Raw genomic sequence first — 270,669 nt, 5'->3', positions numbered from 1 at the left:
CAGATGCTGCCTTTTGGGAGTCACCTCCAGGGGTAGATGCAGCCTTGCAGCACCTAGCAAGGCAGGTGCCCCTGCCATTGTAGAATTCTACAACCTTCAGAGCAGACACAGATCTAAAGAAGATCTATTTACCTGCTGGAGCAGCTTGTCGCCCAGCCATAGCCCTAACTTTAATCTCCAGGGCGCTGAAGGGCCGGGTCACAAATGTGGAGACGGCCCTAAAGTCTGACGTAGAGACGGCCAGAATCATTTCAGCAATGGAGGAACCTTATCTCTCAGCCGCCTTTTTGGCAGAAGCCTCTATAGACCTAGTAAAACTGCTTGCAAGAATTATGATATTTTCAGTAACGGCAAAAAGGGCCCTATTGTTATGCCATTGGGTGGCAGACAGTACATCAAAACAGGCACTTGGTAACATTCCATACAAGGGCAAGATGCTTTTCGGGGACACCCTGGAGGAAGCTATTAAACGAGCTACTGGAGGGAAGTCGGGTCTGCTACCACAGAGAGCCAAAAGGAGACAGCAAACTGCTCAGTCAGGCCAGAGTTCAGAAGGTCGCAGGAGGCCAGGTCATATAGACCAGGCCGAGAATATACAAGACCCCAATAGAGAGGCTCACAAAGCTCCTTCCTTCGGAACAAGAAGGCCAAGGCCACTCAGACCGATAAGAAACCGGAGAAGTCCTTTTGACGGGTTGACTGCCCATCACCCCCAGGTGGGTGCCAGGTTGGCATCCTTTCGGAAGGGATGGGTGGAGAAGGTCAAGGACCAATGGGTCCAGAAAACAGTCAAACGAGGGTACAAGATGTTTAGAGAAAAACCAACGGACATCTTTGTCCAGACAGAATGGCCACAAGATCAGAAGAAACGAATGTGCTTGCAAGAATATGTGACCGAATTACTTCAGAAAGAGGCAAGCTCGCTGGTTCCTGTAAAGCCTCCGGAGGTCTCAGACTGGTCTTAGACTTAAGATCCCTAAACCACTACATCGATCGCAAGACATTTAAGATGGAATCAATATTTACAATTATATCAATTCTGCAACCAGGGGACTGGCTAATATCAGTCGATTTAGCAGATGCCTACCTTCATGTCCCAATCAACAGGCATCACCAAAGATACATGAGTTTCATGGTAGGGGAAGATCATTTCCAGTTCAAAAATCAGCACAGCACCTCGAGTCTTTTCCAAGATCTTGCTAGCTACCATCACTGTTATACGTTTGAGGGGCATAAAAATTTTCCACTACTTAGACAACATCTTGGTAGTGGCCCGTGCAAGCGAAGAGTTAACAGCACAAGGCGAAGTGGTGCTGAAAATTCTATCCGAATTTGCTGGATTATCAACAAGCAGAAAAGCCAGTTGATTCCCTCCCAAGAGATGGAGTACCTAGTGCTTGTTTTCAACACAAGCAAAGGGCAGGTCTCGCTACCACATTGCAAGATAGCTGAGCTAGTAGCCTGCGTGAACAACGTGATGGAGTCCTCGTCACTGTCGGCGAGGGACTATATGACGCTTCTTGGAATGTTTACCGCAGCAACACCAGCTGTTCCCTAGGCAAGATTCCATACAAGGGCATTCCAAACGTCATTTCTGAACCAGTGGGATGGAGTATCACTCCACCAAAAAATATTCATACCAAGACGGATCTGCCAGGGCTTGGCGTGGTGGATAGTGCCAGGAACTTTGTCGCGGGGCATGCCTCTCGGCCCCGGAGATTGGATCCAAATAACCTCAGATGCCAGTCTCCGGGGCTGGGGTGCTCACTGCCTTGGCAGACGGGTTCAAGGCAAATGGAGCAGGATGGAGACCAGACACTCCAACCTTTTGGAGTTACAAGCAAGGTACTTAGCCCCACTGGCATTCGAGAACCTGATTCAGGGAACTCGGGTCAAGCTTATGTTGGACAACCGGACGGCGGTCGCTTATATAACCAATCAGGGAGGAACCGAGAGCTTGCCACTGCTGCAGTTGGCAACCAAGATATTCACCTGGGCCGAGGCACATGTGGAAGCCTTGACGGCAGCCTACATTTCGGGCAGTCAAAATTACATAGCAGACCATCTGAGTCTGAATTTTCCCAACACAAACGAGTGGGCACTCAATAAGGACTATCTGAAAACAATCTTTTACAGGTGGGGTACACCCTCGGTAGATCTGATGGCGACCCCAGAGAATGCACAGGTACCCCCAGGTTGTGTCAAGATTCCACTGCAACGAAGCGCTAGCCCAAGATGCCTTCTCAATCCCATGGGAATTTCTCCTAGTCTAGGTTTCCCCACGGTATCACTGATAATGAAAACCCTATTAAAAATTACGAGGGAGAACGTCCATGCAATTGCAATCCTACCCTTCTGGCCATGAAGGCCATGGTTCCCACTGCTCCTGCAGATGGTGGCAGTACCCCCAATAAGGCTGCTGCTGAAGAGGGGCCTTCTACAGCAGGACCAATGGTGTTACCCCAACCCAGGCAGATAGCAACTGACAGCATGGTTGTTAAATCAGCCAGACTGCAGTCTCAGTGCATCTCAGAGGAGGTAATCTCAACACTATTGAAATCAAGAAGGGCCAAAACTAATGCCACATACACCAGGATTTGGAGAAAATTTACAGAATTCGCTTTGCAACAAAATTTCTCCCCATTGTCCACAAACATTGTGCAGGTTCTGGAGTTTTTCTAGTCAGCTTTAAGTATTGGCTTAGCATACAACACCATAAAGGTGCAGGTGTCAGCCTTGTCTTGCTTCACAGGCCACAAATGGGCAGACAAGCCGCTAATAAAGACATTTCTTAAAGCGGCCATAAGAATAGGACCACCAGGGAAGTCCCTGTTCCCAGCTTGGGACTGGGGCACAGTGCTAAAAGCTTTGCTCCAACATCCTTTCACGCCTGCGGAGACATGCGCACTATGGTTCACGACAGTCAAGCTGATTTTCCTCACAGCCGTAACGTCAGCAAGGAGAGTTTCAGAGCTGGCAGCTCTATCTTGCAAAGATCCCTTTTGCATCATTCTCCCAGACAAAGTGATCGTAAAGGCCCTCACCAGCCTTAACCCCTAAGGTGGTTTCCAAGTTCCATGTAAATTGGGAGGCGGTCCTACCCAGCTTCACGCAACCACCGAGACAAGAGGAGGAACTAGATCTCAGACCATTGGACATGGTCAACTTATTTTCAACCTACTTAAACCGCTCTCTACAGTTGCGCAAAATGGATACCTTGTTCGTCCCGCCATCAGGACCTAGAAGAGGAGAAGCGGCATCAGCTAGAACCATAACTACCTGGATCACCAAGGTGATAAGCCTCACATATGAGAAACAGGGGCTGACACCTCCACAAGTTATTAGAGCTCATTCTACAAGAGGGGTGGCAGCCTCATGGGCAGCTTCTGCTAAAATATCGGTTGAAGACATATGCAGGACCGCTAGTTGGAGCTCCTGCGAAACCTTTGCAAGTCATTACAGTTTAGATGTCACAGCGGCTAGTGCATCAAATCTTGTAAACGCAGTCGTGTCAGCACACTTCCAAGCAAAATAAAATATTCACTAAAGCAGTATTACCAGTTGTTTTTCAACTCTTTTTGTTATCCCACCTTATATCAGCTAAATCAAATCCCATTGTGTGCTGACGTGAGGCTGGCCAGGAAAACGGAAAATCGTTACCAATACTTACTGTAATTTTCCTTTCCTGGCCTGCCCTCAGGTCAGCACAATCTTTTTCCCCTCCCTACAAGCCTGTTGTCCGCTAGCAATGGAACAAGGGCAGGGGAGGAGGGGCTCCCTTTTTATCAGCTAAGAGAAGGTGGTACTGAGCGACTGGAGGAAGGGGTTAACCCATTGTGTGCTGACGTGAGGGCAGGCCAGGAAAGGAAAATTACAGTAAGTATTGGTAACGATTTTCCGTTTTCCAGCTTGCATCCACCAGCTATCAGGTGGTCCTTTTTACCTACCTTTATAAGTTTTGGATAAGGCATGGTTTGGGTGGTGTAGATCTGGCAAGGATATAGGCATTATGAGGATTTAAAGTAAACCTACTCATTTCTAGAGCAGGTACATATAGTTGTACCTTCATAATTCTCTATATCATCAGTTTTAAATGCACTCCTTATATGCAGCCTAAAGAGTCCAATCAGCATTGTTAAGATACATGAACATGAAGATACATGAACATTGGGAGTTTAACTCCTGTGCATGAAATCCTGGAGTTTTCATGCCGGCGAACGGTGCATTATCTCCAGCCTGTAAAAGTCTATCAAAGGCTGAAAGCTGCAGTGGCTGGATGGTGTACCAAGTGCTAATGTTACTAATGGTAGTAAGTACTAATGTTACTAATGGTTCTAATGTCTGGGCACTTACTGCCTAAACATTAGTATTACCATTAGCACTCAATATATGCCCTTAGTGTGGTAGATAATAACTGCAGTAGAGGATGTGCAAAGCTGCTGTAAATGATAGCCAAGGTCTCTTGTCCTGTGACCAAGTTGTCTCCTGAGGAGGATAACTGATAGAATAACATAGACAACATAAACAGCAATTTCTTTAAAGTATTTAGCGGTTTACCTGAAGTTCAGCTTTAAGGCTTCATGCACATGGGTGTATTAAAATACTTCTTTCTGCCAATAGCTAGCAGAAAAATCCAGTGTAAAAACATGCACATCTATGAGCATTCACAAACCCATGGTTTTTAGAAGCGTATGTGCATAAATTATATCAGTTAACGCCTCTGAAATCGCAGATTTGGGGAATTTTTTTAATGTCCCGAATGCTTCTTTGAAATACATACCTAATTGCCATAATATGCAGGGACACATTGGCTGAAATAGAGCTGCGTTCAGAGTCACGAAAAAAAAAAGAAAAATTCCTGTAAAATCAAGGTTTTTTTTCTGGCCATGTGCATCTGTCCCCCTTATGTGTATTTTTTCTATATTGTATTAGATCTCATTTAAAAACAATAATTCATGCCAGGAGTAAATGTCTTTCTGTAACTAAAGGTGTATGAAAAAACATGTAGCATATACAGTGGCTTGAAAAAGTATTCATACCTGAAGTAACTGATAAATACCACCTATTATTATTATTATCAGTTATGTATTACTTTGTCTAGTCCCTATAGATTAGTTAGTCTATCACTCTGAGCACATGCTATCGTTAATATCACAATACTACAGCAATTAGCTATGAACCCAAACACACGGTCTAAAATCAAACAAATTTAATTTATTTCCCAAGGGAATAAGAAAGCTTAGGTATCAATAGAAATTACAAGAGTACATAGCATACAATCAGAATACAATACAAGCAGCATACTTAGCAGATCCTCGTGACTGAACCTCAACACGGCTGAGCTTGGTTGTACAAACAGATGTGTAGAACATTAGATATATATATAACATTAATTCATGTTCAATTCCAACAATACCCCTTAAGATATTCCACATTTTGTCCCCCATCTTTGCCATCTTCTGGCTCAACTGCAAGTTCAAGCTTCTAAGGATGCAAAGTGTTTTTATTTTTAGTTTCATTCTCACCATTCAGTTGAGGTAATTCCGATGCCCAGTAAAAAGCATTGGTGTGATGTGGCGCTTATCATTATGAGCAGCGTCCGAACACATCTTGCTGGCGCACTACCAAAGAGCCATTTTTAGTGCATTAGGCAGCTCATTCAAATTAATGGGCTGCCTCAGGACCCATTCACACCTAGTGTTAGGACTGTGATCGGCAACCCTGCCCACTGCAACCAAAGACATAGACAAGGCACACTGAAAATGCACCATTTTTTACTGCAGTATGTTGCAGTGCACTATGTCTGCACTATGTAATGCTCTGCTATCAATGTAGAGCATTGTACTGGGCACATCAGCATTCTTTACTTCTGACTTTACACCAGTAGCTGCAGGAGGATGCATCTGCTGGTGTGAATGAGCCCGTTCACACTAGAATGCCAGGCAGGAAACCCGTCTTCCATGCCACGTTGAAATTGCACTGCCCTTGCGATCTGTGGTGGTTATCAGTGCAAAGTTGAAGACACCCAAATGCAGGTTGAACTCAAAAAGGCAGTGTTGTAGTGTGTTTCTAAATGTAGTGCATGCACTACTTTTGGTATGGTGTATTGTACTTTCAGCCCATTCAAAATGAATAGACTGAAATCACACTGCAGAAAACTGCATGTGAATTGCTCAGGTTTGCATGGAGAAAGTCTGTGTGATTCACATGCAGTTCCTATTGTGAATGGGTCCTAAAAATGAAATTTAGGTATTGATATTTTGAAATACGCTGGTCCAGCTTGTACCAATGTAAGCTGGTTTTGTATGTTCCATACCTGTATTACAGTAATCACCACCAGCTTCCAGGTTCCATTCCAAGCAGCTGCCGGCTGCATTGTAAACTCAGAAGACCACTCAGCACGGGCACAATTCAGAGAACACTTTGGATTTTCTCAATGAAGGCAAAGCATTCTCTGATTGGCCAAAGTGGAAAGGTGAGGCAGTGACATCATGATCTATACCTCATCCAATTAGAGAACACTTTGTATGCACTGTGAAAATGCAAAGTATTCTCCGAATGGTGCCCATAGCTCCCAACTGTCCCAGATTTGGAGGGACTGTCCCTGATTTGGAGAAATGTCCCTCTGTCCATCTTTGCCCCTCATTTGTCCCTCATTTTGGTCTGATTCATATAGTTGTATCTAAAATGCACTTTTTATCTTTCAAAATTGTTTCCCAGTGCTAAACCTTTCATCCAATTTCTAAATTGCTGTATTTGTAAATTTAAATGCCAATATAAAGGAATAGGAGTGGTAAAAAAAAGTCCTTGTGGATTTAACAAACCTTTTTTTGGTTAATTCTCCTTTAAGGGGGTGTGTCGGGGGCGTGTCCTATGCCTACATATGTTTGCGCGTAGGTGTCGCTCATTCCCATCTCAAAATGTTGGGAGGAATGCGTGCTGAGCAAGTTATCTCCAGTGTTTACCATGCAGCAGGGCAGCTACAAGGCGTGGGACCCAGAAGCCAGTGGAGATCATTGTAGTAGTGATGCTCACTACAGGGATTTCCAGCTTAAAGTGTTTGTAAACATCAGACATGAAATATAAACAAAGCCTATCCCTCTATAGTGTGTGCTTGTCTCAATCCAGAGCACTAAATGTAATTTCTGTTTGCTGTCTCGTTTCTCTGCTATAAACATGAGTCACTTCTGATGACTTTTCCTGACACCAAGAAAAAAAATGGTGACAGGGGAGGGGCCTCCAGCAGATTGACAGCCTCAGCTCTGTTCCTGTGTGCTGTGTAGAGGGGGATGTGTCCCTTACCTCCCAATCAGCTCTCAGAGCTTTCCTCACTGGTCTTATTACAGCTGTCTGCAACCTGGATTTCAGAGCTAAGAGATCCTGTCTAAATTTTGCACTTTGAACGAAGATCAACTCGTAGATAAACATGTACAACTTATGTGGGAGGATTTTTTTTTCATCTGTTTATCAACTTAAGATAATCACATCACTGAGTATATGTGAAGGTTCACAACCACTTCAACCCCTTAAGCCCCGGACTATTTTGCTGGCTTAAGACCAGAGCAGTTTTTGTGATTCTGCACTGCGACATTTTAACCGACAATTGTGAGGTCGTGCGATGTGGCTCCCAAACAAAATTTACATCCTTTTTTTCCCACAAATAGAGCTTTCTTTTGGTGGTATTTGATCACCTCTGCGGTTTTTATTTTTGCGCTATAAAAAAAACAAGAGCAACAATTTTGAAAAAAACACATTATTTTTTATTTTTTTACTATAATAAATGTCTTCAAAAAATATATAAAAAAAAAAATTTTCCTCAGTTTAGGCCGATACGTATTCTTCTACATATTTTTGGTAAAAAAAAACACAATAAGCGATTATTGATTGGTTGGTGAAAAAGTTATAGCGTTTACAAAATAGGGGATAGTTTTATGGCATTTTTATGAATATTTTTTTTTTACTAGTAATGGCGGCGATCAGTGATTTTTATTGTGACTGTGACATTATAGCGGACACATCAGACATTTTTGACACATTTTTGGGACCATTGTCATTTATACAGCAAGCAATGCTATACAAATGCAGTGATTCCTGTGTAAATGACACTGGCAGTGAAAGGGTTAACCAGGAGGTGGCAGTGTAGGGGTTAAGTGTGTCCCAGGGGCGTGTTTCTAACTGTGGGGGGGGGCATGGCTGTGATTTACAGAACACTGATCTCTGCTCCAATCATGGAGCAGAGATCAGTGTCACTTGTTGCTAGGCAGAACGGGGAGATGCTGTTTACATCGCCATCTCCCCGTTCTCCCTCCCCGTGTGAACGATCGCAGGTATCCCCGCGGCAATTGAGTTTGCGGGACCCACGGTCGGACTAAGGGGGGTCCCGACCGGCATGCGCACGCAATGGTATGGGGGCAATTTTAAATGGATGAACCTGTACGCCCATTTGCCTGCCCGTGCCATTCTGCCAATGTACATCGTCGTGCGTTGGTCGGGAAGCGGTTAAAGGGGGATCCCACAGGTATGACACATACATATTGTACTTACATTGGTCCAAGTATGTGTAAAAATGGCCATACCTAAACTTCAGCTTTAATGTAAAACTTGTTATTGTATATCTTATATATTATATATCTATATATATATATATTTTTTTTTTTTTATCCCTTGAAAACAGGTATCCAATGTCTTTTCATCCTGATATAAATTTTTTAACACAAGCCAACATTTTGGTTACACAACATTTAATAATTCATAATTCGTTGCTGTTACTCTCTTGTAACCTCTTTGCAGCGACTCCCTCCTACATACATGCAGTCCAACAATTGCTACATGCCATTTTTTTAGCGAGGGTTTCCTGATGGTGACAACAGTGGATCATGCTAGTGAGATATGTGTTGAAATGCCCCTTAGGCCGCGTACACACGCGGGGACTGTTCGCCCAACTTTGTTCGTCAAACAGTTTGAGCGGACAGTCCGCTCAAAATTAGCATGGACGGACTTGGCCACACACGACGAACAAACAGTCCGCTGAAACTTGCGCGATGACGTGAACGGCACGTACGACGGGACTAGAAATACGACGTCCAATACACTGCAATGCAACCTTCGCCGTGTAAATCCTTTCTGAGCATGCGCGGAACTTAGTTTGACGAACAAGCCTACACACGGGGGGACTGTCCGCTCAAACCAAGTTTCAGCGGACAGTTTTACGGAATTTCCGAAAAACTTTGTTCGTCAGACTGTCCGCTGAAACTGTCCGCTGAAACTGTCCGCTGAAGCCCACACACGAGCGGACTGTCCGCCGAAACACTGTTCAGCGGACAAAGTTGGGCAAACAGTCCGCCCGTGTGTACGCGGCCTTAGGCTCTACTGAAAGCCTGTATGAATGGATGACAACACAGGCACACAATGCTTCAGACTGCATTATATGGAAGCAGGAAGAGTTGTTAGGCTCCTTTCCAATTAGCAGCAGTGTGTACCTCGGCTACTGCCTCCCCTTATAAGCGACCTACAGTGGATCGCACGTCAGAGGATGGTGAGAGGAGGTTTTCAGGACTTCAGGAGGCAAGTCTGTCACCTCCCAATGCCTGTTTTTTTTTTTCCTTTTGGCTTTACTGTTTTTGTAAAAAAAAATTGAGGAATGTGAATTTGCATTGTGGGACCCACCCACCAAGCATTTGGCTCATGGATGCAGTGTTGCCGCCTGCCAAACTTGGCAGGTCAAGTTAAAAATGCCCTACTGCAATGCACCGAAGCAAGGTGTAAAATTTCTAAAAATAAGTATCAACCAACTGCTTTTACTACCCCCTAGGCTGCATGAAAGGAGCATTACATGGAGACATGGGGCAATGGATAAAATAAGTTAACCTGGGTAAAAAAAAACTGCTATAGAGTCCTCGCTATAACAACTGTATATTTTTGTTCGGGTGAAACTGAAACGGGTATCTTATTTTTTCATTCCTTGGAGCATTTCATTGCTACTGATCTCCTGCAGGCTATTTGCAGCCACTTCCGGGCTACATTTAGGACAGTGCGGCTTTCCTTGTGGTGACAATAGGACCATGCTTGCAATAAGGTGTGATGCAATATTTAGTTGTAGTCTCCATTGGAAACCCGTGTGACAGAAAGATTCACTAATACCTGAGCTAGGAACACCACTGCCCACTCCCAGGTGTGTAAGATCATTTCTCCCACTGGGTGCCATGATTCCTCCTGCTGGCCTCTGTGTTACTCCAGGACACATTGACATCTGACGCAGTGACATTTATCATTGGGACAACACGTTAAGCGGTATTTTATCAAAGAAGACACAAAGATCAATAATATAATCAATACTGAAAAATCAATCAGTAATACAGTGAAATATAATCTGATTTTAATTTACATATAGTTACATAATTACATAGTTTGTCAGGTTGTAAAAAAGACACAAGCCCATCTAGTTCAACCTATAAAAAATAAAGATAAACCATACAATCCCATATACAGAATTCTATACTCACAGTTGATCCAGAGGAAGGCGAAAAACCACAGAAAAGCATGATCCAATTTGCTACAGCAGGGGAAAAAAATCCTTCCTGATTCCCGAGAGGCAATCAGATTTTCCCTGGATCAACTTAATCCTATAAATGTCAGTACCCAGTTATATTATGTACGTTTAGGAAAAAATCCAGGCCTTTTATAAAGAAATCTACTGAGCTGGCCAGAACCACCTCTGAAAGGAAGTCTATTCCACATTTTCACAGCTCTTACTGTAAAGATAACTTTCCGTATTTGGAGGTAAAATATTAATACAAGAAAGGACTTTGCTCACTTTGGAAACTGCAGCTTGACATTGCATGCCATTATTAAGCTTATGTTCTACCAAAATCCCCAGATCCTTCTCCACCATTGATTCCCTCAGTTGTAACCCCCCCCCCCCCCCACCCCCGTATGTATGATGCATGCACATTCTTAGCTCCCAAGTGCACAAATTTACATTTATCAACCTCATTTAACCACTTGCCGACCGGCGCACGCCGATGTACGTCGGCAGAATGGCACGGACAGGCAAATCGGCGTACCTGTACGTCCCTTTAAATTTGCCAACGTGCCATCACCTGCGCGCCGATCGGGACCTCACGGGGAGGAAGAATGGGGAGATGCTAATGTAAACAAGCATCTCCCCATTCTGCCTAGTGACAGTGTCACTGATCTCTGCTCCCTGTCATCGGGAGCAGAGATCAGTGATGTGTCACACACAGCCACGTCCCCTCAGGGTTAGAAACATGCCCCGGGACACACTTAATCCCTACACTGCCACCTAGTGGTTAACCCTTTCACTGCCAGTGTCAATTACACAGGAATCAGTGCATTTGTATAGCACTGATTGCTGTATAAATGACAATGGTCCCAAAAATGTCCGATGTGTCCACCATAAAGTTGCAGTCACGATAAAAATCGCTGATCGTCACCATTACTAGTAAAAAAAAAAAAATTATTAATAAAAATGCCATAAAACTATCCCTTTTTTGTAAACGCTATAACTTTTAAGCAAACCAATCAATAGACGCTTATTGCGATTTTTTTTTTTTTTTTAACAAAAATATGTAGAAGAATACGTATCGGCCTAAACTGAAGAAATTTTTTTTTACCGTATATACTCGAGTATAAGCCGAGATTTTCAGCCTCTTTTTTGAGGCTGAAAGTGCCCCCCTCGGCTTATACTCGAGTCACCGCTGTCTGACTGCCCGAACAGCGTGTCGAGCAGACAGACAGCGGCCATTCTACCTTTCAAAAGCCGCGCCTCCGGCTCCGCCTTCGCCTGTGATAGGCGGAACACTGAATTTCCCAGCAGCCTGTGTTCCGCCTATCACGGACATCGTATCATCCTCGTACTACGGACGAGGATGATACGATGTACGTGATAGGCGGAACACAGGCTGCTGGGAAATTCAGTGTTCCGCCTATCACAGGCGAAGGCGGCGGCGCAGCTTTTGAATTTTACAATGGCCGCCGAGGCGCCGACGAAGAGGGCACGGGACGGAGGCAAGGCAAGGCACGGCACGGGACGGGACGGGACGGGACGGGACGGAGGCAAGGCACGGCGGCGAGGCACGGAGGCAAGGAGGCAAGGCACGGGACGGAGGCTCGGGACAAAGGCTCGGGACACAGGTAGGCTGGACACACACACACACACACACACACACACACACACACACACACACACACACGCACACACACACAGGGATGGATGGATGGATGGAGACACACACACACAGGGATGGATGGATGGATGGACACACAGGGATGGACGGACACACAGGGATGGACGGACACACAGGGATGGACGGACACACACACAGGGATGGACAGGCATGTCTTACCCTCGGCTTATACACGAGTCAATAAGTTTGCCAGTTTTTTTGGGGGTAAATTGGGGGCCTCGGCTTATATTCGGGTCGGCCTATACTCGAGTATATACGGTATATATATTTTTGGGCGAAATTTATTATAGCAAAATGTAAAAAAATTTGTTTTTCAAAATTTTCACTCTTTTTTTTGTTTATAGCGCAAAAAATAAAAACTGCAGGGCTGGTCAAATACCACCAAAAGAAAGCTTTATTTGTGGGAAAAAAAGGATGTCACTATTTGGGAGCCACGTCGCACGACTGCGCAATTGTCAGTTAAAGCGACGCAGTGGCGAATCGCAAAAAGTGGTCTGGTCTTTGGCCAGAAAAATGGTCCGGGGCTTAAGTGGTTAAAAAACATAAGTTGCCACGCTAAATGATCAGAAGTGAAACAATGAAAAATCCATATGAAAACAGTTCATGTAGTGCTCCAAAGGATTTTAATGGTGATAATAAACAAAAAGTCTCTTGCTGGGTGTCCAATGAGTGAATGAGGTAATATATGAAACCAAGTGCACCTCCACTGAGAATCATACAAAATACTTGCTTACCAGAATGTCAGACTCTAAAATATAAAAGTTTAGATAGGCGTGGTTATTATACCGACGATCAGAACAATTCACTCTGCTTTAGCTTGAAGAGGATAGTGTCATGGCTGACAATGCAAATTGCTCCAATTCACAACCCATGAGGAAGAAGGAAATTGCCCACATAGTGTAAAACTGTATGGTGTTCTATTAAAACAAATTGATGCTAAGAACCTGCAGAAACCCAAATAAAATCCAACATGAGAAAATCAATCGTTTCTGAGAACTGGTCCATTTGTAAACAAATTCAGCTTGCGTGGTAACATCAGACATGGTCTTCGCCCTACATGTTTTGTCAGAAATTATGTAATCAGGGGCCTGGAGTCCATGTCCATCTCCAAGCATGGAGCAAATGAAGAAGACAGATAGTCAGGGAGTTTAGAATGATATAGGGACAAGGAAGGGGATTGGGGGGATGACCATCTCACTCCATCTTGATCAGGCACCACCAATGTCTCAGCATGTCTGAAGGTTAGAAATTGGCCGAACAGCCTTCAAAGTGTCTGGGACATAAACAGGAAAAATCAAAAGTCCCCATTTTGTAGGCTTATATGCAACTTATTGGCTATAAAAAGGTGTGGGGGCCCAGTTATTGCCCTGGGGGACATGTACCGATGCAAAAAAAAAAAAAAAACGTTAAAAAAATAGGATTTTTGTACTCACCGTAAAATCCTTTTCTCTGTAATTCACTGACCGATACAGCTCCTCTCTGTAACTACATGGGACGTCCCCAAGCAGTGCCAAATGAGCGGTGGGAAAAAACAGCATTAAAACTTCATCCACCATGGCAAGAACTAGTGAAACTAAAACCACAAAAAAACAGCAGTGTGTGGAAACTCCACCACAAAACCGGGCATCCTCAACAGGAGTGATCCCCCAGACCGCAACCTTGCGGAAGTAATGTAACAGTGCAACAACGAAACAGTACTATGTTTTTATCGAAAAACCAGGGAAAAAACTCAGTAGCAACTACACGGCCGCCTGCAAAACTTTGCGGCCAAAACCGGCATCAGCCGATGCACTGACATCTACCTTGTAAAACTTGGTAAACGTATGGACAGACGACCAGGTGGCCGCCTTACACACCTGAGCGACAGACGCTTGGTGTCGGAAGGCCCAAGACGTTCCGATTGCTCTTGTAGAGTGGGCCGTGACTGGAAAGGGAGGCACCTGCCCCTTCAAGACATAGGCTTGGACTACAATCTGTCTGATCCACCTGGAAATGGTGGCCGACAAGACCGCCATACCCTTCTTAGGACCAGCTACCGAAACAAACAGTGAGTCTGACTTCCGAAAGGAAGCTGTGACAAACAAGTACACCTTCAGAGCCCCAACCACATCGAGAGCGTGAAGGGCAACCTCTTTGGGGTGCTTCGGCTTAGAGCACAATGATGCTAATACAATGTCCTCATTGATATGACATGCTGAGACCACTTTCGGTAGAAAGGACGGTTGCGGACGCAACACCACCTTATCCCTGTGGATGACCAGATAAGGAGACTTGCAGGACCAGGCTGCCAGTTCCAAAACCCTCCTGTCCGATGTGATGGCCACTAGAAAGACCACCTTCTGTGAAAGGGTCAACAGAGGAATCTCCCTGATATTCTCAAATGGCGGCTTCTGAAGCGCCGACAACACCAGGTTCAAATCCCACAGAGGCAACGGAGGACGCACCAGAGGGACTACATGGCGCACCACCTGAACAAAAGTACTCACTAGTGAGTGAGACGCTAGGGGTCGCTGAAAAAAGACAGCCAAAGCTGAAATTTGCCCCTTGATGGTGCAACGCCAACCTCTGATCTACACCTTGGTGAAGAAACAGCAGGATCCTGAATATAGAGAAGGAGCACGGATGCCACCCTTTCCCTTCACACATGGAGATATAGGCCTTCCAAGTATGATGGAATATCTTCCTGGAAGAAGATTTCCGCGCTCTCAGCATAGTCGGAATCACCGAGTCCGACAGACCCCGGTTCCTCAATATCTGGCTTTCAACAGCCAGGCCGTTAAAGCTAGCGATGGTAAAGCAGGGTGAAAGATTGGACCTTGATATAGGAGGTCCTCTCGCAACGGCAGCCGCCATGGAGCATCTGCCACCAGGCGCACCAGGTCTACGTACCAGGCCCGCTGAGGCCAATCTGGGCCAATCAGGATTACTGGAATCCCCTCGGCTTCCACTCTGCGAAGCAGACGTGGCAACAGTTTCAGCGGAGGAAAGGTGTAGATCAGCTGGTACTGATCCCACAGAGCCACCAGCGTGTCTGACGCATCTGCCCATGGATCTCTTGTCCTGGACACGAATCTCAGGACCTTCCAATTGAGCCAGGAGGCCAATGGATCTACATCTGGTGTGGCCCATTTCAGGCACAGCAGCCTGAATACCTCCGGATGCAATGCCCATTCTCCTGGGTCCAGCATCTGTCGACTCAGATAGTCCGCCTGTCAATTTTCCACCCCCGGGATGTAAATGGCTGACAGGGCAGGAACGTGTCTCTCTGCCCACCGAAGTATGTAAGCGACCTCCCGAGCATGTATGCCACAGCCATGGCGTTGTCTGACTGTATCCTGGTCGGACGCCCTTGAAGACACGTCGACCACGTGTGGAGGCACAGCCTGATCGCTCCCAATTCAAGCAGATTGATCGGCAACTTGGATTCTTCCGTCGACCAGAGGCCCTAAGCCGACTGAATCCCCATCACTCCACCCCAGCCAGCCAGACTGGCGTCCATAGTGACCACCGTCCATTTTAGAGGAAGGAACGATTTTCCGGCCGGAATCACCGGGGACCTCAACCACCAGATCAGGGAGTCCCTGACTGGCTTGTTTACCTGGATCTGCTGATCCAGGGACAATGGAGATTTGTCCCATTTTGTCAAGATCTCCTTCTGCAGGCCTCTGGTGTCGAACTGGACATAAGGTACTGCCTCGAAAGAAGCTACCATGAGCCCCAGCACACGCATGCAAAAGCGGAGTGATGACCACTTGCGGTTCATTAGCAGTTTGATCGCAGATCTGAGAGTCTGCAATTTGTCTGAGGGGAGAAAGACCCTCACTTCCTTGGAATCCAATAGTAAACCCAGGTACTCCAGACGCTGAGTCAGCACAACCACCGACTTCTTTAGGTTCAACAGCCACCCAAATTCTTGCAGAGTCTGCATGGTGATCGCCACATCCTCCTCTAATTTTGAGGCGGAAGAAGCTCTCAGGAGGAGATCGTCTAGGTAACCCACGATCGTGATCCCGCGTTGTCGCAGCAACGCCAATACTGGAGCCAGTACTTTGGTAAAGACTCGGGGGGCTGATGCCAGGCCAAAGGGAAGAGCCACAAACTGGTAATGTGCTTCCCTGACTGCCAAACGCAGACTTTTTTGATGACGAAGGCATATGGGTATGTGCAGGTATGCATCCTGGATGTCCAAAGATGCCAGGGAGTCCCCTTGATGGAGTGCAGCGACTACTGAGCGAACTGATTCCATTCTGAACCTCTGCACTTTTACAAAGTGATTGAGGGCTATTAAGTCCAAGATTGGATGTACCCCTTCCTTCTTGGGAACCACAAACAGATTAGAGTAGAACCCCTGGAAGCGCTCAGAGTCCAGAACTAGTACAATCACCCCCTGATTCAGCAAGTCCCTTACTGCCCCTAGCAGGTCCTCCCGGCGAACCGGGGACGTGGGTATGCTGGAGGGGAAGAATCTGTTTGGTGGCCAAGAGAGAAACTCTATCTTGTAACCTGCGGAAATCAGATCGCAGACCCATTGGTCTAATAGCCGGGAGGTCCAACAGGCTGCAAACGCCCGAAGACAACCACCCACCCGAGATACGGGTGGGCGCAAACCTTCATGCGGTAGCACTTTTGTTCGCAGGCTTGTTAGGCTTGCGGTTCAGGGGACGCTTCTGACCGTCCGTGGACGTCCTGTCGGGCTGGGGCCGTTTTGTCGAAGCACCGGGTGGATGAAAAAGCCGCTTGTGAGCGGAAAAGGAGGGCCCTTGCCTGCGGCATGGCTCCTTAGCCTTCCTAGCCTGTGGGAGTAGTGTACTCTTACCACCTGTGGCGTTTTTAATAATGTCATCCAATGAGGCTCCAAAGAGCCGTTCGCCAAGGAAGGGAAGATCCGTCAGGGCTTTCTTGGATGCCTGGTCAGCAGACCATAATTTCAGCCAAATAAGGCGCCTCAGCACCACGGCTGGCACTGAGGTCCTGGATTGCAGAAGGAGAGTATCCAGGGCCGCGTTACAAACGTACTTAAGGCCATGCACTAGTCTGTCTGCTATCTCCATGCAGACAGGGGAGACATGCTGCTCTCGCAATTCGCAGTGAAAAAATTTTGCCCACTCAGTCAGTGTCTGCGACACCAGTGCGGATGCCAGTACAGGTCGCACGGCTGACCCCACAACCGTAAACAAGGAACGAGCCACTGCTTTGGCCTTCCTGTCCATGGGATCCTTGAATGCAGGAGTCCCCTCAACCGGAATCGTGGTTAGTTTACTTAACCTAAATACTGGGGGGTCCACTACCGGAGGAGCCGACCACTTTTTGAGAAGGCTTTCCTCAAAGGGGTAACGCTCCACCAAGTTTTTGGGGACCGAAAAGGTCCATTGCAGGCGACCCCATTCCGTGTAGATGAATTTGTAAAAATAAGTCAAATACGGGAACACCTTAGGTGAACGTGCTGGCTTGTGGGACCCAAAAGGGACCAGTACATCAGCAGAGGAATCCGCTGGCTCCTGATTCTTCAGGGTATCACGTACAGCTGTGATAAGTGCTCCAACAATCGCCTTGTTGTGCCCGGACCCAGACGGGGAATCATCCTCACTGTCCAAACGGTTCTGGTCAGCCATGTCTGATAGGTCAGAGCAGGGGTCTCCAGCCGCAGCAGAGCCTGAGTCTGCATCAGAGCTCTCCCCAGAGGACGGGGGGGGGGGGGGCAGGGGACTCTTACGTGCACCTTTCCTGCCACTTGCCGCCTCTATCTTAGTAACATAGGAGTCAAGGAACGCCGTCAGGGTGTCCGCACTAACCGCAGGTGACCCGGATGCTATAGCCAGGGCCGTCTTTAGCGCAGGGCAAACGGGGCACCTGCCCTGGGCCCAATCTTTGTTGGGGGCCCACGCTACCCGTGAATTGGGGCCCCCAATGACAGCTTTGCAGAGTGCACAGAAGGCTGTATTCCCACGCTAGCCAGCAGAGAGAGGAGGGGCCGGGAGCTCCACTGACTCTCTGACCCCGCCCCATGCAGCCTGTGTGCCAAGAACAGAGTGGCTGTAGTGAGAGCCAGTGATTGGAGTGGAAGCGTCCGTGGAGCTCCCGGCCCCGCCCCCTCTATACTGGCTTTTAATGAAGACGGACTCTCATAGATGGCAGGTTGTCTCCCTTCTACCAGAAGACGGTCCTAGAAATACGGTAGCGTCCAATCAGAAATAGTGCTGAAGCAGACAGTATTCGCAAACTGCCTGTGACTTGGCTGGGAGGTGGGGTAGGTACACCCACCGGGCTGTCATTCGCCCAGTGAGGTTCTGTGTACATGGAGCACATGGTGTGAGCAGGGCTGCACTGACAATTCCACATATATATATTCACATCATTTTTATTTGTAAGTTATGTTGTCAGCTCCAATGAGATTTTAAAACAATCACATGGCTGAATCAAAGATCTTAAAGGGTAAGTTCACCTTCCCAAAAAAAAAACAAATGGACATATTTTTTTTAGGTAAAAAAAAATGTGCTTGCTTTTTTTTTTTTTTTCTGTGCAGAGCATTTCACCTGCGATCTGCAGATTGAAGGTGCAAATGTCAGGCTCCTGTCTTCCTCTTGCGATCGGCCTGTATACGCGCTTGTGCTTTCTGTTACAAAACTAGAGGAAAACTGAATGAATTGTGTGCCGAGGAGCGTGATCGCAGCGGAAAACAGTACTTGTAGTTTTTTCATTAATATTATTGATTTATATAGTGCCAACAGGTTGTGCAGCACTTTACAATCTAAAGAGAGAGAAACAGGGGAGTGTGGGACTAGAAGGGTAGTTTCTGAGGCTAACCCTACAAATAATTGCTGCCCAGTTGGGTATGGTGGATTATCTCGGTACTGATACACAACAACATAAAACTTATATAGAATAACTTATTTATTACATATAAAATGACATACAAAATATACATTTTTTTTTTTTTTTTAAGGGAGAAAGGATTGGATAATCATGTCATTTTATAAGTAATAAATAACTCTGTCTCCTGCAGTATGTCCGTAGTCTCTGGTTGTCTCCTGCGGTATGTCCGTAGTCTCTGGTTGTCTCCTGCGGTATGTCCGCAGTCTCTGGTTGTCTCCTGCGGTATGTCCGTAGTCTCTGGTTGTCTCCTGCGGTATGTCCGTAGTCTCTGGTTGTCTCCTGCGGTATGTCCGTAGTCTCTGGTTGTCTCCTGCGGTATGTCCGTAGTCTCTGGTTGTCTCCTGAGGTATGTCCGCAGTCTCTGGTTGTCTCCTGCAGTATGTCCGTAATCTCTGGTTGTCTCCTGCGGTATGTCCACAGTCTCTGGTTGTCTCCTGCGGTATGTCTGCAGTCTCTGGATGTCTCCTGCGGTATGTCCACAGTCTCTGGTTGTCTCCTGCAGTATGTGTATTAATGTGCCGTTTTTTTATTTGGGATTGCTCCACTGCTCAGTGAGTGGCAATGATGTGCATTAATCTGTAGCAATCAATCAGCGAACAGTAGTGATCTGCTTTAATCTCTAGCAATCAATCAGTAAGTGGTAATGATGTGCTGTAACCCCTAGCAACCAATCTGTGCGTGGTAATAATGTGCTGTCACCTCTAGCAACCAAAAATTATGTGTTGTAACCTCTAGCAACCAGCCAGCGAGCGAGCAGTAAGGATAGGCTGTAACCTCTGGCAAACAATTGCAATCACTGCGAGATCTGCTGAAGTAAACTGATTTTGAGTCTACCTGCTTTTTTTTGTATGTCTCAGAATGGAGGGGGGGCCCCAAGAAAATGTTTGCCCAGGGCCCAATCAAAATTAAAGGCCCTGGGCAAACATTATAGCCTGGATTTCGGGGGAAAAAACACCAGTTTCTGAAGCCATGCTGACCCAATCCTGTCTGCCACCTGCAAGGGGACTTAGGACAGTGAAGGTCCCACCCTCCTGCTGCCGCCGCGTGGGGGGGATGGGGAGGTACTTAGCGCTGGAATCACCACCCTGGGGCATTCTGTGAATGCCAACAATAGTGCCTGTAGTCCCTAGGAGGTACCCAGATGCAGAGAGGAGAAAAAACTGTGTCAGCAGCAGCAGCTCTAACAGTGGTTCAACGATCTGCAGAACAGCTTCAGCATTCAGCACAGAGCCATCCAGTGTCCCACATACACAGTGGATACAGGAAGTAACAAGAGAAAGCACATGTCATGCTGCCACAAGAGGCCAGCGGTGAAGAAAGTATTCAGGCTTTCCCAAAATGGCCACCAATGTAATCAATAGAAATCCTAAGGAAAATGGCTGCTGAAGCTCCCCAGGGTAATCTATAGTTTTCCCAAATCCAAGAAGACCACCGGAATGGCGCCATGCGGTGAAGAGAGCAAAAATAAAAACGAGCTGCCTGCTGACAGATAGACAACCTCCACAAAAACTGCTTTTTTGGGACCCCCAGACCTGGACCAGGACTGAACAGCAACCGCACAGCGCCCCCACAGATGAGAAACAGCGACCCCACACACACACACACACATACACCGCCCGCAGCGCATCCCCCTCAGAGGGGGAAGGGAGGGGTGATAGGGACTTGGGAGAGAAGATAAGGAGGTGAGGTGGCCCCTGAATCAACCCCTCAGGGAATTCCCAGCTGCTCCCCCCACCGAAGCAGGGAGAGCCGTACTTACCAGTCCTGAAGAGCTGGGAGACATTCCATCACAGACCTACACATGCGCAGTTACAGGGTAGCTGTTGGCCTCGGTATACTGTGATCCAGACATCAGTAGCCCAGTCATATGTATACCCCTGAGCGTTGAAGCTCACCGACCACCTCTGGAGCATGAGGTATGTCGTGGCCTGCCGAGCCGTAGCTGCGGCCTGCTCACGCTCGATGGCCGGACTGGGGAGACTACAAGGATATCATTAACCAGCCTGACACCCAGCCGGCAGTTGATAAAAGATCTCAGGATCTCTCATCTTGTGCAAAAAGCAGCAAATCTGCAGCAAAAGTATGGACCGAGAGGCTCGCGGGGTTTCCTAGGTCATTCTCCTTGCTAGGCAAAATAAAAACTGAAGCTGCAAGCAGCAGCAGGAGGGTTGACAGCAGTTCTGTGTATTGTGTAACAATTTTGCCTAGTTTCTCCTAATGGCAGGCTATACAACCCATGTAGTTACAGAGAAGAGCTGTGTTGGTCAGTGAATATAAGAGAAAGATCGTTTTTAAAGGAGCAGTGATTTTAATGATGCTTAAAGTGAAACAATAAAAATGTAAATATAGTGCCTGGGGAGTCCCCTTAGCCTTCCCGTGTATAGAACCTGCTGCAGCAAAACTGACAATTTTATAAAGAAAAAAAAATGACATTTAAATAGATTTTCCCTTGAAACTTTCTTTTTTTTAGTAAACGGCTTGGGGCCACAATTTAGTGCACTCAGATTAAGATTAGAGATTTTTTGGATAAATTCTGGTGTCTCTTTGGTAGACTTTGGATGGAAATAACAAAGTTTTGCACCACAGTGAGCAAGCCTTATGTGAAGAAGCCAAATTATAGTACACTCAGACCAATATTAACTTTTTTTTTTTTTTAAAGTCTGGTGTCTCTTTCGCAGACTTCGGATACAAGTAACAGGTGCAGAAAAATTGGGCTCTAGGTGTTTGTATATTATGGTGAGTTGAATGATTTAATTTTATATTTTATATTACAATGTAATAATAGTAATAATGCGCTTCAATCATCCTGACACCATAACAACCATGGTGCCGGGATGATTGAAGCGCTAACACCAGGTGTTTGGAGTATCTTTATCTGCTGATTGGTAAACTTTCTAGAATACACATATTTCTATTGTTGTGTAGGATCTGGGCCTGCTGTTCCTCCATCCCTCTCTCCCTCTCTCTCCATCCCTTGTTCATCTCAGATGCTAACCACACCACCTTAGAGCCACAGCCACTATTTCACTGAAACCACGCCCATTTTCACCAAGTAGGAGGGGTCAAATAGGAAGAATGGGGTCTGGTGCCCCCCTATCCTAAAGCTTCACCAGCTGCCACTGCTCTACACTCACAATAAGTGAACACACAAACTCGCTAGTAACAAACTGTGCCCTGATCTAACTCCACTGCAACATACTACAAAAGATTTCTATGGGAATTTATTTTCTTTTGTTTGAGACTGGGTACTCTTTTTCCCTGGAAATCCACTTTAAATTACGTCACTCATTTAGATAAAGATGGTGTATGTTGGGTTCACCACTGTTGAATGGAAAGCAAGGTGGTCCAAAAGGTAGTTTGGGGAATATCATGGATCCATGAGCCTGTCTCTTGGTGTTATAGGGTAAAAAATTGAGTTCCAGAAATACTAAACGGGAAGGCATACCCACTTGATATGTGTGATGGTACCCATGACCTTGTCGCTTCACCTACAAATGTTAGCCTTAAAGCGGAACTCAACCCTCCTATCCTTTTCAGCCAAGGAAGCTGCCATCTTAGCCTCTGTTTGATCTGGCACTGCTATGATGTTGCACATGTGATCAGTTATGGCTCCAGCCATTTGATGGTTTTACAGTTTGGTTGAAAACACAAGCAAATGCGACAGTTAGCATTCCTGGCATGCCGGTAATAGAACTATTTTTTAAAACCATTAAATCGACTTAGTTCCGCTTTAGCTACTAGAACCCAGGATAAAGATTATATTTCCCTCATTGTTCTTAATAAGCACCAAAACAAACTACCTTCTATAGGGGCCACAAGGGCTGCACAGTAAGTGCCAAAGCTTGGGCACCTGGCTTTTAGATGGAAGTATTATTGTTGTTGAATTATTATCACTCAGTTTAACCCCTTAAAAGAGAAGTAATGTTTGTTTGTTTTTTGCTAATCATACTTACCTCGGTGGATGGAGCATCAGACCGATGCTGCAGATGTCCCCTGGCATCTTTGCACTGAGAACCGAGCCACCAAACAATGCCAATCACTCAGTTCTCACTCCACCCTGAGCAGAGCAATGCTGACTGTCACTCAGCATCGCTTCCGGTCTGCTTCTCCACGCTCATTGGAGCGATGAGCTGTGGAGGGGCAGGGCCAGGCCTTCTCAGCGGCCATCTATCAAGGCCGCTGACAGATCCAGACTTGGAAGTTGGGATGACGCACTGCCTCGACTGATGGCAGTGATGTCAGCGGAGAGTGGACTTCAGATTGCTCTCCACTGAAAACGGGTCACAAGAGTGACCCATAGGAGAAGCCCAGCCTAAAATGCTCAGGCTGGACTTCTCCTTTAAGGCTGACACCTCCTGGCCCTTTAAGAGGTTTTTGATGCCAGGAGGCAGGGTTATTGATCATGTGACTGGCTGTCACAGTGGCCACATGATCGGAAAGCTTACAATCGCAGGTAGAGATTGGGAGCTTTCCGTTAGCTGCTGGTAACCATTCCGGGAGCGCGCAGAGGGCTCGCTCTCAGCACAGCTCCGTTTACATTCTGGTACGCATATATGTGGCGTTAAGTCTCACCCACTGAGAGGCCGCATATATATGTACCAATGGTGTGAAGAGATTAAAGGTACTGTGTACATAGGCTTTTCCATCAGAACTTCTTTTCTCCCCATACAAGTCAATGGGAATGCTAAAGTAGATTGATGCAGCTTACATCGCTGGCATGGTGCCTGTTTGCTGAGATGACTGACTCATTGACATGAGCAAGAGTGACATCATCCCACACCGGCCAATGAAGATAGCCAAATAATGACACCCAGCAGAAGATGCCGGCGATGGTGAGGGATGGGAATCACTGAAGGAAAGGTAAGTTTAGCTCCACTTTAAGCATGCATTGAAGTCCTACATTCTGGTGAGTGTCCATTTGGATTTTCAGGTGATGGTGGTGATCCTGTGTAGTGGATACACATACTGTATGTCACATGCTTAGTTTGGCCTCTTATATGTTTTGAGGCCAGCCCAGTTGCATGGACTGCGGGGGGGGATGCACCCAATCGAACGAGGCCTTACTCTTATGATGGTCCTCTGAAGAGTGATCCAAGGTAGATCACTCTTCAGATGGCATTTTGCAAGGGTTGAGGAGGCGTTATGTTGTCACCTCACAGCCTGTTTTAAGCTCACACTGCCATGGTTGTTGCATGTGCCCATTCACTTGAATGGGTCGCATTCGACAGGAGTGACTGCCTGACAAATGAGATGGAGGGGGGGGGGAGTGTTATGTCCCCTCCCCAACACCTGTTTTGAGCCTGCACTGCATTGCGTGTGGTTGTGGTTGCTCCTCCGTTCACTTGAAATAGTCACGTTCAGCGGGCAGCACTGCCTGCCAAATGTAAGAGGGGGGGGCGGTAATTGTTGCTGCACCACAACCAGTGTTGCCAACTGTCAGTATTTTTACTGGCAGCCAATAAAAAATGGGCACTTTTCTCCTGCCCGTAAATGCCAGTGACAGGAAAAGATTGCCAGTAAAAAATGTGGCTTTGGCGTTTGCCATGTGCAGCTCTGGTCCAGAGCCAACTGAGACCATCCGAGTGCCTGCTACAGTGTGTTCAGGTGGCGCCGGTGGGGGGGTGAGTCTGGCGGAAGCAGTGCCTGAGAATGTCGTGCAATGTCATAGTGGAAGGGAGCCAAGGCGGAGCCTCATGTGCGTGCCTGCAGGATGGGAGCAATGCAAGCCAGGAGAGGGACTGTCAGCGCTGTTTGGACTGAAGAGGTCACCTGGTGTGGAGAGAGACTCACCATGACTCAGGAGGGGACGTGTTGTATCGGTGATATGTGCTGTTGCACCCTACTGTCAGTGTCACTGTGAGAGTCATTTCATGTGTGTATTCCTGTCCATTCTAATTTCATGTCCTCCCTCCCATTTGGTTGGAAAAAGCTCTGATGGTTTTCCTGATGGAATTCCGATGGGATTTTACTCAAGCTGTCTTGCATACACACGGTCACACAGTCTCTGAACATTCGACTGTCAAGAACGCCGTGACATACAACACTACGACGAGCCAAGAAACTAAGTTCAATGCTTCCGAGCATGTTTCCAATTGTTTCTGAGCATGCGTATGAATTTTGCGCGTCGGAATTTATACAGACAATCAGAATTTCTGATCAGAACTTTTTCCGACCAAAAAATTGAGAACATGCTCAATCTTTTGCTACACTGAAATTTATACTGAAATTTGCACTTAAAACTGCAATTTTGTACCTTTTTGAAATTTTTGGAAATGTCAGTAAAAGCTTAGCTATGCCAGTAAATTGTGGGTGTTGTGTAGATTTCAATCTGATAGGTCGGCAACACTAATTTCAATGCACACGGACGGTGAGAAGCTGAAATCTGCAGGGAAAAAATTCTGGGTCTCTGGGAGCAGGTGCCGTGTACAGGCCGCCATATAACGGAATAGCTGTGCGCGGCTGTACTCTTGTGGACGGTGACACTACGTATTTCTGAACAACAGACTTCCACAGTCAGGAAATACATTGTATGCCCGCCATGTTCATCCATTGACATGCATGGTGGGCTGTGTCTTGTACACCCGAAAATTTTACACCCAGCATATTTTCATCTTCTGCTATCCATGTACATGAGGCCGAACATGCGCCGTGGCATGCTGTGATGCAATAAAACATGGAAAGTTTGTTCTTTCACCATTTAGGCGCATCGTCACTCCATTCAAACGGTAATGGGAGCGTTCTGCTGTGAATGGGCCCCAAATGATGTTATATCGATTCAATGCCAACACAAGCTGAATGCACCTGACAGGAATCTGCAGGCTGTGACCAGCACACACGAGCTCTACAGTCAGTCAGGAATATCACACAGGCTTTGATTAACCCCTTGCCGACCAGCCGCCATTGTTATACGGCGGCAGGTCGGCACGTTCCCGCGACCGGTAGCTATACGTTGGCTCCTTTAACCACTTCCCGACCGGCGCATGCCGATGTACATCGGCAGAATGGCATGGACAGGCAAATGGGCGTACAGGTACGTCCCTTTAAATTTGCAGCCATGCCATCGTGTGCGTGCCAGTCGGAACCTCCGTGAGTCAGGTCGCGAGTCCCGCGGACTCGATCGCCGTGGGGATACCCGTGATTGACTCACGGAGAGGAAGAATGGGGAGATTCTACAGTAAACAAGCATCTCCCCGTTCTGCCTAGCAACAGTGTCACTGATCTTTGGTCCCTGTGATTGGAGCAGAGATCAGTGATGTGTAAAACACAGCCACACCCCCCACAGTTAGCAACCCGCCCCTAGGACACACTTAACCCCTACACTGCCACCTGGTGGTGAACCCCTTCACTGCCAGTGTCATTTACACAGGAATCACTGCATTTCTATAACACTGATTGCTGTATAAATGACAATGGTCCCAAAAATATGTCAAAAATGCCCGATGTGTCCGCCATAATGTCGCAGTCACAATATAAAATCGCTGATTGCTGCCATTACTAGTAAAAAAAAAAAATGAATACAAGTGCTATAAAACTATCCCCTATTTTGTAAACACTATAACTTTTGCACAAACCAATCAATAAACGCTTTTGCAATTTTTTACCAAAAATATGTTGAAGAATACATAGCGCCTAAACTGAGGGAAAAAAATGTTTTTTATATATTTTTGAGGGATATTTATTATAGCAAAAAAGAATGCGTTTTTTTCAAAATTGTCGCTTTTTTTGTGTTTATAGCGCAAAAAATAAAAGTGCAAGGGTGATCAAATACCACCAAAAGAAAGCTCTATGTGTGGGGAAAAGGACGTGAATTTTGTTGGGGTACAGCGTCACACAACCGCGCAATTGTGTTAAAGCGATGCAGTGACGTGTCACAAAAAATGCTCTGCTCATTGAGCAGCCAAATCTTCTGGGGCTGAAGTGGTTAATGGAATTCTCAGAAAGATCATCACAGACAGCTCAGTGTGAAGTCCCGCCATCACTATTCACTGTATTTACTATGACTAGGACCTCTGTCAGTCCTCCCATCCCCCTCCTTCCCCGCCGCAGTCCTCATACTGCAATCCTCTCTAGCACAAAGCCAGCCTGCTATATATACAGCACTGCGCTACTGGCGCCTACCACTTCACCTCTGCCGGGGGGGACCCAGCTCACCTGCGCCCTCGTGTGGACGCTCGCTGCAGGTTCCTCCCACCGTCGGCTGGCAACACCACGTTCACGCCTCCCCCTTTGTTGCCAAGCGACGGCTTCGTGCAGCGCTGGCGTCCTTTCCCGGCGTGCACCGGGCACATGATGGCGGCCGTGTGCTGTGTGATGAAGATAATAATGGAGGAGAGGTGAAGAGGAGATGTGAGAGGGATGGAGGAGTCATCTGTCTTCCTTCTGTGCCTGACGGCCAGCAGCGGGGTGCCCCTGTATTGTCGCAGCAAGAGCAGCAGACAGGTAGGTAATCCCACAGAGTGCTGGATGGACTACAAATCCCAGCATGCTCTGGGGTTTCAAATGACAGCATGATCTTGGAACCTCTGCAGGACAGCCAGAGAGTAGCTTATTAAACGAGCATGCCCTGGGAGCCTCCAGGGGGGGACCACAAATCCCAGCATGCCTCGGGAGCCTCAGCAGGGGGAGGCACATATCCCAGCATGTCCTGGGAGCCTCCACAGGGGGCACCACAAATCCCAGCATGTCCTGGGAGCCTTCGTAGGGGACCACAAATCCCAGCATGACCTGGGAGCCTTCGCAGGGGACCACAAATCCCAGCATGACCTGGGAGCCTTCGCAGGGGACCACAAATCCCAGCATGACCTGGGAGCCTTCGCAGGGGACCACAAATCCCAGCATGACCTGGGAGCCTTCGCAGGGGACCACAAATCCCAGCAGGACCTGGGAGCCTTCGCAGGGGACCACAAATCCCAGCAGGACCTGGGAGCCTTCGCAGGGGACCACAAATCCCAGCATGACCTGGGAGCCTTCGCAGGGGACCACAAATCCCAGCATGTCCCTGGATTTTTGATGAATGGCTGCCATGCTGTACTTTTATTCAGTAGAGTCTGCTATCCAGTCATGACTACTAGAGCTGCACGATTCTGGCCAAAATGAGAATCACAATTTTTTTTTGCTTAGAATAAAAAGATCACGATTATCTTAAAATGTGTATATATATATTTTTTCCGATAATCGTGATCTTTTTATTCTAAGCAAAAAAAAATTGCGATTCTCATTATATATATATATATATATATATATATATATATATATATATATATATGTGTATATGTTTGGGGGTTCTAAGTAATTTTCTAACAACAAAAAAAAAAGGTTTAGTGTTTAAGTGGTTTAAACTTTTTTCACTTACACACAAAGTCTATTCCATTGACAAATTGTTACAATGTAAAACTGCCCCACTAGCAGCCGAATACCGCTGCTAAAAATAGCGGTGTTTTACCGTGGACACCGCTCCCGCCCCAGTGTGAAAGGGGCCTAAAAGCAGGGTAGGACTGTAACTAACAATTATTATTTTCATAATTGATTAATTGGCCGATTTATTTTTTTGATCGGATTAAATCATAAAAAAAAAATGAATATGCTATTCCTCACAGGAACACCAATGATGGGGCACTATTCCTCTCGGCAACACCAATGATGGGGCACTATTCCTCCCGGCAACACCAATGATGGGGCACTATTCCTCCCGGCAACACCAATGATGGGGCACTATTCCTCCCGGCAACACCAATGATGGGGCACTATTCCTCCCGGCAACACCAATGATGGGGCACTATTCCTCCCGGCAACACCAATGATGGGGCACTATTCCTGAGAATATCGGGGGGGGGGGGGGCTGACGTCCAGTGAGGACGAGAGATGTGGACATGCCTGGTCACATGAGCGCCGCTGTATTCTCATGAGAATACAGCAGCGCTGCCAGCTTGTATACAAGAAAAAGAACTGTTGCTCCAGGTGTATAAAGATAAGGCTGATTGGAGTATCTTGCAGAGTGCTAACCCCGGCCCGCCTCCCTGGAAAATTGGAGACAAGAAAAAATTAGCTGCAAATCCAGAACTTCTGGTTGCCTTTTATCTGCTTCACAAAGATAATACCAAAGACATCAAACTGTGGTCACGTAGACGCGTTTCACACGTACTTCTTGTGCTTAATCATTACAAGCCGCCGGCTCGTACGCGGGACTAGCAGGCAGGAAGGTGTAAGTAATCGATAATGAAAATTGACAACGATTTTCATTCTTGATTATCATCTATTTTATCGATTAATCGTTTCAGCCCTAAAGCAGGGCTTGACAAATTTTCTTTGAATTTAGAAGCTAGCTAAAAAAGTTAAGCGCGAGGGTTTTTTTTTTTTTTTTAACTGTTTGCCTACTGGTTACTTTGACTCCTACCTGTCCAGGCCAATTTTCAGCTTTCGGTGCTGTCACACTTTGAAAATTGTGCGGTCGTGTAGCACTGTACCCTTATGAAATTTGTTCTCAGTTTTTCTTCTCACAAATAGAGCTTTCTTTTAGGGGTATTTAATTACCACTGGGTTTGTAATTTTTTGCTAAATTCATGAAAAGACTGGAAAATTTGAAAGAAAGCCCTTTTCTTTATTTATGTTACAACATTTTTGCAAATATGTAATTTTTCTGCACTGACAGCCCTGATAGCTTGCTGCATTGGCTCCAGACTGCCCAGGGGGTATCAGGCTGCCGGGCTGCTCAGACCCGACTCGGAGCTACAGTTGGAGCCCGTCCGTGGGGAGCTGAAGCACCTGGGGGGGGGTCCCCTGTGAGGGGGTGTCCTGCTCGGGGTTATTGCTGAGCCCGTTCAGTGCCGGTGTCCTGTCGGATAGTGTCCCCCGTCGGATAGTGTCCGCTGTGTACTGCGCATGCTCAGTACACAGGACAACCACATTCCGAAAATAGCCGAAGATGAACGGTGCCTACACCGTGAGTCCAGGTTCTAGCCCCACCATCCAAGTGGACATAGAGTTAGAATAAAAAGAGCCAAGTGCAGCCCTATGTCCACTTGGATGGTGGGGTCTTCTGCTCTGTGCTGCACCTGCACATGGACTGCTACAATGGCTGCATGGGGCATCACCATTTCTACGGGCAACAAGTTTCGATGGGATGGCCAGCATACTGTATTTTACATTTGGTTCACCTTTTTTATTTTTTTCATGAAATGGTGAATTTACTGAAGTCTATCTAATTCTGCTAGTCCATCTAACCCTCCCCTCACCCAGTGTAGACATGGAGATGTGTTACTAGCCAGAGCGCCCGGTGAAAACAGAGGGGAAAAAGCCTAAAAAAAAAATAAGTGAAATGAATGCAGCCATCACATCTAATCGATAATCTGCAATATATAAAACGTTTGTTTTTGAGTTTAATACCACTCAAATTGTAATTGCACAAGTTGTGATTGGCTTAGGTGAAGTGATGGGCAGTCGGTGTTATGGTCTCTACCTCAGCCAATCACAGAAAACGTTGTATTCATTGATAAAAATATGCCGCAGGAAAGACTTTCTTTCTGGGTGCAGCAGGGAAGTGTGTAGGAAAAGACGGCTCAGCTTACTGTGTGCAGCATAAGCTACCATAATGTATAACATCCTCCACAGAGGCCGGACCGTTCTGTAACCAAACTGGCCCAAAAAAAAAAATCTTCAAAGTGACAGGAAACTTAACGTTCTGATTTAAAGCCCATTTCCAGGCAAAATTAAAGTGGAGCTATGTTCAGCAGTTGTTCAGTAGGGATGAGCTCAGGCTCATCCTTACTCTTCAGCCCAATTGGTTACGGGTCAATCCACACCAGTTTTAATTGGCTGGCCCGAGGTGACACCACTCCCGCACATGCATGGGAGTTCAGTCAGCTTGGTATTGCCAAAATTTTACACCGAGCTGCACATGCATGGACAGTCAGGTAAGAAAACCTTAATGCAGAAGAGACAGCGTATTTCTTTTCTATATTAAAAATCCTGGCTGTCCACAACTTTTTTAAATTTATTTTTTTATTATTAAAGTCTCCACTTTAAAAGGCATTTAAAGTGATATTAAACTCAAAACCAAAAATGTATTCTATTGCAGCTTACCAATCATTAGACGTGGTGGCTGCATTCGTTTTCTTTCCTTTGCCTTCCCCCCTGTTTTTATCTGGGGAGTTGGCCAGTAACACACCACCTGTATTAGGCTGCTTTCACACTGGGGCGGTATTCAGGCGTTACAGCGCTAAAAATAGCGCCTGTGTAACGCCTGAAAAAAACCGGCCCCTTTAACTCCAGTGTGAAAGCCGGAGGGCTTTCACACTGGAGCGATGCGCTGGCAGGACGGTGAAAAAAGTCCTGCTAGCCGCATCTTTGCAGCGGTGAAGGAGCGGTGTATTCACCGCTCCTATACCGCTCCTACCCATTGAAATCAATGGGACACCGCGGCAATACCGCCGGCAAAGCGCCGCTGCAGCGGCGCTTTGCGGGCGGGTTTAACCCCTTTTCGGCCGCTAGCGGGGGTTAAAACCACCCCGCTAGCGCCCGCACACCGCCGCTAAAACGACGGTAAAGCGCCGCTAAAAATAGCGGCGCTTTACCGCCGACGCTGCTCCCGACCCAGTGTGAAAGCAGCCTTAGAGTACCCCCACTCTGGAGGAATAAGAACAGGAGGCACAGCGACAGCAGCATTGTCAGTCTGGGAAGAGGGTAGTGTTAGATGTACTAGCAAATTTAGACACAGTAACAAATTGAAGCCAAACTCCAGCTCACACTTTATAATCAGTTACATCATTTTTTTCCATTTGGGATAAAGGTTTTATATGAATAGATAAAAGCTGATCATTTCAATCACTCCTGCCAATGTTAAGCTGTTTGTCTCATCCATGTAAACTGATACGTTCTGCTAGAGAGCTTGTGCTGTGCAAAACTGTAGCAGATGGAAACCTGGAGAATAGCTTTAAATGGACTCCCACTTTTCATGCTATCTTTGTTTTCCAGCTGACTTTCTCAGTGATTGGATCACTCAATGGCGTGCACATGTTTGCAAATAACCAAGATGTGTTGCTAACTTCTACACGTACAGAGAACAGCAGAGTGCTCTGGAGAACCTTCCATGACAGGTGAGTGGCAGGCAACAGTGACATTGCTTGTAATGTCCGATTAAGAAAAAAACATTCAAGAGGCACTGGGACTTTGGGAATTCATACAAAGTAGCGAGAGGCAAAAACATTTGGCTTGCTCACTGGCTCAGGTTAGGCTCACAACAGACAGAACTACCCTCCTGCAACGCTGCATCCTGGCCTAGGCCGACAAGGCCCAGGCCTAGGGTAGCACTTTGCAGGGGGCAGCACAAAATGAGTCCCCGCCGGCTTGTGCTACACTGTTAGTGTAGTGCCAGTTTTATGGGCTGAGGGGCAAATTAGTCCAGAGCCCACATAAAGCAGCCGCACTGCTTCTGGTATGCAGGCGGCTGGCATTCCGCAACTGTGGGGGAGGGGGGCTTCTAATTTTGACTGTCCTATCATCCTGGACCACAAACCTTCCTCACTGTGCTATGTTTTCTGCTTCACCATGGGCATGGTTATATCTTCTTAGTCCTCTCCATAAAATTATCAGAAATGTGTGCTCAAAGTACATCTATAGGCAAAATTTTTTTCTTTTTTTTTCATTGTGAATACAGTAAGAAAGGGTTATAACCCTTATGGTTTTATTTTTTATTTTACCATCCCTGTCCCATTGCAGAGATAGCCCTTCAATTCCTGCCCCATAGCCAAACAGGAAGTGAGGGGAAATCTATGCAAATTAAGGTACTCCCCCCCCCCCCCCAGGCCCTGAGAACTAGTGTCCCCACTTGAAAATTTGAGGGCGGGTCTTAAACAGCAAGGGGTGTGGCCTTAACAGATAAGGGTGGGCCATATTTAAATTAGGGGGTACACAAGTTTATTCAGGCCTAGGGCAGCACAAAACCTAAATGCACTACTGCCTTCCTGTGGTTACCTAACGGTTACCAGAAAAAAACCATCCAGACCAAAGGAAAAAATAGTCCACATTCATCAATCATTTGTACTAAAAAAAAAGAAGCCAATATGCTTTGGGGTCTAAGGAACTTCCCCTTTATCAGGACTCAAAATGGAGCTTTCCTGTGTAAATCTGTGCAGGGAAGCTGATTGCTGGATCAGGAGAGTTATTGGTAAGATCATGATTGTTTATGCAGATACTGCTGGTCTGAACCCTCCTGATCCAGAAATTGGCTTCCCTACACATATTCACATAGGAAGGTTCTACCATTCAAGGTTCTTATTAGAACTGTGGCCCATGTGAAGGGGGGAGTTTCTTAGACCCTCAAAATACATTGGCTGTTTTTTAGTACTGACTAATAAATGAATTTGGACTTTATTACTTGTAATGTGTCTATTGGTTATTCTTCTCTTGTGATAATACATCTTAAAGTGGAACGCCAGTGGTAAAGTACATACAGGCTCTAAAAGGAGCAGTCAGCAGGCGTTCCTGATGTTTGCACAGCTACCTCCAGGTGCATGACTTGAAAGAATGTATTGGGGAAAATAGCCTAAAGTGGAACTAAAGTCTTCATTTCAAAAACTTTGAGCAGGCGGGCTCTTTATTGCAGAACAGACATTCACTGTGGTTGACTTACTAAACCAGGAAAGTGCAAAATCTGGTGCAGCTGTGCACATGGTAGCCAATCTTATTCTAACTTCAGCTTGTTTCATGAAACCTTGCCAAAAAAGTTGATTGGTTCCCTTGGGGTTGATTTAGTAAAACTGGAGCGTTCAAAATCGGGTGCAGCTCTGCAAATCAGCTTCCAGTTTTTTTTTTTTTGTTTTTTGTTTGTCAAGGCTGTTTTGAACAAGCTGAACTTAGAAGCTGGCTACCATGCACAGCTGCACCAGATTTTGCACTTTTCTGTTTTAGTAAATAAGGCTGGGTTCACATTGCTGCGGCAGCGAGAACCGGATGTGATTCGCACTGCACTGCAGTGCAAATCACATCCGATCTCTGTGTGATGCGAGTTCAGCCATACAGATAGTATGGCTGAATTCGCATCGCACCTGCCGCAAACTCGCACGGGACCCTTTTTTTGGTCCGCAGCAGAATCGGATCGCATGGGTGTTCACACAATGCGATCCGATTCCTGTCCGAGTTTGCAGATCGCACTGCGATATGCGAACTGATCTGGGGGTGTCATTAAGGTTTCACTGACACTCCCAGCAGTCCGCATAGGGCAGTGTGAACTGCCGGCGGGAGGCATGCGATGCGGAAACCCGCCGCGGATTCGCGGCGTTCCCGCATCGCTTCAGTGTGAACCCAGCCTTAACCCCAATGTCTTTTCTGCAATTAAAAAAAACCTGCCTTCCTGCTCACAGTTTATGTACACTGAGCTATGCAAGTCAGTTTACATTCTGGGACAGATCCTGTGTATCAAGATGACTAAACTCGTATGCCCTGTACACACCGTCGGAATTTGTGATGGAAAATGTGCGATCTGATCGTGTTTTCGGAAAATCCGATCGTGTGTGGGCTCCACTGGACTTTTTCCGTTGCAATTTCCGACACACAAAGTTTGAGAGCAGGATCTAAAATTTTCCGACAACAAAATCCGATCGTTTAAATTTTGATCGTGTGTAGACAATTCCGATGGACAAAGTGGCACGCATGCTCAGAATAAATTAAGAGACTACATCTATTGGCCTGTTTATAGTCCCGTCGTATGTGGTGTACGTCACCGCATTCTTGACAATCGGAAATTCCGACAACTTTGTCCGACCGTGTTTGTGCAAGACAAGTTTGGCAAAAAATCTGATGGATTTTGCTGTCAGAATGTCCGACCGTGTGTAGAGGGCATTACACTTGTGCAGGAGTGAAGTCATCCCACGCCGGCCAATAAAGACACCATCTTCTTAGGCCTGGCACCAGAAAAAGCTGTGTAGAAGATGCTGGTGGGGGATGTTGGAACGTTGGAGGAAAAGTTATGTATTGCTGACTGTAGTTCCGCTTTTAAAGATCAATTCCAGGTATGGATATTTTTAACATGACATTGGTTGGTTCAGCTTGGACAAATGTAACTGCATATATCATATCTGTCTGATTCCTGTAGAAGCTCTAAATCACTGTAATAAACACGGCTATTCCAGTGATCTCAACTAGCTTCCAAGTCTTGTGCCGAGTAGCTGCCCTGCTACATTGTGAACACACAAAAATACTTTTTCATAGGGGCATCATTCAGAGAACATGTCCTAATTTTTTCAATGGATGCAAATCATTCTTTGATTGGACAAGGTGCTCTGGTGACATCAGAATCTTCACCACTCCAATCAAAGAACACTTTGCATTCCTTGAGAAAATGAGAAATGTTCTTTTGAATGGTGCCACACGAGTGACCCCTTTTGTTCAAGAAGCAGTAGGGCAGCCACTCAGCATGGGACCTGAAAGCTAGTGGAGATCATTGTAGTAGTAGCAGTGTCAGCAGGGGTGGACTGACAACTCATGGGGCCCTGGGCAATAGGAGATTATGGGGCCCCCAGGCAATCTGACGTTATGGGGCCACACAGTATACACAAACACACAGTATACACAGACAGGTTTCTATTAGCTGAGAAGGTACTGGAGAGGTGGGGCAGCTATAATCTCAGGATTTTTAGACCAAAAGGATGTCGGTAAGGGACATTTCAGAGACAGATGTAAAAAAAACAACAGATTTTTACATACTTTCCCTGGTTTTGAGGCTGGCAACCCTGATGGGGGGGCCCCCTAGTGGCACGGGGCCCTTGGGCAGTGGCCGAGTGGCCCAATGGTCAGTCCGCCCCTGAGTGTCAGTGATTTCCAGCTTCCAGGGGGACTGCCCCGATATGGTAAATCTAACAATATCCATAATTCAAATTCATCTTTAAAATAATACTAAAGCCTTTATTTTTTGCAATTTTTACTGCTGAGATTAAGCCTTGCTAGTCCCCTTTGCGCTGACCCCACTTTCCTGTTTCAGGGTGGTTTCTTGCAGGCTCCCATGATTAGACTACAGGGCAAATTGCAGGCGGTGCTTATGCTGTCTTACACAGGAAGCTTGAGAGGATGTGTTGTCACTCTTCTGCTTCTACTCCAAGGGAGTGAGAATTGACAGCCGCTTCCAAGGCACTGTTGCAGAGACACTGTCAATTGCTGGGTTTGGAGGAGGAGCAGCAGCATATCTTGTATATGCAGGCTGGTCTGCCTGTGCATGAGGGCCCCCATATCGAGCAAATTTTATGAGTGCCAAGACACATGTGTACTGGCACAAAGAATGATGGGACATGCAGTCCCAAGATTTACAGCAAGTGAGGATATGACTGCGCGCTTCACCACACTGAAGTTCTGGAAAGAGGCTGTAAACACACAAAAAAGTGCTTCTGAACTTTGTAGAAAGACATTGCTTATTCCCCTATGTTAAAGTGTTGCTAAACCCACAACAGTAAAATCAGTCTGTATATGCAGTAAGGCATGCTTGTTATACTCACTGTGGAACCTAAGGGGTTAATCCTGTGCATTTTATAAAAAGGCTGTTTGATCCTGTCTTCTCTGATCCTCTCCTTCTTCCACAGTCCCTAATCCATTCTGATTAGTACAGAGTATTGAAGGCACCCTGCACATGCTCTGTTTGGTGTGTTTTCCTAGAGTGTGTGTTTTTTATTTTTGTGGTGGGCGCTTGCGATCAGCATAGGGCCAATCAGCACTATCCAGATGGAGGGTTAGGGATCCTGCAGCCTCATATGACAGTCAGAGTAGAATAAAAACTCCTCTTACAAGCCAGACACTGATGGATGTCATAATTCTTTTATATACTGCTTATGACAAAGGGGAGTTAGCAGTTTATATTTACAAAAATAATTGCATTTCAATGTTTTGTGTACTGTTGGAGACCAGATATAGTGAATGCAGGTTCTGGGTTTGGTAACACTTTCATGCACGCTATACCAAAGTGGCGCTGTTAAAAGGCAGGGCTTTAGTAGTACTTTAATACACATGAGTAATTATTGCTTTCCACTGTGGTTTTTAAAAATGGAACTCCAGGCATATTAATAACTATATAAACGAAATGCTGTGCTGTGTGGCTGTGCAAAAAAAGCATCCTTTAGCAAATGAAACCATTAGTCTGTGCCATTTGTTTTACATTAACGTAATGTTGCTGGGAGTGTCTTAGCAACATCCTAGGAACAAAGCAGGATGGGGAGATGCCATTTATAGGAGTTTTTCGATCAGGCTTGGGGGGGGGGGGGGGGTACATAAATGGTCTACACCAATAGCAGGAGCAGGCTACATTTCAGAAGTGGTGAACTAGGTGAACAGTGTTAGTACAGCAGTGGACAGTGTGAATAGGGCAGAGGAGGGTGTCAGTAGGGCAGAGTGACACTGTCAGTAGAGCAGTTTACTATGGTTCAATTATGAATGAACACAGTGATTGATACAGATAACCCACCGTCTTCATTCAGAAAAGGAATGGGACCTGTAAACTACATACAGTACAGTAAATGACATCTTCAAACATCCCCCAGAGCAGCCATTGGGAGAGGAGAGGAGGGAAGCTGGCAGTGCTGCAGAGGGAAACAAGAGGAGCACATGGGGTGCCAGGCAGCCGAAAAAAGGAAAAACGAGGACAGGAGGCGTGAGAGGGCAGCATTTACTGGTACCTATCCTCCTGCAGTCGCTGACTGTCCTAAAAGAGGTATGGACTGCAGAGAGAGATATAATTTTTCCCCTGTACAAATCATTAGTAATACCTCATCTGGAATATGCAGTTCAGTTTTGGGCACCAGTTCAAAAAACGGATATCAGGGAACTGGAGAAAGTGCAGAGAAGGGAAACCAAACTGATAAGAGGCATGGAGGAACTGAATCTATTCCCTCTTGAGAAGAGGAGATTAAGGGGGAATATGATCAACATGTACAGATACATTTGTGGTCCATTTTAGGCCCCTTTCACAGTGCGGGCGTCTGCGGTAAAGCGCTGCTATTTTTAGTGGCAATTTACCGTCGTTTTAGCGGCAGTATGCGGGTTAAAACCGCCCGCAAAGTGGCCGCTGCAGCGGCGCTTTTCCGGCGGTATAGCCGCGCTGCCCCATTGACTTCACCGCTCCAAAGATGCGACTAGCATGACTTTTTTCACCTTCCTGCCAGCGCACCGCTCCAGTGTGAAAGCAAAGATGAAAACCATTAGAAATACAGAGGTGCTGCTCCAAATCAGCTTTTGGAACACAGAGGCAAGCCTATTGTCGTCCCCCCTGTCTGCTTTTATACTCCATCAGCTCTGCAAACCCCGTGGACCGGATTGAGACATGGATATATCCCTATTTAATTTACATGCCTAAATCACTCTGACCTTTGTGAGTAGCCATGTTTTTTATTTTTATGTTTTTTATTTTAATAAATACTTTATCTTTTATACTGCACTTAGTCTGGCGCACCTTCTCCCTGTTCTTTGTGTTTTCAAATTCTTTAGAGAGCTCTGCTTCTCCTCTCAAGACCGTTGCTGCCGACGGTGCTTCCCCTATATTATTACAAATGCTATTGTTATTGACATTTTAAAATACTCATACTCAAATAGAGACTATACAGTGACTGATTCTTTGCGCCATCTGATCCCAAATATCTCTCCAAGGGCTTATAAGTGTTAGGGCAATTAGTGGTAGACCCCCTAACCCCCCCCCCCCAAATAAAGGTTTAACCCTTTCACCCCCTGTCACCAGTGTTACTAATCGATCATTTTTCTGATCGCCGTATAAGTGTCACGGGTGATGCTAGTTAGCCTGTTAGTTATTTAGGTTCACCGTCAGCTTTTTATAGCGTCAGGTATCCCCATATACTACATAATAAAGGTTTTATTTAACCCCCCGATTGCTCCTTTGTTAACCCTTCCACCAGTGATCACCATATAAGTGTTACGGGTGACGCTGTGTTTTTTTTTTTTTTTTTCCTTTTTTATACCCAATTTTTTTTCCTTTTTTATACCCAATAAAAGTTTAACCCCCTGATCACCCGGTGGGTGATATCAGTTAGGTTTTAGGGTCTGTGTCCCCAGGCAGCGTCAGATTAGTGCAAGTACCGCTAACACCCACGCACGCAGCATACGCCTCCCTTAGCGGTATAGTGTCTGAACGGATCAATATCTGATCAGATCTATACTAGCACCCCCAGTAGTTTAGGCTTCCCAAAAAACGCAGTGTTAGTGGGATCAGCCCAGATACCTGCTAGCACCTGCGTTTTGCCCCTTCGCCCAGCCCACTCAAGTGCAGTATCGATTCATCACTGTCACTTTGAAAACACTAAACGTGTAACTGCAGCGCTCAGAGTCAGGCCTGATCCCTGCGATCGCTAACAATTTTTTTTGGTAGCATTTGATACAGTTGCTGACAGCCTAGGAGCTTTTTTTACCTGTGAGTCTTCACTACTGTACCAGCAAATTTAGAGCCCAAAATGGCAAATCGAAGGTACACTAGTGAAGAGGCCTACACATTTCTGAGCATGACAGATGGTGAAGAGGAAGTCGCTCATCTGTCATATTCAGGCTCAGAATATGATCCTGTAGACGACAGCGGCTCCATGACAGATAGCTCTGATGACGCAGTTGTGGTCCCTGCCATGGTCAGGCGTACCAGACCCCAATCTTCTTCTGCTGTTGTTGAGGTGCAAGAACCGCAGGGCTCTCGTATGGAGCAGAAAAGTACTAGCGCCGCTCATCCTTCTGGTGAACTGGCAAGCACCAGCGGCCTAGTACACCCTGGTCATAAATCCAGCACTGCAGTATCACGTAGTGACGTGGCGAGTCCCATAAGTGCAGTTCCAGCTGGCAAGCTGGCAAGCACAAGTAGCGTCCCGCAGCCACCAAGAAGACAAAGACAGGCCCGTCGTGCCCATAGTGCCCTTCCTGCAGAATTTGCCAATCCTAATTGGGAACCCAGCACTTCTGCAGCACATGTACGTCACTTGATTTTTATTCACTGTTTTTCATGGAAGATGTCTGTAGATTTATTGTGGACCAAATTAATTTGTATGCTGGTCAATTCATTGCCGCTAATCCCCAGTCCTCCCTTGCCAGAGATTGGAAAACCAATTACGGTTTCCGAATTTAAGACCCTTCTGGGCCTATTCCTCGACATGGGCATAGTTAAAATGAGTACATTGCGGTCATATTGGTCCACTGGCCCAATTTACCATATGCCCGTGTTCTCTGCCTCCATGCATTTCAACAACAATGAACTCTGTCGTCCTCGTGGAGACCCTGGATACGATCGGCTCTACAAAATTTGGCCCCTCGTAAACCACTTCAACCAACGTTTTGCCACCTTGTTTACTCCCCATAAAGTTGTCTGCGTTGATAAGTCCCTGATTAAGTTTTCTGGCCGCTTTTCTTTAAAACAGTATCTTCCCAGCTAGCGTGCCAGATACGGGGTCAAGATGTATAAGTTCTGTGACAGGGCCACAGGCTATGCTGTACATATAGTTTTATGATTTACGATGGAAGAGATAGTCGCATAGAGCCACCGAACTGCCCAGATTACATAAGAATGGGGTACCATTTGTATGTGGACAATTTATTACATGAGCGTACCACTTTTTAGTCACAGTGCGATCTAATAGTGGGGGCTTTCCCCAGCGGCTTATAGATTCCCGTCTTAGGTTGGGGGAGAGAGCCTGCTTCAAGTGTATTAACTCGCTCGCTGTGAAGTGGAGGGATAATAACAATGTTTTAGTTCTGTCCATCCTTCATGCAGACACGAGGGGCCAAGTTTCTACGGCAACTGGTGTTGTGGAGAAATTCCTGTGTCCACGAATATAACCAAAATATGGGAGGGGTGGACCTCAACGACCAGTTGTTGGTTTCTTACCTAGTTGCCCATAAGGCCATACACTGGTACAAAAAAGTGTCTGTATACTTATTTTAGTTGGCTTTGCTGAACGCTCATGTGCTGTACAGAGCTTCAGGACAGACTGGATCCTTCCTTAACCACTTGGGTACCGCGCTATTGCCGAATGACGGCATTAGCGCGGACCTAGATTTCCGGGACGACGTCTATTGACGTCGTCCCGGTTACGAGCGGCCTGCGCGCCCCCTGAGGGGCGCGCGCGGCGCGCTCTGTGATCGGCGAGTCCGTGAGACTCGCCTGATCACCGATCCGTGTAAGGGGTCGGGATCGACCCCTTATCACGTGATCAGCTGTCAGCCAATGACAGCTGATCATGTGATAGAACGGAGCCGGTAATCGGCTATTAGAGAAAAAAAAAAAGCAGATCACCGGCGGCCGTGATCGGGACATCAGTCCCGATCACGGCCAGCAATGCAAGGCACCACATGCCACCTGCCAGTGCCCACCTGCCTCCCGCAGTGCCATCCTGAAGTATAACTAAAAGTAAAAGTAAGTGCCCCCCGTCTGTGCCCATAGTGCCCACAGTGCCACCCACAGTGCCACCCACAGTGCCACCCAATCTGCCTCAAAGGTGCTGCACCCCAGTGCCGCCCATCAGTGCCCAGCAGTGCCCAGCAGTGCCGCCCATCAGTGCCCAGCAGTGCCGCCCATCAGTGCCCATCAGAGCCACCTATCAGAGCCACCTATCAGAGCCACCTATCAGTGCCCATCAGTCCCATCTATCTGTGGTACCTATCAGTGCCCATCCGTGCCACCCATCCGTGCCACTTATCCGTGCCACCCATCCGTGCCATCTTATCTGTGCCCATCTTTGCCCATCAGTGCCGCCTTATCTGTGCCCATCGGTGCCGCCTTATCTGTGCCTATTAGTGCCGCCTTAACTATGCCTATCAGTGCCCACCAGTGCAGCCCATCAGTGCCCACCAATGCAGCCCATCAGTGCCCACCAATGCAGCCCATCAGTGCCCACCAATGCAGCCTATCAGTGCCGCCTTATCAGCGCACTTCAATGAAGGAGAAAAATGACCCGTTTGCAAAATTTTATAACAAACTATTAAAACATGATTGATTTTTTTGCATCTTTTTTTGTTTGTTTAGCAAAAAATAAAACTCTGAGCTGTAACTAAATACCACCAAAAGAAAGCTCTATTTGTGGGAAAAAAATGATAAAAATTTCATTTGGGTACAGTGTTGTATGCCCGCGCAATTGTCATTCAAAGTGCATCAGCGCTGAAAGCTGAAAATTGGTCTGGGACTGAGGGGGGTTTAAGTGCCCAGTAAGCAAGTGGTTAAATTCCAGGAAGAGATCGTCAGAGCCCTTCTGTTTCCAGACGGTGCTCCACCTCATCTTCCCAACAATCCAAATGCAGTAAGCCGGCTGCATGAGAGGCATTTTCTGTATGTCCTCCCGCGTATCCCTACCCAACGAACCCCCCAAAGAAGATGTGTCTGTAGCAAGCGCGTATATAGGCGTAACACCCCTCTATTATTGTCCCTCCTGTCCTGACAATCATGGTCTTTGCATTGGTGAATGTTTTGAACGCTACCATACGCTAGTGGAGTATTAGCGTAGGACACACTTTCACAGGGTCTCCCAAGATGCCATCGCATTTTGAGAGACCTGAACCGTTGGTTACAAATAAAAGTGTAAAAAAAGAAATAAAAAACAAAAAACAAAAAAAACATAAAAATATATAAATAAATAAATAAAATCAGTCTGGTGTCATATGTAAACAGCAATTGCACCATGCATGTGAGGTACCCCCGCGAAGATCAGATCAATGGCAGTAATTCTAGCAGTAGACCTCCTTTAAATCTAAAGTGGTAACCTGTAAAGGCTTTTAAAAATGTGTGTAGTTTTTCGCCGCTACACGTTTGTGCGCAGTTTTAAATCATGTCATGTTTGGTATCCATATACTCGGCCTAAGATCATCTTTCATCAAACATTTGGGCAATATAGTGTGTTTTTAGTGCATTAAAATAAAAAATGTGTTTTTTTTTTTTTTTCCAAAAAAAATGCATGTGAAAAATCGCTGCGCAAATACTGGGTGTGAAGGGGAAAAATGAAACGCCCACCATTTTAATCGGTAGGGCATTTACTTTAAAAAAAATATGTTTGGGGGTTCAAAGATAATCTTCTTGCAAAAAAAATATATTTTTTTTCATGTAAACAAAAAGTGTCAGAAAGGGCTTTGTCTTCAAGTGGTTAGAAGAGTGGATGATGTGTGACAAAAGCTTCTAAATGTTCTGCATAAAATGCCAAAACAGTTCAAAACCCCCCCCCCAAATGACCCCATTTTGGAAAGTAGACACCCCAAGCTATTTGCTGAGAGGCATGTCGAGTCCATGGAATATTTTAAATTTTGACACAAGTTGCGGGAAAAAGACAAATTCTCTTTTTCTCTTTTTTTTTTCACACAAAGTTGCCACTAAACGATATATTGCTCAAACATGCCATGGGTATATGTGAAATTACATCCCAAAATATATTGTGCTGCTTCTCCTGAGTACGGGGATACCACATGTGAGACTTTTTCGGGGTCCCGAACCACCTTCAGGCTTTCTAACGGTGTACATCACTGTCAATCACAGTTTCGGAGGCCATGGAATGCCCAGATGGCACAATCCTCCACCCCCCCCCCCCCCCACACCCCATGACCCCATTTTGGAAAGTAGACCCCCCCAATCTATTTTCTGAGAGCTATGGTGAGTATTTTTCAGACCTCAGCTTTTGTCACAAAGTTTTGAAAAAAGGAAAACAAAATGTCTTCTTTTTTAAAAACAAATGAGAGCTGCAAAATGCTTACCATGCTTCTCAGCAAATAGCTTGGAGCGTCTACTTTCCAAAATGTGGGGTGTGGCATCTTGGCATTTTATGGCCTTCAAAACTGATAGGTAGTGAGGAGTGAAATCAAAACTTTACACCCTTAGAAATCCTGAAGACAGTGCTTGGTCTGGGGTCCCGTATAACCATGGCATGTGTGAGTAATATATCATTTCATGACAAGTTTTTGTAAAAAAAAAAAAAAAAAAAAAATTCTTGTCATTATTTAATCACTTGGGACAAAAAAATTTAATATTCAATGGGCTCAACATGCCTCTCAGCAATTTCCTTGGGGTGTCTACTTTCCAAAATGGGGTCATTTGGGGGGGTTTGTACTGCCCTGCCATTGTAGCACAAACAATGAGATGGGCAGTCATAAACTAAAAGCTGTGAAAATTCCAGAAAATGTACTCTAGTTTGTAGACGCTATAACTTTTGCGCAAACCAATAAATATACGCTTATTGAAGTTTTTTATTACCAAAGACATGTGGTTGAATACACTTTGGCCTAAATGTATGACTAAAATTGCGTTTATTACATTTTTCTTATAACAAAAAGTAGAAAATGGCTTATTTTATTTTTATTTTTTTCCACTTATATCACAAAAAATAAAAGTTGCAGAGGCAATCAAATACCATCAAAAGAAAGCTCTATTTGTGTGAACAAAATTTTGTTTGGGTACAGCATTGCATGACTGCGCAATTACCAGTTAAGCAGAGCAGTGCCAAATTTTAAAAAGTCCTCTGGTCTTTAGGCAGCCAAACGGTCCGGGGCTTAAGTGGTTAAGAAAGGCCTGTATTCTTTCCTATACGTACATAATATAACTGGGTACTGACCTTTTATAGGTAAAGTTGATCCAGGGAAAATCAGATTTTTGCCTCTCAGAATCAGGAAGGAATTGTTTCCCCTGCTATAGCAAATTGGAGCATGCTTTTCTGGGGGTTTTTCACCTTCCTCTGGATCAACTGTGGGTGAAGGATTGTGTATATGGTATTGTTTTTTTTTTTTTTTTTTTTTTCAACCTGACTATGAATGCTAGCGGGAGAGGAGGTTGGACTTGATGGACTTGTGTCTTTTTTTCAACCTCACCTACTATGAGAGGCAACTTTCAGTAGCTACAGGGGGATTACAGTAAATGCTGCCCCTCCTGTCCAAGTCCTGGGGGTCTGCAAGGAAAGATCGCGGTCTACTCATCATCTACCCACCATTGATGGGTTGCTAAACCCTGATCTATAGCAAGCGTATTATTTAACTTTGATCAAAGCTGCAGTTTGTTTTTATCTACAAGTGCCCCTTACCTGTGTAGGCATTTTTTATTTATTTTTTTTGCGAATGTGGACTAACCCAATAAAAATAAACTCCAAACTGTTATGTGACTATTGACTTGTACCATTTTATTGGTCAAATGTTGCAGCCCTCTTCATTATTCTCTGTATTCTCACTGAAAAAAAACCCACTGGTGCTCTGTGGCACTGAGAACCACATAAAAATAAGGATGATTCATTACCTACGTGAGGACAATTTGTACTATATAAACTTTCCTGGATGAATACACTTCACAAAGTGTATTTTGGATGAGTGCCTATTTTGAGCTATTTTTGTAGTGTTTACATTAATATAATTATTCGTACAATGTTCATGGGGTTTTTTTTTTTTTTAAATACTTGCTCTTCCACATTGTTCATGCAAAAACAGTAGAGATTTGTATATCGGCTGCTGAGGTCAAATCGAAAAGCATTATATTGGCTCTAACAGCTTAAAGTGATTTTAAACCTTTACACCTTCTTTTTTTTTTTTTTTTTTCTTTAATTACAAACATGATACCTACCTGCTCTGTGTAATGGTTTTGCACTTAGCAGCCCCAATCCTCCTTTTCTAGGGTCCCCCGCCTGTGCTCTTGGCTCCCCCCCCCCCCAGCAAGCTGCTGCCTAGGGGGGATATTTCCCTCCTGAGCTCCACTGCCTGTGTTCATAGACACAGACAGCAGAGATTTGCCCCGCCCCCAACTCCCTTGTCCTAGAATTTGATTGACAGCAGCAGGAGACACTGGCTTGCAATGTTCATGTGCTTGGGATTATAAGAGCCGTTACCCACCATCTGCCGACTGACAGCTGTGGGGAGGCTCTCCAGTCTCACAGTGAGCGGCCCCCCGTGTCCCTGGCACACGGTGCAACCCAGATCCCAGTAACGAGCCGATGAGGAGGTCCTTTAATCATGTGATCAGCTGTGTCCAATCATAAAAAAAATAAAATATATATATATATATACAGTGCCTTGCGAAAGTATTCGGCCCCCTTGAACCTTTCAACCTTTCGCCACATTTCAGGTTTTAAACATAAAGATATAAAATTTTTATTTTTTGTGAGGAATCACCAACAAGTGGGACACAATTGTGAAGTGGAACGAAATCTGTTGGATTTTTGAAACTTTTTTAACTAATAAAAAAATGAAAAGTGGGGCGTGTAAAATTATTCGGCCCCTTTACTTTCAGTGCAGCAAACTCACTCCAGAAGTTCAGCGAGGATCTCTGAATGATCCAATGTTGTCCTAAATGACTGATGGTGATAAATAGAATCCACCTGTGTGTAATCAAGTCTCTGTATAAATGCACCTGCTCTGTGATAGTCTCAGGGTTCTGTTGAAAGCGCAGAGAGCATCATGAAGACCAAGGAACACACCAGGCAGGTCCATAATACTGTTGTGGAGAAGTTTAAAGCTGGATTTGGAGACAAAAAGATTTCCCAAGCTTTAAACATCCCAAGGAGCACTGTGCAAGCGATCATTTTGAAATGGAAGGAGTATCAGACCACTGCAAATCTACCAAGACCTGTCCGTCCCTCTAAACTTTCAGCTCAGACAAGGAGAAGACTGATCACAGATGCAGCCAAGAGGCCCATGATCACTCTGGATGAACTGCAGAGAACTACAGCTGAGGTGGGAGAGTCTGTCCATAGGACAACAATCAGTCGTACACTGCACAAATCTGGCCTTTATGGAAGAGTGGCAAGAAGAAAGCCATTTCTCAAAGATATCCATAAAAAGTCTCGTCTAAAGTTTGCCACAAGCCACCTGGGAGACACACCAAACATGTGGAAGAAGGTGCTCTGGTCAGATGAAACCTAAATCGAACTTTTTGCCCACAATGCAAAACGATATGTTTGGCGTAAAAGCAACACAGCTCATCACCCTCAACACACCATCCCCACTGTCAAACATGGTGGTGGCAGCATCATGGTTTGGGCCGGCTTTTCTTCAGCAGGGACAGGGAAGATGGTTAAAATTGAGGGGAAGATGGATGCAGCCAAATACAGGACCATTCTGGATGAAAACCTGTTGGAGTCTGCAAAAGACCTGAAACTGGGACGGAATTTATCTTCCAACAAGACCATGATCCCAAACATACAGCAAAATCTACAAAGGAATGGTTCACAAATAAACGTATCCAGGTGTTAGAATGGGCCAAGTCAAAGTCCAGACCTGAATCCAATCGAGAATCTGTGGAAAGAGCTGAAAAACTGCTGTTCACAAAACGCTCTCCATCCAGCCGCACTGAGCTCGAGCTGTTTTGCAAGGAAGAATGGGCAAGAAATTTCAGTCTCTCGATGTGCAAAACTGATAGAGACATACCCCAAGCGACTTGCAGCTGTAATCGTAGCAAAGGTGGCTCTACAAAGTATTAACGCAAGGGGGGCGAATAATTTTATATCTTTATGTTTGAAGCCTGAAATGTGGCAAAAGGTTGAAAAGTTCAAGGGGGCCGAATACTTTCGCAAGGCACTGTGTGTATATATATATATATATATATATATATATATATATATATATATATATATTATGATTGGACACAGCTGATCACATGATTAAAGAACCTCCTCATCGGCTCGTTACTGGGATCTGGGTTGCACCGTGTGCCAGGGACACGGGGGGCCGCCGATCACTGTGAGACTGGAGAGCCTCCCCACCACTGTCAGTCGGCACTGTATGTGTAATAAATATATATATAATTTATATTTATTATTATTATTTACGTTAAGCTATATATTAAAAAATGGAGATTATATACATTCCCCTTTTAAGCCTCTAAAAAACCTATAGGAGACCCTGCTATGCCCCCTTCAATGTTGCGCCACCTTTACCTGTTCGCAAGATTGTGGAAATTCAAGCTGTCACAAACAGTGAGCAGGCTCTTTATTGCAGAAGAGACATGCATTGTCTCCTTTGCAGTTAGATCCACCTATCTACCCCCCTCACCGTCTTCTCCAGCATGTAAACTGTGCCATGCATGCGCAGCTCCGCTTACACCGCCGGCCCGGATTATTGACTCCTGTGCATGCGCTGGAGTGTCATCCCGTGCCAGCCAATAAAAACAGTTAAAGACCAGTACATAGAGGAGGAGATACGCTTACTTCCACTTTAAGGCCCCATTCATACTTGCACTTGACTGTTTACGATCGATGTGGGAGGCTCCAGTGGGTTTCTTGCAATTAGCTGCAGGTGGGAAGCCCCATTGAAAGCAATGGGAGCCTGAGCGATCCGCACTATTCACAGGCCTCGCTTGTAATCACTCGGGCAATTGATGCATGGGTGATTACATGCAAATGGCATGAAATTTCTTTGACGCTATCAGGCTCCCTGTGACTTGCAACAAAAATGACAGGTGCCGCTCAAGGCTCCACCAGGTCCTCTTGCATGACAAACCGATAGGACTGCCAACAAGGGCAGAGCTCACCCCACCTTAAAACATCTAGTAGGGAAAGGAAGTGCTAAAAGCCGTACATCTCAGCAAAACACTATAAGGAAGGTGTATGACAACCTTAGCTTGGGCTTCAACCAGGCCGTGCCCTCCAACAGGTTTCACTCTGCCCCAGAGTTTAATCATGGGAAACTATCAGGCTTCTATTGCTTTCAATGGGGCTTCCTGTCTATAGCTTCCCTCAAGGAACACCGCTCAGTCTCCTGCAGCTATGGCCCCATGCAGAAGTGTGAATGAGGCTCAAATTTTGTTTAAAAGCTGAAGACTAGGTTATAGAGACTCTGTCAGGCCAAGAAGTTCAGGAGTGCGCTTTGTATAGAGTGCAGTCCCAGGGGTGCCCTATGCATAGATGCAGAGTTCAGGGGTATGCTATGTACAGAGTGCAGGGTTTAGGAGTGTTACAGAGTTCAGGAGTACGCTAGGTACAGAGTACAGGTTTCAGGAATGCATTACATACAGAGTGAAGAGTTTAAGATTACGCTATGTACAGAGCATAGTTTAGGAGTGCGCTATGTACAGATTGCAGTTCCAGGGGTGCGCTATGCAGAGTTATGTACTGAGTTCAGGAGTACACTAAGTACAGAGTGCAGATTTCAGGGATGTGCTGTGTACAGAATGCAGGGTTTTATGGGTGCACTATACACTGTGTGCAACACCAACTCCCCCCCCCCCCCCCAAGCTTCCTTGCATCTCTTCTCTCTCTCTGTCTCCTGTCTGTCCCCTCTGTGACTGCGTGCAGGGATCTGTGTGATCCAAGAGCCGCTTAGAGCAAAGCTGTCCCTTGTAAACACAGAAGTTTGAAGTGACAACACCGGGGTGGAGGGTGAGATCCAGAGGTGGCGGAATGGAGTTCCATCATGTTCTGGCTGCAAAATTGGGTGTGAAGGCCAGATGACAAGGCCTCGCAGGCAGGATTAGACCTGCAGGCCATGTGCTTGACATATGTAGTGTAGGGTTTCAGGGGCATATGACACTCCCAAAAGGTGGCTGTTCTAAAGCAGGATTGGTAACCTGTTATATTTCTTTGGCAGAACCTACTTGCTGGCATGCATCATGCAGGATTTCGTTTTCTGCAGGTTTTGTATCCATCCCCCCTCCTTTTAGTTTTATATCTGCCTTTTCCTGTAGTTTTCTGCTGGCCTTGTATCCGCCCCTCCTGTCGTTTTCTGCTGGTCTTGTATCCGCCCCCCTCCTGTCGTTTTCTGCTGGTCTTGTATCCGCCCCCCTCCTGTCGTTTTCTGCGTTTGGTGCACACAAAGTGGATTTATAGCTTTATTGGTCACTGGGGAAATGAATTTATATAAAAAGTCTTGTTTATATTTTTCTTCTTCTTCGTCTTCTTTTTTTTTTTACGTTTCTATACCCTTTTTGTATGTAAATGATTTTCAATGCTGTAATAAGTAGGACAAATCAGGGAATTAAAGTTTTATTTTTTCATAACTTCAGTTCTTAACTAAAACTTGTTCATATCATTGATGTATAATAGATGCTCCAATAGTTTTGTCTGTGCTTTACAAAATAAAGAGAGACAGTATAGTTATAATGCAGTTCAAGACGAGGGTTAGGAGAGCCCTGGTCATGAAAGCTTACCATCAGAAGTAAAACCTTTCTTTATTTTTAATAGTCCAGCTTCAGTACTATTAAAGCCCCATACACACTATCAGTTTTTCTGCTGAGTTTTTCCTTCAGATTTACAAAACCATGTAGTACAAGGGCCTGCCTGATTGCATACACATTGAAAACTCCTAAGGTTTAACCTCATATTATATGGTTTTGGTAAATCTGAAGGTAACTCAGCAGAAAAACTGATAGTGTGTATGGGGCTTAAGGCTCCATTTACACGAGGCGCATCACTCACGGGGGTGCACAGGTGTTTGTGCATCCCTGTGAAGGTAGTGCCATTCATGTCTATTGGGATGCATCGGCTGCACAGACATAGCTGCTGCTCTCAATTTGACATTGGTGCAGTGTGCATTTGAGCTGTAGGTTTACCACCTTCCGATTGCCCTCCTAAACAAAGCAATGCTGCCACTGCTTTATTTTTACCTACAGGTAAGACTATAATAAGGCTTGCATATAGTTAAAATGAATATCTCCTAAACATGCAAGGTTTAGGAGATATTCAGAGCACATACGCCACTGACGTCAGCGACTGCATGAAGGGTGAAGGCCCAACATATCGTGCAGGATCTTCAGAGCTTCTTGCCGGAACCCGGCAAAACCCTTCTAACCTTGCAGGACTTAATGCATTGTTGTATGCTTTGTACCGGATGAATACATCAGAAATTTGTGATGTCTCTTTGTACCCTATATGCTCCTGTGATTGACAGGAGATATTCAGTATATTCTGTGTGAATGTCAAATGAAATCTGTTTTTCCATGAAGAAACTTCTTGATTCAAAAGACTGAGAGTCTATAGGGTTGATTTACTAAAGCTGGAGGTGCAATATTTTGTCCAGCTCTGCATAGAAACCAATCTGCTTCCAGCTTTTGTTTAAAATTTAAAATGAAAGAGCCTGTTCCTTTAAAGCATTTTATACAGCACAGTGCTTGTGCTGTGTCATATGGCCTCCTATAACACCTGAAATACCTGGCTGGTTCTGCCCCCCCCCCCCCCCCCCCCCCCCCCCCGTATAAGCTGACCGTGGTACACCATGGTCAGTTTACGTGCCTCCGTCATCCGCAGCTCTCCTCTGTGCTCTCCCCTGTCCTCTCCCCCCTTTCCTCCCTGCCTGTCGGCCTGTCGGCTCTGTGTCTGTGCTCACCCCCTCCCCTCCTGCTGCTTATATTAGGGTTACATTTAAAGTATACTCTTGATTTATTCATATAATGTTCGCTGTGTCTGTGTCTTCTAAAAATATATGCAGCTATATACCTGTTTCACAGCGCTGGTCGGCGCTCACATGACCCGCTCTCATTCCTCTCTCACATGATAGCTGCAGGGGTGAGACCGCCTCTCTCCTTCTCTCCTCCGCCCCTCCTGATGACGTCAGTGGGAGATTCTCGGCCCCGCCCACTACAGCTGTCATGCGAGAATTTTTTCCCAACTGCTGTATGTCAGTGTTTTGAGCTGGATTTTTCCAGATTCACCCAATCCTTGCAGTGTCCATGAAAGAGCCGCTGCTGTCTTTCACACTGGAGCGTTGTGCTGGCAGGATGCTAAAAAAGTCCTGCTAGCAGCATCTTTGGAGCGGTGAAGGAAGCGTTGTGTTTATACCCGCTCCTGCCTGTTGAAATCAATAGCCTTACTGCCGGCGTAGCGCTGGTGCAGCTCGGTAGGATGGATTCCCCTGTCGGCGCCGCCTGTGCTTATGGGAAAATCATGCACATTTCTTTACTGTAACCACAAATTTGCTTAGTCTATGGCCTGCCTTAGTCAGTTCCCCACCCAGTGTCAGTTAGTGCCCGATTGCCAGCCGCACTATCACAGTCCCATTATAAGTCGTTGATCACTGTCATTACTAGTGTTAAAAAAATAATGAATAAAAATTCCAGTACATGTAAGATGCTATAACTTTTACACAAACCGGTCAATATACACCTATTGGTGTGTGTGTGTGTATGTGTATATATGTATATATGTGTGTATATGTGTATATGTATATATGTATATATATATATATATATATATATATTATATATATATATATATATATATATATGTATGTATGTATGTATGTATGTATGTATGTATGTGTGTGTGTGTATATATATATATATATATATATATATATATATATATATATATATATATAAAAAAAAATTTGTGTGTGTATATGTATGTATGTATATAATTATATACACACACACACATTTTTGGTCTTTTTTTTCATTATATATTATAAAATTACAGTGGTGATCAAATGCCACCAAAAGAAAGCTCTAAGAAAATTTTATATAAATTTTGTTTGTGTACAGCATTCCATGACTGCACAAGTACCAGCTAAAGTAATGCAGTGCTGGAATAGCAAACAAATGGCCTGGTCATGAAGGGGAGAAGTATGCATTCTTCCTCCAAACAGAAGTGGGGGGGGGGGGGGGGGAGCTTCAGAATCTCACAGGAGACATTACAGGCAGAAAAGGCAGAGGCATAAAAACACAGTAATGCCGTGTACACACGATTGTAATTCTCGTCGGCAAAAAGCTCTGATGGTTTTCCCGACAGAATTCCGATGGGATTTCACTCAAGCTGTCTGGAATACACACAGTCACACCAAATTCCGACCGTCAAGAACGCGGTGACATACAACACGTACGAGGGGACTTGAAAAAAGGAAGTTCAATAGCCAGTAGCCAATAGCTTTCATCTTGTAGTTGAATCTGAGCATACGTGAGTTTTTACGTGTCGGAATTGCATACACACGATTGGCATTTCTGATGGAAAGTTTTTCCGTTGGGAAAATTGAGAACATGCTATAAATTTTTTGCTAGTGGAAATTCGGACAGCTAAATTCCGATGGTGATTACACACTGTCGCATTTTCTGATGAAAAGCTCTCTTCTGTCTTTTGCTGGCCGAAATTCCACTTGTGTGTACACATAAGAAATTATTTAACAAAAAATAGATTACAGAACTATTAGGTAGTGTATGTGTACGGATTATTTTTGGAAAATAAGATTGTTAATAAAACACTTGCCTGTCAAGGGATCCAGCTTTATCCTCTCCCAGGCCGGTTCATTTACCATTCTTTGAGTCTCTGGCTCCGGGTAACTGTGGAAAGCCGACCTGTGACTCCTTGTGGCTTCACAGCCAGCTTGCTACCGTGCATGCACGAGCCATGCTGCGCTTTGAGAATGGTCACGTTGCCTTCTGGGACCTGTCCTAGAAGGTTGTGGGCAGGGGGAAAAGAACTTCCGGTGGAATTGCCTAGGCAAATTCAACTGAAAGTAGAGGAAGAGGGGTGGAGGAGGGCATAAAGAAGAACCTCTCCTTTAGGGTGAAGCTCCACTTTGAGAATGGATGGCAGGTTCACTACACTGCAAATACTTCTCTATGCATAGGTGGGTGAAGACCAGCCAAACAAGGGCCAATTATCACTAGTTAGTGATCACTTCTGATCTGAACAGTGCTAACAATAATCTTTGCATTGGCTTGCTGCTATTGATTACAAGGATTAAAATGATTCTCATATTTCAGCATGGCACATAAAAGCAATGTCACCTGAATTCTGTACAGTACTATGATTCTTTGTTGAACCTTATTTATCAGATTAAATCCCTTTTTTTTTTTTTTTTTAATTTTGTGTTTTTGCAGCATCAATCTGATAGTGATGTCATGTGAAAGCAATGCCAGTGATCACTCATTGAACAAACTTTTGGAGAATGTATTTAATGCTATGGTAAGTGAACCAATACTCTCTGGATACAGCCTATTCAGATCCGAGGTTCTTCTATTCAGCTGCTAGCAGGGCGCTTTTACCCCACACTAGCGTCTGAGAAAGGGTTAAAAACCAGCCGCCAAGCGCTGCTGCAGCAGCGCTATGCCGGCAGTATAGCTGCGCTGCCCCATTGACCTCAATGGGCAGGAGCAGTGTATACATCGCTCCAAAGTTGCTGATAGCAGGACTTTTTTTAAATTTTTTTTTTTTACATATCTTTTTTTTAGCATCCTGCCAGCGCACCGCTCCAGTATGAAAGCCCTCAGGGCTTTCACATTGGAGAGACATCAGTGGCTCTTTCAGTGGAGCCCCCCCACCTGGGAAGAAACTGCTACTTCTAGCCACATAAGCCAGATATATTTGAACACTATAATTTCATCACTGTGACAATGGCCATAAAGCATGTTCGCCAATTAAAGCATACATTCCTTCAAATAAATTCTTTAACCGCTAGTTGTTGTTTTTTTTTTTCATTTTTTTTTTTTTTTTGAACATGTTAAAAAAAAAAAAAAAAAAAATTCCGCCTCCGGACTAGTTAAAACCTACAAACAGTACATATTTTCTGAAAGCAGAGACCCTGGAAAAAGGAAAGGATTAATTTAGAGTTAACTGTGAATATTGGCCCTAGAATTTTTGCTTTAACTCCAGCATGTATTATGATGTATAAGGTATAGCACAATTGATGTTTTCACACATATAAGTGTCCCCGATGCATGCATTTTTCTAAGTTGGGGCGGGGGGGGTTGTGCTTGGATGTAACTTGGATGTTGCTTCAATGTTCACTCAGGTTAGGGGAAATCAGTGAATGGGTGGTTTACCTTGCCTCTACCCAGCAGTACCTGCCATGGGGATCCTGGGCCCACGGTGCAAGGGTTGGGTTGCACTACCAGGGGTCCATGTACAGCCGCTGGATCGCCTCCAACTGACAGCTTGTCAGATTTACATGTACTCCCAGCTACTGTAGCAGCCAGGAGATTGTGTAAAATCACCTGCTGCTGGTATATAACATATGTAGGTGGCAGTGAAATTCTTAACTTTGTCTTAGACCTGTGGATAAAGTAAAGCTATTGTACTGAAAAATACATATTATCTGGGAATCTAAAATATGTACATTGTTGTTCATTGAGAGACACAAGATTCAGAGACAGTTGGGTTATACTGCCTCCTACAGGGGAATTTGGACACAAGTAAACAAAAAAAAAATAGTGCCTGGTCTGGTATAATTTCTCACTTTGACTCAGTTTTTTTGTTCCAGGTGTGAAATGGGATATTCGTGTTCCACAGCCAGAAAACAAGGCTGTATACTATATGTGCAATAGCTAAAGCTATGTACAGTTTATACAGCGCACCCAGAAGATGCCCTTGTTAGTGTAGAAAATTAGTTTGTTTGGGCTAGCTTGATAAACATGGAGATCAGCTTTAAATTGATTTGGACTCTTTTTTTTTTTTTTTTTTTTATCAGAAAAAGTTTTTATTAGAAAAACATAATGGTACAAGACATCCATACAATGGGCTCACATAATGAGAACACACACAATATGAAATCAGAGTAACAAACATAATCTTCCCAGAAACAGCAGATCAAGGAGGTGCAGTAAATGAGAATAAGGGAGACCGGTTAATAGACAGGATGTCAGCAAATCTGTCCTCAGAATAAGAAGCAAGAGGGAAGAAGGAGAAAGCTATCGTGCAATTACAGTATTCAAATTTTTCATTTTCTTATTCAAAAGAAAGATTTGGACTCTTTGATCATTTTGTTCTGGCACTCCTTCCATTGGTGCATGGGTTTTTTTTTTTTTTTTTTTTACTAACCTGCTGGGTACCCACTGGAGGGTAGTTCTGGCTGTTGTGAGCATAACCTGAGCAGGTGAGCTCTCCCTGAATATTTTTTTCCTCTTGCTACTTTGTATGAACTCACATCAAAGCACCAACATCTCTTCAATACTTTTTGGAATTTAAAGTGATTGTAAAGTCAGAAAGTTTCTTATCTTAATGCATTCTATGCATTAAGATAAAAAGCTGTCTGTGTGCAGAAGCCCCCCCCCCCCCCCCCCCCCAAACACTTGCCTTAGCCCCCTCTCTGTCCAGCAATGTCCACGAGTCCCTTGGCCGCCCGCGACTCTCCCTCCAGATTGGCTGCGACACAGCAGTGACGCCATCGGCTCTAGCTGCTGCCAATCAGGAGAGAGAGGAGGTGGGGCCAGGAGCAGTGAAGAGGGACCCGAGAAGAGGTGGATCTGGGCTGCTTTGTACAAATCCACTGCACAGGAGGGCACGTAAGTATGGCATGTGTGTTTGTTTTTTTTTTTTTGTTTTTTTAACATAGACTTTAAAATCACATTAAGACAAATGCACCTGTCAGATTTACCTGCACTGAATGTTTTGTGACTGTGAGATTCACTGCTGTTATAAATATGCTCCATTCTGTTGTGATCTATAGTTTGGATAAAATTAATCATCAGCTTGTAATCTCTCACACAAAAAGTTACTTATCTCGTACGTCATGGGATACACAGCCTAAGTTAATAACATCATGCGTATATAGACACCTTCAGGTGATGGACACTGGTGTTCCCAATCCAGGAAGTTCACTCCCTATATAACCCCTCCCCCTATCAGGAGTACCTCAGTTTTTTCGCTAAGGTGTTGATCACGAGTGAAGATGTGCTCTGAGGAGCTCCAGGAGGGATGCATGTTGGATTTAAATAGACTCCATAGACCAGATCCATCCAAAGTGCCACTGAGGCCAAAGTGGATGGTACCTGGGCCTTGTATCCAAAGCACGAGGTTTTGCCTGTAAGGCTTCTTTCCAGGGCTGGACCCCAGGACCCAGGAATTTGGTCATGCTACATTACCTAAAAGCTTTCCTGGTGGGGTGCCTTTTACAGGTCAAGGGAGTGGAACCCTGATAAAAAGGGACCGGTCCTTGAAGGTTTGCTAAACACAGCCCGCCGTGATGGGTGAAGGTTGGATTGACTGTTAATTCAGCAAATCCTGCGGCGAGGATAAGGTAAGGGAAGAAAGTTAGGAACTAAAAAGCCCATCTATGCTTTCTTCTTTAAGGGAAAAAAAATGTTGTTATGCCTTAAATCCCCACTAGAGGGAGTGTATGCACATACATCTGTTGTCTTCACTTCAGCTCAGTGTCAGTCTGTGTGTCCGCAATAGCTTGTGCAAGGGGATTCCTCTTAAGGTATGAGATCTGCTGAATGCTTTTTTCCTGTATACATGACTGAAGATATCTTTTCCATCACCCTGCAAGGCCTGGAAGGAAGATTAGCGGCTTTAATTGCATCCTCCGTTGCAATGGATAGGAAGCGTGCTAGATCCCCCCCCCCTCCCCCACTATAGACCCTTTGCAAGGGGAACAGTGGGCATAGGATGCGGTGTTACCCTCTGGCGATCAGGAGGAAAGAAAAACCTATGATTCCTCTGTGGAGGAAACAGTAGATAAACAGTTTTCAGCCTCACAATCTGAGAAATTGCTGATACAATCTTACGGAGATGCTTCGTTTTACTTTCATGCTACCCCTAACGGAGTCTGCTGAAAGCTCAGTTTTTTTCCTTGGGTTCCTTAAAACCTTCACAGCCTTTGCATGCGTTTCCTGTTCATGAATTACTAGAACAGCTTATTTATGCTGAATGGGATCACGCAGGTAAATATTTTCTCCCTCCCAAAGAGATTTTCAATTCTCTATCCCATGGAGGAGAAATTCACCAAAAAATGGAAGGTACCAGCAGTTGACACTGACATTTTCAGAGTTAATAATAGTCTAACTTGTCCAGTAGACAATGCACACATGCTTAAAATGGAAGTAAACCCTTCCAAACAACTTTGACCTACAGGTAAGCCTAGATTAAGGCTTACCTGTAGGTCCAAGTAATATCTCCTAAACCTATATGGTTTAGGAGATATTTGCCCGAAAATGGGCACCGCTGTCTACGGCGCATGCGCCGTAGACAGCGGCGCGCAGGCGCACTAAATGCGGCAAGTCCAAGAATGGATTTGCCAAATTTGTCTACTCCCGTGCGCATGCGCGGGAGTGACGTCATCGCGGCTCCGGCGAATGGCAGCGTCGGAGCTCCGAGACGCGACTCCCGTGCGCATGCGCGGGAGTGACGTCATCGCGGCTTCTCCGCTGTCATTCGTCGGAGCTGCGAGAGACGCCACAACCAAGATGGATGCGGCGGACTACAGGTGACAGCGGCGACTTCGCTGGCTCCTGTGTCAGGTAAGTGACACATAATGAGCTACTATGCGATGCATAGTAGTCCATTATGCTTTACCTTTGCAGGGAAAAAAAGAGGAAGTAAACCCATCAGGGTTTACTTCCTCTTTAAGGATCCAACAGATAAAAGGTTGGAATTCCTGTTAAAATACTCTTTTTCCTTGGCAGGTACCCTTACTCAGCCTGCAGTTGCTGCAATAGGCATCTGTCAATCCCTGTAGGACAGGCCTTTAAAGAGGTTCCTGAAAAACAAACCGGGGAATTGCCCGAACTACCAAAAGCATTATGCTTTGCTATAGATGCCATTAAAGATTCTATCCACCAGGTGTCCTGCCTTACGCTTATGCTAGTACATATGCATAAAATCCTGTGGTTAAAAAATTGGTCAGCCGAAGCACCATGTAAAAAGCTCCTGACTGGTTTCCCTTTTCGTGGGGATCGGCTATTTGGGGATAATATGGACAAATACATCCAAACAATTTCTAGTGGGAAAAGTACTCTTTTACCAGTCAAAAGAAAGTATGAACGCCCTTCATTTAAACGGGCTTTCACCTGTGCCAGGAGCTTCCACCTCTACGCAGTGGCGACGGCCTCCCCGTCAGATTCTAGAGGAAAACCTCAGGGTCAGGCCCAGGCTCCGGCTCAAAAGAAGTCCTGGGGTCAGAATCCTAAAGCCTCATCATGAAGCGACACCCCCCTCCCCCGCCAGAGTGGGGGTGAAGACTTCTGCAGTTTTCAGACGTCTGGCAGGAGGAAATTCAGGACAGATGGGTCAACTCCACGGTAACTCTGGGGTACAAGCTGGAATTTCGGGACTTTCCACCATCTTGTTTCCTGAAGTCAAACGTTCCCAGAGAAAAGGCAATCTCTGTTTCAGGCACTAGACTGATTAATGGCTCGGGTGATCATGCAAATCCCCACAGAAGAGCAAGGTGTGGGGTTTTATTCAAACCTCTTCACAGTACCAAAACTGAATTAGATGTCAGACCCATTCTAGATCTAAAGACTCTAAATCAGTTCCTGAAGATCCACTCCTTTCGCATGGAGATGATCAGGTCAGTAGTTTCTGTCCTACTAGCAGAAGAACTTCTGGCATTTGTCGACATCAGGGATGCATATCTGCATGTTCCTATATTTCCCGCTCACCAAAGGTTTCTGTGGTTTGAAGTAGAACAGCAACATGTCCAGTTTGTAACCTTGCCCTTCGAGCTAGCTACAGCACCCCAGGTGTTTACAAAAGTACTGGCCCCACCTCTAGCCAAGTTAAGGGCACAGGGCATAACAGTCTTGGCGTACTTCGATCTATTGCTAATAGACCAGTCGGTGGCTCGTTTAGAGCAAAACGTGCGCATTACAACCAGTTACCTGGAAAGTTTGGGTTGGATTTTCAACCTAAAGAAATCTTCCTTAAAACCAATAAAAAGGCTGGAGTACTTGGGTTTGATCATAGACACAGCCTAGAAAAAGGTGTTCTTGCCTCAGGCAGAGATCCACTCCATAAGAGAGCTGGTGCGGATGGTCAGGTCAAAAGGCGATCCCTCCATTCGCAGCACACACAATACTTAAGTCGCCAGCAGTTATTCCAGGGGGAATGGTCCCTTCACCCTGACATATTTTGGGCTATTTGCCAAAGATGGGGGACTCCGGACGTAGATCTTCTAGCGTTCAGATTGAACATGAAGTTAGTCAACTTTGTGTCCCTCCTGGGATCCACTCTCATGCGGAACAGATACTTTGGTGACCCTGTGGGATCAGTTTTCACTGATCTATGCATTTCCCTCTATTCAATTGCTGCCTGGACTTCTTTGCAGGATCATACTGGAAAGGAAGCCGGTAATTCTGATAGCACCCGCATGGCCCAGAAGGTCATGGTATGCAGAAATCGTAAAGATGACAGTGGAGGGTCCATGGTCCCTCCCGCTACAGCCAGACCTACTCTCACAGGGGCCGATATTCCATCCTACCTTACAGTCTCTAAATGTAATGGCTTGGTGTTTGAAACCCACATTATGAAGAAATGTGGGCTTTTCGGGTCAGTTATCTCTACCCTGAATAATGCAAGGAAGCCAGCTTCCAGAACTATATATTATAGACTCTGGAGGGCTTCTGTTTCCTGGTGTGAATCCAAGGGTTGGCACCCTTAGAAATATATCATAGGCAGAATTCTTGCCTTTCTGCAATTTAAGCCCCATACACACGATCAGAAATTCTGCCAGCAAAAGTCAGATGTGAGCTTTTGGTCAGAAATTCTGACCGTGTATGCTCCATTGGACTTTTGCTGGCAGAAGTCCAGCCAGCAAAATGTTGAGAACAGGTTCTCTAATTTTCGGTCGGAAATGGGGAATAATCGGTAGAGATGAAATTGGCCTTGAATAGTATTAAAGGCCTAGTCTCCACTTTATCTGTCTTGTTTCAAAAACTGCTTGCTACACATTCTTTAGTGTGGGGTTTTATGCTAGGAATGTTGTGGCTTAATCCGCTAGTCAAACCTCCTTTGAACCCTTGGGATTTGAACTTAGTTTTGTCAGTGTTACAAAAACAGCCATTTGAACCAATCCAGCATATTCCCTTATTCCTTCTGACAAGGAAGCTGGTGTTCTTGGTTGCTATATCCTCAGCAAGGAGGGTTTCAGAATTGGCTGCTTTTTCTTGTAAAGAGCCATACTTGATTATTCATGAGGACAGTGGTGTTATGCCCTCGTCGAGACTTTTTGCCAAAAGTAGTTTCAGGTTTTTCACCTGAACCAAGATATGGTCCTGTCATCGTTTTTCCAAAACCATGTTCCAGGGAAGAGAAGTAACTACATTGTCTTGATGTTATGAGAGCAGTGAAAATCTATTTAAAGACAACTGCTCAGATTAGAAAGACTGATGTCTTATTTATTCTGCCAGAGGGTCCTAAGAAAGGACAGGCAGCGTTGAAATCCACTGTCGCTAAGTGGATTCAGTGAGTTATAATTCAAACGTATAATTTTAAGAGGTAAGTTTACCCCTTTTCGAGTCAAAGCGCACTCAACCAGGGCGGTTAGTGCTTCTTGGGCAGTGCATCACCTGGCCTCCATAGCTCAGATCTGTAGGGCCGCAACTTGATTTTCAAGACATACATTCATCAAGTTTTATCAAGTGGCTGTAAGGGGGTATGAGGATATCGCCTTTGGACGCAGTGTGCTGAAAGCAGCAGTATAGGTCCTTAAGTCTGGGGGTACCCTGCGGGTTGTGTCTCCCTCCCCTCAAATAGCATTGCTATAGGACGTCCCATTAAGTTAACTTTTAGGCTCTGTGTCCCATGATGTACAATAAAGAAAATCAGATTTTTAGAACGGCTTACCTGTAAGATCCTTTTCTTGGAGTACATCATGGGACACAGAGGTCTCTCCCCTCTTTTGGGGTTTAAGTATATTGCATTGCTACAAAAACTGAGGCACTCCTGATAGGATGGCGGGTTATATAGGGAGTGAACTTTCTGGATTGGGTATACCAGTGTCCATCACCTGAAGGTGCCTATATACCCATTAAGTTATTAAGTTAGGCACTATGTCCCACGATTTACTCCAAGAAAAGGATTTTACAGGTAAGCTGTTATAAAAATCCTATTTTTTTAAAGCCAACTCGTGACGTGTGTGTGTGTGTGTGTGTGTGTGTGTGTGTGCGTGTGTGTGTTTTTTTTATTTATTTATTTATTTTTTAGTATTTCTACAATACTGAGATTGTTTGTTTGATCTGTGTTGGGTAGGTTCCACAATTCTAGACTTTGACTTAGAAGCTCAGTTTTACATATAGCATGCATGCCATGTACTTTTGTCCCAATCCTGTACATCCCTGTACATCACATCGGTCCCTACCCTCAAGGAGCCCACAATCCAAGGTCCCCATATACTAGTGCCAATTTTGGACAGAAGGCAATTAACCTACCTGCGTGTCTTTGGAGTGTGGGAGGAAACCGGAGTACCCAGAGGAAACCCACGCAGGCACAGGGAGAACATGCAAACTCCAGGCAGGTAGTGTCGAGGTTGGGATTCGAACCAGCGACCCTTTTTACTGCTAGGTGAGAGTGCTGCCCACAAACCACTGTGCTGCCCATTTGAGGTGTGTGCTGTGAATCAAATATGTTTAGGTAGCAAGTTTGCTTGAAATGTTATGCACTTGTTTTGTACAAGCAAATTTTGTTTAGCACATTTATCATACAGATGTGTAACATATGTATAAATTTTTTAGGTTCTTGTAATTGGACTGGATGACCTCATAAATATAAAAAATGTGGAACGGCTAAAGAAAGATTTTCGGGTAAGTGAGCTACTGCTTGGGGAATACAGCTGTGGATTTGAGCTTGATTTACTAAAGGTGTGGAGGCTGATCACTTAATGAATGAATAACTTGTATAGCTCCACATATGCAAACTAAATCGCCTCAAGGCACACTTGCCACCAGTGTCCATCTGGGTGTTCAGAAGAGATGGGTCTTGAGCTTCTTCCTGAAGGCCAGATGGTTTTCTTTTGAGCGGATGTCCACGGGTAGAGCGTTCCATAGCAGTGGTCCTTGGACTGCGAACCTCTGTTCGCCTTTTTTTACAAATATAATTTTTTATTCAACTCCAAACAGGGGGAAGACGGACCCCGCATTACATATAAGAAAAAATTGAACAAAATGCATCATAATCCTATCACATTACAGATATATCAGCAACTGAGATTGTATTTTTAATGCACATTATAAGATAAAGTGTGACGATCCAGGGTCACAAAGCCTCGGATCTACTAAAGATGGGCCAACTCAACAAGAGGGAGTGGAGGCTGTCATTCCTGATTTTTCACTTTTCCTTAGAACGGGGAGTGGAGGGAGGAAAAGAAGGGGAGGGGGAGATGGGGAGGGATGAGGAGGGGGTGGGAGAGACACGATGGTAGCTGAAGCCCAAAGGTTTGAATAGATAAAGCATGAGGCACTATGGTGACAAAAGGCGGCGTCCCTCAGAAGAGAATATAAAGATATTCCATTGGTCCCAAGTTATTTTAAAAATGTCTTGTTTATTTGGTGCCGTGGGGATCAGGTCCTCCATCTTTTTAAGCTCCTCTAATTTCCTAATCCAGTGTGCAATGGACAGGGCAATGCTTTGTTTCCAATAGAGAGGAATGCAAGATTTTTCTGCATTTAATAAGTACCGTATATACTCGAGTATAGGCCGACCCGAATATAAGCCGAGGCCCCCAATTTACCCCCAAAAAAACTGGCAAACTTATTGACTCGTGTATAAGCCGAGGGTGAGACATGCCTGTCCATCCCTGTGTGTGTGTCCGTCCCTGTGTGTCCGTCCATCCCTGTGTGTCCGTCCATCCCTGTGTGTGTGTGTGTGTCCATCCATCCATCCATCCCTGTGTGTGTGTGTGTCCATCCATCCATCCATCCCTGTGTGTGTGTGTGTCCATCCATCCATCCATCCCTGTGTGTGTGTGTGTCTCCATCCATCCATCCATCCCTGTGTGTGTGTGTCTCCATCCATCCATCCATCCCTGTGTGTGTGTGTCTCCATCCATCCATCCCTGTGTGTGTGTGTGTGTGTGTGTGTGTGTGTGTGTGTGTGTGTCCAGCCTACCTGTGTCCCGAGCCTGTGTCCCGAGCCTCCGTCCCGTGCCTTGCCTCCTTGCCTCCGTCCCGTGCCGTGCCTTGCCTCCTTGCCTCCGTCCCGTGCCGTGCCTTGCCTCCTTGCCTCCGTCCCGTGCCGTGCCTTGCCTCCTTGCCTCCGTCCCGTGCCGTGCCTTGCCTCCTTGCCTCCGTCCCGTGTCGTGCCTTGCCTCCGTCCCGTCCCGTGCCGTGCCTTGCCTTGCCTCCGTCCCGTGCCTTGCCAGGATCGCCGCTGTTCGTCGGCGCCTCGGCGGCCATTCTAAAATTCGAAAGCCGCGCCTCCGCCTCCGCCTGTGATAGGCGGAACACTGAATTTCCCAGCAGCCTGTGTTCCGCCTATCACGGACATCGTCTCATCCTCGTACTACGGACGAGGATGAGACGATGTCCGTGATAGGCGGAACACAGGCTGCTGGGAAATTCAGTGTTCCGCCTATCACAGGCGGAGGCGGAGGCGGAGGCGCGGCTTTCGAATTGTAGTATGTCCGCCGTCTGTCTGCTCGATACGCTGATCGAGCAGTCAGACGGCGATGACTCGAGTATAAGCCGAGGGGGGCACTTTCAGCCTCAAAAAAGAGGCTGAAAATCTCGGCTTATACTCGAGTATATACGGTACCTTAAGAGTGATATTTTTGTTGCTGGTGGAATATAGGTACCCAGGCACTTAAGGGCCATGTCAGTCCAATTGAACCGAAAGTTGGACTGTAAATCTAGCAGTGTTTGTGTGGGGACTGCAACCCCCATGGCCTCTGATTTGGAATAGTTTATTTTCAAGTGTGAGAGCATTTTGTAAGTTTTAAACTCTTGGAGCAGATTTGGTAAGGAGATTCTGGGGTTTGTCAAAGAGAACAGTATATCATTCGTGTAGGCAGATATCTTGTAATTGATGTTACCCATTTGGATACCAGATATGTCTGGGTTTTGCCTAATTGTAGAGAGAAAGGGTTCTAAGGACAGAGTCAACAGGAGGGGGGGAAGGGGACAACCCTGCCTGTTTCCATTTCCAATGGCGAAGGGAGAGGGAAGCACTCCGTTCGCCTTAACTTGAGCTGAAGGGTGAGAATAAATTTTGCCTATCCATCTCATCATCCGTTCACCCAAGCCTATATGACGGAGGGCCGAGAACATGAAGTGCCAGTTTACTCAGTCAAATGCCTTTTTGGCATCTGTGCTCACAAAAATACAGGGGGTCCCAGAGGACTTTGGTTTGTGCACCAGATTCAGTACCTTAATGGTATTGTCTCTTGCTTCCCTTGTGGGGATGAAACCAACTTGGTCCATGTGTATAAGGGATTGGAGGTGTTGTGCTAGTCTTGTGGCCAGGATTTTGATGAATAACTTTAAATTTAGGAGGGAGATGGACCTGTGACTCCCACGCAGACCCTGGTCCTTGCCTTCTTTGTGGATCAGCGAGATGTGGGCTCTAAGGGTGTCCCTGGGGAAGTCCCCATTTGAGCCCAGAGCATTGAAGAGTGTCACCAAGTGTGGCCCGAGTATAGGAAGGAAGGTCTTGTAATATTGGGCCATGTATCCATCAGGGCCTGGGGCTTTATGGCCATCTGGACCTCTTCTAAGATAATCAGGTCATCTAGGCATTCTTGGGTCTCTGGTGAAACGGTCGGGAGGCCTGAGTTTGTGATATAAGTGTCGATGTCCTCTTGGTTGGAGCCAGGATTAGGTAGATTGTAGAGGTCGGAGTAAAAAATCTCCAAATCTCTTGGCTATCTGGGTTGGTGTGGAGGCCTTTTGACCGTTAGGGTCTACTAATTGCTGTATATGAGTTAAACTTCAGTTCCCTTACTGACCTGGCTAAGTTTTTCCCGCATTTGTCCCCCGACTTGTAAGACATCTTACGGCAGAATTGTAGTGCCACTTTATCTTTGTTGTGAAGCAAATCTGTTATCTGCGCGCGTAAGGTCCCTAGTTCGAGCTCTAAGGGCTGTGAGTGGGCATGTTTGTGTTTCGCGTCTATCGAAGCCAGGTCACTAAGAAGTTTAGAAAGTTGTTCATTCCATGCTCTTTTGATACGTGCCCCATGCTTAATAAGGACCCTGCAAGTACAGACTTGTGTGTCTCCCATACAATCCCCGGGTCGCAACCCTGCATAGCGTTTTCTTGCAAATAGAAGTCTAACTCCTTGGTCACATCTGCCAGTACTTCGGGTATCTGAAGGAGATTCTCATTTAGGCGCCAGAACAGAGACCTTGGTGAAGGGTTTTTAGAAAGGGTGTAGGTGAGGGCTATAGGTTCATGGTCCAACCATGTAATATGACCAATGGGGGAAGAGTTCACCAAGTGTAGTTGATCATGCGGTATCAAAAAAGTCAATCCTTGCATATAATTTGTGTGGGGGGGAGTAAAAAGTATAGTCCCTTTCTCCGGAGTGTTGGAGACGCCAACTATCCACTAACTGGGTCTTTAGGAAAGATTTCGTTATTCGCCGTTTGATCGCTATAGGGATCGAGGAACTGTCTGAGGAGGGCGACAACGGAATATTGAAGTCTCCTCCTAATATTAATTGACCCTCTCTATATTCCGTCAGTTTGTCTAGTGCAGTCCGGAGGAATCTGTCATTAGGTGGTCATTAGGTGCATAAATCGTTGCGAATGTAAATGGGATCTCTCCAATACGGCCCTTCAGGAAAAGGTAGCGACCCTCGGTCCGACTGAGAGTCCTGATAAAGCCATGGGAGTTTGCTAGAGATCAGGATGGATACTCCTTTGGTCTTAGAGGAAGGGTTAGTAGAGTGATAGACCTGAGAGAAGAATCTGGATTTTAGGAAAGGGGGTTTGTCTTTTTTTTAAACGCGTTTCTTGTATAAAGGCCATGCCAGTGCGCTCCTTTTTTTTTTTTTTTTTTTTTTTCAGTTGTAAAAGGATTCGTCTTTTTTCAGGGGAGTTCAGACCCTTTGCATTTAGAGAGGTCACCTTAATCGAGTCTACCATCGTGTCTCGGGAAGGAGGGGAAGAGGGAGCGGTTAAGAGGTTAAGGGCAGCAGGACCAAAGTAGGTGTAGGGAACTGCCCAAGGAGGGCAAAGAGAAGAAGGGGAGAGAGGGGATGTAGGGAGGGGGGGGGGAAAGGAAAGGAAAGGAAAGGACTGAGCCTTGCGACCCAAGGAAAAGTAGGATGTGAGGTTGTCAGCACTGAAGGTGTGACAAAAGGGGACTATAATAGCAAAAATATGCTAAAGCACTCACCGGCTATATACTGGAATTATAGCGCGGTCCTAGGTGGGTCGGTGGACAGGTCGGAGAGTGAACTCCCCCACACCCGGCAGACAAATAACATTTTCCATGTTGGTAAGCAATTTAATAAGAACATTTTAACCAGACAAAAACTTTCTTTGGAAAGGATAAAACCCAAGGTGGTCCTGTCCAATAGGTCCCCCCACGCAGCCATAAAGTTGGGTCTGGGCGAGTAAAACAACACTGCATCCCACCCACCAGAATAAAATACACATTTTCGACCCCCCCGAGAAGATGTTCAAAGGCATTACCCCGCCTCTGAAGAGACGTGACCTGTGATAAGGTATGCGATCAAACTGCAAACGAGGGGGGCCAGACGCAAAGGCCACCATTGCTGTTTCTTGGTGCACAGTGGTCCACCGGTTCTGGAAGGGGCTCAACTAAAATGACAGAAATTTAAATTCCGCATGATGGAGCTCTAGAGCCCCCATTCTGAAGTCTGATCACCACCAGCGCCACCTCCAGCCACCCATTGATATCATAAGCCAAATAGCACCATGGTGGAAACATTTAAGAGGGAGCTAACAATAAATTAAATTTCTCCTGATATACAATGTGTAACATTTTTCCTCCCTCCCATGCCCCAAACAACCCCCACCACCCCCCCCCCCAGAAAAAAAAAGGGGAGGAGCGACCAAACCACCATCAGCGAAAACACTAATCATCAGTGGCAGACTTTCAGCTGTCACAAGGCAGGCACTGCCATGTCTATCCCCCTACTCCTGAGCCCAAGTTAGGGAGGCAGTTTCTCTGATCTTATTGGGTAGGTTGATCTAGGGCCCAGTGTTCTGTGGAATCTGTCCAACTCAAAGGACATCTCTGGGTCTGCCACGACCATGCAGAAGATTCCTTGAACCACCTTTCCCAAATTTTCTCCTTCAGGGGACTCTGGAATGCCTCAGAGCCGCAAGGTGTTGTGACGGCTCCGGTCCTCCATGTCCTGGAGGTGGAGCTGTAGGCGATGGTGGTATGCCGGTGCTGGTCTCTCGCATTTTCCAATGCTGCCACCCATCCCTCCAGCGAGGAGACCGAGGCCTCCCCTGTAGTCACCCACTCTACTAAGTTGGACACCTCTTCTCTCACCTCCTTGGATGTCTCTGCGGTGAGTCTCCTCGAGGAGGAGGATCAGCACCTCTGTCTGTTCTGGTCGGGAGGGCCTGGAGAAGGACCCTAATATCCTGGTCCATGTGGACAGGTGCTGGTGGGTTTGAGGAGCACATCACTCTGGGGACTGAACAGAGAATCCCCACTGCAGTCAGGCTGTGTTGGTAAGCTGGATGGGGTAGGGATATCCTCCTGACTCAGTGCTTTCCAATCTGTACCACGCTCGGGACCCCGCGGAGCCACGGCCCTGGCTCCTGTTGATGGTCCTTGTATTTGCTTAAAAAAGCGGTGGATTTCGCCCAAGTTTTTTTGTAGCAGGGGTCCCCCGTGTTGTAGCTCTGGTTCTGTGCTTTTTAGATGGTAGCATACCGGATTACATAATGAAATATGCCGGAAAAAGGGGTCAGAGGCCGGGAGCTCTGCAGTAGTATCTCTTCACTCGGTCATGTCCCAGGCCACGCCCCTTTTATTCGCCTTTTCATTTATAACGGGTCTTGGGGATGTAGAGAAGGTTCTGGTTAGTTGACTGGAGGAGGCGACCTCGGGTGTAGTACTTTATTTTGTCGCAGAGGTATGTGGGGCTTTTCCTTGTGTATATTGTGAGTGAGGCAGAGTGTCTTAAATGTAACCCAGTCCTTCATGGCTAGCCAATGGAGGGTCCACAGGGATAGGGTGATTGCTTCCCAGGGATTTTTTTGAGTTGCCAGTCTAGTATTAAACATACCTTTTATTAATAACCGTCCAATTCGGGTATTGCCAGCTGTTGCATTTCCAGGCAGAGTGCATTTGGTATCACTCCGCCTGTGACAGGAGGTGATGCTATACAGGAAGCATCGTCTTTTGTGGCTATGCAGCAACTTGCTTCCTCTACCACCGGCTTCATTCACAACACTGATTCTCTGGGATGCCGGGTTGGGAGGTCGCGGGCCACATCGGAGGGCTCCGCGGACCACTGGTTGGGCACCCCTGTTAGCCCTTGTACACACGGTCGGACATTTCGACAACAAAATCCGTTGGATCGGATTTTGTCAGAAACCGGTGTTGCATACACACAGTCGGACAAAGTTGTCGAAAAATCCGATCGTTCTGAACGTGATGGCGTTTTTTTCGTTAAGACTGGGCTACATTCAGGCTAGTAGTCAATAGCTTTGGTTTAGGAATTTGACCTGAGCATGCGTGGCACTTTGTCCGATCGGAATTCTCTACAAACGATCGGACAAAGTCCGATCGGATCATGTTGTCGGAAAATTTTATAGCCCAGCTCTAAAACTTTGTCAGTCGGATATTCAGACGGAAACAGTCCGATGGAGCCCACACATGGTCGGATTATCAGACAACATGGTCAGATCGGACATTTTCTGTCGGAATGTCCGACCATGTGTACAAGGGCTTGTCTTTAGATGTGAAAACATTTCCCCTGTTTCCAGCTTCAATGCTTTCAGTCACAAACTCAGAACAATCGGTGATGATGAGGTATTGCAGCCATTTGAGCAGAATGGCAGCCAGGCAGCTAGTGGTCACCAGAGATTATAGCCTCCATATCTTTCAGTTTCTGGTTTTCCTTAACCATTAGAGATCCGCGCTATAGCCGAATGATGGCTACAGCGCGGACCTGCTTTGCCGGGACGACGTCTATTGACATCGTCCCGTGCACGAGCGGCCTGCGCGCCCTGTGATCGGCGAGTCTATGAGACTCGCCTGATCATGGATCCGAGCAAGGGGTCGATCCCGACCCCTTACCACGTGATCAGCTTTCAGCCAATGACAGCTGATCATGTGACAAAACAGAGCCGACAATCGGCTATTAGTCCCCGATCACGGCCAACTTATCAGTGCCCACCTGCCCCCTGCCAGTTATTAAAAAAAATGCCATACATCAATGCCCACAGTGCCACCTATCAGTGCCCACAATCTGCCTCAACAACAGTGCTGCACCTCAGTGCCACATATCCATGCCCATCAGTGTCATCTACCAGTGCTGATCAGTGCCACCTATCAGTGCCCATCAGTTCCATCTATCAGTGGTAGCTATCAGTGCCCCTTAGTGCCACCCATCCGTGCCAATCTTTGCCCATCAGTGCCGCCTTATCTGTGCCCATCAGTACTGCCTTATCTGTGCCTATCGGTGCCACCTTATCTGTGCCTATTAGTTTCGCCTTAACTGTGCCTATTGGTGCCCACCAGTGCCACCTATCGGTGCCCACCAGTGCCGCCTCATCAGCGCATTTAAATGAAGGAGAAAAATGAACTGTTTGCAAAATTTTATAACAAACTATTAAACATGATTTTTATTTTATTTTTTTGCATCTTTTTTTGTTTGTTTAGCAAAAAATAAAACTCCCAGATGTAATTAAATACCACCAAAAGAAAGCTCTATTTGTGGGAAAAAAATTATAAAAATTTCATTTGGGTACAGTGTTGTATGCCCGCGCAATTGTCATTCAAAGTGCATCAGCGCTGAAAGCTGAAAATTGGTCTGGGCAGGAGGGGGGTTTAAGTGCCCAGTAAGCAAGTGGTTAAAATGTATGTCAGCCCTAGCATTGAACTTCTTTTATTTGCTCCCTGATCATTAGAAAGGCCCTATTGAAACTATTTTATATCTATTCAACAAGTGTCAAAACTACCTTTTTGATGCTACCTGAAGTCTTGTGAGCTGATAACTTTGTCCTTTCTGCCTGTGCTGCACTGTTACTATTTTAAACTATCTCTGTGGACTACAAAACCTCTCCATCCTAGGTTTTGGAGAAGGTAAGGGGCATATGATCTGTAGAATTTGTGACCGTTGCATTCTCAGGTCCCATCCTGTGCTGAGATTTTTCAGCTTGCAGACAAAAATCCAAGCAGCCAGAGATTGAGCATTCGTCACTGGACACACACACACTCCATTGTAGTTTTGTAAGCTGAACATAAGATCAGAGCTGCAAATACAGCCATTATTTATGGACACTGGAGAGGGTTTTAGCAAAATCAACACACACAATAAAACGTCTGAGGGTTGTGCTGAAGGCCCTAGAGTATTTTATTGTGCCTCAGTAGATGTAATCTTGCTGCCATTTCCATTTTGCAAAGTTTCACAATCCAACTACCAAAATATAATTGTACAGATCACAATTTCTTAAATACAAAATATGCTATAAATTGGATGTGTCTTTCACAAAGGCAAACACTTGTTGAAGGTGACTTCGTTTTAGTAGAAATTCTAGGAATTGTACATATAGTCTGACAAATGACTCCAGCCCTGTGAGCACCTCTGTGATTTTCTAGTAACGGTGGGACCGGGACACAATATGCAGATTTTGATTTTGACTAGATATGCACTTATTGTGAGCTATAACATTTTTAATATACTGCTCACTAGATGGCTCTTCCTTTCTCCTATCACGTTTCAGGATGGCACAACTGAGAGATGTGGGCTCCTCCCTACAGGAAACACAATCACTTGCCAGCTTTGTCCGCAGTTTGTCCTGCCTGCTTTGTTAGCAGTTAAAGCCTTCCATGATGTCGCTGGCATGTCAATAGCCCAGGGCCCTGAGACAGAGGAGCTTACCCCTAGAAGAGGGCACATCCTCCCAGGAAAGCCTCTCTGGAGGGGGACTGAGTGCCCTTCTCCTACCCTCACAGTTACTCCCTTTGCCCAGATAGATGAGGAAGAGGAGGATAAGGGGGATATAGATAGCCAGTGCGGCACAGTGGTGTAGTGGTTAGCACTCTCACGGAGCAGTAAAAAAGGGTCGCTGGTTCGAATCCCAACCACAACACTACCTGCCTGGAGTTTGCATGTTCTCCCTGTGCCTGCTTGGGTTTCCTCTGGGTACTCCGTTTCCTCCCACACTCCAAAGACATGCTGGTTGGTTAATTGGCTTCTGTCCAAAATTGGCCCTAGTATATGAATGGGGAACTTGGATTGTGGGCTCCTTGAGGGTAGGGACCGATGTGAGTGTGCAATGTACAGGGATAGGGGTAGACACTCACTCAGGTTGAACTGGATGGACTGGTGTCTTTATTCAACCTTACTAACTATGAAATTATGAAACTATAAGTCCCCACCTTTCCCCTTGATCCTCAGTATTGTTTCTCCCAAACACAGCAACATGTTTGTTTTTTTGCAAGACCGAATGACCGGGGAGGGTCTAATGGTCCCCTGTTGAGACGGGTTTTAGGGAAGCCGGGGAGGGCTAAACTAACCTGCAGGCTTGTCCTCTCTCACAGGTCGCCCCCCCAAGTTAGCACCACCGCAGGGAGTGAGTGCCATCGCTGAGGCTGTTTGAACCTCCACCACCAGCCGCTCTCCTCATGGCTGAGTTTCGGGAAGTCCAGTCTTCCAAGCCTCGCTCTGAAGCATGACCGCATCACAGGAGGTGGGCGGAGTCAGGTCACAGCACAACCTGGAAGTATTAAGAAGGCCGGGAGAAGTGTGGAGAGTGGCATGGAGAGCAGAGCAAGGTGTTGAGAAGTGGTCGGCCGGCTGTACCTGCCCCTCCAGCGGTACCAGCAGCCTAGGACCCTGCTAACCTCCTCATGGAACAAGCGGAAGGGAAAGCGACTACTGCAGGCAGATCTAGGACAGGGCCTGGGGAGTACAAACCCCCCCCCCCCCCCCCCCTGGAAAGGGAGGTGGGGAAGGGGATAGCAAATCCCAGATTCTTGGTGACGGGAATCTGGGAAGAATCAGGACAGGCTGAACTTTTCCTTACCCTTCCTCCCTCCCTAGTACAAGCCTGCAGTTTGGGGGAAGGCATATAATGTTACATATTATATCTCTTAACTTACATAGTCCCCCAGCGGAGCCCAGGAGGCCCCAGACAATCACATTCCTGCAGCTACAGGGCATAGCTCCTCAAAAGTGTGGGTACTGTAAGGAAAAACTCCCCAAGTCCCACTCAAAGCCCTTCTGCTATAAATACATGAATAAATTAGCAGGAAAAGAGGCTTCGGCATTGATGAGAAAATTTCTCTCATCTATGCAAACGGAAATGCTGGCAACAGTTAAAGCCTTCCGTGATGCCACCGGCAGTCAATAGCCCAGGGCCCTGAGACAGAGAAGTTTACCCCTAGCGAGGGCACATGCTCCCAGGAAAGCCTCTCTGGAGGGGGACAGAGTGCCCTTCTCCTACCCTCACAGTCACTCCCTCTTGCCCAGATAGACGAGGAAGAGGAGGATAAGGGGGATATAGATAGCCAGGCTAGATCTGAACACATCTCAGATGGAGAGCTGGATCCAGACATACTCAGACTAAGGAAGAGTCCAGGTTAAAGCGATTGTAAACCCGCTGATGTGGGTTTTTATTTATTTTTATTTTTTTACTCACCTGCAAAGGAAAAGGCATAATGAGCTAGTAAGCACCGCATACTGGCTCATTATGAAATACTTACCTTAGAACGAGGCCCCGACATCTGGCCCAATCCACGCCGAGGGAGCTGACATGTTCCCTCTGCGTTTCTTCTGGGTATCACGGCTTCGGCGCTGTGAGTGGCCCGGAGCCCCGACATCTTCACTCCCGCGCATGCGCGTGGGAGATTCCTTCCCGGCAGGGTCTGGCGTCTGCCGGACTTTTAGCCGAGAATCCCCTATGCGCATGCGCCGCTGCAGTCAGCGGTGCATTGCGAGGGGAACATCTCCTAAACCGTACAGGTTTAGGATAGATATATATATATATATATATATATATATATATATTATATTATATTATATTATATTATATTATATTTTTTTTTTACAGGTAAGCCTTATTATAGGCTTTCCTGTAGGTAAAAGTCCCAAAAATGACTATACAACCACTTTAAGGAGATACCTGTTTACAGTAGAGGATCTGGACGGACTCCTAAGGGCAATATATGCTACTGAGTAGATTCCAGAAGCCCCTCGAGTGACCTCCGTACAAGACGAGGTATACAGAGGGCTGAGCAAGGCTCAATCCAGGGTGTTTCCACTCCATCAATCCCTGAAGGATCTTGTCCTACAGGAATGGAGGGAGCCTGAAAGGAGGATTATCCGACAAAAAACCTGGAAAAGAAGGTTTCCCTTTAATCAGACTGATGGAGACATTTTTTTTTTATCTCCCAAGATTGGATGCCACACTGTCTCAAGTCACCAAGCTATCTGACCTCTCCTTTGAGGACACAGGCAGTATCAAGGATCTGATGGACCGCAGAATCCCTTCTCAGAAAAGCTTGGGACGCTAATACATCGGCCATGGGTCCAGCATTAGCAGCAGCCTGCGGCGCTAGGAATGCAGATTTCTGGGTAGAGAAATTGTCGAAACACCTAGCTCAGGAACCCGAAACGGTGATGTCCTTGACTCCCTATCAGTGATAGGAAAAGCTGTAACTTACCTTGCAGATGCTGCAGTTGAGTATGCAAGAGCCTCGGCTAAAACACCCACATTAATCAACTCAGCTAGGAGAGCTGTTTGGATTAAGGTTTGGGAAGGAGATGTCACGTCAAAGGGTAGACTGTGTGGCCTTCCTTTTCAGGGTTCTTTGCTGTTTGGTCAGGGCCTGGACTATGTTCTATACAGGTCTTTGGAAAAGGGTAAAAAATTCCCAACAAAGGCCAAGAAAGAAAAAAAAATTATTTCGAAGAATTTTTCGAGGCCCCCCGGGACAACCACAGCATAAAGCCAAAAAGGAGCCCAATAAGAGGTGGGGCTATGGTAGGGGAAAACAAAGGAACAGTGTGTTTTCTTCCCCCAAGGTTGGCACCAAAGAAGCCAAGAGACGCCAAGATCAGGGTAGGAGGACGGCTGGCTCACTTTGTCCCTCAGTGGGTAAAAATCTCAGACAGCAGTTGCATCTGCCAGGCCCTGCGAGAAGGTTATCGCTTGGAGTTCTCCGCAAAACCCCTCTATGTGCTTACCCTAACTCATCCCTCCAGGGATGTCCTGAAAAGAGCTGCCCTCCTGGAGGGTATCCAGGAATTGGTGGAACAGCGAGGGGTGGTGCCAGTACCAAAGGAACAATACCAGGGATTCTACTCCCACATATTTGTCGTGCGCAAGCCGTCAGGAAAATATCGGCTGATGGTAAACGTAACCCCTTGCCGCCGAGCCTACGCAGATGTGCGTACTCGGCTTCCAGGGGTTATACCGGGATGATGCCCGCACCTGCAGGCATCATCCCAGTACTGATTTTTAGAGTGGCGATTGGCTTTCCAGCCATAACAACCGATGCGGCTAAAAGCCGCTCGGCTGTTATGCCGGAGGATCGGGAGGGAGCGTCCCCCCCCCTCCCGCCGCTCTTACCGGTGCTCCTGTTCAGTCGGGAGCATCGATGCACAATCTGTTGCTTCTGTCGGCTAGGGAGGGACTGGAATAAAGCCGTAATCGGCTTCATTTCAGTCTCCTAATTGTAAACACGGAAGCAACGTCACGACGTCTCTTCCAGTTTACTTGGCTGCCAATGGCGCCGGATTTAAAAAATATATACAGTATTCAGAATCGCCGAAAATGGTGATCTGAATACTTTGAAGTGTAAAGGAGGGAACGGGGGTCTTTTAGACCCCCGATCCCTCCATAAAGAGTACCTGTCGCTACCTATTACTGTAACAAGGGATGTTTACATTCCTTGTGACAGCAATAAAAGTGATCAAATTTTTTTTTCTTTAAAAAAAAAAAAAAAAAACATGATTTATTTTTAAAATAAATAAGAAAACGCATACGGAAGTCGTGCCCACATAAGTAAACGGTGTTCAAATCACACATGTGAGGTATCGCCACGATCGTTGGAGCGAGAGCAATAATTCTAGCACTAGACCTCATCTGTAATTCTAACCTGGTAACCGGTAAAAAAATTTAAAGGGTCGCCTATTGAGATTTTTAGGTACCGTAGTTTGTCATCATTCCACGAGTGCGTGCAATTATAAAGTGTGACATGTTTGGTATCTATTTACTCAACGTAAAATTATCTTTCACATTATGCAAAAAAAATGGGCTAATTTTACTGTTTCATGAATTTTAGAAAAAACTAAAGTGTCCCTTTCCCCAAAAAGTTGCATTTAAAACATCGCTGCGCAAATACCGTGTGACATAAAATATTGCAACAATCGCCGTTTTATTCTCTAGAGTCTCTGCTAAAAATATATATATATATAATGTTTGGGGGTTCCAAGTAATTTTATAGCAAAAAATATGGATTTTAACTTGTAAACACCAAATGTCAAAAATAGGCTTAGTCATGAAAGGGTTAAAAAACCTGAACAGGTTTCTGGAATACAAAAATGTTTACTATAGAGAGTATCTATGCTGTACGAAAGAACCTCATGAAGGAGGCCTTCATGACGACTCTGAACCTCAGGGATGCCTACTTGCATGTCCCAATTCATGTGGATCATCAGGCATTCCTGAGGTTCGTGGTAGCAGTCAGAGGAGAGATTTTTCACTGGCAGTTTGTGGCCCTTCCATTTGGGTTAACAGCCAGCCCAAGGATTTTTACAAAAATCCTAGCCAAAGCAATAGCCTTCTTACATCTCCAGGGTATTTCCCTAATTCCATACCTGGACGATTTACTTATTTCCGGGCCTTCAGCCACTCAGGTCAGGTCAGACACCAACAAAGCTATGTCAGTTCTAAGAAATCCGGGCTGGATAATCAACATGGAAAAATCCTCTCTCAAACCAGAACAGGTCAAGACCTTTCTTGGTTACAGGGTGGACACCAGGCTGCGGAAGCTTTTCTTGCCAGAGGACAAGGTGGCAAAATTGGCTTCCTTAGTGGGGGATTTGATAAAAACCCCATCACGCTCCAGAAGGGAGGTATTAAGAACCCTAGGTCTGATGTCGGCAAGTATACCAGCCATAGTCTGTGCACAGCTCCACTCAAGAGCCCTTCACTTCTTCCTTCTGTCTTCATGGGACAAGAAGGAAGAATCCTTGGATCAGGAGATATTACTAACTCCTCAGGTCCTGTCTTCTCCGGAGTGGTGGACAGTCCTCAAAAACCTAAAGGGGGGCAGGACATGGGCTCAGTGGAATCTGGTAAAAGTTACCACCGATGCCAGTCCCTGGGGGTGGGGAGCCCACCTGGGGAAAGAGAAAGCCCAAGGCCGATGGAACAGCTCGCTAAGTCGGATGTCATCCAACTACAGGGAGCTCAATGCAGTGGGGAAGCATTAAAAGCCTTTCAAAAGAGCATCAGGGGAAAGGAGGTGCAGGTGAGCTCCGACAACACCACTGTTGTAGCCTACTTGAATCACCAGGGAGGCACCAGATCCAGTCTCCTGTTGGAGCTGTCCAAACAGATCCTGGAATGGAAGGAAGGGTTCTCTCCATTTCAGCTATCCACATAAAAGCGACAAGCAATTTGGAGGCAGACTTCCTAAGCCATCAGCCTATAAGAAGAAGCGGAATGGGAACTGAACCCCGAGATGTTTTAGGCCCTGGTACAGCACTTTGGGAATCCAGAAATGGACCTGTTCGCCAATCGACAAAACAGGAAGGTAAAAATAAATTTCTCGCTTGGTTTGCAAACCTAAGTTTGGTGGCAGTGGCTGAGCTTCCGTACAGGCCAGACCTTCTCAGGCAAGGCCCAGTACTACACCCAAGGCTGGAATTTTTCCAGCTAATGGCCTGGTTAGTGGGGACCAGATCCTAAAGAGCAAGGGCTGCTTAGAGAGAATAATAAATACCCTCCTCCTAAGTAGAAAACCGTTGTTCCAGTTATCTTGGAGTTTCTCCAAGACAGAGTAGAGTTAGGCCTATCGTTCAGCACCCTTCGGGTTCAGATAGCGGCCCTCTCGGTCTACCGCGATATAAGGTTGGCAAAAGAAAACCTCATCAAACGTTTTCTGTTGGCCAGGGAAAGGATTTCACCTCTCGCCAAAAGTAGTTTCCCTCCATGGGACCTAACGAGGGTATTAGAGGCGTTATCTAAACACCCTTTTGAACCTATTGAAGAGGTTCCCTTTAAGTTTCTAACCTTAAAATTATAATTTTTGTTAGCAATTACTACGGCCAGGAGAGTCAGGGATCTGCAAGGGCTGTCCATGAAGAAACCCTTTTATTGGTACAGCCAGATAGGGTCACCCTTAAGGCAGACCCATTATACCTACCAAAGGTAGCATCTTTATTTCATAGGACGCAAGACATAATATTGCTGTCCTTCTGTGCTAAACCAAGAAATGAGAAAGAAAATAAATGTTATTGTCTAGATGTAAGAAGATGTCTCCTTACCTATCTAGAGAGAACAAAGAGTTTTAGGAAGTCCATTCACCTGCTAGTTCTATACGTTGGGTCTAGGAAGGGGCTTCAGGCTTCAAAAGCCACAGTTTTTAGATGGATCAGAGAAGATATCTCTGTAGGATGAGAGTTCTGGAGTTCCAGCACCAGCAAAGGTTAAAGCTCATTTAACCAGGTCACCAGCAACATCCTGGGCTGAGAAAGCAGGGGCCTCCTGGGAACAAATCTGCAGTGTGGCCACCTGGTCCAGTCAAGATACGTTCCTTAAGCACGACCGTGTGGAAGTGTTGTCACAGCAAGACTTGGCTTTCAGTCGGAAGGTCCTACAAGCTGTGGTCCCACCCTAAAGGTAGGCCTGTGTTTACTTGATTATGCTCTCAGGTGTGCCGTCCTGGAAGGTGATAGGAGAAAACCTACGTTAGACTTACCGGTAATGGTATTTCTACGAACCTTCCAGGACGGCAGGCCTACTTCCCGCACTATGTGGGGGGGAAAAGATAAGCTAAATGCTAGGTGGTAAGTACCTATCTAGAGCAATGCTCCTTGTGAACCAGTTCAGGGTTACTTTATTACATACTGAGGATCAAGGGAAAGGGTGGAGACTTATAACAAAGCTGTCAAGTGATTGTGTTTCTTGTAGGGAGGATCCCTCATCTCTCAGGTGTGCCGTCCTGGAAGGTGCATAGAAATACCGTTACCAGTAAGTCTAACGTAGGTTTTTCTATATAAACACACGGGAGTGATGGGGGAAGTTGCATGCAACTCGGACAGGAATAACACCGAATTCCTGTTCAAATCTCATGCGATTTGCAGTGTGATATGTGCCCATTTATATTGTATTGAAAAAAATCGCACCGCAAAGTATCGGTACTTGGTATCGGCGAGAACTTGACCGAAAATATTAGTACTCATACTTGCCAATAAAAAAAAATGGCATCAGTGTAACCCTAATATTTAATATGACATTTTTAATGTCAATTTTTTATTTGTTTTCTCAATTCAGGCTTGTTACAAGTTGATTGACAGCTTCTTAACTGAATCTGAGAAGATGGGAGACCTAACACAATGTGTAGACTGTGTCATCGCTCATGATGCGGCTATTCTCCAGGTTGGTGTGCAATTCATCAGAACCATAAAATGATCAGCTTTCATCATAGCAATTTTAGGTATACACCTTTTTAAAATTATTATTTTTATCCAACATTTACTTGTCATAAGAGCAGGAAGTAAGGGGAAATCTTCCAATGGTGACAGCTGCCCGGCAACTCGGGATCAGCTGCAAATCCCCCCTTTTACCGCACAGCCAGGTGTCTACATTTTTCACCAACTGATTTATTTTTTTCCACCAACAATTTTTATTTGTCGATTAGTGGACCAGACCAATTATTTTTTCTACACACACACACACACCTACTTACCAACCTACACAAGTTGAACGGGATGTACTGTTGTCTTTATTCAACCTTGCCAACTATGTAACAATGAAGAGCTTTGCACCTTGAAACAAGCTTAGTGACTGATGACATATCTTCATGTTATGAATTGTGATCAGTTGGTAGTCGTTGCAACCCCTCTTTTAACCTTATGGTGGATTTCAGTATGGTGTGTGAAAGTGATATATTCCTTATCGACTTTTTACCCCTAAAGCCGCGTACACACAGGCGGACTGTCTGGCCTACTTAGTCCGCCGAAACACATTTCAGCGGACAGTCCGCTCGTGTGTGGGCTTCAGCGGACTTTTTCAGCGTGCAGTCTGGCGGACTAAGTATTTCGGAATTTCCGTAATATAGTACGTCGGACTCGCATTTTTAGCGGACAATCCGCCCGTGTGTGTGCCAGTCCGCCGTACTTTTGAAATGAGCGGACTTTTCCCGCCCAGAGAAAAGTCCGCTCATTTCGAGCGGGTATCCAGGTAGGCGGGGCCCGCGACTGAGACGTCGCTGGCCCCGCCGCCTGGTATGGACTTAAAGGGGAACCCCAACGCCGAAAAAAATCGGCGTGGGGGTCCCCCCCAAGTCCACAACAGACCCTTGTCCGAGCACGCTACCCGGCCGGCCAGGAAAGGGGGGCGAGCGAGCGCCCCCCCCCCCCTCCTGAGCCGTACCAGGCCGCGTGCCCTCAACATGGGGGGTTGCCTTGTCCCCATGTTGATGAGGACAAGGGCCTCTTCCCGACAACCCTGGCCGTTGGTTGTCGGGGTCTGCGGGCGGAGGGCTTTAATAAGGGGGCCCCCGGATATCGGCCCCCCACCCTATGTGAATGAGTATGGGGTACAATGTACCCCTACCCATTCACCTGTGAAAAAAAGTACAAAAAAAAACACAACACAGGGTTAAAATATTTTATTGCACAGCTCCGGGGGTCTTCCGTCTTCGGGGGTCTTCTCGCCGGACTCCTCCGCTATCTTCTTGTAGCTCTTTTGCTAGCGGAGGAGTCCGGCTTTCTTCCTCGCCGCCGGCCTCTTCTCCCGACTTCGGGGGTCTTGTCCCCCTCTTCGGTTCTTCTGCCGGGCCACCGCGCCTTCGGCGGCGACAGAAGACCGGGCCACTGCCTGTAAAAGAGCTATAAGGAGTTGGGGTTCCCCTTTAAGTTCATACCAGGCGGCGGGGTCAGCAACGTCTCCTTCATGGGCCCCCGCCTACCTGGAGACGCGCTCGAAATGAGCGGACTTTCCTCCGCGTGTGTGGGCGAGTCCGTTCATTTCAAAAGTAGGGCGGATAGTATGGCGGACTTAGTCCGCCATATTAGTCCGCTCAAAAAGTGCTGTGTGGGCAAGTCCGTTCATTCGAAAGTATGACGGACTGTCCGTCGGATTGTCTGACGGACTAAGTTGGCCAGACAGTCCGCCACGTGTGTACGCGTAATTTTAACTTGTAAACACCAAATGTCAAAATAGGCTTAGTCATGAAAGGGTTAAAGTCAAAGTTTTTTGCATGTTCCAGCACTTCTCTCCCTCTGACTCCACTGGAGCTCATCCACTTACACAGAAACCTTGAATAGAAGTCTTCTATTACAGAAACAAACAAGCCAGTATCCCAAACAAGCCAGTACCTATTAAAAAAAAAAAAAAAAACTTGATGACTCTGCATGCAGTGTTCTATATGAAACTCATCCTCGGGTAAATTGTGTGACTTTTCATACTTGCTGTATTTCATGGATAATCGTTACAGTTGACAGATTTTACATAATGTCTGGGGATGTCTGCAGGTAAACCTCCCCTTTTTACAATGGCATGATTTTAGATTTTGCTTACAGCAACTAAATAGTTAAATTGACTATGGTATTGCAAGCATTTTATAACAGTCTATAAATGTCTAAAATAGAGTAAAGAATAAGGCCGGCCATATGCGTTTTAAATCTCTGCTGGTTTAGCAGGAACTGGCCGAGAGTTGAAACATTAACGGTCAGACTGAATGTACCAAGTTGATCGCTCTCTCAACATATGTACAACTAGCCTGCTGGATTCTCTTGCGGATATCGCAAGCTGCTACTATAGCCGCTAGCACTAATCACTGTCGTCTTCCTGCGGGGATGGCTTCCCCTGCTGGGAGAGGACCCTGGCCTGGCAGGAGGGATTCCCGCATCAACACCCGTGGTTGCAGGAAAGAAATTTGCTCAGTGTTTGCCCTGGCTTAACTGTTACTAATGTCCATGTAATCTATAGACAGTTTATCTTATAACTTCTGTCTCGTTTCTCTAAATTTGAATCACAGGAGTGCCTTGATGGTTTCACACAGGCAGCGGAAAGTGAGTTTGGCTGCCTTCTGACTGGAGGGAAGGTGGTGGTGGCCACAGAGAAGTGGTGGAGGTTGGCATCCCAAGATGCGATGTTGCTTTGCTGGCTGGTTTCCTCTTTGTCTCCACATTCATCACGAGATTACCCGGTGTATCTACCCCAAGGGAGCCCTACGGTGAGCTGACACAAGGACTACTAATGCAGGTTTCCAGTGAAAGCTTTGATTGTAAATGCAAATTTTTGTTGACACCCAGCACATGTAATGGTTCATAGTTATAGTGTAGTGATGTCTGGTTTGTAATGGAGCTCACTAAAACTGACAGTAAATGTCCCTTTTTCATCAGAAATTTATTTTGTTCCATAATCTTCATCCTCATGTTGCATGGAGCCTGCTGTATAGAAATCCCCTCTCCTGAGTGCCTTTTCTAATCAGTCAAGCCTCCCCAACCCAACCCTACAGTCTAGTTCAGGAATCTAAGTTTATTTGAAACATTCTTTGCACTGGGAATTTAATCTCTGATTAAACAGTTTCACAGATGTCTGACATACTAGGGGAGGCTGGGTATGCAATATTTTATACAAGACTGGGACCTTTAAATATTTTTATAGTGAATCCTAATGGAAGAGCATGTCTCCTGGGTTTGAGACTCTACAACAACTGGGACCCTGGAAATGGGAACAGTGTGCTGCTTACCTGCCCCTAATATGGGCAGCACAGTGGTGTAGTGGTTAGCACTCTCACCTAGCAGTAAGAAGGGTCACTGGTTCGAATCCCAACCACGAAACTACCTGCCTAGAGTTTGTATGTTCTCCCTGTGCCTGCGTGGGTTTCCTCCGGGTACTCCGGTTTCCTCCCACACTCCAAAGACATGCCGGTAGGTTAATTGGCTTCTGTCCAAAATTGGCCCTAATATATGAATGGGGACCTTGGATTGCGGGCTCCTTGAGGGTAGGGACTGATGCGATTGTGCAATGTACAGGGATAGGGACAATTGTAGACACTCAGGTTGAACTGGATGGACTTGTGTCTTTATTCAACCTTACTAACTATGAAGTTGCTGCTTGCCTGCTGCCAGGTAACATGCATGTGAGCTAAATGTATCCCTTTTTCTCCTGACTCTCCAGAAACCAGTAGTATGATCTCTGAGCTTTATTTGCTGGTTATTAGTGGGCATTTCTCTCTTCCTGTTAGATACTATAAGACCCCTTTCACACTGGGGCGCTTTGCAGGTGCTACAGCGCTAAAAATTGCACCTGCAAAGCACCCTGAAAGAGCCGTTCCTGTCGCTCCATTGTGAAAGCCTGAGGGCTTTCACGCTGGAGCGGTGTACTGGCAGGACACTAAAAAAAGTCCTGCTAGCAGCATCTTTGGAGCGGTGTGTATACCACCCCTGCCCATTGAAATCAATGGGAAGCGCAGCAATACCGCCGGCAAAGCGCTGCTATAGCAGAGCTTTATGGGTGGTTTTAACCATTTTTTTGCTGCTAGCAGGGGGTAAAAGTGCCCTGCTAGCAGCCGAATATCGCCACAAAATTGACGGTAAATCGCCGCTTAAAATAGCCAGGCTTTACCGCCGATGCACCCACCATCGTAGTGTGAAAGTGGCCCAAGGAATGCAAAATAAATAATGGGAAGAGTGTCAATATTGTCATTGAAAATGGTTGTAAACCCTTACAGGCCACTTTGACCTACAGGTAAGCCTAGATTAAGGCTGACCTGTAGGTCCAAGAAATATCTCCTGTATACCTTTTATGTATACAAACATCACAACATCCAGAACATGGAGCAGTGTAATCTACAAGCAGGTATTTAACCCCTGTTGGTGAACACTGCATAGGTGCTTGGTACTTTTTGCATAACCCACATTGAAATAGTTTCCTAGAGATCAGGTCTCACCATCTTAGGGCTCGGAGTCTGTCTTTCCACTCTGGTGATATCAGAATGATTGTTGGGTAGAAGTGCTCTGTGGAATCTCTCCCCCCTACCTGTACTTTAACCACTTATAGACCGCCGCATGGAGATATACGTCGGCAGAATGGCATGTACGGACCCCCTCCCGCTGGCTGCAGCGGTCCGTTTCGCTTCAGGAGCGATCCGGGATGAGGGGATGGCCGTTGGTTTCTGGCCATCCCCTCTCAATCGCTCCTGGCGAATGAGAAGCTTCCCCTGCCTGTGTAGTGTAAACACAGGCAGGGAGGAAGTGATGTCACTCTCCTCGGGGCGGTCTTTTTGACCAGACTGCGAGGAGAGGACATAGTAAGTGCACCAATCACTACACTGACATGTAGGTACACATAGGCACACAAATCACCCCCCCCTTCCAGTCACAGTGTCCCTGATTGCAGTGATCATTTATTTACTGATCACTGCATTTAGTGTCAGTTGTGACAGTAAAAAGTGTCAGGGCAGTTAGTGTTCGGTCCAGGGTAGCCCCCTACCCCCCCCCCATAAAGGTTTTAACCCTCTGATTGCCCCAGAGTTAACCCTTTCACCAGCGATCACCCCATAAGTGTCACTGGTGACGCTGGACAGCCAGCTAGTTAGTTATTTAGGTTCCCCGTCAGGTTTTTATATAGCGTCTGGGACCCCCATATACTACCTAATAAAGGTTTTAACCCCCTCATTGCCCCCAGGTAACCCTTTCACCCCCTTTTGCCAGTGTGACTAAGCGATCGTTTTTCTGATCGCTGCATTAGTGTCACTGATGGCACTAGCATAGTTGCCAACATTGTAAAAAAAAAATTCAGGACACTTTTTGGCAGTGGGGCGGAGTCGTGGTATAATTAGGGGGCGTGGCATGCATGTATAGGTGTGGCATAGGAAAAGGTAAAAATGTGGCGTGCGCGGCGGCGGCGGAAAATGGGCGTGGTTTACGTAAAATAGTGGCCGTGGCTTACATGGGGCGTGGCTCAAAGGGGTGTGGTTAGAGTCTGAGATGAATGCGGGATGGAGAGGGAAAGGAGAGGGATGGAGAGAGGGAAGGGGGGGGAGAGGGAAAGGAGGGACAGCAGCCCCCCGATCCTACACCACAATAGCAATGTGTTTTCCAGAGTTTGACAATCAGCAGATAAAGATACGCCAAGTACCTGGTGTTGGTGCTTCAATCATCCCGGCGCCATGATTGTTATGGTGTCAGGATGATTGAAGCGTATTATTTCTATTTTTACATTGTAATATAAAATGAAATCATTCAACTCACCATAATGCAGAATCAGTGGGAGCCATGAGTGCGTCACTAGCCACGTTGTCTGCCACCAGATGCCATCAGGTGTCCCAAGTGGAGTCTGTCCTTACATCAGTTGCCCCATCAGAGGCACGTTCCTCACATCTGTGTCCATCAGCGGAGCCCCTCCTTACATCTGGTGCCCCTCTGACATCCACAGACCGGCCCCCCACATCCTGCACAGACCGGCCCCCCACATCCTGCACAGACCGGCCCCCCACATCCTGCACAGACCGGCCCCCAACGTCCACAGACCGGCCCCCAACGTCCACAGACCGGCCCCCAACGTCCACAGACCGGCCCCCAACGTCCACAGACCGGCCCCCAACGTCCACAGACCGGCCCCCCACGTCCACAGACCGGCCCCCGACATACCACTAGCCCCCACATTCTTCTGGTCTTCTTAAAAATTGCGGCCGGCGGAGACATTGTCTCCACCGGCCGCCGACCTCTAGCGGCCGGCGGCCAAAAAACGGGAAATTCAATTTCCCTGGGCAAACCGAATATCGCGGGACATTTCCCGGGACAAAATTTATTTGGGACAAATGTCCTAATCGCAGGAATGTCCCACGAAATTCGGGACAGTTGGCAACTATGCACTAGGTAGGTAGTTATTTTTTTAGGTTCACCGCCAGGTTTTTATAGCATTAGGTACCCCCATATACTACCCAATAAAGGTTTTAACCCCCTGATTGCCCCTAGAGTTAACCCTTTCACCAGCGATCACCGTATAAGTGTCACTGGTGACGCTGGTTAGTTAGTTTGCTTTTTATAGCATCAGGGCACCCACCATTTATTACCCAATAAAGGTTTAACCCCCTGATCACCCGGCGGGTGATATCAATTAGGTTTTAGGGTCAGGGTCTGCGTCACCCCAGGCAGCGCTAGGTTAGTGCCAGTACCGCTAACACCCACGCACCAAGCATACATCTCCTGTAGTGGTATAGTATCTGAACAGATCAATATCTGAACAGATCTATACTAGCGTCCCCAGCAGTTTAGGGTTCCAAAAAAACGCATTGTTAGCGGGATCAGCTCAGATACCTGCTAGCACCTGCGTTTTGCCCCTCAGCCCAGCCCACCCAAGTGCATTATCAATCGATCACTGACAAAACACTAAACGCCTAACTGCAGCGTTCGCAGAGTCAGGCCTGATCCCTGCGATCGTTAACAGCTTTTTTTGGTAGCGTTTTATATTTAAATCCTGAAGGCGGTGCTTGGTTTTCGGGGTGCCGTACGCGGCTAGGCTCTCAAAAAGTCCCACATATGTGGTATCCCCATACTCAGGAGAAGCAGCATAATATATTTTGGGGTGCAATTCCACATATAACTATGGCATGTGTGAGCAATATATCATTTAGTGACAACTTTTTGTAAACTTTTTTTATTTTATTTTTTTTGTGTCATTGTTCAATCACTTGGGACAAAAAAAAAAATTCAATGGGCTCAACATTCCCCTCAGCAATTTCCTTGGGGTGTCTACTTTCCAAAATGGGGTCATTTGGGGGGGGGGGGGTTGTACTGCCCTGCTATTTTAGCACCTCAAGAAATGAGATAGGCAGTCATAAATTAAAAGCTGTGTAAATTCCAGAAAATGTACTCTAGTTTGTAGACGCTATAACTTTTGCGCAAACCAATAAATATACGCTTATTGACATTTTTTTTAATAGCATGTGGCTGAATACATTTTGGCCTAAATGTATGACTAAAATTTAGCTTATTCGATTTTTCTTATAACAAAAAGTAGAAAATATCTATTTTTTTTTTTTTTCAAAATTTTCAGTCTTTTTCCTTTTTATATCGTAAAAAATAAAAATCGCAGAGGCAATCAAATACCATCAAAAGAAAGCTCTATTTGTGGGAAGAAAAGGACGCAAATTTCGTTTGGGTACAACATTGCATGACCGCGCAATTACCAGTTAAAGCAGTGCAGTGCGAAATTGTAAAAAGACCTCTGGTCCTTAGGCTGACAATTGGTCCGGGGCTTAAGTGGTTAAGTAGGGAGTCGGTGGTGTTACAGACACTGATGGGTCATCCAGACCCAATCTAAAAACCCAATTTAAAAAAAGATAATTGTCATCATGTGAATTATACTCTACAGATAAATAAAGCAGAAGTTCGCCCCAGCTGTTTAACATTATGTGGATCCCATGGTCTTGACCACTTACAGCTATGCCACCCGTGTTTAGTAGCCCAGGAGAATTCTAATCCATACTCCCCCCCCCCCATGTATCCTCCAATAAAAGACAAAATATAACAACTGCATGCTAACAGTTGTACTGTCATACCACTAGATGGTAGCCTTGTACTTACAAGCCAGACGTTTCTACATCCTATTTCTACAATGATAGCCTGTGCGTGCGTGTGTGTATGTATATATATATATGTATATATGTGTATATGTATAATATATATATATATATACAAAAGTGTACCCCTCGCATTTTAGTAAATATATTATTATATCTTTTCATGTGACAACACTGAAGAAATGACACTTTTGTTACAATGTAAAGTAGTGCATATGCCGCTTGTATGACAGTGGCAATTTGCTGTCCCTTCAAAATAACTCAACACACAGCCATTAATGTCTAAACCACTGGCAACAAAAGTGAGTACACCCTTAAGTGAAAATGTCCAAATTAGCCATTTTCCCTTCCCGGTATCATGTGACTCGTTAGTGTTACAAGGTTTCAGGTGTGAATGGGGAGCAGGTATGTTAAATTTGGTGATATCACTCTCAGAATTGTTGCTCTACCTAAAGATGGCCTAGGCCAGTGATGGCGAACCTTAGCACCCCAGATGTTTTGGAACTACATTTCCCATGATGCTCCACTACACTGCAGAGTGCCTGAGCATCATGGGACATGTAGTTCCAAAACATCTGGGGTGCCAAGGTTCGCCTTCACTGGCCTAGGCTATAAGAAGATTGCCAAGGCCCTGAAACTGAGCTGCAGCACGGTGGCCAAGACCATACAGAGGTTTAACAGGACAGGTTCCACTCAAAACAGGCCTCGTCATGGTTGACCAAAGAGGTTGAGTGCACATACTCAGCGTAATATCCAGAAGTTGTCTTTGGGAAATAGAAGTATGAAGCGTTGCAGCAAAGGTTGAAGGGGTTGAGGGTCAGCCAGTCAGTGCTCAGACCATACGCCACACACTGCATCAATTTGGTCTGCATGGCTGTCGTTCCAGAAGTAAAGCTCTTCTAAAGATGATGCACAAGAAAGCCCACAAACGCTTTGCTAAAGACGTGGATTACTAGAACCATGTCCTGTGGTCTGATGAGACCAAGATAAACTTATTTGGTTTAGATGGTGTCAAGCTTATGTAGCAGCAACCGGATGAGTAGTACAAAGACAAATGTGTCTTGCCTACAGTCAAGCATGGTGATGGGAGTGTCATGGTCTGGGGCTGCATGAGTGCTGCTGGCACTGGGGAGCTACAGTTCATTGAAGGAACCATGCATGCTAACATGTACTGTGACATACTAAAGCAGAGTATGATCCTCTCCCTTCAGAGACTGGGCCGCAGGGCAGTATTTAAACATAATGACCCCCAACACACCTCCAAAATGACCACTGCCTTGCTAAAGCAGCTGAGGGTAAAGGTGATAGGCTAGCCATACATGTCTCCAGACCTAAACTTTATTAAGCATCTGTGGGGCATCTCAAATGGATGGTGGAGGAGCGCAAGGTCTCTAACATCCACCAGCTCCGTGATGTCATCCATGGAGGAGTGGAAGAGGACTCCAGTGGCAACCTGTGAACCTCTGGTGAACTCCATGCCCAAGAGGGTTAAGGCAGTGTTGGAAAATAATGGTGGCCACACACAATATTGACACTTTGGGCCCAATTTGGACATTTTCACTTAGGGGTGTACTCACTTTTGTTGCAAGTGATTTAGAAATTAATGGCTGTGTGTTATTTTGAGGGGACAACAAATTTGCACTGTTATACAAGCTGTACACTCGCTAGTTTACATTGTAGGAAAGTGTCATTTCTTCAGTGTTCATGAAAAGCTATGCTAAAATGTGAGGGGTGTACTCACTTGTAAAATATTGTATATATATATTCCTTTATCGAACATTCCAGAGTTTTGGAATTGGCCACAGTTTGCAGGAAATCACTAGATTCCCCCATCAACACAATGTTGATGGAGGAATCCCTCCCGTGGAACCATTGTGTTGTCCTGGTGGGGGAGCCATCCTCACGGGGAGAACACAGCGATTACGTGAGTGCACATGTGCTGTGAGTATCTGTATTGTTGGGTCTTAGACCCCTTTCACACCAAACCACCCTTTGCGTCGGCGGTAAAACGCCGCTATTTTTATTGGCGTTTTACCGCCGGATTTGCGGCGCATTTCGGCCGCTAGCGGGGCGCTTTTAACCCCCCGTTAGCGGCCGCGAAAGGGTTGAAACCGTCGGCAATACGCCGCAATAGTGGCGTTTTGCCAGCGGCATTACAGCGCTGCCCCATTGATTTCAATGGGGAGCAGCGGTGGAGGAGCGGTAAACACACCGCTCCTTCACCGCTCCAAAGAAGCTGCTGGCAGGACTTTTTTCTAACGTCCTGCCAGCGCACCGCTGTAGTGTAAAAGCCCTCGGGGCTTTCACACTACAAACAATGGTGCAGCTTCTTTAGGGCGGATTGCAGGCGCTATTTCTAACGCTATAGCGCCTGCAAAACGCCCTGGTGTGAAAGGGGTGTTAGTGTCAGGAAGCTAGTTGTTAGTTAATTTAGACAGGGTATAATCCCCAATCCCCATTAAATTAGTGGGTACGATGCCTGGTGTGTGTGGAGATGCGACTCTGTGTACATCTTGTGGCATGCATGCATTCCTTGATCATCCCTCCGATTGAGGGCGAATACTGCTGTGCAAAATGTAAGCACTTTGTTTCCCTGGAAGCCCTGGTTCTGAATCTAGAGAAGCAAGGAGAATAACTCCTTCAGTGAGGGTGGGAGTAAAGCCAAGGGAAAGGAAAGATTCTGGTTGTAGGGGACTCAATTCTTAACAGAACAGAGAGCGCAATCTCTGTATGTTGTCTACCTGGTGCTCTGGTTCGGCACCAATGACAAAGTTAGAGGAAGATGGAGTGTTCTAAACGGTTTTAGGGACTTAGGAGCTAAACTGAGGAAAATGACCTCCAAGGTAGTATTCTCAGAAATACTACTGGTGCCAGGCCAGGGAGCTGGTGTAGAAAGGAGGGGTTTGGGTTCCTAGAGAACTGGGCTGACTTCTCTGTTGGTTACCAGCTCTTTAGCAGGGACTGCACCTAAATGGGGAAGGTGCAGATCGGCTAGGAGTGAAGATGGCAGACAAGTTAGAGGGGCTTTTAAACTAGGCGATGGGAGGGGAGGGTCCAGAGGTAGTGATAGTCAGCACGGAACAAATTCCAGAGGGTAGTATTGGGGGCATTAGTGGTAGGTTGACTAAAGCACCTAAACCCGAGGCAAGTACAGTAACAAGTCCTGTTTGCAGCCTCAGAACACCCAATAAGGAGATAGTATGCGTCCAGTCTAAACTACGGGGCATGTTCACCAATGCCAGGAATCTGGCAGACTAAGATAGGAGAACTAGAGCTACTACTGTTGTATGAGTAGTTTGTAGGAGTTTCAGAGACTTTGTTCAACACCTCTCATGATTTGCTAGCAACCATTCAAAGGTATTCCCTATATCACAGGGATAGAGAGGGTAAAAAAAGGGGGAAAGGTATGCCTGTATATCAAAAATAATGTACAAGTGAATGTGAGAGACGACATCACTAATTGAGCAAGGGTGGAGGTGGAATCCTTATGGGTAGAGCCACAAAGGGAGAAAACTAAGGGGAAATGAATACTGGGCATTAACCAGAGGGAGGAGGGGAGGTGGACCTCCTATCGCAATTTGGATTAACTGCAAGGATGGGAAGTGTATTATAATGGGAGATTTTAATTATCCAGACTTAGACTGGGTGTAAGGAACAGTTGGGTGTAAGGAAAGCTCGCCATTTTCTAAATGTCTTGCAGGACAGTTTCATGGGTCAGGTGATAAATGCACAAACAAGAAACAAAGCATTATTAGATCTACTGATTGCCAACAATATAGATCTGATCACGGATGTGGACATATGGGGTAATTTAGGAAAGAGCAATCACAGGTCAATTCATTTTAGTATAAATCACACAAATAGGAAACATAAGGGGAATAAATTGAGACATCGAATTTCAAAAGAGCCAACTTCCCTGAACTGCGATCCATGCTAGAAGATGCTAAGTGGGATAAAATCTTAGGAACAAAGAACACGGAGGAAAAATAGGTATTCTTTTAGGGCATATTAAATAAGGGTATAAGCCAGTGCATCCCAATGGAATTTGTTTTTAAAAAGTCTAATAAAAGTCCTGGGTGGCTTAACTGCAATGTAAAAATACATATAAAACCAAAGGAGAAGGCCTTCAAAAAATACAAGGCTGAGGGATCATCCCCAGCATTCCAGCTTTGCAAAGACTGCAAGAAGAAATGTAAAGATGCAATCAGGGTGGCTAAGATAGAACTAAATAGTAACAAAAGGAGGTCAGATCATATTGGTACTATAGAGACTGATAAAGGGAATCTGGTTACAAAGGATGGAGAGATGGCAAAGGTATTGAATGTGTTCTTCTCTTCAGTCTTCGTGAGGGAAACGGGGGCTTTAGTAACCAAAACTTCAAAGTTTAGCCTCATTACACGTCACAGGAAGTACCTTCATGGCTAACAGAGGATAGAATAAGAAATAGACTTGAAAAGCTTAACATTAATAAGTCACTGGGACCAGATGGCTTGCAACCGAGGGTCCTTACAGAACTCGGTCAAGTAATTGCCAGACCTTTGTTCCTAATTTTTATGAACAGTCTGACTGGAATGGTACCAGCAGATTGGAGAAAAGCCAATGTAGTGCCAATATTTAAAAAAGGGCCAAGATACATCCCTGGGAATTGCAGACCAGTTAGTCTAAAGTCAATACTATGCAAGCTCTTGGAGGAGATGAGGGTCTATATACAAGATTGTAGTAATGAAAACCGTATCATGAGCAGTATTTCGGATGGATTCATGAAGAATCGTTTTTGCCAAACTAACTGAGGAGGTGAGCTTCCATCTAGATAAAGGAAGGCCTGTAGACGTGGTGTATCTGGATTTTGCAAAGGCATTTGATACAGTTCCCCATAAACGTTTACTGTACAAACTAAGGTCTGTTGGCATGGACTATAGGATGAGTACATGGATTGAAAACTGTCTACAGGGGTGAGTTCAGAGGGTATTCATAAATGGGGAGTACTTGGAATAGTCAGGTGTGGAAAGCGGGGCCCCCCAGGGTTCTGTCCTAGGACGAATCCTGTTTCATTTATTCATTTAAAATAATGTCTTTGGGTGGCAAAAATATGAATGCAATCTACTCACTAGGGGGAGAACCTCTGGGGGAATCTAGAATTGAAAAGAACCTGGGGGAGATCCTAGTATATGACAGGCTCTGCAATGGCATGCAATGCCAAGCTGCTGCAAGCAAAGCAAACAGAATATTGGCATGTATTAAAAAAGGGGATTAACTCTGAGATAAACTGATAATTCTCCAAATCTACAAGACTCCGACTGCACCTGGAGTATGCCGTCCAGTTCTGGGCACCAGTCCTCAGGAAGGATGTACTGGAACTGGAGAGAGTCCAGAGAAGGACAACAAAACTAATAAAGGGATTGGAGGACTTTAGTTATGAGGAAAAGTTACAAGCACTGTTCTCTCTGGAGAAGAGACGCTTGAGAGGGGATATGATTTCAATGTACGAATATCGTACTGGTAACCCCACAATAGGGATAAAACTTTTCCACGAAAGGGAATTTGAAAAGACATGTGACCGTTCACTAAAATTAGAAGAGAAGCGGTTTAACCTTAAACTGCGTAGAGGGTGGTTTACTGTAATAGCGTGGATGTGGAATTCTCTTCTACAGGCAGTAGTTTCAACATACATCTAGGGATATTCAATTAATACTGACATAAAAGCACACACACAGGTTAGACTTGATGGAGTTGTCTCTTTTCAACCTCACCTACTATGTATGTAATTATGTACTATAAATACTAGCCACTAGCAATATTTGGATGTGAAATCCGACAGACTGGTTGTACTCAAGTTACATAGTTGGTAAGGTTGAATAAAGACACCAGTCCATCCAGTTCAACCTGAGTGAGGTGCCTACAATTGTCCCTGTCCCTGTACATTGCACATCACACACTCACATCGGTCCCTACCCTCAAGGAGTCCAAGGTCCCCATTCATATACTGGGCCAATTTTGGACAGAAGCCAATTAACATACCTGCATGTCTTTGGAGTATGGGAGGAAACCCACGCAGGCACATGGAGAACATGCAAACTCCAGGCAGGTAGTGTCGTGGTTGGGATTCAAACCAGCGACTCTTTTTACTGCTAGGCGAGAGTGCGAACCACTACACCACTGTGCCGCCCCAAAAGTTGATTGGCTTAAACAACTTGGGCTCATTCAGCCTGCCTGTATACTGTACATGGTTTGAAGCTGGTCTGTGCTGAACCGTCTATGGCCCGCTCAAGGTGGTTACCTTTTTTCCATCTCAACCGGGGCATTGTGGGTTATTTAATAAAGGAAAATCCACTTTGCACTGCAAGTGCACTTGAAAGTGCACTTGGAAGTAAAGTCGCTGTAGATCCGAGGGGGGACATGCAAGGAAAATAAACAGCATTTTACAATGTCCCCTTTGGGGTTTCACAACTTTACTGTGAGGTGTTATAGGACACACCTACTTTTTGATGTGGCCCTTAAAGGAAATATCCTCTTCTTGGAGATATCGTGATGGGTAACTAGCCCATGAAAGAACACCCACTGTCACGTACCTTACAGCGGAGTCAGACTTCTGAGGGTGGCCTCTCGCACAGTTCCGGTCACCACGCCCCTGAAGGTGGGAACAGGGAGCGTGAGGACACGAAAGGGTGCAGGTGCCTGCAGATGGAAGTAGAAGGCCTGGGAGATGCTGGGTCCTCACGGTAGAAGAGGTGTAGACTGGTTACGTAGGTAGGCACCGGAAGATCAGCAGGTGTGCAGGGAGCACTACGTGTCTGGAACAGGCAGGATCGGCAACTGGCAGGCAATGCGGTACAATAACAAGAGACAGGTGCGTAATCAGGAACAAGCAAGGGGTCTGGTAACGTGCAAGCAAACGAGGTACAGAATCAGGAGACAAGCCAAAGTCGAAAGTTCAAGCCGGGGTCAGGGGTAGTCCAGAAGATAGCAACACGGGGAATCCAAGAGTGGGTATCAGGAACGGGTCACGGGAACAAGGATCACGGGAACAAGGATCACGGGAACAAGGATCACGGGAGCAAGGTCACAGGAGCAAGGTCACAGGAGCAAGGTCACAGGAGCAAGGTCACAGGAGCAAGCTCACAGGAGCAAGGTCTCAGGAGCAAGGTCACAGGAGCAATGATCAGGTCTTGCAGGAACAGCTGAAGACGATCCAGCACTGGTGTCAGGCCAGGACCCTGTTTATATAGAGGGAAGTGAGCCAGGATTGGTGGAAGTGGGCGTCCGTGCGTGAAGACGTACATCCGTTCAGTTTGCGCGGGTGTTTTCGCGTGTTCGGATTGGCGTACATCCACGTGTTCGGTTTAGCATACGTCCGTTCGTCCTGGAATTCGTACGCCTCTGACGGAGACACCGCGCATGGCGCCTGGAACGAACGGGAACTGCTGCTATACGGGGACGGGCATACGTACGGTGAGTTCCCTGACAGTGCCCCCCCCTTAAGGGCAGCCTCCGGGTGCCCCTTTGAACCGACCTTTGAGAGCGATGAAAAGCCTGTATAAGCCTCTGGGCATGAAGATTCGCTTCGGGTTCCCAGGAATTTTCTTCGGGGCCAAAGCCTTTCCACTTAATCAAGTATTGGTTTTGTCCTTGGCGCTTCCTGTAATCCAGAATGGCTTCGATCTCAAACTCCTCCTCCCCATCTATCAATATAGCTTCTGGAGAGCATAACTCCCGGTCTGGAAAGGAATTGGGTACATCAGGTTTAAGTAGAGAAGTGTGAAATACAGGATGGATTTTAAATGAGCCGGGAAGTTCAAGTTCATAGGCTACCGAATTAATTTTTTCCTTAACTGGAAAAGGCCCCAAATATCTGGGTCCCAATTTTTTAGAGGGACACGCTAGTTTCAGGTTTGCGGTTGACAGCCATACACGATCACCGATTTTTAAATCCAATTCTCCCCTTCTCTTCTTGTCAAAAAATTTTTTATCGTCCTCCTGAGCCTTAGAAAGGGTTTCTTTGAGTACCTGATTGTTGATAACAAAGAAATTCAGCCTATCCTGGACAGCTGGTACAGGAGAATCCGGTAAGGATGTTGGCAAGAAGGAGGGATGGAAACCATAGTTAGAATAAAATGGTGACTGGTTTGTGGCAGAATGAGTAGAGTTATTAAATGCAAATTCTGCTAAGGGTAGTAACGAAGCCCAATCCTCCTGAGAGAAAGAAGTGAAACAACGTAAATATTGTTCCAAGGTTTGATTAGTGCGTTCGGTCTGCCCGTTTGTTTGGGGATGGTAAGCTGAAGAGAAATTTAACTTGATACCTAGAGTTTCACACAATGATTTCCAAAATTTTGACGTGAATTGGACTCCACGATCAGAGACAATATCACCGGGAATTCCATGGAGTCTGACAATAATGAATACTCTAGCTGTCTCGGTTGCAGATGGAGTTCCCTTCATGGGAATAAAGTGTGCCATTTTGGAAAAGCGATCCACCACCACGAAAATAGAGGAAAATCCTTCAGAGGGGGGAAGCTCAACAATAAAGTCCATTGCGATCTTATCCCATGGTTTTTCAGGGATAGGTAATGGCCTCAATAATCCCCAGGCTTTATTTTTGCTGTTTTTATTCCGGAGGCAGGTTGAACAAGAGCTAACATAGTTCCTGCAGTCTTTCGCGAGGTTTGGCCACCAGAAATGCCTTTGGACTAAATTTGTCGTTTTGTGACCCCCGAAGTGACCCGCCAGGGGATAGTCATGACAAACCTGTAGAACGGAGGTGCGAAGGTTTTGAGGGATGAATAATTTGCTTCCTCGCCAGAAAAGACCGTCTTTTTCTTGGAGGTTCATATCTGGAGGGACTGATGCACCTCGAGACGACTGCCGAACCTGTGATAGAAAACTGGTTTGTGTTAATAGGAAGTTTCCAGCTTGTAAAATAGTGTCTGGAGGGGATGAGGCTTCAGTTTCAGAGAACATGCGGGATAATGCGTCGGGTTTACTGTTCTTGGATCCTGGTCTGTAGGTTATGTGAAAATTAAAACGGGAGAAGAAAAGAGCCCATCTTGCCTGCCGGGGCCTGAGACGTTTAGCTGTTCTGAGATATTCCAAATCTTTATGATCTGTAAAAATCAATACTGGATGTGTTGCCCCCTCAAGAAGGTACCGCCATTCTTCTAAAGCCAGTTTGATTGCTAGAAGTTCCCGATCTCCCACATCGTAGTTCCTTTCTGATGTATTTAGTTTTTTGGAAAAGAACGCTACAGGATGCATTAATGATTTAGGCCCTTGGCGTTGGGATAGAATGGCGCCTACAGCGCTCTCTGAGGCGTCCACTTCCAGAGTGTAAGGTAGAGCAGGATCAGGGTGTTTGAGTATTGGGGCCGATGTGAATAATCCTTTTAGTTTATCGAACGCAGCTTGGGCCTCGGTGGACCATCGAAAACGGTTTTGTTTGCTGGTGAGTTGCGTGATGGGGGCTATAGCACTGGAAAAGTTTTTGATAAACTTCCTGTAAAAATTAGAGAATCCAATGAAGCGCTGTACCCCTTTTTTATCAGTGGGAGGTGGCCAGGATAAAATGGCTGAAACCTTTTGAGGATCCATCTCTATTCCCTCTGTTGATATTACCAGACCCAGGAAGGGAATGGTCTGCCGTTCGAATTCGCACTTCTCGGCCTTGGCGTAGAGCCCATGTTGCCTTAATCTCAGGAGAACTTGTTTCACATGGTCACGATGGGTCTCTAGAGAGTCTGAAAATACCAAAATATCATCCAAATAAACAATTACAAATAAATCCAAAAAGTCCCTGAAAATGTCATTAACAAAATGTTGAAAAGTGGCTGGGGCGTTGCAGAGTCCAAATGGCATGACCAGATACTCAAAGTGGCCAAAACGTGTCCGAAAAGCCGTTTTCCATTCGTCCCCCTTACGGATTCTGATTAGGTTATAGGCCCCTCGTAAATCCAGCTTTGTAAATATTTTGGCTGATCGAAGTCTCTGGAATAATTCTGGAATTAATGGAAGGGGGTAGCGATTTTTAATCGTCACTTTATTTAAATCCCTGTAATCCACACATGGGCGGAGCGAATGGTCCTTTTTTTCAACGAAAAATATTCCAGCACCGGCTGGAGAAGATGAATGTCGGATAAATCCTTTCTTGAGGTTCTCATCGATGTATTCTTTGAGGACCAGGAGTTCAGGTTCCGATAGAGGGAATATCCTCCCGAATGGAATTTCGGCTCCAGGCAATAACTCGATTGGGCAATCGTAGATCCGATGAGGAGGTAGCGTGTCCGCCTTTCTTTTGTCAAATACGTCCAGGAATTTGTGGTATGTGGTTGGGACCAACCCCTGGAGCTCAGATGTAGGACCCGAACAGGCAATGACCGGAACCAGGTGGTTTGAGGTCCTGACACAATTTTGGAGGCAATAAGTGGACCGAAACACTACCTCACCGGTTATCCAGTTTATTTGGGGATTATGGGCTTGTTACCATGGCATTCCCAAAATGATTGGGAAGAGTGGTGAAGAAATGACATCCAAGCAGATTAATTCTTGGTGACCAGATAGAATGTTGGCGAGCAGTGGTTGAGTCTCATGGGTAATGGGACCTGATCTGATGTTGGATCCATCTGCTAACCGTATAGAAAGTTGGCATTGCTTGAGTGCCAATGGAATGTTGTGTTGCAGAACGAGAGTATGGTCAATGAAGCAACTACAGGCACCCGAATCAATTATAGCTTGGACCTGGAGTGTTCCTCCTGGAAGCTGTAAGGAAAAGGGGACAGCTATATGAATTGATTTTGTCAGAGGTAATGCATTGGATACAAGAGGTGAGTCTTTGAACTTACGAATTTTATTTGGACATGTATTCGCATAGTGACCAGCTTCCCCACAGTAGAGGCAAAGGTTGTTCTGGCGCCGGCGTAGCTTCTCCTCAGAAGACAATGGTGAGCGAAGTAATCCTAGTTGCATTGGCTCTGGAGCTTCGGAGATGGGAGCAGGTGTGGAGGTAGGAGGATAATTAGGAACCTTGGGTAACATCCAAGTGGGGCGAAACTGACCAACTCTTTCGGCTCTCCGTTCCCTAAGACGGCGGTCAATTTGGATTGACACCTGTATGAGGTCTTCCAAAGAACTGGGGACTTCGATGCGGGCTAATTCGTCCTTTAATGGTTCGGACAGTCCAATGCGGAATTGGTAACGTAGGGCGGCGTCGTTCCATTGAGTGTCAGAACTCCACCGCCTAAAGTCCGTCACGTAATCCTCTACAGGTCTGCGACCCTGTCGCAGAGCATGGAGACTGGCCTCAGCAGTGGTGGCACGCTGAGGATCGTCGTATAATTTAGCCATCTCATTCAGAAAAGAGTCCGTAGTGTCAAGTAGAGAGCTGGCCTGTTCCAAGAGGCGATGGGCCCAGGTCTGAGGTTCCCCCAGAAGCAAGGAGACGATGAACCCAACTTTTGTACTTTCCAAGGAGAAGGTGCGAGGCTGTAGCAGGAAGTATAATTGACATGCATTACGAAAAGCACGGAATTTGCTGCGATCTCCGGAAAACCGCTCTGGGATAGGAACTCGAGGCTCCGGGGATGGCACCACTATTGCAGACATGGATGCTGGAGTTGCCGGACCGGCGGACCGAGATGCTGTAGCCCCTTGGGAGGCGGTAGTGTTTGGAGTTAATGACTCCACCCTCTGCTCGAGTTGATGGTAACCGTCTTGCAGGCCTTGAACTGCTTGGGTAAGGGCAGAGATCTGTTGGCACAAAGTTTCCAGAGGTGAGGCCCCCCTGTCTGACTCCATGTGTGGCTGGATCGTACTGTCACGTACCTTACAGCGGAGTCAGACTGCTGAGGGTGGCCTCTCGCACGGTTCCGGTCACCACGCCCCTGAAGGTGGGAACAGGGAGCGTGAGGACACGAAAGGGTGCAGGTGCCTGCAGATGGAAGTAGAAGGCCTGGGAGATGCTGGGTCCTCACGGTAGAAGAGGTGTAGACTGGTTACGTAGGTAGGCACCGGAAGATCAGCAGGTGTGCAGGGAGCACTACGTGTCTGGAACAGGCAGGATCGGCAACTGGCAGGCAATGCGGTACAATAGCAAGAGACAGGTGCGTAATCAGGAACAAGCAAGGGGTCTGGTAACGTGCAAGCAAACGAGGTACAGAATCAGGAGACAAGCCAAAGTCGAAAGTTCAAGCCGGGGTCAGGGGTAGTCCAGAAGATAGCAACACGGGGAATCCAAGAGTGGGTATCAGGAACGGGTCACGGGAACAAGGATCACAGGAGCAAGATCTCAGGAGCAAGGTCTCAGGAGCAAGGTCACAGGAGCAATGATCAGGTCTTGCAGGAACAGCTGAAGACGATCCAGCACTGGTGTCAGGCCAGGACCCTGTTTATATAGAGGGAAGTGAGCCAGGATTGGTGGAAGTGGCCGTCCGTGCGTGAAGACGTACATCCGTTCAGTTTGCGCGGGTGTTTTCGCGTGTTCGGATTGGCGTACATCCACGTGTTCGGTTTAGCATACGTCCGTTCGTCCTGGAATTCGTACGCCTCTGACGGAGACACCGCGCATGGCGCCTGGAACGAACGGGAACTGCTGCTATACGGGGACGGGCATACGTACGGTGAGTTCCCTGACACCCACCTTATTCATTCACAGAGGAGATGACTGACGGATTTTGTTATAGTTGGTAGCTCTGTTCCCATGCATGGCCTGTGATATTGACATGAATGTTAATTCCACGGTGGCTATTGTTTAGCACCAATGTTGATGACACGCTATGATATTTTCATGTTTTGTGTGCCAATTTGCATATAAAGGGTGGCTGTCTGAGTATTATAGCTTTCAGTATCATTCATACTTATAGCGTATGTAAGTCTTTTTTTGAGCCCATTTTTTGTAATCCAAGTGTGGCGGGTATGCTGGTTTAGAAGTGAGTGTTTTGATTGCGCTCCCTGTTTATCCTTGCGTTCCACTTTGGGTTTTAGTTTTTCCCACATTCAAAATGGTGTTTTTAGTATCAGCCACCTGAGATTCAGAACAAGGCTTGGTTGTATTTGTTTACTATATTAAATGGTGCATTAGTACGCCACCCATGCCCCAGGACGCCGTCAGATTAGTGGTGAAATGCGTCGGGAGGAGCAATGTGCTGATTTCAACGCTCTGTTTACTTTCCGTTTGCATGGACGTTTGTCTTGTTGTCAGCCGGATTTCTTATTCTAACCTTTTATTGAATTGGTATACACTTTGCAAGCAATAATGTTTATTTTCAAATAAACAACCATCTGGGTCTGGGTCTATGGCGATTCATTTTTATGTTATTTTTTTTCCCTGCCCTTTCTTTTTGAGCTGCCATCGCCTCATCACTACTTGTACCGTGTATGGGTCCATAAGCTGCACCTCCAACTACTTTCCTGACCAATATTGGCACAAACCCTTCAGGCTTCTGCAAGAAAGCTGTACATGAAGAGGATCTTTCAGCATGACAACGACCCAAAGCATACAACCAAATCAACAAAGGAATAGCTTCACCAGAAGAAGAATAACATAACATTTTGGCATGGCCTAGGCAGAGCCCAGACTTGAATCAAATTGAAAATCTGTGGGGTGATCGGAAGAGGGCTATGCACGGGAGATACTCTCAATCTGACAGATTTGGAGTGCTTTTGCAAAGAAAAGTGAGCAGGTCAAGATGTGCCATTCCTGATAGACTCATACCCCAAAAGACTTAGTGCTGTAATAAAATCAAAAGGTGCTTCAACAAAGTATTAGTTTAAGGGTGTGCACACTTATGCAACTATATTATTATTTTTATTTTATTTCCCTCCACTTAAAGGATTTTGGTTTGTTTGTTCAGATTATAGGTCACCTTAAAGGTGGAAACATTTCTGCAATGATTTATCTTTGTTTCTTTTTACATCACAGAAATCTGACAGAGGTTTGTAAACTTTTTATATCCACTGTAGATAGACAGGCAAAGTGAATCGTGCACTTTGTCCCATGGTGAACAGGAAGCAGAAAATGCAAACCCGCTGAGGAAAATAAAAAATCACAAAGCTCCACTTATTCTAAAAAGTAGAACCTACGTGCCTCATCTGGATCCTTGTAGAACATCAAGGGACCCCTGAAACCTGGTGTGAGCTGTTATGCAAATATTGACCAGCTTTGGTGCTTCTTAGCTCTGATTTGGGCACTTTCTGACTTTTGCAACTTGCTGTTGGTTAGCGCTTTAGCCGCTTATAGTAACTGATCACTAGTATGACAAATGAGGGGGTGATGGATTTGCCAGTGCCAGCAACTATGGAAGCTGGGTGGTGTTAGAATTACATAGAAACCCAGATTCATGGGTTTTGGCGTGGTATGCAGGAGCCTTGGGGGTGTCTGCTTTTCAGTGCAAGCAGTGCTTTACAAATTTTATTTTTCTCACAGATTGACTTTTCAGTTTTCAAAAATATAAGATGAGAGCCGGCTCATATCAGTAGATACCTACAGAATCTGAAACAAGTGATAACAAGTGATCAGACCTGTTAGGAAAACATTTTAAAGGAGATAACCTGCATTAAGCCATTCAAATAAATTAAGTTCTAAGAAAAAACTCAACACAGCGCATTTTTCGGCATTTTTTTAAATCCAAAAGGCAAAATACCCCTGCATGTATTCAAAGTGCAAATTCTGAATGTGTTGCATTTGATTATTCATATCATGTAATATATGAAGGTATAACACATATTGTGATTGGTATGTTTTGGTGCATACTGCATGTGCTTCTGTCAAAACCACAAACATTTTGCTTATCGTTCCACTTGTATTTTTCAGGTTCCACACAGACTTCTCACCTTCCAGTTGGTTCCTGGTGTGGATGTTTGTGTGCTTTGTGGCCCCAGCCCATCTCTGCAAAAAGTTGAGTCAGAGGTCAGTAAGCAAATTATTTTATCAATTAAATTCATATAATTGTTATTAGTCTAAATTGTTAAAATTGATCGTAAACCCTTACACATATAGATAGTGAAGTGAATAGTGTTTGATGATGCACAGAGATGAAACAAACCCTCCAACATGAGTTGTATCTGTTTATCTGCAGCCATCTTCCCTGTACATCCATTCAAATTGCAGACTTTACAGAGGATCCCTCGGCTCTGAAAAGCAAGGGGCGGGGAGCTGAAGTTACACTCTGCAGAGCTCAGTGAGAGCTGATTCGAGGGAAGGGGCACACCCCCACACAGAAACCGAGCTGAGACTGCCAATCACAGACTGTGTGCTGGAGCTCCTTCTCCTATTACCCTTTTACCTTTTTGGTATTGGGAGAACCAGAGAGGCAGCAGACAGAATGACACTTGGTGCTCTGGATAGAGACCATATACACTGTATAGGGATATGCTTTGTTTATATTTTATGTCTCTGGTTTACAACCACTTTAAACTGGGCTTGCTTCAACTTTTGTCAGTGAAAACCCTGTCTTTGCAGTAATGCTTATGTCCCATTGCAGGTTAAGGTTAGCCCCCTTTGTAACAGTCCAAATAAAACATGTATTCCAGGTTCTTTGATAATGTGACATTTGTGTAATTTGGTGCCTTGGAAAAGTCAGAGGCATCTCAGCATTAAATTGAACAATCGGATGGTATGGCTGCTCCAGGGACCTGACAAGGATGATGACATCCCTGCAATGTCCTTGTAAGAAGCAGTGGGACATCTGGGATTTTATAGATCAAAGTCCATGCAATCAAAAATAAGATGAGAAAGACATAACTGAATAATTTTTTTATAATTCTAGCAGTATAAATTATAAAATCGTCATTGACAATGATACAGTAAAGCTGCCTGCATCTTCTCAATAGCACTAAAAAGCCAAAGAAAGCTGTAAAATGTCTTGGTCAAAAATTCCTGTTACCTCTGTATATGATTTTGAGATTAATTGTAATCTCGTGTTTTTTGGTTTTGTATAGTTAGTAGAAAGATTTTGGAAGCCTGTTCTGGATCCGGTCAAATCCTGTTTAAGAGTGCAGCTGAGATCGTTCCCAGCCTCTGTTCCATTACACCATGGGATTCTGGGGTAAGAATATTTGAAGGTTTGTGTCATTTTTTTTGATACACGGATAATTTAGAGTTACATCTTCAATGGTGATCACTAATGCAGGGGTGTTGGCTGGCATCGTTTGGTGATTGGGTAGGGCACTTAACGGGACTGCTGATGAGACTGGCTGTAGACTCTGAATCTTTCTGCAGAAAGAGAGGAGAAGATGCGTGGAAACAAAGCATCAGTTGTGGCAGTGGCTATGCCCAGTAAAAAATGACACGGGGAAAGTTTTTAACATATGTCTTTACTTTTCATTTTTATATGATTTGGCTTTACCAAATGGAGCTATATCCCATAAAGATTAAGGCTTCTTTAGTCAAAGCAGTTGCATAGCCAATATATTAGTGCATATTTGCTACATAGAACCAGCATGCCCACTGATAGTTAGGAGTGACCATGCACCTCCCACTGTTGCCAGGAGCTGACAATACCATTACACCACCTGCTGATATCAGGGACTGACTATACACCACCTAGTGATACTAGAACTGACCATGCATCTCCTGCCAATACTAAGGCCTGCCAGTACACCACTTGCCAATACCAGGGCCGCCAATAGAGGGATACGGGCAGCCCTCCTGTACTGGGCCTGGATCCCATCAGGTCAGCAGGGGGGCTCAGTTGTAACATAGGCTGCCTGTGGCGTATCATCAATTGTAATTGCATCCCTGGGCAATTCTCCAGGATTAGGAAATTCTGGAGCAGAGAACTAAATGTACAATCTCACTACTATATTGTGCGGCCTCATTTTTTTTTTTCCTTTGGTTGGCCCAGATTGCCTCCAAATTTCCACTTCCCTGGTGGTGGGGGGAGGTTGGGTTTGGATTGGGTTGGGGGGCTGGATTGATCTGAAGTTACAACACTGAGGGTTATTGTATTGCTTTTTTTCTGTATGGTAGCTTGATTTTGTGAATTACTAGTAATGTCTGTACAATAAGAGCTGTGGAACAAGTAATCTTAAAATTAAAAAGTAGGTGACTAATCAATGTAGACTAAAGGGTTAGTTTACCTTTACCAAAAAACTACCTATGCAGGTAAGGGGCACCTAAACAAACTGTTCAGCTTAAGTTAAATAAAGACCTTGCTATAGGTGTAGGCTATTTACGTACCTCCCTGAAGCCTGGCCGAAAAACTGATACTTCCAGCCATTACTGCGTGTCCCCAGCATCATAGGAGCAAGCCCTGCATATGTGTGGTCCACTGTCTCCTCCACTGCAGCATCGCTGAGGTCAGAGCTACTGCCACAGGGGAGAAGAGAGTATGTGACAGGGTTTGAGTTGGCTGAGAGTGTCTTAGCAACAAGGCAGGATGGGATGATGCCACTTCTGAGAGTTTTTCAGCCAGTCTTCAGTAGGTACATAAATGGCCTACAAAGCAAGGGAATTATATAACTTTGGTCAAGGCTACACAGTTTGTTTTTTATTTTCAGGCACCCCTTACTTGCCTAGGCAGCTTTTTGGTAGGTGATCTAACCCTTAAAGCTGAAGTACATAGAACAGATGCTGCTGGTTCAGTACAGGCTTAATTGGAAAAAGTAATTAAGTTAATGCCCTCTGGGTACTCTGGGCACAAACATCCCCCTTGAAGTGGGACCACACTCTGCAAAGGTTAAATGCCTATTGACAAAAAAGTAACAAAAGTTTTCAGCTTACTTACCACCCAGTCTATAACAAACTGAATTGACCCTGTCTAAGGTTGGGTTCACACTATTTGCAGAGCGACTCGAAGCAGGGGGTCGGTGCGTCCCTGTTCACCATTTCAGGGGTGAATCGTGTCTGAATTTTTGCCTGACTTCGGACTTGAAACGGAGCCAAAGACGCACACAGGATCCTTCTGCAGCCGCCCCAGAGATGTGTGAACCAGTTCCTTTGAGAGCTGGTCACACTCTCCTGTCATACGACTTTGGGTGTGGAAAAACCCGTATCCAAGTCGCATAAGTGTGAACCCAGCCTAACAGTTTTTATGTTAGAACCAAGGGGTCTAGTTTGCACACATTTGCAGAGTCTTAAGTAATAACTTAATGGGTATATAGGCACCTTCAGGTGATGGACGCTGGTATAACCAATTCAGGAAGTTCACTCCCTATATAACCTCTCCTCCTTCCATGAGCACATCAGTTTTTTCGCCAGTGTCCAAGGTGTTGGTCATGTCATGGAGCTCCTGGAGGCAACTATGCTGGATTTAAATAGCCTCCATACACCAGGTCCAAGGGAGTGGAACCCTGATAAAAAAGGAACCGCTCCTTGAAGGGTTGCTAAACGCAGCCCACCGTGATGGGTGAAGGTTGGATTGACTGTTAATTCAGATAATCCTGCAGTGGGGATAAATTAAGGGAAGAAACTTGGCAACTATACAGTCCGCCTATGTATTCTTCTTTACGGGAAAAAATTTTGTTGTGCCATAAATCTCGACTAGAGGTAGTCTATGCACATACCTTAATCTGTTGTCTTCACTTTAAGCTCCATGTCAGTCTGTGTGTGGCCATAGAAGCGCGGGGGGATTCCTTTCAGGTAAGAGATCTGACAAATTCTTTTTTCTCCCCCTTGAAGGGACCGGAGGGTCAGGGTACATCAGCCGTGGTCCCCCCCGTGCGGAGTGTGGAGGTCCCGAGGTTTTGCTCAGACTGTTATTATTGTTTTTTCTTTTGCCTGCTGGTGGCAGGGCTCTGCCTCTCCCCCCCCCCCCCCCCCCTCATGTTGTGGACCCGAAAGCCGCCCACATTCCAGCGCAGGAATTTTTTTATCAAAAGGCGCAACATCTTGTATAACGTCCACGAGGACGCACGGCAAACAAACAGGCTTAAACAGTCAGCTGGAGCAGTCTCTCCTCCAGTGATAGCGAGGAGAAGCAAGCAAGCTGCATACAGGAACACAGGAGCGGTGGAGCACGTAAAGGTTGCAACTGGCATTCCTGATTTTTATTTTATTTTTTTCCCAGCACTAAGCTGAACTTGATAGCGGCATCATTCTGTCATGACTATTTTCAGTAAGTAGTGCAATTTAATAGTACCTCTGCTTTTGGGCTTCGGACTATGCATACCAAAAAAGACACCACAAAAAACGAAAGGTTTCACGTTAGGAATTCCAGTCGCACACTGTCATCCTTGCCTGAAATACCAATTATGGCCAGCCAGGGTGAGCCATTGGAACAAGTTGATGGTGCAGCTGCTTCTCCCATCTCGGCCCCTGTATACGTGACTGAAGATGTCTTTTCCTCCACCCTGCAAGGCCTGGAAGAAAGATTAGTGGCTTTAATCGCATCCTCCGTTCAAATGGATAGGAAGCGTGCTTGATCCCTCTCCCCCACTTTAGACGCTTTTCAAGGGAACAGTGGGCACAGGATGAGGTGTTACCCTCAGGCGATCAGGAGGAAAGACAAATTGATGATTCCTCTGTGGAGAAAACAACAGTAAGTGAACCATTTTCAGCCTCGCAATCTGAGAAATTGCTGATACAATCTTTTATGGAGATGGTTTGTTCTACTTTCATGCTACCCTTAATGGAGTCTGCTGAAAGCTCAGTTTCTTCCTTGGGTTCCTTAAAACCTTCACAGCCTTTACATGCGTTTCCTGTCCATGCGTTACTAGAACAGCTTATTTATGCTGAATGGGATCACCCGGACAAGTATTTTCTTCCTCCAAAGAGATTTTCAGTTCTTGATCCCATGAAAGAGGAATTCACCAAAAAATGGAAGGTACCAGCAGTTGAAGCTGCAATTTCCAGTGTGAATAAAAGTCTAACTTGTCCAGTAGATAATGCACAAATGCTTAAGAATCCAACAGATAAAAGGTTGGAATTCCTGTTAAAATCCGCTTTATCCTTGGCAGGTGCCCTTACTCAGCCAGCCTGCAGTCACTGAAATATGCATCTGCCAGTCCCTAAAGGACCAATTTAGACAGGCCCTTAAAGAGGTTCCTGCACAACAAGCCCAGGAATTGCCCATATTACCAAAAGCATTATGCTTTTCCATAGATGCCATTAAAGAGTCTATTTACCAGGCGTCCCGCCTTACGCTTATGCTCGTACATATACATAGAACCCTGTGGTTAAAAAATTGGTCAGCTGAAGCGCCATGTAAAAGGCTCCTGACCGGGTTCCCTTTTCATGGGGATCTGCTATTTGGGGATGATTTGGACAAATACATCCAAACAATTTCTAGTAGGAAAAGTACTCTTTTGCCAGTCAAAAGAAAGTATAAACAACCTTCATTTAAACTGGCTCTTTTTTTGTATGCCAGGGGGTTCTGCCTCTAGACAGTGGCAATGGCCTCCGCCATCAGACTCTAGAGGAAAACCTCAGGGTCAGGCCCAGGCTCAAAAGAATTCCTTGGGCTGGAAACCTGCAAAGCAGAATCCTAAAGCCTCATCATGAAGAGGTGAACCATATTCTAACTTGGGCAGAAAGGACTGTTCTGTGCCTATCGGCAGTCTTCATTCCAGGAGTAGAGAATTGGCAGGCGGACTACTTGAGTCACCAGCAGTTATTCCAGGGGGAATGGTCTCTTCACCCCGAAATTTTTTGGGCTATTTGCCAAAGATGGGGGACTCCAGACGTAGATCTTCTAGCGTCCAGATTCAACATGAAGTTAGTCAACTTTGTGTCCAGAACAAGGGATCCACTAGAATGTGGAACAGATGCATTGGTGACCCCGTGGGATCAGTTCTCACTGATCTGTGCATTTCCTCCTATTCAATTGTTGCCTCAACTTCTTTGCAGGATCAAGCTGGAAAGAAAGACGTTAATTCTGGTAGCACCAGCATGGCCCAGAAGGTCATAGTATGCAGAAATCGTAAAGATGGCAATGTAGGATCCATGGTCCCCTCCCACTACAGCCAGACCTACTCTTAGGCCGCGTACACACGGGCGGACTGTTCGCCCAACTTTGTCCGCTGAACAGTGTTTGGGCGGACAGTCCGCTCGTGTGTGGGCTTTCAGCGGACAGTTTCAGCGGACAGTTTGACGAACAAGGTTTTTCGGAAATTCCGTAAAACTGTCCGCTGAAACCTTGTTTCAGCGAACAGTCCGCTCGTGTGTAGGCTTGTTCGTCAAACAAAGTTGCGCGCATGCTCAGAAAGCATTTTCACGCCGAAAGTTATAATGCAGTGTATAGGACGTCGTATTTTTCGTCCCGTCGTACGTGCCGTTCACGTCATCGCGCACGGTTTCAGCAAACTGTTCGTTCGTCGTGTGTGGCCATGTCCGTCCATGCTAATTTTGAGCGGACTGTTTGCCGAAACTGTTGGACGGACAAAGTTGGGCGAACAGTCCGCCCGTGTGTACGCGGCCTCACAGGGGCCGATATTCCATCCTACCTCACGATCTCTAAATTTAACGGCTTGGCTATTGAAACCCACATTCTGAAGAAACGTGGGCTTTCTGGGTCAGTTATCTCTACCCTGATTAATGCAAGGAAACAAGCTTCCAGAACTATATTTTAGAGTCTGGAGGGCTTATGTTTCCTGGTATGAATCCAAGGGTTGGCACCTTCAGAGATATATCATAGGCAGAATTCTTGCCTTTCTACAATTAGGGGTAGAGATGAAATTGGCCTTGAGTACTATTAAAGGCCAAGCCTCAGCCTTATCGGTCTTATTTCAAAGACCGCATGCTACACATTCTTTAGTGCAGGGTTTTATGCAAAGGGTGATGCGGCTTAATCCACCAGTCAAATCTCCTTTGAACCCTTGGGACTTAAACTTCGTTTTGTCAGTGTTACAAAAACAGGCATTTGAACTGATACAACACATTCCCTTAGTCCTTCTGACAAGGAAGTTTGTATTTTTAGTTGCTCGGAATTGCCTGCTCTTTCTTGTAAAAATACATACTTGATTATTCATGACAGGAGTGGTGTTATGCCCTCGTCCAGACTTTTTGCCAAAAGTATTTTCAGGTTTTCACCTGAACCAAGATATTGTCCTGCCATTGTTTTTTCCAAACCCATGTTCCAGGGAAGAGAAGTAACTACATTGTCTTGATGTGGTGAGAGCAGTGAAAATCGATTTAAAGACAATTGCTCAGATTAGAAAGACTGATGTCTTATTTATTCTGCGCGAGGTCCTAAGAAAGGACAGGCAGCGTCAAAATCCTCTGTTGCTAAGTGGATTCGGCAAGTTATAATTCAAACTTATAATTTTAAGGGGTAAGATTCCCCCTTTTCAAGTCAAAGCGCATTCTACCAGGACGGTTAGTGCTTCTTAGGCAGTGCGTCATCATGCCTCCATGGCTCAGATCTGTAAGGCCGCAACTTGGTCTTCAGTACATACATTCACCAAATTTTATCGGGTGGATGTAAGGAGGTATGAGGATATCGCATTCGATGTGCACTGATGTGCACTGATAGGCTGCACTGATGAGGTAGCACTTATAGTGCCTTGAAAAAGTATTCATACCCCTTGACGTTTTCGTCATGTTAGAACCAAACCCGTAAATGTATTTTATTGGGCTTTTATGTTATGGAGACCAACACAAAGTGGAACATAATTGTGAAGTGGAAGGGAAATGGAAAAAGGTTTTTTACAAATAAATATCTGAAAAGTGTGGCATGCATTCAGCCCTCCTGAGTCAATACTTTGTAGAACCACCTTTTGCTGTAATTACAGCTGCAAGTCTTTTGGGGTATTTCTCTACCAGCTTTGCACATTTAGCGTCCGTTCACACAGGGGCAACACGACTTTCAACACGACTTTTGGAGGCAACTTGGACACGACCTGAACGCGACTTGGGGCGACTTACAACACGACTTTAAGTCGCCCCAGGCCAGGTGACTTTTGCCGCTGCCAATCAGAGAATGAGCTCTCAAGAGGGAACTCCACACCAAATTGATTTAAAAAAAATTGGCGTGGGCTCCCCCTCCGAGAGCATACCAGACCCTTAGGTCTGGTATGGATTTTAAGGGGAAGCCCCTACGCCGACAAAACGGCGTGGGCCCCCCCCCCCCCAAGATCCATACCAGACCCTTATCCGAGCAAGGATCCATACCAGACCCCATCCTCTGGGGCTGTGACATCGTAATGGGCGGGGACATCATCCGGTGATGTCCCTATATGTCGCCGAACGGCGTGTGTCCGGTCATTGTGACCGGAGACAGCGACGAGGCAACATCTCCAGAAGAAAAAAGAAGAGAAGAACAGAAGGCCAGAAGACCGGGCCACCGCTTGTAAAAGAGCTAGAAGAAGGCGCGGTGGCCCGGCAAGAAGAACTGAAGAGGGGGACAAGACCCCCGAAGAGGGGGACAAGACCCCCTAAATCTGAAGAAGGAAATTCCGACGGAAAAAGTCCGCTAGAGCCCACACACATGATCGGATTTTCTGACAATATAATCCGATCTGACCGTTTCCGACCATGTACCTTTGTTCGACCGTGTGTACAGGGCATTAGACATGAAGGAGTTAATGACAGTGCAATCATAGGCATTGTGCACACCCCTGATGTACACAAGTAGTAATCTGAATTCTGCTTTTAAACAAGAATCCAGAATATCGCATCTGCCTCTTGACTTTTTACAGCACAGCAGTATTGAGGTGTTTATGTTGCATCATTGAAAGCTGTACAGTAATAACCAAAATGTTAGAAATTGTCACTTTTTATGCAGATTCAGTTTATATACAGTACAACCTTCATTGGTTATTGATCAACTCATCATGAGATTGAACACGTCTACATAAGAGAACTAGGTGTACAGAAATAAACTAAAGCAGGTGGTATCCTGGAAGAAATGAATATACTGTATCTTCTGCAGAAACATTTTTTGTTTATCTGTTTCCTGCAGACTACACGTCAGTTCAGAGTTCAATGAATCTAAAAGATGCACGTGGCATTATTCTGGAGAAAAGCATTCCCCAATAAATAGGAACATTTTCCTTGATGGAAATAGACAAAGTAATATAGTAAATAGCATAGATACAAATCGCACACATAGATTGAACTTGATGGACTTTTTTTTTTTTTCAACCTCACCTACTATGGAACTATGTTTCAGAATCAATATCTGATATTGCTAATATATGCAGCTGAGAGAGATAATGGAAGTTACAAGGTACAGCAGTACATTCCTGCTGAACCCGTGTGGTGCTTTTTGGTTGGTAGTGGTGCATTTGTATAGCACTGATTGCGGTATAAAATGACAATGGTCCCAAAAATGTGTAACAAAATGTCCAATGTGTCCGCCATAATGATCGCTGCCATTACTAGTAAAAAACAATTTAAAAAAAATTAATAAAAATGCCATAAAACTATCCCCTTTTTTGTAAAACGCTATAACTTTTGCGCAAACCAATCAATAAACGCTTATTGCATTTTCTTTTTTCTTTTTTTTTTCTTTTTTTTTACCAAAAATATGTTGAATACGTATCAGATTAAACGGAGGAAAAAAAAGTTTTTTTTATATATATTTTTGGGGGATATTTATTATGTAAAAAAAATGTTTTTTTTTATTTATTTTTTTCAAAATTGACGCTCTTTTTTTTTGCTTATAACGCAAAAAATAAAAACCGCAGGGGTGATCAAATGCCACCAAAAGACAGCTCTATTTGTGGGAAAAAAAAGCATGTAAATTTTGTTTTAACCGATCAGTTATTGGCTAGAGTGCTTAATTGGAGAAATCAGCCTCCTTGTATAATTTTAGAGCAGCGCCGCACCTACTGTGTAATCTATCATTTATCCTATACTCCACTTAGGTGGTTGTATTAGTAGGGGCAGCAGTTCCATTTAATTTATCCATTTGCGCGGGACCACCCGCAACTTCCTTTTATGAAGCTAAATAAACCTTGCTCTTTCTATATGCAAATGCAAGAGCCTTTTTTTTCTTCCCAAACCATATATACTACAGTCCTCTTGTAAGCTAAACACCTCGGTTACGCTAAGTTACATTTAGTCTTAATTCTGGCATGGCACACTGTACTGGTCTTAAAGGACCAGTTCACCTTTGCAAAGTCCATCCTGTGAACACATTTTTTTTTTTTCCCCTTTTTTTTTTTTTTTTTTATTTTTTTATTTTTTTTGTGCAACTGTTGGCATGTAAACAGTGGCAGCCGGAAAAGCCCCATAGTCCCTTGCATTGCGTTTAACAAATACGCTGCTTAGTCTGTCTAAAGCATGCAGATGCTTGTTTTAAAAAATGGATTAAAACACCTATGCAGCGACTCCATTGATTGGTTGTTAATTTCACAGGTCCCTGCTCACAACCTGTGTTTAGTGAGCACACCCTTTCCCTTTTTTTTCACTGGATCAACTCTCATTGGTTCTATAATATTTATTAATCTGCATTTTAAACCGGATGACACATTATTTTGCATAGGTGAACACGTCCTTCAACGTTTTGGACTAGCTTCATTATTACCTGTACTTACAAGTATGAATTTAAAGGTCTGCAACAGAATATGCCTGGATATAGCATGTGTATATAAACAGGGCACTTCCATTGAAAAGACTATAAAACCATGTTGTCATTTTGTCAGTGGTTTGCGCAAGTACTGTATAATTAAAACACTCCACAGCTGTTACTTGGTAAACCAGTTTAAAGCAGGAATTGCTAGTTGACATGTGTGCCAGCCAATAAATGTCAATTGCATCGTCCTTCAAAAAATTCAGCAAATATTAACAATGAGCTCATTTTAATGGGTTGAGTCATTGCTTTTGCCATTACTACCTTAACCATTTCACTTTTTGCGATTTGGCACTTTGTAGATTTAACTGACAATTGCGCAGTCATGTGACGTGGCTCCCAAACAAAACTGATGTCCTTTTTTCCCCCCACAAATAAAGCTTTCTTTTGGTGGTATTTGATCACCTCTGCGGTTTTTATTTTTTAACAAAAATAATAGCGAAAATTATGAAAAAAACTAATTTTTTACTTTTTGCTATAATATCCCCCAAATATATAAAACCTTTTTTTTCGCACAGTTTAGGCCGATACGTATTCTTCTACATATTTTTGGTAAAAAAATTGCAATAAGCGTTTATTGATTGGTTTGCGCAAAAGTTATTACGTCTACAAAATAGGGAATCGTTTTATGGCATTTTTTATATAATATATATTTTTTTTACTAGCAATGGCAGCGATCAGCGATTTTTATCATGACTGCAACTTTATGACAAACACATCGGACAATTTTGACACATTTTTGGGACCATTCACATTTATACAGCGATCAGTGTGATTAAAAATGCATTGATTAGTGTAAATGTGACTGGCAGGGAAGGAGTTAACACTAGGTGGCGCTGTAGGGGGTTAAGTGTGTTCTAGGGAGTGATTCTAACTGTGGGAGGGAGGGGCTACGTGTGACACATCACTAATCACTGCTCCGGATTACGGGGAGCTGTGATCAGTGACACTGTCACTAGGCAGAACAGGGAAATGCTTGTTTACAATAGCATTTCCTCATTCTTCCTCTCTGTGAGACAATCGCGGGTATCCCCGTGGACATCGAGTCCGCGGGACCCGCGATCCTACATACTGAGTTCGCAGCTGGTGCGGTGGTACCCTTAAGGCTCATTCATACATAAAGCTGGGGGTGTAAAACACTGTGCTTGCATTTTTTTTTACAGCCCATGATCTCTATCGCCTTTAGCTGCTGAGGCAGCAGCCAATGATGTACACATGCTGCAGAAGGAATTAAACCCCTTACTGCTTTTGGTGATTTTCCTCCAGCCTGCCAGTCGTGACCCATTTCCAGTAAAGGGGGCCACTCTGCAAGCACCCCGCAACTGCATGCTTTTGCAGGGTTAAAGCAGGTGGTGAGAAAGCAACACAGCACTGCCTGCTTTAACCCTTTGTTTTCTGTACTGCACAAAGTTGTAGGGCATATGCAGAGCAGCCCCTTTCACTTGAATGGGTCATGCTTGGCAATTGGTTCACCCAATAACCATGGCAGGGCGTAAAACTCCTGGTGCTGCTGCAATGTTTACACCCCTGGCCACTGAAACTTTACCATTCTGAGCCCCCCCGTAAGGCTGCTTTCACTCTGATGTGCTGTGGTTTACCTGCACTGTGGGTGCAGCGCAGTGCATCTGCGACTTTCCTGGGTTAGCTGCGCTTTGCCATAGACTTCTATTATATTTTGCATGTGTGTTGTACTTTCTAAAAGTGCACATAAACTCCTGCTTTCAGATGCACTGCACCCGAAGTTTGGGTAAACCGCATCGCTTTAGTGGGAAAGCAGCCCTATACTATTATGCCCAGTGTATTGCATCACACTGACCTGAAGATCTCTTTCCTATTTCTGGCACCACTCTGGAGACCACTAGCCGGGATAAGAGGTGGAGTGCAGTTGGTATCACTCTGCACTCTGCATGGGACAGGAGCCGGCAATACAGGGGAGGCATAATAATATTATGGGGTCCTTGCTCCCTAATACAGCTCAAACTTTACAAGCAGTTCCTCTGCATTACACTCTGATGCTCTGGAATGGCGGGTCAGCAAGCCCAGACCACGATCTACCTAGATAGCGATTTACAGGTTTCTGACACCCACAATGCAGGGATCCCCTATCCAGTATACATAATAAGAGAAGGTTTTCTCCAAAGAAAGGAAAAGTACCCTCTAATGCCCTATACACACTATCGGGTTTTCTGTTGAGTTTTTCCTTCAGATTTACCAAAACCATGTAGTGGAAGGGCCTACCTGATTGCATACAAATTGAAACTCCTAAGGTTTGACCTCGTAATTATATGGTTTTGGTAAATCCGAAGGAAAAACTCAGCAGAAAACTGATAGTGTGTATGGGGCTTAAGACCATTATCTCTTCAACATTGTGTCTCCATTGGAAGTTGTCCTTTCAGTACCTCTGTTCTGGTAACCATTCAGTTTTGGATTTTCATATGCTTTCATTTCCAATGACATTGCTCACCAAAACAAATAGAAAAGGTGAATCTCCGTAGCGGGCACAAAGACAGAAATAACAATCTATTAAAAGGAAATATTTTATGTGTATACTCTGGTTTTGTGAAAGTCATAAAATTGCAGCAACAATTGTCTTATGTGGGAACTGCTACCTTCATCTTAAAACTAAACAAAGAAAAATGTATTAAAAACCACTAACCTAAATTAGTGTCATTAAATACATTACAATTTTTTTTTATGAAAGGTATGTCATAAAATATCATTGTTTTAAGATACTGGGTACTATGTGCCTGAACATGCGTGTTGTCTGTCTTTACTTCTGTGTCTTACCTGCTCAATTGAGCTAGTAACCTATGCAAAATCTAAATAAATAAACACCTTTAAAAAAAAAAAATACAAAAGCTAAAACAGTCATTTGGCATACTTCTATATCAAATATATACAATACTTAAATGTGGCCAATCCAGCTTTGTACACAAGAAGAAAATATTACCATATACAAAAGTACAAAACAATTACAAAGACAGTCCACATGATATAGACAGCATCATATAGATCTGGGGTGTTCATCTTGCGGGCAACATGTGACCCACGGAATGTCTGGAGGGATGCCGTGCAAATATAGCAGCTGCGACGCCTGGCAAGGACAGGCCAGTCCCATTCATTACTGGAGGGATGGCGGGGATGCTATGTTTGCAATAGCAACCACTGACAACAAGCCACACGCACATCTGGAGGGATGCCAGTGCTGCCCTGTTTGCAATAGCACCCGTAGCATTGAATGCAGGGACCCCTGGCTAGCTCTAGGCAAATAAATGCCTCAATGGTTTCATCTAGGGGGTTGCTGGGTTGGGCTCCGCCCCCCCCCCCCCCCCCCCCTCCATTTTAGTTGCGCTCTCCTGCCCATAATCCCACACTCATCCTTATACAGCACATAGTTGAAATCCCGATTGTGATATGTCCGACTTTTTGCTCATTCGCTATCCTTAAACTGGGCGCAAACACTGTTTTTTTTTTTTTTTCATTAAACACATCTGGCTGAACAAAACAAACTGCGACCTCCCCCACCGTGCTATTGTGTTCTGCCAACACACACTGATTAGAGTTCTTAGCTATTGGCTGCCAGCACTGATCGGAATGCGGGTTTTTCCTGCATGCCTGTTTGACAGAAGCCCGTTGTGAGACCAGCATGTCAGACAGGCAATGGTATACACATACCGAATGTGGTTTACATAGTAGGTGAGGTTGAAAAAAGACACAAGTCCACCAAGTCCAACCTATGTGCGGTTCCTGCTGAACCAGCTGATATTTGGATCGTGTGTACCCAGATTTATTGTTGGTGTATTTTTACCACTGTGGCTTAGAAAGATCATCAGGTTGGGCACCCCTGATATAGATGGATTTTCCTTCAAAAATATTTTATTTTCTTTGCCATTGGTTGAAATGCATAACAGCATGTACTCCCATTATTTTACCAATTCAACTGGACTGTAAGAATTAATCAGTCGTAGTGTAATACATTTGCAAACCTTAATAAAGCTCTCTTTGCGTATATGGCTTGATATTGCCAATTTTGCAATTGTGAGGGCGGCACAGTAGTGTAGTGGCTAGCACTTTCACCTAGCAGTAAGAAGGGTCGCTGGTTTGAATCCCAACCATGACACTACCTGCCTGGAGTTTGCATGTTCTCCCTGTGCCTGTGTGGGTTTCCTCTGTGTACCCTAGTATATGAATGGGGACCTTGGATTGTGGGCTCCTTGAGGATAGGGACCTATGTGAGTGTGCAATGTACAGGGATAGGGACAATTGTAGACACCTCACTAAGGTTGAACTGGATGGACTGGTGTCTTTATTCAACCTTGCTAACGACTACTACGTAACTATAGGTTAACATACAATTAAAATGAATGAAATGCAGACAGCGCTTGCTTTTTGTTCATTCATATTCACACACTTCAATTAAGATTGTTTAAGATAGGCACCACATAGTGCTAGCAGCATACACATTGCATTGGGGTGCAATGAGTACAATTAAACACAAGATGTCCTCACTGAGGTAACGTTAGTATACATGAATTTTTTTCTTCCGTGGTTCACCTCTGGCCCAGAGAGTGGAAAGCACGCCAGGTAACTGGCAGTGATCATTACTCTCAATCCTATAGAGGCCGTTTTTTTTTTTTTAGTGACACTTTGTCCTTTTTTAATTTTATTTTTGTTATACAATTAATTTCTAAAAGTTTTTTTTTTTATCATGTAAAATGCCTTATATTGAACAAAATCACCCAAGATATTTACACCAGGAGGAGTTTTCTCTATTCATTGCATACTTGCATAACCTGGTTTTGGAACTTGGCCAAATCAGCCATCATTAGCGGTAATCTCCACCAGTGAGAGTCACCAGAGGACATCGCAGCGGGATAGGTCCCCCAACAAAGACCTACAAGCTCAGCAGACTTTCCTTACTATACGGTAGGGGAGTCTATCACATCTGGTGAGTGCAGAGTGTTTACAGTCTTTCGCGTGGTGAATGCACAGACATCAATTTGTAAACTGAGCAAAACAGCACTTTGTTTTGCACAGTTATCACTTTATGCACTATATTTGTCACTTTAAACTATTGCTAATTTATTTTTTATTTTTTTTTCCCATAAAAAAAAATATTTTTCAAAAATAAGTGGTGTTACTCAGAATGCGTGATGTGCATAACATATAGCTTAATTTCAGATAACAGAAGTTACTATGATCTAGAAACACTCTTGCCCTCAGTTTGATATCCTTAGGTTGAAGTATCAACTATAAGAAACATTCCCCGTGTTCCGAGATCCTTTGGTGGTAATGGAATTGTAGTTGCCGGGGGGTAGGCCTTTATAAGGACGATTAGCTGTCTCAAACAGGTCACCCTATTCGGGCATGTCACTCTGCCATCTGATGAATCGGATAAGGGGTGGGGGGCTGGGAAGGGGAAGGGTGGGGGAGGGTGGTGGACAGTTACGGGGTAATAAGAGAAGATGGAGGGGAAATGATGGACGGGTGGGTCATCTATCCCCACTCCACCGCGCCAAAGATGAGTTGTTGGCAATGTGAGGGGCAGGTTTGCTCTATGGTGGCGGAATCTTTTATCTATAAACAAGTTGGCTATCTGGAGCTAGATGCGGTCCGAGACCAAGTGTCAGGTCAGGTGGGGGTAAGGCTAGGTTGCTCTCAGCAGTTTAGCTGATCTGGGGGGTCCGTGTTCATGCAGTTTTCAAACCCCTCTGTTGAGCGAAAGTGGATCCACTTTTCCCAGATCTGGGCGTACTTGTGTGGGGAGTCACGTGCAATGTGAATGAGTTCCTCCATGTCTGCTATTTTCCCCACCCTGTGGAACCATTAATGTGTGGATGGTACACTGGCAGAGCCCCAATGGGTTGGGCTGCATAGTTTTGCAGCATTAAGCATGTGTAGGCCTAGGGACTTATTGTACGCGTGAATCAGGCTAGGGGAATGGTGGAGGAGGAGCCTGGCAGGGGTGAACTCTATTGGGCACTCAGTGACCATGGTGGTGATTCTGTGAACCTCGGTCCAAAAGGGCTGGATTTTTGGGCATGTCCACCAGATGTGTAAGAGTGTCCCTGTGTAAATTGAGCACCTCCAGCATTTATTAGAGACATCTGGGTGGAATTTAAGTAGGTCAGGTGTCCTATACCATCTGGATAGGATTTTGAAGTTGTTCTCTTGGATATTTACATTCAGGGAGCCTTTGAGTAATCGTCAGGATTCTTTCCCAGTTTTCCTCCGAGAATTTCAATTGTAGATCCCTTTCCCATGCTTGACAGGCTTTCCCTTCTTTCAAGGAGGCTAGCATGTAGAGCATTGAGTGTATCGTCGAGATCAGGTGTCGCTGTGTTGTAGGTTGGGAGCATAGGGTCTCAAAAGGTGTCATTTGTCTAGAAAGGGCTTCTTCCAAGTTCGTTCTGAGGAAATGGCATATTTGAAAGTACGTCCAGCTGGGTATATGGGTCCTATCCAGGTTGGTAGGGAGTGCTGTGTGGTCTATGGGGATCCCATTGTTGTAAAATTGGTGTGCTCACATGTCCTTATGGGGCCAGGTGGTTTTTAGGAAGTTTTTGGCCATATCAGGAGCGAAGGCTGGGTTGAGGCGGATGGGAGTGAGTGGTCCCGGATTGGAGGGGAGTCTGAACTTTTTGCATGCCGCTTCGAAGTAGCCAAGCGTGGCTCCCACAAGAGGGTGTTCTTTCAGCGCTATAGGAATGTTCGAAGGGAGAATCCAAGGTAAGGTCTTGATTGGAAGGATTGAGAACAAATCCTCCAAGTTGACCCACTCCACTCCATTCTCGTGAGATGACCAGCCCATTATTCTAACCAAGTGACAGGCTATAGAATAATTCCGGAGGTCCGGGAGGTCAATCCCCCCTTTTGTTTTTGGGTTTTGTGAGTTGGGCGAAACTTATTCTGGGATGTTTATGATTCCACAGAAACTGTGAGGATATACGTTTAATGGTCTGAAAAAAGGATGTTGGGAGCAGGATAGGGATTGTTTGTAGTAGATAGAGGAGTCGTGGAAGAACATTCATCTTAAGGATGACTGCACGACCAAACCAGGAAAAATGGGGTTTATTCCATTTGTGCAAGTCATCCGCTATAGTGCAGGATAGAGGGAGGTAGTTTTTCGCGTAGAGATCTTGGAGGTGGGTGGGGAGTTAGATCCCCAGGTAGGTTATGGCGTCTCGTTTCCAAGAAAAGGGGAAGTTTCTTTGGCATTGCGTGACTATGTCTTTAGGAAGGGATATGTTCAGGGCGTTGGATTTGGAAAAGTTTATTTTTAAATTTGAGAGGCGTCCGAAAGATTCAAAGTCTTTGAGTAAATTAGGGATTGAAGTTAACGGGTCGCTTAGGAACAAAAGGATGTCGTCTGCAAATGCCGCTAATTTATGTTCATGTCCGGCTATGCGTATACCTCGTATGTTTTCATTTGTTTGGAGGCGTCTCAATAGGGGCTCTAGCGTCAAAATAAAGAGGATTGGGGAAAGCGGGCATCCCTGTCTCGTTCCGTTCTGGATGGGGAAGGCATTCGACAGATGGCCATTGACTTTTATCCTGGCTGTTGGTGTGGTATATAGGGACATGATCAGGTTATACGTTCTATCTGGTAGTCCTAAGTGGCGCAAAGTCTCCCCCAGTCACCCCCAAGTAGTCCCATGCCAGCCTGTCTAATGCCTTCTCCACATCCAGAGACAAAAAGGAGCCCCTCTGCTTTTGGGTGGAAAGCCAATGGTGCAGATTGATCGCTTTTATGGTATTGTCCCTGGCTTCCCTGCCAGGGACAAAGCCCACTTGGTAGGTCCCAATAATTGTGGGAAGGAGAGGGAGTAAGCGATTAGCTAAGATCTTGGCGAACAGCTTTAAATCCACATTGAGTAGTGATATAGGTCTGTAACTAGTTACCGAAGAGGAATCCTGATTTGTGCTTCTAAAAGCCTATGAAACGGTATGGGCGTTTGAGTTTAGTGAGTTAAAAGCTCTAAGGAAGGTTGCGGATAGTGTCAATGAATGTTTTATAGTAAGGGGCTGACAGGCCATCCGGGCCAGGGCTTTTGCCTGGTTTAAGTTGTTTAATCGCCTGAGTTTACGGCGTGTCCTGCGGTTCATTATTTCTAACAGTAGTCGTCTAGTGTCTGTTAGCTCTTGAAGGGTGTCTTGTGCAAGTGATTGTTTGTGTGCACGTTCCAGTTGCTTTATTTTTTGGATTAACTCTGTCGTTCTAGCTTGGTGTGCTTTTTTTCTTAGCTGCAGCGAGTTCTAGGAACTTCCTGCGGATGGTGCATTTGTGAGCTCCCAGACGGTTTGGGGGACAGTGTTCTCTCGGAAGTAGTTATTCAAACTGGTATTGATCTGATTAATGTTAGTCTCCAATGTGAGTAATGAGGCGTCTAGACGCCATGTTTTCGTGGATCACTTCTTTTCTGGGAGCGTGAGAGTTGTGATCAGATGGTGATCAGCTATGAGTAGGGGTTCAATAGTAGTGGACTTCAACATGGGGAGGTCTGTTTGGGAGAGGAAAAGATAGTCAAGTCTGGAGTATCTATTATGTGGGTTTGAGAAAAATGTGTAATCTTTAACGCTGGGGTGTAATGTACGCCATGTGTCGTGTAGGGAGAGGTTTTGTAAATGAGAATTGATTTGCCGCAGAGCCCTTTAAGGAAGGGAGGAGGTGCCTGATGAGGAATCAAAGAGAGGTTGGAGGGTTACATTAAAGTCCCCTCCAAGGACGGTCATCCCTGACTGGAAACCTGCTAGGATGTCGGCTACTGAACAGAAGAAACTTGTCTGCGCTGTGTTAGGGCTGTAGATGTTTGCTAAAGTGACTGGGTGGTTATAAATTATTCCCTTTAGGAATATGTAACGACCCTCGGGGTCGATCAGCAAATCTAGCAGTTGCCAGGGAGCATTTTTGGACAGCAGAATCGAGACCCCCTTCCTTTTTGCTAGCGTATTGGTGGCATGATAGACCGTGGGGTATTTAAGATTTGTAAATTTCGGGATATTCTTTGAGCAAAAGTGAGTTTCCTGTAGGAAAATTATGTCTGCTTTGAGTTTAGACATCAAGTTTAGAATTTGGCTGCGCTTTTCGGGTATGTCTAGTCCCTTTACATTTTGAGAAACTATTTTGAGGGTGCAAGATTCTGAATTAGACTGTGACTTGGCATTTGGGGGGGGGGGGGGGGGTCATGCTTCCTGGGTCCTACACAGGTGTCTCCTGCTGTAAGGGTTATGTCAGTTGTGGCGGGTTTTAAGGAGACAAGGGTGAGCTAGTGGGGGGGGGGGGAGATTGGGGTTCCCAGGGGGGGCCCAAGCTTGTAGATGGTGTGGGCTGCGGAGGAGTCAAGAGAGATCAGGGTCAGGTGGGGGAAGATAGAGAAGTGGAGGGAAGGTGAGGAAGAGGGAGGTAGGAAGTGGTCGAAGTAGGTAGGGAAGTTGAAAGAACCGGAGGGTTGTGTAGCACAGCTACCTTACCCTAGTTGGGGTTGTGTGGTCCGGATTGGGTCAACAGTCGATGTATTCTCCCATCGCCTCCGGAGGCATGGAGGGAAGTCCAAAGCGATTCCATGAGTCGGTCTGTCCCACAGGAATCCTCAGTAGTCGTTGCACAGAAACAAGCAGGAGCCTACTATGAAAAGTAATGCAAGGGGGAAGTATTAGGCAAATTCAATTAAGGATCTCAGGACACATTGGGTGTAACTATAGTTCGTATTAAGAGTAGGACATGTAACAGAAACTTGGTTGTGAGACGAAAAGCATATACAGTTCACCAATTTCAAACAAATTAACTGTGAGACAGTAGTCCATGTATGTAGGACATGGGACATGGAGAAAGGGGGGAGGCCCTTCGTCTGTAACCTGTAAGCGTAATTAAAACCAACAAACTTAACTACTAACAAAACTTGGCTATCAGTCTGCAATAACAGTCATGCATGTAGGAACTAAATACCCTAGCATGGATGTCGTTTGTATGTGCAACCCGCTTCCCCTGTAGTTTCAGGTTCCCCGTCCACCGTTCCCGTCTCTGCCCTCAGTCAGATGGCCTTAGTGCGCTTTATCTAGTAAAGGGTTGTTGAACGCTATGCTCGTGGCCAGGTATATGGGAATTGGGCAACGTGGGTAGTGGCTATTGGATATGGCATGTCAAAGCGCTCCCGTGAGAGCAGGATCCATCTGCGTCCCTCTTGCTTTGTTCTACGTGTGGGGTGTGTTCGTCGTCTCCTAACGTTTGTGAGGAGATATTTCTTGGACCTACAGGTAAGCCTAGATTAAGGCTTAGGTCAAAGTGTGTTGTAAGGGTTTACAACCACTTTAAGCTCCGGACCAATTGTCAGCCTAAGGACCAGAGGTCTTTTTGCAATTTGGCACTGCACTGCTTTAACTGGTAATTGCGCGGTCATGCAATGTTGTACCCAAACAAAATTTGCGTCCTTCCCACAAATAGAGCTTTCTTTTGATGGTATTTGATTGCCTCTGTGATTTTTATTTTTTATGATATAAATGGAAAAAGACTGAAAATTTTGAAAAAAAAAAAGATATTTTCTACCTTTTGTTATAAGAAAAATCGAATAAACTCAATTTTAGTCATACATTTAGGCCAAAATGTATTCAGCCACATGTCTTTAGTAAAAAAAAAGTCAATAAGCGTATATTTATTGGTTTGCACAAAAGTTATAGCGTCTACAAACTAGAGTACATTTTCTGGAATTTACACAGCTTTTAATTTATGACTGCCTATCTCATTTCTTGAGGTATTAAAATGGCAGGGCAGTACAAAACTCCCCCAAATGACCCCATTTTGGAAAGTAGACACCCCAAGGAAATTGCTGAGAGGCATGTTGAGCTCATTGAATATTTTTTGAAATAATGACAAAAAAAAAGTTTACAAAAAGTTGTCACTAAATGATATATTGCTCAAACATGCCATAGTTATATGTGGAATTGCACATCAAAATATATTCTGCTGCTTCTCTTGAGTATGGGGATACCACATGTGTGGGATTTTTTGGGAGCCTAGCTGCGTACGGCACCCCGAAAACCAATCACTGCCTTCAGGATTTCTAAGGGTGCAAATTTTTGATTTCACTCCTCACTACCTATCCGTTTCGAAGGCCATAAAATGGCAAAATAACACAAAACCCCCCAAATGACCCCATTTTGGATAGTAGACACCCCAAGCTATTTACTGAGAGGCATGTTGAGTCCATGGAATATTCGGGGGGTTATTTGTGTGCCTATGTGTACCTACATGCCAGTGTAGTGTTGGTGCACTTACTATGTCTTCCTTTCTCACCGTCCGGTCAAAAAGACCGCCTCGAGGAGAGTGACATCACTTCCTCCTGCCTGTGTTTACACTTCACAGGCAGGGGAAGCTTCTCATTCGCCAGGAGGGACCGCGAGGGGATGGCCAGAAACCAACGTCCGTCCCCTCATCCCGGATCGCTCCTGAAGCGAAACGGACCGCCGCAGCCAGTGGGACCCCCCCACCCGCTGGAAGGCAGGCACGTACAGGTACGTGCTTGTGCCTGTCCGTGCCATTGTGCCGACGTATAATTACATGCCGCGGTCCTAAAGTGGATAAAGGTGAAGAAAAAAAAAAGGGGAGGGGGAGCAAGACAGGATCCGTGATTCCATGATGGCCCATGGGAAATGACTGTCCCAAAATAAAAGCTAATTAGGGTCACATAGCTTGGTGGGAAGATGAACTGTGTGAACGGGATCCTCCTGGAAAGCCTTGTATAGATCCGAGAACAGGGCAGACAGGTGTGGGTTGGTGTGTGGGGATCGTTGGTTATAGCTAGGGATATCACTGGGTATCTGATGTTCAGATGACAGTCTAGGTGCAATCTGGTCTGGCCCGTCTGTGGGCTGGGGATGCCGTGGGGCTTGTGCTGGATCCGTCCCTCGGATCCCTCTGTGGAAGCAGTCTTGGTGAGGAGGACCTGCGCCTTCTGATGTGGAAGTCATCTCTCTCTGGGATGGTATCCATCGAGGTGGCTCTCTGAAGCTGAGTGGTTTGGAATGCTTTGTACCAATCTGGAAGCTCAACTGGAGGTATTTGCAGTATGTTGCAGAATCCTCTGAGATCTTCTGGGACTCTCAAGTTGGCGGTGCAACCCGCTAATGAAGCTGAGAGACAGAAGGGAAACTTCCATCTATATTGGATTCCTTTGCGGCGAAGGACATCAAGCAAGGGGCGCAGGTCTCTCCTATTTTAGAGGGTAATGGGAGATAGGTCTTGAAATATTTTTATCTCAGCGCCCTGGAGGAGCGGTCTCTGGCCCTTCTAAGGATGTCCTCTTTAAGTTTAAAATTTACTAAACAGCAGATTACATCATTTGGGGAGTCTGTGTCTCTGCCCTTGGGTTTCAGGAGGTCTGCCTAGCAAATCATTAAAGATCTGTATGGTGACTTGAGTTAAAGTGGGGTACCCCCTAAAAAAAAAAAAAAAAAATTTAAAGCCAGCAGCTACAAATGCTGCAGCTGCTGACTTTTAATAATCGGACGCTTAGCTGTCCTTGGGTCCAGCGATGCGGGGCAATGAAGGCCCCCCTCGTTCCCCGCTCTGCTCGCGGTGCCATCCTGCGTACTGTGTGCACCTGGCTGTGGCATCACAGCCGGGCACCTACTGCGCATGCGTGAGCGGCGCAGGGCGCCATGATACACCGTACAATCACCTGGGACACGTGACAGGTCCTAGGTGAATGTGCGGCTCGAGGGGAAGTGATGTCACCAGCCCAGACAAGGAAGAAGGCAGACTACGAGGGACCCCCTAGCAACAGGTATTTAGAGGTGAGTAAAAATGTATTTTTTTTTGCCAATTATTTATTTATTTTTAAAGAATTTTAAGCAACTTTTTATTTTTTGGTGGCAACACCACTTTAAGTGGGATTGTTCTATGTTTCATGGAATTCCTCTTACCCTTATGTTGTGCCGGCGGGCCCCTGTTATCGAGGTCCTCCATGTGTCTGTTAATCTCTCTCAGCTGGATGTTGTAGGTGAGGGAAGTCTGTTGCAGTTGGTGTATGGCGGTGTCATGGCGGACGGTTGTTTCTTCAACTTCCGACAACCGCATGTGCATAGAATGGATGTCCCTCTTTAGCTCGGATATCACCGCGGTGAGGGAGGTCTTTATGTCTGCCGCCACCGACCGAAGATCTGCCATGGTGAGGGCATGTGAGTTCGGCGGGATCCCCGCTCCCAGTAAGGCTCCCTCCGGCAGCGGGCTCCGGCTGGGTGAGCGTGTCTCTGCACAGGCCTGGGGTGAGGCCTCGGCATCGTGTGCGTGGGATCGGAAAATGTCCGGTATATTGCGCCCGTTCTGTGCCTCGGTACCTCTCGGGGAGCGGGAGCGGGGACTGTGAACCCTGTCCTCTAGATTTCCCCATGGTTAGCAAATGGATGGCTCTGAAATCGCCGCTGAGAGGATTCCTGGGCTTTCAAGCGGCCATCTCGTCTCGGCTCCAAGCCACGCCCCCGATAATTTTTTATATTTTTCAGTACACGATACAATATCGGTTTATGTTCTTGTCACTATGCATTAAGATTGATTGGTATAGTAATATTTTAACAGTATATACCATTATAGTAGTGGTATCTTTTGTATTAGTTTAAGGTGGAGCCAAGCGCTGTCTGTATTTCATTCACATTGGCTCACTTGAGGAGATAGCATTGATAGCAGCAGCTCACCTACATTATTAACAATTTATTGTACCTAGGCGTGAGTGTTTAACACTTTCTGATACAATTAAAATGCACACATACTGTAGGAGCAGCATCCATGCCAGACCACATACATTTATAAATCTTGGCACATATCCATGCGATCCAGATCCAGTATTTATGGTCGTTCTTAAACAAAGACTGTTATCATGCTATACCCATCACAAAAATGCTGTAAAATAAGTATGATGGTGAGACTATTCAATGCCCTCGGTCCAGACGTAACCTTGCCTAGAGACACACTGAAAGCCCATATCTCTATTATACCTAAAAAGGGTAAAGATCCCTCATTATGTAGCAGCTACTGACCTATCTCACTCCTAAACATAGATCTCAAGCTTTTTACGATGATCCTGGCCACCAGACTGGCCCATCATTTACAGGAGATAATTTACCTAGACCAGGTGGGTTTCATTCCTGCGAGAGAAGCCAGAGACAACTCTAGTTCTTAACCTAATTCATATTGCCTCTGACTCGAACACCCTGTGTCTTCCTTAGCACAGATTCTGAAAAGGCATTGGATCAGGTTAACTGGATATTCCTGTTCTCGTTATTGAAGCAGTTGGTCTTGGTACCAATATGCTACAATGGATTACTTAAATTTACTCCACACCGACGGCCCAAGTAAAGGCTAACTGTATCCTTTCTGAGCCATTCTCCATCAAAAACGGCACAAGACAGGGGTGCCCGCTTTTCCTTCTGCTCTTTGCCCTCTCATTACAACCCTGTCTGTGCACGATGCACTCGAACCCTAACATCACTGGCATGACCATAGATGAGTCCCAACATAAGATATCGGCATATGCTAACAATCTCCTTTTCTCCCTAACTAACCCTGTGGTAATTTTACCCAATCATCTTTAAAGAATTCAAAAACCTATGGGGAACTTTTTCAATATAAAAATCAACTTTGATAATTCAGTGGCGATGGGTGTCCAAGTGGCCCACACCCTGTTATCATCTTTAAAATCCCAGTTTAAATTTAAATGGTCAGATTGTGCTCTCAAATACCAAGGTACCTATATCCCCAGTGACCTCACCCGCACCTTTAAGCTTAACTTCCCACCCCTACTGACCAGGACGCGTGTATTGTTGGAGAGTTGGCACAAAGGAATACACTGCTGGTTCGGCAGGTGTAACCTCCTCAAAATGAGCATACTCCCCAAGTTTCTCTATCTGTTCCAAGCTCTACCGATAAAAATGCCATCACAATACTTCAAACAAGCACACTCACTCTTTGTGAAGTTCATATGGGCACATGCGAAACCCCACCTGCCCAGACATTACCTTACGCTGCCTAAACACTTTGGAGGCCTTGCTCTTGCAGATTTGAAGAACTAATATCTATCCATACGCCTTGGAAGAGTCATTGACTGGAACTGGCATTATAAATATAAACTTTTGGACATGGGTGTAACAGGCCCAGACCCCCATACAGTTGAAAAGGGCTGTGTGGTGTTATAAATATATGTATATCTACTCATCCCCGGATTGGCACCACTCTCGGCGTGTGCACCAAGAGTATCTTTACAACTTCCCTTTCCACCAGAGAATCCCCACTGTTCCCTGTATTGGCTAACTCGGCATTCCTTCTTGGGCTTGGAACATCTGAATTCAATGTACTCGCTCAAGCGAGTCTCGACCGCGCATCCTCTTTTCTGGATGGAGACCATTGGCCTTCTATTCAGTCCCTAACGGCAGAGACCAGCTGCTTTCAACTTTGGAGTGCTGTATGCATACACCACTTTTCACATACCATTGCAAGCCCTGCCTGATTCAGTCGCACACTGACTACATTTGAGGACTACTGTCTAGATGACGGACCACTGATGCTTTGCTCAACTCCCCAACCAAACAGCTACACTTGTCTTTCCTACAGAAATGGGAAGCTGACCTGATACACACCTTCATGCTGACCCAAACAATTATAAACTCCTAACCAGATGTGACTATACGCTACAGCTATTGCATAAATACTATCCTAACACAACTGACAGGTGTTGGAAATGGCAGGCGGATAGAGGAACGCTCATACATATTTTTTGGGAATACCCATTACTAACACACTTCTGGACGACCTTATGAACTATTACCCAAAAATCTACAGACTATCAGATCCCTGATGACCAGGCCTTATTCCTACTCAATGTTACCAGGACCCCAGCAAAGCAATATAACAAATCTATAGGACGGCATTTGCCTAATGCAGCCAAATTCTGTATTCCTCTATTCTGGAAGACTCATTCACCTCCATCCATTGGGACATGGCTGCGCAAGGTAGAAGATATCAAAAAACTAGAAGACTTGGTTCTTGCGGCACAAAATAAAGAGGAGAGGCATTTAAAGCCACGGAGGCTATGGAACGTGTACATTTTGTCTGATGAGAGGATATCTTTACATGGGCCATAGACAAACTGTTGATACAAGCCCTGGATGAGTGCACTTGGAGCTCAAGTCCATAGCTGTTGGAGGTCTTCTTCCCCCCTCTCCCTCCCATCTTTCTGTCCCTCCTATTCCTCACTTATTTTACATAGTTACATAGTTAGTCAGGTTGAAAAAAGACACAAGTCCATCCAGTTCAACCTTAAAAACAAATAAATAAAATAAAAAATAATCGTACAATCCAAATACCCAATTTTATGCCCACAATTGATCCAGAGGAAGGCGAAAAAACCCCAGCAGAGCATGCTCCAATTTGCTACAGCAGGGGAAAAAAATTCCTTCCTGATCCCCCCAAGAGGCGATCGGATTTTTCCTGGATCAACTTTACCTATGTTAGTACCCAGTTATATTATGTACATTCAGGAAAGTATCCAGGCCTTTCTTAAAGCAATTTTCTTCTTTCACTTACTACTATTCTCTTAGTGCTACTTTTTTTCGCCCTTTTTGCTCTTAGGAGAATTTAATAACTCAGAGAACAAATGATTCAGACATGGTCATAGGGGAATGTCGTGTGATTTATTGTTCAGCAAACCTGGATACTGGTAGTATCTAGTTGACTAGTACCAGTAACTAGTAACTGTTGACAGATTTGTGTTTATCTGTTCCTTGTATATTTGTCACCTGGCTTGACTGATACCATTTTCGACTGCAATACATATTATGACCTCCTTATCTTTTTATGTCATTGACGTATTTGAATTTTATATTTTAAGAAAAAAAAAAGTAAGCATGAGTGTAAAAAATCACTTTAAAATATCTCGGGAAGCAGATGGTTTATGCTGATCTCGTTTTCCACCTTTTTTGTGCAGTAAGAAATCGCTTTGCAACATGTTCCTGAGGCACCTTCCATATCTAGACAATGCAACCCCTTGGTTTGACATATAAAATACAGAAAAAAATATTGCTAAAAAGGCAGCAGGATAGTACTTTGATTGTAAATTGAAATTACCCACGTAGATGTGATTGTGAAACTTTAGACATCTACTAAATGCTTCCTGATGACTTTCGTGTATCCTTTCTGAGCGGCATACCATGGGTGGAAGGAAAGTCAGTGTTGATAGGGGGATTGCCTTCTGCAGTGCTATTGTGTTCTACCGGCAGGAGCCTTCATGGCGGGCAGAACAATGATTACTGCTAGCAGCTATAACTGCCGGCAGTAATCTCATGTAAAAAAAAATCTGACAGGCTGGTTGTACCCAAGTGCAACCAGCCTGCCCATACATTGATTGAATCTTGGCCAGCCCAACTGGCTGAAAATCAATTCATCTATGGCTGGCTTAACGCTGCTGTTTTGTTAAAAATATTTCTACTATACACTATTTTACTATAAACTTTGATTCTGCCCTTCATACCAGTCCCAGTTTCTTATGTTGCCCCTTGGGAGAATTGAATTGCCCATCCCTGAAATAATTTAAACCACTTGCATTGTCCCAGCTAATATGTCAGTTCTTGGTAGAGTTTAGAAATATTGATGTAAGAGCCACTTCAAACCGAGTCACGGGGGGCATCGGCGTTAAAGCGGAGCTATTTTTACCAATGATTTACTGTTGTTTTAGCAGGTTAAAACCACCCCCACTAGCAGGCGAAAAGGGGTTAAATCCGCCGGAGCTGCATTTTGCCAGCAGTATCGCAGCGGTGCCCCATTGATTTCAACACCACTTGTCAAATACAAACATTGCTGGCAACAGTTCTATCTTCCCGCTTTTCCATTTTTACTCTTACAATGGGCTCTCTTATTCATAAGCGATTGGGGAAACCCCCTATTGGGGCCCTCTAACAAACCGCTAGGGGATTGTTTATTCTAACATACCCCATTGATTGCCTTCTGGTTCTCAAGGAATCAGTACAGAAGGGACACTTCCCGCTTTGGAATATATTTGGGAGACTTGTACTGGGCAGCATCATCTTATCAGAGTCTCCACAGAAAGTGTGGCCATACGCCTTTTGATGCTATCTAATGTTCCTTCCGTATATTTCTGAAGGAGCATTTTCAATAAGAACTGCTTTGTAATTCTTTGTTTGCTCTCTACCCCTGATGAAGGTTCTGCAGTAGCAGAGACTGGAAACGCGTCGGGTTTGAGACATCAATGAGAGTTGTTATTTACATGTGTTTTCTATGTACAGTTGTCTGATGTTTTATTAGAGATACTATGTGTCTGGAGGTCTCTTTTTAAAAAAAAGATTTGTCATATGAATAAAAAATACAAGTTTTATCTCCAATTTTGGTGGTATTGGTGGTCCATTTAAAGTCCCACTAAGGGGGAACTTTTTGTGTGTGGGCATTGATTTCAATGGGGAGCAGCGGTGGATGAGCAGTGAGTTCACTGCTCCAAAGAAGCTGCTGGCAGGACTTTTTGTGCTGCCCTGCCAGAGCACCGCTCCAGTGTGAAAGCAGCCGCTTTTTTAGGCGCTATTTTTATCACTAGCGCCTGAAAAACACTGGCAGTGTGAAAGGGGTATAACTGATTTTTTTTTTTTTTTTTTTTTTTTTTTTACTTTTTGCACGAATGTCTAATGTGTGTCTTTTATGTTTGTTTTATTGTAGCATCTTGCTGGTCAATCAGGATTTGAATAAAAGTTTATATACTGTGCAAGTTCATCCTACTGAGGACATGCAAAGATCAGGTAAACAAATATTAGTTCTTTTTTAAGATGACGTGCCTGTTTAGTAACTCCTTTGTAACATGATGAATACCCGCTGTGCACAGACGGTAGCCCAACCTACAGAAGTAAATAAAGCCTGTTGATGCAGTGCTTTGTACTGGTCGTAGGAATTCCGTTAATTGTGCTTTTGAAAATGCCGTATTGTTTTGAATATTTGCTTTAACATTTCTGGACACTTGATTTAATTAGGTGGATTAAAGCGGTATTGAACCTAAAACATTTGTTTTATATTGTAGCTTACCGATTCTTAGATCTAATGGTTGCCTTTTTGTTTGTTTTTTGTTTTTGTTTTTTTAGGCTTTCTTACATTTTCATCAAACAGTAAGTCTGTTGTTTTTCAACACAACAGGCTGTCCTACAGATTTATCAGTTACAGGGATGAGACAAACCATTTACTACTCACAGGAGTACCTACAATTCTCAGTTTTTATGTAAAACCTTTATCTCAAAAGAGAAAAAAATTCAGTAACTGCAGTGTGAGCTGGAGTTTGACTTCTTCAGTTTTAGTGTATCTAAATCTGCTAGTCCATCTAATACTCCCTTCCCCCCAAACTGACAAAGCTGCTGTCCAAAAGCAGAGTGGGGGCACGCTAATACAGGAGATGTGTTTATGGTCAGATCATCAGGTGAAAACTGAAAAAAGTCTAAAAATTAAAACGAATGCAGCCACCACATCTAAAGATTGGTAAGCTGCAATATATTACATTTTTGGTTTTGGGCTTAATACCACTTTAAGAAGTGTCCTTGTCTTTTTTCCAACCAAAGTCCAAAGCTAATGTGAAGCATCAAGTCTTTTTGTGTTCTGGCTTGCAGTACTGTATATTCTGAGACTTGCAGGGTCACATTTCTTTTTCTTTTTTCTATATATTCTGACATGGGGTAGTTGTATAAAGTGAATCCTCAGCAGACAGGAACTATATTTAAGGACTTGGTAGCCCACTCTTATTAAAACGTCAGAAAGCAAAACAAACAGTTCAAGATAAAGTTTCCCACTGTGTTGCCCAGCTCTCCTGGATACTTGGCTCTCTTAGCCTTTAGTCACAGCGCTCTGCTGCACAGCCCACCTCTGGCCTGTTGTCAGGGCTGGCTTAACCTTTCCTCCTCTGGGCTGGCTGCTCAGCTGTCGGCTAATGGCCAGCTCTCTTCTCTTTCCACAGTTACCAGCTGTTTCCGATGATGCTCGTCTGACCTGCCTATTTAAAGCCTTCCTGCTCACTTTTTCATTTGCCTTCGCGTTGGTCACATCACAGGGAACCATCTCCTGCTGTTTGTTTCAATAGTGGCTTGCTGACATCCCACCTGGCTTCTTATCCTGCTTGCGGTTGCTCTCCTTGGATCCCTGACTTCCGGCCTGGCTGATTACCCGATCTAGTTAATGAACTTTGGACTGGCTGACTACCCGATCTGGCTACAGGACTCTGGCTATGCTTGACTACTCTTTTTTTTTTTCTATTTACCTTTTTATTTTTATTAATAAACAAGTGTGATTTGATTGTACTTCTGTCTCAGTCTGTTTCATGGTTTCTGACAGTACGCGAAGGCCATGAATTCAGAAGATACAGTCAATCCACCTGTTGGTAATATTGTTTCCAGATTGTATGAGCAAGATCACCGCATGGATCAGTTTGCCTTGGTGTTACAAATGCTCCTAAATCGCATGGCTCACCTGGAATCCCCCACGGAGGTTGCTCCGGTACAACCTGAGTCGCAGGCCGTCCCTGCTGCTGTGCCAATCTCTGTGCAGGCACCCGCCTCAAGTATTACCTCTATAAGAGGTATGTCTGGTTCTTCTACGCTTCCCCAGCGATTTGGGGGCGATCCAGTTCAATGCAGAGGGTTTCTCAATCAGGTTGAGATATACTTTGAAATGCTGCCCCAGGCATTTCCCACGGACAGAAGCAAAGTAGGTTTCGTGATATCTTTGCTTTTGGAGAGAGCCTTGGCCTGGGCTAACCCTCTATGGGAGATGCAAAAACCTGTTGTTTTGAGTTACCCTCAGTTTGTGGCCTCCTTTAAAAGGGTTTTTGACATTCCCCGCACACTCCTTCTGCTGCCAAGTGCCTCATGTCCATTAAACAGAGTATGAGAACTGTTGCCGACTACGCCATTGAATTCCGTACTCTGGCAGCAGAGGTTGCTTGGAACAATGAGGCCCTAGTGGCTGCTTTTTCTCATGGTCTCTCGGATTCCATCAAGGATGAGATATCAGCCCGAGATATACCCACTGAGCTGGAGAGCTTGATCTTGTTTGCCATCCTCATTGACTCCAGACTCAGCGAAAGACTTTCTTTTAAGGAGCGCTTGCGGAGCCTCCTGTACATTGCCTCTGAGCTTTGTAGTCCCACCCATGCCTGCCTCACCTCCCATGCCTCCTGGTACCGAGTTGGTCAGTGAAGATGAACCCATGCCCCTGGGCTTCACGTGTCTCTCTGCGGATGAGAGAGCCTTTAGCAGGAGGGAGAGATTGTGCCTTTATTGTGGCCAGGCAGGTCACTTTTTGAAGTCTTGTTTTACCCGTCCAGGGAACGCCCGAACCTTGAGGTCCTGTCATGGACAGGTTTCTACCCCAGTTATCCAGAAGGATAAGCCCCTGGTTTTGGTCACCCTTTCTTAGGCTGAGTCATCCAGCGAGATACAGGCTCTAATCGACTCTGGGCCTGCAGGCCTGTTCATTGATGCTGCATTTGTTTCGCAGCACTCGATTCCACTGCAGCTGCGTGACACTCCACTTGCCATTGAGGCTCTTGACGGGAGACCTTTACAGCCTGCCCATGTGACTCATGAGACGGTTCCATTGTTCATGGCCGTAGGGGCTCTTCACCATGAAATAATCCAATTCCAAGTTATTTCCTCATATATACAAGTATTACGGTGCTCATAAAAACACCCACCCGCCCATCGCTATTTTTCTAGAACTTGAAAAACACTTTATATACACAGTATTTTAAAAATCATATTAAAAGGCAAATAATAATGCTGCAAGTAATGATGCTGTAGGTATAATCAGCACAAGAAAGGAATGGAGTGGGACGGGAGGAAAGGGAGTGAGAGGGACAGAGAAAAAGAGAGGACCCCTTCCTTAACAAAGTCTGTGATCTGACAAGGAAGGGGTTAATCTCTCTCTGGGGGGTAAAACTACAGTCCAAAAACGGAAGCCATCCAGTGGAAACTGAAACCGGTTCCCAATTGACACTGTAAAGACAAGAGAAAGAGGCGCCTCTGGGTGTAGACTGTAAAATTCCTATTTAATTCACATGTGGTTAAAAACACTCACATTATATAATAAGTTATCAGGCAATGTATAGATTCCATTACGGAGGGAGAAGAACCTCAATATGTGGTCATCTGTGTCCCTTGTGCTGGGGAGTCCTATCGGCGTGTGTCCGCTCCTGGGGGCTATGTTGATATGCAGACGCAGCCGATGTAAACAGCGCGCGTTCGTCCGAGGCGTGGAATGCACGAGGAACTCCGGGCGACGGGAGATGACGTCACAGGGGATGCAACGCGTTTCCTGAGCTGGCAATACCGTGGATGACAGGACGGCTGTGCTCCTTTGTCAAGCTGGCCATTCGGAATCAGAGCAAGTATATAAGTACCAGACAAGAGAGAAAGGGGGCGGGGATACCGGAACAAATATACATGCAAAGGAACTGACAGATCACAAGCTAATACAGGGAGACCATTGTAATGTGAGAACAAGAAAATAAATAAATCTGAAGAAAGGAGAGTAAATGAAAGAAGTGGTGATTGGCAGAAAAAAAGTAAAAAGTAATGATAATGAAAGATAAATGTATAAAAATATATAAAAAAAAAAAAATATATATATATATATATATATATATATATATATATATATATATATATATATATATATATATATATATATATATATATATATATATATATATATATATATATATATATATATATATATATATATATATATATATATATATATATATATATATATATATATATATATATATATATATATATAAATAATATATATATATTAAATTGAAAATGGAATGGACTGAAGTGAAAAATAATAAAATGAAGAAAAAGAAGATGAAAAACAGAAATAGAAATTTGAAAAAATAATAAAAAATAATAAGAAAAACTAAATAATGACAAATAGTGAAAAATAATGAAAATGAATATAAAAATTTAATTAAAAAAATAAAAATAAAAAAAGGAAATAAATAATAGATAGTAAATAGTGACTAATAAAAAATTATTATTTTGAAAATGAAAAAAATTCATGAAAAAAAGAGAAAAATGAAAATGAAAACTGGATGAAGATGGATGAGAGTTAATAAATAAATATTAACAAAATAAAAGCAAGAATTACAAAAATTACTGAAGGCGGAATATATACTGTGCCTATAAGGCTAAATGTAATAAAAGGTATAGAAAATATATTTTTTTATATAATGTATATATATATATAAATATATATATATCCCCAAAAGAACGTATTCTGATCATGGGAGTCAAAAAAATAATAAAAAATAATAAAAATGAAATTGATGTGAATATAAAAAAGAAAAATCAAAGAATAGTCGAAATCTCGATACTTTCGTTAATTCCACCAGGCGCTAGGTTGTCTAGGCAATAGATCCAATATGTTTCCCTGGCACAAAGTTTTTTGAAACGTTTGGCTGGGGGAAAAGAGCTGGGAATTTGTTCTATGACCCATACCCTGAGGCCAGAGGTGGACCCATGGTGTGCAGTGACAAAATGTCTGGGGACACTATGTGGGTCAGTTTTGCCTTCGATCGACCGCCTGTGTTCCCCAAACCTTTGTTTAGCCGGCCGAATAGTTCGGCCAACATAAATGAGACCACAGGGGCAGGTGAGGCCATATACCACATAATCTGAGGAGCAATTGTAGAAGTCTCTCAGACTATAGGTAGTACCCTTTGTGCTAAAAGACTTCTGGCCATGTTCCACAAAAATGCAAATTTTACACAGTTTCTTATGGCAACGGTACATCCCCACAAGGGGGATGAGGGTGGGTACCGTAATGGACATAGGAGCAGTTTTCAATTTGCTGGGGGCAATTTTACTCTTTAGATTGGGAGCCCTGCGATATGTTGTTTTAGGCCGAGAGGGAAGAATAGATTTCAAGTGGGGGTCTTGTTGTAGTATATCCCAGTGTTTTTCCATAATTTTTTCCATTTTTTTGTGTTTGCAGTGGAAGGTGGTAACGAAGTTGCTGGAATGCTCTCTGAGTTGGATCAATTCTTTCAGGTTTACCATGTAGATATAGTTGGTATGCATCCTCCACAAGACTCTCAGGGTATTGTTTTTCTTTGAATTTTGTTTTCAAGGACCAGCTGGATTGAAAGTAATCATTGTCTTGTGTGCAGTTCTGTCTCAAGCGACAGAACTGTCCCTTAGGTATATTTTTAATCCATTTTGGAAAATGACAGCTTTTAAGGTGCAAATATGAATTCCCATTTGGTTTTTGGCGTATATTAAGGGGGCCGTCATGACCAAGTTCCAGATCCAGAAAGGCTAGGGATACCTGGTTACTCTCATGGGTGAAAGAGGCCATATGTATTTTTATTGCACTACTCAATGAAGGAATTGATGCTATCTGGAGTACCGTCCCAGATGATTATCAAATCATCTATATATCTTCCGAAGAAGATAATATTTGGGGCAAAAGGATTGTTATGATGAATGTAGTGGTGTTCCCAGTAACCCATTGCTAGGTTGGCATAGGAGGGAGCAAAATTTGCTCCCATTGCCGTGCCCTGTTGTTGTAGATAGAAATCTCCATTAAAAGTAAAATAGTTGTGAGTCAGACAGAATTTGGTGGCCTCAATAATGAAGGAAGCCTGATGGGCATTCATTAGAGGATCAGTGGTCAGAAAATGTTCGAGAGCCCTGATACCAAAGGAGTGTGGGATCGACGTGTATAATGAACTGACATCTAGAGACACCCACATGTATGTGGGTTCCCAGGTATATGAAGACAAAAGTTCCAGGAGGTGTGTTCCATCTCTGATGTATGCCGGAAGAGATTGGACAAAAGGCTGTAAAAATTGGTCGATGTAGAGGCTGAAACCAGAAGTGACACTGTCCATGGACGCCACAATGGGTCTGCCAGGGGGATGTTGCTGATCTTTGTGTATTTTAGGAAGATGATAAAAATACGGTATGAAATAGAAATCTTCATGTAAAAAGGAACTTTCAATTTTAGTAATGATACCATTTGAAAGGGCAATTTTGATCAGTTGGTCAGCTTCTTGTGCAAAATTATTGGTAGGATCAGTTTTTAATTTGATGTAGGTGGATTGGTCAGAAAGTAATTTTATTGCTTCTGCAATGTAGTCGTCCTTATCCTGGAGAACAATAGCTCCGCCCTTGTCTGTAGATCTTATAACAGTGTCGCTGGCCTGAGTGAAATGAGTTGTTGGAGGAAGAACTGCAGAGTTTTATCATGTCAGAAAAGACGACTCGATAAAAACTTTCTAGATATGGGCCTTTTGAATGAGTGGGAAAAAATATTGATTTTGGCTTAAGACTGGTGTGTACAATAGGGGGCGAGGTAGTTAGAAGTTGTGAAAGTGATATTAGTAGATCATCGTCCATATTGGATAGATCCAAATTGGAGCATTCCAGGTTTTCGGAGCTGGTATCAGACTCATTAGGTAAAATGATGGGCAAGGGAGAAGTGGTTTGTGTATCCAGGGTCTTTGATTGGGCTTTTTCGTTTTTAATATGAAAATGCCTCTTCAATGTTAGTTTTCTAATATAGCTATTAAGGTCTTTAAACAAAAGAAAAGGGTTGGGTCGGTTGGTGGGAGCGAAAAAAAGGCTGCGACTCAAAGAAATATCTGCAGAGGATAGGGTTTGTTTGGAGAGATTAAAAATCTTTATCGTTATATTATTTTCTGAAAGTTTAGCTGTTCTGTTACGTCCTCCTCTGCACCCTCATCTGTGAGTTTTCTTTTTCGTGATGTGGTTGTCAAGAGGAGGACTGGGCCCTAAAAAAGTAACTGTATTATTGATGGTGTGTGGTGTAGGTTGACAGGGAACCTCAATTCCATCTAGATTTGGGGAAAGTTATTTCCTCACCCAGATTTCCGCTGGTTATTGGTTATCCTTGGTTACAGAGGCACACCCCCTCTTTTTATTGGCTCCATGCAGAGGTTCTCTCCTGGTCACCACAATGCAGTGAGACATGCTTCCTGATGGTATCCAAGGTCCTGTGCACAGCTTCACTCCCCTCCTTGCTGGAGGAGTACCGTGATTTTTGGCGATGTCTTTGATAAAGGTCAAGCTAGTAGTTTGCCTCCACACCAGCCTTATGATTGCGCAATTGACCTTCAACCTGGTGCCATACCTCCTCGTGGCCGGGTTTACCCTTCGTCAGTCTTGGAGGATAAGGCCATGGAGGAGTATGTTGCTGATGCACTTTCTCGTGGTTTCATCCGCAAGTCCTCGTCTCCTGCTGGTGCTGGTTTCTTCTTTGTGAAAAAGAAGAGCGGTGAACTGAGACCTTGTATAGATTATAGGGGTCTCACTCGTGTCACAATTAAGAATGCCTACCCGATTCCATTGATTACGGAGTTATTTGACCACCTCAAGGGAGCAACGGTTTTCACAAAGCTTGACCTGAGAGGGGCATACAATCTCGTGCGCATTAAGGAGGGCGACGAGTGGAAAACTGCGTTTAATACCAGAACAGGCCATTTTGAATACCTGGTAATGTCTTTTGGCCTTTGTAATGCCCCGGCAGTTTTCCAGGAATTTATTAACAATGTCCTCCGAGATTTGTTGCAATTGTGTGTGGTGGTTTATCTTGATGATATCCTCATATTTTCCAAGTCCCTGGAGAACCACCACACAGATGTCTATCGTGTACTTCAGAAACTAAAAGAGAACAATCTCTATTGTAAACTGGAGAAGTGCAAGTTCCATCGTGAACAGGTTACATTCCTGGGCTATGTCATTTCCACTGCTGGTTTTTCGTTGGACCCAGAGAAACTGTCGGCAGTCCTACAGTGGCCTCGACCCGTGGGTTTACGTCCTCTGCAGCATTTCCTGGGCTTTGCCAACTACTATCGGAAGTTTATCTGTAACTTCTCGTCTCTGGTCAAGCCTCTGACTGATATGACCAGAAAGGACGGTAACCTACAGAGTTGGTCTCCGGAGTCCATTAAGGCCTTTGAGACTCTCAAGGCTGCCTTTGTTTCTGCTCCTGTGTTGGCACATCCTGATCCTACATTGCCTTTTATCCTAGAAGTTGATGCTTCTGAGACAGGAGTTGGCGCCCTTCTGTCTCAACGTCCTAACTCGGAGAACACTATGCATCAGTGTGGCTACTTTTCCAAGAAATTGTCACCTACTGAGTGCAATTATGAGATTGGTGACAGAGAGCTGTTAGCGATCATTTTAGCCCTAAAGAATGGAGACATCTCCTTGAAGATACCACTGTGCCCGTTCTTATTCTTACTGACCATAAGAATCTTACATTCTTGTCTGAGGCTAAGCGACTCTCTCCCAGAAGGGTGCGATGGGCTCTTTTCTTGTCGAGCTTTAATTACATTGTCTCATTCTTACCCGGTACTAAGAATGTAAGGGCTGATGCCTTGTCACGACAATTTTCCTCCACTTCCAAGTCAGAGTCAGTTCCGGTTCCTATGATTCCTCCTGATCGTATCTTGGCTACGGTTCGCACCAGTCTTACTTCTCCTTTGGGTGAAAAAATTCTTGCTGCTCAGGTCCATGCTCCTCCTGATAAACCTTGTGACCGCTGCTTTGTCCCAGAGAGTCTCCGTACTGCAGTGCTCCAGACTTATCATTCTCCCAAGGCAGCTGGTCATCCTGGGAAGAATAAACTCATTTGGGCCATCTCCCAACAATTCTGGTGGCCTAGTCTACCGGCTGATGTCACTGCCTTCGTAGCTGCCTGTCCCGTGTGTGCTCAGAGTACGACTCCACAACACCTTCCAGTGGGCCTCCTACAACCCATACCCAATGGAGAGAGGCCCTGGACTCGCCTGTCTATGGATTTAATTGTGGAATTGCCCAACTCCCAAGGCAACACTGTTATCCTTATGGTGGTTGACCGGTTCTTAAAGATGTGTCATTGTATTCCACTTAAGAAGTTGCCCACCTCTAAGGAACTGGCTTCCATTTTTGCTCGGGAGATCTTTCGCTTACATGGGCTACCCAAGGTTATTGTCTCGGATAGGGGCAGTCAGTTTGTCTTCTGGTTCTGGCGAGCCTTTTGTGCACAGTTGGGAATCCAGCTTGCATTCTCTTCTGCGTATCACCCGCAGTCTAATGGGGCCGCAGAATGAGCCAATCAGTCCTTGGAGCAATTCCTACGTTGCTATACTTCTGACCATCATAACAACTGGTCTGACCTATTACCTTGGGTAGAGTTTTCTCACAACAGTGCCTTGCCTCCCGATTGTCTCCATTTTATGGCAAATTATGGTTTCCAACCTTCCATGTTGCCTGACTCGTTTTTTCCGCAGAGTATTCCTGTGTTAGAAGAGCATCTCCGTGGTCTTCGTTCCACTTGGGTACAAGTCCAGGAGGCTTTGCGTCATGCTAATGATAGGTACAGACTCCATGCTGACTGCAGACGTCTGCCTGCGCCTTCCTACCAGGTTGGGGACCGGGTCTGGCTGTCATCTCGCAACCTCCTGCTTCGTGTTCCCTCTCTGAAGTTTGCACCTCGGTTTATTGGGCCGTTCCGTATCCTTCGCAGGATTAACCCAGTAGCTTACGCGTTGGACCTTCCTCCTAGTATGCGCATCTCTAATGTGTTTCATGTCTCCTTATTGAAACCGTTGGTCTGTAACCGATTTACCACTTCGGTGCCACGTCCTCACCCTATTCTGTTTGAGAACCATGAGGAGTATGAGGTACAATCCATTGTTGACTCCCGTAGGTTCCGTGGGCGCATACAGTACCTGGTGCATTGGAAGGGATACGGTTTGGAGGAACGCTCCTGGGTTTCATCCTCTGACTTGCATGCCCCTGTCCTCTTCCGCAAGTTCCATAGACGTTTTCCCCTCAAGCCTGGTGGCCCTCCGAGGGAGAGGGGTCATGGGGGGGGGGGGGGGGTACTGTCAGGGCTGGCTTAGCCCTTCCTCCTCTGGGCTGGCCGCTCAGCTGTCGGCTAATTGCCAGCTCTCTTCTCTTTCCACAGTTACCAGCTGTTTCCGATGATGCTCGTCTGACCTGCCTATTTAAAGCCTTCCTGCTCACTTTTTCATTTGTCTTCACGTTGGTCACATCACAGAGAACCATCTCCTGCTGTTTGTTTCAAGACTGGCTTGCTGACATCCCACCTGGCTTCTTATCCTGCTTGCGGTTGCTCTCCTTGGATCCCTAACTTTCGGCCTGGCTGATTACCCGATCTGGTTAATGAACTTTGGACTGGCTGACTATCCGATCTGGCTACAGGACTCTGGCTATGCTTGACTACGCTTTTTTCTATTTACCTTTTTATTCTTATTAATAAACAAGTGTGATTTGATTGTACTTCTGTCTGTCTGTTTCATGGTTTCTGACACCTATGAATTGGGATTCTCCTGACCCCCCAATAGGAGCCAACCTGACTCCTGGACTTCTGGAATGAGATCTCTTGGCTTCTGGCCAGGGCTCACTGACCCCTGGGTGAGACCCTCCATTTCCCAAACTGGGAGCTATCTCCAAACTGGAAGTCTGCGCTATCCTCAGACTGGAGTAAGAATGGGCTTGGGCGTATTCGGATTGAACCCGACAGAAGGCCGGCACTGCACACCGCCAATCATAGGCAGTGTGTGTGCAGCTGCCGGTCGGGAAATGCCTCACTGCCTATGATTGGCTGTGTGCAGTGATGGCTTCCTGGCGGACTCGATCCAAACGCGCCCGAGCCCATCACTAGGTGGGAGTATATAACGACCTGGCACACCTGTGTACCTGTGCAAAACCGGGACACAGGATTGAATGTTCCGATCCAGAACTACAGAATCTGGAGAAAGCCAAATACACAGCTTTACTCTGCCTAGGCCTCTTACTGTCACAACGTAAAAATGCTTTCAAAAATATACATTAAAGTAGTTGTACAGGAAAATTACTTTCCTGCTCTGTACAGTGGTTTTGCACAGAGCATCCCCGCTCCTCCTCTTCTCGGGTCCCCCACTGGCACTCTTGCCGAGTGCCCCCATAGCAAGCTGCTTGCATGCTTGCTCCTGAGTTGGCTGTCTGCGTTCAGAAGACACAGCGCAGCTCAGCCCTGCCCCCTGCTCCCGCCTTGCTGGCTGTGTACTGAGAGTGGGAGCCACATATAAATGTCAAAACAATATTAGCGCACAGGAGCTCTAGGAGCAGTGGGTAGGGGCTGTAATAAAAAAAAAAAAGAAAAGAAAAAAAAAAAAGAAAAATCCCAACTGTGCGACTCTGAAAGTCTGTCTCTTTGGGATGGCTGTCAAGAGGCCTGCAGAATATCTGGCAAGTACTGGCTATGTGTTGTAAATGTGATAACAATCTCCCATATTCTTCATCTGTCTGGGCTATGGGGTAGAGTGGCAAGACGGAAGCCTTTTCTTATGTAAAAAAACATCCAAGCTCGGCTAAATTTAGCAAAAACGCAGCTGAGGTCTGCAAACAGTATGTGGGAAAACGTGTTATGGCCAAAAAGTCCAACTTTGTTTTCATCAGACCACAATTCCAAAAGATTTATTTGTCGCAAAAACCCTGCACATCACCAAAAGAATACCGTACCCACAGTGAAGCATGGTGATGGCAGCATCATGCTTTGGGGCTGTTTTACTTCAGCCGGAACAGGGGCCCTAGTCAAGGTAGAGGGAATTATGAATACCAGTCAATATTGGCACAAAACCTTCAAGCTTCTGCTAGAGAGCTGAACATTAAGTGGAACATTTTTCAGCATGACCATGACCCAAAGCACACATCCAAATAAACAAAGGAATGGCTTCACCAGAAGAAGATTAGAGTTTTGGAATGGCTAAGCCAGAGCCCCGACCTGAATCCGATTGAAAATATGTGGGGTGATCTGAAAAGGGCTGCGCACAAGCGATACCCTCGCAATCTGACAGATTTGGAATGTTTTTGCAAAGAAGAGTAGGCATATTTTGCCAAGTCAAGATGTGCCATGCTGATAGACTCATACCCAAAAAGACTGAGTGCTGTAATAAAATCAAATTGTGCTTCAACAAAGTATTAGTTTTAGGGTGTGCACACTTATGCAACCTATTTTTGTTTTTTAATTTTTACTCCCCTCCACCTAAAAGATTTGAGTTTGTTGTTCAACTGAGTTGTACAGTTTATAGGTCACGTTTAAAGGCAGAAAAGTTCTGAAATTATTTATCTTTGTCTCGTTTTTTTACATCACAGAAACCTGACGTTTTTAACAGGGTTGTGTAGATTTTTTATATCCACTGTATATCTGCTGTCTTCAGCTTTATATATTTAGAAAGTGCACAGCTTGTTAGGGATTTTCTCTTCCTATTCAGCGCTGGAAGTGAATTCCGGGCATGCCGCCAAGACAGCTGATTGGAGAAAAGGCAAACACCCCCTGTCCACATAGGCAGAGACTCTCAGAGCTGTGCTGTGACTAGACCAGCTGTCTGCTTATCTTTTTATAGCAACTGCCCTTGATGCAAAATTCAGCCTGTTTTTTTCTTGGTTGACAGAGAACTTGTCAGAAGTTATCATACTCATAACAGAGCAACGGAAAAGCAGAAACACATAGGACTTAGTGCTTTGGAGAGAGATAAGAAAACACTACAAATATATTTGCTTAGGTCGCATTTCATGAATGAGGTTTACATCCACTTTAACCACTTGCTGCCCACCCTATAGCAGAATGACGGCAGCAAAGTGGTTTCAAAATCCTGACTGGGCATCATATGACATTCTCAGGATTTTGAGCCAAAGTGCGCCCCCAGGGCTGCGCATCGCGGAGATCGTTGTTGCGGAGTGTCAGTCTGCCCTAGACCACCAGGGATACCAATTAGTGCCCACAATGGGCATCACTAATTGGCATGCATTATTGTTTGGCACTGATTGGCATCCATCAATATAATACAATGCCGCCTATCATTGCCCATCCATGCCGCCTATAAGTGCCCACCCATGCTCATCCGTGCCGCCCATCCATGCCGCCTATCCATGCCAATCTGTGCCAGCTATCAGTGCCAATTTGTGCAACCTATCAGTGCCCATCCATGTCGCCTATCAGTGCCCATCAATTCCACCTCATCAGCGCCACTTCATTGGTGCCACCTCATCGGTGCCCATCAGTGCAGCCCCATCAGTGAAGGAGAAAACTTGCTTATTTACAAACAAACTAAAAAAATTTTTTTTTTTCACAATTTTCTGCATTTTTTTTTTTTATTTAGCAAAAAATAAAAACCACAGAGGTGATCAAATACCACCAGAAAGCTCTATTTTTGGGAAAAAAATGATAAAAATATCATTTGGGTACAGTGTAGCATGACCGCGCAATTGTCATTCAAAGTGCGACAGCGCTGAAAGCTCAAAATTGGTCTGGGCAGGAAGTTGTTTAAGTGCCCGGTATTGAAGTGGTTAAAAAAAAAAAAAAAAAAAAAAAAAATGAAAGCGGGAGCAATTACTGGATCTTTTTTTCAGTCCAGCCCAATAAAATCAAAGCTTCTAGCATTGGACTTACAGCTCTTTTTTTCATATTTTGGTAGAAGTATCAATGTGATGGCTATAACTATCCCTTTCTATGAAGGTAGCGACTATTGCCGCAGCAACTTATTTCTTCGCAGCAATGCACAGACTGATTGTGGTTGGGATGCTGTACATATGTAACCTTAAGCCGCGTACACACGGGGCGGACTGTCTGGCCAACTTAGTCCGTCAGACAATCTGACGGACAGTCCGTCATACTCTCGAATGAACGGACTTGACCACACACACCACTTTTTGAGTGGACTAATACGGCGTACTAAGTCCGCCATACTATCCGCCCTACTTTTGAAATTAACGGACTCGCCCACACACGCGGAGGAAAGTCCGCTCATTTCGAGCGCGTCTCCAGGTAGGCGGGGCCCGCGAAGGAGACGTCGCTGACCCCGCCGCCTGGAATGGACTTAAAGGGGAACCCCAACGCCGAAAAAAATCGGCGTGGGGGTCCCCCCCAAAGTCCACAACAGACCCTTGTCCGAGCACGCTACCCGGCCGGCCAGGAAAGGGGGGCGAGCGAGCGCCCCCCCCTCCTGAGTCGTACCAGGCCGCGTGCCCTCAACATGGGGGGGTGCCTTGGGGAAGGGGGGGCCGCGCGGCCCCCCCACCCCAAAGCACCTTGTCCCCATGTTGATGAGGACAAGGGCCTCTTCCCGACAACCCTGGCCGTTGGTTGTCGGGGTCTGCGGGCGGGGGGCTTATCGGAATCCGGGAGCCCCCTTTAATAAGGGGGCCCCCGGATACCGGCCCTCCACCCTATGTGAATGAGTATGGGGTACAATGTACCCCTACCCATTCACCTGTAAAATAAAAGTACAAAAAAAAACACAACACACGAGATAAAATACTTTATTGCACAGCTCCGGGGGTCTTCCGTCTTCGGGGGTCTTCTCGCCGGACTCCTCCGCTATCTTCTTGTAGCTCTTTTGCTAGCGGAGGAGTTCGGCTTTCTTCCTCGCCGCCGGCCTCTTCTCCCGACTTCGGGGGTCTTGTCCCCCCTCTTCGGTTCTTCTGCCGGGCCACCGCGCCTTCTTATAGCTCTTTTACAGGCGGTGGCCCGGTCTTCTGTCGCCGCCGCCTTCCGTTCTTCTTCTTCTTCTTCTCCAGGAGATGTTACCAAGCTGAAAATTGGTCTGGGCAGGAGGGGGGTTTAAGTGCCCAGTAAGCAAGTGGTTAAAGCTTCCATGGACTAATAGGGGATAAAGGGTTTAGACTTGGTTGATGGTTCTGAAGTGCTATGGACAGGTCCTAATTCTGATTACTGTAATAAGTAGGGCCTATTACCTTCTAGAATCTACTGAACCTAGCAATGGAGTTGAAGAATTGACGTTTGAATCTTACTGCGTGTATTGGATTATGTAAGCTTTTTGAGATGATTCCTGCCTAGATATTTTGATTTTGTTTTAGGCTTAAAGTGGTTCTAAGGCCAAAGGGTTTTTCCTGTCATACATTCTATGCATTCAGTATGCAGCTCCCCCTGCCACCCTTCCCCCCTTCAATAATCCAAGTCCGATCGCGATCTCCCGCTGCTGTCAATCACAGCTCACAGCCAGTGAGAAATGAGCAGGGGCGGACTGAGCCTTGTTATGTCTGTCTTATGGACACACTGCACAGGGCTCAGGAGTGAGCATGCACAAGTTCCCACATAGCAAGCAGCTTGCTATGGGGATACTTGGAGAAGAGGGGCCAGGAGTGCCAGCAGGGGACTTGAAGAGGAGGATCGGGGCTGCTCTGTGCAAAAACATTACACAGAGTGGGAAGTATAACATGTTGTTTTTAAAACTAAAAATAATAGCTACATTTTTGATACTTGGCACCTGAGAAAATGTAAAGTAATGCATTTGGGAGCTAAAAATATTAATTCAAGTTACTCACTAGGATCTGGGGCATTTGAGGATGGAAAAGGATCTGGGGTCCAAGTAAATCAGACACCAGTAACAGCATGCAATGCCAAGCTGCAGCAAGCAAGGTCAGCAGACTATTAGTACGCATTAAAAAGGGTATTTACTCAATAGATAAAACTAGAGTTCTACCACTTTACAAAACTCTGGTCCAGCCACATCTTGAATATGCTGTCCAGTTCTGGTCACCAGTCCCTGGGAAGGATTTACTTGAACTGGAGAGAGCGCTGAGCAAGGCAACAAAGCTAATAATGGGGATGGGGTACTTCTGTTATGATTGACTACAAACATTAAATGCCTCCTCTACAGGTTGAATCCATTTAAAGTTGTTGTAAAGGTTCATTTTTTTTTTTTTTTTATATTTTAATATAAAAAAAATGTTATACTTAACCTACTTTGTGCAGTGTTTTTGCTCAGAGAGGCCCCAAACCTCCTCTTTTTGGAGTCCCCTGCCAGCTCTTTTGGCTCCTCTTCCTCCCTTCCTAATACCCCCATAGCAAGCTGTTTTCTATGAGGGCAGTCTTGTGGGCTTGATCCCAAGCTGGGCTGTGTGGGTTTATTGACACACACAGTGCTGCTCAGCCCTGCGCTCTGCTCATAGTATTCGATTAGCAGCAGTCCATGGCTCCCGCTACTGCTTGGGTTCCTGTGAATAGAAAGAGAGCAGAGCTGCTACTCTCAACCTTTTAGGGGGGTTGAGGGAAGCTGGACATGGAAGTTTTTTTTTTTACCCTAATCTAGAGAAAGCATGAAGATAAAAAACAAAACATAAACTGAAGCCTTTACAGACACTTTAAGAGGGAATATGATAGTGTTATAAAAAAACTTTAAATGGTGACTCTAGCATTGTGAAAACGCTTTTATAATCATAGAAAACATGCTGCCGCACAATGAAGTTAGATGAGAACCAGTTCAGTCTTAAACTGTGTAAAGGGCTCTGTTAAAGCAGTAAGGATGTAGCATAGCCTTCCATAGTGAGTGGGGTCAGTGGGGAGCTTAGACAAATGTAAAAAAAATTTGGATGGGTTTCTTAGCAAGCACAATGTACAGGGATATTGAGAATGTTAGTGACATAAACACACACACACTCAAGTTGAACTAGATGGACTGGTGTCTTTATTCAACCTTATTGTGTAACATTAATCTGCATATCAATATCCTTGCTTCAAATTTTTTTTGACTTATGTGTTGAATTTGTCTTATAGATATGAAATGTATACTGGAACAGCGGCGGGCAGCTCTCCGTTCATTTTATACTCTTGCCATGTCACGTTATTTCCGTCCAGACCACCATGATGGGAAAAGTGAGTGCTGCTTATCAAACCATTTATTAGGGGGATCGCGCGGTCCGCCCCGAGTGCCACACGTTGGGGTGGACAAGCCGGCCACCTCGCCTCTCCTGGCCCTTGCACAGCACTGCCAGCAAAGTCTAAAGTTAGGAAAAAATCACTGACAGCCCCTTCTCCTACACCGCTCCTCCTCCTGTGTCACTCTCATTGTAAGCTGAAGCTTCTAAATACCTCAATAGCTTTGTGCTTGTTGGCCGCTCTCCTCCTTGTCTGAGTGTTGCTTTAGATTGGAGGAGAAGAGACCATCCATGAAACATTAGAGGTAAGCAGTCGTGTGACCAGGTCCATGCAAGAACGAAGCTATTGAGGTATATTTAGAGACTTTGATTATGATTATACAGGATTTATATAGTGCCAACAGTTTACGCAGCACTTTACAATATAAAAAGGAGACAATACAGTTATAATACAATAAAATACAAGAGGATTAAGAGGGCCCTGCTCAGAAGAGCTTACAATCTAATAGGGTGGGGCAGGTGGTACAAAAGGTTGTAACTGTGGGGAATGAGCTGATGGAAGTGGTAGAAGATTAGTTGGAGACGTGATAGGTTTTCCTGAAGAGATGAGTTTTCAGGGATTGCCTGAAGGTAGCAAGAGTAGGGGATAGCCGGAGCGGTGGAGGTAGCGAGTTCCAGAGGATGGAAGAGGCTCTGGAGAAGTCCTGGAGACGAGCGTGGGAGGAGGAGATGAGAGAACTTGAGAGTAGGAGGTTTGAGAAGAGCTGAGAGGACGATTTGGGTGATATTTGGAGACCAGATTGGTGATGTAGCTTGGGGCAGAGTTGGGAATGGCTTTGTATGTTGTGGTTAGTATTTTGAATTTAATTCGCTGGGTGTTTGGGAGCCAGTGTAGGGATTGGAGGAGAGGGTTGGCAGACATTGAGCAGTTGGTAAGGTGGATAAGTCTGGCAGCAGCATTTATGATAGACTGAAGAGGGGCTAGCCTATGGAGAGGCAGGCCAATGAGAAGAGACTTGCAATAGTCAAGACGAGAGATAACAAGGGAGTGAATGAGGAGCTTGGTGGTTTCATTTGTTAAAAAGTTTTGACAACGAGTGGACTTGGGGCTGAAATGACAAGTCAGAATCTAGGATTGCACCTAGTACCCTGGCGTGAGGGGAGGGACTGATAGTTGCATTGTTGATTTTGATGGAAAAGTCATTGAGGGGGGCATGTGCAGGGGGGAATATTAATAGCTCAGTTTTAGATAGATTTAGTTTAAAGAAGTGGTGCGACATCCATGCTGATCTGTCGGTTAGTAAGTTAGCAATGTCAAAGGAGACTGAAGGAGTGAGGTGAGGAGTAGACAAATAGATTTGGGTGTCATCTGCATATAAGTGGTATTGGAAGTCGTGGGTGGTTATCAAGTGACCAAGGGAGGAGGTGTAGATAGAGAAGAAAAGGGGTCCAAGAACAGAGCCTTGGGGGACAATGGAAGGGGACAATGGGCATTGGAGAGGAGGAGACTGAGTTGTAGGTGGCACTGAAGGAGGGCTGTGATAGGCAGAGAACCAGGATAGAGCAGAATTTCGGAGGCCAAGGGAATGTAGTTTTATTGAGAAGGAGCAGGTGGTCAACAGTATCAAAGGCCTCAGGTCAAGTAGTAGGAGTATGGAGTACTGGCTGTTGGTTTTAGCAGTTAGTAAATCGTTAGTGAGTTTTAGTAAGGCAGTTTTCGTGGAGTGCTGCGAGAGAAAGCCAGACTGTAAGGGGTCAAGAAGGTTATTTTCACTGAGTTAGGAGCTAAGACGGTTGTACACTAAGTGTTCTAGAAGTTTAGAGGTGAATGGGAGCAATGAGATGTCTTAAGTTGTAGGCTGGTCAGGTCCAGTTGAGGGCTTTTTAAGTATGGGAGTGATCTGCGCCTGTGTTTTAGAGGGGAAGGTGCCACTAGAGATGGAGAAATTGAAGATGTGAGTGAGGGAGCATAGGATAGAAGAAGGAGGGTGACCGTAGTAGTTGTGAGGGAACAGGATCCAAGGGACAATTGGTTAGGTGGGCACCTGAGAAAAGTTTTGTAACCTCTTCAGTAGTAGCCAATTCAAATGAGTCGAGTGTTGAATATGCTGTTAGGCAAGGTATGTTGGGGTAGAGGGGGTGGGGGACGAAGCAGAGAGTTAAAGGTTGAGAAGAACCGACGGGACTGGTTGACAAAGTATTAATAAGAGAGACAATGTTGGCTTGTTTGCCAGCATGAAGGCAGGAATTGTATTTTAGAAGGGCAGATTAATATGTGAAGTCTTGCAGGCATTTGGTTTTACGCCACAGTCATTCAAGAGCATGCCAATATCTCTTGAGTTGTCAGTTTGCCAGGGTTGTAACGGTCGGGGCCTGATTCTGCGTGTGGTTAGAGGAGCAAGTGCATCTAGTGATGATGAGCGTCAACTGTTGTAGACAGGGGTGGACAGGTCAGGACAGGACAGGGGAGAGATTATGTCATATAGGTGGTCAGTAGCAGAATAGAGAAGAGAAGGGTTATAGTGGCGAAGGTTCCTACAAGTAATTGTTTGCTGCTTGGCGGGCTGATTTACAATGAGAGTGGCACAGAAGACTGGGGGTCTCCTTGGAGTGCATGGGAGGCTGTGTATTGTACTGTGGGGGGGGGGGGGTGTATTGTGCAGAGGGTAGGGGGCTATGTAGTGTGCACATTACTAAAATTATTTTATTTGATTAAAATGTACTGGAGATTTTAGTCTGCTAAAATGGGACTAAAACTAAAATGGCATTTTAGCCAAAGACTATAAAACTAAAACACTTGCAGAAGACTAAAATGGGACTAAAACTAAAATGCCTTTTTAGTTCTAAGACTAAATCAAAATTTGCTGCCAAAATTAACACTGCACTGTAGTAGGCACCACTTCTACAGCGATCTCTACTAGTTTCTGGAAAGGATGTTCTAAAACAAAGAAATTGTAACTCAATGTAACATGGAGGATGACTGCTATAGAAGAATCAGTAGGTGGCAGCAAAACACTTATGCTGGCCATACACTATATGAAAAATCGGCCAAACCCATTTTCGAAAAACAAACAGTAGGCCGTGAGAGCAAACAATAGTGCCATCATGTAATAACCGATAAATCAGTGGACATAAATTAATCAATTTTTTGTTTGTTGTTTTTTTTTTGCATATACCTAGTGCAAGCAGTTTGGACGGGAAACGCATTAACATTTCAATTTATTGTTCGTTTGGCAGAAAATGTCTAAACTTGTCCTTAATTTTTTTCAGCTCAAAAACATCCCAATGATTATTGATTTTGTGCCCATTAACTGTCCGAAAAACGGATGAACTGTCTAAATGACCGAATTTTGGCAGATTTTTCTTATAGTGTATGGCCAGCATTAAAGATACATGGTTGGGATACATAAGGCTCACAATGTGTGTGTTTATATATGTATGTATGTATGTTTATATGTGTGTGTGTATATGTATGTATGTATGTGTGTGTATGTATATATATATATATATATATATATATATATATATATATATATATATATATATATATATATATATAATCACAGTATCTCACAAAAGTGAGTACACCCCTCAAATTTTTGTATATATTTTATTATATCTTTTCATGTGACAACACTGAACAAATGACAATTTGCTACAATGTAAAGTGTACAGCTTGTATAACAGTGCAAATTTACTGTCCCCTCAAAATAACTCCCTGACCCCTTCAGCCTCTGCAGCAAGGCTGGCGGCACTCATACGTCTCTTTCCAAAAGATGACCTCTGGATATGACGCTGAGTATGTGCACACAACTTCTTTGGTCGACCATGACACGGCCTGTTCTGAGTGGAACCTGTCCGTTAAACCGCTGTATGGTCTTGACCACCGTGCTGCATCTCAGTTTCAGGGTCTTGGCAATCTTCTTATAGCCTAGGACATCTTTATGTAGAGCAACAATACTCTTTTTTTTCAGATCCTCAGAGTTCTTTGCCTTGAGGTGCCATATTGAACTTTCAGTGACCAGTATGAGAGAGTGAGAGCGAGAACACCTTGTAACACTAATGAGTCACATGACATCGGGGAGGGAAAATGGCTACCTGGGCCCAATTTGGACATTTTCACTTAGGGGTTTACTCACTTTTGTTGCCAGCGGTTTAGACATTAATGGCTGTGTGTTGAGTTATTTTGAGGGGGACACCAAATTTACACTGTTAAACAAGCTGTACAATCACTACTTTACATTGTAGCGAAGTATAATTTTTTAAGTGTTGTGCCATGAAAAGATATAATATGTGAGGGGTGTACACACTTTTGTAAGATACTGTGTGTGTGTGTGTGTGTGTGTGTGTATGTATATGTATGTATGTATGTATGTGTGTGTGTATATATTACACACAATGCTCAGCATAAATGAGTACACCCCAACAGATTTGACCTTTACTTTCAGAATCAACTTTTATATGGGACGCCATACCACAAAATACTCCCTTTAATGCGGCCCATTGATTGCAATCAATATTTAGTTAATTTCCAATATGTACATACTAAGATTTGTAGGTAAATTTGATCTAAGGAATATCCAATTGCCTCTCAGGACTCGGGGTGGGTATGGTCAGGGAGTTTTGTTGTCTGCTTTTCTTTAGATTTACCAAAACCATGTAGTGCAAGGGCCTGCCTGATTACATACAAATTTAAACTCTTAAGGTTTGAGCTCATATTATATGGTTTTGGTACATCTGAAGGAAAAAAATCTACAGAAAATTGTATAGCGTGTACCCAGCTTTAAGCTTCAAATGTTGTGCGACATCTCTGGAACCTGAAAAGGTAATTATTGGTAAGTAAGAAAAATAAAGTCATTTTTGCTTAAGGTTGGTGTGTTTTTTTGATTTTTTTTTTAACTACTTTTTCACTTATCTGTATGCTATGCATAAGAGGATTGTGGTGAGAGGGGCTACATTCTGGCCCCTGTTGGTGGGCAGGTAGGTTGGACAAAATGCCCCCTTGCCACCACCTTGCTACTGGGCACTGGGGTTACTGAAAACCCCAATTTTGTGTTAAGCTAGAGCAAGGGTAGGCAATCTCGGCGCTCCAGCTGTGGTGAAACTACAAGTCCCATGAGACACTGCAGGACCCAGACAATCACAGGTATGGCTCCTAGAGGCAGAGGCATAATGGGATTTATAGTTTCAAAACAGCTGGAGTGCCGATGTTACCTACCCCTGAGCTAGAGTTTTTGAGGGAGGGGAAGGGTTTGAAAGGACCTCTTTCCAAGATGAAGGGCAATGTGCGCTGGTATTGGTAGCTCCAAGCTCCCTTGTGATGGGGATTCAAATCTGCATGCCTGGGGAAAAGTTGTAATATTATGTTGAGCAAATTTCAAAACAAATTATTATATATGGATTGCCCACACACCACAGTACAGTACACAATACCAGCAATACAGTACACCACAACACACAGTATGTGTTGTGGTGCTTCTGAGTTTCATTGTACTTTACTGTACATTGCATTGGTAGTGTCATTCACAATGAAAGTGATGCACATACAGCGCGTGTATGGTCATACATTACATTAAAACATACATTAAATGCATGTTAACGTGCATAGTTTAGCACACAAGTGTGAATGAGCCCTAAATGATAAAATAAATATTACAGAAAACACTATCCCACAGAACAACTGTTCAGCCAGTCCTAGTTGATGATTTATTACATGGGCGAAAACTAGGGTTGTCCCGATACTACTATTTCAAGTACTTTTTCCGATACTTTTTTCAATTGTGGCACTAATATTTAGCACAGTCAGTAGCTTTTTATTTTATTTTTTTATAATTTTTTTATTTTTAATGATTTTTTACTATACACACTTACACACATACATATATGTGTGTGTATATATAATAACGTTTTTTTGGGGAGGAGAAAGTGGAGTCAGTGTTTATTTTTTTTATTATTATTTCTACAATTTTACTTTTTTTATTATTCAATCTTAGGGTGGGGGGGGGGCTTTGAGATGTCAGGGGTCTAAACAGATAACAGATATATTACATATTTACTGGCTCCTTCCTCCACTCTCCATCCTGAAAGATCTGGGATGGGGGCGATGGAGGAGGACAGGGGGGCCCGAGAGCCCACAGTGGGGGAGCGGACCAGAGGAGGATGGGGGGGCACAGAAGAAGGCACAGAGGACGGGGGGCCGGAGGAGTGCACGGAGGAACACGAAGGGGAGCCGGAGAAGGATACAGGAAACACTCGGGAACAATCACCACGGTGGCAGGGGAAGTTATAATCGCCTATCTCCCTGTGTGCTTCTCCTCTCCCCTCCGCAGCCTTCAGCAGCTTTATTGAAAGCCACACAGGGTGATCGATGATTATAACTTCCCCAGCCACAGCACTGATTGTTCCTGGTATCGGATAAGGCATCGGGAGCATTTGCACGAGTACAAGAACTACTGCAAATACTCAGTATCGGGACCGGGACAACCCTTGTGAAAATCAATGTGAAAAATGGAAAAAGCAAAGAGGAAGAAACTGCGCTACGGAATAAGAATGATATTGGTCGGAAGCAGCAATTCAAATGTACACCAAAAATACACTGAACAAAAAGAGAAAAAAAGAGAACTGCGCTAACCTCAAATGCCCAAAGTGAATGGGGTATGTGTATGTGCCAAACCCACGATATGAGTCTTAGTGTCTTATTGTCTCTAAGACCACCTCAAAAATATAATGCATACTATTATATGTACAAATAAATGAAATTAAATACAAAAATGGGACACAAATACGTGTCAATAATGTGAATTACCCAAACGCAATACAAATTGTGTAAATCTCTGTGCATATACCCCTAAAATGAAAAAATTATTTTGTTTCCAATTTTTGACATGAAATAAATTGTCAAAAAATATATATTCTGAGACACTCTATATAATGTCCATATAGTTGTAAACCAAAATATTATAAAATGTCCATATGGTAAATAACACCGGTGAAGAAAAACTTCATGTAAGAGCTGGATTAGAAGTGCACAAATTAGAAATCTTCTCCAGAAATATAATGTGCTTTTCCCATCCCCGAATGAATGAATTGGCTCCTTACCAGATCCAAGCGACCCCCCGTTACAGAGGGTCACCACAGGCAAAAACAATCAAAGGATGTCCGGGTAACGGTTCCCCCTCAGGCGATCCCGAATCCCTCACGCAATAGGGCTGTGGCTGTTGCTCCAAATGTCACTCCCAATTCAACGTGGTATCACATAGGGAAAAACATAGGCTCCAGATAGTGTAAAACCAATGATTTTAATTTGCAAAAAACGAACGTATACACTTACATAAAAGACTTTAAAAACAGGTTCAAAACAGAGGCGTGCACCGGCCGGACACACGCCAACGCAGAGACCAACCCGTCCTTCCTGGTCTGAAAAGAACGAACACGACTGGGGTGACGTCGACACGTTTGCACCGCCCAAAATGTGAAAAATGAATTCCCGTTATTTTAGTGTCCAACAAAAATTTGTCAAAAACAGTGTATTCTTTTGTTTGTATGTTTTTTGTATTTAAAATACATAAAAAAAAATTGAAAGAGATATTGTCCCAGCAAATGATATAGGTATTGATATGGTATCAGAACTAACCATGAATGCGCTCTTAAAGTAAAGTGTAGAATCTCAAGTGGTTAAAACACAGTTACATATTATACACTATACACACTGTATTAATAAGGAATTTCCTTGGTATAGTCCGACATGTCTATCAACTGTATTTATGCACCTGGGTGTAACTTCACAATGACAGAAATTCCCATTTGTTGCAGGATGTAAATTCTTATATAGTGTAGTAATTGGACACCACTGTAGCTTGGGTTAACCGGTAACTATGTTGGCCCACGCGTAGCTGCAATTAAAAGTACAGGAATCTAGGCTAGAATGTCCTGACAAAAGTCTGTCTTCTAGGCAATCATTCAATTCACTATAATAAATGATTTAATGCACCATTAATTTTGCAGTCTCTGAAAGTGTAGATTGGAGTAGTAGCTGAAGAAATACAAGAAGAAAACATACGGCACCAACATAGTACATTGTCAAGGATACAATTTAATAGATGAAAAATTATATGTATTATGTGCCCCAAAAAAGTGACCAGCATGACAGTGGCCATGGTGGGGAAGATTTTGGTGAAGCTGTCGGGTACCATGGTCAGTGGTCTAAGGCGATAAAGTCCTTCAATCCTCCAGTATCAGTCCCGGGCAGATGGAACATTCCCGCATCCTGAATAGCATAATCCATGTCAAAGAAATGCAAGCCATCCACTTTGTTATATTGGTTGTTAGGCCACATGTTTCAGGGCACTCCCTTCTTAAGCCTTGCATATTACATTAAAGAAAGCTATTTTTTAAAGATTACTGCTTGGCGTCGGTATTTGTGTGTGTGTGTAACAAATACATCATATATATATATATATATATATATAGATATATATATATATATACGCATAAGTATTTATATTAAAAAAACACTCTCTAATAGAAGATCTAAGGTATATTGCATTGTAAATTCATATACACACACTCCATAAAATAGAAAATGTGTTACAAAGAAGTTATAAAGTATAAAAGGTTTTATAAAATAAAGGAAATTGTAACACAGAGAATGACTGCTATACAAGAATCAGTAGGGGGCAGCAACACACTTGCAGAGATTCATACTTAGGACTCATAAGGCTTACAAAGCTTATACTCCAGAATAAAGACCTTTATTTGGAGAGGAACTGCAGGCATCAGCATGTTATACACAATTGCATTGGTTCAGCATGGACCAATGTAACTATGTTGTATATACCATACCTGACCAATGCGCATGGGAACTGGAAATCGCTGAAGTAGACACTGCTGCTCCAGTGATCTCCACTTTCTTCTTGCGCCAAGCATCTGCTCTTCCGCTTTGTGAATAAAGAAGGTTGGCATGGGCACTATTCTTTGCATTTATTGAATGAATGCAGATAGTTCTCTGATTGGAAGAGGTGAGGCGGTGACATCAAGCTCTCCACCTCATCCCACAGAGTACACTTTGTATTCTTTCAGAAAATACAAAGCATTTTGTGACTGCCACCCGTGCTGAGCGGCCAACATCATGTGTTCACAGTGCATTAAACTGGCCATTCCAAAGGAGGCATTGCTGAGATTCCAAATTGCACTGCAATGCTGGCAAAATACAGAATTAATGTTTGTGTGCCATTTACTTTTAATAGCACCTTAAGGACAGTGCTGTTTTGCTGTGCGCCAAATAAGAGCAGGAGCTTATTTTGGGTCCACAAGCTTCGTGCAATGCGGTTCGCTATGATTGCCTGATAAATCGCACAGCGAAACGGTGCTGCGTTTTAGGTACCATTAAAAAAGCACACACAAACACATGTCCTGTATTTTGTCAGCATTGCAGTGCAATTTGGGAATTGCAGGCAGTTTGGTGGTGATTCCACCCGCAATCCCAAATCGCAAGATGTGAACGGGGCCCTACATTGGTACAAGCTGGATCAGGTATAACATGCCAGTGCCTGGAATTACTTTTTATTAAGCCATGTGACTGGAATTTTCAAATCTTGCTGGACTCTGAAAAATAAGTGTCAATTTTTGGATATAAGAATTGACTTTGTGAATTTAGCCTACAAAAATAATGAAATAAGAATATGTTGGGGCTCATTTGTAAAGAAGCAGTATGGTCTTACCAAAGTTATACCTCCTGTTAAAAAAAAAGAAAGTTTAAGAAGCACAGCATTTATGCTTTGCTGATATGCTTAGTGCTCTCAAGTTTTTTGTGATGGGTTTACTTCCTCTTTGATTCCCTGCAAAGGTAAAGCATAATGGACTACTATGCATCGCATAGTAGTCCATTATGTGTCACTTATCTGACACAGGAGCCAGCGAAGTCACCGCTGTCCCATGTAGGTCCGGAGCATCCTTCTTCTCTGTGGGTCTCGCTGCTCCGGTGCTGTCATTCGTCGGAGCCGCGATGATGTCACTCCCCTGCACGGGAGCCGCCACTCGCGGCATATCGCCTTTAACTGTGGCGCGCTCAGTGCGCCTGCGTGCCTCTGTCTACGGCGCATGCGCCGTAAACAGTGGTGCCTGTCTTTCGGCAAATATCTCCTAAACCGTGTAGGTTTAGGAGATATTTCTTGGACCTACAGGTAAGCTTTAATCTAGGCTTACCTGTAGGTCAAAGTGGTTTATAAGGGTTTACAACCACTTTAACCACTTAAGGACCGCCGTATTGCCATTGTACGTCATCGCAATGGCACAGGCAGGCACAAGCACGTACATGTACGTGCCTGCCTTCCAGCGGGTGGGGGGTCCGATCGGACCCCCTCCCACTGGATACCGCGGTCCGGTTCGCTTCAGGAGCGATCCGAGATGAGGGGATGGCCGTTGGTTTCTGGCCACCCCCTCTGGATCGCTCCTGGCCAATGAGAAGCTTCCTCCCACTGTGTATTGTATACACAGGAAGGAGGAAGTGATGTCATTCTCCTCGGGGCGGTCTTTTTGACCGGACTACGAGGAGAAGACTAAAAGTAAGTGCACCAAAACACTACTCTAACACATAGGTACACATAGGTACACAAACCCCCCCCCCCCGATTCTCCCCCTCCCCCCCCCCCCCCCCCCAGTCACAGTGTCACTGATTGCATTGATCATTTATTTACTGATCACTGCATTCAGTGTCAGTTGTAACAGTAAAAAGTGTCAGGGCAGTTAGTGTTAGGTCCAGGGTAGCCCCCTACCCCCCCCCCCCAATAAAGGTTTAACCCCCTGATTGCCCCTAGGGTTAACCCTTTCACCCCCTTTTGCCAGTGTCACTAAGCGATCATTTTTCTGATCGCTGCATTAGTGTCGCTAGGTAGCTAGTTATTTTTTTTAGGTTCACCGCCTGGTTTTTATAGCGCTAGGTACCCCGATATACTACCCAATAATGGTTTTAACCCCCTGATTGCCCCTAGTTAACCCTTTCACCCCCTTTTGCCAGTGTCACTAAGCGATCATTTTTCTGATCGCTGCATTAGTGTCGCTAGGTAGCTAGTTTTTTTTTTTAGGTTCACCGCCAGGTTTTTATAGCGCTAGGTACCCCGATATACTACCCAATAATGGTTTTAACCCCCTGATTGCCCCTAGTTAACCCTTTCACCCCCTTTTGCCAGTGTCACTAAGCGATCGTTTTTCTGATCGCTGCATTAGTGTCACTAGTGTCGCTAGGTAGCTAGTTATTTTTTTAGGTTCACCGGCAGATTTTTAACCCCCTGATTGCCCCTAGTTAACCCTTTCACCAGAGATCACAGTATAAGTGTCACTGGTGACGCTGGTTTGCCAGTTAGTTATTTAGGTTCCCCGTCAGGTTTTTATATAGCGCCAGGGACCCCCATATACTACCTAATAAAAATTTGAACCCCCTGATTGCCCCTAGTTAACCCTTTCACCACTGATCACCGTATAAGTGTTACGGGTGACTCTGGTTAGTTTGCTTTTTATAGCATCAGGGCACCCACCATTTATTACCCAATAAAGGTTTAACCCCCTGATCACCCGGCGGGTGATATCAATTAGGTTTTAGGGTCAGGGTCTGCGTCACCCCAGGCAGCGCTAGGTTAGTGCCAGTACCGCTAACACCCACACGCAAAGCATAAACCTCCCGTAGTGGTATAGAATCTGAACAGATCAATATCTGATCTGATCAGATCTTTACTAGCGTCCCCAGCAGTTTAGGGTTCCAAAAAAACGCATTGTTAGCGGGATCAGCCCAGATACCTGCTAGCACCTGCGTTTTGCCCCTCTGCCCAGCCCACCTAAGTGCAGTATCGATCGATCACTGTCACTTACAAAACACTAAACACATAACTGCAGCGATCGCAGAGTCAGGCCTGATCCCTGCGATCGCTAACAGTTTTTTTGGTAGCATTTTATATTTAAATCCGGAAGGCAGTGCTTGGTTTTCGGGGTCCCGTACGTGGCTAGGCTCCCAAAAAGTCCCCCACATGTGGTATCCCCGTACTCGGGAGAAGCAGCAGAATTTATATTGGGGTGTAATTTGACTTATGCCTATAGCATGTGTGAGCAATATATCATTTAGTGACAACTTTGTGCAAAAAAAAAAAAAATTGTAAAATTCCTGCAACTTGTGGCAAAATATAAAATATTTCATGGACTCAACATGCCTCTCAGTAAATAGCTTGGGGTGTCTACTTTCCAAAATGGGGTCATTTGGGGAGGGGTTTGTGTTATTTTGGCATTTTATGGCCTTCGAAACTGTGATAGGTAGTGAGGAGTGAAATCAAAAATTTGCACCCTTAGAAACCCTGAAGGCAGTGATTGGTTTTCGGGGTGCCGTACGCAGCTAGACTCCCAAAAAGTCCCACATATGTGGTATCCTCGTACTCAGGAGAAGCAGCAGAATATATTTTGGGGTACAATTCCACATATAACTATGGCATGTGTGAGCAATATATCATTTAGTGACAACTTTTTGTAAACTTTTTTTTTTTTTGTGTCATTATTCAATCACTTGGGACAAAAAAATATATTCAATGGGCTCAACATGCCTCTCCACAACTTCCTTGGGGTGTCTACTTTCCAAAATGGGGTCATTTGGGGGGGGGTTTGTACTGCCCTGCCATTTTAGCAATAAATGAATGAGATAGGCAGTCGTAAATTAAAAGCTGTGTAAATTCCAGAAAATGTACTCTAGTTTGTAGACGCTATAACTTTTGCGCAAACCAATAAATATACGCTTATTGACATTTTTTTTACTAAAGACATGTGGCTGAATAAATTTTGCCCTAAATGTTTGACTAAAATTGATTTTATTCGATTTTTCTTATAACAAAAAGTAGAAAATCTCATTTTTTTCTCAAAATTTTCGGTCTTTTTCCATTTATATCGCAAAAAATAAAAATCGCAGAGGCAATCAAATACCATCAAAAGAAAGCTCTATTTGTGGGAAGAAAAGGACGCAAATTTCGTTTGGGTACAACATTGCATGACCGCGCAATTACCAGTTAAAGCAGTGCAGTGCGAAATTGTAAAAAGACCTCTGGTCCTTAGGCTGTTTATTGGTCCGGGGCTGAAGTGGTTAAGATTCTGAAGCTAACAAAGCTTTAATGGAGCAGTTACACTGTCAGTTTCTTTCCCATTGGGATAAAGGTTTTACATAAATACTGATCATGTTAAGCACCCCTGTCAGTAGTAAATGGTTTGTCTCAACCCTCTAACTGCAACATATATATATATATATATATATATATCGGTAGCACTGTACACACGTGAAGATTTCCGAATACCTGGAAGATCTTCTAACATTTCATTTTGACAGGACTAGGCTTTAAATAAAACCCTTTTTTTTTTTTTTAAAGTACCAGTACTGCCAGCATACCTCTGCTACTACAGAAAGAAAGCCAACGCAACACTGCCCAGAGTCATCTCCATCCTCTCCATTTCTGATTACCATTTAAGGCCTCATGCACGCTGGACATTTTTACAGCTGCTGTTTTTGGCTTCAGGCGTTTTTTTCTGCAGCCAGCAAACTCCCCAGCATGTTATCCTATGTTTCCAGTCACACATAGGCTTTTATCAGTGTTTTTTGGCAGAGATTCTTTCTGGTTGAAAAAATGTAAAAAAAATCACTAGTGGGTTTGAAGAGGAGTTTGTTCTAACTCAGAAAAATGCTGATAAAAGCTAAAAAAAAAAAAATAAAGGCTGAAAAAACACGGCTATTCTGCTTTTTATGAGCGCTTTTAAACCATAAGCTTTTGTGGGAGTATAGTTTTACTAAAAAAAAAAATCCAAAACGCTAATGCAAAAACACTGTGAATGCTAAAAAAAACTTGAGTTTTTAATGCAGCATTTTACAGCTAAAGCTACTGGTGTTTTTATAAAGTCAAGTGTGCATGAGGCCTAATGGTGACTGAACTGCGTGGTTCAGAAGACCTGGGCATTAAGCTGCGGATTGTGAAAATATGGCTCGTCTATTCTTATGCAGGATTATACATTAAAGTGGTTGTATACCCAAACTGTACATTTTTACCTACAAGTAAGCTTACCTGTAGGTAAAATTTAATATCTCCTAAACTTGTACAGTTTAGGAGATTATTCCTTTTTGCATGCAACCACTGATGTCAGTTATGCATGTGCTCTGGATGCCCAGCTGAAGGTCCAGCAGACGCTGCCGGACCTTGCCGGGAAGAAAACCCGCGGGAGTGACATCATCGTGGCTCCAGCCACTCACAGCACCTGAGACACAAGCCTGGAAGACATGCAGAGGGCAAAATGTTAGCTCTCCTGGCGTGGACCGGGGTCCAATTACGGGGGGTTTCATACCGAGGTAAGTATTTGATAATGAGCTAGTATGCGCTGCACAATAGCTCATTAGGTCTTTGTCTTGCAGGGTTTTTTTTATGTGCGGGTATACAACTGCTTTAAGTAGCAACCTGAAGGATGATAGAGTGCTGATGATTGGTTGTATAGGTTGAAGCAATTACATATTGTTTGAAGATGTGAAGTGATGACTGTATTACATAGTTAGTAAGGTTGAATAAAGACACCAGTCCATCCAGTGTGAGTATCTACAATTGTCCCTATCCCTGTACATTGCACACTCACATTGGTCCCTACCCTCAAGGAGCCCACTATCCAAGGTCCATATTCATATACTAGGGCCAATTTTTTGGACAGAACCCATTAACTTACCAGCATGTCTTTGGAGTGTGGAAGGAAACCGGAGTATCCGGAGGAAACCCACGCAGGCACAGGGAGAACATGCAAACTCCAGGCAGGTAGTGTCATGGTTGGGATTCAAACTAGTGACCCTTTTTACTGCTAGGCAAGAGTGCTAACCACTATGCCATTGTGCCGCTCTGTATTGAGGGAGAGTTATCCCTATGGTTGCCTACATGTTCCTTTAAAAGCCTTTTCTTCAGTCGTATATTTAGATTGCTTTGATATCTTTTATTTTAAATAGTAAAGGTGTGGGGAATGTTACATACTGTATATAGTTGTTAGTAGGTAATTACTGATATAGTGTAATCCTGTTTTGGGTATAGACATTCTTTAATTCTGCCTCTCTTGATTCACAGCTCAGTATGAGGAGTCCTTTCCAATGGGATTTAGCCATCATGCTCACCAATGCTACACCGTCTCCAGCAGCCACAAGTGCTACGCTATGAAGACAGATCTGCACCTTCTCTTCCTTCTCTTTAAAATGGATGTGCCTACGTTTAGCATGCGGGCAATTGCTAATAAAACCATGCAAGTGTTTACCAAAGACTTCACTTTTTGACAAACTGACCTTTCATTATGTAGAGATATTCCAGGAATTACTCCTATTTCCTCGTAGTGATCCGTGTACAGCATACAGACTGTGTAAAGACACCTGTTATTTAACTTTACATATTTACAGATTATATTTATTTAACATTGTATGATGAAATCTTAAATCTTCCCAGTGGCAGTAAAAGATGTAATTAAATGTACGGAATTGAAATTTAATTAAATACAGTGGGGGTTATTTACTAAAGGCAAATCCACTTTGTACTGCAAGTGCACTTGGAAGTAAAGTCACTGTACACTGCGGCACAGTGGTGTAGTGGTTAGCATTCTCACCTAGCAGTAAAAAGGGTCGCTGGTTCAAATCCCAACCACGACACTACCTGCCTGGAGTTTGCATGTTCTCCCTGTGCCTGTGTGGGTTTCCTCCAGGTACTCCGGTTTCCTCCCACAATCCAAAGACATGCAGGTAGGTTAATTGGCTTCTGTCCAAAATTGGCCCTAGTATATGTATGGGGACCTTGGATTGTGGGCTCCTTGAGGGTAGGGACCGATTTGAGTGTTCAATGTACAGGGATAGGGGCAATTGTAGACACTCACTCAGGTTGAACTGGATGGACTGGTGTCTTTATTCAACCTTACTCACTATGAAACTATGAAACATCCAAGGCGGACGTGCACGGAAAAAAAAAAGCAGCATTTTAGAATGCACATGATTGGATGCTAAAATCAGCAGAGCTTCCACTCATTTCAGATCTACCCCTTAGATTTAGAGCGACTACATTTCCAAGTGCACTTGCAAGTGCAAAGTGGATTTACCTTTCGCAAATAACCCCCAGTGTCTGTATTCATGCATATTTGTGTGTAGGATGAATGTATAAAAAAGCATATTTCTGGGTAAATTGTATTTTATATACCTTGCAGGAGTTGATTAAAGTGTAACTTTTACCTTTTTTGCAAGTTTTTCTGTAGAATAATTTTGTCCGCTCTGCTTATGCAGAGCAGACATAGTCACAGCCTGCTCTGCTCTGTGGGTGGTCAGATGTAAACAAAACTGCCTGTCCATTTACATCCAACTGTCATCCAATCTGATCCTCCAAATGGATAAGGAAGGTATCCCCAATCTGTCTGTTTTTAGCGGATAGGTTCAGATCAGTTGCCAGCGTTTGTCAATGGACACCTGCCACTCCATGGAGAGCAATGGATGGTCTGATCGGGTCCATCTAAAAAACTGACAGGCAGACCCGATCGGTTTGCCCGTGTGAAAGAGGCCTCAGTCAGATTTCAAAATAAATGGGGTACAAAAATCAACAAAATATGCTAGGTTGCTCCAAATATGGTGTTCTTAAAACACATAAGAGCATGTCTCCATTAGACAAAAAGAATAGAAGGAGAAAGAAAATTGTTAGAAAAACATTGCAAGCCATCTGATCCAGAGGACTCGACATAATAAAGTCTCGTGTTTTTTTTTTTGTTTTTTTAAATAACAAACATTTTATACTTGCCTGCTAAGTGAAGTGATTTTGCACAGAGCAGCCCAAATTCTCCTTTTCTTGGGTTCCTCGTCAGTGCTCCTTTCCCCTCCCTCCTGCCCCCATAGAAAGCTGCTTGCTATGGGGGCACCCAAGTCGAGCCGCTGCTCTGTGTGTCCATTCAGACACAGAGCTGCGGCTTGGCCCTGCCCCTTTCTCTGCTCATTGGCTGACTGACTTTGACAGCATCAGGAGCCAATGGGGAGGGAGAGTTCCGGACAGCTAATACTCTTGTGCAACATCACTGGATTGTGTGAAAAATAAGTGAATCGCTTAAAATTAATCTCAAAATGAACTGCAAAGGATATGCATAAAACGGCGTACATACACATATATATATATATATATATATATATATATATATATATATATATATATATATATATATATATATATGAAAAGGTGCACACATGTGATCTTGAGGACAAACTTTAGACAATACAAGCAGTGTATGGATACACATAAGTATACACTGAAATATACAAGTGTAATAAACCAAACTTACAAAAGAAATTATCGTGTACCTGGTAGTTGCGCCTGATTGGACGAGGAAGGCCTCCCTTACACCTCTGACTCGGGCCTCTGGTAATGTGAACAGAAGGCACCGGAGTGCAGAGTCGCATGAGTACCAAGGAATCTTGCAGACAGCAGGGCGGATGTCCTGGTCTGCTGGAGAAGATACCGGAAGGTCTTGGCAGGTAGGCAGCTGGTGCAGGTGACAGCAACAGATAGCAAGATCAGGCAGGCTGGGTCATACACGGCAAGACAGTCAGCTGCAGGGTACAGGCAGGAACGTAGGCTAGCGCCAGCGTCAATCACGGGTGCGCACAAGCGTGTGCAATTGTTGGCGCACACTGGGATGCGCGACAGCTCTTTGCGTGCAAGTTTGCGCATTCGCACTTCTATGCACCAATGTTCGTTTCCTATGAGCAAAGGGAATAAGTGTTCTGTGCTTTGGAGTACTTCTAGAGCGGCGAACTTGTCTGCTGGCATGTGCACCTGACATTGCCCCCCTCCAATTGGCAGCGTCCGGATGCCCAACTGGGCTAGTTTTTCAGGATGATTCTGACAAAAAGCTTGGATAAGTCTCTCGGCATGAATATTGCCCTCGGGTTCCCAAGAGTTCTCCTCATGTCTGCACCCCCTCCATTTTCCCAAGTACTGGATTTGATTCAGTTTCTTCCTGCAGTCCATGATTGCCTCTACTTCATAGTCTTCTTCACCATTTACCATTACAGGCTCAGGGGGACCACTATTCTGCTCAGGAAATGGGTCCGGGCACGCAGGTTTCAGAAGAGAAATAAGAAAAACGGAGTGGATCTTAGCCCACGTACACACGGTCTGAGTTTTTGCCAACCAAATCCGTCGGATTTATTCCGACGGATTGTGTCCGAAACTGTTGCATACACACGGTCGGGCCAAGTTGTCTGATTTAGCGGTTGCCAAGAACGCGGTGACGTAAGCGGTATACGGTGGGACTAGAAAAAGGAAGTTCAGCACCACGTCCGGCACCCTTTGGGCTCCTTCTGCTGATCTCGTGTTTTAGTAGAAGTTTGGTGAAAGACGATTCGCGCTTTTCAGATTAGTAATTCAGATCGCTACTGCTCTTCAGTTTGTACTTGTCTTTGCGTATCTGATAATCAGTGCGTGCAGTCATTAAGTATTTGCTTCTCATTGTGGACTCTATCTTGGTATAGTACGCTTTGAAAGGCATTTTTTTATTGTCTGCTTGCTTCTGCTATTCAGGTCGTCCTTTCAGGCCTTGCTGTTTAGCGTTGCTTTCTGGTGTCCGTTCTGACCAGCCGACCGTTTTCAAAACATGTTTTGTCTACGTACTCATCGTACAGTTTGTGCTGTGTAGGGGTTCTTACTTTGACTTTGACACAAGCCAAGGGGCTTGCGTCAAAGTCAAAGTAAGAACCCCTGCACAGCACAAACTGTACGATGAGTAGGTAGATGAAACATGTTTGGACGACCAAGAATTGGTTGCGCCAGCGTCACCAGTTCTCCCACATGCCTTTGCTCCGTGAGATCCGCGAGAATAATCCTGATCATTTCTGGATTATTCTCAGGATGACGGACACCGTTTTTCACTGTCTGCTGGCTTTGCTGTCACCTTATATCACCAGGCAGGATACCTGCATGCAGCAAGCCATCACTCCGGAGCAGAGGCTCATCACCATGTTGCGCTACTTGGCGACAGGGAGAAGCCTTCAGGACCTCAAGTTCTCTACAGGCATCTCCCCCCAGGCTCTGGGGATCATTATTCCAGAGACCTGTTCTGCCATCATTCAGCTCCTGCTGAAGGACTATATTATGCTAATTTTTAACCTTAAACATCAGATTCTATGTATTTCATGATTGCTAATGTCTTGCATTTCTTTCCTCATTCCCTAATTACCATCATTGCAATATGCTCTAATTCATGTGCTCTGCCCCTTTGTCCTCATGCGGATTTGCCTCACTAACTTCCCCACCATGCTCTTCTTGGCCCCTAAAACTATAGTCTAGTCACTTGACAATGTCTTTTGTCAGCTCCATAGTATTGCTTTCCCCTGAACACCCCCTAAAATCTCTACGAATGTGATGTGTGTGCTTCAATTCATGCAAAGTGACCTTTTTATTGTTTTTTTGAGTTGTGCCAAACTCATTAGTAACCCCCCTCTCCCCAACTGATACCTCAGCTGATAGCAATGTTCTATCTGATGACTTGACCCAACCCAATACACACTCTAAATACCTTTTTCATGATAACATTTATGGAACAATTCACCAAAGCATGTAGTGTAAGGGCCTCAATACTTTCAAATGCTATTTTGATTTTTTTAACACATTAATTTTCTTGCTATGTAATAGCAGAATGTCAACATGTGCTTCCATTTTGTTATTATGACACTTCTTACCTGTCCGGTGGGCTGCCAATAGTGTAACTAAGGAGGGACTTCACAAAGTATCACACATTATTTAGGCATTCAGCTCTCAATCAAGTGGAGAGGGTTACCTCTCCTAAACATCCCCCCTCATTTTTTATCAAGGGCCCATCAGATGGGGGGGTTAGGACTCTCATAAGGGGACCTTATACTTTAGGCTTTAAATACTCATTTAAAAAAAATGTTATACTAATTTTGTCCAAAAATGTGGGTGTCTAATCTGCATGCAATGTTGATTTGTAAAATTACTAGTTTTTTTTCTTGTGTCACTACACAGTGTCCTTCAACGCAACAGGAATGGCAGACTGTGGCCTCCCACTTTGCCATTTTTCGCCAAGTTGTGCCTTTTTCAGCAACAGTGCAAACCCAAGTTCAGAGCGAGATGAGGGGACAGTCTCTTCTTCAGCTAATCTTATTATGTTGTGGGTCTGCTACACACACACCTTTTTGTTAACTAATGTGTAGTGCATTACTGATCTAAATCATGCTCATTTTCAGCACCCTGGCAGGAAAATTGCATGATTGTCCAAATTTACACATCACTGTGGGTGCTTTTTACTAAAGGCACATCCACTATGCACTACAAGTGCACTGTAAAAGTACACCTGAAACTGCACTTGGAGTGCAAAGTGGAGTTGCCTTTAGTAAATTGCACTCCTTCTCAGCACAAACTCAAATTTCACTACAAATACATTTTAATCCCAATGAAAAAGGAAGCCACACATTGTTGAGAATTTAACTTTTTAATACAAGCACATTCATATGTGCGTTTAGTAAAGGTTTTTACAACAAACCAAGATATTTTGGGTATCCAAAACCCAGTTTAATCATATTTATTTTTTACTTGTTTTTTTGTGTAAACAGGCATCAAACCGTAAAATACAGAACACAGGAACTTACAAAGTTCAACTTGGAAAAGTGAAGACAATATCAGACATGAGTATGTACAAACTGGGCTGATATTGCCTTCATCACATGGGGTGTGACCCCTGAAAAATCCAAATTTGGAAGATGCACACAGTGTGTCAACATGTGCTAACTCCCATCATGGGGGATCAATGTACATGCTTTGGGGCTGCAACCCCTTCATCTCAGACACTTTCCACAAAACATGTACATTGATCCCCCATGATGGGAGATAGCGCATGTTTACACACTCTGTGCATCTTCCAAATTTGGAATTTGCAAAATACAACATTTTTTGTTTAAAAAGCAAAAATAAAACCCTATCTAGTTTTTTTCGTTTTCACACTCTCCCCAAAACATTAATGATGATCTTCATTTTATTTTTAACATCATTGCACCCCATTATCTTCCCGATCAAGATCTGGGCACTTTCACTGGTAAAACGGGAATCTTCCTCCACATCACCTAGAAAAAAAAAAAACACCATGTAATCCAAATATGGTGATATACATTGATGAGCTTACCGGAAGCTGTGTTCTCCGACACTCAGCTGTTGTGGTGACAATTTGGCCAACCTCCACAATCTCTCCTTCCTCCTCCTCCTGCTCCTGCTCCTCTGTTTCTTCTTTTGGAAGTTGCCCTTCTTTGGGAGGGGTGTGGTCCCTGGTGTCCTCATACTTGCCGAGTCTTCTCTCCCCTATGAGAATGTAAACAAAGATTATTAGCACACAGAGGGCATAAATAGGAATATGAAACATTGCTTGGAAGTGTTGTACAATTGTTTTTTTGGGCCGAGTTACAAGGTGAGAACATTATTGGGGCCACTTTGTTAAGCTGGAATACTTCCCTGCAGAACGATGTTTCATACGAACGAACGAAACCATGACCTTCAAAGTGGCCATTTTAAAATGCACAACATGAAATCAAAGCACATGGAGCATGTATGCAAGCAAGAATAATGATATGAACACACGACAACTACTTACTTTTTTTAAGAACACGCTTGATCCTTAGGTACTGCTCGTGCTCCCTCAGTTTCAGGTCTAACCAGCGTTTTCTCAGTTGATCCTTGGATCGGCGTACCCCAACATTCTTCAGAAGACTCTTCACAACTTTATTCATGATCTTGGCCTTTCTGATATTTGGGTTTGGGTAAGGTCCATACTTCCCATCATAGTCGGTCCTGTTCAATATGTCGACCATCTCCAACATCTCTCCAAAAGACATATTTGAGGCCTTAAATCTTGTCTTCCTGGATCGGGACGTTTCAGGCTCCAGGCTTTCCTCACCCTCCTCCTCGTTAGTGGAACTATTATTGCGCACCTGCGTTCTCTCCGCCATTTGCTCTCCCCACTGCGTGGGAAGCGAAGGGGCGGGGAATAGTCTGGAAAGAAGATCAGGGGCGGGCGGAGTTTCATGTATGCGCACTGTATATAAAACGCCACACATGTGTATCGTCCGTACGATCTGGGAGGAGAGTGTGAGTCACGGACGCAGCGAACGTCAAAACGAAGGTAACATTTTTAACTTTGTGCTTCACTAGACTAGACTGCTTGTATCTAGGCCGCTGTTGGGACAAGATTAGGAGGGATTTTAATTGCATTATTAGTATTTGAGGGTTTGTCTTGTGTTGTGTCTTGCAGACAAAATGGACCCATTCAACAGTCCCAACTTTATGGGGCTATTCCTCGAGCTCTACATGGAGATGCCCTGCCTGTGGCAGTTCCACAACAAATTTTATTATGACAGATCAAAGAGGAACACAGCACTGGAGAAACTGCTTGCTTTGGCGCAGATCAGGGTCCCCACGGCAGACATGACATATCTGAATCGCAAAATTGTGGCCATGAAGCTTACATATTTCAGGGAGAGAAAGAAGCACCTGGAGTCCTTGAGAGCAGGAGATCCAGATGCTGTTTATTACCCCAGGATGGTGCACTTTGACAGGCTGCATTTTCTGGTAGACCAGGGGGTACCCAGGCCACCACTCTCCAGGCTTCCTCCAAGGCATCCTTCACCCCCAGCTGAGGCTTCTGATGTCCAACCTGGGCCTTCCAGGCAGCACCATGTGGTGGGGCCCAGCTTGAGACAGGTATTGCATTGTTGAACATATTTCTTGTGTTACATTTAATGATGTTAACTAGATGTTCTTATTGATCAGTAAGTTGAGATTTCTCAAAGTGGTTTACATCTCAATAGACAGTAGTGACCAAAAATGATTGGGACGGGAAAGAAAAATGCTGGTGTCAGAATGATAGTCTGTTCTATTTGGTAACAGTCAAATAGCAAAAGCCAGGAGCACAAAATGTTGTGATTGATGATCAAAAAACTAAAACTATGTCCCCTTTTCATAAACAGGAAGACCTCAGTCGGGGGGGAGGCTGTGGCAAGTGGCAGCCAGGAGGTCCAACAACGCCCTCCTTCTCCTCCTGCCCCAGCTATAGAAGCCCAGCCACAGCCTGGAAGGATGCCTGGTGGGAAGTCACAAAGGAAGACCAGAGAGTGATGGCCTGGGATGAGTCTGGTGTGCCAGAAGATGTAGCCTCTTCAAGATCACCATCCTGGGGACAGAAATGTCATCTGAATTTCCTGCTCTCTAGGACTTCAGGAGCAGACTTCTCTCCCTGAGATATCTACTCCTCAGGCCACCAATTTTTGTATATGTCATTTAGTCATGTCTGCCCTGGGGGCCAAAGGCTGCACCAAAGTTAAGAAGTTTCTCCAGTGCTGCGTTCCTATTTTTATTTTCGAGCAAACAAAATACATTTTATTTTTGTTTGATGAAATACTTGTGTAATGTGTTTTCCTTCAAAAAGTAGAGTTTATTTGTGAGAAGGCAGGTACATTTCCGAAATACAAAGTGAACTAAATAACAAGGGGTAACAACACTAAATAACCTCCTGTAGATTAAAAAAGAAAAAGAAAATCAAAAAAATACAATAATGTTGTTGTTGTAAGTTTACATCCAAAAATAAAAAGTAAAAAAAAGGAGAAATGAGCAGTGTCTTTAAAGGAGATTTTTAGGGAATCCCCCCCCCAAAACATCAAAAAAATAAAAAATAAATAAAAACATTGTGTAGATGTGACTTAAACTAAAATTGTATTGCTGAAATGGTTAAAAAAGAGTAATGAAATCCGTTCGGGAGAAGTGTGTGTGACTATGAGCATCAAAAGAAGTTGGTTCTTGCAGCATTGTAAAGAACAAGAGAATGCGCTTGATGAATGATTTTTTAACATTGCAGTGTGACGAATGTGCTATATCGCTTACGAGCAGTAGTTTTACCTGAACGAGCGCTTCCGTGTCGGAATTTGAATGTGAGCATGCGTGGCACTTGGTCTGATGAAAATGCTCTACACATGATCGGATTAGGTCCGTCCGGCCCAGTTGGTCGGGAAATATTTCCAACATGTTGGAAAATTGGGTCGGACGGAGATGCGGACGGAATCAGTCCGATGCATACCACACACAGTCGGATTATCTGATGACACGGTCCGATAAGGCTCATTCCGACAGATTCTCCGACCGTGTGTACAAGGGGTTAAAGGACTCTGGTAGTGCCAATTCATAAGCCACATTGTTAATCCTCTTCTTCACTGCAAAATGGACCCACAAATTTAGGGCCCAATTTTTTTAGACAGGCAAGCTTTAGACTGGTTGTAGCTAATCAAACCTGATCACCAGGTTCCAGGATCAGATCTCCCCGTTTCTTCTTGTCAAAAGACATCTTATAGTCTTCCTTGGCTTTGGCCATGGTTTTTTGTAACAATTGGTTGTTAGAACTGAAGAAGTTCATTGTATTTTGAACTGCTGAAATGGGACATTCAGGGGCTGTGGTGGTCAGGAATGAGGGGTGAAACCCATAGTTGGCAAAAAAGAGGGACTGCTTAGTGGCAGATCGTTTTGAGTTGTATGCAAACTCTGCTAATGGTAATAGTGCCACCCAATCATCCTGCGAAAAGGAAGAAAAAGCATAAATACTGTTTCAGTGTTTGGTTGGTCCTTTCAGTTTGACCATTGGTCTGTGGTTGGTACGCTGAAGAAAAAGACAACTCCATTTTCAGGACTTCACACAAGGCTCTCCAAAATCTAGATGTGAATTGGACTCTGTGGTGAATTGATGGTGCACCCTTCATAGGTAAGAAATGTGCAATTTTCGGTAAAGATTGAAACAAAATCCCCTGGTGGCAGACTTTTAAGACACATAAAATTATTATGAAAGTTATCTAATATTAAAAAATATTTATTAAAATATAAAAGTACAAAACATATAATACAGAGCATATAACCATATGTAAAAATTCAAGTTACAATGTTGTCCTCCAAAAAGGAAAATAATGGGTAATAAACTAATATTTCTTGCATGTATTATCTTGGGTGCAAGAAATATTAGTTGAGTACCCATTATTTTCCTTTTTGGATGACAACACTGTAACTTGCATTTTTACATATGGTTATATGCTCTTTATTATATGTTTTAGACGTTTATATTTCAATAAATATTTTTTTATATTGGATAACTTTCATAATAATTTTCTGTGCCTTAAAAGTCTGCCACCAGGGGATTTTGTTTCAATTTTTGTAACATTGGGTGTGGCACATTACAAGCCCAACAACAAATGACTTACCTTTGCAACATTTTCGATAAACGTCTACGACCACAAAGATGGTATAGTGACCTTTGGAAGGAGGAAGTTCCATAATAAAGTCCATTGAAATCATCAAGGTCTATCTGGAATTGGCAAGGGTCTCAACAGACCCCAGGACTTTGTCCTGCTAGTCTTATTCTTAACACAGGTAGGACAAGACTCTATGTACTTTTTACAATCTTCTCTTAAACTGGGCCACCAAAAGGTACATTGTAAGAGTTTGGACGTCTTGTGGATTCCAAAATGTTCTGCAAGGGCATGGTCATGGCAGAGATCCAGGGCGGCAACTTGCACCTTTTCAGGTACAAAGATTCTATCATTGTGCCATAACAGTCCATCCCTTGCTTGTAACACCACTCCAGAAGAAAATACCAATAGAGGCTTGTTTAATCTGGAACAGGAAATATTCCTGTAGCAAGAGAAAATTCCCAAGGGAAAGAATCGTGTCTGGAGGGGCAGGTTCTTCTGACACACCAGACATACGGGATGGAGCATCCGGTTTTGTGTTCTTTGACCCTGGCCTGTAAGTGATGTGGAAGACAAATCTAGTGAAGAATAGTGCCCACTTGGCCAGGTTTCAGACGTCTTGTGGCTTGTAAGTATTCCAGGTTTCGGTGGTAAGTGAATATCAAGATTGGGTGAGCAGCTCCTTCCAGCAAGTATCTCCACTCTTCGAGGGCAGCTTTAATCGCCAAGAGTTCTCGGTCTCCTACATCATAATTTTTCTCAGCCGGGGATAACTTACAAGAAAAAAAAAACACAGGGTGTAATAAGGCTTTGGCTCCTTAACGTGAGATAGAAATGCTCCCACTGCTGTCTCTGTAGCATCTACCTCTTATGCCACGTACATACGACCGGACTTTTTGACAGAAAAAAGACAATTCAATTGTGTGTGGGCTCCATTGGACCTTTGCTTGCCAAAAATCCGGCGGACTTTAGAAATAGAACATGTCGGACCGAGAAATCCGTTCGTGTGTATGCTAGTCCGACGGACAAAAAATGACGATAGGGCAGCTATTGGCTACTGGCTATGAACTTCCTTATTCTAGTCCGGTCGTACGTCATCGCATTTGAATCCGTCGGACTTTCGTGTGATTGTGTGTGGCCAAGTCCATTCATTCGGAAAGTTCGTCGGAAACTCCACCGAAAGTCCGTCGGAAAGACTGTCGGACCTAGTCCTTCGAAGTCTGGTCATGTGTACGCGGCATAAGACAAATGGTAGAGCAGGATCTGGATGCCAGAGTATAGGTGCAGATGTAAAAAGTCCTTTCAGGGTTTCAAATGCAGACTGCTTCTGAAGACCACTGGAAACGCTTGCATTGTCTTGTCAACTGAGTAATGGGGGAAATTATTGCAGAAAATCCCTTAATAAACTTGCTATAGAAATTTGCGAATCCTGTAAAGCGTTGTACCCCCTTCTCGTCCATGGGAGCTGGCCAATCCAGGATGGCAGAGACTTTCTGGGGATCCATCTTGATGCCGTTTGTGGACAGGATAAGGCCCAGGAACTGAATACTTTGCGTCTCGAACTTGCATTTTTCAAGTTTCGCGTATAGGCCATGCTGTCTGAGTCAGGACAGGACTTTTCTGACATGTTCTCGATGAGTCTCTAAGGAAGAAGAAAATATTAAAATGTCATCCAGATACACAATAACAAATAGACCTAGATAGTCCCTGAAGACATCATTAATAAAGTGCTGAAATTTTGCTGGGGCGTTGCAAAGTCCGAAAGGCATTACTAAGCACTCAAAATGTCTAAATCGGGTAGGAAAAGCCGCACCAAATTATATGCCCCATGTGAGTCCAATTTCGTGAAGATGATGGCAGAACGGAGTCTCTGACACAGCTCTGGGACCAAAGGCAGGGGGTAACGATTTTAATTTTAATTTTATTGAGGTCCCAGTAGTCCATACACAGGCGAAGTGAATGATCCTTTTTCTCAACAAAGAAAATTCCAGTTCTGGCTGGGGACGTGGAGGGACGGATAAACCCCTTTCTCAGGCTGTCATCAATGTACTCCTTCAAAGTAGCGAGGTTAGTTTCTGTCAGAGGGAAGATTCGCCCAAATGGTATTTCGGCCCCAGGTAGGAGCTCGATTGGGCAATCATATGGCCTATGAGGGGGAAGAGCCTCTGCTCCTTTCTTACTAAACACATTAGTAAAGTCTCTGTAATGCCGCGTACACACGATCAAACAATTGGGTGGAAAAGTCCGGCAAACTGAAGTCCACCGGACAATTCCCCCCGCGTGTCGCCTCCGGCATACTTTTTTGACCCGAAAGTACGGCGGACTTAGAAAGTAGTTTTGCACTCCAATCTTCCTGCCAGACTCGCATTTTCGGCGGACAATCCGGCCGTACTTTTGAAATGAACGGACTTTTCCCGCCCGGAGAAAAGTCCGCTCATTCGAGCGGGTCTCCAGGTAGACGGGCCCGCGAAGGGGAACCCCAACGCTGGAAAAAAACGGCGTGGGGCTCCCCCCAGGTCCACATCAGACCCTTGTCCAAGCACGCTACCCGGCCGGCCAGGAAAGGGGGGGCGAGCGAGCGCCCCCCCCCCCTCCTGAGCCGTACCAGGCCGCGTGCCCTCAACATGGGGGGTGCCTTGAGGAAGGGGGGCCGTGCGGCCCCCCCCACCCCAAAGCACCTTGTCCCCATGTTGATGAGGACAAGGGCCTCTTCCCGACAACCCTGGCCGTTGGTTGTCGTGGTCTGCGGGCGGGGGGCTTATCGGAATCCGGGAGCCCCCTTTAATAAGGGGGCCCCCAGATACCGGCCCCCCACCCTATGTGAATGAGTATGGGGTACAATGTACCCCTACCCATTCAACTGTAAAATAAAGTACAAAAAAAAACACAACACACAAGATAAAATAGTTTATTGCACAGCTCCGGGGGTCTTCCATCTTCGGGGGTCTTCTCGCTGGACTCCTCCGCTATCTTCTTCTAGCTCTTTTGCTAGCGGAGGAACCCGGCTTTCTTCCTCGCCGCGGCCCCCTTCTTCCGACTTCGGGGGGGTCTTGTCCCCCTCTTCGGTTTTTCTGCCGGGCCACCGCGCCTTCTTATAGCTCTTTTACAGGCGGTCTTCTGTCACCGCCGCCACCTTCAGTTCTTCTTCTTCTCCTGGAGATGTTGACTCGACGCTCTCTCCGGCCGCAATGCCAGGGACGCGCTGAGCGGCGACTTATATAGGGACAAGGAGCGGGGTCATCGGTTGATGTCACATGGGTTGATGTCACATGGTGACGCCGCCCCCTAACGATGTCACAGTCCCGGAGGATGCTGGGACTGTCGCCATGTGACATCAACCCATGTGACATCAACCCCGGAAGGCGGCGGCGACAGAAGACCGGGCCACCGCCTGTAAAAGAGCTATAAGAAGGTGTGGTGGCCTGGCAGAAGAACCGAAGAGGGGGACAAGACCCCCCGAAGTCGGAAGAAGGGGGCCGCGGCGAGGAAGAAAGCCAGGTTCCTCCGCTAGCAAAAGAGCTAGAAGAAGATAGCGGAGGAGTCCGGCGAGAAGACCCCCGAAGACGGAAGTCCCCCGGAGCTGTGCAATAAACTATTTTATCTTGTGTGTTGTGTTTTTTTTGTACTTTATTTTACAGGTGAATGGGTAGGGGTACATTGTACCCCATACTCATTCACATAGGGTGGGGGGCCAGGGTTGTCGGGAAGAGGCCCTTGTCCTCATCAACATGGGGACAAGGTGCTTTGGGGTGGGGGGGTCGCGCGGCCCCCCCCTTCCCCAAGGCACCCCCCATGTTGAGGGCACGCGGCCTGGTACGGCTCAGGAGGGGGCGCTCGCTCATCCCCCCTTTCCTGGCCGGCCGGGTAGCGTGCTCGGACAAGGATCTGATGTGGACCTGGGGGGACCCCCACGCCGATTTTTTTCGGCGTTGGGGTTCCCCTTTAAGTCCATACCAGGTGGCTGGGCCAGCGAAGTCTCCTTCGCGGGCCCCGCCTACCTGGAGACGCACTCGAAATGAGCGGACTTTCCTCCGCGTGTATGGGCGAGTCCGTTCATTTCAAAAGTAGGGCGGATAGTACGGCGGACTTGGTACGCCGTATTAGTCTGCTGAAAAAGTGCCGTGTATGGGCAAGTAGCTCGTTCGGAAAGTCCGACGGACAATCTGGCGGGAAGTCCGCCAGACTAAGTCCGTCGGATAGTCCGCTACGTGTGTACGCGGAATTAGATGCAGGAGTAGAAGCACACAATTCAGCATCAGAGTCTATACATAGCAGAGGAGACTGATGAGTAGATGACTTGGAAAAGCAATGGCATCCAGACGTAACAGTTCTCTGTGATTACCGGATATGGTGGCCGGTAGAGGAACAGTCTTTTGAATGACAGGACCAGATTTAATGCATGACCCATCTGCCAGGTGAACCGAAAGTCCATGAGATCTTGGCTGTAGTGGGATCTTATGTTGTAGTGTAAAAGTCAAGTCAATAAAATAGCAGGTGCTTGGATGACACCATCCGCAGCTGTAGTAAGATCTGACTAGCCAGATGAGAAGACTTATGAGGCAGAGAGGACTGGTTGATAGAAGAGAAAGTCAGGCATATGCGGATCTTGGCTGGACAGGACTTGACCTAATGGCCACTCTTCCCACAGTATAGACACAGGTAGTTCTGCTGGTGATACTGGCATTCCTCTGGAGAAAGAGAGGGACGAGGCGTACCAAGCTGTGCTGGATTTGGCGAGTTAGGAGCCTGTAGGAATATCCGCCTGGCCGATATTTCAGCCCTGCGTTCTCTTAAACGCCTGTCAATCTGGTTCGCCAGAGTTATCAATGCTTCCAAGGAACCAGGTACTCCCATACGCGTTAACTGCATAACTTTTAGAGGTTCAGATAAACCTAACTGGAATTGGTAACAGAGAGCGGCATCATTCCAGCATCTAAAGTCTGTCACGTAGTCCTCAGCAGCTCTGGGACCTTGCTGGAGCGCATGTAGGGCTGCCTCGGCTGTGGCAGTTTGCAGAGAATCCTCATACACCTGAGCCATAGTCTTAAAGAACAAAGTCAGACTTGAAAGACAGGGGTTATTCTGCTCCAGCAGACGGTGGGCCCAGGACTGAGGCTCACCTTTTAGAAGGGAAATTACATACTCCACCTTAGTAGCTTCAAGAGAAAAGGTCTGCGGCTGTAATGAAAAGCACAGTTTGCAAGCATTATGAAAAGTCCTGAACTTGCTGCGATTGCCTGAGAACCTTTCTCGAGTCGATACCCAGGGTTCAGATGGCAGCATTACTACAGTTGGTGCAGGAGGAAGTTCCACAGATGCAGATGAGACGGAGAATGATGTGGGAGAAGGGAGTCCATGGATCTGCTCCTCTTGCTGACTGTATCCCTCCTGCAGATTCTTGACCATTTGAGTAAGTGCTGTAAGGTGATGGCACAGCTGATCCACCGGGGAGGTCGCTCGTCCAGGCTAAGACATGGCTGCTTCGTACTATCACGTACCTGGTAGTAGAGCCTGATTGAATGAGGAAGGCCTCTCTTGCACCTCTGAAAATGTGAACAGAAGGAGCTGGAGTGCAGTCACACGAGTGTTAAGGAATCTTGCAGGCAGCAGGACGAATGTCCTGGATGGCTGGAGAAGATACCGGAAGGTCTTGGCGGGTAGACAGTTGGTGCAGGTGACAGCAACAGATAGCAGGTCAGGCAGCCTGGGTCATACACGGCAATACAGTCAGATGTGGGGTGCAGGCAGGAACGTAGTCAGGAGACAAGCCTGGAACCAGGTGAGTGCAAACAGAAGCCAAGGGAGAAGGCAGAAGAAGGGTCACAGGAGAAGCCGAGGTCAATGCAGGTGGCGTTCAAGGGAAGGTCAAAACAAACCGGGTTAACACAGAGCTCAGGACACAGGTTTCACAGGTAACAAAGCACACAGGAGCTGAATATGAAGCAGCACTGGAGGCAGGCACTGGCTGGGTTTAAATAGACTATTTGGCGCCAGTGTCAATCACTGGTGCGCGCAAAAGGTGCGCACGGGATTGCGTGACGGCTCCTGTTTGCGTGCCAGTTTGCGCATGCGCACTTCTATGCGCCAATGCTCGTTTCCTACGAGCAAAGGAAATAAGTGTTCTTCTGCGCTTTTGGAGTACTTCTAGAGTGAATGATGTCCAACGAAAGAAAACATGAGTCCTTAATATTTTGGAAAAGTGAACCAAACAATAAAATTGTAAATGTCCAAAACATGATTTAAAATAGCTGCCACTTGAACAGGGTGACAGTGTAACATGAAACAACGTGCCCAAACTTGCTGATAAGTAATCCACCACCAGAGACTCAAAAGGCTTAACAGAACGATTAAACCCAAATAACTGTGCACCTAATGGGTCAATCAAACTTGTAGGGCTACATACCTAAAGGGAACTGTCACAACAGACATGACCTCCAGCCAGAAGACCAACTCCAACCGTGGACCTCAATAGGGTAGATTTTAGACAGAAAATCACATGGAGGGTTTCTCAAATGGGATATATTTATGAAGAGGAAGGAAAAGTAGGCACATAGTGTAATTCTGTTTAAATCGGATGTTGTTTATTAGTATTTATTAGTTAGTATTAAAAAATGGAGGAATTACACTCCCATTTTAGTTGATAAAAAAAAGCGCTTGGAATAAAACTTCAACGTCCCGACTGGATTGGGATGGGGCTCAGGTAAATATTAGGGGAGCTGCGGGCGGCTGCTGCACACCGGAGGCTTCTCTAACTTGATGCACAGAATGCATTAAGATAAAAAACCTTCTGACTATAGAACCACTTTCTATAGGTTCTAAAGGGCACTCTTTATGTCTAGAGGAGAAGAGATTTCATCTCCAAATACGGAAAGGTTTCTTCACAGTAAGAGCTGTGAAAATGTGGAATAGACTCCCGCCAGAGGTGGTTATGGCCAGCTCAGTGGATTGCTTTAAGAAAGGCCTGGATTATTTCCTAAGTGTACATAATATAACTGGGTACTAAAATTTATAAGGTAAAGTTGATCCGGGGAAAATCCGATTGCCTCTCGGGGGATCAGGAAGGAATTTTTTCCCCTGCTTTAGCAAATTGGATCATGCTCTGCTGGGGTTTTTTGCCTTCCTCTGGATCAACTGTGGGTATAGAATTGGGTATATGGGCTGGTATGATATTTATTATATATATTTTTTTTTTGGTTGAACTGGATGGACTTGTGTCTTTTTTCAACCTAACTAACTATGTAACTATGTAACTTTAAGCATCACCTATCAAATAGTTAATCCAGGGCTTCCATGTTTTCTCAAATAGTGCAGTTTTTTCATTTATGATTGCAGAGGGACTTTTGTTAACCATTATTCATGACAATTTAGACTTAACCAACTCAAATGGAATGGTGGGTGTCTTCCAAGATCTGACTATGGAGATTTTTGCTGCTACGGATATAAAAGCGATCAGTCTCATCGTATGTCTCAGGGCCTCTGCCACTGGATTACACAACAGTGCTTGCTGAGGGGATTTTCAAAGGTTTACTGGGGTGAGAGTCAAAAAAAAAGTGTAAAGACGTATCCAGAACATCTCTCTTTTGAGCACTGCCACCAGACATGAAAAACGTTTCCCCCCTGCCCATAGCCTCGAAAACAAAATGGAGAGGCACCCAGGACATATGAAGCCACTCTGACTGGCCCCATTTGCCACTGAAACACATTGTAGCTTACATTTATAATGGAAGTATTGATGCGCAATCTAAAGGTGTACTGTGCTGGTTTATGCCAATCGAAAAATAATTGATTGCTGCGCCCTGGGGTGGCAATCAAACACCCAGAGTATACATGTGCCACATCCTAAAAAAAAAGTAGAAAGATTTGGGACTTTGAGTGAGGCACAGGGGATATGGGTCTCCATCCCTGATTCACTGTATAAAGAACAGAAAAATCGGGACTTTGAATGAGGTCATGGACAGCGTGTGAGTTTCTAAGTTGAATATTTATTGAAACTATCAAAATGCATAAAACATACCATTTGCACAACCACATAGAGGAAGAACATTATAGGAAATGCTGTTCCATAAATGCATACGTCACATAAATATGTGCACCCGCACATGACATCAAAGGTACATAATTTAAATGTCAACCCGATGCCACATAGTGGTCACAAACAATAAAATAAATACATACAATAATTTCATATATATACACAACATAGCAGCATGATGACAAAAGGTATTATATGTAGAACAAAACATTGATGGACCATGATTGTAAGAAATTATTCCAAATTTAATGGTGCGATATAACCATACGTCTGCATCATCAATCCAACGCATTTCGTGTAAACCACTCATCAGGGGCAGATGCTGGAGATATCTATAAAGTATAATAGGATAGTATTAATCTACATATATCCAAATATGAACAAGGGGAGGGGCAGGTAAACCCACCCTCTATACTTACATAAGACCAGTACAGGGAAACATGAGACCTATGGAGCCAGGGCCGCAGTAGTATTCCGTGCCGGGAGCTGAGTATACATGTGCCACATCCTAATAACTTGAGAAAATGGAATGATATAGAAAAATGGACTTTACCAGCATGTATAGAAAAATATAACAAGTTTTAATAGTTCACATGAATCACAGACGTATACAGTACACATTTAATAAACCACATAATTTACACATAGAAAATTACCCATTGATTAGCCCAAAGAAAAAAGCTGCTTGTATACATCCTGTGGGGCTATACTTATTGTGCGTCAGGAAAATCCCACACTGAGATATGGCATTGACTGTTTGGGTGTTCAAAGATCCTTGAAGAATTAAGAATGCTCTACATGTTTCGAGACTGTAGTTGCCACTTCTTCAGGAGCTTCTGTGTTAAAAGAAATACATTTAAATTAGGATACGGTATAAGAATTAGAATGTACGGTTGTTGTGATGTATATATACATGCATGACCATATATATAATTTACATGAACACACCACAATTGGTGTTAGGAAAGATTTAAACGCTCACCCCTACCAATAGGATACAGCTACTGACCAACCAACTCTCCAGTGGAAGAGAGAGGGAGACCACGGGACCCAGTGCAGAGCACAGCAGAAGACCAGCACCTGGATTGGGATATGGGGGTGCAACAGATAACTATAATTCTAAAGTATAAACATCGCTAGACTGGCTTTTATGTTATTTTGCATATATGACAGTAAACATTGCCGTACTTACATAGCTAATGCGGTATAGCCTCAAAATGCCGTAGGTACCAAAGGAGCCTTATGTAAAGGACTGTCCTGTCTGTAAAGCATAGAGTATTATATCAGAGGGGGGCGGGGTCACCCGTACGTCACTTTTGTACCCCCTTTTCCACCATTTCAAACAGGGGGTCCGGGATCTGGGGTTCCCCTTGTTAAAGTGGGCTTCTAGGTTCTGATAAGCCCCCCACCCCCACAACCACTGGCCAGGGTTGTGGGAATGAGGCCCTTGTCCTCATCAACATGGGAACAAGGTGCTTTGGGGGGGACCCCAAAGCATCCTCCCAATGTTGAGGGCATGTGGCCTGGTATGGTTCAGGGGGGCGCTCCCTCGTCCCCCCTCTTTTCCTGTGGCCTGCCAGGTTGCATGCTTGGATAAAGGGTATGATATGGATTTTTAGGGGGAACTCCACGGCATTTTTTTTTTTATTTGGCCTGGAGTTCCCCCTGGTGTAATGTAGGGCCCTAAACCGTCAATCAAACAGCATGCGAGCCTGTTAGAAAAATACAAAAGAGATACAGCAGAGTAGGAGTTCAGACTATGGAGCAGCGCTTTGTGTCACAAGAAAGAGCAACAATTGTAGCCAAATGTTACAAAAAGTGAAGAATTACCTTCAAAGCAAAGTCCAGCATAACAGCGCCCCAACAGTCATCAAATAAACCTTACACGGCGTCTGCTTATAAAGCCCCACACCTGATTGGCAAGAGAATTAGCCAATCAGGAGCAGACATAGAGCAGCCAGTAGCCTACAAGCCCCAGAATGCAAAGCGCAAGATGTCATATGATGCGGGTTTAGTGTCATATTTTGCTCCCTATCGTAGAATGCTCTGGAAGTGACATTGCGGCCAGAAATTTCGCACTGCGCATGCGCGATGCATTCCAAACACTTGCACCATGTGTTCCAAAGGATTTGCGGCAATGCAGTTCAGTGAGACCGTCAGATAATGTAACGGAAGTGACGTTACACTTGAGAGAGAGCGGGTAACCGTGGCTCAGGGAGGGGATTACGTGCCCTATGTGGATTCAGGGAGGGAATTATCTGACGGTTTCAGTGGTCTGCATTGCTGCAAATCCTTTGAAACACATGGCGCAAGTGTTTGGAACGCATCGCGCATGCGCAGTGCAAAATTTCAAGCCGCAACGTCACTTCCGGAGCATTCTACGATGGGGAGCAAAATATGACACTACACGGGCATAGCCGCATGACAAAGAGAGACGGGGCGTGGCAAAGCCAGAAAAGAAACATCCATTGGAGCGGAATATAACCGATATCCTATGGGAAGGTGGAAAGGGCAGAGATGTTAGGTATATATAACAAGGGCGATAATGAACCGAGGGGCGGGCTAGCTGTCAAAGACAAGTAGCCCTTGGGTGTCCATACAGCTACAAGCTGGTGAGAGAAGGCTTCAGCAGACAATTAAAGCGCAAACTGTCAAGCTCCACTGGGAAGACAGATAGGCAGAGAAGCAGTGCTGTTGAAAAAAAAAAAAAATGAGAGAAAGAGGCAGAATAAAGAGAGTCGGGAGAGAAATCAGACCATGAAGGACCATGCATGGCTCCACAGATACAGCAATGCAACCAGGGCAGCCAATCATTCACTGAATGCTTAATAGACAGAAATGCAAAATTAAGAATGTTGATTAACTAAACATAGCATACATAAATATAATTCAAAATAAACAAATACTTGTTCTACGAAATATTGATAGGTTAGTTTACAAATACTAAAAGGAAAACAGGATTTTTTTCATTAATTCAGTATAAGTTAAATATATTAAACATGGATAAATATAGCAGATAAGTATTGCATAAAGATATTATTACACAAGCAACGACTGAGAAATTGTTGAAACAAATTCTGTGCAACACCCAGAATGGTAAAGAGGGTTTAAGAGAGCAATGATATGGCAGTAGGGATGCAGAATGGAAAAGAGAATAGTCATGTGCGAATATCCTGATCAATTAAACAGGGGACAGAAAGGAGATTACCTAGGTATAGTACAACATAGTTAGCAATTAATCAATATGTGTATCAAATTAAAGGGATTAATCCTATAGAAAAGATTTAAAGCTGATATATTCATTTAGGCCTGGATATTTAATAGCCTCCAGATTATGTATCCATTTTGTCTCAAGCTGTAATAATGTTACATCAATGCCACCACCTCGAGCATGTAAGGGAACATGCTGCAATGCAGAAAAGCGAACAGAGTTAGGGTCTTAGCCCCTGTACACACGGTCGAACATTCTGCCAACCAAATCCGTTGGATTTTGTCCGACGGATTTTGTCCGACGAATTGTGTCCGAAACTGTTGCATACACACGGTCGGACCAAGTTGTCGGAAAATCCGATCGTTCAGAACGTAATGACGTTATTTCGTTACGACGGGACTACGTTCACGCTAGTAGCCAATAGCTTTGGTGTAGGAATTTGATCTGAGCATGCGTGGCACTTTGTCCGATTGGAATTCTCTACACATGATCGGAGTATGTCCGATCGGACCAGTTTGTCGGAAAATATTTGCAACAAGTTGGAAAATTGGGTCCGACGGATATTCCGACAGAAACAGTCCGATGCATACCACACACAGTCGTATTATCCAACAACGTTGTCCGATAGGACACATTCCGACGGATTCTCCGACCGTGTGTACAAGGGCTAAGTCTTGTTGGTTAGCAATATGTCTGTTAAGGGCAGTAGTCACAAGTCTTTTATATAATGGCTTAATATGGTCCTTAATACGTTTCATGAATGGTCGTTTCGTCTTACCGACGTAAAATCATCCGCATGCTGTTTGATTGATGGTTTAGGGCCATACATTGCAATTTCTGCAGGTGGTTATCAAACTGCCCTAAACATGCAAATTATTCAGTGTCATATTCTACTATCTTCAGAACCTGGGGTAGGTTCTTAATTTATATCAGCTTACTCTAATTTATATTAGTTATCCTCTTTATTAGTCTATTGAACTTTATTTATTTTGCTTTATCTAGCTTTACTTGGTTACTTTCACAAGCACCATCTGCCTTGTTTTGACTTAACAGACATTTATGTCCTACCAGTGCCCCTTGTATTTGAAAACATATAAAATTTTTGGTATGTATTGAAGTTTTTCCAACTATTCTTTAGTAATGTTGAGCTTATATAGCCATAAATATCTTATTCATTTTTTTTTTCTTTTTAATTTTATTCCTCTCACTTTAAGCCCTCTGCAGCCACCCTGCACGGCTGTGTCTGTTAGCTGTTTTGCGATTTTTGAAAGCCTCTGTCTCGCTCTGCCCGGTACACATGGTACGTTGGTGAAACCAGTGGCTAGATAGGAGGTAATCCATTTCATCTGATGGAGGCGTCTATTGGGGGAGGGGGCTGGGATCAGACCTAATATAGCCGGCAAGACAATTGTTTACTGTTGTTTGGATTATTTGTTATTTTGTAATTACTATTAAATAATATTATTGTTTTTTCTTTCTTAGTGTTAATGCATTTTGATCATTGCTATATTCGATTCCCCTGATGAAGCCAATGTTTTGGCGAAACTAGTAGGGAAGAGTTGGCCTGCTACTTACCATCATTCTACTGGTCAACAGAATATTGTTATTTATTCATTATCTTCGATTAGTGATCACATGCTTTGTAGTTGTGGCTGCTGTTTATAACTATAATTGTATTAATAAAAGATTTTTTTTCTACTATATTTTGATGTTGAGTTATTCATGGCACCACAATAATCCCCTCCACGTTGCTCTCTATTGTATCCATTCAATGGGATGAGGTGCCTTGTCTATTAAGGACATACCAGCCACACTTTTTTGTTAAAATTGATATAGTTTGGTGTTGAGGCCAAATAAATGTCTAGCGAAAATCCAATACCGCTCACCACCCAAATAACACCATTCCTACAGTAAAGCATGGAGGTAAGGGGCTCTGGTATTTGCCCCCTGTGAGGGCCCCTGGTATTTGCCCCCTGTGAGGGGCCCCGGTTTGTGCCCCTGTGAGGGGCCCTGGTTTGCGCCCCCTCTGTGAGGGACCCTGGTTTTTGCCTCCTGTGAGGGGCCCCCCGGCCTGCACCCCCTGTGAGGGGCCCCGGTTTGTGCCCCCTGTTAGGGGCTCTGTTTTGTGCCCCCTGTTAAGGGGCCTTGGTCTGTGACCCCTATGAGGGGCCTCAGTCGACATCCCATATGTGGACCTCGGGTGGGGGGTTTCAGTTGGTGGTCCCCTCCCCCTGTGTTTTTTGGGGTAGCTCTTAAGCAAATAGCCTAGTATATGGCACTCCTGCCCTCTCTGTCTCCTATCTGGCTCTGAGGACGTGGCCCACCTTGCGGGGTGGTGGCCACACTCCCTATCTTGTCAGGGAGTGAGAATGACTGCAGTAGAGCGTGAAAAAGCACTGGTTATCGCACTTATTACATCTGTGCAGGAACCTTTCAATGGGGAATGCAGCAGTGCCGATACCTCATTAGCCGTCTTGCACAGTGAAAAAGTTCTCTTTTCCCTCTTATCTTGACAATATTATCCTTGAAGACCCTGCCTTTGCTGCATTGCCGGACCTATGGTTTAGGCACTGCAGTATGTCTGCTATGCCTCTTGGCCATAGTTTCCCTAGTTGCTGAGTATGTACCCGACTCCAGCACTTCCTCCATTTTGCTGTGGGTGTTGCGCATGATCAGCGCATAGTCTGGCCACCACTCCTCGTGTTTTTGTGAGGTGTTGGCCCCAGATCTGGCATGGTTGCATCTGTGGGGGTTTGCTGTCCTGGCTGCCTGGACAGTCTTCTTCTGCCCCTCATCAGCTTCCCCAAGGGGCAATGTAGTTTCTATTCAGACCTTGACTGATTTCAGTAGGCATCTATACTATCTGAAGTCTGCTTGGGCCCTTCCATAACGTCGGATTATCTAAGCCCAAGCTTCAGCTCTGGCCAGAGTGTTTTCTTCTCTTGGACAAACTCCAGAAGTTGCATGCTGCATTTTTTTATTTTTCTGTCCAGCAGGTAGGCACTCTGCGGACCTGTGTGTGGGTGTTGGGTCTGTGAGTTTATACCTTTTTGAAATGATTCCATTTGCACAGTTCCATACAAGCTCCCTTCGGGGAGATCCTGGCATGGGACAAATGCCTGAGGTCCAAGGACAATCAGATTCGGCTGAGTTAGGAAAGCAGGGTCTGGTGACTCGCTCTCCAGTTCTTCGACTGGATAAATCCCTTCTCCCTTTGTATTAAATAAGGGGACCACCAATGCCAGTCGGCCCGGGTGGGATGTCCTGGGACTGAGCTCTGCTCAGGGTCATTGTAAGCTGGTGGAATCTGGACTACCAAGTAATATCCTGGAACTTCAAGCGATCAGAAGTCTGGATCATGGACGGTTCGACTTTGGGGCTCCCGGCAGAACGTTTTGTCTGGCCCTTTTCTGATGTATGCATTCCAGCAGTGGAATGTTGACAGGTGGATACATCAGTTGGCAAGGGTTGGACCATGAATGGGCCCTTCTCCGGACCATGTTTCTTCGGGTTTGTTCCCACTGGGACACTCATGCGTTAGTTCTCTTGGTGTCCTGGTTCAACTGGACAGTACCAAGGTTTCTGGTAAGGTAACGGGTTGCTCCGGCAGCTCTGGTGGCCCATGGGGCCAGTGACGATTCCCTATGCCTTTCCTCCTCTCCAACTTCTGTTGTGGCTTTTACGCAGGATCGCGGCTGCGGGGGTTCTGGTCATTCTATTATCCCCTGGTGGGTCCAAATCCATTTGGATGTTATAAGTTGCAAAAGTAAATACAGCTGGATAAAACAAAAACTGTGTATGTCTTCATTTCAGGCTGCGAAACAACAAAATGCTATTATCATCACAATGATTGAGTTGATGTTAAAGAAAAAAAGCAAAATAAGATTGCAGCAGGTGAGTGTTCAGCTAAAATCAGGCCCCATAAACAAAGTAACACTAGATAAGAGAGGGGCACAGAGAGGAAGATTATTCTTCTAACAGTAAGGATCTCAGGATGTCTGCTCTTCTTGACATCTTAATACTTAATACTTCTACAGTTATTTAAGAATGTTTAGCAAATGTTTTAGGCTGGGTTCACACTGCTGCGGGGGGAGATCCGGATGTGATTCGCACCGCAAATCACATCCGATCTCCGTAGCGATGCGAGTTCAGCCATACAGATAATATGGCTGAATTTGCATCGCTCCCGCAGCAAACTCGCACGGGACCCTTTTTTTGGTCCGCAACAGAATCGGATCGCATGGGGGTTCACACCATGCGATCTGATTCCTGTGCGAGTCGGCAGATCGCACTGCGATATGCGGACGGATCTGGGGGTGTCATTAACATATCATTGACACTCCCAGCCGTCCGCATAGGGCAGTGTGAACTGCCGGCGGGAGTAATGCGATGCGGGAAAACGCCGCGGATTTGCGGCGTTCCCGCATCGCAGCGGTGTGAACCCGGCCTTAAGTTGGTGCTGAAATCTGTGAACACATTCATTATGTACAGCCCTGGCCAAAAGTTTGAGAATGCCATGAAATATAAATTTTCACAAAGTCTGCTTCCTCTGTGTTTTTAAATCTTTTTGTCAGGTGGTACTATAGTTACATAGTAGGAAAGGTTTAAAAAAGACACAAACAAGTCCTTCAAGTCCAACCTATGTGTGTGATTTTTTTGTCAGTATTACATTGTATATTCTTGTATGTTGTGGAGGTTCAGGTGCTTATCTAATTGTTTTTTTAAATTATCGATGCTCCCCACTGAAACCACTGCCTGTGGAAGAGAATTCCTTACCCCTCTCACAGTAAAGAACACTCTACACAGTTTAAAGTTAAACCGCTTTTCTCCTAATTTTCGAGCATGGCCACATGTCTTATTAAATTCCCTTTTGCAGAAAACTTTTATCCCTATTGTGGGATCACCAGTACGGTATTTGTACTTTGAAATCATATCCCCTCTAAAGCGTCTCTTCTCCAGAGAGAATAATTCTGTCCTCTTAGTCATGAGGGTACTTCCTGTGACATGTCATGAGGATAAACATTGCAGTTTTGGTTACTGAAGCCCCCCGATTTCCTTGTGAAGACTGAGGAGAAGAATAAATTCAATACCTTCGCCATCTATCCATCCTTAGTAACTAGATTCCCTTCATCATTCTTTATGGGACCAACATAATCTGACCTCCCTTTCTTACTATTTATTTTCTTCTTTTCCTATTTAATTTCTTGGGATTTTTTCTTTACTCTTCTCTGCTATGTGCCTTTCGTGTTCCATCTTAACTGCCCTGCTTGCACCCTTACATTTCTTGTTGCATTCTTTGTAAAGTTGGAATGCTGATGATAATCCCTGATGATAATGGCCTGATGTCAGATGGAGGAGTCTTTGCCCAGATGGAGTTTTAGCAGCGTCTCCCCTTTATCTTTATTGCAGATGAAGCCTTCGGTCTGGGCGAGCACCTGATGAGGCCATTCTCCCAAAGGACCCTCACCCCGGAGAGGAGGGATTTTAACTACCGTCTGGCCAGAGCCAGAAGAGTCATTGAGAATACCTTTGGGATAATGGCCAGCCAGTTACGCCTGTTTCTGACAGAAATCCATATGGCGGACTACAAAATCAACCATATCATCCTATGCTGCTGCATACTGCACAATTATTTAAGAACAAATTCACAGAATTATATAGCCTCAGTCGGGCCTGAGGCCACACTTATTACAGAGAATTCCCCTGACGGGCCTGGATACTGGCCGTACTGGCTTGGCCCCCCCAAAGTGCCCGTTAATTAGGGAGAAATAGGTTAATTATTTTACGGGTAGGGGGTCCATTGCATTGCCAGACAATGTCTAATTTTTATTAATAAAATAAATGATCATATAAAATCTAGAAATTTCTTTATTGCTTGTTTTTCTCTTTGGCTGTCTCCTAGTGCACTTGTAGTGCCACGTGGATTTCCCTTTAGTAAATAAGCCCCATTGTCACTGTAAACACAAAATTACTTGCAAAACTGGTATTGAGCATTGAAAGAAGAAGCCATACCTTGTTGTTTTTCAAAATGTTTACTCTGTACACATTCACATGTACGTTTAGAATTTTTTATTTTTATTTTTACAAACAGGCATGCTTTAAAACATAACATGCACAACTTTGGAACTTACAAAGTTCAACGTATAAAAACTGAAGGCAATATCAGACATTATAGTGTCAAAAATGTCTTGATATTGCATTCATCAGATGGGGTGATGTCACCCCTGTAAAAGCCAAATTTTGAAGACGCACACAAATTGGGAGTCCAAATGGGTAATGCCAACATGTGCTATCTCCCATCGTGGGGGATCAATGTATGTGTTTTGAGGGTGCAACCCCTTCCTCTCACCTACTAGAGTTACGAGGAAGGGGTTGCACCCACAAAATGCATACATTGATATCCCCTGATGGCAGATAGCACTTGTTGACACACCATGTGCATCTGTTTGGGTGACCATCTCGCCCACTTCCTCCACCTCTCCTTCCTCCAGATCCTCGTAGGGGGCTTGGGCTGATTTCCCAACCTTGGTGATGTGGGGGGTCCTTGGTGTCCTCTGAGTGGTGTCCTCTGAGTCTTTTCTCCCCTATAAGAATGAAACAAAGGGTATACTTAGCACACAGATATTTGAGTCCAGAAATAGGAATATGAAAGTGATGTAAATTGTCTGGGCAAAGATCCAAGTTGAAGACATGATTAATTCCCTTTTAACCAAGTTGGAATACTTACCTTTTTTGGCCAAGTTTCCCAGATGGAGACACCCCAAGTATCCACTGGAGCACCTGTGTGGGTCACCCTAAAAAATGTGCTCTGGTGTCCTACACTAGTGCTCCAGAGTCCAGATGTGTAAACAGCTGCTGAGGGTCCTCTCCTTAAATTCCACTGAATGAAGTTGGCAATTCATTTTAGTTTCAAAGACATCTAGACAACAATGTCCTAAACTTCTTTTAAGTCAAATTAGCATGACCAAAATGTAGTTAACCCTGTATCAGCTAAAAACATCATATTTATTTGCAAACAATGTTTCCTACGGACGATTATTGTGCCCACAAATGTGAAAGTAGCCATTTAAAACTGTACAACAGTAAAGAAAAGCACATGGAGCAGCATGCAATTTAATAATCATAATAGGAACACATGACAAGTACTTACTTACTTTTGAAGCACTTTCTTTATCCTTCTGTACTGATCCGGCTCGCTTAATTTTAGATGTGACCAGCGTTTTCTTAATTGCTACTTTGATCTTTGTATCCCAAATTTGTGACGCAGACTGTTCACCACTTTCATCATGATTTTTGCCTCACGCATATTGGGGTTTGGGATACGGCCCATTTTTTGCATCATAGTCGGCCCTCCTCAATATGTGGACCATCTCCACCATCTTCTCAAAGGACATATTGGAGGCCTTAAACCTCCTCCTGGATCGGTACGTTCTGGCCTCCGGGCTGTCCTCCTCGTTACTACTAGTAGTAGTGACCACTTGCTGTGTCTCCGCCATGTTCCTCTCCCACTGCGTCGAAAGAGACGGGGTGGGGAATCTTCGAGAAAGAACATCAGGGGCGGGTGTCGTGGGCGGAATTTCACACATGTGCAGTCTATATCAAGCTAACGCATTTGTCGTATGTCCGATCTGTGTGTGGAGGAAGGATGAACGGAAGTGGCGAGCATCCTAAACGAAGGTAAAAATTGAACTTGGCCCATCACAGTCTGCCTATACTGCTTCAAGATTGAGGCCGATATTGGCATATGATAATGAGAGTTTAGGCTGACATTAGTGTTTTTGTTTTGTGTATTGTCTTACAGCAAAGATGAATCACTTTAAGGACCCAGAATTCATGGTCAGTTTCATAGACAGATACAGGGAGATGAGGAATTTGTGGGAGGTGAAACACAGCTTATATTATAATAAACAAGCTAGGAGGTCATTGCTGGAGAAAATTCTGGAATTTCTGATGACTCGGGTCCCCGATGCAACCATGACGTTTTTGGAAAATAAAATTGGGATCTTGAGGAACATGTATAAGAAGGAGCATAATAAGATCCAGAAATCACTCCGATCAGGAGCATTAGCAAAGAATGTTTATGTCCCCAGGCTGTGGTACTTCAACGAACGGCGGTTTCTGTACGACCAGGCTGAAGCCAGGGAATCTCTTTCGACCCTTCCCTGCAGACTTTCCTCCACCGTTCCCTCAACCCCAGCAGAGGCTGACAAGGAACAACCTGAGCCTTCCATCCTGGAAGAAGTGGATATGCACAGCTGGAGCCAGGTACATTATTTTTTTACATATTTATTGTCCTAATATTAATGATATTAACTAGATGTTATAATTGATTACAAATCAATGATTTTATCCAAAAAATTATGTATACATATCACTAGACAGTAGTGGCCAAAAATGTTTGGGACCAGCTTGAAAAATGCTGGGGTCAAAATGATAGTCTTTTCTATTTATTAATATTCAATTTGCAAGTCATGAGCTGAAAATTGTGTGTGATTGTTGAAGCAAAAACTACAACTATGTCCCTTTTTTATACACAGGGTGAGCTCAGCCAGGAGGAGGGTCTGGAAAGTGTCAGCAAGGAGGAGGCCATGCCCAGTGGCAGCCAGTAGAAGGCCATGCCCAGTGTCAGACAGGAGGTGGCTGGGCCCAATTTCAGCCAGGTGGTGGCTGGGCCCAGTAGGAGCCTCACCCAATCCCAGGTGCCTCCCCTCTGCCTTACCACCAAAAAGGCCCAGGAAGGGGACAGTGATAGAGGAGGCAGCACTGGGCCTCATTAGGGAAGCCAGCGATTTCCTCAGGAGCCTCCCCAAGTCTGAAGAGGCCTATGGTTGCTATGTAGCCACCAGGATGCTGGAACTGTAGAAGGGCCAACGCCTCCTCTGTGAGGGAATTTTTTATAATGCCATGCCCTTCAGAAGGGGTTGAGGGGCCAGCTGACTGAGAACAGCCACATATATGAGCAGGCCTATCCTCCTCCTCCTCCTGCCACAAGTCCACCACCAGAACCACAGCCTCCTAGGAAGGCTGCAGGGAAGCGTGGAGGGAAGTCTGCAGGAAGAGAAGAAAGTGATGGCCTGGGTTCAGTCTGGTCTGACAGAAGACGCAGGCTGTGGTCTGTGATATGTCATCTGCAAATTCTAAAAGTTTCTCCAGCGTTGACTTCCTCTTTATTTTGTTACCCAGAATAAATGGATATTTTATTTTCACAAAAAACTTTCCTATGTGTTTTTATTCAAAAAGGACAGTTTGTTTGTGATTAGGCAGGTACATTTAAAAAAGACAATGTCAAATTAACAAGGGACAACAACCTCCTTGAGGTTAGTAAAAAATATAAGATAACAATGTTATTTTGTTAACTTGACACTCCAAAAAATCGAATTATATGGAGATCACTATAAAATTATTTTAAGTAATCGTAAAATAAATCTTGATGAAATAAAAAATGATAAAAGATGAGTATAAAAAAGAATTGTAAACATTATTTATGGAGATCGGGCATTTAAAAAATAGAATATTATTCATGAGATGAGGATAAATAATGAAGAAAGAAGTTTGTGAGAACTCTGTGTGAATATGAACAGCAAAACAACTTCATTCTTATAGCAATATAAAGAAGAAAAGAATGCGCTGCTTGAAAAGATCACAGAATTAGCAGAGTGAGGAATGTGCTAGCTCCAATACGAATGATAGTTTTACCACACCGAGCGCTTTCGTCTCATACTTGCTTCAGAGCATGCATCATTTTTGGTCCGTCGGAACAGCATACAGACGAGCGGTTCTGCCGATAGGAATCGGTTCCGTTGGAAATATTTAGAACATTTAGAATTTTCGACGTAAAAAGCCGATGAGGCATACACACAATCGGAATATACAATGAAAAGTTTCCGTCTGACTTTTTCTGTCAGACATTCCGCTCATGTGTACATGGCATTACTGTGCAGAATAGACAAAGAAAGAATTACTCCTGCGCTCGTGAAGGCATTATTGGTATAGCATGGTAGAAATTTTGCAGAAAAAAAAGGGGGGGGGGAAATATAGAAGATGATCGTGTGTGTCCCACTGCCTAAACTGACCAGGGGTGGTCCTAAGAAGGCCAAGTAGCAGAAGCCTTTCCAAAAGTTCAGTCCGAAGAAGGCTGAGTGGCAGAAGCTTTTCCAAAAGTTTAGTCTTGTTTTCTCCAAATGTAAAGATTGCTTCCTTGTCCTCTATAATGAGCTTGAAAGTAAATAACTCAACACCAAGTTCACTACATTGACTACTCATGTATTTGTACATGTTGATCATATCCCCCTTAACCACTTCGCGCCCGCCCTATAGCCAAAAGACGGCTACAGAGCGGACGCTAACTGCCAGGAGGGCGTCCCTGGACGTCCTCCTGTGTTCTCTCTCCCCGCACGCCCTCGAGGGCGTGCATCAGGGAAAATCTGTATTTGCCATCACAGATCACTGTAAACGGCCAATCACAGCGGCCGTTTACATCGCGATCGTAGCTGCCAATGAGAGATGATCTCAAATGTAAGCATATGAGATCATCTCTCATTGCCGGTGTCCTGTTTCTCCCTCCTCACACAGAGACAGCGTGTGAGGAGGGAGATCGAACTGTGAGATAGTGAGTGTTACATTTACATCTACATCTGCCAGAGCAATCTGCCAGTGCCATTTGCCAGAGCCAACCCCATCTGCCAGTGCCATTTGCCAGAGCCAGCCCCATCTGCCAGAACCATCTGCCAGTGTCATCTGCCAGTGCCATCTGCCAGTGCCAGCCCCATCTGCCAGAGCCATCTGCCACCTGCCAGTGTCACGTGTCAGTGCCACGTATCAGTGCCACCTGCCAGTGCCACGTATCAGTGCCACCTGTCGTCAGTGTCAACTGCCACATCAGTGTCACTTGTGATCAGTGCTACCTGTTAGTGTCACCTGCTAGTGTCACTTGCCACATCAGCGTCATCTGTCAGTGACATCTGCCACATCAGTGTCACCTGTCAGTATCATCTGACACATCAGTGTCACCTGTCAGTGCCATTTGTGATCACTAAGAATGTCACAAAGGTTATATTCAGCCGAGGAGGCATACGATATTCTTGCAGCTGACGAGAGCAACGGGGAGCTCTCTGCTTCGGATTCCTCCTCATATTCAGATTCTGAGTCTGACGTGGACTACGAGCCTGTCCTAAGCAGTGGTACAATGACAGCCTCAGAGGAGAAAGATGAGAGTCCGCCCGTCAGACCAAGGCGTACTGATGAGGAGGCGGTACCATCCACCAGCACCGCAGAGCCATCCACCAGCAACGCAGTGCCATCCACCAGCAACGCAGTACCTCGGTAAAAGCCAAGTACCACTGGGGTGTCAACTTAGCCCCAAAGGGTTAGGTCCCCTGCCAGTCTTCCCTATTCCCTTCAGAACCCCTTGTGGCTTCCTCCTAACTCAGGAGAAGCTAACGTTCTCCCTTTTACTGCCCACACAGGAGTCCAGGTGAACACACACAATTTTTCCCCGATAGACTTTTTCCACTTAATTTTTACTGAGTACATGCTTGAATCGATTGTGGTCCAGTCCAACCTATATGCACAACAATTCATAGCAAGTAATCCAACGTCCTATTATGCCGGTCCCTATGAGTGGAGAGCCCTAACAGTGGAGGAGTTTAAAAAAATTTTGGGCCTCACATTCTGTATGGGACTAAACAGAAAAAATTAATTACGTTCATATTGGTCATCCTGCCCCATCTACCACATGCCCATCTTTTCCTCAATAATGCCCAGGACCAGATATCTCATGATTATGAGATTCCTACACTATAACGACAATACCCAGTGCCCTCCCCGAAATTACCTAAATTTTGATAAACTTTACAAAATTCGGCCACTAATAAATCATTTTTCTGAGATCTTCCCCCAGTTGTTTACCCCAGACCAACACATATGTGTGGATGAGTCCCTGATCTAATTTTCTGGCAGGCTGGGCCTAAAACAATTTATTCTCTCCAAAAGGGCCCGATATGGGGTGAAGATGTATAAATTGTGCGACCGAGCCACAGGGTATCATCTTCATGGTATACGAAGGGAAGGACACCCAGCTACATCCCCCTAATTGCCCAGAATACATCGGATCAAGTGGGAAAGTCGTTTGGGAACTCATAAACCCACTCCTGGAGAAAGGCTACCATCTCTATGTGGAAAATTTTTAAACAAGTTTACCCCTGTTCCGCAACCTTCATAGAAAGAACACTCCAGCATGTGGCACCATAAGGACGAACTGGAAGGGCTTTTCTCAAAGCCTCGTCAACAAAAAGTTAAGAAAAGGCGAAGCGGTGAGTTTACGGAACGAGGAAATTTTGGCTGTGAAGTGGAGGGACAGAAGGGATGTGTACATGCTTTCTTCGATCCACAACAATACATTCGTTGAGATCACCAGGAGGAATGGCCCAATACAAAAGTCAACATGTATCTATGGAGTACAACATGTTCATGGGGGGTGTCGACTTCAACGACCAGATCCTCGAACCCTACCTTTCCACAAGAAGAACATACCAGTGGTATAAAAAAGTTTCAATTTATTTCTTTCATTTGGCCATGTACAACACCTATGTAATCTATTGAAAATCCACTGAAAGACCCAAACCCTTCCTTGGCTACCAGGAGGAAATCACCACTGCCCTTATATACCCGAACGGCCCACCAGAAAACATTTGATCCGATGTGATTAGCAGACTCTCTGAACGGCACTTTCCTGATAAAATCCCTCCCAGACCAACAGGCCGAAAACGTTAAAAAAAATGTCGGGTGTGCAGCAAACGAGGATTGAGAAGAGACACCACTTATCATTGTGCCCAATGCCCTTCCCAACCAGGCCCCTGCATAGGTGACTGTTTCCGCCGTTACCATACTTCAGTGAATTATTAGTGAAGTATGGTAACCATAACACTCACTTCCTGCCATTTACCTTCGCACCCCTTATGCCTCTGCTTGCTCTGTAACTGACCCTGGCTTGTTATTCGACCACGCTTCTGCCTACTGATTCTGTTTATGCCTCTGCCTGATCTGGAACTGACCCTGGACTGTTATTCGACCATGCTTCTGCCTACCGATTCTGTACATACCTCTGCCTGATCTGGAACTGACCCTGGACTGTTTGACCATGCCTCTTGCCTGCCTCTTGGACTGATCTTGTGCCCTCCCAGTGGATTAGTGGGATTCATAACAGGGGTCTCACATATGTGAGGGGCTCCAGAATAGTTTTTCTGGATGAAAACAATTTCATTTGTTTTCTCATTCCTAGATTAGGGTCTGGAAAATCGGAGGCTTCAAGGAGATTTGGGCGGGAGAAGCCTCTACCCCTATCCCCATTCTGTCCTGAACGAGGCCCTACTTCTGCCTGCTGCCTGTAGGACCTATGCCATCATGCCTCTGCCTGTCGCATGAACTGACCACACCACATGGATTGACCATGTTCCTGCCTACTACCAGGACCAATATTTTGGCACTGCTGACAATCTCTGCCTGCACTGACCTTGGACTGTATATGGACAGTATCCCTGCCTGCTGCCTGTATTGACTATGGACAGTATACCTGCCTGTTGCCTGGAAAATTGTGTTTGCTTTTGCTGACCAAGTGCCTGCCTGCTGCCTTTACCAGTGCTATCATCCTGCGGACAACTGTGCTGCTAAAACCACAGGTAATCTTTTGTTTACTCTTTGCTCAGCAGAATGTATTTTGGGGTGTAATTCTTGGTATGTGCATGCTATGTGTCCCTGGAACACGTGATTGTGTTCCTTGCATGTTGGGCCTCTGTATGTGGCCAAGCTGTGTAAAAGTCTCACACATTTGGTATTGCCATACTCAGGAGGAGTAGCAGAACGTATTTTGGGGCGTCATTTTTGCTATGTACATGCAATGTGTTGGAAATATCTTATAAATGGACAACTTTGCGTAAAAAAAAAAATTTGTTTTCATTTTTTTCCACATATTCCCAAAACTTCTGGGAAAAAATTAACCGTTCAAAATACTCATTATGCCTCATATACGTTGGGGTGTTAGCTTTCTAAAATTGGGTCACTTTGTGGGCATTTCCATTGTCCTGGTGCTCCAGGGCCTTCAAAAGTGTAATAGGTGGATGAGAAATGAGATGTGTAATTTATGCTCCTAGAACGCCTGATGGTGCTATTTCAATATTGGGCCTCTGAATGTGGCCAGGCTGTGTAAAAGTCTCACACATGTGGTATTGTAATACGCAGAAGGAATAGCAGAATGTATTTTGGGGCATCATTTGTGGTATACACATGCCATGGGAGAGAAATAACCTATCACATTGAAAATTTTGTGACAAAAAAATAATAAACAAATCTTCATTTTGCAAAGAATTGTGGGAAAAAAATGACAGCATCAAAAACCTCACCATGCATCTTACTAAATACCTTGGAATGTCTACTTTCAAAAAAGGGGTAATTTATGGGGTATTTGTACTTTCCTGGCTTGTTCGAGTTGCAAGAAATGATTCGCACCACAGCTTGTAGACTCTCTAACTTTCACAAAGACCAAATGATATCCACTAATTTGGGTTATTTTTACCAAAGATATGTAGCAGTATAAATTGTGGCCAAAATGTATGAAGAAAAATTCATAATTTGCAAAATTTTATCCCATAAACTAAGAAAACTGTGTTTTTTCCAAATTTCTTTTCTTTCTTTTTTCATTTATAGTGCAAAAAATAAAAAATCCAGGCAAAAAATTCATTTGGGTACAGTGTTACATGACTGAGTAATTGTCATTCAAAGTGTGAGAGCACCGAAAGCTGAAAATTGGTCTGGGCAGGAAGGGTGTTTAAGTGCCCAGTAGGCAAGTGGTTAATATCCTTTTCTCAAGAAAGAATAGATTCAGTTCCTCTAGTCCTTCCTCATAGCTGAAATCCGCCATGCCTTTTTTCAGTTTGGTTGCTCTTTTATGCACTTTCTCCAGTTCCCTGATATCCTTTTTGTGAACTGTTGCCCAAAACTGACCTGCATACTCCAGATGAGGGCTAATCTGAAAACTCAATTTCTAATGAGGGAACATGCATGGCAAGCCTTTAATGTCTCTCTGTTTTAGCATATACTAGCAAACGTGTTTTTCGAAAACGTTTGTGGATAATGACTATGGGGGTTATTTACTAAAGAAAAATCCACTTTGCACTGAAAGTGCACTTGAAAGTAGTCATTGTAGATCCGAGGGGGACATGCAAGGAAAATAAAAAAACAGCATTTTAGCTTGCACATGTTTGGATGATAATAATATTAGCAGAGCTTCCACTCATTTCAGATCTACCCCTTAGACTTAGAGCGACTGCACTTCCAAGTGCTCTTGCAGTGCAAAGTGGATTTTCTTTTCGTAAATAACCCCCTATGTTCTTACTAGGGATGAGCCGAACACCCCCCGGTTCGGTTCGCACCAGAACTTTCGAACGGACCCCAAATTCGTACGAACGTTAGAACCCCATTGAAGTCTATGGGACTCGAACGTTCGAAATTAAAAGTGTTAATTTTAACGGCTAATATGCAAGATACTGTCCTAAAAAGGGTTTGGGGACCTGGCTCCTGCCCCAGGGGACATGGGTCACTGCAAAAAAAACGTTTAAAAACGGCCGTTTTGGCGGGAGCACTGATTTTAATGATGATTAAAATGAAAAAAAAAAAAAGTGAAATATTCCTTTAAATTTGGTGCCTGGGGGGTGTCTGTAGTATGCCTGTGAAGTGCCAAGTGTTTCCGGTGTTTAGAATAGTCCCTGCACAAAATGACATTTAACGGAAATAACGTCATTTAAAGCTGCTTGCGGTTTTAATGTTATATCTGGTTCCTGCAATATGGTTGAAAATCATTGAGAAAAATGGCATGGGTAGCCCTCCCTGCCCATTACCAGCCCCTTTGGGTCTTGTACGCATATTAAGGGGAACCCCGTACCCATATTAAAAAAAGGAAATACATGTGGCCCCCAGGCCCTATATACTCAGAACAGCAGTATACAGGCGGTGCAAACAAGACAGGGACTGTGTAGGTTTGTTGTGTTAAGTTGAATCGGTTTGTAATTTTCAACTGGTAAATTTTTAAAGTGTAGCTCCAGTCAAAAAAACTATTTTTAAGCTTTTTGGAAAACATATGGAAGGGTTATCACCCCTGTATAATTTGTTTTGTCGTCCGTCTTTTTCAGAGCACGCAGACAGCACACACAATCTCCTAACACTGACTGAGAGCTCTATTTAAAAAGAGCAAGATATTTAGCTATATAGGTGGATATAGTGGTGTATACTGCGTTCAGAGCATGCAGACAGCATGCACAATCTCCTAACACTGACTGAGAGCTCTATTTAAAATGAGCAAGATATTTAGCTATATACAGTGGTGTGAAAAAGTGTTTGCCCCCTTCCTCATTTCCTGTTCCTTTGCATGTTTGTCACACTTAAGTGTTTCGGAACATCAAACCAATTTAAACAATAGTCAAGGACAACACAAGTAAACACAAAATGCAATTTGTAAATGAAGGTGTTTATTATTAAAGGTGGAAAGAAATCCAAACCATCATGGCCCTGTGTGAAAAAGTGATTGCCCCCCTTGTTAAAACATACTATAACTGTGGTTGTCCACACCTGAGTTCAATTTCTCTAGCCACACCCAGGCCTGATTATTGCCACACCTGTTCACAATCAAGGCATCACTTAAATAGGAGCTGCTTGACACAGTAAGGTCCACCAGAAGATCCTTAAAAGCTACACATCATGCCGAGACCCAAAGAAATTCAGGAACAATTGAGAAAGAAAGTAATTGAGATCTATCAGTCTGGAAAGGGTTATAAAGCCATTTCCAAAGCTTTGGGAATCCAGCGAACCACAGTGAGAGCCATTATCCACAAATGGCGAAGACATGGAACAGTGGTGAACCTTCCCAGGAGTGGCCGGCCGCCCAAAATTACCCCAAGAGCGCAGCGACGACTCATCCAAGAGGTCACAAAAGACCACACAACAACGTCCAAGGAACTGCAGGCCTCACTTACCTCAGTTAAGGTCAGCGTTCATGCCTCCACCATCAGGAAAAGACTGGGAAAAAATGGCCTGCATGGCAGAGTTCCAAGGAGAAAACCACTGCTGAGCAAAAAGAACATCAAAGCTCGTCTCAGTTTCTCCACAACACATCTTGATGATCCCCAAGACTTTTGGGACAACATTCTGTGGACTAATGAGACAAAAGTGGAACTCTTTGGAAGGTGTGTGTCCAAGTATATCTGGCGTAGAAGGAACACTGCATTTCATAAAAAGAACATTATACCAACAGTAAAATATGGTGGTGGTAGTGTGATGGTCTGGGGCTGTTTTGCTGCTTCAGGACCTGGAAGACTTGCCGTGATAAAAGGAACTATGAATTGTGCTGTCTACCAAGAGATCCTGAAGGAGAATGTCCGACCATCTGTTCGTGTACTCAAGCTGAAACGAACTTGGGTTCTGCAGCAGGACAATGATCCTAAACACACCAGCAAGTCCACCACCGAATGGCTGAAGAAAAACAAAATGAAGACTTTGGAGTGGCCTAGCCAAAGTCCTGACCTGAATCCTATTGAGATGTTGTGGTATGACCTTAAAAAGGCCGTTCATGCTCGAAAACCCTCTAATGTAACCAGGGCAGGACTTAGGGTGCTGGGGGCCCCTGGGCTTGAGTCACTTTCGGGCCCTACCTTCTATATTAATTTGTCGCCATCTGGTGCCGTAACAATATAATCGATCCAATCGTTATTTGAAGTGCCAAGCTACTTTTAAAAGGTGACTGGTACCATAGACAGCGTAAAATGCTAAAAAAAAGTAATAATCGATTACCGATTGAAGCTTGAAAAGCTTTTTTCCAATAAATAAATAATGATGAAAAAAGTTCAAAGTGATCAAGTGTTTATTGCAATGCACAAATGTCTTGGTCAGAATGAGAACATAAAACACTTATTTACCTGGAAAAAATATTGAAAAACTTGAATCAACTACCTTGTAAGGTTGCAATCATAACAAATCAATTGCAAGAATATAAAAAAATAACATTGAACTTATATGTGGCACTGGGGACAGATGGCACTGAGGACAGGTGGCACTTATACATGGCAGTGGCACTGGGGACAGGTGGCACTGATGACGGATGGCACTTAAACGTGGCACTGGGGACAGATGGCACTGATGACAGATGGCACTTATATGTGGCACTGGGGACAGGTGGCATTGGGGAAAGATGGCACTTATACGTGGCACTGGGGACAGGTGGCACTGATGAAAGATGGCACTTATACGTGGCACTGGGGACAGATGGCACTGATGACAGATGGCACTTATACGTGGCACTGGGGACAGGTGGCACTGATGACGGATGGCACTTATATGTGGCACTGGGGACAGGTGGCATTGGGGACAGATGGCACTTATATGTGGCACTGGGGACAGGTGGCATTGGGGACAGATGGCACTGATGACAGATGGCACTTATATGTGGCACTGGGGACAGGTGGCATTGGGGACAGATGGCACTTATACGTGGCACTGGGGACAGGTGGCACTGATGAAAGATGGCACTTATACGTGGCACTGGGGACAGGTGGAACTGATGACAGATGGCACTTATACGTGGCACTGGGGACAGGTGGCACTGATGACAGATGGCACTAAGTACAGATGGCACTTATACGTGGCACTGGGGACAGGTGGCACTGGGGACAGATGGCACTGGGGACAGGTGGCACTGGGGACAGATGGCACTGGGGACAGGTGGCACTTATACATGGCAGTGGCACTGGGGACAGGTGGCACTGATGACAGATGGCACTAAGTACAGATGGCACTTATATGTGGCACTGGGGACAGGTGGCACTGGGGACAGATGGCACTGGGGACAGGTGGGACAGATGGCACTGGGGACAGGTGGCACTTATACATGGCAGTGGCACTGGGGACAGGTGGCACTGATGACAGATGGCACTAAGTACAGATGGCACTTATATGTGGCACTGGGGACAGGTGGCACTGGGGACAGATGGCACTGGGGACAGGTGGCACTGGGGACAGATGGGACAGATGGCACTGGGGACAGGTGGCACTGGGGACAGATGGGACAGATGGCACTGGGGACAGGTGGCACTTATACATGGCAGTGGCACTGGGGACAGGTGGCACTGATGACAGATGGCACTAAGTACAGATGGCACTTATATGTGGCACTGGGGACAGGTGGCACTGGGGACAGATGGCACTGGGGACAGGTGGCACTGATGACAGATGGCACTAAGTACAGATGGCACTTATATGTGGCACTGGGGACAGGTGGCACTGGGGACAGATGGCACTGGGGACAGGTGGCACTGGGGACAGATGGGACAGATGGCACTGGGGACAGGTGGCACTGGGGACAGGTGGCACTGGGGACAGGTGGCACTGGGGACAGATGGGACAGGTGGCACTGGGGACAGATGGGACAGGTGGCACTGGGGACAGATGGGACAGGTGGCACTGGGGACAGCACTTTACACTGTTTTTTTTTATTCTTTTTACTCACAGTGAAATGCACGTCGCTCTCCCTCCTCACAGGCTGTCTCTGTGAGGGGGGGAGCCGGCGATGAGAGATGATCTCATGATATCATCTCTCATTGCCATTGGACACTCAGATCAGTGCTAAATGGCCGCTGTGATTGGCCATTTAGCATGATCTGTGATTGGCTGTTTGGCTGTGTCCAAGGGACACTGCCGAGTCGACACAGTACTTCCCCGATGCGCGCCCGCGGCACGCATCAGGGGAAGTAAACGAGAGGAGGACGTCCAGGGACGTTATAGCGCGGACGCCTCGTGTATGGGCTGGCGGGGCTCGCGGGGCCCCCTATTGGACGGGGCCCATGGGCTTGAGCCCCGTCAAGCCCTATTGAAAGTCCGGCCCTGAATGTAACTGAATTAGGACAATTCTGCAAAGATGAGTGGGCCAAAATTCCTCCAGGACGCTGTAAAAGTCTCATTGCACGTTATCGCAAACGCTTGGTTGCAGTTGTTGCTGCTAAGGGTGGCCCAACCAGTTATTAGGTTTAGGGGGCAATCACTTTTTCACACAGGGCCATGATGGTTTGGATTTTTTTTCACCTTTAATAATAAACACCTTCATTTACAAATTGCATTTTGTGTTTACTTGTGTTGTCCTTGACTATTGTTTAAATTGGTTTGATGTTCCGAAACACTTAAGTGTGACAAACATGCAAAGGAACAGGAAATGAGGAAGGGGGCAAACACCTTTTCACACCACTGTAGGTGGATATAGCGGTGTATACTGCGTTCAGAGCACGCAGACAGCACGCACAATCTCCTAACACTGGCTGAAAGCTCTATTTAAAACGAGCAAGATATTTAGCTATATAGGTGGATATAGCGGTGTATACTGCGTTCAGAGCACGCAGACAGCATGCACAATCTCCTAACACTGACTGAGAGCTCTATTTAAAACGAGCAAGATATTTAGCTAGATAGGTTGATATAGCGGTGTATACTGCGTTCAGAGCAAGCAGACAGCATGCACAATCTCTTAACACTGACTGAGAGCTCTATTTAAAATGAGCAAGATATTTAGCTAGATAGGTGGATATAGCGGTGTATACTGCGTTCAGAGCACGCAGACAGCACGCACAATCTCCTAACACTGACTGACATCTCTATTATAAAAGATAGATATATCGCTAGATATATAGGTGAATATAGCAGTGTATACTGCGGTCAGGGCACGCAGAGAACAACTACTACAGAAGAGCAAGAATGAAAAATCGGCCGATAACGATCGGTGTATACTGTGTTGAAGGTACACAGAACACCCATTAACTGCTACAGATGCCAACACACTACACAAGGCCGCCGCGCTGGTGGCCTTATATAGTGTGGGGTGTGTACTACACAGCCTGAGCTATGATTGGCCACAGGCATCCTGCCTGTGGCCAATCATGGCTCTCCTCGCTGCCGGCGCTGTGATTGGCCAAGCATGCGGGGTCACAGTGCATGCTTGGCCAATCATGAGCCATCAATGCACTGCGCCATCGCAGTGCATTGTGGGCCGTGAGCGCCACACTAATTTGGTGCGAACGGCCCATAACGTTCGGAATACGCACACGAAGCTCATCCCTAGTTCTTACAAATGTATTACATGCTGTATTAGAAAGAAAGCAAAACCATATTTAGGAATGCAGGTTTCTGGGAGTGTTGAATTTGGAAAAGGGGTTTTTGATTGTTACCAGAGAGGGATGTACTGTGGGAACAGGGTTAGTGCATGTTGGTGGGATAAAAATGCCCTGTGATGGAGGAAGTGAATGCACTTTGCATGGAAAGGATGTCCTGTACCAGCCATAAATGGTTTGAATCTCCCTGCTAAGACAGCTGGGATTCAAACCATCTATGAGCAGGCTGATTGTACCCAAGTCAATCCATTGATTGCCTTTGGATACAACCAGCATGTTGAATTCTTCATGAGATATAATTAATGTGTGTTACCCTGGCAAGGACATTTCCCCGCAACCCCCATCCCTGCCTGGAAAACACAATGCACTTTGCACTGCAAGTGCACTTGGAAGTGCAGTCGCTGTAGATCCGAGGCTTACATGCAAGGAAAATAAAAAACAGCATTTTAGCTTGCACATGATTGGATGATAGAATCAGCAGAGCTTCCCCTCATTTCAGATCTACCCCTTAGATTTAGAGTGACTGCACTTCCAAGTGCACTTGCAGTGCAAAGTGGATTTGCCTTTCGTAAAAAAAAAAAACCAATGGCTTCATGGGAGGGATTATAACATCAACACTGACTATGTTGATGGGGAAATCAAGCGATATTCCTTCCTGCAAGCCATGGTTGCAGGAAAAAAATGCACCATCTATGGCCGACATGAGGTGTGGTGACCAGGGATAGATTGTGATGTTAGCTGGTTGGGTGGTGAGGTGGTCAGGGAAAAAATGTAGTATGAGTGGAGAGTGAGGTGGATGGGGTGGGATGGGGTTCAGGTGTGGATGTGGCATGACCAGTAGGAAGATGGGGGAATATGTTGTAACTGGGGCTTGGGGTGGCCAGGAAGGAATGCCCTGGGGGTAAGGTGGCTATGGGCTGATGTAGGATGAGCAAGGGGGTTAGATGCACTGTGTAGAGGGGAGGTGTGGTGCAGAAATACCTGATGCATGTTTTGGCCATTCTAATAAAGAGATTTTAAAACTTGATATTCCCAAGCTTGCATGCCTACCAAATTAAAAATAAAGTATTCCCACTTTTTTATTTTTATATTATACTATTTATTTTATTCAAAATGTTATATAGAATGTGGCATCAATATAAATTGGCTTTTAAGACCTGATAGGACCAGCAGTACAATATGAAAGATCTCATTATACTTCGTATATAGCAGATATTCCATAATGTAGAATGGTGTGTCTGTTATTTGCCTTCTAGGGTGGTACAGACGGTTGTGACTAACTAATATTGCTTTCACAATTCTTGTTTATTGTTTGACTAACCCCTCTGAGGTAACCCAATGACGTTCCCAGAAGTTTCTTTACCAAGGGTTGTCTTATCTTACAAGCTTCGCTCTTCACCCACAGGATTAGATTTGCAGATCAGCAGTGTAGGAAAATGTTGCTGTAATTGTTCGCACAAGGTACTACCAATGCATGATCTCAAAGAGCACCACAATAGCAAAATGCAGGTTCAGGTGCCATTATTCGAATGGCACCTAAAATGTGGTGCAATTTCATCACATGAAGCTTGTCACCTAAAATGAGCAGGAGCTTCCTTTTGGGTGGTAAAGGTTCACGCAATGCGTTTTGCAATTGTAGCACGTTTTGAGATTGTGGGCAGAAGCGCAGCGACTCTACCGTGAAATCAAAACGTCAAGGTGTGAATGGGGCCTAGTAATTAAAGGCTTTTCTTACATGTGCCATTTTTTACTTTTTTTTGGGTAGTGACAGTGTTGCTTTCTGTGTTTGAATTGTAATTTGAATAACCAAGAAATTGCAGGAACTAGCAGAGCTTAGTAGAAAAAATGTTTACATTTTACTAAGGAATAAAGTAATTATAGTCAATCATAGGTATAACAGAAAATATACCACATTATTCCACAAAAAATAACATGCTATAACTGGATAAAACATTAAAAACCATACACTGCAATTACATACGTACTTTAAAGCGGCGTTCCGCCTGCAAACAAAAAAATTTAAGTCAGCAGCTACAAATACTGCAGCTGCTGACTTTTAAAATAAGGACACTTATCTGTCCTCACCCGAAGCCGACCTGTCCTCCGGCTCCGGGTGGAGGTGCTGGCATCTTGTAAGGGAACCAGGAGGTGAAGCCTTGCAGCTTCACAGCCTGTTTCCCTACTGCGTATGTGTGTTCTGACTGGTCCCTTCTGGGTCCCCCAGAAGACAGTGGGGGGTGGGGACAAAGGATGGGCCGGACATAACATAGATCGCCGCAGATATTGCGGCGATCTGTTGCCAGGAGTGGGAGCAAATACCTGGATTAGACAGGTATCTGCTCCCCCTGAAAGGTGCCAAATGTGACACCGGAGGGGGAAAGGAACTAGATCAGCGAAAGTTCGATTTCTGGGTGGAACGCCCCTTTAATTACCTACTGGGCCAATTCTGACATTCCTCTCCTACATGTACAATTTGTGAAGCCTCATGAAGAGAATGGTATGCTTGTAACTGTACAGTAGCAGCAATATCAATTGTAACTATTTTTATGCCTTGAACAGCATTTGATACAAATATATATTTTTACATTGGAGAACATCGTTTATATATTCCTATATATATATATATATATATATATATATATATATATATACACACACATGCACAGTATCTCACAAAAGTGAGTACACCCCTCACGTTTTTGTAAATATTGTATTACTGTATATCTTTTCATGTGACAACACTGAAGAAGTGACACCTTGCTACAATTTAAAGTAGTCTACAGCTTGTATAACAGTGTAAATTTGCTGTCCCCTCAAAATAACTCAACACACAGCAATTAATGTCAAAAACCGCTGGCAACAAAAGTGAGTACACCCTTAAGTGAAAATGTACAAATTGGCCCAATTTGCAATTTTCCCTCCCCAGGGTCATGTGTCTCGCCAGTGTTACAAGGTTTCAAGTGTAAATGGGGAGCAGATGTGTTAAATTTGGTGTTATTGCTCTTACACATACTGGTCACTGGAAGTTCAACATGAGACCTTATGGCAAAGAACCCTTTGAGGAGTGGGAAAATTTTTTTTTTGCTCTACATAAAGATGACCTAGGCCAGTGATGGCGAACCTTGGCACCCCAGATGTTTTTGAAATACATTTCCCATGATGCTCAACTACACTGCAAAACCTCTGGGGTGCCAAGGTTCACCATCACTGGCCTAGGCTATAAGAAGATTGCCAAGACACTGAACTTGAGCTGCAGCATGGTGGCCAAGACCAAACAGCCGTTTAACAGTAGTGATGGCCAAACGGTTCGCCCGGCGGTCGTTTCGGGGCGAATTTCGGCTGTTCGCTATTCGCCCGATCAGCAGACTATTGCCGCCGTTCGCCCGGCGGACTTCCGTGTTTTCTGTGTAAAAGAACTTTGACCTATGATGACACATCCATCATGGGGTACAGGACAGCCAATTGAGACATTACAGCACATGGACACTTGGACATTCCCCCTAACTTATAAATACACCCGATCCGGTGGCCATTTTACATTCTTTCGTATGTCACTATAGGGAGAGGTTGCTGTGTGGAGCAGGGAGAGATTGCAGTGACCCAAATCGCTAGCTATTTGGTAAACAAAAGTTCTTTTCAGGACTGGTATAGGTGTTAGGTGTAGTTCAAGCTATAGGTTTGAGGCAGTGCTAGTGATTGTTGCAGCAGCCTGTGTGTCTTTTGTCAGTTTAGAGAAAGGGACAGGACGGTGTGTGCTGCAGGGAGAGTCAGTTTAATCATTAGCTGTTACTATCAGGTCCACAAAAGTGCTATTCCAGTAACCAGTTATTGTTCCAGCAGCCTCTGTTTTGTCAGTTTATATAGGGACAGGCAGGAATCTGTGTGTGAGGCAGTGAGGGTCAGTTTAATCAGTAGCTGTTACTATATTAGGTCAACAAAGGTTATTTTCAGGACTGGTATCAGTGGTATGGTAATAGGCTTGTACACGTATAATATTCTTTCTTCGAAATATAGAAAGAATATTATACTTGACTGCTGCCCTTCTGCTGCAGTCTGCTAATCAGTCACACACAACCTACTTGTTCCACAAAGGTCCTTATAAGGACTGGTAAGGTCTAGGGTGCTACAGTACATAGGGTTGAGTGAGGTACAGTCTGCTATTTTATAAGGACTGGTATAGGTCCACAATACATAGGGTTGAGGTGCACTACTGCTAACCGCTGCCCTATACTGCAACAGTCCTTTATCAGTATAGGGACTGACGTACAGTCTGCTAATCAGTCACACACAACCTACTTGTTCCACAAAGGTCCTTTTAAGGACTGGTAACCTGGTGTAGCGTGTTACAGTACATAGGGTTGAGTGAGGTACAGTCTGCTATTCTATAAGGACTGGTATAGGTCCACAATACATAGGGTTGAGGTGCACTACTGCTGACCGCAGCCGTATACTGCAGCAGTCCTTTATCAGTATAGGGACTGATGTACAGTCTGCTAATCAGTCACACACAACCTACTTGTTCCACAAAGGTCCTTATAAGGACTGGTAAGGTATAGGGTACTACAGTACATAGGGTTGAGTGAGGTACAGTCTGCTATTCTATAAGGACTGGTATAGGTCCACAATACATAGGGTTGAGGTGCACTACTGCTGACCGCTGCCCTATACTGCAGATGTCCTTCATCAGTATAGGGACTGACGTACAGTCTGCTAATCAGTCACACACAACCTACTTGTTCCACAAAGGTCCTTATAAGGACTGGTAAGGTATAGGGTACTACAGTACATAGGGTTGAGTGAGGTACAGTCTGCTATTCTATAAGGACTGGTATAGGTCCACAATACATAGGGTTGAGGTGCAGTACTGCTGACCGCTGCCCTATACTGCAGCAGTCCTTCATCAGTATAGGGACTGACATACAGTCTGCTAATCAGTCACACACAACCTACTTGTTCCACAAAGGTCCTTATAAGGACTGGTAAGGTATAGGGTACTACAGTACATAGGGTTGAGTGAGGTACAGTCTGCTATTCTATAAGGACTGGTATAGGTCCACAATACATAGGGTTGAGGTGCACTACTGCTGACTGCTGCCCTATACTGCAGCAGTCCTTCATCAGTATAGGGACTGACGTACATTCTGCTAATCAGTCACACACAACCTACTTGTTCCACAAAGGTCCTTATAAGGACTGGTAAGGTATAGGGTACTACAGTACATAGGGTTGAGTGAGGTACAGTCTGCTATTCTATAAGGACTGATATAGGTCCACAATACATAGGGTTGAGGTGCACTACTGCTGACCGCTGCCCTATACTGCAGCAGTCCTTCATCAGTATAGGGACTGAGAGTTTTGTCACAGGGTCATTTAAATAATGACAGGCAGAGGAAGAGGCAGGCCCTCCCGCAGGGGTGGTAGGGGTAGAGCAGAAGCAACAGGCTTGAGCCAAATTGGGAGGTTGCAGAAGGTGCGTTCAATTCATTTAAAGGACGCACCAGACTTGGTTGAGTGGCTCACTCAGCCTTACTCTTCTGCACCCTCCTCATCCTCTCGATCTGCACCCTCTTCTTCACTCTCTGCTATGTGCACCCCCAAAGGCACTGCCACAAACACCACCACCACCACATACCTTCCGCTTGAGTCACAGGAATTATTTTCCGATCCATATCAAGACATTTCTGATGCGCAGCCACTCTTGGTATTGGATCAGGAAGAGGAGGTAGCAACAACCCCTACTCAGCAGTCTGACGACAGTACCCAGATCAGCCCAAGGAGGAAGTTGGTCCCCGGTGTTGCTGCCTACTCCGAGATCTCTACTTATAGCGGTAGGGAAGGTGACGTTGATGATGACGTGTCTAGTGATGTCACGTGGGTGCCCACAAGAGAGGAAGAGGAGGGGAGTTCAGAGGGAGATATGGACCAGCAGATAGGGAGGAGAAGCAGGAATAATTTACATTGCACAGGAGGGACAAAGCAGACTGCAAATGTATCAGGAGCGAGTCATCGACCATGTACGGTCACATCTGGCGCTCCCAGGACACCGGCACATGGCTCCGCAGTGTGGGCTTTTTTTAACGTGTCCGCTGCTGACAATAGCGTTGCCATCTGCAATCTTTGCAGTCAACGCATTAGTCGCGGTAAGCCTAACACTCACCTAGGGACGACCGCCTTAAGAAGGCACATGAGTAGCCATTACCGAGCCCAGTGGGAGCAACGGAACACACAAAGCCACACTCCAGGCTCTCACCGTCCAGCCTCGTCTTCTACTTCTCCTTCTCTTCTCTCCTCACAATTGTCCTCCACTCCACCTTCCATCACGCTAGCTCACGTTTTTCTGAAAAAGGGTAGGCTTCCGTGGGCCTAATGTTCGAGAGTAAAAAAATGATGACGCCGGAAAACCCTCTTGCCTAACGGTTGACGGATGGCTTGTCAGAACTGATAGGCTGCCAACTACTGCCATATAAACTGGTGGACTCGGAGGCCTTTCAAAAATTTGTGGCCATTGGAACACCACAATGGAAGGTCCCAGGAAGAAATTATTTCTCGCAGAAGGGCATCCCAGAGCTATATGGCCAAGTGAATGTATCTCTGGCACACAGTGTCGGTGCCAAGATACATCTGAACACAGACACGTGGTCTAGCAAACACGGGCAGGGAAGGTATATCACTTTTACTGCCCACTGGGTAAACCTTCTGACGGCCGTCAAGCATGGCACCCGTGTAGATTTGGTTTTACCGCCATGGATTGCATGCAGGCCTGGCTCTTTTTCTCCTCCTTCTCCTCCTCCTACTCCATCCTCCTCCCTCTCCTCCTCGGCTGACTCCTCCTTTTCCGCTGCTAGCGTCTCTTTCGCTGCGCCGCCCAAGCTCCCCAGAACCTATTCGACATGCCAGCTGAGACGTTGCCATGCTGTGCTGCGTCTGTTGTGCCTGGAAGCCAAGAGCCACACTGGCCCGACACTCCTTTCAGCTTTGCGTTCACAGGCAGATCAGTGGCTAACACCGCTCAATTTGACAGTTGGTAAAGTGGTGTGTGACAACGGTGCCAATCTGCTTAGCGCATTGAAACAGGGCAAAATCATGCACGTGCCATGCATGGCACACGTCTTAAACTTGGTCGTGCAGCGATTCATTGTCAAATACCCTGGGGTCCAGGACATCTTGTGGCAGGCAAGGAAAATCTCGGCCCATTTCAGAAGATCTTACACAGCCATGGCTCGCCTTGCTGACATTCAGCGGCGACACAATCTGCCGGTCAGACGTCTTATTTGCGATTGCCCGACGCGATGGAACTCAACCTTCTATATGCTTGATAGGCTGCTCCAGGAGAAACGTGCAGTTAACGTCTACCTGTATGAACTCTGCGGCAGAACAGGTTCTGAGGAGCTGGGGTTTTTTTCACCGCCCCAGTGGCTGCTCATGCGCGACGCATGCAGACTTCTGCGGCCATTTGAGGAGATCACCAAACTTGTCAGTCGCAGCCATGGCGCCATCAGTGACATGGTACCTTATGCCTTCTTTATGGAGCGTGCATTGCAGCGTGTCATTGATCAAGCTGTGTAGGAGCAGGAGCGGGAAGATGAGGAAGTCGCAATGCTGGATGAATTTCCAGGGGGGGCTACTCTATCTGAGACAAGTCAACAACAGGAGTCTGAAGAGGAGTCAGAGGAGGATGGTGCCGGGGCGGATGAGGAGGAGCAAGAAGAGCATGCTTTAAACCTTTCTGGGACCCCTGTTGTTGTGCGTGGATGGGGAGAGGAGAATGAAGAGGACGACATTATCCTGGATGATGAGCAGGAGCCAGGCCACCACACCACTTCCACTTTAGTGCAAATGGGGGCCTTCATGCTCCAGTGTTTTAATAGGGACCCCCATATAAAAAGCATAAGGGTCAAGGACCAGTACTGGGTGGCAACGTACTTAGGCCCCCGGTACAAACACAAAAAGGACGGAAATGCTACCGCCGTCACAGAGGGCTGTCAGAATGCAGCACTTCCAGGCCTTGCTTCGAGAAATGCTGCATTCTGCTTTTGCGTGCGCTGGCAGAGGAGCAATTCCCACTCCCAGAGAAGGAGTTGCGAGTACCAATCCAACAGCGCCTGCAAGAAGAGGCCGGTTTGAAGATGTGTTGGTGACTTCGGATATGAGGTAATTCTTTCAGCCGACCCATCGACAGGTGTCATCCGGATCCAGCATCAGGGAACACCTAGACCGTCAGGTGTCCGACTACATCGGGTTAACGGCCGATGTGGACGCTCTGAGGAGTGATGAACCCCTGGACTACTGGGTGGGCAGGCTTGACCTCTGGCCAGAGCTTGCCCAATTTGCAATCGAACTGTTGGCTTGCCCCTCATCCAGTGTCCTGTCCGAAAGGACGTTCAGCGCAGCAGTGGGGATCGTGACCGATAAGCGTACTCGCCTAGCTCACGACAGTGTTAACTACCTCACATTTCTAAAAATGAATGAGGCATGGATCTCGGAGGAATTCAACACATGTGACCAGTAGACCATGTATATGTCTATAAACAATTTTTTAAATCGAGCACACAGACCTTCTTTCTTCATTTGGCTCACTTCCTTGTCCAAAAAAAGCACACCGTACTATATGCCCGTACCCTCCTCTTTGAAGAGGTTGAGCGGCGTCATATTTCTACTGGGGCTGCTTATTATGAGGGGCTCCCACCATCCCTGTGCTGTGCTGACCTCCTCCTGGGGCTGCTTATTATGAGGGGCTCCCACCATCCCTGTGCTATGCTTATTATGAGGGGCTCCCACCATCCCTGTGCTGTGCTGACTTCCTCCTGGGGCTGCTTATTATGAGGGGCTCCCACCATCCCTGTGCTATGCTGACATCCTCCTGGGGCTGCTTATAATGAGGGGCTCCCACCATCCATGTGCTGTGTTGACTTCCTCCTGGGGCTGTACCTCTGCTGTGCATATTATGAGGGGCTCCCACCATCCCTGTGCTATGCTCATTATGAGGGGCTCCCACCATCCCTGTGCTATGCTCATTATGAGGGGCTCCCACCATCCCTGTGTTATGCTCATTATGAGGGGCTCCCACCATCCCTGTGCTATGCTGACTTCCTCCTGGGGCTGCTTACGGTGCAGGTGTCAGTGCTTTATGTCACGCTGCTGATGTCAGTGCTCTCTATCACGGTGCTGCTGTCAGTGCTGTATATCACGGTGCTGGTGTTAGTGCTTTATGTCACGCTGCTGATGTCAGTGCTCTCTATCACGGTGCTGGTGTCAGATCACTCTATCACGGTGCAGGTGTCATTGCTGTATGTCACGCTGCTGATGTCAGTGCTCTCTATCACGGTGCTGGTGTCAGATGACTCTATCACGGTGCAGGTGTCATTGCTGTATGTCACGCTGCTGGTGATCATCTCCTGCACCCTCTTCTTTGCCTACCCTGGTCCCTGACCTTCCCTCTCCTCCATTGCTTTCATGCGCTCCACAGTCCTGAATTGTCACAACAATTTCCCATATAAAAAAAGAATGCTTGTAGTTTTCGATCCTAGATTCACCTCATACATGTGTTATGTCATTGGCCATGTGGAGGTTTGCACAGCTATTAATTATTTTTTGGCTGCAAATTTGACCTGTAGGTTTGCAAAGTTCGCCTCCCATTGAAGTCAATGGGGCCCGCCGTGAACGTTCCGGTTCACGAACTATCGGCCGCGTTCGCGGTCCGCTTTCGCGAAACGTCCCGTCGGAAGTTCGTCTATCACTATTTAACAGGACAGGTTCCACTCAGAACAGGCCTCGCCATGGTCAACCAAACAAGTTAAATGCATCTGACCTATACCAAGATGACCACCCTAAAGCTTTCGAATTATTGCGAGAAGAATTTGCGCTGCTCCCTAGAGATCACTACGTACATTTGCAAGCAACCCATTTTCTCAAATCATTAGGGCCCTCTCGAGTTCATATTTATATCCTTGAAAAGTTATGGAGATACTATATTGCATCCCCTCCTACTGCTAAAGGGATTTCCCTTTTTTACTCTGCATTTCAGGATAAATCTACATTCACTAATTCCCGTCCCTACATTAAATGGTCATCTGACTTCAACAAAGATTTCACCCCTTCTGAGTGGCAAAAAGCATTCCAAGCTATTTACAGATCCTCGAGATGCGTGAATCACTGGGAACTCTCACAGAAAATAGCCTTGTGATGGTATTTGACGCCGTACCTTATGGCAAAAATCTCGCCATCTAACTCTCCCCTGTGTTGGCGAGGTTGTGGCGAGATTGCCAACATCTCACACATGTTTTGGTTTTGTAAACACCTTTCCAGTTTTTGGAGTGGTATGTTTCGGTGTATCTCGCGCATCTCAGGAATTTTAACACCTATGAGTCCCAAACTAGCGGTTCTGAATTTGGGTATTGAAAACTTTCCCCCCCATTGTCGTACAGTGATCACGCATCTACTACTAGCGGCCAGATTAATCTGATCGTTCTCCTAACATTTCAGAAGCTCTTGATATCACCAGACAAAATTACAAATTAGAGTCCTTATTAGCTGATAAGAATGGGTCTAGAGTGAGTTTTGACAACCAGTGGCGGATTTGGGTTGATTGGTCTACAGTGAAGTGATGCTAGAACAGATCCTTTTCCTTTTTTTTTTTCCTTTCTTTATGATGCTGATTACGAATATAATCAACCTTACCAGTTTATTAACGAATATAGAGATAACACTATCCATTGGTCTCCTCCTTGCTCATCCAATCCCCTAGTTTACTAACTCTACTCCACTGTTCTCCCCCATCTCATCTCTCCTCTTTCCCAACTCATCTTTTCTTTCTTTCTCTCCCTCTACCCTTGCTGATCATATGGAAATACACATTGTAGGCAAATGTATTTTATTTTCGCAATGTAAGATTGGAACTTTGTCATTTTCATGTACAATGTGTTGAGTTGCTCACTGTATTACTCCATCTACTATATGATCATTGTATACTCTCTGTATTCTTACACCTGTTGTAATTATATTTCTGCTAAAACTCTTAATAAAAACGAATTGAAAAAAAAAAAAAAAAACAAGTTAAATGCACGTGCTCAGCATCACATCCAGAGGTTGTTTTTAGGAAATAGACATATGAGTGCTGCCAGTATTGCAGCAGATGTTGAAGCGGTGGGAGGTCAGCCTGTCAGTGATTAGACCATACACCGCACACTGCATCAAATTGGTCTGCATGGCTGTCATCCCAGAAGGAAGGCTCTTCTAAAGATGATGCACAAGAAAGCCCGCAAACAATTTGCTGAAGTCAAGCAGACTAAGGACATGGATTACTGGAACCATGTCCTGTGGTCTGATGAGACCAAGATAAACTTATTTGGTTCAGATGGTGTCAAGCGTGTGTCATAACAACCAGGTGAGAAGTACAAAGACAAGTGTGTCTTGCCTACAGTCAAGCATTGCGGTGGGAGTGTCATGGCCTGTGGCTGCATGAGTGCTGCTGACACTGGGGAGCTACAGTTCATTAAGAGAACCATGAATACCAACATGTACTGTGACATACTGAAGCAGAGCATGATCCCTCTCCCTTCGAAGACTGGGCCGCAGGTCAGTATTCCAACTAGATAACAACCCCAAACACACCTCCAAGATGACCACTGCCTCACTAAAGAAGCTGACGGTAAAGGTGATGGACTGGCCAAGCATGTCTCCAGACCTAAACTCTATTGAGCATCTGTGGGGCATCCTCAAACAGAAGGTGGAGGAGCAAAAGGTCTCTAACATTCACCAGCTCCGTGATGTCGTCATGGAGGGGTGGAAGAGAATTCCAGTGGCAACCTGTGAAGCTCTGGTGAACTCCATACCCAAGGGGGTTAAGGCAGTACTGGAAAATAATGGTGGCCACACAAAACATTGACACTTTGGGCCCAATTCGGACATTTTCACTTTGGAGTGTACTCACTTTTATTACCAGCGGTTCAGACATTAATGACTGTGTGTTGAGTTATTTTGAGGGGAAAGCAAATTTACACTGTTATACAAGCTGTACACTCACTACTTTACATTGTAGCAAACTGTAATTTCTTCAGTGTTGTCGCATGAAACCATATAATAAAATATTTTCAAAAATGTGAGGGGTGTACTCACTTTTGTGAGATACTATATATATATATATATATATATATATATATAGTTGTGTGAAAAAGTATTTGCCCCCTTCCTGATTTTTTTTTATTTTTTTTTGCATATTTCTCACATTTAAAAGATTCAGATCATTAACCACTTAAGGGCTGCCTCATGCCGATGTACGTCGGCAGAATGGCACGCCTGGGCACAATCACCTAGATGTACGTGATTTTTAAGTGCCCAGCTGTGGGTCGGGAGCGTGCCGCCGGTGGCACGCTCCCGACCCGGTCCTGTGCTCCGTGACCGTGGCCGCGGGACCAGCGGACCCAATCGCCGCTGGTGTCCCGCGATCGGGTCACAGAGCTGAAGAACGAGGAGAGGTCTGTGTAAACAAACCTCTACCCGTGCTTCCCTGTGTGGCTGTCACGATCGTCTCTTCCCTTTTATAGGGAAGGACGATCAGTGACATCACATGCCAGGCCACGCCCCCCTACGATTAAAAAAAACACATAACGTCATACATAACACTACACTGCCCCCTAGTGGTTAACTCCTTCACTGCCAGTGTCATTTACACAGGAATCAATGCATTTAAATAGCATAGATTTCTGTATATCTGACAATGGTCCCAAAAATGTGTCAAAAATGTCCGATGTGTCCGCCATAATGTTGCAGTCACAATAAAAATCGCTGATCGCCGCCATTACTAGTAGAAAAAAAATGTTAACAAAAATTCTATAAAACTATCCCCTATTTTGTAAACGCTATAACTTTTGTGCAAACCAATCAATAATCGCTAATTGCGATTTTTTTTTATACCAAAAATATGTAGAAGAATACGTATCAGCCTAAACTGAGGAAATAAAAATGTTTTTTTATATATTTTTTGGGGATATTTATTATAGCAAAAAGTAAAAAATATTGCATTTTTTTCAAAATTGCCGCTCTATTTTTGTTTATAGCGCAAAAAATAAAAACCACAGAGGTGATCAAATACCACCAAAAGAAAGCTCTATTTGTGGGAAAAAAAGGACGCCAATTTTGTTTGGGAGCCACGTCGCACGACCGCGTAATTGTCAGTTAAAGTGACGAATCGCAAAAAGGGACCTGGTCCTTTGGCTGCAAATTGGTCCGGGGCTTAAAGTGGTTGTATACTCAAATTATAATAAGTCTTACCTGTAGGTAAAAAAAATATCTCCTAAACCTGTACGGTTTAGGAGATATTCCCCTCGGTATGCGCCGCTGCAGTCATGCGCACAAGGGGATTCTCGGCCTGAAAATCCGGCAGTGGCCGACCGGCGGTGCATACTAGCTCATTATGCCTTTTGCTTTGCAGGTTTAAAAAAATATAAATAAATAAATTTGCGGGTTTACTACCGCTTTAAGTGGTTAAACAAAGATAACCCGAGTAAATCCAAGATGCAGTTTTTAAATTATTATTTCATTTACAGTGACTTGCAAAAGTATTCACCCCCTTGGCATTTTTCGTGTTTTGTTGCCTCACAACCTGGAATTAACATGGATTGTTAGAGGATTTGAATCATTTAATTTACAGAACACGCCCACAACTTTGAAGATTGTTTTTTATTGTGAAGCAAACAACACATAGGGCAAAATAGCAGAAAAAGTCAATGTGCATAACTATTCACCCCCCTAAAGTCAATACTTTGTAGAGCCACCTTTTACGGCTATCACAGCTCTAATTCGCTTTGGATAAGTCTTTATGAGCTTGCCACATCTTACAACTGGGATTTTTGCCCAGCTTTAATTTGGATGGTTTACGCTTGCTAACAGCAATCTTTAAGTCTGACCACAGATTGTCTTTTGGATTGAGGTCTGGGCTTTGACTAGGCCATTCCAACACATTTACATGTTTCCCCTTAAACCACTAAAGTGTTGCTTTAGCAGTGTGTTTTGGGTCATTGTCCTTCTGGAAGGTGAACCTGCCACATTACTACTACAGTGAGCCCACAGACGAGCAGGTGACATGGGATCCCCCAGGTCGGGGAGTCTAAAGGCCAGCCGGTATTTTGGCAGGGACCCCCTCACGAAGGTTTGGGCTTAGCTGCGTACTGACCCCAGGTCACGACCCCCTGGTTCACCCTGCTCACTAGGGGAGTACCAGAAGACACTGTCAGACAAGGATGGATGGATAGATGGATGAAGCAAAGGAGAGCCGGATAACGACCCAAGGTCAGGGCAGGTAGCAGACAACGTAATTAGGAGGACTAGCCGAGTTGGTACACAAGAGATCAGTTCACGAGAGGTCAGGTTGAAATAGGTTACATCAGTGTTTCTCAAATCCAGTCCTCAGGCCCCCCTAACAGGTCATGTTTTCAGGATTTCCCTCAGATGAAACGGCTGTGGTAATTGCTAAGGCAGTGAAACTGATCAAATCACCTGTGAAAAATAATGGAAAACCTAAAAACATGACCTGTTGGGGGAGCCTGAGGACTGGATTTGAGAAACACTGGGTTACATGAAGGGAGCTCAGAGACAAGCATTGCTCAAGCAACCAGAAACTGGTCTGAGAGGAATTTAAATACAGAAGCACATGGGGGCTGGACAGGAAGTAGCAGGAAGGAATTATATATTAAGCAACAGGTGAAGCCGGCGACACCCATAGCTGCAGAGGGCAGCCAGAGCTGAACACAAGCTAGTGGAACAACAGGTGCCAGCTGACCTACAGCAGTAAAGGTAAGACACGTATCAGCTCCACAGCTGATTTGTGATAGTACCCCCCCACTTACGAGTTCCCCCTACATGTCTGGGGGCTGGCTTGGAGGGAAATTTACGATGGAATCTGGTCACCAAGCATCGGACTCAGACATTGTTGGTAGGAACCCAAGACCTCTCCTCCGGACCATAGCCCTTCCAATCAATCAGAGTAGCTTCCCTTGGGAGTATTTAGAGTCCCATATTTCTTTAATCTCATATTGATCCATGGTATCAGCCACAGCTATGGGATGAGAATAAGGGCGAGAGAAGCGGTTGACGACCAGTGGCCTGAACAGGGAGACACGGAAGGCGTTGGGTATCCTGATCCTGATCATTGATCCGATGGAGAACAGGAAATGGATCAATGAAGCAAGGGGCACATTTCATTGAGGGCACATGAAATAGAGAAAAGCTACAATTAGGACTTCAGATGTGCTTGGTAGAGAGCCAAACTCTATCGCCAGGCAGGAACTTAGGAGCTGGACGGCAATGACGATCTGCTGCCGTTTTATGCCTGGAAGCAGCTAGGTGCATATTCTCAGAGACTTCTTTCCAGGTTGAATTGAAAAACCTTTGGATTTCAGCTGCTGCTGGTACAAGAGAAGAAATGGGAACAGGAAAGGGAACAGATGGATGCTGCCCGTAAACAGTGAAGAAGGGAGATTTTCCAGAACTGGCATTGGAGTGATGGTTTAAGGCAAACTGCTCAGGGCAAAAGGTACACCCAATCATCTTGGTGGACTGAGATGAAGGCACGGAGAAAACGTTCTACATTTTGATTGACACGTTCCATTTGCCCATTGGACTGGGGATGAAAGGCAGATGAAAAATCCAATTTAATCCCAAAGGAGCTGGCTAAAGCTCTCTAAAACCGAGCAGTAAAGTGAACTCCTCTGTCAGAGACAAGATGTGAAGGCATCCCATGAAGATGAAAGATCTCCTTAATGAAAGTTGTGGCAAGACTAGGAGCAGAAAGTAGGCCTGGGAGAGGAATCAAGTGACATATTTTGGAGAACCGATCTACCACTACCCAGATGACTGTAGAACCTGTTGAGGGGGGCAGATCCAAGATAAAGTCCATGGAAATACAATGCCAAGTTATATCGGGAACTGGTAAGGACAGAAGCAACCCAGCTGGGGCGGACGTGGAAAACTTGGATAGTACACAAACTGTACAAGCTTGAACGTACTCTTTGACATCCTTACAAGGAGAGGGCCACCAGTAATGATGCTGAAGAAGATCACAAGTACGAAGTATACCAGAATGTCCAGAGAATTTGGAGTCATATGCCCATGCAAGGAGTTTGGGACGAAATGCGGGAACTACAAACGTTTTACCAGGAGGAGGCTGCGTAGACTGGAGCTGAGTAGTTGCTAGAATAAAATGCGGAGGGACGATGGGACCAGGATCTAGGTGATTCTCAGAATCGTTGACATAAAACAACCTGGACAAGGCATCAGCTCAAAGGTTTTTGGTACCAGGACAAAAGGTAATGTTGAAGTTGAAGCATGCAAAAAAAAGGGCCCAGCGAGCTTGACGTGGGTTCAAGCGTTTCGTTGATTGTAAATACTGCATATTTTTATGATCAGTATAGATGGTAATACAATGGGGAGAACCCTCTAGAAGATGTCACCATTCTTGAAGAGCTAGTTTAATAGCCAGTAGTTCATGGTCCCCAATGGTATAGTTCTTTTCTGCATCAGAAAACTTCTTGGAAAAGAATCCGCAAGGCTGAGACTTGCCCTCCTGAGCTTGGATTAGGACGGCACTGACTCCTACTGAAGAGGCAACAAGCTCCATAGAAAAGGGTTTCATAATGTCCGGACGTAGGAGAATTGGGGCGAGAGGAAGGCTGCCTTGAAAGTTTGTGGAAAGTATCAATGGCTTCAGGGGACTAGAGCCAGGCATTGACACCCTTGCGGGTGAGAGATGTAATAGGGGCCACCAAGGTGGAGTAGTTATGAATGAATTGGCGATAGTAATTGGTGAAGCCCAAAAAGCTTTGGGTGGCTTTAAGAATAGATGGCTGGGGCCACTCAGATGGCTTGAAGTTTGGCTGGGTCCATGAAGAGGCCCTGTGACTGGATTATGCAGCCCATAAATGGAACTTGTGTTTGTTCAAATAGACTTTTCTCCAATTTTGCATATAGACAATTGTCCAGTAGACACCGTAGCACAGCTTTCACATGGAGACGATGGGTAAGTAAGTCTGGTGAGAAAATAAGAATGTCATCCAGATATACAATAACACAGACATACAGAAGGTCGCGGAAGATCTCATTAACCAAATTTTGGAAGAAAGCTGGGGCATTGCATGAGTCAAAGGGCATCACAAGATATTCATAATGTCGGCCCCTGGTGTTAAAGGCGGTCTTCCACTTGTCTCCTTACCGGATTATTAATAAATTGTAGGCCCCTCTAAGATCCAATTTGGTAAAAACATGATAAACTCGCAGTCTGTCAAAGAGTTCCGAAATTAAAGGAAGAGGTTATCGGTTCTTCAAGGTGATGGCGTTAAGACCACTGTAGTCGATGCATGGACGGAGTAAACCATCTTTTTTTCCCCCCCAAAAAAACACAGCTCCAGCAGATGAGTTGGATTTCCTGATGGAACCCTTTTTCAGGTTTTCAGACATAGCTTGTGTCTCTGGGATAGCTAGAGGGTAGGCTCGGCCTCAGGGAGAAGAGGTCCCTGGTAAGAGATCAATGGAGAAGGAAGGCGATCAGTGGACTTTTTTCAGAAAACATCTCGGAAGGACTGATATTGGGAAGACAACATGGGAGTTGTGAAGGTCTCAGCCAGAGGAATGGAAGGGGGTGTAGTACCTTTGAAATATATTGTTGCTGACACTGAGGGCCCCAAGCTAATACTTCTCCAGAGTTCCAGGCAAGATGCAGGGAGTGTTTCTGCAACCATGGAAGGCCCAGGATGATGGCACTGGAGGACTTAGGTAGAATTAGAAAAGAGATTTCCTCATCATGCAAAAGCCCAATGCGTTAACACAATAGGAGGGGTTTTAAACCGGAGAGGGCTCATTGGCAAGAAGGAGCCATCTACTGCGGACACAGAGAGGGTTATAGCAAAGGCAACAAAGGTAATGCCCAACTTGGAAGCAAAAGATTGTTCAATGAAATTCCCGGCAGCTCCAGAGTCCATGTATGCCGAGAGTTGATAGGCATTTTGAGCCCAGTGGATAGCCACGGGAAGGGTGAAATGAGGGAAGCGGACAAAATTAAAGGATTGGTCTAGATCACCTCCCTCCGAGTGACCTAGATCCTGGATTTTCCTGGAGGGACTGGACAAGAGTTCAAACATAAGATGTCCTTTATCACCACAATAAAGGCACAAGCCCAATCCCATGCGCCGGGCATGTTCCTCTGGAGTGAGGCGAGGTCGCCCAAGCTGCATAGTGTCTTCCAACATGTAAGAGGTTGAAGATGGAGAGGATTCCACAGGTCTTTGGACTACCTGTGCTGGACAGCCAGCAGGGGGATGAATGGGTCTGGATTTCTCCAGTACCCGCTCCTGGAAGTGAATATCTATTTGAATGCTCAATGCGATTAAATCATCCAATGTGGTAGGAATGGTGCATCCAGCAAGTTCATGCTTTACACGCTCAGAAAGGCCTTGCCAGAAGGTACCAGTAAGGTCCTCATTGTTCTATTTGAGTTCAGCGGCCAGCATACGGAATTGAACTGCGTATTGGCCAACTGTCATTCCTTGCTGATGAAGATGAAGGAGGGCCCCAGCAGCAGAAGTGTCAGGGCTGGCTCAGCCCTTCCTTCTCTGAGCTGGCTGCTCAGCTGTCAGCTAATTGCCAGCTCTCATTACTCTCCACAGTTAACCAGCTGTTGTGGATCTGCTCGTCAGTCCCGCCTACTTAAAGACCTCCAGCTTACTTCATTCCTGCCTTCGCCTTGGTCACAGCACAAGAAACCATCTCCTGCGTTCCTGTTTTCAGACTGGCTTTGCTGACATCCCTTCTGGCTCCTTATCCTGCTTGCTGTTCCTCTACTTGGATCCCTGACTTCTGATTAACCAATCTGGTTACTGAACTCTGGCTTGGCTGATTACCCGATCTGGCTACTGAACTCTGGCTTGGCTGACTACCCGATCCGGTTACTGGACTCTGGCTATGCTTGACTATGTTTACTCTACTTACCTTTTTTATTTTTATTAATAAACAAGTGTGATTTTACTGTACTTCTGTCTCGGTCCGGTTCATGGTTTCTGACAGTAGGCGAAGGCCGTGAATTCAGAAGATACAGTTAATGCACTTGTTAGTAATATTTTTTCCAGATTGGATAAGCATGGATTAGTTTGCCATGATGTTACAAACGCTCCTGAGTCGCACAGCTCACCTGGAATCCCCCACTTTAGCTGCTCTGGTACAACCTGAGTTGCAGGCCATCCCTGCTGCTGCCCCAGTCTCTGTACAGGCACCCGCCTTGGGTATTACCCCTATAAGAGGTATGTCTGGTTCTGCCCCACTTCCTCAGCGATTTGGGGGCAATCCAATTCAATGCAGAGGATTTCTCAACCAGGTTGAGATTTACTTTGAGATGCTGCCCCAGGTGTTTCCCACAGATAGAAGCAAAGTAGGTTTTGTAATATCTTTGCTTTCTGAGAGAGCCATGGCCTTGGCAAACCCTCTACGGGAGACGCAAAAACCTGTTGTCTTGAGTTACCTTGACTTTGTAGCCTCCTTTAAAAGGGTATTTGACGTTCCCACATGCTCTGATTCTGCTACCAAGTGCCTCATGGCCATTAAACAGAGTACGAGAACTGTTGCAGACTACGCCATTAAGTTCCATACCCTGGCAGCAGAAGTTGCTTGGAACAATGAGGCCCTTGTGGCTGCTTTTTTCATGGCCTCTCAGATTCCATCAAGGATGAGATAGCAGCCCGAGATATACCCACTGAGCTGGAGAGCTTGATCTCGTTTGCCATCTTTATTGATTCCAGGCTCAGAGAAAGACTTTCTGTTAAGGAGCGCTTGCGGAAGCCTCCTATACGCTTGCCACCGAGCTTTGCGGTGCTTCTCTCACCTCTCATGCCTCCTGGTACCGAGTCGGTCAGTGTAGATGAACTGGTGCACTTGGGCCTCTCTGCAGATGAGAGAGCCTTTAGGAGGAGGGACAGATTATGCCTTTATTGTGGCCAGGCAGGTCACTTTTTGAAGTTCTCCTACCCGTCAAGGGAACGCCCGAACCTTGAAGTCCTGTCATGGACAGACCTTAGTGGCGTTGTTTCATCCCCAGTTATCCAGAAGGATAAGCCCCTGGTTTCAGTCACCCTTTCTTGAGCTGAGTCATCCATCGAGATACAGGCTCTAATCGACTCTGGGGCTGCAGGCCTGTTCATTGATGCTGCCTTTGTATCATAGCACTCGATTTTGCTGCAGCTGCATGACACTCCACTTGCCATTGAGGCTCTTGACGAGACCTCTACAGCCTGCCCATGTGACTGATGAGACGGTTCCGTTGTCCATGGCCATAGGGGCTCTTCACCATGAGATAATCCAATTCCAAGTTATTTCCTCACCTAGGTTTCTGCTGGTTATTGGTTATCCTTGTTTACAGAGGCACAACCCCTCTTTTGATCGGTTCCGTGCTGAGGTGCTCTCCTGGTCACCACAATGCAGTGATACATGCTTCCAGAAGCTAGCCAAGGTCCTGTGAACCTCTTCATTCTCCTCCCTGCTGGAGGAGTACCGTGATTTTAGAGATGACTTTGACAAAAGTTTGCCTCCACACCGGCCTTATGATTGTGCAATTGACCTTCAACCTGGTGCCATACCCCCTCGTGGCCAGGTTTACCCTTTGTCGGTCTTGGAGGATAAGGCCATGGAGGAGTATGTTGCAGGCACACTTTCTCAAGGTTTCATCCACAAATCCTCATCTCCTGCTGGTGCTGGTTTCTTCTTTGTGAAGAAGAGGAGCTGTGAAATGAGAATCAATTGTATTGATTGTATTGATTATAGAGGTCTCAATCATTTCACAATTAAAAATGCCTACCCAATCCCGTTGATTACAGAGTTATTTGACCACCTCAAGGGAGCAACAGTTTTCACGAAGCTTGATTTGAGAGAGGCATACAATCTTGTGCAGATTAAGGAGGGCGACGAGTGGAAAACTGTTTAATACCAGAACAGGCCACTATGAGTACCTTGTAATGCCTTTTGGCCTTTGTAACGTCCCGGCAGTTTTCCAGGAATTTGTTGACGATGTCCTCTGAGATTTGTTGCAGTTATGTGTGGTGGTTTATCTCGATGATATCCTCATATTTTCCAAGTCCCTGGAGAGCCACCACACAGATGTCTGTCGTGTGCATCAGAAACAAAGAGAGAACAATCTCTATTGTAAACTGGAGAAGTGCGAGTTCCATCGTGAACAGGTTAAATTCCTGGGTTATGTCATTTCCACTGCTGGTTTTTTGATGGACCCAGAGAAACTTTTGGCAGTCCTACAATGGCCCCGACCCGTGGGTTTACGTCCTCTGCAGAATTTCCTGGGCTTTGCCAACTATTATCGGAAGTTTATTCATAACTTCTCATCTCTGGTCAAACCCCTGACTGATATGCCCAGAAAGGATGGTAAACCACAGAACTGGTCTCCGGAGTCCATTAAGGCCTTTGAGAGGCTCAAGGCTGCCTTCATCTCTGCTCCTGTTTTGGTACATCCTGATCCTACGTTGCCTTTTATCCTAGAAGTTGATGCTTCTGAAACTGGAATTGGCGCCCTTCTGTCTCAACGTCCTAACTCTGAGAGCGCTATGCATCCATGGGGCTAATTTTCCAAGAAATTGTCAACCTCTGGTGCAACCAATTACCTTCAGAAGTCACGTAATTAGTGAAATTGCAGAGTGCAATTACGAGATTGGTGACAGAGAGCTGTTGGTGCTCATTTGAGCCCTGAAAGAATGGAGACATCTCCTTGAAGGTACCACTGTGCCAGTTCTCATTCTTACTGACCATAAGAATCTCACATTCTTGTCTAAGGCTAAGTGCCTCTCTCCCAGAAGGGCACGATGGGCTCTTTTTTTGCAAGTTTTAATTACATTATCTCATTCTTACCTGGTACTAAGAATGTAAGGCCTGACGCCTTGTCACAGCAATTTTCCTCCACTTCCAAGTAGTAGTCGGTTCCGGTTCCTGTAATTCCTCCTGATTGTACTCTGGCTACGGTTTACGTCTCCTTTGGGTGACAAAATTCTTGCTGCTCAGGTCCATGCTCCTCCCAAGAAACCTTGTGACTGCTGCTTTGTCCCAGAGAGTCTCCGTACTGCCGTGCTCCAGACTTACCATTCTCCCAAGGCAGCTGGCCGCCTTGGGAAGAATCAACTCGTTTGGGCCTTTTCCCAACAATTCTGGTGGCCTAGTCTATGGGCTGATGTAACTGCCTTTGTAGCTGCCTGTTCTGTGTGTGCTCAGAGTAAGACTCCATGACACCTTTCAGTGGGCCCCTGTAATGAAACATCCCTACATTCCGTTTGAGTGCTTTCATCATATACTACTTCCTCCCAGTCTGAATATAGATATCAGATATTCCAACCGCTCACAAGCACAAAACAAGACCTAATTAATATGAGCTAGTTATCTAATCATTTACAACCCATACCCAATGGAGAGAGGCCCTGGACCCACCTGTCTATGATTTTCATTGTGGAGTTACCCAACTCCCAAAGCAACACTGTTAATCCTTATGGTGTTTGACCGGTTTTCAAAGATGTGTCATTCCACTTAAGAAGCTGCCCACTTCTAAGGAACTGGCTTCCATATTTGCTCGGGAGATCTTTCGCTTACATGGGCTTCCCAAGGTGATTGTGCACAGTTGGGAACTCAGCTTGCTTTCTCCTCTGTGTATCACCCGCAGTCTAATGAGGCCGCAGAATAAGCCACTCAGTCCTTGGAGCAATTCCTACATTGCTATATTTTTTACCATCACAACAACGGGTCAGACCTATTACCATGGGCTGAGTTTCCTCACAACAGTGCCTTGAATTCTGCTTCCCAATTGTCTCAGTTTATGGCGAATTATGATTTTCAACCTTCCATGTTGCCTGACTTGTTTGTTTCACAGAGTATTCCTGTGCTTTAGGAGCATCTCCGTGGTCTCCGTTCCACTTGGGCACAAGTCCAGGAGGCTTTGCATCATGCTAATGATGGGTACAGACTCAATGCTGACCACAGATGCCTGCCTGCGCCTTCCTACCAGATTGGGGACAGGGTCTGGCTGTCACTACCTCCGACTTTGCTCACTGAAGTTCGCACCTCGGTTTATTGGGCCTTTCCGTATCCTTCGCAGGATTAACTCAGTGGCTTACATGTTGGACCTTCCTCTTAGTATGTGCATCTCAAATGTGTTTCATGTCTACTTATTGAAACTGTGGCAACCACTTTACCACCTTGGTGCCATGTCCTCACTCTATACAGGTTGAGAACCATGAGGAGTATGAGGTGCGATTCATTGTTGTTTCCCGTAGGTTCCGTGGGCGCATACAGTACCTGGTGCATTGGAATGGGTACGGTCCGGAGGAACACACCTGGGTCTCATCCTCAGACGTACATGCTCTCCTCTGTGAGGTCCATAGATGTTTTCCCCTCAAGCCCAGTGGTCCTCCTAGGGGGAGGGGTCATTGAGGAGGGGGGTACTTTCAGGGCTGTCTCAGCCCTTCCTTCTCTGAGCTGGCTGATCAGCTGTCAGCTAATTGCCAGCTCTCATCTCTCTCCACAGTTAACCAGATGTTGTGGATCTGCTCATCAGACCTGCCTACTTAAAGACCTCCAGCTCATTTCATTCGTGCCTTCGCTTGGGCACATCCCTTCTGGCTCCTTATCCTGCTTGCTGTTCCTCTACTTGGATCCCTGACTTCTGGCCTGGCTGATTACCCAATATGGTTACTGAACTCTGGCTTGGCTGACTACCCGATCCGGTTACTGGACTCTGGCTATGCTTGACTATACTTACTCTATTTACCGTTTTATTTTTATTAATACACAAGTGTGATTTTGCTGTACTTCTGTCTCAGGCTGGTTCATGGTTTCTGACAAGAAGACACTCTGCCGGGCTCATCAAAAGTTTTCTGGAATGTATCCAAAAAGGACTGGAGGTCGGAGGTGATAGAATCTTGTGATTCCCAGAGTGGGAGGCCCAAGCTAGAGCATCGCCGGAAAGGAGAGAGATAATATATGCGACTTTGGTGTGATCAGTTGGAAAATGGTGGCTGGAAAGTTCAAAGTGGATGGAACACTGATTAATGAAGCCCTGACAAGCCTTAGGGTCACCAAAAAAATGAGGCAGATGCAAGCAGGGATGGCCAGGTGTAGCAGGTAACACGGGAGTAGGGATGAGCCGAACACCCCCGGTTCGGTTCGCACCAGAACTTTCGAACGGACCGAAAATTCGTGCGAACTTTAGAATCCCATTGAAGTCTATGGGACTCGAACGTTCAAAATAAAAAGTGCTAATTTTAATGACTAATATGCAAGATATTGTCCTAAAAAGGGTTTGAGGACCTGGCTCCTGCCCCAGGGGACATGGGTCAATGCCTAGAATGTTTTTAAAAACGGCAGTTTTTTCGGGAGCACTGATTTTAATGATGATTAAAGTGAAAAAAAAAGTGAAATATTCCTTTAAATATCATGCCTGGGGGGTGTCTATAGTATGCCTGTGAAGTGCCACGTGTTTCCCGTGTTTAGAACAGTCCCTGCACAAAATGACATTTAACGGAAAAAAAGTCATTTAAAACTGCTTGCGGTTTTAATGTAATATCTGGTTCCGGCAATATGGATGAAAATCATTGAGAAAAATGACATAGGTAGCCCCCCTGCCCATTACCAGCCCCTTTGGGTCTTGTACGGATATTAAGGGGAACCCCGTACCCATATTAAAAAAAGGAAAGGCGTGGGGCCCCCAGGCCCTATATACTCAGAACAGGAGTAAACAGGCAGTGCAAACAAGAAAGGGACCGTGTAGGTTTGTTGTGTTAAGTAGAATCTGTTTGTAATTTTCAACTGGTACATTTTTAAAGTGTAGCTCCAGTCAAAAAATCTATTTTTAAGCTTTTTGGAAAACATAGGGAAGGGTTATCACCCCTGTATAATTTGTTTTGCCGTCTGTCTTTTTTCATCTCACTTCCTGTTGTCTCCTTCCATTTGCAAGTAGGAGACGTATGTAAGTTGGATGTTTGAAAGTAGGGGCCTGCCCTATATGCTCTGCAGAAATGGTGGAACAAGGTGTTGGTGTTGCCACAACACTGTAAGCCCTCAAAGTTACTCTTGGTGGGCGCTGGAGTGCCCTGCTGTGAACGATTATATTAAGAATTGTAATTACATGCCATTGTTGAACAGTGGTAGAAAAATTGGGCCTTTGGTGGTTGTGGTGGTGGTAATGGTACTGGTGCCACAACACTGTAAGTCCTCACAGTTACTCTCGGTGGGCACAGGAACGGGCCCTGCTGTAAAATATTATATCAAGAATTGTAATTACATGCCCCTGTTAAACAGGGGCTGAAAAATTAGGCCATAGGCACTGCTTGCTGGTGCCACAACACTGCAACCTCTCCCAGATACTCTAGCTGCAGTGCAGGAATGAGCCCTGCTGCAAAGCTTTGCATCAAAAATTGTATTACATGCCCCTGTTAAACAGGGGCTGAAAAATTGGACTGGTGGCATCACCCAGAACCAAAAATGTTCTTCCAAGATATCAGCGGAGGAGGAAGAGGATAGACAGTCAACATAACAGGACAGTCACTCAGCATCAGCATATGCAGTCTTGAAGGGATGTGATATTTAAAAAAAAAATGATTCGGTTACATCAGCTTCAGGTGCTTGGTAGCTGGTGGTGATCCAAGACTGATTCATCTTTATGAAGGTCAGTCGATCAACCGAGTCGGTGGACAGGCGCACCCTGTGATTGGTTACAAAGCCACCAGCAGCATTGAAGGTGCGTTCCGAAAGAAAGCTGGATGCAGGACAGGCCAGTAGCTCAATTGCATACTGTGCAAGCTCTGGCCAGTGATCCATCCTCAAGACCCAGTAAGCCAGAGGATTTTCGGTGAGAAAGGTGTCCAAGTCTGACCTTGCCCCCAGGTATTCCTGCACCATGTAAATCAGACGCTGGTGATGGTGACTGGAACCGATCATACCTTGGGGCTGCGGACTAACAAATTGTCTGAACGCATCGGTCAGACGGCCACCTTCTCCACCACTCCTTCTGACCGATGCCTCAGCAACACATTATCCAGGACCAGGAGTTTGTAACCTCCCAGTCTCTGGGAATGCGTTGCATAGACCTTTCTGCAAGGCCTTCCAGAGATGTCTCATCCTCTGCTCCCTCTGCGACAGCAAGATAAGGTCGGCAACCTTACCCTTGTACCGTGGATCAAGGAGAATGGCCAGCCAGTAATGGTCCCTCTCCTTGATCCGAAGAATACGAGGATTCTTCCGCAGGCTTTGCAGGATCAGGGAGGCCATGCAGTGTAGGTTAGCTGAGGCATTCGGTCCGGAGTCCTCTGGGTCACTAAGGACAACATGATCCGCAGCTACCTCCTCCTAGCCACGTACAAGTCCACAGGTTTCTTGGGACTGTAAATCATCCCTACAAGACTGCTGCTGCTGAGTGCCAGGCTCCACCTCCATGCTGACACAATCATCCTCCTCCTCCTCCTCCTCCTCCTCCTCTTCCTGTGTGATGGGTGGGACAGCAGGAACACTGTCTGGATAAAGTCCTCCTCTTCCTGCCTCTGTTCTGCTTCAAGTGCCCTGTCCATTATTCCACGCAGTGTATGCTCCAACAGGTGGACAAGAGGTACAGTGTCACTGATGCATGCACTGTCACTGCTCACCATCCTTGTGGCCTCCTCAAACGGTGACAGGACAGTGCATGCATCCCCGATCATGCCCCACTGGCATGGTGAGCAAAAACCGAGCTCCCCTGACCCTGTCCTGGTGCCGTAGTCACACAGGTACTCATTGATGGCCCTCTGCTGCATGTGCAGCCGCTGCAGCATGGCCAATGTTGAGTTCCACCTGGTGGGCATGTCACATATAAGGCGGTTCTTGGGCAGGTTCAACTCCTTTTGGAGCTCAGCCAGCCGAGCACAGGCATTAAATGATCTGCGGAAATGCACACAGACTTTCCTGGCCTGCTTCAGGACATCCTGTAAGCCTGGGTACCTGCCCAAGAACCGCTGCACCACCAGGTTAAGGATGTGAGCCACACAGGGCACATGGGTCAGTTGTGCCTGTCGGAGGGCGGAGAGGAGGTTGGTGCCATTGTCGCAAACCATCAATCCTGGCTTAAGCTGGCATGGCGTCAACCACCTCTCGGCCTGCCCCTGCAGATCTGACAAAATATCTGCCCCTGTGTGGCTCCTGTCCCCCAAACAAACCAGCGCAAGCACAGCATGGCATTGTGGAGGCACAAAACACCCACTAACCCCTGCAGATGCCTTTATTATAGAACACCAGCAATAAAGGGCAGATATAGGTGTATATTGTGCTGTGCTGGAGGCACACAACACCCACTAACTCCTGCAGATGCCTTTATTATAGAACACCAGCAATAAAGGGCAGATACAGGTGTATATTGTGCTGTGCTGGAGGCACACAACACCCACTAACTCCTGCAGATGCCTTTCTTATAGAACACCAACAATAAAGGGTAGATATAGGTGTATACTGTGCTGTGCTGGGGGCACACAACACCAAATTAACTCCTGCAGATGGCAGATGGCTCAATTAGAGAACAGCAATGAAGGGTAGATACTGGTGTATTCTGCGGTGCAGGCACACAGACAACACCCAGTCATCCACTAACTCCTGCAGATGCCAAATGGCTCAATTAGAGAACTGCAACAAAGGATAGATACAGGTGTATTCTGCGGTGCAGGCACACAGACAACACCCATTCGCCCACTAATTCCTGCAGATGGCAGATGGCTCAATTGGAGAACAGCAACAATGGGTAGATACAGGTGTATTCTGCAGTGCTGTCACACAGACAACACCCAGTCACCCACTAACTCCTGAAGATGGCTCAATTAGAGTACAGCAACAATGGGTAGATACTGGTGTATTCTGTGGTGCAGGCACACAGACAACACCCAGTCACCCACTAACTCCTGCAGATGGCTCAATTAGAGTACAGCAACAATGGGTAGATACTGGTGTATTCTGTGGTGCAGGCACACAGACAACACCCAGTCACCCACAAACTCCTGCAGATGGCAGATGGCTCAATTAGAGAACTGCAACAAAGGATAGATACAGGTGTATTCTGCGGTGCAGGCACACAGACAACACCCAGTCGCCCATTAATTCCTGCAGATGGCAGATGGCTCAATTAGAGAAACCACCAATCCTGGCTTAAGCTGGCATGGCGTCAACCACCTCTCGGCCTGCCCCTGCAGAGCTGACAAAATATCTGCCCCAGTGTCGCTCTTGTCCCCCAAACAAACCAGCGCAAGCACAGCATGGTATTGTTTTGCCTGCGTACTTGCGTAGCCCATTGAACGCCTACGGAGCACCGTAGCAATGCCTACGTAGCATTTTGGAGGCGTGGTGGCGGAACAACCTCCAACACTACTGCACCTTGTCCTGCATCCTTCCCAGCTGCCAGAAGAGTGACCCAATGGGCCGTGAAAGACAGGTAACGTCCCTGTCCATGCCTGCTGGACCATGATTCAGCGGTAATATGCACCTTACCACTGACTGCCCTGTCCAGCGAGGCAGGGACATTGCCTTCCACATGCCGGTTGTCAGGTCACCTGAGACCAGGTGACAGATGCACTCCGTAGGAGTCGGAAGTGCACCACTAGGTAGTGGAGCTTAGGACTGACTGCTGCGGATTGTACCCAGGGAGATTCAGGACACAGGTCTACAGGATCACTAACACAGATCCCAATGGGAGCTGGAGCATAGATTCCCCAGGGCGCAAAGTCTAAGAGCCAGCGGGTGTTTGCCAGAGCCTCCAGTGGTGAGGATGGACTTCGCTGCATTTTGGCTCCAGGTCGCGGCCCCTAGGGTCTCACAGCTCACGCTCACAGTAGACTACAGGAGAAGGAAGCAGCAGTCTGGAACGACAAGAATAGTAAGGGGATACGGTAGAGGTCAGGGCAACTAGCAGATATGAACAACAGAGTAGACGCCAAAGGTTCAGGGTCACAGGCAGACAGGGGTGGCCAGGGACATGCAAAAGGTCAAGGTCACAAGCAGACAGGAATCGTTGAGGACACGCCAAGGTCAGTAACAGAGTCAAACATAGAGCACACGGCAAGCAGGAACCAGGAAGCCAAACACACAATGAATACACAATGGTTGATCAGCATTGTTGGCTTGCAGTACACAGGTTAATATAGGGTTCCCTGATAGGGCCTGGGGTGGAGCCATGCTTAGAGGAGAGGTTATAAAAACCACCAGGTGGAAGTGGCTGGCCTCTTAGTCAGAACACATGAGGGGAGGTAAGCAACCAGAGGAAGACCACTGCATAACCATGACAGTACCCTCCCTCTTACGAGGCCTCCCCCTCCCCCGCCTGGGTCCAGACTTAAAGGCAAACTCCAGATGGAACCTCCTCAACATAAGAGGAGCAAAGACCTCAGATGCAGCGATCCAAGACCTCTCCTCAGGGCCAAACCCTTTCCAATGTACGAGGTACTGAAGAATGCCTTTACGGAGCTGGGAATCCAAAACTTGACTAACCTCGTATTTTAGATTATACTCAGAGACCGGAACCGAGGTAGTGAGAGGAAAAGAGGACTTGAGGACTAAAGGCTTTTTAGGAATGGGTAAGGGCATGAGAAGATCAGGAGTCTGAGCAGGGTCCCCCAGACCCTTAAAGATGAGCTGGACATCCAGCACAGGACCACCAGACTGGGCAGAGGTCAGTGGATCCCTGAGGTCAGGTTGGTTAGAAGGTGACATGTCACAAGAGTCAAGCTGGATAGCTGAAACACAAACAGAATGCATAGAGCCCTGAGAAAAAGATTGAAAACCCCACCTGGCCGAATGAGGCAGTCTATCCAAAGGATGGATTGAGCCTCTTAAACGGGTTTGAACGGACATAGTAGCAGTAGGGTGAGGCCAGGTTACAGAAGGTCCTGAACAAGAAGCAGGAAGCTCATTGGGCATGGGCTGGACTGGCATAACTGGTGCAGAGGCCGACGGAATAGTATTGTCAGGAGTAGCGACCATCTCAATCGCATCACAGGACATAGCGACTCTGGAACTTGCAGACAAGTTAGCCTGGCTGTGCATCCAAGGGAGATTAGGGACAGGCAAAGGTAAATGGCCATGCAAACTGGAGTAAAAGATCGACTCAGGTTCACAGGTGGGCCCCTTATCCAGAGTACCACATGACCCAGAGAGTTCACCAGTCCGACTATTGCAGGACACATACCAGAGATCGCTATATACAGCGGGAAGAGCAGAAGATACTGGAATGGTGGCAACAGGAAGTTTCTCTTTTGGGGTACCCTTGAGTAGGCAGGAAGAGGAACAGGAGGAACCCTAAGCCAGAATCTGTCCAGCAGACCAATCAACGTGTGGAGAATGGAGCCGTAACCAATGAAGACCTAATATGATAGGAGGTGAAGCCTTAGGTAAGACAAGGAAGGATATCCACTCCTGGTGGAGTGTCCCTACTGACATCTTACCAGGAATGGTCTGGAAGCAGTTAGGGCCCCCTGGGAGAACAGTGCTATTAATCGCCAATACCACCAATGGCGTTGTAAGAGGCAAAAGGGTAAGTCTCATGGAGGATGCAGTTTCCCAATCCATGAAATTGGCAGCAGCTCCAGAATCCAGATGTGCTGAGACCGAACGAGAGGAAGCACCAACATGAAGCAACACAGAAAGGAGAAGACGAGAAGGTGAAGGTGATATATCAGGGTCTAATACTCCACCTTCCAGATGTATTAGCCCTGAGTGTTTTTCCGGACGAAGAGAACAAGTGTCACGGAAATTACCTTTGGCCCCACAATAGAGGCATAGGCCCAGAGTTCTGCGCCTAGCGCGTTCTTCGGGAGATTTTGTCCGGCCCAACTGCATAGGTTCCTCAGCAGGCAGGGGGTGCTCCTCGGATCGAAGAGAAGGGACTGGGAGCTCAGGCTGCCTAAAGAACGGGGAGTGCTGGTGTCTTTTTTCCAGGGCCCTCTCCTGAAAGCGAATATTGATCTGGTTACACAAGGTGATGACACTTTCCAGATCAGCAGGAAGGGATCTTCCTGCTAATTCATCCTTCACTCTATCAGAGAGGCCATGTAAAAAGGTTTCAACTAAGGCCTCATTATTCCAGCTCAATTCAGCTGTGAGGATACGGAACTGAAGAGCATACTGCCCCACAGAAGCAGACTCTTGACAGAGACGTAAAAGAGCGATAGCCGCTGAGGAGACACGAGCCGGTTCCTGGAAGATATTCCGAAAAAGTTTCAAGAAATCAGACAGGCTAGAAACCACTGGATCATTCAGTTCCCACAGAGGGGCAGCCCAAGCTAGCGCGTCGCCGGACAGGAGGGATATAATATATGCTACTTTCGCCCGATCGGACAGGAAGTTTTGGGGCTGAAGTTCAAAATGAATTGTGCACTGACTAAGAAACCCCCTGCAAGCCTTGGAGTCCCCAGAGAAACTGGGCCGGAGCTGGTAGTTGTAATGAATGTGTGGCTGTGACTGATGCGATAGGTGCAGCGGCAGATATCGGTTGAGGTTGTTGAACCGAGGGTCCTAATGAGGCCTGAACCTGTTCAACACGGGATGCCAAATCCTGAAGGAATCGCATCACCTGGGTCTGATGCGATTCTTGGGTCTCAATTCTGCAAACTAAGCCCTGCAATGGATCATCTGCGGGTAGGGGCACATCAGCTGGGTCCATGGTTGATCAAACTGTCAGGTCACCTGAGACCAGGTGACAGATGCACTCCGTAGGAGTCAGAAGTGCACCACTAGGTAGTGGACCTTAGGACTGACTGCTGCGGATTGTACCCAGGGAGATTCAGGACACAGGTCTACAGGATCACTAACACAGATCCCAATGGGAGCTGAAGCATAGATTCCCCAGGGCGCAGAGTCTAACAGCCAGCAAGTGTTCGCCAGAGCCTCCAGTGGTGAGGATGGACTTTGCTGCAGTCTGTCTCACAGCTCACGCTCACAGTAGACTACAGGAGAAGGAAGCAGCAGGCTGGAACGACAAGAATAGTAAGGGGATATGGTAGAGGTCAGGGCAACTAGCATACAGGAACAACAGAGTAGACGCCAAAGGTTCAGGGTCACAGGCAGACAGGGATGGTCAGGGACATGCAAAAGGTCAAGGTCACAAGCAGACAGGAATCGTTGAGAACACGCCAAGGTCAGTAACAGAGTCAAACATAGAGCACACGGCAAGCAGGAACCAGAAAGCCAAACACACAATGAATACACAATGGTTGATAAGCACTGTTGGCTTGCAGTACACAGGTTAATATAGGATTCCCTGATAAGGCCTGGGGTGGAGCCATGCTTAGAGGAGAGGTTATAAAAACCACCAGGTGGAAGTGGCTGGCCTCTTAGTCAGAACACATGAGGGGAGGTAAGCAACCAGAGGAAGACCACTGCATAACCATGACACCGGTAGAGAGCCGTAATCGCCTTCCGTGAGAAAAAGTGGCGTTTGGGGACCTGCCACTGAGGAACCGCACATTGCACAAACTCACGGAAGGGGGCAGAGTCTACCAACTGAAAAGGTAGCAGTTGAAGTGCTAGCAATTTAGCAAAGCTAGCATTCAACCGCTGGGCATGTGGATGGCTGGGAGTGAACTTCTTTCTACGGTTCAGCAGCTGGGGCAGGGAAATTTGCCTGGTACAATCAGACGTGGGTGTACAGCTAGCAGAGTGCCCGCAAGCAGTTGGCTGTAACACACCTAATTCTACACCTTCATTCCTCTCAGCACAGGTTTCAGAGAGGACTGAAGGTCTAGTGGGGTTGGAGATCCCAGCTGATGAGGAGCAAGGAGAGGTCCGCTTTGTTCTTTGGTGTGGGTCCATCTTGCCTCGTTGGAGATGTGCCTTCTCCTCCTCCTCCTCTCTCCTACCAGGCACCCACGTGGAGTCAGTGCCCTCATCATTCCCTACCTCTTCATCACTGGAGAAAACCTGGCAGTATGCTGCAGCTTGTGGAACATGACTGCTAGATTGCTGTCCTTCTTGAGCATCCCCTCTCTCTGCGCACACGCTACTGCCTTCCTCTAGCTGAGTATCATCATCAGAGCCTACAAAACACTGGGCATCCTCCTGGAGCATGTACCCAACACTGTGCTCAAACAGTTCGGGGGACTCCTCAGGAGGACATGGTGGGTCTAGGGAAGGAGTCACTGATGATGACATTGAGACGAGGGAAGAGGATGCGTTGGCAGCTGCTTTGCTAGTACCCTGAGCCTGGGTGAGAGAGGATGAGGAGGATGAAGAGGGCTTGGTCATCCACTCTACCAACCAAGTCTTCGGCATGATGCGGCTCAACACATCCAGCTGCCGAAAATAAGGACAAGCGTGTCCTATGGCCACGTGCTGATGACGATGCACCGCGTCCACAACCAGCACTGTTGTCTCTAGACACAGAGCCTGCTTGCCCTCTTTTATTGGTTCGTGCCTGTCTGCTTCTCCTTGTTGGCCTTCCAGACATGGTAATGGCCTGCAGGGAGATGGGAAAACCAGTAATTGGGTAGTGTATATTGTGCTGGAGGCACAAAACACCCACTAACTCATGCAGATGCCTTTATTATAGAACACCAGCAATAAAGGGCAGATACAGGTGTATATTGTGCTGTGCTGGAGGCACACAACACTCACTAACTCCTGCAGATGCATTTATTATAGAACACCAGCAATAGAGGGCAGATACAGGTGTATATTGTGCTATGCTGGAGGCACACAACACCCACTAACTCCTGCAGATGCCTTTATTATAGAACACCAACAATAAAGGGCAGATAAAGGTGTATATTGTGCTATGCTGGAGGCACACAACACTCACTAACTCCTGCAGATGCCTTTATTATAGAACACCAACAATAAAGGGTAGATATAGGTGTATACTGTGCTGTGCTGGAGGCACACAACACCAACTAACTCCTGCAGATGGCTCAATTAGAGAAGAGCAATATAGGAAGCTACAGGTGTATACTGCGCTGGAGGCACACAACACAAATTAACTCCTGCAGATGGCAGATGGCTCAATTAGAGAACAGCAATGAAGGGTAGATATTGGTGTATTCTGCGGTGCAGGCACACAGACAACACCCAGTCACCCACTAACTCCTGCAGATGGCAGATGGCTCAATTAGAGAACAGCAACAATGGGTAGATGCAGGTGTATTCTGCAGTGCTGGCACACAGACAACACCCAGTCGCCCACTAACTCCTGCAGATGGCAGATGGCAGATGGCTCAATTAGAGGACAGCAACAATGGGTAGATACAGGTGTATTCTGCAGTGCTGGCACAAAGACAACACCCAGTCGCCCACTAACTCCTGCAGATGGCAGATGGCTCAATTAGAGAACAGCAGCAATGGGTAGATACAGGCGTATTCTGCGGTGCTGGCACACAGACAACATCCAGTTGCCCACTAACTCCTGCAGATGGCTCAATTAGAGAACACTCAGAACAGCAATGAAGGGTAGATACAGATGTATTGAGCGGTGAAGGCACACACACAACATCCACTAACTCCTGCAGACGCCAGAACACTACACAAGGCCGCCGCGCTGGGGACCTTATATAGTGTGGGGCGTGTACTACACAGCCTGAGCTAAAATTCATGGCTCTCCTCGCTGCCGGCGCTGTGATTGGCCAAGCATGCAAGGTCACAGTGCATGCTTGTACAATCATGAGCCAGCAGTGCACTGCGATGGCGCAGTGCATTGTGGGCCGTGAGCGCCACACGAATTTGTCTTGAACGGCCCACAGAGTTCTGGCTTCGCCAAAACGGGCAAACAGGCGGTGTTCGAGTAGAACATGCATTTGACTCAAACACCAAGCTCATCCCTACGCGGGAGCAGCAGAAGCAGGATTGGGAAGAGCTGAAGTTTCAGTGTGTTGCAGACAATCCAGACGGGAGGCAAGATCCTGTAGAACCAGCATTATTTGCTCTTGATTTGCTTGCTGGGAGTTAAGTCTCAGAAGTAGATGTTGCATTTGATCCCCGGTCAGTGGCCGACTCTCTGAGGAGCTCATGGCTTGATCAAACTGTCATGGTACTTCTACAGTGAGCCCACGGGCGAGCAGGTGACACAGGATCGACCAGGGTGGGGAGTCTAAGGGCCAACCGGTATTCTGCCAAGGACTCCCTCGCGAGGGTTTGGACTTAGCTGCGTGCTGACCCCAGATCATGACCCCGGGTTCACCCTGCTCGCTAGGGGAGTACCAGAAGACACTGTCAGACAAGGATGGATGGATGGAGCAAAGGAGAGCCGGATAACGAGCAAAGGTCGGGGCGGGCAGCACACAACGTAATCAGGAGGACTAGCCGAGTCGGTACACAAGAGATCAGTTCACAAGAGGTCAGGTTGAAACAGGTTACACAAAGGGAGCTCAGAGACAAGTGTTGCTCAAGCAACCAGAAACTGGTCTGAGAGGAATTTAAATAGATAAGCTCATGGGGGGGTGGACAGGAAGTAGCATGAATGAATTATATTAAGCAACAGTTGAAGCTGCTGAACACAAACTAGTGGAACAACAGGTGCCAGCCGACCTACAGCAGTAAAGGTAAGACACAGATCAGCTCTGCAGCTGATCTGTGACAGAACCTCCGTCCTAGCCTCAAATCACAGAGTGGTACAGGTTTTGATCAAGAATATCCCTGTGTTTAGCCCCATCCATCTTTCCCTCAACTCTGACCAGTTTCCCAGTTACAATTGCTTAAAAACATCTCCATAGCATGATGCTGCCACCACCATGTTTCACTGTGATGGTGTTCTTTGGGTGAAGTGATGTGTTGGGTTTGCACCAGACATATCGTTTTCTTTGATGGGCAAAAACTTCACTTTTTGTCTTATCAGACCAGAGCACCTTCCTCCATACATTTTGGAAGTCTAGCACACGCCTTTTCGCAAACTCAAAACGTGCCATTTTGTTTTTTTTTCTAAAAGTAATGGCTTTCTTCTGGCCACTCTGCCATAAAGCCCAACTCTATGGAGCGTATGACTTATTGTCATCCTATGTACAGATATTCCAGAACTCTGCAGCTCCTCCAGGGTTGCCTTAGGTCTCTGTGCTGCCTCTATAATTAATGCCCTCCTTGCCCGGTCCGTGTGTTTTGGTGTACAGCTGTCTCTTGGCAGGTTTGCTGTTGTGCCATGTTATTTCAATCTGGTTGTGATATATTTGATGGTGCTCCTAGGAATCATCAAAGATTTGGATATTAATTTTTATAACCTAACCCTGACTTGTACTTCTCAACAACATTGTCCCATACTTGTTTGGAGAGTTTATTGGTCTTCATGGCAGTATTTGGTTAGTGGTGTCTGTTGCTTAGGTGTTGCAGCTTCTGGGGCCTTTCAAAAAGGTGCGTATATGTAATGACAGATCAATTCAGATTAATGCCAGACCTGTTGAATCAAGAAATAACATAAATAGAAGCTTTCTGACAAAATGAAGCACGCTAACAGATCACAAAAAGCCACAAATGCTACAAGCTCAAAAAATTCAAGAACAGATTAGAAACAAACATGTATCAGTCTAGGAAGGGTTTCAAAGCCATTTCTGAGGCTTTGGAACTCCAGTGAACCACAGGTAGGGATGAGCTTCGAGTTCGAGTCAAACCCATGTTCGACTCGAACATTGTCTGTTCGGTCGTTCGCCGAATTCCAAACATTATGGGGCGTTCGCGCAGTATTCAAGTGGTGCGTCACGCCCATAATGCACTGCGGCTTCGCAGTGCATTGCTGGCTGTTGATTGGCCAAGCATGCACTCTGACCTGCATGCTTTGGCCAGTCTCAGCGCAGAAAAAACAGAGAGCCATAATTGGCCAAAGCACAAAAATTTGACGTGGGGGTCCCCCTAAAAATCCATACCAGACCCTTTATCCGAGCACGCAACCTGGCAGGCTGCAGGAAAAGAGGGGGGGACGAGAGAGCGCCCCCCCTCCTGAACCGTACCAGGCCACATGCCCTCAACATTGGGAGGATGCTTTGGGGGTCTGTGACCCCTCAAAGCACCATGTCCCCATGTTGATGGGGACAAGGGCCTCATCCCCACAACCCTGAGCGGTGGTTGTGGGAGTCTGCGGGCGGGGGGCTTATCAGAATCTGGAAACCCCCTTTAACAAGGGACCCCCAGATCCCGGCCCCCCCTGTTTGAAATGGTAAGGGAGTACAAAAGTACACCTACCATTTCACAAAGAAAGTGTAAAAATGGTTAAATAAGACAAACACACTTTTGAAAAATTCCGTTATTAAAAATAAAAAAAATGAAAAAAAGATTCCAGCGGTGCTAATACACTCTTGCTATCCAGCGACGGATGATCATCTCTCCGGGGTCCAGCGATGGCTGATCTGATCCAGCGACGGGGGATCTCTCAGTCCAGCGCTGTCCATACATGCATCTGTCTTCTGTCTCCACTGCGGAGACACTGCGGGGATCCCAGTGCTGACGTTTCTTATATTAGGAGGGCGGGGCCACCCGTCACCTGACCCCGCCCCCTCTGACGCTGGTGAGGAAAGCCATGGGGTTCCCCAGTGACGTATGGGTGACCCCGCCCCCCTCTGATGTAACACAGGTTTCTGGGATCCCCGCAGTGTCTCCGCAGTGGAGACAGAAGACGGATGCATGTATGGACAGCGCTGGACTAGATAGCAAGAGTGGATTAGCACCGCTGGAATCTTTTTTTAATTTTTTTTATTTTTAATAAAGGAATTTTTCTAAAGTGTGTTTGTCTTATTTAACCATTTTTTACACTTTCTTTGTGAAATGGTAGGGGTACTTTTGTACCCCCTTACCATTTCAAACAGGGGGGGTGGGATCTGAGGGTCCCCTTGTTAAAGGGGGCTTCCAGATTCTGATAAGCCCCCCGCCCGCAGACCCCCCACAACCACTGACATGGTGCTTTGAGTGGTCACACAGACCCCAAAAGCATCCTTGAGGGCATGTGGCCTGGTACGGTTCAGGGGGGGGGGGGCGCTCTTTCGTCCCCCCCTCTTTTCCTGCGGCCTGCCAGGTTGTGTGCTCGGATAAAGGGTCTGGTATGGATTTTTAGGGGGACCCCCACGTCAAATTTTTTTTTTTAATTTGATGCAGGGTTCCCCTTAATATCCATACCAGACCCTATATTTAGGGGGACCCCCACGTCAATTTTTTTTTAAAATTTGACATGGGGTTCCCCTTAATATCCATACCAGACCTGAAGGGCCTGGTAATTGAATTTAGGGGAACCCCCACGCTTTTTATATTTGATCAATGAATGAATTCTCGGCTAATACAGAGAACACTCATTGAGTGTTCTCTGTATTACGGGAGCCGACAATGGAAAGTGATTTTAAAAGACTTTTTTTCCTTGCGAAATGGCACTTTGTGCAGGGACAGTTCTAAGCACGGGAAACATGCGCCCCTTTACAGGCATACTATAGACACCCTCCAGGTACGAAATTTAAAGGAATATTACACTTTTATTGTTTCACTTTAATCATTATTAAAATCACTGCTCCTGAAAAAACTGCAGTTTTTAAAACTTTTTTTTTGCATTGATCCATGTCCCCTGGGGCAGGACCCAGGTCCCCAAACACTTTTTAGGACAGTAACTTGCATATTAGCCTTTAAAATTAGCACTTTAGATTTCTCCCATAGACTTGTACAGGGTGTTCTGGCTTTTCGAATTTGCCGAGAACAGCCCAAATTGTTCACTGTTCGCTGAACAGGCGAACAGGCAATGTTCGAGTCGAACATGAGTTTGACTCGAACTCGAAGTTCATCCCTAATACTGATAGGCAGGGAGCTGCAGTATTTTCACTTAGTGTACTATGTCCTTTGCACAGTATGTACCTAAAGCTTTACCTGAATACAATTGCCAGTGTTCTCATACAAATACAGGCAGGGAGCTGCAGTATTTTGTTTTAGTGTCCTTTGCACAGTGTGCACCTAAAGCTTTACCTGAATACAATTGCCGGTGTTCTCATACAAATACAGGTAGGGAGCTACAGTATTTTGTTTTAGTGTCCTTTGCACAGTGTGCACCTAAAGCTTACTTGAATACAATTGCCGGTGTTCTCATACTAATAATACTACAGGCAGGCAGTTGATTCTGCTAGCTGCAGTATAATCAGTATATATATATATATATATATATATATATATATATATATATATATATATATATATATATACGTCCCAGCTTTGGGCAGCTACATCTCCCTGCAGGCCATTAGTATGTCTGGAAGGCCAACAAGGAGAGACAGACAGTCACAAGCCAATAAAAGAGGGCAATCAGGCTCCTTTTTTTCGGTAGCTGGCCGTGTTTAGCCGCATCATGCCGAAGACTTGGTAGAGTGGATGACCAAGCTGTCCTCATCCTCCTCATCCTCTCTCACCGAGGCTCAGGGTACTTTGTCTGGCAAAGCAGCTGCAACCTGACCTTTTCCCTCAGCTCAATGGCATCAGTCACTCCTTCCCTAGCCCCAGCACAGACAGCAATACAAATGTTACAGGGGTGATAACCCTTCCGTTTTCCAAAAAGCTTAAAAATAGATTTTTTTGCTGGAGCTACACTTTAAAAATGTACTACTTCAAAATTACAAGCAGGTTCTACTTAACAACAAACCTACAGTCCCTGTCTTGTTTGCACTGCCTGTATACTGCTGTTAAGAGTATATAGGGCCTGGGGGCCCCACGCCTTTCCTTTTTTTAATTTGGGTGCAGGGTTCCCCTTAATATCGATACAAGACTCAAAGGGCCTGGTAATGGACTGGGGGGGGGGGGTACCCATGCCGTTTGGCTCACTGATTTTCATCCATATTGCCGGGACCAGACATTACATTAAAGCTGCAAGCAGTTTTAAATGACTTTTATTCCTTTAAAAATTTAATTTTGTGCACGGACTTTTCTAAGCACGGAAAACACCTGCCACACCTTTACAGGCATACTATAGACACCCCCGGGTACGATATTTAAAGGAATATTCTACTCTTTTTTTTTTTTCACTTTAAGCATCATTAAAATCTGGGCTCCCGAAAAAACTGACGTTTTTAAAACTTTTCTTTTGCATTGATACATGTCCCCTGGGGCAGGACCCAGGTCCCCAAACCCTTTTTAGAGCAATAACTTGCATATTAGCGTTTAAAATTAGCACTTTTGATTTTCAACGTTCAAGTCCCATAGACTTTAACGGGGTTCTAAAGTTTGCGCAAATTTTCGGTCCGTTCGCAGGTTCTGGTGCGAACTGGGGGGTGTTCGGCTCATCCCTACTGCTTACAATACGCCCCCTGTGGAAGGGTGAAATGTGTAGATGTAATTTCCGGTTCCTATTGACGTTACTTCCGGTATCGTGGAATGCATGCTTTGAACTGCGTTTTTGTACTCACAGCTTTGTGTTTTTATGCCTGGTTTTATCCTACTTCTTATAAGTATCCACTTTTTTGCGCAATAAATTCTTTACCAAATGGTACTTCACTATCAGTCCCTTCCTTACATTTTTTGGGTACCTGTTATCCTGGCTGAGTATACTTAACAAGGGAAATCTACTTGATTATCTTATGTTCAAGCTGCCATTCCTTGTCACCACTAATGAGCATGAAGTGACCCTTATGCCACATACACACGATCAGACTGTCCGGCGTACTTAGCCCGGTGGACAAGCGGAGGTCCGCCAGGGTTTCCGAACGAGCGGACCTGCCCACACACAACTGGACTTTTCCGGTGCACTATGTCCACCTGACTATGGCGGGAGTCTGCCGTACTTTTGAAAAGAACGGACTTGCACACACAGAGAGGAAAGTCCGTTCATTTTGAACGTGGCTCCAGGTATATGGGACAAGCGCAGGAGGTCAATGTTGCCACCTTCGGCGGCGAGATTGACACGTCGCTGGCGCCGTCACCTGGTATGGACTTAAATAAATAGAAGAACAAGAAAAGAAGGCGGCGGTGACAGAAGAACCGAAGAGGGGGACAAGACCCCCGAAGTCGAAAGAAGAGGCGGAGGCGAAAGACCACCGGGCCACTGCTAGTAAAAGAGCTAAAGGAAGAAAGCGGAGGCCCGGCAAGAAGAACCGAAGAGGGGGGCAAGACCCCTGAAGAGGGGGACAAGACCCCCGAAGTCGGAAGAAGACCCCCGGGCGGCGACGAAGAAGAAAGCCGGGCTGCTCTGCTAGTAAAAGAGCTATCAGAAGATAGTGGAGGAGTCCGGCGGGAAGACCCCTCAAGATGGAAGAATACCCCCGGAGCTGTGCAATAAATTATTTTGAAACCTTGTGTTGTGTTTTTTTAAAACATTTTTTCACCAGGTGAATGGGAAGGGGTACATTGTACCCCAATACTCATTCACATAGGGTGGGCGGTGGTATCTGGGGGCCCCCTTATTAAAGGGGGCTCCCGGATTCGGATAAGCCCCCCCGCCCGCAGACCCCGAAACCAACGGCCAGGGTTGTCGGGAAGAGGCCCTTGTCCTCATCAACATGGGGACAAGGTGCTTTGGGGTGGAGGGGGGGTACGCTCGCTCATCCCCACCCCCTTATATGAACCTTGGGGAGGACCCCCACGCAGTTTTTTCGGCGTGGGGCTTCCCCTTTAAGTCCATACCAGGTGACGGGGCCAGCGACATGTCAATCTCGCTGCCGAAGGCGGTGACATTGACCTCCTTTGCTAGTCCCGTCTACCTGGAGTCTACCCATCTACTCTGTGTGCGGGAAAGTCCTTTCATTTAAAAAGTCTGGCGGACTAGCACACAGGCGGCCGGATGCGAGTCTGCTGGACAATTTTCGAGTCAAAACTACTTTCTAAGTCCGCTGGACTTTTGGGGAAAAAAAGTCAGTCAGAGTCCACACACGGGCGGATTGTCCAGCGGACTCTGGTCCGCCAGACCAAGTCCGCTGGATAGTCTGATCATGTGTACACAGCATTAGACTGAAAGCTGAGAGTCTATTTTATTTGGTGAGTGGGGACACAGAAGAGAGTGTTGTGGTACACCTTGAAAACTGATGATATTTATTTACAGTGAAAAACAGCAAACCATGAACACAGCAAACAACAAACATGAACAACCCCAAAGACAAACAGAAACCAAACCCCCAATGCAGAAGAACCAGGATAACTAGCAAACCGAACTACTAATGAAAAACAAAAATATACAATATACTGCTAAGGGTACAGGGAATGCAGGGATATGGGTTAGAGGAGATTAAGGCTCGGAACTAAAGCAGGAGCTAGGCAGAGGGGGCAAGAGCAAGGCAAAGGAGTGCAGGCTGGATCTGGCAATCAGGAACAAACTGGTAGCAAAGAAGGGATCAGAATTGTGATGCACCAGGGGAAAGGGGAGCAGCCTTAAGTAGCCCCCGGCAGTTGAACACTAATTTTTCCTGATTACCACAGCCTGCGTGTTGTACAATATACACTATTGTAATTTCACTTTCACCATTTAGCATTTATGTCATTATTGCTATTTATCGTTAATTTATATATCTACTTTGATCACTGGTATCTATACTATAAGTAGTCACATTATTATTAGCATAGCTGATTTTGGTCATATTTTATATTGATTGTGGATCATACACATATTTTCAGCAGAGCCGCACTTTATCACTATTTTAATCGCTTTTCTATTACACAAAATTTCTGTCGTGCTGGCTAGTGATGGACGAACTTCCGACGGGACGTTTCGCGAACGCGGCCGATAGATTGCGAACCATAACGTTCGCGGCGGGCCCCATTGACTTCAATGGGAGGCAAACTTTGCAAACCTACAGGTCAAATTTGCAGCCACAAAATAATTACTAGCTGTGCAAACATAGTCCCACCACATGGCCAATGACATAACACATGTATGAGGTGAATCTGGGATCGACAACTACAAGCATTCTTTTTTTATATGTGAAATTGTGACAATTCAGGACTGTGGAGCGCATGAAGGCAATGGAGGAGAGGGAAGGTCAGGGTAGGCAAAGAAGAGGGTGCAGGAGATGATCACCAGCAGCGTGACATACAGCAATGATACCTGCACCGTGATAGAGTGATCTGACACCAGCACCGTGATAGAGAGCACTGACATCAGCAGTGTGACATAAAGCAATGACACCTGCACCGTGATAGAGTGATCTGACACCAGCACCGTGATAGAGAGCACTGACATCAGCAGCGTGACATAAAGCACTGACACCAGCACTGTGATATACAGCACTGACATCAGCAGCGTGACATACAGCAATGACACCTGCACCATGATAGAGTGATCTGACACCAGCACTGTGATAGAGAGCACTGACATCAGCGGCGTGACATACAGCAATGACACCTGCACCGTGATAGAGTGATCTGACACCAGCACTGTGATAGAGAGCACTGACATCAGCAGCGTGACATAAAGCACTGACACCTGCACCGTAAGCAGCCCCAGGAGGAAGTCAGCATAGCACAGGGATGGTGGGAGCCCCTCATAATGTGCATAGCACAGGGATGGTGGGAGCCCCTCATAATATGCACAGCAGAGGTACAGCCCCAGGAGGAAGTCAGCACAGCACAGGCATGGTGGGAGCCCCTCATAATAAGCAGCCCCAGGAGGATGTCAGCATAGCACAGGGATGGTGGGAGCCCCTCATAATAAGCAGCCCCAGGAGGATGTCAGCATAGCACAGGGATGGTGGGAGCCCCTCATAATAAGCAGGCCCAGGAGGAAGTCAGCACAGCACAGGGATGGTGGGAGCCCCTCATAATAAGCAGCCCCAGGAGGATGTCAGCATAGCACAGACGGTTTGGCGCCAGTGGGCCTATTTAAAGGAGGCTGCTGCATCTACTCGGTGCTGTTTGTCTGCAGCTCTGTACCCGAACTATCTGCTATCTGCCTGCTGTTGTGATATCTGACCCGGCTACCGTCTGACCTCGCTGACCTCTCCTGCTCTGACCCTGGCCTGCCTGACCTTGCTTTGGACTGTACCTCTGTTGCCGAGCCTCTGCCTGCCTGCACTTCTCTTCTGCCTGCTGTACTCACCTGTCTGCTTATCCATTGTGACCCGGCCCGCCTGACTATTCTTCTACTGTTCAAGTGTGCTGCACCCGGTCCTTGCTGCCACTGCCTTGCCTGCTGATCGCTGCCTGCCTGTCTACCAACTTCTCTGCAGTTCCAGCATCCAGAAGTAACCAGCCGCTGCTTCCAGTCAGACACTCCTACCCCGCTGCGCTCACGGGGCCACTGTCTCCATTCCAGTGGTCCCTGAACCAGAGCTGTGAGAGAAGTCTTCTTCCATCAAGTCGGGCTCATCACCAGGAACCTAACAGAGCCCCTCATAATATGCACAGCAGAGGTACAGCCCCAGGAGGAAGTCAGCACAGCACAGGGATGGTGGGAGCCCCTCATAATAAGCAGCCCAGTAGAAATATGACACCGCTCAACCTCTTCAAACAGGAGGGTACGGGCATATAGTACGGTGTGCTTTTTTTGGACAAGGAAGTGAGCCAAATGAAGAAAGAAGATCTGTGTGCTCGATTAAAAAAATTGTTTATAGACATATACATGGTCTACTGGTCACATGTGTTGAATTCCTCCGAGATCAATGCCTCATTCATCGGTCACGATCCCCCCTGCTGCGCTGAACATCCTTTCGGACAGGACACTGGACGAGGGGCAAGCCAACAGTTTGATTGCAAATTGGGCAAGCTCTGGCAAGAGGTCAAGCCTGCCCACCCAGTAGTCCAGGGGTTCATCACTTCTCAGAGGGTCCATATCGGCCGTTAACCCGATGTGGTCGGACACCTGACGGTCTAGGCGTTCCCTGATCCTGGATCCGGATGACACCTGTCGATGGGTCGGCTGAAAGAATGACCTCATATCCGAAGTCACCAACACATCTTCAAACCGGCCTCTTCTTGCAGGCGCTGTTGGATTGGTACCCGCAACTCCTTCTCTGGGAGTGGGAATTGCTCCTCTGCCAGCGCACACAAAAGCAGAATGCAGCATTTCTCCAAGCAAAGCCTGGAAGTGCTCCATTCTGACAGCCCTCTGTGATGGCGGTAACATTTCCACCATTTTGTGTTTGTACCGGGGGTCTAAGTGCGTTGCCACCCAGTACTGGTCCTTGACCCTTATGCTTTTTATACGGGGGTCCCTATTAAAACACTGGAGCATGAAGCAGGGGCGTACCTAGAGCATTTGGCACTCAGGGCCCATCCTATATCTGGCACCCCCCCAACTGTAAAAACACCCACAAAAAAACACCCTCCTATGCCAAGATCAGCGTTTTTTTAATTCTGCTTTCTTTTTTAAATGGCGCTGTTGGCTACCGAGTAAACCGGAAGTGACACTGCGCTTCCAGTTTTCTACATCGGAGACCTGATCAAAGGCAAATTCGGCTTTGTTCGGGTTTCTGGCCAGCTGGCTGGTGGCTCAGGTCTGCGGGTGGGATGGAAGACCTGGGCGGAGCTGTGGGGGGATGGGGACATCCCCTCCCGCTCCTTGTAACAACAGCCGATGCTGTTCATCCATGGTAGCCAGTGACAATAGACGGGAAAGGACAGAGGTGTCAGTCACTCAGGTGTGAGCAGATGCCACATTTTTGGACAGATTGTGCCGCGGTCAGGAAAGTGGAGAGCTGGACTGGAGCTGCTATGAGGGAGACATCAGAGTGAGACAGCTGACAATACAAAGTATGGCCCATACTTTGTATTATCTACTGTCCTCAGGGACAGATCTGATCCAGAGATCCCACTGTATGGCCATCTGTGGATCAGATCTGTCCCTGAGGACAGCATTGGCATTGATGATTTGATTCAGATTTGGGAACTGACCTGCTGACAAGGCGTGTTGCTTGCTGGACCGTGGATGGGATCTGATGGCCGCAGGGAAGATGGCAAGATGCTGCAGTGACCTGCTGCTTGCTGGAGGGATCTGATGGCTGCAAGATGTGGGTGTAAGTCCCCCCCTTTATCAGATCAGCTTATCTACTCTATACCTGGTTTGTGAACACAGCAACACCCCCCCCCCCTTACCAGGTAAGCTCACAGCTCAGCTACTATAGGTGGGTGTTAGTCACACAGCAATATACAGCACACACATGCATTTTGCAGACTGTATACAGCACATGCCTGGATTCTGCAACCTGTACATAGCACACGCCTGCATTCTGCAACCTGTACATAGCACACACCTGGATTCTGCAACCTGTACATAGCACACGCCTGCATTCTGCAACCTGTACATAGCACACGCCTGGATTCTGCAACCTGTACATAGCACACGCCTGCATCCTGCAACCTGTACATAGCACACACCTGCATCCTGCAACCTGTACATAGCACACGCCTGCATCCTGCAACCTGTACATAGCACACACCTGCATCCTGCAACCTGTACACAGCACACGCCTGCATCCTGCAACCTGTACATAGCACACGCTTGCATTCTGCAACCTGTACATAGCACACGCCTGCATTCTGCAACCTGTACATAGCACACGCCTGTATTCTGCTACCTGTATATAGCACAAATCTGGAGTCTACAACCTGTACATAGCACACGCCTGAATTCTGCAACCCCCCCATCAGGTCAGCTACACTATACCTACTACACAGCAACCCCCTTCCTCTTCTATGACAGAGCAGCACAGTAAGGATGGCAGGACATATACACTCCTCCAACGTCTTCTCCCAGCTCACACACACCCTATCGCCAGCTCACCTCGGCTCTCAGCTTCAGCTAGGGAGGTTTAGACTCTGGAAGATGGTGTGGACACAGTGTGTAACAGCAACCACCCCCGCGCTGAATGATGACACACTCAGCTCGGCTGCTCAGCAGTGGTGGGTGGAGCCAGCAGGTGAAAACAGAAACTAGACCATACTATTTCGGCCACAGTGCTGGGGGTGTTCAAGCTCACAAAAAACTCACAAAAAACAGAGCAGAGGGATTCCCTTCAGGATACTGTCAGACAGTGTCTGAGTGCAGAGTGAACCCCATAACAATGCCACCCAGCCACTTACACCCCCTCAATGTGTGGCACCTGGGGCAGAACGCCCCCTCGCCCCCTGCTTGGTATGCCCCTGGCATGAAGGCCCCCATTTGCACTAAACTGGAAGCGGTGTGGTGGCCTGGCTCCTGCTCATCATCCAGGATAATGTCGTCCTCTTCATTCTCCTCTCCCCATCCACGCACAACAACAGGGATCCCAGAAAGGTTTAAAGCATGCTCTTCTTGCTCCTCCTCATCCACCCCGGCACCATCCTCCTCTGACTCCTCTTCAGACTCCTGTTGTTCACTTGTCTCAGATAGAGTAGCCCCCCCTGGGAATTTATCCAGCATTGCGACTTTCTCATCTTCCCGCTCCTGCTCCTCCACAGCTTGATCAATGACACGACGCAATGCACGCTCCATAAAGAAGGCATAAGGTACCATGTCACTGATGACGCCATGGCTGCGACTGACCAGTTTGGTGATCTCCTCAAATGGCTGCAGAACTCTGGATGTGTCGCGCATGAGCAGCCACTGGCGCGGTGAAAAAACCCCCAGCTCCCCAGAACCTGTTCTGCCGCAGAGTTCATACAGGTAGACGTTAACTGCACGTTTCTGCTGGAGCAGCCTATCAAGCATATAGAAGGTTGAGTTCCATCGCGTCGGGCAATCGCAAATAAGACGTCTGACCGGCAGATTGTGTCGCCGTTGAATGTCAGCAAGGCGAGCCATGGCCGTGTAAGATCTTCTGAAATGGGCCGAGATTTTCCTTGCCTGCCGCAAGATGTCCTGGACCCCAGGGTATTTGACAACGAATCGCTGCACGACCAAGTTTAAGACGTGTGCTATGCATGGCACGTGTGTAATTTTGCCCTGTTTCAATGCGTTAAGCAGATTGGCACCGTTGTCACACACCACTTTACCAACTGTCAAATTGAGCGGTGTTAGCCACTGATCTGCCTGTGAACGCAAAGCTGAAAGGAGTGCCAGGCCAGTGTGGCTCTTGGCTTCCAGGCACAACAGACGCAGCATGGCATGGCAACGTCTCACCTGGCATGTCGAATAGGTTCTGGGGAGCTTGGGCAGCGCAGCGGAAGAGACGCTAGCAGCAGAAAAGGAGGAGTCAGCCGAGGAGGAGAGGGAGGAGGATGGAGGAGGAGGAGGAGAAGAAGAGCCAGGCCTGCATGCAATCCATGGCGGTAAAACCAAATCTACACGGGTGCCACGGGTTACATGCTTGACGGCCGTCAGAAGGTTCACCCAGTGAGCAGTAAAAGTGATATACCTTCCCTGCCCGTGTTTGCTAGACCACGTGTCTGTGGTCAGATGTATCTTGGTACCGACACTGTGTGCCAGAGATACATTCACTTGCCGCTGAACATGGCCATATAGCTCTGGGATGCCCTTCTTTGAGAAATACTTCCTTCCTGGGACCTTCCATTGTGGTGTTCCAATGGCCACAAATTTTCGAAAGGCCTCCGAGTCCATCAGTTTATATGGCAGTAGTTGGCGGGCTATCAGTTCTGACAAGCCAGCCATCAACCATTGGGCAAAAGGGTTATCCGGCGTCATCATTTTTTTACGCTCGAACATTAGGCCCACGGAAGCCTGCCTTTTTGCAGAAAAACGTGAGCTTGGCGTGATGGAAGGTGGAATGGAGGACAATTGTGAGGAGAGAGGAGAAGGAGAAGTAGAAGACGAGGCTGGACGGTGAGAGCCTGGAGTGTGGCTTTGTGTGTTCCGTTGCTCCCACTCGGCTCGGTGATGGCTGCTCATGTGCCTTCTTAAGGTGGTCGTCCCTAGGTGAGTGTTGGGCTTACCGCGACTAATGCGTTGACTGCAAAGATTGCAGATGGCAACACTATTGTCAGCAGCGGACACGTTAAAAAAAGCCCAGACTGCGGAGCCATGTGCAGGCATCCTGGGAGCGCCAGATGTGACCGTACATGGTTGATGCCTCGCTCCTGATACATTAGCAGTCTGCTTTGTCCCTCCTGTGCAATGTAAGTTATTCCTGCTTCTCCTCCCTATCTGCGGGTCCATATCTCCCTCTGAACTCCCCTCCTCTTCCTCTCTTGTGGGCACCAACGTGACATCACTAGACACGTCATCATCATCAACGTCACCTTCCCCACCGCTATAAGTAGAGATCTCGGAGTAGGCAGCAACACCGGGGACCAACCTCCTCCTTGGGCTGATCTGGGTACTGTCGCCAGACTGCTGAGTGACGGTTCTTGCTACCTCCTCTTCCTGATCCAATGCCAAGAGTGGCTGCGCATCAGAAATGTCTTGATATGGATCGGAAAATAATTCCTGTGACTCAAGCGGAAGGTATGTGGTGGTGGTGGTGTTGTTGGTGGTAGTGTCTTTGGGGGTGCACATAGCAGAGAGTGAAGAAGAGGGTGCAGATCGAGAGGATGAGGAGGGTGCAGAAGAGTAAGGCTGAGTGAGCCACTCAACCAAGTCTGGTGCGTCCTTTAAAGTAATTGAATGCACCTTCTGCAACTTCCCACTTTGGCTCAAGCCTGTTGCTCCTGCCCTACCCCTACCACCCCTGTGGAAGGGCCTGCCTCTTCCTCTGCCTGTCATTTTTTAAATGACCCTGTGACAAAACTCTCAGTCCCTATACTGATAAAGGACTGCTGCAGTATAGGGCAGCAGTCAGCAGTAGTGCACCTCAACCCTATATATTGTGGACCTATACCAGTCCTTAAGGAATAGCAGACTGTACCTCACTCAACCCTATGTACTGTAGTACCCTATACCTTACCAGTCCTTATAAGGACCTTTGTGGAACTAGTAGGTTGTGATTAGCAGACTGTACCTCAGTCCCTATACTCATAAAGGACTACTGCAGCAGAAGGGCAGCAGTCAAGTATAATATTCTTTCTATATTTGGAAGAAAGAATATTATACGTGTACAAGCCTATTACCATACCAGTCCTAAAAAGAACCTTTGTGGACCTAATAGTAACAGCTACTGATTAAACTGACTGTCCCTCACTGCCACACACAGCTTCCTGCCTGTCCCTATTTAAACTGACAAAACACAGGCTGCTGGAACAATAACTTGAATAGCACTCAAAACTATATCCTGTACTACTTTACCATACCAGTCCTGAAAAGGACTTTTGTGGACCTAATAGTAACAGCTAATGATTAAACTGACTGTCCCTGCTGCACACAGCGTCCTGTCCCTCTCTCTACACTGACAAAAGACAGGCTGCTGCAACAATCACTAGCACAGCAGTGCCTCAAACCTATATCCTAAACTACACCTAACACCTATACCATATCAGTCCTTAAAAGAACTTTTGTGGACCTAATAGCTAGCGATTTTGGTCACTGCAGTCTCTCCCTGCTCCACACAGCAACCTCTCCCTATAGTGACATACGAAAGAATGTAAAATGGCCGCCGGATCGGGTCTATTTATAAGTTAGGGGGAATGTCCAAGTGTCCATGTGCTGTAATGTCTCAATTGGCTGTCCTGTACCCCATGATGGATGTGTCATCATAGGTCAAAGTTCTTTTACACAGTAAACATGGAAGTCCGCCAGGCGAACAGCGGCAATAGTCCGCCGATCGGGTGGACCGCGAACAGCCGAAATTTGCCGCAAAAGACCGCCGGGCGAACCGTTCGGCCATCCCTAGTGCCGCCAGCTAATTTTGCCATTATGTTTAGACCGCGGGGTGTTTCTTCTCTCTTCTTTAGAAATTTTCTTTAGAAACACTGCAACCCTTCACAGGTACTCTAATTGGAGCACAGGAATGAGTCCTGCTGCAAAGTATTGCATCAAAAATTGTAATTACACGCCCGTGTTAAACAGGGGCTGGAAAATTGGGCCTTAGGCACTGATGCTTGTGCCACAACACTGCAACCCCTAACAGATACTCTAGTTGGAGCACAGGAATGAGCCCTGCTGTAAAGTATTGCATCAAAAATTGTAATTACACGCCCGTGTTAAACAGGGGCTGGAAAATTGGGCCTTAGGCACTGATGCTTGTGCCACAACACTGCAACCCCTAACAGATACTCTAGTTGGAGCACAGGAATGAACCCTGCTGCAAAGTATTGCATCAAAAAATTTAATTACACGCCCCTGATAAACAGAGGCTGAAAAATTGGGCCTTAGGCACTGGTGCTGGTGCCACAACACTGCAACCCCTCACAGATACTCTAGTTGGAGCACAGGAATGAGCTCTGCTGCAAAGTATTGCCTCAAACATTGTAATTACACGCCCCTGTTAAACAGGGGTTAAAAAACTGGGCCTTGGGCACTGGTTCTTGTGCCACAACACTCCAATCCCTAGCAGATGCTCTAGTTGGAGCACAGGAATGAGCCCTGCTGCAAAGTATTGTATAACAAATTGTAATTACACGCCCCTGTTAAACAGGGGCTGAAAAATTGGGCCTTAGGCACTGGTGCTGGTGCCACAACACTGCAAACCTTCACAGATACTCTATTTGGAGCACAGGAATGAGCCCTGCTGCAAAGTATTGCATCAAAAATGCTAATTACACCCCCCTGTTAAACAGGGGCTGTGTAATTGGGTCTTAGCCACTGGTGGCAGTGCCCAGAACCAAAAATGTTCTTACAAGCTATCAGCATGATCATTGAGGAGGAAGAGGATAGTCACTCAGCATCAGCATATGCAGTCTTGAAGGGATCTGACATTTCCCAAAAATGTTTTCGCTTACATCAGCATCAGGTGCTTGGTAGATGGTGGTGATTAGGGATGAGCCGAACACCCCCCTGTTCGGTTCGCACCAGAACCTGCGAACAGACCTAAACTTCGTGTGAACTTTAGAACCCTATTAAAGTCTATGGGACTCGAACGTTCACAATCTAAAGTGCTCATTTTAAAGGGTAATATGCAAGTAAAGCCCCGTACACACGAGCGGACTTTTCGACATCCAAACTCCGACGGACTGAGTCCGTCAGACTATCCGATCGTGTGTGGGCTGCAACGGACTTTAGTTTCGCTAAAGTCTGACAGACTTTAGAAATGAAGCATGCTTCAAATTTTCCCGACGGAACTCCGCCGGACCCGGTCCCCTTCGAAAAATTCGCTCGTGTGTGTGCTACTCCGACGGACTAAAACCGACGCTAGGGCAGCTATTGGCTACTGTCTATGAACTTCCTATGTCGAATCCAGTCGTACGTCATCACGTTCGACTCCGTCGGAGTTTGGTGTGATGGTGTGTGGTCAAGTCCGTTCGGTCGAAAAGTCCGCCAGAACTCTGTCGGAACTCCGGCGGAACTCCTTTGGAGGTCTGTCAGACTTAATCCCTCTCGTGTGTACGGGGCTTTATTGTCCTAAAAAGTGTTTGGGGACCCGGGTCCTGCCCCAGGGGACATGGATCAATGCAAAAAAAAGTTTTAAAAACGGCCGTTTTTTCAGGAGCAGTGATTTTAATAATGATTAAAGTAAAACAATAAAAGTGTAATATTCCTTTAAATTTCGTAGCTGGGGGGTATCTATAGTATGCCTGTGAAGGGGCGCATGTTTCTGGTGCTTAGAACTGTCGCTGCACAAAGTGTCATTTGTGCAGGAAAAAAAGTCTTTTAAAATCACTTGCGGCTAAATTGTCGGGTCTCCGTAATACAGAGAACACTCAATGAGTGTTCTCTGTATTAGCCGACAATTCATTCATTCATTGATTAAAAAAAAAAAAAAAAAAGCGTGGGGGTTCCCCTAAATTCAATTACCAGGCCCTTCAGGTCTGACATGGATATTAAGGGGAACCCCATGTCAAATTAAAAAAAAAAATTGACGTGGGGGTCCCCCCAAATATCCATACCAGACCCTTCAGGTCTGATATGGATATTAAGGGGAACCCCGCATCAAATTTTAAAAAAAATTGACGTGGGGGTCCCCCTAAAAATCCATATCAGACCCTTTATCCGAGCACGCAACCTGGCAGGCCACAGAAAAAGAGGGGGGGACGAGAGAGCGGCCCCCCCTCCCTCCTGAACCGTACCAGGCCACATACCCTCAACATTGGGAGGATGCTTTGGGGGTCTGTGACCCCTCAAAGCACCTTGTCCCCATGTTGATAAGAACAAGGGCCTCATCCTCACAACCCTGGCCGTTGGTTGTGAGGGTCTGCGGGCGGGGGGCTTATCAGAATCTGGAAGCCCCCTTTAACAAGGGGACCCCCAGATCCCGGCCCCCCCCCTGTTTGAAATGGTAAGGGGGTACAAAAGTACCCCTACCATTTCACAAAGAAAGTGTCAAAATGGTTAAATAAGACAAACACACTTTTGAAAAATTCCTTTATTAAAAATGAAAAAAAAAAAAAAGATTCCAGCGGTGCTAATCCACTCTTGCTATCCAGCGACGGATCTCCGGGGTCCAGCGATGGATGATCATATCCAGCGACGGGGGAATCTCTCAGTCCAGCGCTGTCCATACATCCTTCTTCTGTCTCCTCTCCGGAGACACTGCAGAGAGCACAGCGCTGACGTTTCTTATATTGGGAGGGTGGGGCCACCCGTCACCTGACCCCGCCCCTCTGACGCTGGAGAGGGAAGCCAGGGGTTCCCCAGTGACGTGTGGGTGACCCCGCCCCCTCTGATGTAACGGAAACCTGCGTTACATCAGAGGGGGCGGGGTCACCCACACGTCACTGGGGAACCCCTGGCTTCCCTCTGCAGCGTCAGAGGGGCGGGGTCAGGTGACGGGTGGCCCCGCCCTCCCAATATAAGAAACGTCAGCGCTGTGCTCTCTGCAGTGTCTCTGGAGAGGAGACAGAAGAAGGATGTATGGACAGCGCTGGACTGAGAGATTCCCCCGTCGCTGGATATGATCATCCATCGCTGGACCCCGGAGATTCGTCGCTGGATAGCAAGAGTGGATTAGCACCGCTGGAATCTTTTTTTTTTTTTTTTTTTCATTTTTAATAAAGGAATTTTTCAAAAGTGTGTTTGTCTTATTTAACCATTTTGACACTTTCTTTGTGAAATGGTAGGGGTAATTTTGTACCCCCTTACCATTTCAAACAGGGGGGGGGCCGGGATCTGGGGGTCCCCTTGTTAAAGGGGGCTTCCAGATTCTGATAAGCCCCACGCCCGCAGACCCTCACAACCAACGGCCAGGGTTGTGAGGATGAGGCCCTTGTCCTTATCAACATGGGGACAAGGTGCTTTGAGGGGTCACAGACCCCCAAAGCATCCTCCCAATGTTGAGGGTATGTGGCCTGGTACGGTTCAGGAGGGAGGGGGGGCCGCTCTCTCGTCCCCCCCTCTTTTCCTGCGGCCTGCCAGGTTGCGTGCTCGGATAAAGGGTCTGATATGGATTTTTAGGGGGACCCCCACGTCAATTTTTTTTTCATTTGATGCGGGGTTCCCCTTAATATCCATATCAGACCTGAAGGGTCTGGTATGGATATTTGGGGGGACCCCCACGTCAATTTTTTTTTAAATTTGACACGGGGTTCCCCTTAATATCCATGTCAGACCTGAAGGGCCTGGTAATTGAATTTAGGGGAACCCCCACGTTTTTTTTTTTTTTTTTTTTAAACAATGAATGAATTAATTGTCGGCTAATACAGAGAACACTCATTGAGTGTTCTCTGTATTACGGAGACCCTTAGCCGCAAGTGATTTTAAAAGACTTTTTTTCCTGCACAAATGACACTTTGTGCAGCGACAGTTCTAAGCACCAGAAACATGCGCCCCTTCACAGGCATACTATAGATACCCCCCAGCTACGAAATTTAAAGGAATATTACACTTTTATTGTTTCACTTTAATCATTATTAAAATCACTGCTCCTGAAAAAACGGCAGTTTTTAAAACTTTTTTTTGCATTGATCCATGTCCCCTGGGGCAGGACCCGGGTCCCCAAACACTTTTTAGGACAGTAACTTGCATATTACCCTTTAAAATGAGCACTTTAGATTTATCCCATAGACTTGTATAGGGTGTTCCGGCTTTTCGAATTTGCTGCGAACAGCCCAAATTGTTCACTGTTCGCTGAACAGGCGAACAGGCAATGTTCGAGTAGAACATGAGTTCGACTCGAACTCGAAGCTCATCCCTAGTGGTGATCCAAGACTGGTTCATTTTTATGAAGTTCAGTCGATCAACCGATTTAGTGGACAGGCACACCCTGTGATCGGTTACAAAGCCTCCAGCAGCACTGAATGTGCATTCCAAAAGAGCGCTGGACAGGCCAGTAGCTCAATTGCATACTGTGCAAGCTCTGGCCAGTGATCCATCCTCAAGACCCAGTAACCCAGAGGATTTTCGGTGGGAGAGGTGTCCAAGTCTGATCTTGCTCCAAGGTATTACTGCACCATGTAAAACAGACGCTGGAGATGGTTGCTGGAACCGATCATATCTTTGGGCTGTGGACTAAAAAATTGTCTGAACGCATCGTTCAGACGGCCACCTTCTCCACAGCTCCTTCTTTGACTGACCGAAGCCTCAGCAACATGTTGTCCAGGAACAGGAATTTGTAACCTCCCTGTCTCTGGGAACGTGTTGTACAGACCTTTCTGCAAGGCCTCCCGAAGATCTTTCATCCTCTGCTCCCTCTGTGACGGCAAGATAAGGTCTGCATCCTTACCCTTGTAACGTGGATCAAGGAGGGTTGCCAGCCAGTAATGATCCCCCTCCTTGATCCAGAGAATACGAGGATCCTTCCGCAGGCTTTGCAGGATCAAGGAGGCCATGCAACGTTGGCTAGTTGAGGAATTCGGTCCTCCCAGCCACAAGTCCCTGTGCTTCTTGGGACTGTAAACGATCCCTTAAAGACTGCTGCTGTTGCTGAGTGCCAGGCTCCACCTCCATGCTTACACAATCCTCCTCCTCCTTGTCCTCTTCCTGTGTGAATGATGAGCCAGCAGGATCACTGTCTGGATAAAGGTGGCCTTGAGAGGTAAGGAAGTCCTCCTCTTCCTGCCTCTGTTCTGCCTCAAGTGCCTTGTCTATTATTCCACGCAGCGTGTGCGCCAACAGGTGGACAAGAGGGACAGTGTCACTTATGCATGCACTGTCACTTCTCATCATGCTCGTGGCCTCCTCAAATGGTGACAGGACAGTGCATGCATCCCTGATCATGGCCCACTGGCGTGGGAAAAAAAAAAAGCTCCCCTGACCCTGTCCTGGTGCTGTAGTCGTACAGGTACTCATTGGTGGCCCTCTGCTGTGTGCGCAGCTGCTACAGCATGGCCAGCGTTGAGTTCCACCTGGTGGGCATGTCACAGATTAGGCGGTTCTTGGGCAGGTTAAATTCCTTTTGGAGACAACCTAGCACTGGCATTATATGACCGGTGGAAATGCACACAGACTTTCCTGGCCTGCCTTTGGACATCCTGTAAGCCCGGGTACCTGCCCAAAACTGCTGCACCACCAAGTTAAGAATGTGAGCCAAACAGGGCACATGGGTCAGTTGTCCCTGTTGGAGGGCGGAGAGGAGGTTGGTGCCATTGTCACAAACCAACTTTCCTGGCTTAAGCTGGCATGGCATCAACCATCTCTCTGCCTGCCCCTGCAGAGCTGACAGAATCTCTGCCCCAGTGTGGCTCCTGTCCCCCAAGCACACCAGCGCAAGCACACCATGGCATCTTTTTGCCTGCGTACTTGTGTAGCCTCTTGAATGCCTACGAAGTGCCGCTGGTTCTGAGGACAAAGCACAGGAAGAGGCCATGGAGGAGGAAGAAGAGGAGAGGGTGGAGGAGAGAGGTGTGAGAATCACCAGTAGTAGCATTTTGGAGGTGTGGTGGCGGAACAACCTCCAACACTACTACACCTTGTCCTGCATCCTTCCCAACTGCCAGTAGGGTCACCCAATGCGCCCTGAAAGATAGGTAATATCCCTGTCCATTCCTGCTGGACCATAAGTCAGCGGTAATATGCACCTTACCGCTGACCGCCCTGTCCATCGCCTTCCGTGTGAAATAGTGGTGTTTGGGGACCTGCCACTGAGGAACCGCACATTCCATAAACTCACGGAAGGGGGCAGAATCTACCAACTGAAAAGGCAGCAGTTGAAGTGCTAGCAAATTAGCCAAGCTAGCATTCAACCGCTGGGCATGTGGATGGCTGAGAGTGAATTTCTTTTGGCGGTGCCGCAGCTGGGGCAGGGAAATTTGCCTGGTACAATCTGACATCGCTGTACGGATAGCAGATTGCCCGCAAGTACTTGGCTGTGACACACCTAATTTTACACCTTCATTGCTCTCAGGTTTCAGAGAGGACTGAAGGTATAGTGAGGTTGGAGATCCCAGCTGATGAGGAGCAAGGAGAGGTCCGCTTTGTTCTTTGGTGTGAGTCTTTTCGGTACACTTGCCAACGAACTGCATGGCAGGTCGACATATGTCTGGTCAAGCATGTGGTGCCCAAGCGGCAAATAGCAGCGGTGAGATCTGATGCACTCGTCTCAAAAAAGGCCCACACCAAAAAACTTTTGGAATAACGCGCAGAGGCAGCGCCCTGCACATGCAGAGCTCTGCAGTGTGATGCAGTCTGTGTGCTGCCCTTAAGCTGCCCCCTGGAGGGCATCCTGCATCATTGGAGATGTGCCTCCTCCTCCTCCTGTCTCCTATCAGGCACCCATGTGGAGTCAGTGACAACATCATCCCCTCCCTCCCCATCACTGGAGAAAACCTGGCAGTATGCTGTAACTGGGGGAGCATGACTGCCAGATTGCTGTCCTTCTTGGGCACCCCCTCTCTCTGGGCTCACGTTACTGCCTTCCTCTAGCTGGGTACTATCATCAGAGCCTTCAAAACACTGGACATCCTTCTGGAGCATGTACCCAACACTGTGGTCAAACAGTTCGGTGGACTCCTCAGGAGGACATGGTGGGGCTAGGGAAGGAATGATTGATGCCATTGAGCCGAGGGAAGAGGCTGCGTTGGCAGCTGCTTTGCCAGACAAAGTACCCTGAGCCTGGGTGAGAGAGGATGAGGAGGATGAGGACGGCTTGGCCATACACTCTACCAAGTCTTTGGCATGTTGCGGCTCAACACGGGCAGCTGCCGAAAAAAAGGACAAGCGTGTCCCATGGCCACGTGCTGATGAGGATGTACCGTGTCCACGACCAGCACTGTTGCCTCTAGACACAGAGCCTGCTTGCCCTCGTTTAGTGGCTTGTGACTGCCTCTCCTTGTTGGCCTTCCAGACATACTAATGGCCTGCAGGGAGATGTAGCTGCACAAAGCTGGGATGTATATTCTGATTATACTGCAGCTAGCAAAATCAACTGCCTGCCTGTAGTATTATTAGTATGAGAACACCAGCAATTGTCTTCAGGCAGCTTTATGTGCACACTGTTCAGAGGACACAGTACACCAACTGTAAATACTGCAGCTGCCTGCCTGTGGTATAGGATTAGAAGAACACCAGCAATTGGGGTAGCTTTATGTGCACACAGTACACTAACTGTAATTACTGCACCTGCCTGCCTGTGCTATAGGATCAGAAGAACACCAGCATTTGGGGTAGCTTTAAGTGCACACTGTGCAAAGGACACAGTACTCATGAACCAATCTAGCTAAACTGAATACAGTGTATATATATATATATATATATATATATATATATATATATATATATATACAGTGCCTTGCGAACGTATTCGGCCCCCTTGAACTTTTCAACCTTTTGCCACATTTCAGGCTTCAAACATAAAGATATAACATTTTTATTTTTTGTGAAGAATCACCAACAAGTGGGACACAATTGTGAAGTGGAACAAAATTTATTGGATTTTTGAAACTTTTTTAACTAATAAAAAAATGAAAAGTGGGGCGTGCAAAATTATTCGGCCCCCTTGCATTAATACTTTGTAGAGCCACCTTTTGCTGCGATTACAGCTGCAAGTCGCTTGGGGTATGTCTCTATCAGTTTTGCACATCAAGAGACTGAAATTCTTGCCCATTCTTCCTTGCAAAACAGCTCGAGCTCAGTGAGGTTGGATGGAGAGCATTTGTGAACAGAAGTTTTCAGCTCTTTCCACAGATTCTCGATTGGATTCAGGTCTGGACTTTGACTTGGCCGTTCTAACACCTGGATACGTTTATTTGTGAACCATTCCTTTGTAGATTTTGCTGTATGTTTGGGATCATTGTCTTGTTGGAAGGTAAATCTCCGTCCCAGTTTCAGGTCTTTTGCAGACTCCAACAGGTTTTCATCCAGAATGGTCCTGTATTTGGCTGCATCCATCTTCCCCTCAATTTTAACCATCTTCCCTGTCCCTGCTGAAGAAAAGCTGGCCCAAACCATGATGCTGCCACCACCATGTTTGACAGTGGGGATGGTGTGTTGAGGGTGATGATCTGTGTTGCTTTTACGCCAAACATATCGTTTTGCATTGTGGGCAAAAAGTTCGATTTTGGTTTCATCTGACCAGAGCACCTTCTTCCACATGTTTGGTGTGTCTCCCAGGTGGCTTGTGGCAAACTTTAGACGAGACTTTTATGGATATCTTTGAGAAATGGCTTTCTTCTTGCCACTCTTCCATAAAGGCCAGATTTGTGCAGTGTACGACTGATTGTTGTCCTATGGACAGACTCTCCCACTTCTGCTGTAGTTCTCTGCAGTTCATCCAGAGTGATCATGGGCCTCTTGGCTGCATCTCTGATCAGTCTTCTCCTTGTCTGAGCTGAAAGTTTAGAGGGACGGCCAGGTCTTGGTAGATTTGCAGTGGTCTGATACTCCTTCCATTTCAAAATGATCGCTTGCACAGTGCTCCTTGGGATGTTTAAAGCTTGGGAAATATTTTTGTATCCAAATCCGGCTTTAAACTTCTCTACAACAGTATTACGGACCTGCCTGGTGTGTTCCTTGGTCTTCATGATGCTCTCTGCACTTTCAACAGAACCCTGAGACCATCACAGAGCAGGTGCATTTATACAGAGACTTGATTACACACAGGTGGATTCTATTTATCACCATCAGTCATTTAGGACAACATTGGATCATTCAGAGATCCTCGCTGAACTTCTGGAGTGAGTTTGCTGCACTGAAAGTAAAGGGGCCGAATAATTTTGCACGCACCACTTTTCAGTTTTTTATTTGCTAAAAGAGTTTAAATTATCCAATAGATTTCGTTCCACTTCACAATTGTGTCCCACTTGTTGGTGATTCTTCACAAAAAATTAAAATTTTATATCTTTATGTTTAAAGCCTGAAATGTGGCAAAAGGTTGAAAAGTTCAAGGGGGCCGAATACTATCGCAAGGCACTGTACACACACACACCACCTAGGATTCATATATATACACAATAAACTCACTGCAGCTAACTGACTTGCCTCCTGCCTGTTCTAACTCAAATGAAATTAAATGACACTGTCTATCTCTTTCTATCAGCATGCTGGAACACACTACACAAAGCTGACTTCCAGATGACCTTCGATAGTGTGGGGCGTGTACTAAACCCCCTGAGCCATAATTGGCCAAAGCCACCCTGGTTTTGGCCAATTATAGCTCGCTGTACAGACAGCGCTGTGATTGGCCAAGCATGCAGGTGCATGCTTGGCCAATCATCACGCCATCTGTGATTAGTGCATGCTTGGGCAATGATCAGCCAGCAATGCACTACGAAGCGCAGTGAATTATGGGCCGTGACGCGCCACTCCAATTTGTCGTGAACGGCCCATAATGTTCGTAATTCGATGAATGGTCGAACAGCCGATGTTCGACTCCAACTCGAAGCTCATCCCTACTGCCTAATATATCCCACCAATTTTCAGGTGCTTTTGTAACAAGATATTCCATTTACCTGTCAGTGGTCATAATCAGGGCCGTCTTTAAGGCAGGGCAAAAGGGGGAGCTGCCCTGGGCCCTGTCATTGTTGTGGGGCCTAATACTTGCCAACTATCCCAGTTTAAATTTCCTTGTCCCTTGAAATTTTAGTCCTGTGCTGTGTCCCGATATCTCAGTGTGAAATGCTGGTACTAATGCTGCCCAGCTCTGCCCTATTGTTGTGTGCAGATGACTCACCATCATTACATCATTACATTACATCATTACATGTTTACATGTAAATAACCGGCATTTAAATGTAAATAGCGGCGGCATTACTAAGCAAATAGCTGTGGCCATCGGCATTGATATGTAAATAAAGGTGTCATGGTTATGCAATAGAGTTTGTCTGCTTACCTGTCTCCTTGTGTTCATCTCTAGAGACCAGCTGACCCTCACCTGACTGCTTTTGTATCCATCCTCTGGCATGGCTCCACCCTAGCTCCTATAAGAGAACTGTATATTAACCTGTGCACTGCAGGCCAACCCTGCTGATCAACCTTTGTGTGTTAGCTTCCTGTTACCTGCCGTGTGCTCTTCTGTTGTTCCGTTACCGACTTTGGTGTGTCCTTGACTATCCCTGTTTGCCTGTGATCCTGACCTTTTGGCGTGTCCCTGACTATTCCTGTCTGCTTGTGGCCCCGACCTTGGCTTTGTCCCTCATCATCCCTATCCTCCTGTTGCCTAGTGTGGGTGTGAGCTGGGGGACCCTGGGGGTTGCGACCTGGAGCCAGTTGCAGCCAAGTCCATCCTCACCACTAGAGGCTCTGGTGAACACCTGCTGGCTCTTAGACTCCGCAATCTAGGGAATCTTACGCTCTAACCCCGGTGGGATCCATCTTGGTGTTCTGGAAGCCCTGCCTTCCTTGACCCCCATCCGCAGCAGTCATCCGTAGGGTCCACAACCCTGATCCCTATGGTGTGCATCTGTCACCTGGCCTCAAGGTGACCTGACAGTTTGATCAGCCATGGACCCGGTTGACGTGTCGCTTCCTGCAGTCGATCCTTTGCAGGGCATAGTTCGGAGACTTGAGACCCAGGAATCTAATCAGACTCAGGTAATGCGATTCCTTCAAGATCTGGCTTCCAGCTTCGAGCAGCTACAGGCTTCCTTGGGAATCCCGAACCTGCAGCCTCAAGTACAGTCTGCAACTGCACCTATCGCACCAGTCGCATCCACGCATTCATTATTATTGCCAGCTCTGTCCCGTTTCTCTGGGGACTCCAAGGCCTGCAGGGGCTTCCTCAGCCAATGCACCATTCATTTTGAGCTCCAGCCTCAAAACTTTCTGTCTGATCGGGCAAAGGTAGCCTATATCATTTCCCTCCTCTCCGGTGAAGCTTTAGCCTGGGCTGCTCCCCTGTGGGAGAAAAATGATCCGGTGGTTTCCAGCCTGTCCAACGTCTTGAAGCTCTTTCGTAATATCTTCGAGGAGCCAGTTCGGGTTTCTTCTGCGGGTAGTGCCCTTTTACGCATTCGCCAAGAATCTTGTTCAGTGGGACAATATCCTCACAGCTGAATTGAGCTGGAACAATGAGGCCCTGGTCGCAACCTTTTTACATGGCCTCTCTGACTGAGTGAAGGACGAATTAGCAGGAAGAGCTATCCCCACCAGTCTGGACGATGTAATTTCCTTATGCAATCAGATTGACATTCATTTTCAGGAGAGGTCCTTAGAAAAAAAACGCCAGCACCCCCTAGGTCCTAGTCAGCCTGAACTTTTTTCCTGTCGCCCTGTGGAGCATCCTCTGTCTGCTGAGGATCCCATGCAGCTGGGCCGGACCAGACTAACCCCCGAAGAACGTGCTAGACTCAGAACTCTGGACTTGTGTCTTTATTGTGGGGGCAAGGGTTATTTTCGTGACTCCTGCTCGCTTCGTCCAGGAAACGCTCGGGTCTAATACATTTGGAAGGTGGAGTATTGGACCCAGAAACATCACCTTCTTGTCTTCTTCTTCCGGTATTCCTCCATGTAGGCACTTCTCCCCAATCAGTCCTAGTATATCTGGACTCCGAGGCCGCTGGCATTTTTATGGACTGGAGAACTGCTTCTTCTATGAAGCTTACCCTTTCTCCCCTCACTACTCCACTGGTAGTCTCGGCAATTGATGGCACTGTGCTCCCAGGGGGCCCTATCCGTTTCCAGACGCTACCTATTAGGATGTCGGTAGGGATACTCCACCAGGAGTAGATCTCCTTCCTCATCCTACCCAAGGCCTCTACCCCCATTGTATTGGGCCTTCCTTGGCTACAACATGTGGACTGGGTCTCTGGGCAGATCCTGGCTTGGGGTCCTTCGTGTTTCTCGTCCTGTCTTCTCAAGGTGACCCTCCAAGGGGAAACTTCCCATTGCTACCAGTTCCATATCGATTTTCCCGCGGCATACAGCGATTTCCGGGATGTGTTCTGTAAGAAGTCTGCTGAGGTGCTTCCTCCCCACAGATCTTTTGAATGTGCTATTGACCTTGTCCCTGGAGCAACCCTCCCCAGGGGTCGTACCTATCCTCTGTCCATTCCAGAGACCATGGCCATGTCTGAGTATGTCGCCGAGAATCTAGAGAGAGGTTTCATCCGGAAATCCTCATCGCCTGCAGGAGCAGGGTTCTTTTTCGTTGCCAAAAAGCATGGTACCCTCAGAACCTGCATAGAGGTTTAAACGCAGTGACTATCAAAAACCGATACCCCTTACCTCTAATATCTGAGCTATTCGACAGGTTGAAGGGGGCTTCCATTTTCACTAAGTTGGATCTCAGAGGTGCATACAATCTCATTCGAATACGGGAAGGTGACAAATGGAAGACCGCGTTTAACACTAGGGATGGGCATTACGAATACCTGGTTATGCCTTTTGGTTTGTGTAATGCTCCAGCTGTGTTCCAGAACTTTGTCAATGAAATATTCAGGGATCTACTGTACCAGTTTGTTGTCATCTATCTGGATGATATTCTCATCTTTTCTGAAAATCTGCCTGCTCACAGAAACCATGTACGCACCGTACTTCAGCGCCTTAGAGAGAACACTCTCTATGCCAAGATGGAGAAATGTTCCTTTGTTTTTTCTGAGGTCCTGTTTCTTGGATGTTTTGTTTCTAGTGTGGGTCTTCGCATGGATCCCGGAAAGGTCTCAGCTATTACCAACTGGCCCCTTCCCGCTAGCCTCAAGGCCACACAGTGCTTTCTTGGCTTCACAAATTATTATAGGCAGTTCATAAGGAATTACTCTTCCATTGCCGCGCCTATTATCGCTTTGACCAAGAAGGGTGCGAATGCCAAAGACTGGCCTCCCGAGGCTATCTCTGCGTTTCACGATCTGAAACAGGCCTTTGTCTCTGGACCTCTCCTGAGGAGACCAAATCCTGGGGACCCATTTTTTATTGAAGTAGACGCTTCTTCGATGGGAGTGGGAGCTGTGCTTCTTCAGTTCTTTGAGAAGAAACGTCAACCATGTGCTTTCTTCTCCAAAAAAAATTCTCAGGCAGAGAGAAATTATGCCATTGGTGATCGGGAACTTCTCGCAATTAAATTGGCGTTGGAGGAGTGGCGTCATCTCTTGGAAGG

At 45.6% G+C, this 270,669-nt stretch overlaps 1 protein-coding gene across 2 annotated transcripts; it reads left to right on the top strand.

Moving 5' to 3' along the window:
• The first annotated feature begins 27,327 nt into the window (after positions 1–27,327).
• Positions 27,328–164,957, top strand: FUZ (fuzzy planar cell polarity protein). 2 transcript variants are annotated; one of them, XM_077457142.1, is made up of 11 exons: positions 27,329–27,518; positions 32,049–32,170; positions 53,794–53,878; positions 62,362–62,430; positions 79,287–79,391; positions 81,997–82,194; positions 102,350–102,445; positions 103,477–103,583; positions 131,695–131,774; positions 148,609–148,707; positions 163,820–164,957. In XM_077457142.1, exons 1-11 carry the CDS (start codon positions 27,435–27,437, stop codon positions 164,020–164,022), a joined length of 1,248 nt encoding a protein of 415 aa, XP_077313268.1. In that variant the 5' UTR covers positions 27,329–27,434; the 3' UTR covers positions 164,023–164,957. The 2 variants fall into 2 exon arrangements, with proteins under 2 accessions (XP_077313269.1, XP_077313268.1); XM_077457143.1 differs by lacking the exon at positions 148,609–148,707 and having other exon boundaries at positions 27,328–27,518.
• Positions 164,958–270,669: the final 105,712 nt, after the last annotated feature.

The sequence above is a fragment of the Lithobates pipiens genome, unplaced genomic scaffold (genome assembly GCF_037356315.1).
Source record: "Lithobates pipiens isolate NorthernLeopardFrog02 unplaced genomic scaffold, aLitPip1_a1.2 Scaffold_27, whole genome shotgun sequence".
NCBI classification, from domain to species: domain Eukaryota; kingdom Metazoa; phylum Chordata; class Amphibia; order Anura; family Ranidae; genus Lithobates; species Lithobates pipiens.
Note: the sequence above shows the minus strand (reverse complement) of the source record. Positions and strands in the feature narration are given on the sequence as shown.

Excerpts from the sequence above, each read along its gene's own strand:
- FUZ (XM_077457142.1), top strand. The coding sequence starts at position 27,435 with ATGGAGGAGTCATCTGTCTTCCTTCTGTGCCTGACGGCCAGCAGCGGG. Across the intron at positions 79,392-81,996 it reads ATGATGCGGCTATTCTCCAG|GAGTGCCTTGATGGTTTCAC; the intron begins GTTGGTGTGCAA and ends TTTGAATCACAG. Across the intron at positions 102,446-103,476 it reads TGCAAAAAGTTGAGTCAGAG|TTAGTAGAAAGATTTTGGAA; the intron begins GTCAGTAAGCAA and ends GGTTTTGTATAG.